The sequence below is a fragment of the Mustela putorius genome, unplaced genomic scaffold (genome assembly GCF_011764305.1).
Source record: "Mustela putorius furo isolate JIRA1106 unplaced genomic scaffold, ASM1176430v1.1 tig00003858_pilon_pilon_pilon, whole genome shotgun sequence".
Lineage (NCBI taxonomy): Eukaryota > Metazoa > Chordata > Mammalia > Carnivora > Mustelidae > Mustela > Mustela putorius.
In genome coordinates, this window is record NW_025422010.1 from 26,996,013 (window position 1) to 27,272,538 (window position 276,526).

Sequence of the window (276,526 nt, forward strand, 5' to 3'; positions counted from 1 at the left end):
TGCCCTTATTATGGACTCTGAGAAACAATACAAAGGTTTTAGAGGGGAGGGAGGTTGGTGGATGGGTGAGCCTGGTGATGACTACTAAGGAGGGCACATATTGCATGGAGCAGTGGGTGTTGTACCTAAACAATGAATCTTGGAACACTGCATCAAAAACTAATGATGTATTTTATGGTGACTAACATAACACAATAAAAAAAATAATAAAATATCTATGCCCCTAACATGGGGGCAGCCAATTACATAACCAATTAATAACAAAATCAAAGAAAAACATTAACAATAATAGTAGAGGACTTTAACACCCCCCCTTACTGAATTGGAAAGATCATCTAAGCAAAAGATCGATAGGGAAATAAAGGCTTTAAATGATACACTGGACCAGAGGGACATCACAGATATATTCAGAACATTACATCCCAAAACAACAGAATACATATTCTTCTCTAGTGCACATCGAATATTCTCCAGAATAGATCACATCCTGGATCACAAATCAAGTCTCAACCAGTACCAAAAGACTGGGAACATTCCCTGCATATTTTCAGACCACAATGGTTTGAAACTAGAACTCAAACACAAAAGGAAATTTGGAAAGAACTCAGATACATGGAGGCTAAAGAGCAGCCTACTAAAGAATGAATGGGTCACCCAGGAAATTAAAGAATGTTAAAAATTCATGGAAAAAAATTTCATAGAAACAAATGGAAATGAAAGCACAACTGTTCAAAACATTTGGGATGAAGGAAAGGAGGTCCTAAGAGGGAAGTATATAGCAATACAAGCCTTTCTCAAGAAACAAGAAAGGGAAAGTTCTCAAATACACAACCTAACCCTATACCTAAAGGAGCTGGAAAAAGAACAGCAAACAAAGCCTAAACCCAGCCAGAGAAGAAAATTAATAAAGATTGAGACAGAAACCAATGAAATAGAAACCAAAAGAACAGTAGAACAGATAAAAAAAAAAAAAAAAAAAACTAGGAGCTGGTTCATTGAAAGAATTACTAAGATTGATAAAACTCTAGCCAGACTTATCAAAAACAAAAGAGAAATACAATCATGAGTGAAAGAGATATTACAACCAAAACAATTATAAGAACATATTATGAGAAACTATATGCTAACAAATTAAGCATCTGGAAGAAATGGATGCATTACTAGAGATGTATAAACTACCAAACTACTGGTATAAACTATGTATAAACTACTAAAACAGGAAGAAATAGAAAACCTGAACAGACACATAACCAGTAAGGAAATTAAAACAGTAATCAAAAATCTCTCAACAAACAAGAGTCCAGGGCTGGATGGCTTCCCAGGAGAATTCTACTGTACTTTTAAAGAAGAATTAATACCTATTTTTCTGAAGCTGTTTCAAAAAATAGAAATGGAAGAAAAACTTCCAAAGACTTTCTATGAGGCCAGCATTACTTCGATCCCCAAACCAGACAAAGATCCTGCCAAAAAGGAGAATTACAGACCAATATCCCTGGTGAACATGGATGCAAAAATCCTCACCAAGATACTAACCAATAGGATCCAACACTACATTAAAAGGATTATTCATTTCGACTGAGTGGGATTTATTCCTGGACTGCAACGGTGTTCAACATCCACAAATCAATCAATGCGATACACTACATTACTAAAAGAAAGGACAAGAGCCATATGATCCTCTCAATAGATGCAGAAAAAGCATTTGACAAAATACAGCATCCTTTCTTAAGACTCTCCACAGTGTAGGGATAGAGAGAGCATACCTCAATAACATAAAAGCCATCTATGAAAAGCCCACAGTGAATATCATTCTCAATGGGGAAAAACTGAGAGCTTTTCCCTAAGGTCAGGAACATAGCATGGATGTCTACTATCACTACTGCTATTCAACATAGTACTAAAAGTTCTAGCCTCAGCAATCAGACAACAAAAAGAAATAAAAACAATTCAAACTGGCAAAGAAGTCAAACTCTCTCTTCACAGATGACATGATACTTTATGTGGAAAACCCAAAACACCATGCATGCAGAAGAATGAAACTGAACCATTTTATTACAACATACACAAAAATAGACTCAAAATGTATGAAAGACCTAAATGTGAGACAGGAATCCATCAAAATCCTAGAGGAGAACACAAGAACTTCTTGCTAGACATGACTCTAAAAGCAAAGGAAACAAAGGCAAAAATGAACTATTGGGGTTTCATCAAGATAAAATCTTTTGCACAGCAAAGGAAACAGTCAACAAAACCAAAAGATAATAGACAGCGTGGGAGAAGATATTTGAAAATGTCTTAACAGATAAAACGCTAGTAACCAAAGTCTATAGTCTTGCCATTTGCAATAACATGGATGGAACTGGAGAGTAAAAATGTTAAGTAAAATAAGCCAGTCAGAGAAAAACAAATACCATATAATTTCACTTATATGTGGAATTTAAGAACCAAATTAACAAAGGGAAAAAAAAAAAAAAAGGACAGATACCCAAACCAAGAAACAGATCCTTAACTATAAAGAACAAGCTGATGGTTACCAGAGGGGAGGTAGGTCGGAGGATGGCTGAGATAAATGAAGGAGATTAAGAGTACATTTGTAACCGCCCACATGTCCATCAACTGATGAGTGGACAAAGAAAAGATGTGGTGCACATACACAATGGAATATTAGCCATAACAACGAATGAAATCTTGCCGTTTGCAACAACACGGATGGAACTGAAGAGTATTCTGCTGAGTGAAATAAGTCAGAGAAAGACAAGTGCCATACTATTTCACTCATATGTGGAATCTAAGAAACAAAACAAATGAGAAAAGTGGGGGGAAAAAGAGAGAGGCAAACCAAAATACCAGACTCTTAATTATAGAGAACAAACTGCTGGTTACCAGAAGGGGCGGTGGGTGGGGGGATGCGTTAAACAGGGCCTGGGGACTAAGGAGGGCACTTAGATGAGCAGCAGCTGATGTACGGAAGGGCCGAATCACTGTATTGTACACCCAAAACTAATAAGATACAGTATGTGAACTCTACTGGAATATTTAAACATTAATTTTTTAAAAATGGAGTTTTTAAACATTAATTTAAAAGCTGACAATCCTAGTTGCTACAAGAAGAGCAGTAAGAACTCTCATTCACTGCTGGTGAGCATGAAAACGGTACAGCCACCTTAGAAAATAATTTGAGTTTCTTATTAAAGTAAACATACACTACCTGCACATTCATGACACAGTAACCCCACTCCTAGGAATTTACCAAAAAGAAGTCAAAACTATTTCACATAAAAACATGAATGTGAATGTTTATAACAAGTTTATTTATGATCTCCAAAAACTGGTAATAACTCAACTGTCCTTCAACTAGTGAGTGGATAAACAAACTTAGCACATCCTGGAATAATCCTCAACAATAAAAATAAACTACTGACACATACATAAAACAGTGTCTATGGGGGCGCCTGGGTGGCTCACTCCTTAAGTGTCTGCTTTCAGCTCAGGTCATGATCCCAGGATCCTGGGGTCAAGCCCCACGTCAGCAGGGAAGCTGCTTCTGCCTCTGCCTGCCGCTCTCTCTATATCAAATAAATAAATAACATCTTTTTAAAAACAAACAAACAAGAAACACAATGTGTTTCTCAAATGTAGTATGCTAAATGAAAGAAGCCAGAGACAAGGGTACGTATGCTGTATAATTGTATTTATATGACATTTTGGAAAAGGAACACTTAAAAAACAGAACAGGTCCGTGGTAGCCAGAGACAGAGGGTTAGGGGAGTGGTTGACTATCATTATGGGTTGAATTGCGTCCCCCAAAATTCATATGTTTAAGTCCTGACCCCTCAGTACCTCAGAATGTGACCTTATTTATAAGCAGGGTCATTGCTGGTGTCATTAGCTAAGATCAAGTCACACTGGAGTAGGGTGGGCCCCCAGTCCCAAACAACTGGTGTCCTTATAAAAAGGGGAAGCTGGGACAAAGACATGGACACACCACATGAAGACGAAGGTGAGGACAGAGGGATGCTTCCACATGCCAAGGAACAGCCAAAGACTGCCAACAAATCACCAGAAGCCAGAGGAGAAGCATGGAACAGATTCTCAGATTCTCGCTCAGAAAGGGAACCAACACTGCCAACACCTTGAACGTCCAACCTCCAGAACTGTGACAGTAAATTTCTGTTGTGTGATCCAGCCAGTTTGCGGTACCTTGTTATGACAGCTGCAGAAAACTGAAGTAAAGGGGCAGCAGGAGGGAATTTGAGGAGGTGGATTGATGGCAGTCACAGGACTACATATGTTTGTCAAAAAGCAATTAATTTTACAGTACGTAAGTAAAGAATTTAGTCTTTAAAGAATTTAAATGTAATAACCAGAAAAATGTGAACAAAATATTTCACTGCTTGGTCTAGTAAATGTACATAGCAAAACATTTTCCTGCATCTTTCAAAATTAAATTCTGGTTCTTCACAAATGCAGTACTCATACAGTTGTTGTCTAAAGACTGCTATCTCTGTTAAGCTAAAAACTAATCTCTTGGGGCGCCTGGGTGGCTCAGTGGGTTAAAGCCTCTGCCTTCAGCTCCGGTCATGATCCCAGGCTCCTGGGATCGAGCCCCGCATCGGGCTCTCCGCTGACCAGGGAACCTGCTTTCCCCCCTCTCTCTCTCTCTGCCTACCTCTCTGCCTACTTGTGATCTCTGTCTGTCAAATAAATAAATAAAATCTTGGAAAAATTAATCTCTTAAATTAACATTAGATATCCGTGCAGCCAGTGCCCAGGATAGTGTTTCTAGCCCCCAAAATAGTGCCAGATAAAGAGTCTATTAATATTTGTTGGATAAAGGACACATTAAAACTTCTATACAATCACTTTTAATGACAATGTTGGCAAGAAAACACAATACAGAATCAAATCTAGTGTTTCCACTCTCCTAAATTCCTTAAACTTTTTGTCATGGGTAAAAGGTTCAGTTTTTACCATTTTTCCCATTCTTTAAACAAGAAAATGAATTCCTGTGCACACAATTAAGTGAATTCAGTTTTGAAAGCTCATTTTTAGCAAACTAAGTGCCAGGATTATGAATATTATTATTTATAAAGCATTCCATACATGTTATATTAAAGCCATTGAAGAGCTGTTGTATATTGGCACTGCTAATCATGAAATTCATTCAGGTTGTAATGGACAAAGGGTAATTTAATCAATTCTTCAAAAGCATTTCTATGGTGCATCCAGCATGGCTATAGGTATTAGGGGATGATATGAAGGAAGCATACCTCATGGTTAATGTGCATGAGCCCAAGCCTGCAATCAAAATAAAGCCTATAATCTTGAACAAAACTGGAAACTTAAAATAGTGCAATGGCTGCAATAGATAGAATAGATTATGGGTTTACGGTTTACGCAGCCATTTCAAACTGCATCTGTTAGAAGACCTTATGAAGGGCATTCTCAAAGGGAATTTAAGTAAATCATATTTGAAAACACGTATTAATTATTACCTGTCAGTCACTGATAGACACACACACACACACACACACGGAAGTAAAGAAGTTAAAAGATTTGTCCATAGTCAACAAGTGGGGATGGAAGAATTCTTTTTTTTTTTTTAAGGTTTTATTTTTAAGTAAGTAATCTCTACATCCAATGTGGGCTGGCACTCACAGCATGGAAATCAAGAGTCTCATAATCTGACCCAGGCAGGTAACCCCAAATTGAGGAATTCTTACCCTCATCGTTTATCAGAGGCTTGGTTGACTTAACAATTTCCAATTTTAGCCTCCATTTTAGATGGCAATATGACAAATTTTTAAAAAATATTTTATTTATTTGACAGAGAGATAGTGAGCACAAGTAGATAGAGCAGCAGGCAGAGGGAGAGAGAGAAGCAGGCTCTCCGCTGAGCAGGGAGTCCAATGTGGGGCTCGATCCCAGAACCCTGGGATTATGACCTGAGCCAAAGACAGCCACTTCACAGACTGAGCCACACCCAGGCGCCCCTCTACTATGACAAATTTAAATGACTCTCTGACCAGTAAAACTTTATCGTGTCTTAAGATATTAAAAGCTTTGGGCATCTGGGTGGCCCAGTTGGTTAAGTGTCTGCCCTTGACTCAGGTCATGATCCAGGGGTCCTGAGATCAAGCCCCATGTTGGACTCCCTGATAGCAGAGAGTCTGCTTCTCCTTCTGCCCTTCCCCTGCTTGTACTCTTTCTCTCTCGCAAATAAAAAAATAAAATATTTTAATAAAATTGAATGAATGAATGAATATAAATAAATAAACAAATAGATAGATAGATAAGTAAAATATTGGGTGCCTGGGTGGCTCAGCCACCCTGGATAAACATCAGACTCTTGATTTTGACTTAGGTCATGATCTCAGGGTCCTAAGATCAAGCCCATGTCGAGCCTGCTTAAGAATCTTTCTCTCCCTCTCCCTTTGCCCCTTCCCACCCAATAAAAAAACAAGATATTAAATATTTCTAGAGAATCCATCCATCTTGATTCTCCAGATAATGTAAAGACTACTAAAAAGTCCATAATCCTTTTAATTATGAAATATCTCCTGGGTTAATATCGTTGATATGTTAGGTTGGTAAATTATCATTAACTTGCCTGATTCTAATTCTCTGTAGCAGAAGAAAAATGCTAAACCAAACTCCACTAAATGCTACGTCATCAAATGCTAATTTCAACATTTTAAAAGCAAAAGTTGAGAACGGCACCCAAGGAAAATTGCATTCCTGGTGCCCTCTAGTGGATGTAGATGGTTTTGAGTATCACTTGCCAAGTCTTCGTGAAACCTGCCACAGAGGAAGGAGACATTCCTTCTCCTTATGTACAGTCCTCTCTCCTTTTTCCTCCTTTATTCTCTGGTCCTGTCCAGGTTCCCAAGATGTACTAATGATGTCACTTAGTTTTAAAACAAATTAACACTTACTGTTCTCTTACTTACAGAAACAGGTGTTTAGTTACAAAAACAACCACGCCCATTCATGTACAAACTGTGTTTGGCAGCCAGAGATTGTATACCCCCCAGGCCTGAATGGCTGTCTGATACTTTACAGAAAAAGCTTATCCATCTTTACTTTATGAGCATATCACTAGTTCTGAGAAATGCTTGACAAGGAAGGGATGATTCCTAGTTGAATATGTTTGGGAAACTCCCATGATGCACATGAGCAGTAAAGAAACCTCTAATTTTTATAGTCAGGGAACTCTTCTTTCTTTTCATCTAATATCTATTAACATCCTACTCAGTGGGAAACATTCTGGGAAATACCGTCTTAGAATACTGTGCTTGAAGACTTAAGTCTTACTACAGTTTTGGGCTTTTTTTAAAAGATTTTATTTATTTGACAGAGAGAGAAAGAGCACAAGCAGAAGGAGAAGCAGGCTCCCCACTGAGCAAGGAGCCTGATGTGGGACTTGATCTCAGGACGCTGGGATCACGACCTGAGCCAAAGGCAGATTCTTAGCCAAATGAGCCACTCAGGCATCCCATTATTACAGTTCTTATCAATCTAAGAAGAAATATTCCATCCTGGTACATCTAGAGCATCTAGAGTCATGTACTTAAATTACCACCAAACATTTTATTGAGTATAATTTGCTTTAAAATAGTTCACCACGGGTGTGTGGGTGGCTCAGTTGGTTACGGGTCCAGCTTTTCTTTTTTTTTTTTTTTTTAAAGATTTATTTATCTTGAGAGATATCAAAAAAGAGAACGTACAAGCACGGGGAGCTGCAAGCAGAGGGGAGGGGGAAGCAGACTCCTCACTGAGGAGGAAACCCAATGCGGAGCTTGATCTCAGGACCTACGATCATGACTTGAGCCAAAGGCAGACGCTTAGCCAACAGAGCCACCCAGGCGTCCCATAAGCACCCAACTCTTGACTTCCACTCAGGTCATGATCTTGGGGTCATGGGATGGACCCCTGTGACAGCTCTGCATTCAACAGAGAGTCTGCTTGAGATTCTCTCTCTCCTTCTCCCCTTCTCACTGTTGTCTCTAAATAATCTTAAAAAGAAAGAAAATAGCTCACCAAAGGGTGATAAATAAATTCATTCATTTTAACCACCTAGGAGTAGTTAAAAAACATCTGAGGTACCTAACCCAGGGGTAGTTATTTAGCCATTGAATATCTTGTCAGCCCATAATCCAAAAATGGCTATCCAAACCTTTCAAATATCAGCAGCCTCACTTAGCATGGGAGAGTATTACTAACATAAAGGTGATGTAAGTGGTTCAAGATATGTGTAAAGGCTAGAAATACTAAGTATGTACAAGTTCTTCCACAATTACATGGAAAGGGTATAAGAATCTTAATAGGCCAGTAATCCATACCCCCGGGAGTGACAATCTCCGCTTAGGACAAAAATTCAGTCCTGGTTCAGGCCACTTAAGGATCAAGGAATTCTGTCACTGACTCCAATCTGAAGATTAGCTGAATCTTGCCACTCATCATCACATCTGAACTGAGTGAACATTTCTGCCAAAAAAGCAGGGAACTAGAACTTCTCCAAGCATCTAAGAATGAAGCTTATAGCAGCCTTATGAATGTGCAGTATTTGTACACGTAGCAGAATTCATTGTAATGCACCGGTCAACAAATAGCCCGAGAGGAAGGAAACCCTAAGCTAATATGAACACATATTAGTGTGCCTGGAATGGACTCAGTTTATGTCTGTTTGTCCCACTGTGATTTTTTTTTTAAGATTTATTTATTTGACAGACATCACAAGTAGGCAGAGAGGCAGGCAGAGAGAGAGAGAGAGGATGAAGCAGGCTCCCCACTGAGCAGTGAGCCCGATGCAGGGCTCGAACCCAGGACCCTGAGACCATGACCTGAGCCGAAGGCAGAGGCTTTAACCCACTCAGCCACTCAGGCGCCCCTGTCCCACTGTGATTATTAATAGCGCCTCCTTTCAATCTCAAATTATCTCATTTTGGGTAAAGACTAACGTGGTCATCCTACCTATAATCTCTAGCAGAGACTACAAATACCTGCCCAAAAGAATCCAGTTACTGTGAAAAGCAAAACTGGAAGCACCCAAAACTAGTAAGATCTGGTACTTATGACCAACAGCCAAGAAATAATAAAGTGACAGGCAAGCTGGGATTGAATGTTACCCGCAGCCCCACTGTTCACTTTAATTGAGCAAACAGCTATTGTAAACTCAATTTTTCTTTCAATATCCTTAAGTAGAAAATTAATCTTTGAACAATTTGTCATATGTTAGGGGTATATGTTTAAAATGCTGGCCTAGTCACTTAGAACTTTTGAAGAAGAATAATTTCTATGATGTGACCAAAAACTATATAGAAACAAACTTAATAAAAATCTGCATCCAGACACAGTGCTTCTCAGGGTCCCAAAGGCCATGTTTCCAAAAGTGTAGTGTACAGGTCCCCTCTTCAGCATCAGGGCTTGTTAAAACCACAAGATTTAAAAACAACAAACAAATAAACATCAACAACAAAACAAGATTCCATATTCAAACCAGACCAACAAAATTGATCTAAGCAGGTAGACCACCAATCTCTGGGGAAGTATCCTCTGGAGTTACATTTCTAGTAGTAAACAATTAGGACCACACACTTTGCAAATCACTGCCCTATTGAGTCCTAAAGCCTGGAATATTCCAGAAGATGCTTCAGCTCCTGGTTAACTGCAATGTGGATGTCAGAATACGAAACTTTTTATGGTCTATGTCCATACCCAAAGATATGCTGGTAAATGTCTATCAAATTACAGCGGGGGTGGGGGGGGACTTTTAAAGCAGATATAAAGTCTTCATAGCACACAACTGACAAATAATAAAAAGGGCAATATTCTATATTGCAAATTTCATATAGCCTAGTGATCCTTACATAGGGCCCTTGTTGAGTTTTGCCAAGCTCTTGACAACCAACCTATCTTGCAATTAACAAATGAAAATAATCCAGTATGACCGTTGATTGAGATTTTTGTTTATGTGAAGGGGGAAGAAAAACGTGAGAAGATATGCTAATCCTCACCTGATGTTGTACATCAATAACTTGAGCAACTTCTTTGCTGATCTCGCCAAATAGTTCTCAGATCCTGGAGGAATAATTCTTCAAGTATTTGTGCTATTTGTAATTTAACAGCTATCTTCATGTAACACTTTTGAACTTAATCTGCATTATTAACATTTTCTCCACTGCCTTCAAGATCTAGAGTAAACAGCAAAAATCAATACATCAAGCCCTAATATGTAGTATTTGATGCCCCTGGGGTAAATATTCCACTATGGGCAGTTCCAATTGCCAATACAAGACGTCACTGAATGCAGAGTTGGAGACAGTAGCACAAGACCCAACAGTGCGGGCGCCTGGGTGGCTCAGTGGGTTAAGCTGCTGCCTTTGGCTCAGGTCACGATCTCGGGGTCCTGGGATCGAGTCCCGCATTGGGCTCTCTGCTCAGCGGGGAGCCTGCTTCCCTCTCTCTCTCTCTCTACCTACTTGTGATCTCTGTCAAATAGATAAATAAAATATTAAAAAAAAAAAAAAAAAAGACCTAACAGTGCAAGCAGCAGTGTCAGAGAAGTACGCAACCCTGCTATTAACAAGAGCTGTTTTGCGCCGTTTTGAATCTTCAGTGTTTTTGAATGAGGTCTTTTGAGCTCTCCTCAATTTCGTGCAGTTCCCCCTATAGGGTTGCTGGGATGCAACCAAGAGTTTCACTATGTGGCCTCCAATACAGTTTCTTTATATTTATGTTGTTGGGATTTACTATGCGAATCTGTAACTTGATGTCGTCTTGGAAAATCCTCAGAGATCCCCTTCAAATACCACCTCTGCCCCTACCCTCTCTCTCCTCTTTCTGGGACTCCAAATAAACATAAAACTTTTTCACTGAAACCAGAAGGTCCTTTATCTTCTTGTGACTATTTTTCCAAACTTTTGTCCTCTTGCTTCAGCGTACCTGATTTCTCCTGACCCGTATTTCTTGTTTCAGAGCGCATCAAATGTAAGGGTCTGCCTCTCAGCTGCTTCTTCCTAAGTAGATTAAACACTCCCAAGGCAAAGTAGCCCCAAATGGTGGTCTCTTCTCTCTAGTCTTCCTTCTCCTAGATTCTGGTCCACTAATAACAGACTATATTGTTAACATTTTGTTTTTAGTAAGCTGTTTTCTTCTCTCTTATTTAGACTCTTTACTTTTCTTCGGCTGGAAGCTAAATCACCTGGTCTACCATACGCAGCAGCACCATCTGCCATGTGGTTATTTTCAACAGTTCAGTAAGCATGATCTTCCTTTTTCCCAGGATATAAAACAATTATCCAAATTTGTAACGGGGCATCAGACATGACACATCTAAAGACAAAATTCATTTGCTTGTGTAAAACATAGCCACTGAGGACTGTAGGAACAAAAACTGTACTTCATGTTTGGAAACAAAGTTTTCTCAGGAAATTGGCTTGGCCTGCTATAAATTAATATGGTTGGCATTCATTTTAAATAAAGATTATGTTAAGTCCTTTGAATTAAATAATTCTAATAAATCTATACAGTGAATAGCATGTCTTTATTCTATTTACATTTGTTATAAATATAATACATTTCTGAAAAGCTTATTTTTAATTAACTTGAGTAGATTTATATTTTAAACAGATCAACTCAATTGTTAAAGTTACATAATAAAGAATATGATAATTTAAATGACAAAAAATTTTCATATTGTGAAATAGTGCACCCTATGCTGAGATGAATGAAGGGAAAAAAAGTCAAACTCCTTTCAAAACTATATTCAAAGCATCAGAAAAAATTTTTTTCTTTTTACAAAGTTATGTATAAGCCATAGGAACCACCAGATACTGAAGTATGAAGACTCTATAACCAAAGGTCAAAACTGATTTTAGAGAATTGTGTGAAGCAAGACAGGAAAACTTGTATTTAACACTCTACAGAACTTCACAGTAAAGCTGGAATTTACAGACTAATGGCTTAACAGGAGTATTGCCAAGAAGGCCTTTCCTTCCTCGGAATCATCTGGTAATATTCATATACCATCAGTAAGTTGTAACAGCAGACTTAGACACTGATTTTTAAGACAGGGCTTAATAAGGTGCGTGGAAATGTTGAAACTCTGTATTATGAGCATGTAAATTATTACCAGGGTTCAAAGAAATACAAAAAAAGAATGTAAGATTCTCAGTCCAGCGTGCTTTGCATCATCAACACATTGACAAGCCGAAAGTATTTTGCAGCGATCCGAAACCAACCTCCATAACAAGTTAGGTATTTCAAATACTGCTGTTAAAACCCATTCAGTAAGATCAAACTGATTCTTGTGGATTTCAGTACAAATGTGCACGTTGTCACACATTATTAATGATGATCAGGGCAGGCATGGAGTTTTGCTGACTTGTTTCAAACACTGTAACTTGGTCCGATAACTTGGCAAATACCCTAGGCGTTCCAAGGTTATAAACACCTGTATGCACAAAGCATGCTTTCAGCTGCAAACTGTGAATCTCCTGGCTTTTAAGCTGAAGTTTGTATTGTGTTTGTCCAAGCCATGTAAATGATCCATGGATTTCCAATGCTTCTGGACTATGTGGGGGGAAAAAAAATGGTAAGTTGGAGGGGTTTTTTTATAAAATTTTTCCCAAAGTCCCAGTAACACAACCCTTTCATCTAGAGACTCTACTTCTAGAAACTATTTCATAAAGCCAACTCTTTACTAATAATGACAATAATGGCAATAGGTAGTATTACTGCTATAATAACCAACATTTGTTAACCCTTACTATGTTCCAGGCACAAATGTTATCTCAGTTAATGCTCACAACAGCGGCTAGTAAATGATGGAATCTGATTTCAAACCTCATCTTTTAACCAACTGGTTATTCATAACTAAAAATAGTTTGTATATGGGAATGCTAATAATACTGAAACTGTTTATAATGCTGAAAAATGGAAAGCAACCCAGTATCTACCAATAAGGCATTAGTTAATTTTTGACACACATAATCAATCATACACAGAACACGTCTGGATTCCGGAGAGCTGCCCCAGATCCTATTTGGGGTTTTATACAGTAATAGTTTGTATACATTTCACATTATTTTTCTAAAAATCCAAAAATTTTTGAAGTCCAAAAAACGTCTAGGCCTTGAGATATCATATATGGGAATATGGACCCCGTATATTTTTTGTTAAGTATTAGTTCATAATTCCAAAAAGAAATTTCTTTTTAAAACTTCCATTGCAAACTTGCTGATTTTCAATTTTAGAGTTCTTTATCACCAACAGCTTTCATAAAAATTTTTGTCTCTGATAAAACAATTTGCTTCTTTTGGAAATTGCCTGCATTCCTGTCACTATTGTAATGCTGAGACAATCCTTTGTAACTCCTCTGTAACATTTATGTTATGGCAAACACAAATCCAGGGCACACCTGAGTAAACTTTTTCTATCCGTGTTAGATCATTATGTGCATAATGATGTACTAAATTGTACTAAATGTACTAATCATTACCTTGTTGTTTTATGCCGAAGATCAACTATTACATCAACATCAGCCTTAGAACAGTTGGACAGTAAAAGGGTGACTGGTACTAAACAAAGGCTGTGGAAGGAAAATAGATACATTAAGCTGTGCATTTTCTTTTTTAAATAAACTTTTTTGGAAATAACACAAATACCTAAAAAACTCCTTAAAAACATTAAGATTCAAGTAAGGCAAAAAACTGAGTTCCAAAATCAATCAAGACACATTATTTGTGTAAATAAGAAGGAAAACGTATTCCTAAAATACCTGAATGCTAAGTATCAGAATATATAAATCCACAAAACCATTTTGTTTCCATTTATTAGTGCAACTCTTAAAAAATAACCAAAGTGTTTCTCAGTGGTTACTTCTCAAAATGAAAGACAAAAGTTTATAAATAATCCCAACTAGGAAAGAGCAATGAAGAAAAAAATAAATCATGAAAATACTAACAACTAATCCTGTTTTAGGTTTCTTGAAAATTATTTTATCTTGAGAACTTGGCCTTGACTGACATTTGCTTTTCTACCAAATCTGAATAAAAGCCACCATGTTTTGCAGAATGTGAAAATTATTTCTATTCAACCAATTATGAGGAAATCCTTTTTAAGTGGACACATTTACAGGTAATCCAGTTTCTGACATTGCTTTATAATTAATAAACTACTAAAGCCTTATTAAGCATAGAAGAGACAGTGACAGAAGAGGACATATAAACAGACTGGTATAAATTTAAAATCAAGAGCATAATAAATGAACATATAACCTAGGCATAAATGAGGCCTGGTTACACACTATTATTAATACTTTATAAAGAATATAGTAAAAAAATGAAATATAGCAACCTTATAAGTTCATGCAAAATAACTTTAAAATTCTGAGTGTATTTAATGCTTTCAGAAATTTTATAACCTCTTTTGAGAAATATTTTCCAAACAATACTGCAAATAACAGACTTCCCTCAATCAAAAAGCTCAGATAATTTCAAAAAAAGCATATTCTTCAGTTGTGCTGGTGCTGTGCCCTTACCTCCCCCACAAACTTCTCACAAGGAAAGGAGGGCAATAAAGACTGCTGAGTAGGCTTCCAGTCTGAAGTACCTCCTTAAATTAAATCCAATTGCTTAATTTATAACACAAAGCAAAACCTTAGGAACTTCTGGCATTCTGTTCCCATTTGATCCTCAAATGTCAAATTCTCTATGCCTTATCTAAATGTCTCTAGGAATGTAAACATCTAGATATTTCCTAGCCCCAAACCAAAGTCATTATCTTAATTCCTTCTCTTCCTCCACTCACTGTTTCAGTGGATAGCACTCCCAATCTATCCCAGCAAACCTTAGGGATCATAATACATACTTCTTAACTGGGAATGGGAGCTACTGCCTCACTATCCCCACTTCCAATTTTCTTTTATTCTTCACAAATTCCCATCAGTTCTTTCTCCCATACAACTCTGAAAGCTAGTTACTTCACCTGATTTTCTTGTCCTTACAAGTTCAAGGCTGTTGTTTACTACAACAGCCTCTGAATTAGCACCCTGATGTAAGCCATTCTTCACATGGACTGTGTCTCATATCTGACCTGTGCTTCCCACCTGAACATGGACCAGAATCAGCTGGTGGGCGTGTTAAAAAAAGAAAAAAAAAAAAAAAAAGACTAAGGGCCCCATTCCCAGTTTTGGTTCGGCAGGTCTGGGGTGTGGCCCAAGGACTTGGCATTTTAACAAGTTCCCAGATAATGCTGAGGCTGCTGGTCTGAAACCACATTTTTAAAAATCACTTTATTCGACAGACTTTCAAAAGCGCTAATCTGATGAGCCACACACAGTACCTAGAAACCAAACTGCTGACAACTATCCCCGCCCCACCAGATTTAGCATTACTAAAGCCATGGGTTCTACAGTTTAAATATTAGCTCAACAATTCTGTATCTCGGTTTTTTCAAGTGTAAACTAGGAACAATAACTGCACCTACTTCTTGGGCTCATTATGGTGATTAGGTAAGATCAAACATGCTAAGTGCTGAGAATAATGCCTACCACGTGTTCAAAAACTCCACAAACAACATCTAACACGACTTCTTACTCTGAAAGCTATGGCAGCTAAACCCAGTATGGTTCACATCTTTATCATCTCTGGTCACACTGTCTTCCTCATATTCTTATTCCTGTCCAGTCTGTATACTACTGCTGTCATCAAACCTCCTACTGTCCCATTCCATCCCACAGGTCTGTATTACATGAAGCATACTCCTCCAGGTCCTCAATCTCTTCTTTTTATGCTTCTGTATCTTACTTTAACTGAAATTTGGCTGAGTCCACAGCTTCCTCTATAGCCCTCTTGACAACAGATGCTGTTCTTCCACCATCCCCACATCTCTGGTCAGAACATATCATTAACGTAGTTCTCAGTGCCACTTCCTGATGATTTCTTCCTCCTATCTCTTCTGCCAAAACACCCATTTTTTGGTCATAAACTTCTCCATGGTTTTTCATTTTTTATGTCCTCATACTGACATACTAAAACCAGCAACAGTAACTCAGCACAGCAAATTCTTTGGGGGAAGGGGAAAGGATGAATATTTTGAAGTATTTGAGGGAAACACTGCTTCACTTCACGTTCATGTCATGCGTCTGTGAAGCAGGAGCGTACCACCTAGATGAGAAACACTGCTCTAGGCTTCTCTTCTGTATCAGCTCTTGGCTTCAATTATTAAAAGCTTTGGCATGAATTTGCTTTCCTCTTTTTAATCCCAAGTCTTGTCATCATGTGGACAACTTTATCGTCTAAGTAGACCACTCATTCAACATCTTCTCCAAGTTAGTATATTCAAAACTCAGCCATCTACCTTCCAAGGCCATGCTGTGATTTTTTTTTTAGCCACCTAAAATAGCCACCTCTGAAATAATACTCTGTCACTCCACTCTCTAACAACTATCTCCCATCTCTCCAGCTCTCTCACTCAATTAGACTTCTATTCTTAGTGTCAAAGTGATGACCAATGACTTTGGCACTCTATTTCAGTGTTTCTCAACTTCAGTTACTGTGGCGTAACCACTGTTTAGCAGGTATTCACCCCCTCACCCTTCCCACTGGGGGACTGTGGATCCTCCTTGTTGATTGTGAAGGTGAAGCTAACTGGCCAATGGAATATTAATGTCTTTGATGCAAACAGAAGCCTTAAATGTGCTCTCACAATATGGTCACATTTGTACTCAAGAAATGCCAGGAGAAGAACATATCCAGGGAGCTGCTTCCCAATTGGACTAAACCCAAAATATATATAGTACAGACATGAACCCAACCAACCCACAGCTTAAAGATGAGCTTCAAGCCAAATAGTAGCTGACCTGCAGATCCATGAGTGTAAGAATGCCTTGCAGGCTATCCAATTCTGGAAAGGTTTGTTATGAAGAATTACTGTGGCAACAATGACTGATATGGAGATGCACAGTGCTATCATCTGAGGACTTTAAGAAAATAAGATGCCTGGGTTCCACTGCCAGAGATTCTGACTGAGCTGGCATTGAGCACTGGGATTTTCTAAAAATTCCCCTGGTAATTCTAATGTGCAGCCCGGGTTGGAAAAAACTGCACTTTTTATCCTTTTCTAACCTGTCTTGTTTTCACATACTTCCATACAGTTATTATTTAACTCTGATGTTTTATTTTTAATCCATTACTCTACTTTAGCTTGATCATCTAGGTGGTATGCCCCTTCCTCACAGGCATGTAAGATGAATGGGAGGTGAAGTGATGATCAAATCTGTCCTTCTCCACATACTTCCCTGCATTGTCTAGCTTCTATGATTCTTTTTAACCCCAATAGAATCATGTGGAAAACTACTAAATGCCCTTGCCGCTAAAGCGCAGCCAGGGTATTAACCGCTAAGGTTAAAAAGAAGCACTGTGGAATCTAAGATATTTAGGAAGTACATGAAGCAGGATGGGTCCAATGAACAAGAGACAAAGTAGAACAATGGGTTAAAATGAAACATCAGGGAATCAAAACTGCTCATGAAAGTTCATGAAGTCAAGACAAATTCAACAGAGATAAAAAATAAAATTTTTTTTCTCAACTATGGCTGCACTTTAGAGCAACATTAAGACCTGAACAAAAAGGATTTTATACATAACTTAAAATGGTTAAAATTTTTAAAAATCCGGCAACAGTGTTGGTAAAGGTATGGAGCAAAGGGAATTCCCATATACTGCTAGTGAGATGTGCAAGTTGGTTAAACTATTTTGGAAGAATTCCTAGATAAGTATGACCCCCCCCCCTCAAAAAAGGCAAGCACATGTATACCAGGATATTATACACAAGATTATTCACAGCCGAATCCAAAATAGCTCAAATAGGGAAATAATCCAAAAGTCCATCAATAGTAGAGTAGATAAATAGATAAATTGTTCCAGCATGTTCAAACATTCATAAGGCAATGAAAATTTTATTGCTTCATGCAATAGTTGACAATTCTAACATATTATTAAATGAAAGAAGCCAGACATAAAAAGAAAATGCTCCATAATTCCATTTATATAAGAAGTTCAAAAAATGCCCTAAGCAAATCAAAATATAGTTTTATATTTGGTTGGAAAAATTATAAAGAGAAACAAAGTGATTACCAATATTGGGGGCACATGGGATAGAAACTGGGAGGGAATACACAGGGGGCTTCTATGATGCTAGCAATATTCTATTTCCTCAACAGAAGTGGTTATTTTGGTGTTAACTTTGTGGGGAAAAAAAAAAATCACCAGGGCCATACATGTTGTTTTTGAACACTTATCTGTGTGTTAACCTTAACAAAGAAAGGGTTTAAAAGTGGTTAACACCATTTAAGTTACTTTTTAAATATGCCCGATGTTAATGCTGTCAAGGTCTTAATTTTGCCCAGCTATCTGTGTGTCCTTAGCCAGCTTCTTCTCAGAAGTTACCCTACATAAATTTCACTTCTCAAAAATGTTCTTTCCTTTATTCTCTTATCACCTACATTACTTTGAGTAGCTAACCTTGCTCCTAGAAATACTCCCTAAAATGGAAGCACTCCATCATGTGTGAACTGTTAAAATTTTCTCCCTAATTTCTTCTCTCCTTGTTTCAAAAGTATGGAAGTCCCTTCTGCAGTTCAGAGCTAATCCCATCATTCTTTGGTATATCTTTCCATCTATTAAAGATTCTGTTATTCTCCCTGTATCCCATCATTTCCTTTAAGACCATAAACATAACCATATCTTACTACTAAGAAAACAATATTGAGTGGCTATTCCCAGACCCCTGTTCATAGCCCTGCTTCCTGCGTGGTCCACACTAGTAGAATACACTTACTTACCTCCTAATCTCTCCTCAATCTATTATACCCTGATTCCATTCCCATTATATAGTCACATTCTTCTAAAAAACCACTAATAACCTCTTCATTGTCATATCCAATAAATCTTTTCATCCATTCACTACTTGACATTTCTGCAGCATTTTAAACAGTTAAACCATTTTTCTTTCCTTGAACTGTTCTCACTCAGCTTTTGAGTGAGAACTTTCTCCTCATTGGTCTTTTCTTCCTAATTACCTCTTAACTCGTCTTCTTTGTGGATTCCTTTTTCTTCAGCTTTTCTCTCAGATGTCATTGTTCTGCAGGTCACTGTTCTCTTTTTGTTCTATCTCACACCATCCCCACCCTTATCCAAAATTCATACCTTCAATTATCACGTAAAAGTCTTGTTCTAATAGACATCTCTCCATCTTTTCTTATACCTCCAAACTAGCAGCTTTTTGAAGTGTCATCTGACTTAGGACTTCTTGTTTTTAGAACCTTAAGTTTACATAATCAAGCTACTTACCAAGACTGCAAATACAGATGCCCCTTGAAGAACACAGGGGTTAGGGATGCCGACCTCCACACAGTCAAAAATCTGTGTACACCTTCTGACTACCCAGAAATTTTTAATAGCCTACTCCTGACTCAAAGCCTTACCAATAACATAAACTGTTGATTAACACATATTTGCTATGTTATGTGAATTACATATTTTTATGATAAAGTGAGCTGGAGAAGGGAAAACGTTAAGAAAATCCTTAAGAGAAAATACATTTACAACACTGTATTTATCAAAAAAGATCATGTACAAGTCGACCTACAAAGTTTAAACTACATTGTTCAAGGGTCAACTGAACATGATTCTCCAAGAAGTTTAGCACTTAGCACTTAATAAATCTTAGTAATGTTGTCTAAATTTGAACTGTTTGACAAGTCTATACTCTAGTCATTTCTTACATTTAATTTGTATCTAAAACAAAACCAAAATGATAAAATACTTTTTCTTGGTTTTGACTTACTAATAAACCTGCTCACCTAGAGGAAACATTCAGCAACTGAGGTGTCGAAGGCAATATCCACCTTTAACCACAGCTGCAACATACAGTAATCATAGTAAAAGGTAAATTATATAAGAGCAATTTCCACAGACTCAGTATTATTTTGAATTTCTTCTTCAATACTGGAGTTAATGCCCTTGTTAAAGAAGTGTGAACGTGTGTGTGCACACGGGCACTGCAGAAAAATTTTAAAATAAACCTCAGACCTTTTTTGATGAAATGGATGATTAAATGATTCTGGATAGTGAAGACTTGTTTTAATGAGATTAGAAAGCTGCTCTACTGATGGTCTTAAAGGAACTGTAGTGTTTTCTGGCCTGAAAAATTTTAATAGTTCCATTTCTGGTGGCTCCTGAGAAAAGAAAAAAATATATTTCACAATAAAAACACTGTCTTGTTAAAATATAACATATACAAACAAAAGAAGTTAAAACCAGTTGAGATAAAGGAAAGCACGAACAATACTTTTTTCTGCTCTTATTTACACTAACAGAATCATCTGTGATAGAACTTGGAATAAAGAATCTAGGATCAGAGTCATTTATTCATTCCCTATTTATTATGTGTAGTTAGATCTGAGTTCTGGCAACTTTATGTATTAGCTCTGTGATCTTGGATAAGGTATTTACTACTTTAAGACTGAAGTTCCTTACTTGTAAAAAGGGGTTCATAATTTCAAAATCTGTTGTCGTTCTCATTTGGTAAAATTCCGTATTACTTAGTACTTAAGCCACAGACACTGAATTGTATAGTACTTGCTTTAATTGTTGAAGAACTAAAATTGCCTTAAAACTTCATTTTGAAAATAGATTGCTGTGTTTTATAGATTATAGTACTTCATCTGTAATAACTGAAAGTTAACATGCATGTAAAAGTCTCAATATAGCCAGTGTCAGGCACACCATAAACATTTCAGTATCATTATCACCTAAATGAAAACAGAGAATATCGCCCCCTTTCTACTATTATTATCTTTTTTAAGCTTTTTTTCTCCATTTTTCTTTACCATCCAGGAAAATTTTGATTTTTAATTTCCTGCTAGCCTTCTTGGGATTTTTGACCTGCACTAGGGATTGGCTACCTATAGCCCACGGGCCAAATCCAGCCTGCTTCCTGTTTTTGTAAAGAAAGTTTTATATCCATTTGTTTATATACTGTCTATGGTTGCTTTTGAACTCCAACAACAGAGATGAGTAATTAAGACAAAGACCTTCTGGCCAGCATAGCCTAAAATATTATCATCTGGCTACTGACAGAAAAAGTTTGCTGATTTTTGATGTATACAGCTGTGTCTACGGCCATACCACTCTGAACGCGCCCGATCTTGTCTGATGTATACAGCTGTAAAAGCAAGAACTAAATTTGCTTTTGATTCAGAAGTCAGAGAAAAGTAACTAAACGTTTACTTTGGAAGAAAGAAAAGAAGAAAAGCAGAACTTCTGGGGAACAAGTTATGTTCTATTTCTTGATCTGGTTCTGGTTATACTGGAGTGTTCTTTGATTTGTGAAATTCAGAGCTATTCAACTATTCTGTATTTATCTTACACTTTAATAGAATGTTTAAAAAATGCATTCTTGTTTAAAATACTCTAAACATAAAAAAATAAGCTGTTGTTTGAGACTTCTAAACTATACTAAATAAATTTCCATATACCACTTAGCAGTGAAAAACACATGAACAATGGCCACAGAAGAATATCAAAGACCTGAGCTAATTTACTGAGAGAATAAAGTTTCCCCCTCTCCCAGCTTAAAAGTAGCAAAAGTATTTTCACAACCAGTGATAAATATTTGTCCAGTAATCTGACAGTAAGGATCTGATTCATACCTTATGACAGTTCCACCACAAGACAGGCAAGGAGTAAAGAACTATTATCTTTGTCTTATAAGTGAGTAGTAAGTTATGTAAGTAATTTGGTCATCAATCTGAAAGTCTTTGGGCTCCAAATTTATTATTCACAGTATTATGAAACTGCTTTATCTCCCAAGCTCAGTTAATCATATAAAGAGAATAAAAAATATTTCAAAGGTGAAATACAGAGAAATGACATGCCATTCATGGTATATAAAATGACAAAATAACAAGAATAAATTTTATAGAAATCACTTTTTCATTTTCTAAATGCTAACTCTGCCAATGTTTAAGATGTTCCAAATTATCAGAAGTTATGTAACATACATATATGACTAAAACTTGAGACTTCTGTATTAATCAAAGGTGAAGAAATAATTTTTTATTTAAGAAATAGATTTGGGGTTAAATTTGATATCTTCATTAAAACTAATGTAATATTACCATTTGTAACCACTGAAGTAAAAACTGATTCAAGTTGGAGAACTGCCAATGGAGCTAAAACTAGTGGACCTAGGTTTGATAGGAAACCAGACATTTACAAAGGTCCAAATTATCTCCCCACAAATTACCTATTAGAAAAGGAAAGGAAAAACAGTAACTATACTGCAGAAAAATATGGGGATACCACCTTAATCAAATGATCCATCACTGATAACGAAACAAATTAATAGTAGGCGCTTTTTGATATAATACACTGACAAGGACATAACATCAATTCTGTAGTATTCCTGCCAAAAAATGTATAATCTTAATCTAATCATGAGGAGACACAAGAAAAACTCAAAAAGTCATTATTCTAATATTAAAATAAATAGCCCATGCTCTTCAAAAACGTCAATGACAAAATGACAGATCAAGGCTCAGAAACTGTCCCAGATTAAAGGAGACTAAAGATATGATAAGTAAAGGTTAATACATGATCCTGGACTGGATCATGGGTAGGAAAAAAAAAAATTGTCAAGCATATATATGATATCTGAATATGGACTACATGTGAGTGCAAACTTCCTGAATTTAATAACAGTGTCTGTGATTATGTAAGAATTATCCTTATTTTTCAGAATACTCAGTGAAGTAAACAGGGGTAAAGAAGGATGTCTGCAATTTACTTGGGAGTAATTACTTGGGGATGATTAAGAAAAAGAAAAATCAGTGTGTACATAAATAGAGAAAAAATGATAAAGCCAAGAAGGTAAAATGCTAACCACTGATGAACCGTAGTGAAAAGCAGAAGAGTCCTTTATACTACTCTTGCAGCCTTTCTGCAAGTTTGAAAATTATTTCAAAATAAAAGTTTTCAAAATAATGAGAAAGCTTGAAATTGAGATCCAAAACTCATAAATACAATATGAGGTCACTGTTCAAATTACTGGATGTGCTTAAAGTTTGTTCATATATACTATGAGAACTTTTTGGTAAAATGAAATAGTATCTCATGAGAAATCAGAAATCACTGTATTAAACACTATTACCAGCTGCTGCACCACTCCTCGGGGCATCCTTTACATTTATGTTTTGCCCTCCCTGGAGTTCTGCAGTAGTATCAGCATGTTTCCCTTCTTCTCAAGCAAATTATCTTTTTGCAACTATGAATTCTAGATTCAATACAGAATATTTATTAGAAACCTCAAGATCACAAGTGCATCTTAATACCCTTACGAGATGCTAATAAATTTTAATTTATGCCCAATTCTCCTTTTTAGTGTTCTGCCACCAACCCCACCACTCAAATCTCAATATAAAAGCCTGATCAAACCAGACCCCTTCAAAAACCCAAAAACCAATCAAACAAAAAACTCCACAATTCACAAGATGACCCAAAGAAAACTCTTATTACCTGTTTCTGAGGACATGAAAAGGCTTCTTTTCCTATAGTGTGAAGAATAACATGATGCTGACCTTCCAAAATAAGCTGCTTACTATCTTCCACTACATAAGCCTAAACATACAAAGCACAAAAATGTTAACTTTCTTGGCAGTAACCTCAAAAGGAATGAATGCAGTATTTGATAGAAGGTAGAAATATTATAGCTACTTAACAATTATCAACACCATGGCTGTGTCAGAATTTCTACTTTTGTATATTCAATCAATAAAGAATCTATCAAAATCCGTTTTTGCCTCAATGTAACACAGTTGGCCTCAATATGTAAGGGATACATCTTAAGATGTTTTTAAATTTATTCTAATAGAGCTCTTAAACTAGTCCAAAAAACAGTGCTAGAACACAAGCCTTTTTGTTACTGGACTGCCAATATATATAGGCAAAACATTTTTTCTCAGTCTTGCTTCTGAAATGCTTCAGGGTTTATCACCTAGTAGAACAAAATCAGTGAGTACAGTCATAAATCTTCTAAGTGGAAACGTCACACCCTTGGATATCTTAAACATAAGTACATACACTTAAAAAAAAAAAAAGGTTGATTTCATCTATATCAAAACACTGGGCCCAGCATATAACTCATCACTGTCTTGAATGCTTCTGTCCCAGAGAAAATGTTATATGTATATGGCTTTGATATACTGTTATCATCACATTATGCAAATGCAAAGGCTTAAAAACTTTTTGACAAGCTCAATTTTTTTTACTATCAGATTCAACAGACAAAATCTCTCAGGCAAAATGCTATAGAAGTTTTAAAAGTTTTCATTTCATATTTTCAATTTGTGTACTTATTTAATCATGGCTAGTTTTGCCACCTGCAGACCACACTTGGAATAGTGCTGCATGAAGACACAGGACAGCCTGGGACCTGCTCAGTGCACATTAACACACAGCACAGCAATGCTGGAGTTAAACACTTGCTGCGGTAGGCCTTTAGTGGAGAGGATGAATACTAAAGGGTAAGGTCTGAGACATATCCTGTTTTTTCCAGTGATCTCATGGAATTGAACAAAAATCACCCAAAGCCTTGTCGAATTCTCTAATGCCTTCGCCTCTCTGCTTAACATTTTAATACAAACCTTTATATTTTGTTAAGACTGGTCGGGAATTGTTCTGTACCCCTTTTCCAGTTATTTTTCATAAAAATATTGTCTGACCTCTCCATTTTTCTTCTACATCCTATTTTATTGAAAGACAACCATGCTTCCTGTTTCCTACTCCACAACTTAAATGACTTTTTAAGTTTCCTTTCATGTAGTGTGTCATTTTTGCAATATCTAGGGACCTCACTAAAGAAAATTTACCACTTTCTCAAATGAGATTTGATAACCCTATCTTAGATTCTATTCACTACCAATTTAATATCCTATTCTTTATTCTATTCAAACTTTCATTTTCTGGCCAAGGAGCAACATAATCTTAGCATTCTTCTTCATGTAATCAGCAATAATTGTAGTAGTAGGCTGCTATTCAGGGCTGTTTTTCCCCCCAGCCAAAGTAACTGTGGTGTACAGATACATTACTCAAAATCTTGCCTCGGAAATATTACAAATTGTTACATGGCAGAAATCTGGGGAGTGCAGCCAGATATCCCAAGGATCTAGTATACATTTAATGAGGGGTTCGTTTACATTTAAGGAGCAGTATCGCTGAGCCTGAAAATAGAAGCTTCTTGATTTCTAAGCTTTAAGAACACTTAATTTCAAGCTAAAAATGTTTTTTTAGTAATAAATACCTTTTTAATAATAAATACCTTTTTAATAATTAATAAATACCTAAATCAATGAAAGTATCAATTTGTTTAAGCAGTTTTATCAAAACTCATGCAAAAAGAAAAAGAAAAAAAACTCACACCAGCTTGGTTTAAAAAAATATTTATTAGAAAATGTATGATATAATTAAAAAGAACAGAATATCTGAACCAATTTAAAAATACGTGTATTGATCATCTACTATGGGAGTATCTCTACGTGAGTCCTTGTTTCAGACACCAGGAAATCAAACCCTTCCACACTGTTCAGGTAACTATCCTTGGACAAGACCCTTAATTTCACTGTAGAATTGTCTTTTAAAAAGTAATACATAATTACACATTACATGTAACGTAATTTATATATAATTACAAATTCTTATAATATATGCATAAAATACAAAAGGGTGCACTGTGAAAAACAAGCCTCCTTTGTATTATAGTAAGTAACTTCAAGGAAGACTAATGGCTAAACCATCTCAATCTGGTCTGCCATGTGTGGATCTTATCTGGATATGATTTTTAAAACTTAAAATATTTTCAAATACTCTGGAAAAACTGAAAGCAAACCCAACAAATAGATAATAATTCAGAATTATTGTTAATTTAGTTGGGTGAGATAAAAATACTCTGGGGTTATTGTTAAATAAGAGAGTCCTCATCTGCTAGAAGTAAATATGGAAGCACTTACAGATAAAATATTATGTTATTTAAAAAAATACTACAGCAAAAAATGAAGGTAAAAATAAAAGAAAACAAAGGAGAGGGGCTAATGGAATAGATGAAAAATGAAGAGCAACATATTAGTGACCATGGAGCCCGAGTAATGGGTATCTGAATGTTCACAGCTCTATTTTTCCTTTTTTTTGGTGTTTGAAAATGCCCATAATAAGGAGTTTAATAATGATACCTGTTGTCATGGAGCTTATCATATCTACAATATTTTCAGTACCACTAAGAAGTAACAATAACAAAAAAGGAAGTTATCTAATTTGAATGAATTCTTTTCTAAGTAAAAAAGTCATTATAGGGTGGGGGTGGCACCTGGGTGGCTCAGTAGGTTAAGCTTCTGCCTTTGGCTCAGGTCATGGTCTTAAGGTCCTGGGATCGAGCCCCAAATCAGGCTCCCCAATCAGTGGGGAGTCTGCTTCTCCCTCTCCCTCTGCCCTTCCTCCTGTGTGTGCATGTGCACTCTCTCTCTCTCTCTCAAATAAATAAAACCTTTAAAAAAAGATTTAAAAAGTCATTATGGGGGTGAGGGGATGGGTGAGCCTGGTGGTGGGTATTAAGGAGGGCATGTACTACATGGAGTACACTGGGTGTTATATGTAAACAATGAATCTTGGAACACTACATCAAAAACTAATGATGTACTTACTGTATGGTGACTAACATAGCACCATAAAAAATTTTTTAAAAAAGTAATTATGGAACTGCTAAAAAAAAAAAAAAGGTATAAAATAAATACTAAAACTGAAAATTTTATGCAAATATAAATAACGGTTTACATTTGTTCTTTAGCTTAAGGCTCAAGTATCTACAAAGCAAGGCTTCTGAAATAACTTTATAACACATACCTTCCATAATACGACAATATTCAAATCCACCTCACTGCACTTCTGAATTAATCTCACAGCATCCTCTACTGACTGTTTTTCTGCATGCACAGATGGCTGGGCTTGTGGTTTCTTCAATTCAGAAGATAAACTTCGATAAAAGAAGTCTGCACATGGACTTGCTGAACTTATTATCTGTTAAGAGAAAAATCACTTATCTACATAAATGTTTTCAACTAAATATACCCTGCCAAAATGTAACTTCTTTCTATATTTCTATATTAACTAAAAAAGGCTTATTCAATCATTTCTTGTCAATGTGTCAGTACCGGGAGGCTGTAAAACACACTGAGACAGTTAAACACCTAAAATATTTGGTACAAATTACCCTGAATCTTAAAATTGCTATCTCAAAATAATTAAACTATACTGCCATGACATTAGTCCAAGTATCGAGGGAAGGTAATGAATAGTTCTAAGAAAATGAATAAAAAATAAATTGCTGAAAAGTAGTATTCTTTGTACTACTAAAATAACAAATATCTCATTCAAATACTTAGAATATTAGACAACATCTAACAAAACAGAATGCAAATGTAATTGCTGTATCTTAATATGGCTTTTATACTTGAAGGGAGAGAACATGAAAAAAGAATTTTTAAAAAATTTTAAATGGAATTGGAACTACAGGGATTTCCTTTAACGGAATATTGTTTCATAGTAAAATCTCTATACTTATGATTCCCCGCATTATAGGCTATGTTGTATAAATGTTAAGTTTCAAGTTAATTATTAAATAAAAATATGCAAGTTTTTGCCTTTAAGAGTGAACTATTTTCTGGTAAACAATTGTTCCAATAGGTTTCTCATTAACCTATAATGCTTTGTGAGTTCTATTTACTCAACCAGATTTATCAATAGGGAAAATGTCTTTGTTTCTGCTTTCTTTAACAATACGACACAAAATTACTTGACAACAAATACAGTAAAAATTACAATCTTAATATAATTTAAGGGCCTTGATTTGTCTCTAACGATTTTAAGTTTCAAAAAGAAATGAACAGAACAAACAACTGAAATCATGAAATCTAAATTCAATCATTCAAGAGGCACAATGTGGCTTCATTTGGAAATTACTGGGCTTTTGGTACTCTGAGATATTTCTAAATAACTATTTCTTCAAGTAGTCAAAAGACAGCCACAAAGAATGTGTGAGATGAAGGCAAATGTTAAGAGAAATACGAAAGTGTAAGAATGTCTAGGATTATCAAAGAAAAAAATACAAAGAAGAAACAGTAACTGAGTCAGTAGCAATAATAACAGTAACAGGGCACAACTACATGGAATTTTATACCCTTGGTCCAATATTTCTCAAAACAGATCACCAGATCACCTCTTCCGATTATCTCCAGAGCTGGCTGAAAATGCACATTCCCAAACCACCCAAGATGTAATGAACCACAGTTTTAGAGTTGGGGAGGCAAAGCCCTCATTTTTACAAAATTTCCTAGATCAAAAATAGGGTCTACAAGCTGATAACTTCAACATTACCTAGGAACTTATAACAATTTATTATACGTATTTTTTAAGTAAACTCTGTGCCCAATGTGGGCTGAAATTCATGACCCCAAGATCAAGAATCACATGCTTCACTGACTGCATGAGCCAGGTGCCCCACCATCTACAATTCAGACCCTCAGATCCCACCCCAGGCCAACTGAATTAGAATCTGCATTTTAACAAGAACCCCAAATGACTCATACGCACAGTCTCTAAAAGTTTGAAAACCACTGCTCTAGGTGATTCTTACAAATAATTAAGTGGGACTATCACTGTCCTAGACGACATATTTAAAATCCCTCAGAATTTTTTATTTGGATGTCAGAACCATTTGAAACACCAAAATCTACATGATTATCATCTTTATATTCCACTCTGACCACTTTCCCTCATAAATAGGTTCCCTTGTATAATCCGGTTTCATTTTTAATCCCAAGGATTATATTTTTTACCTGTGATATTCTCAAAAGGAAGTTAGTTTTAAATAATTAAAATGGTATAATCCATATAGCATCTCCGCTCTGTTTTAGAACACAAAGGTAAGTTGTAAATCTGAACAAAGCTGACATGTTCATCCACAAAAGATTCTGTGGATTACAAAAGCAATAGTTTTGCCAAAATAGTGAGAGATTCTAAAACTGTGACTTTTAAAATCAAATGCTATTGTGCTTACTTGCATACCTGTTCATTTCCAAAGATGATATCTGCAAAGATATATTTTTCTGAGAACTGTGTGGCAACTAAAAAACAGGAAAACAAACTAATCAATATCATTGTCATGAAATATAAAATGACCCTTAGGAAAGTGTAAAAATAAACTGAATTTACCTTCTTTTTCCCTACATCGTACTGCCTTGAAGCAAAATTTTCCCTTCTCTCTACTAGCAAGTTTGGCATCTAGAAAGAAAAGAAAAAATTTCTAATTTCTAATTTCACCTGCTTATGACAGGGTAAAACATAATTCATTATTCAAACTTCCTTAGTTAAACTGAAAAATAATTCATAGTTACAAATAAGTTTAATGAAAAACATCTCCTTTCATCTCCATAAAGCAAATTTCATTCAGTTCTTAAAAAGGAAGAAATTCAATTTTCTTGAAATTCACGTTTGTGCATGCATGTGCGCATGCGTGTGTGTGTGTGTGTGTGTGTGTGTGTGTGTGTATGACAATACAGATAAACGGAAAAGTTTAAAAGATCAGAACCTGGGAACCAGGGAGCCCACATTCCCACCACTCTACCATTTCTTCATTTCCTTTCAGGATTTCTTCATATATATGGTTTATATCAATATTAGTATATGCACATACTGTCCTACAATGTATTTTCTCCACTATTGCAAACACTATGAAAATGTTAATGTATTTTTAATAACTAAAAAATAGTCTGAGTTATAATTTAATTCACATTAAATCTACACTGAATTTCTCTGCATTAAACATAACCTTGCAACACACTGCTCTGTTTTCAATGTATGGATTTTCATGTATTTTGAATTGATTTCTTTGTATAAGTTCCAAAAGTAAGGATTACCAACAGACTAAATAAGAGTTTAAACATTTTCATATTTTTTTGAAATATACTGTATAATTCTCCAGAAAGAGCAAATATCATTCTGCCACCTTCACTTCACTCTTAACAAGCACTTAGCATTCTCATATTACTGCCAGGATAATAAACCTAAAGAAATATTCCGGAAAACAATTTGTCAATATATTTATCACAAGTATGTATATTCTTCTGTTTAAATTTTATATAGGTATGGAAATACATGGAAAAGTCAGTCACTATAGAGGTATCATCATTATACACAGAAAAACAGCCTACCAATGGCAAAGGAAACCAAAAGAAACCACCATATTCTAGTCTACATGTTTCTGTATTGTTTGAAATTTTGAAAATGATCATGTACTCAGGCACTGATTTTCCAACAGAATAAAGAAAATGCAAACAGAAAGATGTGGAAGGAAATAAAAAGATGGAGAAGAATGGATTAAGAAAGGTAATTTGATTCACAGTCAAATAAACTACTGAAAACACAACTGAATGCTTAAAAAAGTTAATTATTAAATTATTTTTTGAAAAGGTACCAACAATCTTATATGATATTATAGTACTACTCTGATACTCTGAAGCAATGAAGATATGAAAATTTACTATGAAGAGGGAAAAAGTCACAAACCTACCTTTGTTTTCAGAGAGATTTACAGATTTCTGTAACTTCCAGTGTTTGCTACTACTTGATACTTGTACTATATGGAATTCCTTAACACCTGCTTCACTCTATCAAAAAGAAAGAAGAGTCATTCAGGACTTAGGAGCACAAACTTAGAGTATAATGAAAACAATATTCTGACACTGCTACCAAAGTAACATAAGACGAAATTTTTATTTTGAAATAAACAATATAAATTTCAGGAAGCTTACGTTATTTAAATTCTTCCTTAGACATTCTTTTTTTCTTTTAAGTATGCTCCATACCCAGCATGGAGCCCAATGCAATCTTGAACTCACCACCCTGAGCTCAAGACCTGAGCTGAAATCAAGAGCTGGATGTTTAACTGACTTTGCCACCCAGGTGTCCCCTCCTTAAACATTCTGAAAACAGAGAGGTCATCATTTTACCCAAAAACTATATTTAACTATAATGTACACCCCATAGCAAATTTTAAAATACTGAACAGCATTCAATTATTAAAACCTATCATAATTAGTTACTGGGAGTATTTAATAGATCAAACATTATATGTTATCAATTATTTTTTTTAAGATTTACTTACCTATTTTAGAGAGAAGAGACAGAGTGTGTGTGTGCGCGCAAACGTGGTGGGGGGGCAGAGGGAGAGAGAGAGAACAGAAACTTAAGCAGACTCTGCCCTGAGCGTGGAGTCTGATGCTAGAGCCTGGGCCTAAACTAAGAATCAGAGGCTTAACCAACTGCACCACCCAGGAACCCCTTGTTATCAATTTTGAATCAAAACTGTAACATTTTCTTTTAATTTCTTCTCATCTTTCTGAGGTATCTCATTCTCATTAAGGTAAAAAACAACAAAAACAAATCAGAATCCCAAAATATAGCCAATGCAATGAAGTTAAACTGTACATAACTTTTTATTCTCCTGAATGAGAACTAATTTGAAATTATTAAAATCTTAAAATTTTAGGAACACCTGGGAGGCTCTGGCAGTTAAGCCTCAGGTCATAATCCCAGAGTTCTGGGATAGAGTCCCACATCGGGCTCCTTACTCAAGAGGGGAGCCTGCTTCTCCCTCTACTTACCACTCCCCCTGCTTATGCTCTGTGACAAATAAATAAAATCTTTTAAAATAATAATAAATAAAATCTTAAAATTTTATTTTTACAAATGTTACTTTCTTTGAAGATCATCAAAGTATTAGCAAATATCTTAAAAAGAAGCAACCTTACAAGTTTATGAAGCCAAAAGTAAAGGACATTACACAGTAACACTTCAAATAAGTATTTGAACTAAATCAACCTGAAACTAAGATGCTATTTTAATCATGAGATCTCATTCCCTTAATATTCACTTTTATATTTAGAGTATTTAAACAGGAATGGTGAAAGGTCTGAAATGCTTATTATATGAAGAAAATGATACTCTCAGAAATGTATAAATGAATGTTATCAATTTAATATGGAATGTGAAATCCTAATACAACTGTAAATTTAGTTATATCAATAGATTCTCAATGGTTGAAACTAGAAAGCACTTTATCTCTGTGGTACTGAATTATTCACATATAGAGCTATGTATCATATGAATATATAAATACCACCAGGTCCTTTTTAGACCTAAAATTACAAAGCTAATGGAAAATTAAGATGTTTTCACACTGTTGTATATGAACATTCCTAAATTCCTAGCTTATGCTATCTTGTGGGGGAAAAAATCCTTTACTAAAAACAAAGTAAACCCTTCAAATATAATTAAAAATAAAATTTTGTTTTAAACCAACTTACAGTGTTGGTATTTTCCACATCCACAAAGACTAGCATATTGCCCCCTCGGCCCTCCTCATCTTCAAGAGAATTACTTCTGCAGACAGTGGCTCGTACATTCAAAGATCGGCTGGTACAAATAACTGCAGTGTGTCTTAATATTCTGTGCCTGAAGAAATACAAAATTGCAAATTTAATGGAAGAAGCTCCCCATTTCTTATGATTCTCTAATTCCAAACAAAGCTTTTAAAACCTAATTGCTCCCAGGGCCATTTATACTTAAAACAAAGATAAAAACAGAGTGTAATACAGTAAACTTATCTAGTTAGCATAACTTCAATTCTTTCTTCTCAATTTGGAAGGAAACTAATAGTCTCCCAGACTCCAGGCATGTCTGCTCACTAAACTCATCAGTATAGCACATGAAATAATTTTCATGTAACAATGTCCTGAATATGCTGCTTCTCTGATAGTGGTTCCAAAGCAACTGATCCCTTCAAGTAAACCCCAAACTTTCACCTGGCCTTGAAGGTCCTCCACAACAGAGCTTTTTACATTTCAATATTAATTCCCCTTTACTACTTCTTTTTTCTAATATTATCTCCTAAATTTCTTTTCTTTTTTTTTTTTAAGTACAACTGAAATACAATGTCCTAGGAGTTTCAGGGATAAATCAAATTGATTCAGTATTTGTATACACTATGAAATGATTCCTTTGGTAAATCTAGTTACAATGTCATCATACAAAGCTATTGTAATATTACTGACTATAGTCCCAATACTGCAGATTACATCCCCATGACTTATTTTAGAAATGGAAGTTTGTACCTCTTAATCCCCTTCACTTGTTTCACCTGTACCCCCCCAATCCCCTTCCCACTTTGATAACCAGCAGCTTCTTCCTTGTGTTTATGAGTCTGTTTCTGTTTTGTTTTTTGGGATTCCACATATAGGTGAAAAAATCTGGTCTTCCTCTGTCTTATTTTACTTAGCATATACCTTCTAGGTCCACCTGTGTTATCACAAGTGGCAAGATTTCATTCTATCTTATGGCTGAGTAACATTTGTGTGCCTGCGTGCGCACACATGCCCCATCTTCTTCATCCTTACAGACAGGACACCTAGATTAACTCAGTGTCTTGGCTATTGTAAACAATACTGCAATGAACATAGGGGTATATATCTCTCTTTGGATTGGTGGTTTTGTTTTCTTCAGATAAATACCCAGAATTAGAACTAGGGATCGTATGGTAGTTCTATTGTAGTTTCTTTTTTTGCTGTTTTATGTAGTTCTATTGCTGTTTTCCATAAGAAGCTGTACCAATTCAGATTTCCACCAAATGTATGTGGGTTTCTTTTTCTCTACAACCTCACCAACACTTACTATTTTGTCTTTTTAATAACAGCTAATCTGACAAGTACGAAGTAACATATCATTGTGATTTTGATTTTTCATTTCCCTGATTAGTGATGCTGAGCATCCTTTCATATGTCTGTTGGCCACCTGTAGGTCATCTTTTGAAAAATGTCTTAGATCCGCTGTCCATTTTTAAATTTTTTATATTAAATTGGGTTAAGTTCTTTGTATATTTTGGATTATAACCCCTTATTCAATGCATGATTTGCAAATACCTTCTCCCATTCAGTAGAATGCCTTTTTGCTTGCTGATGGTCTCCTTCACTGGACAAAGGCTTTCTAGTTTAGTGTGATCCCATTTGTTTTAGCTTTTGTTGCCCTTGTCTGAAGAGACCCCAAAAAAACATTGCTAAGATCAATGAACATCAAAGAGCTCACTGCCTATGTTTTTCCTAGAAGTTTTATGCTTTCAAGTCTTACATTCACATCTTTAATCCATTTTGAATTTATTTTTGTGTATGGTATAAGATAATGGTCCAGTTTTCCCAATATCATTTATTGAAGAAACGATCTTCTCCATTATATATACTTGCTTCTTCTGTCATAGATTAATTGACCACATACACATACATTTATTTCTGGGCTCTCTATTCTGTCCCATTGACCTGTGTGTATTTTTGTGTCAGTCTCGTACTGCAGTGATTACTATAGCTTTGTTGCACAGTCTGAAATCAGGGCATGACAGCTCCAGCTTTATTCTTCTTCCTCAAGATTACTTTGACTGTTTGGGGTCTTTTGTGGTTCCATACAAATTTTAGGATTCTTTGTTCTAGTTCTATAAAACATGACATTGGTATTCTGATAAGGATTACACTGAATCTGTAGAGTGCTTTGCGTAGTCTGAACATTTTAACAGTATCAATTCTTCCGATTCAGGAACACAGTATATCTTTCCATTTGTTTGTGTCATTGCAATTTCTTTCATCGGTGTCTTATAGTTTTCAGAGTACAGGTCTTTTACCTCCTTGGTTAAATTTATTCCTAGGTATTCTTTTTTATGCAACTATAAATAAGACTTTTCTTAATTTCTCTGATACTTCATTATTATAGTATAGAAATGCAATTAATCTCTGTATGCTAATTTTGTATCCTACGACTTTACTGAATTCATTTATTAGTTCTAACAGTTTCCCCTTTACTTGTTTTATACATTTTTTACACTGTAACCAAACTAATTATACTCAGTTTATAATTCCTAATTTACAAATCTTCATTTACATACAGTCACTCCCTGGAATACCCACTACTTTCTTGCCCATCCCCCTTGATATCCAAATTCTGAAGTCCTTACTTTCTTTGGAAGCTCATTTCATCATTACTGTATTCCACAAAGCCTTCCCTGACTGCCTTGGCCAGAGTATGCTCTATTGTCTTCTGAAGGAAAATTAATATTTACTGAGTATCTAAAATGTCCCCATTCTTATAAATACTGTTATTTTGCCCTCACAGTAAGTCTTATAAGATATTTAAAATATTCCATTAATAAATGGAGTAACAAGGGGCACCTGGGTGGCTCAGTGGTTTAAAGCCTTTGCCTTCAGCTCGGGTCATGATCCCAGGGCCCTGGGATCCGGCCCCACATGCAGCTCTCTGCTCAGCAGGGAGCCTGCTTCTATATCTCTCTCTCTCTCTCTCTCTCTGCCTACTTATGATCTCTATCAAATAAATAAATAAAATCTTTTTAAAAATGGAGTAACAAAATCATTCCTAGTTAATTTTATAAAAATGATAATGGCATTATCACAAATAAAATAATTGCTGTTTAATAATATATAGGCCACCAACCCTTGTGAGCACCAAGGTTTGATTTCTTCGGTGAGCCTCATTACAACCCCACCCTAATCATCTGTTCTACAAATACATACTTTTTCCCCCACACATTCTTAGGAGTTAGGAGAGAGCACAGGGTTAAGAAAGGGTGAAACACAATAATTTTCTTAAAACAGGATGACTATAGCAGGCTGTCTTCATATACAAATGGTACCAGTGAATTTCATTATTACGTGATAACTTTGGCCAGAGTACTTGATTTTATTAAAGAATCATGAAGTTTGTAAATAAAAGCCACTAAAAAGATTAGGTAACCACATTTTTTGTACTTTTGGCTACTTAGAACTTATATTAGGGACAGGCTCAAATATAAACATCATGCATAATTTGGAAGGGGATAATTTCTTAAGAAACAATGATATGTTAACAAATATCAAAATGTTTATTTGAATTTGTACATATACATTAAACACAGGTTAAATCTAGAAAGTTTTATAATACTCACCGTATTTTAGGCTGCTTTTGAACACTTTCATAGTAAAACAAAAAGTTAATTTCATGGACACCTTCTTCATCTGGCCCACGTAACCACATGGGTAGCTGAACTGAAGCTCCAGGTAGAAGAACAGCATCAGGAAGGGGAACAGGAATCACCTCTGGCTGACTCCCTATGCCAATGCCAAAGTCTACAGAGGAAGCTGATGATACGAGTGCTGTACACACAGAGGTAGAATCTGTCACAACAGTCTTGTAAGCACTACAGTTCTCAGAAGCTGAGGGACTTAGTGGTGTTAGAGCAGCTGTGTTACCACCAAAAGTAAAGAACTCTGGACGTTTAGAAACAACCTTCAATCCAGTAAGAGGGCATTTGCTGACATTGACAAATTCTACATAGGCTTTTCGGATTTCTCCACAGAGGAGCCCTGTAGGAAAATGTATAAAGAATACCTGCATTGGAGGGAAAAAATATCATTATATTGTCTGTTAAAAAATCCAAACCTACAGTGAGTAACAATTTAAGATGCTACGTTTCTTTACTAAAGGTTTACAATTATTTTATTAATTCTCTTTGATGGCTCCCTGAATATATATGGCAATTAACACTCCATTTTACAAAAGATGAGACAGAGATCAATGCTATTCAGTAGCAGATTGCAGAGTTATGAATTAAAAATAAAATATCAGTTACAAGTGATCTATGAACAAAACTTGGCCAACTGTATAGAGACTATGGGCAAGTTAGTTACAAGTAATTTAACATGGCTATGTGAATTAACTATCAGTTGAAAAGTCCTTATTCAAGGTCAACTTGAAAAATAATTCAACTATTTTTCACACATCATTAAGATGCAAAAATACACCAGAGAGATCTTTTAAAAGGAAACAATGTACAGATCCATGATTCCATATCCATAATTTTAAAACCTAAAGAGCTCTGAACAACCTCAAACTTTTAGTAACTCACATGGGAGTTAAACCTGATCTGATTTACCCTTTCCCATTCAGTATGACATTCATGTGGTTCATTCACACACTATTAATATGCTTGATTTCTAGATGCTACCACAAATCCAGTAGGGCTTACATAACACTTTGGATATAAACACACACACACACACACACAATTTCTAAAATTAAGGATAAAAAATGATTTCCAACACACATCTGGCCTCAGGATTTCAGATAAGTGAATGTGAAGCTGTACTGGAGAAGGAGAAATATGGGCTAACAAAATCACCTAGTAAGTTATTTGCACTTAAAAGATACTTAAGAGTAAATGTCAGATACTGACAATATCTAAGAAAAAAGGATTATGAAGGTACAAGTATAGGAAAAAAATGTTCTATGGGGCACCTGGGTGGCTCAGTGGGTTAAAGCCCCTGCCTTGGGCTCAGGTCACGATCCCAGAGTCCTGGGATCGAGTCCCGCATCAGCCTCTCTGCTCAGCGGGGAGCCTGCTTCCTCCTCTCTCTCTGCCTGCCTCTCTGCCTACTTATGATCTCTCTCTCTCTCTCTGTTAAATAAATAAATAAAATCTTTTTTAAAAAATGTTCTAATAAAGTTATGGCTGACAGCCCCACAGGAGTTATTAAAATCTAGTGGAAATACTTATGTTTCTTTCTTTCTTTTTTTTTTTTAATTTTATTTATTTGAGAGAGATAGCAAGAGAGCATGGGGGGCAGGGGGAGAAGCAGCCCCCAACACAGGGCTCAATCCCAGGACCCTGGGACCACAACCTGAGAAGAAGGCAGACACCTAACCAACTGAGCCATCCCCAGAAATATCTATGTTTCTTAATCTAAATTTGAATGGAAATTCACTATGGCCACAGTTTTAAGAAGCAGATAAATTCTGCAGACATAAGAAGCTTTAAAAACAGGTATGAGAAAATAAGCAATTAATGCAGAAATCTAAAACACAGGTTAAGAAGGAAAAAAAAAGGCATAAGGTTGTATTAAAGACACTATGTACTGATTTAGCCAATGTCAAATAAATTTAGTCAAATAAGTTAAAATTTGGGAAGGAAGGTAAATTTTGAGATAATATGTCAAAAACAGTTGAAAGAGTACGCAAAGACACAGTAAAATACACAGACACACGAATACTGTCAAGGCTAAGGCATTAGTAAAATGGGAAGGGGGCTGGAATTAGCAGAACAGTGATACACCATGTGTAGATACTCTGTAATGTACCTTCAGAATAAAAATTTTACTGAATATTGGCTCTTTAAGAATAATCAGTATATCTAGCCTTTACTTCAAACACATAGATGCTAAAAGTCCTTTTGGTGACAGCTTCAAATTTAAATGGCAAATAAGATTAAGACTCCGGACTCTCATTTCCACTAATTTATCCTGAAGCTGTGAGTGTGTGAGTAGAAAATGATATGCATAAGGTTATTTACTGTGGTTTTATTGGTTAACAGTGAATGACCAGACACAAATCAAATGTCTACCACACAAATCTCATTGAATAATATATACAACATAATGCCTATATACACAACATACATACAACATAATGCTTACACAGTGGGGGACTCAAAGAGGACTGCTCTTCTACTTTTCCTTTTATAAGATTTTACTTATTTATTTGACACAGAGAGAGAGAGCTCACACACAAGCAGGGGAAGTGGGAGAGGGAGAAGCAGGCTCTCTTATCCAAAAAAGCCATTGATCTTAATAAACAAAGTCACTGATTTTAATAGTGTTTCTTAAATGTATTTTCACAATTTCCATTAATAATCTGAGATTTATATATTATAACCTGGCTGTGATTTTTCTTTGTGAATTAGATCTATTTAACCTAGCTTAATAATAATTAAAAAGTATGGTTCAATGTAGTATCAGTAACTTCAAAGTTTAAAATTAATAGACTGAAAATATTATGACCTTATAGATAATTTATTAATCCATGAAATTTTAAAAAGTGAAATACCTCCAATAGCGGCATTTCCTCTGTGATAATGGGATCTAAACGTCGATCAGGACCATATTTAATAGATGTTTTCTCTTCTTTCGTATTGTTAAGTCGAGGACCTTGAATTTCTAAATCCTGTCTCCCTCGGACTGACATACTCAACGAATGTTTTCCTGAAACAAAAAACAATCAATGCCCTAAAATAATTTGGTGTGTTAAATGATACCAATTTAGCTTAAATACTATAACTTTCAGATTATTTCCAGAAAAATCCTAAACAATTATTGACTCGCACGGTTAATCAAAGAATTAAGTGTATTTTATTTTTATGTTTAACCACACCCCTATATGTGGATTAATTTCTCATTAGGATTTACTTGTTTTACATATACAAAATACATTAGAAGGGAATAAATTCGTTTATTTTTGCAGCAATGGCAGAGTTTAAAATAACCCAAATAACCTAAGTGCCTTTGTTAAGGTATATTAAACCTGTTTTTAAAACACCTCATTTTCATTCATTTATTTATGGAGACTTAATTATTAGTTTTGTATCTGTTTAGTAATGCTATAGTTTTACCTGTGTGACATCCAGGAAGAGCACCAATGCCATCTACTGTCATGCAGCCCTGAATGGTGCCAAGATTATAAACAACTCCCCGAATATGCAGCTCCCCTATGTGATGGGGAAAGAGCTTTAGTCTTGCCTGTGGAGATATTTAAGCCACTCTTATTATGTTTTCATAATATCTTAAATAGCACAGTATCTAAATTTTGCAATACTGTAAAAATATAAACTCATGACCTAAACTTTTGAATAATCAATTAATTTCTTATTTTGAAAAGCATCTTCTTCAAAAGAAGATACAGGCTTGGATCTTCATTAACACTTCAAATCAACAAAAAAACAAAATATTCTGGTCAAGCAAATGTTACATGAAATTACCACATTGACCACCTCCAAAAAAGCAAAAAGTTTTCAACAGGCTTCTTTGGAAATTAACAAACCAAAGACCTCTGCAAATCTACTCTTTCCACCAATTTCCTCTTATGCAATTCCTGTTTCCTAACCTTCCAAATTTTAGCTTTTAAGAAAACTAGGCTATAAAATAAACTGAATTGATTTTTAAAATTTGTTTGCATCTTACTTTTTCAAAGGCTTAAGACAAAAAAACAATAAAATAGTTACCACTTTAGATTCTTCACTATTAATTAAAAATTCTGAAATAACTTCAGTTCCAATCATTACAGGTTCACCTGTTACCTGAAAAATAAATTATTTTGTAAAACATACACTCTAATAAAGAAAGTACCAGAATATTAACATTCCTATACATCAATACTTAAGAACAATAACAATAATTATAGTTAGCATTTATTAGGTTCTTACTATGTGCTAAGCAATAAGCAAACTTTCACACCTGGAGTAAAGCCACGCAGTAGCAGAATGCGTGTTATATACATTTTTTCATTTCATTCAGTCCAATTCAAGTGAGGAGGGTAAGTGAGCTACTCAAAGTTGCAGCCACCAAGAGGACAAAACTTCAACAAATAAAAGTTCAGTTACTAATCATCAACAATGGCTGAAATGGACACTTAATTTTGCAATAAGAACAAATTTCTCCATCTTTTACTCTGATTAGCCTCATTTTCCAAATTAGCCAATTATAAAAAGAAGTAATGACACCTAAACAAGACGCATAAAAGACTGGTGGCCAATAAGGGCAGTAAGAGAGAGCAAAAAAAGCCTGTGTCCTCCAATTCAAGGACTTCTGTAAGAGAATATAATCTCTGGTCATGTAACAAAGCAGAGTTAACTAATTTACACTTGGGCTAAAGCTGGTCCTCATAAACACTGTTTTACTTTTACCATGAAGTTAGTTACTTCCCACAATAAATAAAAATTACATTTCCCTAAATTCCAGGTCAGCATCTTAATCCATCAGCAGAAGTTTATGAAGAAATCCAGAGTTTAAAACTTACAGGAAAAAGTGTAACTTAATTATACAAAATGAAAATTTTCACTCAACTTTAATAAACCTTCGTTAAAATCTAGCAGCACACAGACTAATACACTTAAAAAGCTAATGAATCTTTTTAAAAAAACTTTCCCCAAGAGTAAACAGTTTATAGACTTCTAATTTATATTCTAGGCATCTAAAAAATATTAGAAAAATTCAAGAGGTTGCTAAAATTCCAGTCAGAATATGAACCTACAAAATCTCAATCTTTCAAACTATTCACAATGAGTATAAATAATCACAAAACACCTTTAATGGACTTAACTGACAAGACTTTATATAAGGCAATCCTTAAATATCAAAATACTTCAAGAGAAATAATTTATACTACAGTTAGTATGACATACATCTTCTTTCAAGTTCTCCCTCCATAAATCAGTGCCAAAATGCTGGGATATTTCCCAGTTCCAAAATAATATTTATCACATTTCTAAGGTATATAGCAAGGTAGTATAAAAAAGTAAAAGTTATACAGTAAATATTGGTGAATAACCTAATAAATGGGTGAAAAATGTACCATCCCAGTTATTTGTTACAATCAGTATGGTAACAGAAAATATTTATTCAAGTCATTGCTGTTTCAAAAATAACTTATCTCAAATAAATAGCTTATTAACAGATATGACTAAGAAAAGAAACAGATAATGTATATATAAAGACAATCAACAAAAAAGGAAATACAAGAACTTCACCTTCACCAGAAATGAATGAAATGGAAAATAATAAAAAAACATTTTTCTTACCTATCGAATCAGTAAGCTTTTTTTTTCTTTTTAATAAGAACACTTAATGCAGCAAAGAAGAGATATGCAATCCCATGTGCTGTTAGTGAAAAGCCTATTGGTATGACCTTTTGGGAAACTAATAGAGTACTAAAATACTTATTCCCTAAAATGTTTTAACTTCATGCCCAGGAATCTTTACTATAGAAATTATCAGGATAAAATACTATACACCCAAATTTTTACCACTGTATGATGATGACAGTAAACAAACAGAAACTTCTAAAACAACTATTAGTGGAGAGATACTAGAGGAGCTTACAGGTCATCCACAGTGGAATATTATACAGAAATGAAATACTGAGACATTTTACTATCAAAATATGTATATGAATCAACACAATAAAAAAAAACATATGCAATATGAAAGAATCCCATATATGAAAGAAAACAAAAAAATGGAAATGACTGGGAAGATACAGAAAAGTGTTAAAGTGGTTATTTCTAAATACTGAGAAGACAGTTTTACTTTTCTTTATATTCTTTGTATACTCAATTTTCAACAATAAATATACGTCATACTTTTTATAACTATGGAAAATAAGCATAAAAAAGAATAAGTATAGCTCATTGAATAGAAAAAAATGAAATGTTAGCAACTATTACTGAAACATGCTTATTACAAATACCTTTTAATAACTTACTAGTTCTTTAACTTCTTCATTATCCTTTCCACTACTATCTTTGCGTTGAAACTTCCACAGCAATGACAAATCAGTCAACAAAAGTGGAACCTTCAAAGGATTTCTAAAAGCCACTTCCACTGTTATTGGTTCTACAAAAGAAAGGCCTAAATTAATAACAAACCCCACCTATTACCCTATGCTTCAATTCTCTAAACACACCTTACTTTCACAACTCTGTATTTTTGCCTAGACTATCCCTTACCACCTTGTACATGTCCATGGATTCAGTTTTAAAATGACTTCCTCTAGGGGAGCCTAGGTGGCTTAGTCCGTTAAGCGGCTGCCAAAGCTCAGATCATGATCTCAGGGTCCTGGAATCGAGCCCCGCATCGGGCTCTCTGGTCAGCAGGAAATCTACTTCTCCCTCTCCCTCTCCCTCTATGCTCTCTCTAATAAATAAAATCTTAAGGGAAAAAAAAGACTTCCTCTAGAAGATTTCCCCCCAATTTCTATGTACTAAAAAATGTCATTCTCTCTTCTATATTCCAATAGCACACTATATGTACCAGTATCAGAGCCCACAATGCCTAGTTTTATACATGCAGCTCACTAAGTTATGTTTCCAAATTTATTATTTCATGCCTTCCAGTCTATCTGCTGTAAGACAGACTAAATTTGATTTTATAAATCAAACAAAAAACCATGAATAAAAATTCAAGTATATCACCTTCTACAACTGCCAGTGGAAATCTTGAGTTATCCGAGTAACTATTCAAACAGTATTGTGTGGGGTAGAAATTGGTTGGAATTACTCCTCTGTTGACCACAGCTACAACCTGTTCTTCAAGTTCTCGCCACTGCTGAGAGGACTCAGAATCATACTCCTGATCAAGACTTACATGAGTGGCTGCTTGCTTTTCACCTAAAACAAAAAGTCACAATTCAGTACATGTATACTAACACCCATCTGCCCTCAAATGAGACATATTTTAAATAAAAATCCAAGGTAGCCAAATAAATATATATACATACACACTCACTCATGCCTGTTTAATTACCTGAGAGAAAAATATTCTCTTAATAACCCTAGCCTAAATGGAACTTGACTTATATATAATATTCTTGTTCTTTTCTTCTTAACTCTGAAAGAATACGTTTTTCTTAATATTTCACAATTTCAAATAAAATACTTCAAACATACAGAAACCCACGGAGAATAACAAATATTTATACACTGAAATTTAACAAATGTCAATGTTTGTCATAAAATCCCAAATATTCTTTATGTTACAAATAATTAAAGTCCTCTGTATAACCCTCCCCAATCCTATTTTTCTCCTTCATCTCTACTAGCACTTCTTGCCAGAACTGAAATACTGTGTTTTCATCCATATTTTTTCCTTTGCCACATATTAGTGTATACATAAACAATGTATGCATTGGATGAATTGGTTTGACACTAGAAATTTATATAAATGGAATTACATTTGATTGATCATTCTGTAACATTTTTCGCTCAACATTATGGTGTATTATCCATACTGAAACATATGGAACAATTTCATTCATGTCCTATAGCATGAATCCATTACATAAATATACCAAAATTTATCAATTCAGCTCCTCTATCATTCTAGTATTTTTCACTATTAAAATCAATCCTGCCATAAACATTTTCATAATATATATATACATATATATGTGCATATATATATATATAATATATTTATTTATTTTAGAGAGAGAGAGGAACAAGTAAGGACAGAGAGAGTCTCAAGCAGACTCTGCATTGAACACGGAGCCCAACACACAGCATGATCCCAGGACACTTAGACCACAACCCAACCCAAAACCAAGAGTTGGACACTTAACCGACTGCACCACCCTAGCATCCAGTGATGAATATTTTTAAATTTTATACTAAATCTCAAAGAGAAACATATTAATAAGTTCAAATATAAGAATGCTTAGAATTACAAAGTTTACTTTAACATATTTACACTTTTGGCCCAGTACTGCCATTCTAAGGTTCAATCCTTAGAAATAAGCCTGTATTTTAAAAAGACTTACAAGAAGAACAGAATATTGGCAACTGTTCTCTGCTACTACGTATATTAAGAAAACAAGTTTTAGGGGCGTCTGTGTGGCTCAATGGGTTAAGCCACTGCCTTCAGCTCGGGTCATGATCCCAGAGTCCTCGGATCGAGTCCCGTATCGGGCTTCCCCTGCTCTGCAAGGAGCCTGCCTCTCCCTCTCCCTCCACCTGCCTCTCCCCCTGCTTGTGCTCTCTCTCTTTCTCTCTGTCAAATAAATAAAATAAAAATCTTCTTAAAAAAAAGAGTTTTTCCACAAAAATGTCCATCAAACATAATTTTATATAAGGAAAAGAAGGAAACAGTCCAACTATTAGCAAATATTAAAGTACTTCATTTATATGTACTGAATAAAGTATCTTACAGCCATTAAAAATGTTCAATAAGACTATGTGAGAAAACCCTTTATAATTGTAGCTATTTTGTTTTTATTTTTAGCTTTTAGAGCTGGAAGGAAAACCCTGAAGTACTGGTTATCTTCAGTTGGCAGGATGTTAAGTAATACAGTACAGAGTTATTTATTTTCAAATATGCTCTAGCAATTACAACATCATTTCTTAAATAAAGAAAAAAAAACACTTAAAAAAATAGTCACTATGCAACAAGGCCAAATAAAATTTACAAACCATCTGCTGGTCGTCTGTCATGGCCAAAGAAAACCCGTGTTGCTGAACTGTTAATATATGGTAAAGGTAGCTGTGGTAAAGGACCATCTGGTGATAGCTGACTTACATTCTAGAAGAAATAGAGAAGAAGAATTTTTTGAGAAAACTCCACTTTCTTTACATTTGCCTTCTCATTTTTTAATATGTAAGGAATTAAAAATATGTTAAGCAAGAATATTAAAATAAAGAATTACTAGTTTTACTTAATATATCAGCCATCATAATAACTTATTTATTATCAGTTATAATAAATAACATTTATTCTAGCCAAGAGAATCTTCCTCAAGTTCCTCAGCTAATTGGCTCTCTTTGGATGTGAAAACTTCCAAATACTATTGTATGCACTTTACTTCCTGTGACTCTTTACAGCATCCTATCTGTTAAAATTCTAACCCATTTGATCTCAAATTAATAAAGAATGAAAGCATATTTTCTGCAGGACAGATAAAATATTCATTATTCACAAGTCTTGAAGAAAAAATTTTTAAATTTGAAAAAATTTTAAACTTAAAAAATGTGAAAGGTAAGTTTTTCCCTAAAATAATGTTTTGTATTTTCTAACCCCCTGTCTCAGTGAAGTATTTTTCCTTCCTATTAATTTTTCTGGGTTAGACCATAATATGGCCACTTCCCATAGACACATACCTTTTCATCTTTCATAGAAAAAAGAAAGGAATATACTTTTTCCAAAGGACGGTATGAGAACCCAATATGTTATAAAATTTGTTATGATTCAAAAAAAATAATAATGAAGAAGGAGCCTAGAAAGTCACGGCATCTCTTTTTTTTCTTTTTAAGTTCCAAGAATACGCACAGATCAAATGTTTATGGAATATTAAAATTCCCTTTTAAAGATCTGTAGAAGGGCAATGGAACTCAGATCTATGGCCGAAGGGCATAATGCCACATTTTATTATGACAGATAATTATATAAATTATAAGAAAACCATTTTATTGAACTCCTACTAAAGGAGTTTTTTTTTTTTTTAACTAAAAATAATGACTTAAATTTTAATATCTACTACTAAAAACAAGTATTCACCTTGTAAACATAAAGATACTCTCTGAGGAAGGCCCCTTGTTGAGCAGCAGACTGTCTGCTTTCATTGATTAAAATATGCCTAAAAGCAGACACAGCATTGTCCAGTTGCCTAAGGGTATACGACTGGCGGCCAATAGTGAAGTTAATATGATCCTCTGCAAGAGACCAGCCTTTTCCCTTGTAAACTTGCATGGCTTGACAATAACAGCGCAAAGCATGCTTTTTCTGAAAGAAAATAAACAAAAGGTATTATAATCCAAACTTCTCTTGGACTAGAAAAAGTAAACACACACATAATCACGAACCTGGTAACTGGTGCTTCTAAAGACTAGAATGATTTAACAATGAAAATAACATTTATGAAGACCCCTTTGCAATTATTACTAAAAAATAAGAGGTCCTGAAGCAGGCAAGTGACTGCTTTGTCCAAGAGCAGGAAGACTAAGAAGTCAAAAATGATCATGACTTTATGGAAAACCATCTGGGAGTTTTCAGAGAGTAGCATCCAGAGTCATAAATTAGGTTGTTATTTTATAACTGAGAACTATCTTACTGATTGCGTTACGGTCATCTCTATGCCACGGGACTGGGCTGAATGCTAACTAAACTATGATTTCGTTAGGTAGTAAGAGTATGGTATATTCTTTTCTTTTGCCCACTGCTATATTCTGCCACACTTGTGAGCAGATATTTGGCATTAATTGCCTATTACTGAAACCCCCTGAACTCAGACAACCTCTATCTTAAAACTGGGATTTGGAACCAAGGAAGAGGCTTCACTCCACTAAACCTGCTTCAGAGTATACTCTTGTACCTAACTCCCCTCTCCAGGGCAGATTACAACTTTGTACCCTGTACAGCCAGAACTGCTTGTTGTTTTTTTTTTAAGAAAATGTTTTCCTGGTTAAAAAATTAAAGCAAATCAAAATCATCTGCCACTTAATAGCATGCAATTTAAGAACTCAGTCTCTCTTCTGTGATATTCCTACAAAGATACCCAATCCAAATCTCACTGGGAGGAAACATCAAACACCAAACAAACTGAGAGACACACTCTATAAAAATAATTGGCCTGTAATCTTCAAAAGTATCAAGGTCATAATGTCAAAGGATCCTTTTGAACAGGATCCTTATGCTATAAAGGATATTTATGGGACACTGGTTTGATGATTAGCTAGTGGTACTGTATCAGTATTAAGTTCTTGATTTGATTGCTGTATTGTGATTATATAGGAGAAAAAGTCTTGTTTCTAGAAAATGGGAAATACGTCCTGAAATATTTGGGAGTAATGAGGCACCAGGTAACTGGTAACTATTTGATAACTATCAAATCGCTCAGGTAAAGTTTCTGAACTGTACTTACAACTTTTTTATAAGTTTGAGACTGTTTCAAAATAATTTTAAGTGCTATTTCTTGATCTCCATACTTCCTTTAGTAAAAAGGAACACAAACATTGAGTCTTAAAAACTGAGATACAAGAAACAATATGTCAAAATGTTGAGTTCAAGTGCATTTTTACGATTTCTTGGAAAAGCATCTAAAGAGATTTAAAAGGTAACAAGGATTTAAAGTCTGCCTTTTAAAGTAAAAATTGAAACAGGGGTATACTGTGTCTAGGGGTATATGGGACACAAACACACACACCCTCTCTAGCACTTTCTTAAATTTTTTACCAATTTTAATCTTCAGAAATGTCAATTCCTTTTTTAAAATTCCTTACTGGAAAACTAACGGTAAAAAAAGGAACTATTAAAAAATGCTGGGGACAAGAAAAGCAATTTGGCACAAACTCTCAGACAGAGAGGACTGAGAAATGGCCTTTCTATATACACATAATCTTCTCTAACATCCTCTAATCTCAGCCAACAACACATTTTAATGGAAATGTCATAAAAAGTGCTGCTTCTGAGGAACAACTTGGCCTCACTGACAACCATTTTTGTTCTATGTCCCACCTTCCAAGGAAGATACTGTTCTTGACCAACTACAATAGGACATTGTTTATTTTTCCAACAGAAGAGCATTTCTAGTTATACATTTAGTTTCTATATACTGTCTGAGAAAGAGATTTTCTGGATGCAGGGTTATATACAGAGTGGTCACAAAATACAGAACTGGGTACCCTGGAATCACTAACTCCACGAGATAACTAGAGTTAAAGATGATTACTAAGAGGGTGCCCAGGTGGCTCAGATGGTTAGGCATCTGCCTTCAGCTTGGGTCATGATCCCAGGGTCCTGGGATCGAGCCCCACATAGGGCTCTCTGCTCAGCATGGAGTCTGCTTCCTCCTCTCTCTCTCTAACCCTGCCTCTCTGACAGATCTCTGTCTGTCAAATAAATAAATAAAATCTTAAGCCACCCAGGCACCCCCAAAGGTAGCATTTTTAATTTGCATGTATTTCCTAGAAGTAACATATCCTATAATCTCAGAAGATGAAACATGAGTGGTTGTTTCCAATTCCAATGACATCATCATGTTCATAAATGAAACCATTCATAAAAGTGGACAAAGATGTGGAAAAGGATGACTTATTTTTAATAAGAGACAATGGATCATTCCTAATGGGGTATTTAATTTTCCTCCCAAGCAAAGGGAACCACATGCTTATTACATTTTGAATAAAACATTTTTAAATGACAATAAACAATGGGATAACATGTTCCAGATGCATTTGCATTTAGTATGGAAGAAGAGCTTTGAGCAATGATTCTTTAAAATTTTGTTCCCCTCTAGAACCTGAGAAATTCTAGTTGATGGAGTGTATCAATTATTATAAGTTGATATATTAAAAAGATATTTAATTTTAGAAATTTTTAAAAAATTTATTTATTTGATACAGAGAGAGAGAGAGATCACAAGTAGGCAGAGAAGCAGACAGAGAAGCAGACAGAGAGGTGGGGGAAGCAGGGTCCCTGCTGAGCAGGGAGTCTGATGTGGGGCTCGATCCCAAGACCCTGAGATCATGACCTGAGCTGAAGGCAGAGGCTTAACCCACTGAGCCACCCAGGCGCCCCTCAGAAATATTTTTTACAGTTTTGTATCTAATATAAAGCAAATTCACCTATTTTCTAACTTGCCAGTTTCCAAAAATAGAAGGAGGAACCCAATATTGAAATACTTGTTTTTTAAAATCATGGCATTTTCACATGAAATTGAGAGTAATTTTTGAATGTTTTTGTTTCTTTGCACCGTTTTAATAACATATAACTTAAAATACTGACATGTTTGTTTAGCACAGACTTTGAAAAATAGATGTTCATAAAAATTCATTATTAACCAAATTTTTTTAAGTCCTCATATTTCCCTATGATATAAAAAACTCCTTAAAAGATAAGACTATGGTTTTACAGTACATACTAAGCTCCTTGTATAGTTCCAGGAATTCAGAGATGATTCTTCAATCCATACTTACTTATCTATATTTACAGTAAACCATGACTTACTGCTGCTACCACTCTGCCTTTAACAATTCTCCCTCCAACTAATAATTAAAGGGCAACTGGGGCTGGAGAAATCGCTCTAAAATAATAAGTATCTCTCCAACCCAACTGCTTCCAGGGAAAAGAGAGACAGGATTTCTACTCATTAAATATTTAGTAAATATCATTATAAGGCACTTTGAGAAATAACAGAAGACCAGAGCTGAAGCAGAGAGTCCAGCCACTGTGAAGGATAATTAAAATTGTTTAAATGCATTCAGTATATCCAGCCCTTCATATGTATGATTTGTTTTACCTCACAAAAATTTGGGCAAGACTCCAAAATCCCAAAATAAATACAAAAACTGAGGCTCAGAGAAGTAACTTAAACCCAAGTCAAGTTGTGAGGAGATCAAGATTCACACCCACATTTATCTAAATCCAAATCTCATGCCCTTACCAATATAACACATTACCTCAGAACAAAATTTGCTTCCATTTTTAAGATTAATTTTAAAATCATAAAAAATTGATGAATGGCATACATTTATAAAATAAATAGCTAATAACAAAAATTAAAATAAACTATTACTTTTTTTTTTTTTAAGAAAATACACTCACCTGCCCAGCTTTACTAAACCGATGGCCTGCCAATATCATATGAAATGCATATTTTCTAACCATGGGACTCTTCATGTTTATAAAGCAATGTGCCGCCTGCTCCAAAAGAAGTGCACTTCGAAGATCAGAATCCTATTGAATGTTTAAAAAAAAAAAAAAGGTTAGTTTCATAAAATTAAAAGCAAAAAGATAACTGGTAAAAACCATTTAATTTCTAAAAATAATATATAGTATATTCACTATTTAGCGTAAGAGAATCTGAGGGCAGAAATCAAAGGGCAATCCAATCTTGATGATTCTTTCTTCCAATAAGCACAAATTTTTCTTGAAATCCTTCAAAAAATTCCCTACTATTAAATATTTTCTTTTGTTTTTCATAAAGCCAAATGTCTGGTTACAATATGCAGTGTATAATAAATCTCTGAAGAAATGCAATCCCTTTTCAAATGGCAAAAAAAAAGTACATAAACTGAGAATACAGATATACTGATTAAAGACAAACCGGAAAGGAAAGCACAGAAAACAACAGATTTGCACAATTTCTTCAGGAAATTGATCTGAGATATCTAATAGCATATTTCTATTTACCCAAGAAAAAAAGGAAAAATAAGAGAATGTATGTAGAATATGAAATAATCTACTCTCTGCTTTATCCTCTACTAAGTTTACTGTATGTAAAAGCAATTCTCAATTTTTGCTTAATTCAAGAATACCAAAGTGACTGCTTTTCATTAAGAAGTTTATAAGGTTTCCCCTTCAAAGATTATCCCGGCTATTAGCATTATTAGTAAACGGTACAACTCAAATTAGTTTCCACTTCAATGGACTCTTACATTAGTGTCTACAAAAACCACATACTAAATTTACATCCTCATCCATAAGGACAACCTTTCAAATGAAAGAGCCATCACCACTTTACAAATAACAGAGAAAGTAGTGAAGGATGCTGATCAAGTATCAACAACATTTTCACCAAAACTTTCTCTAGGTTTTCAGCTATTCTCAAGCTGAACTTACCATGCCCTTCCATGTGTTCTGCTGCCATTATTTTCCCCAGGGAGAGTTGAAAACAGAAAACATTTACTTTAAATGCAATAATGTCAACAAATTATAGTTACATCCAAAAAGTGCTCATAGATCATAGATTATTATAACTAATCTCTGCAGCAATCACAAAATTAGAGTAGAAACAGATCTGAGGAAACAATCTAAAAAGCATTCAGTAAATGGTAGATATTATTACCTAGTTCAACTTCCCTATGACAAAAACTTAATGATAAAATGTTTCTGTCCAAGTTAAGATCCAAAACCTAATTAAGTGGAAAAATCAGGAATGTACAATTGACAAGCCATTCTTATCCAAGAGTTAAGGGAGCGAGGGAGTGCATTCTTCATTTTTAGGAAAATGTTTTCTTCTTTAAAAAATAATTTTTTTCCTTAAAGAATAAATGTTTGAAGAAAAAAAAAAAGGTAAACATCTTTCTGCCCTATTCCATGCCTCATCTAACTTGCCAGGTGGTGTCATTTCTCCCTCTCTATATTTGTGCTTTTGTGTTAAATATATATTGTTTTCTAAAAATAAATGTAATTTTTCATACAGAATATTCTTTATCTCACTTTTTGGACTTAATATAGTATCATGGACATCCTTCTAAGACATCTATACTTCTTATTTCTTTTAAAGCTACACTGTATTCTGTTTATAAATATTCCACAATTTGTTAATATGGTCTCAATTGACTAATTTAGTATTGCTATTAATTAATATTGACTAATTTAATATCATACTTTTACTACTTTTGTTACTATAAAAAAGTACTTTGATAAACATCTTTACAAAACCATTTTTGAGTAATTATATATTTTTATTAGACACATTCCTGGAAGCAGAACTCACTCAGTTACTGAAAGCTATATATATAGTTCAAATTCTAATAGACAGAGCCAAACTGTTACAAAAAAAGTAGTAACAATATATAATCTCATCAAGAGAATGAGAGTGTATGTTTTCCACTTTACTCAGCCAAAAATTACTTTAAAAAATTTTTACCTCTTTCATTAAAAAAAGATGATACTTTGCTCCTCAACATACATTTAATAGTAAGGGTGGTACTTCATACGTTTAAGGCTCTTTTGTTATTTTTTCTGTGAATTGCTTATTTATATTCTTTTGTGAATGGGTTTTTGTGATTATGTGGTTTGTAAGAGCCCTTTGTATACTTAATCAGTATTAGACCTTTGTCATACATTTGCAAATAGTATTTCCCAGTTTTGACATGAATGAGTTTTTTCTTTAGTAGTCAAGCATACTAACTTTAGCCTCTACAGCTTCAAGATACTGCGTCAAACTATGAAGGAATGTTATTCCTAGATTTTTTAAAAAATGCTTTCTTGTATATTCTGGTGTATATATGTTTGTTTCATTTTTTCATATAACTTAATCAAGCTATAATTATATTACCATGTAGCAAGTAAGTTAGGGATCCAACTCCAAATAGCTAGACATCACAATACCATTTAGTGAATAACCTAAAGTTCTCCACTAATTTTAAATGACACCTAATTATATGTTATATTTAAAATCTCATTCTACTCCATTACTCTGTCTTATCACTGTAAACAGTTTTAATTTCTATAGCTTTATAATAAATCTTAATATCTGGAACAGGTAATTTCCTCTAAATACTTCTTCTGTTTCCAAATTTTATTTAGGCTTTTCAATAGCATTTCACAGTCTTTTTCTTAAAGTGCTATAAATTTATTCCTAGTATGTACACACAAACACACGCAGTCACATACAGTTATAGAACATAAATACATACATATTTTTTTAATTGCTTATGAGGCTTCATTAAACTAGAAAACTTGGAAGGGCAGCAATCCTGGGCATTCTAATTAAGATAAGGAAGATGCCTTAGACATCTTCGATGGCATGTAAACGATTCTAATGTACAATCTAATTGAGAACAGCACAGTAAACCCTCAGCACTGTCAAATTTAGTACTCAAGGGCTGACCAATTTAGGAGACCAGGAGGTCCATAGCATATATCATTTCAGTTGAAGTAAAATTTCACTCTTGCATCCATATGGCAGTTTTCTGAGAAAGAACTGATCTGCTGAGCTGAATGCCCTACTCCCATGACTCCTGCAACTTTGTTCTTCTGCAGTCCCTGTTTCTTACAGTGACACCTACAGTAGAAAATATATTGCTTTAAACCAAAAAATAGCCCTGAAAAAAAAAAATGACAACTGCCCTCAGTGTTGATGGAAGAAAAATGAAAGAATTTCACAAAGTGACAGTATTATCTAGAAAGCAGAGGCTTTTAATGAGTTGAAGAATAAAGTTTTATTTTAGTGTTAATTCATATCTACGATATGACAAGTCTATTACATATGCTCTACAAAGAACTAAGAAAAAAAAATCTGTGATACTATTTCAAGAGGAATTCCAGCCTATGAACTTTGCCTGTAACCAAAAAGATAATTTTAAAAACTGCTACATTAACTTAAAACATGAGGATAAATATCAGGGAGGGGGAATTAACTGAGTTAGAGGATTCAATAAACACTTCCATAAAAACACAATGGATGTGGGCACTGGTTGCACAGACTTAAATAAATCAAATCTCAAGGATGGCTTTCAAATTTTTTCCTTGTGTAACTGAAGTTAGTAGGAAAGATGCTACAAGCTGATCAGTTCACCACAGGAACAGTTCCTCCCAAGGTGGAGAAACTTGTAAAAACTGCTATTACTACCTCCAATAGTAAAAAAAAACTCATTTACTGTGTTTTAATGCAGTAACAGACAGAGGGGCTATTAAGACCAGAATAAATGTTCAGCACAGAAACACAGACACATTAGGGAAAAAGCATCACATCTTAAGTACCAAATTCAAACATACTGTCCTATAAGGTGGTAACTGTGGAGTGTTTTATCATTACCTGGGTTTGCTCTGTCATCCTGAGAATCCCAGCACATAACATGAATAAAATCCACTTGCCCATAAATTTACAGTCCAAAAAATAAAGCCAAAGTACAACTCTGTCCACCCAGACCTCATAGCTGTCTTTTCCAAAACAGTGCTACCAAAAACCTAGGAAATCTAATTCACTATTGTCAGGAGTATGTAACTCTGTTCCCTATCCACAAAGCAAGTGTACTTTTCACATATTATAAGCCTTTTTCATTGACAGAATGCATATAAAAAATACAATTAGTAGTTAAAATTTAACATAATTTTATATACACTATACCCAGTAGTCTTTACTTTCAAATTATCTGAAAGAAATATCTGAAAGGTATAGCACAAAAAAAACACAGGAATGACAATTTCTAGGGAAATATACCACCACTCATCCGACCTCTCACCCCTAAAATAACAGTTATAGTAAGTTTCTTCAAATTTGATGACAAAACAAATCATCCAGGTTTGAAAAGGTGAAAACAAACTTGGAAAGGAAAAAAGAATAATGACAGAAAATACAAGTTTGCAATGCAGACAGAAGAATTTGCTTCAAATAATTTTTATTCAAACTCCTAAAACCATAAATTGCCTTTACATTCACTGATAGTCCTTAGATTGCACTTGATCTTAGCCAAAAGGCCAAGAAGCAATGACAGTCCCTCGATTCAAAAACAGCAATATATTCAAACTGAAGTTAAGATTATTTATTACAATACAAAACATAAACACACTCAAGAATCTATATTCAGCTCTACTAAATAATTTATGTCTAGCAACTGTTCATTTTGGTCAATGTCCATGCAGTATCAATTACCTGACACTGTTAATATCATCCCTTAATCTAATTAGCTATCTTACAGAAAGCTTTTAGAATAACTAATGGTTCAGTTCAACAAACATGTAAATTATACACCATGTGCCAAGGCCAGTGTTAGGCACTGAGAATAAATATGCAGAAGACAACACAATTTCCTACCCTCAAGAACTTAAATATAATTTCCAGTATGTGACAAGTCAGGTCTTACAGCATTATAAGAGAGAGGAAGATAGATACTTAGGATAATCTGGGGTATTGCAGATGACTATCAGAAGGACATGACTGATACAAGGACTAGTAGACAAGGGAACAAAGAGGAAAAGTCCCCAGTCCAGAAGGACATTACAGACATGAACCAAGACAGCAGAAGAAGGATTTAAAGAGGCAAGGGGGTGGAAAGGGAAGTAAATTATTTGGAGATACAGAAAGAAAACATGTTTTAAGAAATTAAAAGAAAAACCTGGATTACTGACAGAAGACTGTAGGCACATCTCGGTTTCTGCCTTGGCCGATGAGAAACTAGCTGGTTATAATTTTAAGATATGATCAACAAGATAAGCAAGTTTATGACTTTAGTATAGGTATGTTGTGAAGTTGCTTTGGAAGCACCCAAATAAGTTAAGTCTAAAAGGCAGCTGGCATTACAAATCTAAAGTTCAAAGAGAAGTCAGTTTTGGAGATAGATTTAAGAGTGAAAATCATTCCTAAGAAATGATCACCCCAAAAATGTATAGAGTAAAAAGTACAGTGATCCAAGGATTAAAACCATAGAGTGTATTAACATTTAAAAGGCAAAGAAAGGAAGTATTTGATTTTGTTTTTGTTTTTTTCCTCAGGTATTCATCTAAAAAATCTGTCTTTAGCCACACTTATTAAAAAAATCATTACCATTCTTTATAGGCCCGGAGTTGACACAATTTAGTAATATCTGCTATGGTGTACATATACAATGGAATATTACTCACCATCAAAAAGAATGAAATCTTGTCATTTGCACAAACAAGAATGAAAACTAGAGTGTATTATGCTAAACAAAGTCAGTCAGAAGAAGACAAATATCGGTTATGATCTCACCCATATGTGGAACTTAAGAAACAAAACATATGAACACAGAGGAAGGGAATGAAAAATAAGATAAAAACAGAGAAGGAGGCAAACCAGAAGAGACTCTTTTAACTATTGAGAACAAACTGAGGGTTGCTGGTAGGGAGATGGACTTAATGAGTGATGGACATTAAGAAGGGCACTTGCTGGGATGAGCACTGCATGTTGTAAGTGATGAAGAAGAAGGAGGAGGAGAAGGAGGAGGTGATGTCTCTTCTGGAACTTTCCATCTACACGCAGTCTTTGGGGCACTCGAATGGCTGAGTCAGTTAAGAGTCTGACTTTTGATTTTAGCTCATGTCATGATCTTAGGGTTGTGAGATGGAGTTGTGAGATCAGGCCCCATGTTAGGCTCCACACTCAGTGGAGAGTCTGCCTGAGATTCTCTCGTTCTCTCTCTCTCTGCCCCTCCCCCCTTGCTCTCTCTAAAATAAATAAATCTTTAAAAAAATCTTGAAAACACACTTTTGCCCTTGTTTAATATTGGTGTATTACCTACGAAATTTTATCTATTAGATGCTTTTACTACCAATCAGATTCAAAGTAGAAAGAGAGTAAGTTAGATACTATAGAAGTAGCTTTGAAATTGAGCCCTAGCCAACAATCCCTCCCCTTAACTAGACCTTTGAGCTAACAAGGTCAGAAACATCTGACCCTAAACCACCTGGCATGCTGACATCAGATGTTTATTCTTTGAGATTAAAGCAAATGTGCAAATACTGTTGGCCAGTTTGGAGATGGGGTAGAAAAGTAATACATTACACACCTATTAGTGATGCAAAATAATAAAAATAATATCTGCTGTAAATTTTCAATAGTAACTATAAATGGATTGCTTTTTCCTCTTCTAAAATATTCATAACAAAGGTTATTTTAAATGCTTAAGATGATGATTTACAAGTTCATACTAATGAAACTAAGATTAAAAAATTCCTTAGTGGGATGCCTGGGTGGCTCAGTTGGTTAAGCAGCTGCCTTCGGCTCAGGTCATGATCCCAGCGTCCTGGGATCAAGTCCCACATCGGGCTCCTTGCTCCGCAGGGAGCCTGCTTCTCCCTCTGACTCTGCCTTCCACTCTGTCTGCCTGTGCTCGCTCTTGCTCGCTCTCTCTCTGACAAATAAATAAATAAAATCTTAAAAAAAAAAAAATTCCTTAGTAATTACTCACTTTAAGTATCAATTTAATATTACAATGATGCACATACATGTTGCTTTAAATATTATTGTATGTAAGAAAATAATTTCATTTACAACTGCACTAGGAATAAACTTAACCAAGGAGGTGGCAGAGCTGTACGCTGAAAACTATAAAGTGCTCATAAAAGATATTGAAGATGACACAAATAAGTGGAAAGATAGTCCATGATCACGTACTGGAAGAATTACTATTATTAAACCTACCATAATTCCAAAGCAATCTACAGATTCAACACAATCCCTACCAAAATACCAACTGCATTTTTCACAGAAATAGGGCAAAAAATACTAAAACTTATATGGAACCACGAAAGTCCCCAATGCAATCTTGAGAAAAAAGAACAAAGTTAGAGATATCACAATTTCAGATTATAAAACACACTACAAAGTTGTAAAAATCAAAACAGCGTGGGACTGGCAAGAAAGGAGTCACTCTGACCAATGGAACAGAGTAGATAGTCCAAAAAGAAATTCATCCTTATATGATCAATCCATCTATGACAAAAGAAGAATATACAACAGGGAAAAAAGCCTCTTCAATAAATGGTGCTGGGAAAACTGGAAAACTACATGCAGAAAAATGAAACTGGACCACTTTCTTATATCATACACAAAAATAAGCTCAAAATAAAGACCTAAATATAAAGACCTGACATCATAAAAATCCTAAAAGATAATACAATAATTTCTCTGACATTGACTGTTAACAACATTTTTCTAGATGTCTCTTTAGGAAAGGGAAACAAAAGCAAGAATAAACTACTAGGACTAAATAAAAATAAAAAGCTTTTGCATGTTGAAAGAAACCATCAAAACAAAAAAGGCAGCCTACTGACTGGGAGAAGATTATTTGCAAATGATACACCCAAAAAAGGATTAATAACCAAAGTACATAAAGAACTTAACACCAAAACATAAATAATCCCATTAAAAAGTAGGTAAAGGACCTGTATAGACATTTTCCAGAGAAGACACAAAGACCGCCAACAAACTCATGAAAAGATGCTCAACATCACCCATCATCAGGGAAATGCAAATCAAAACTACAATGAGATTAGCAACTTAGACTTGTCAGAACGGCTAAAATAAAAAAGAAATAACAAACATTGGCAAGTATGTGAAGAAAAAGGAATCCTCATGCCCTGCTGGGAATTCAAATTGTTATGGCCTCTGTTGAAAATAGTATGGAAGTTCCTCTAAAAAACTAAACTGTAAGTACCATATGATCCAATAACTTACTAGTGGGTATTTACCCAAAGAAAATTAAACCACTGATTTAAAAAATTATATGAACCCTTATGTTTATTGCAGCATTATTTATAATAGCCAAAGTATCCACTGATAGACAAATGGATAAAGAAGATGTGGTTTATATATCTATATACAATAGAAGATTCACAGCCATAAAAAAGAATGAACTCTTGCGATTTGCAACAACATACAGATGGTCCTAAGTGGTATTATACTAAGTGAAACAAGTCAGACCAAGAAAGACAAATACCATATGACTTCATTCATATGTGGAAACTTAAAAACAAATGAATAATAAAAAGCAGAATCAGACCTATAAATATAGAGAACAAACTTAAGTTGCCAGAGGGAAGGGAATAGGGAAATGGGCAAAAGGAGTGAAGGAGAGTGGGAGATAGAGGTCCCCAGTTACAGAATGAATAAGTCACAGGGATAAAAGGGAGCATAAGGAATATACTCAATGATCCTATAATAGTGTTGTATGTGAAAGATGGTTAACTATACCTGTGGGGAGCAGAACCTAATATATACAGAAGTTGAATCACTATGTTGCACACCTTAAACTAATTTAACACTGTATGTCAGCTACATTCAAAGTAAAAAATTAAAAACCAAAAAAGAACTTAAGTAGATCAATATTGCTATACATAAGTCAAAATCTAATTCATAAAAGATGTACATGTTTGTAGTTAATAATAATGTAGACTTAAAATAGAGAAATAAATTCATAAAATATTTCTAAAATACATTTAAAATTAATTCAACAAATAAGTAGCCATATTGTAAATTCCTAAAAAGAAACTGCCTTCTACTTTCATGTTTTGCATATGCTTTAAAAAAAATAGTTTTTGAAATTAATGAAACATTACTAAAGTAAATACTACACATTTTCAGTACCTCACTAGTCAACCGTATTAGGAGAGCTGCAGCCTCTGAATATTTGCTTTGGCTTTTTAAGATTTCAGCACTAAGCAATACACATCTCTCAGCCAATACCATATTCCTAAAGGCAAAAAAGACAAGAAAAATATAATTAGCATTACAGTAAAACCTTAATACATCACAGTAACCATGTGTTCTCACAGAGGGCTATATCTGCCGCCAGAATCTCCAAATACATTCTAGAATAGACTGCAAGGTTTAAGAAGTGGGATCCAAAACTGGCTCCACCACTTATTACCTGCAGCCCTAAGGCAAGTTAAACTCTTTTTTAAGTTTCATTCTCCTAATCTGTAAATGAAAACGGTAATAGTACCCACCATTTCACAGATTTGTTATGAAAATTCAGTAAGTGTGTAAATTATTTTGGCCTAGCAGCAAGTGATGGGCACTCAAAAAATGTTAATGATTATTAGTACTGTGTTGTAAACACACTGTTATTACTATTATCCCTATTCCTTAATATTATAAGAGACAGAATTACCTCTGTCTTCCAACCCACCCATTCTACATAGAACAGTCAGAAAAATCTTTCTGAAAAATAACTTTTATTATGTCAAAGGATCTACACAATACTTAAGAATTCTCCATTTGCTTCTACATAAATAACTACAGCTTAGCAATAACAGTAATAAATGAGAATGAGGGTTCCACATACCGATACCTCCCAAAACACTATTTCACATGCACCCTGTACCCTAGCCAGGGCTCCATTCCCTTTTACCAGTGATGATGCATCCAAAACATTATTTCTGCCAATCACAATTCCTGAAATGTCTTCATGACTGTCAAATCCCAACCACCTTTCTTTCAGATCCATTCCTCAAAAATCCTATGAAACCTCCTCTGACCACTTTCTGGATCAGTCTCCTCAGAGGTGGTGAGTTCTAACTCCTATGGAGTTCCGACAGAGCTCATTATTTGTATAAAACACTTTTCATTTTCTTCCCTGGACTATTATTCAACTCTTTGTGTTCTACATATTTAACAAAAAAAGTTCAAAATGGCTAACCCTTGGCTTAACAGTAATTTAGGTTAGAACTGTCCACACAAAAAGATCACTCTCACTATACCGTATAATCTCAGAATTACACATAACAAATTCCTAACCACAAACCCAAACAAAATAGAAAGAGAAAGGACGTAATAAAACACTAGTTTTAAAAATCACCTCATTTTATCTCTAACTGTATTAACTTGATTCAGGAGCTTGTTTAAATTTAAAGCATGAAAAAAAATCCATTTATACCTAGGAACAATATGAGTGTTAAGTTTACCACTAAATGGATAGAACATAAACATTCTAGTCACCTACTTGCAGATATCTCTATATGTCTGGATTGCTGTGTCCATGTAATGTGCAGGATATGGCCTAGGTGCTCCTGGCTGAAGAAAAGCTGACACTGCTGCCATTTCCTAAAGAAAAAGACATTATTTATACTACTTCAAAAAGAGAAATATTCTTATAGTTAAGCATTTGGAAGCCTACAAATTGTGGATTGAAGTTTGCTGATGCTTTTTATATATGCATACATATAAATTTCATGGATTAATGCAACCTTGAAAAATGTATTTATATACTTTTAGTTTTTAAATTATTTAGTCAAATACCAAAGTCTGTCATTCAGTATTTAAATAACATTTTTCAAGAAGACCTGATAAACATTTTGAGTTATGGTATATACAACTAGCAATCCACCTAGCTTAAGATTCTGCCACCACCGTCTCCCTGTTCTTCTCTATCCCTCAATGAGTAAACAGACTGATAGAGACAAGGCAAAGTACATCTTTTCTTAATCACTAGCATCAGAACATGACAGCAGAGTTCACATCTTGCACTTTATGTATTGTAGCTACTTACACACTATTTTACATCCTATACCATACAAAAGGCACAAAAACCTATTTCTTAGAACTATATTACTGTTAATTTTCTAGGTCTTTTTACTTGGCTTCTAAAAGCCATTCTATTGTCGATGTCTATGCTTTTAGTTAATAATGCAAATAATATACAATGGTGCTAACAAATTTAGAAGTAAAGACTCAAATACAGGGTTTTGGCCTTCTTGGTAAAATATACTACTATGTCCTCTTATAGACCAAGCTTCAAAAAAATTTTAACTAGTAAAAAAGAACCTTTCATAAATTGGGAGGGGTGGACTTAATGCTGATCCACTTTTAGAATGAATAAATGTATTTGTCTGCAACATTTTTTAAAACAGAAAAAAATCAGATAATTATCTAAAAATTGGGAGAATGATTAAAACCTTTAACCTGACAAGCTATAGGTTCCATGATAATATAAACTGCATCTGTTCCAGAATGCATTTCTATCCTTGGTATCCAACAGTATTTGCTCCAAAATTTAATGAATTAGCTGAATGAAAATATAGTATATCCATGTGACAAAATATACTACAGCCCTTAGCATGTTTTACTACTTTATATTTTAACATACATAATGAATATACAAATGCTTCTATATTATACAAAAAAGCAAATACATATTGAATATTTGGCAAAATATTGTACAGAAACACCTATTTACTATATAAAAACTATATATATTACATATTAATACATGAATAAAAGGGTACTGAGAATATATGGTAAAATACTATATTGTACAGAAACACATATTTGCTATATACTAATTATATATATCATAAAGCAATACATTAATAAAAAGATACTAAGAAGAAAATCCTGTAAGAAAAATATATCCCCAAATTCTACATTATTTTCTAATTTATTACTGCAAGAAATATTAAATCAATATACATTCAAACAAAACTGACATAATTTCTAAAGATCTGGTGAAAACATTCAAAATGATCACCCCAAGTTACCCTATGATATTCAATAATCCATTAAACCATTAAATCATGTCTTACAGTCTTTGATATGGAATAATACTTTTTACAAAGATTTTCATCAAGGAGTGATCTACTTACCCTTCAGTTAGGTAAAGTAGTTATGAAAGACTAAATACAAAAATATATATATTTTTAAGAACTCTTATTATTGGGGTTAAAAAAAGAGAGAGAGAACTCCTATTACTGGGGAACCTGGGTGGCTCAGTTGGTTAGGTCTGACTCTTGATTTTGGCTCAGGTCATGATCTCAGGGTTGTAAGATCAAGCTCTGCGCTGGCATGAAGCCTGTTTAAGATGCTCTCTCTCCCTCTCTCTTCCCCCCCAACTTGCATATGTATGCATGCTCTTCCTCTTAAAAAAAAAAAAACCTATTACTGGTTTTGCTGATATATATTTTAACTTAAAATCATCATAACTAAATATCTTCAATTTTTAGCTAAAGAGGCAGGCAGTACGGTGAAAGAACAAGCCCTGAGCCCAGCTGTTGCACAGGCACGAGCTTTTTCCATCTGTATGTTAAAAAAACAAAACAGAAAACAACTGCCTACACTTTGGCGTATTCAGACCCCTTCTCCAGAGTACACCCAGTGTACTTGCACAGTTCTTGGCTCAAAGCAGCTGCACTTCTGTCCATGTCTACTTTACGGCATGTCCACGGGTTAGGAGCTACTATCCTCCACCTCTACTTCCAGCCAGTATTTACATGGTAACTTCTAGCCATGCTGGAGTAGCCTCACTACATTACTTGGATCTCACAAGGTACAAACACACTTTATGCTTTTGTTTGTAGTCTGGTTTCAAAGATACATACATGTCTTAAGAACTGTCCCAACCCTAATTTTCTCCAAAGTCTTTTGTTTTTAGGGCAGTGTTTATAGACTACAAGAATTTTCAGGTATTCATATATTGTGTTATAGGAGATATGACTTTATTTTCCAATACAAAACTATCTTCTCTCATATAGTTGCTACTAATACCTCTACCTAAATGATTTAAATATGGTATTTACCAGATTGCAGATAAAAATGAAAAAGCTTATATACCATAAAACCACAAAAATCTTTTGCCATACCTTTATAAGATTCTACCTCCACACATTCAATTAGCAGGTACATAATGTACAAGTTAAAAACTCATACCTGTGTTGTAAAGTATTTATGAAATAACATTAACTATTTATGATTTTATATCCATATAGTCATTATTTTACACTATCATATTTAGACTATATTATTTAGACTATAATGAAAGATTACAGAATGTCTAGCCAAGGACAATTCATGTAAGTTTTCAAGTACTTCAACTCATAAAGATTTCAGCTCCTAAACAAGGTTTTCAAAAGTTAGCAGACGTTTTTCATTAAAAATAGTACAGAAATAAAAAAATAATTTTGCTATTTTAGTTTTACATTGTTATTTTAGTATATATTAAAACAAATGCAAAATAAATGGCAATTATTAAACAAATGTCTAATATCCAGTGAAATATTTACTCTTCTACATTTTTGTTCTTCACACTTTTGTTTACAAACATGTATTTTTAAAGTGATTATGTAAAAAGGAACAGTGTTAATTTTACTCTTTTCTACACAGAGAAAGCAGATTATGGATACACGTATGACTTTTAAAGAACTTAAAATGTTGTAAGGCATACAAGTAAAGAATATTCTTTCTGGGGGGCACCCGGGTAGCTCAGTCGGTTAAGCATCCAACTCTCAATATCGGCTCAGGTCATGATCTCAGGATCATGAGATGGTGCCCCACCTGGGGCTCCCTCCTCTCCCTCCTCTCTCTATCCCTCCCCCCATTCATTTTGGCTCCTCCAAAAAAAAAAAAAAGCCTTTCTGACACACAAAGGTTTACATATCAACTATAAAAACTAACATAGTTGTTGCTTAAAGCCCTTTATATACAAAGCAGTGTGCTAAGCACAGCACAAGCCTTATACCATATCTAACCCTATGCCATCAGGATTCACATTTAACAAGCAAAAAACCTGAGGCTTAGAGATGTTCAATATTTACCTCAGATGATAGTCTGTCTCACACCAAAGTACATATTCTTAACTGATATATAGTCATATATATAAAAATATATAAAGAACTGATATATAGTCATATATATAAAAATATATAAAGAACTGATATATAGTCATATATATGAAAAAAAAATTAAGCAATTTTGAAGTATTTTTCAATAGGCCTAAAACCATCTGCTAAAAATAAGCTACACTCAACATAATAACTGAAATTCAAATTAAATTTTGCATACACAAAATTAGAAGGTACTAACTTGTGAAAGCTAAGACATCAATTCTCATATATGGCATATTTAAATATACTAGTTTGAGGAAAATCCATCAATTCAGCATAAACTAATTCAAAATCTATAATGCATTACATCCTCTTTGAGTACAACTTCATCTCTAGGTATTTTGCTTGCCATTTCATAAATAGAAACTTCTAAATCATTTATGATAACAGAAGTAAGAAATTATACTATTATAGAATACTAACCAAGGCACCAGCTGCATAAAGCATTGCTTGATCATTAAGAAAATCTTTCTTTGCAGTATGATAGCAACTATAAGCCAAATCATAATGCTGCACCAAAAAGCATAAGTCAGCCATTTTTCGGATCTGAAGCTCTGGTGCTTCTGGTGGATACCTGTAAATATAAAATAAGTTAAAAAAGTATTTTATAATTTATGACCCCTAAACTATTAAATATTATAAAATGTCTAACAAGCTGTTCAACTCTCTAAAACATTACGAAAACTAATCTGGTCTTACAAGAACTCTATCTCCAACAAGAGACTGTTATTTCTGAGATATTTGGAAGCAATTATATTTATATAATTTACAGCCTTATAACTGAGAACTTCTCAACAGCAGGTAAGCATTTTCTCCATGGTCAAATTATGAAGTAAATGGTTAAGTCTAAGTGACTAACTTTATATATAACCATGAAAAACATAAAAACCCAAGATGAATTCCATTTTCTCCTTAAACAAGATTTTATATTAATGAAAACTGTCTAAATGTATGCCATGACTCAGAATCGCTAAACCATAATATTTTAATTTAGATGAGTTATTAAATGAATACCTAATCTAACTCCATCTTTTTACAAATAGGGAAAGAAACCCCAAGCAAGGGACTTTCCCAGTTCTTTTTTATTTTTAGATATCTAATTACCTAATGGTTTAAAAAGAAATTTTTAATGCAATTAACTAATAGTCACTGGTCTTATCTACCTAAGTTTTAACCAATATGAAATTAGAAAACTAAAAAGATAATCCTTTTTTGCCAGACATCACAGAGTCAAACACCAGTCAGTTAAATGCAGGAAAACCAAAAACAGTATTTTACTCACAGCAGTCCAGATGTATTTTTCAGTTCGTTAATGCTTTTTTCTGGAACTTTACTGCCACTAAACCATTTTTTAGTTGCAGAAAATAGAGATCGACTTAAACCTTTTCTTGATATTAGCTACCAAAAAAGATTGTTACAAATGTGAAAAATTAGTATTTTACTTTTATATACAAAAGAATTCTAAATAATTACAAATCTTTAAAAGTGAGCAAATATTCCTTTTAGTAACACTGATTTAAAGAAAATTGTTCAATAAGCTAGCAAAATCCCTAGTGTAAATGAGTAAGTATCTTCCAGAATTTAACAGTATTTCATCACTAATAGTGACACCAATAAATCCTAATACTGGTCTACCTTTAATTTTAAAAAAAAATTAAGTATTTTTGAATAACTTATACTACTATGTTCCCAAGTTTACTCTTCTCTGAAATTTAAAAAAAAAAAAAAAAACTAACCCAAACAATTAAAGCTTACCTGATCATTTAATTGCCGAATTGTTTTTTCTATATGTGGCAAAAGGCCCCGAAATGTGAACTCTTGTATAAACTGTCGAATTCTATCATGATCAGTAAGAGTTAAACATGCACCATGAATAATTCCAGTATTTGCTTTCTTTGTTTCATGTAATGATGAAGCAAATTTTACATGATCTGGGCCATCCATGCTGTTAGAAGGGTCACTGGATGAGTCCAACTGAAGTGGGTGAGCTCTAAAGTTATTTGGTAAGCCATCTACTGAAAAACAGATCTTTCTTTTACTCTCAGAAGCAACAGAAAATTGTGATATCACTACCATACTGCTAAAGAAAAAAAGAACAATGTTGGAAGCCTTTATCTTTCTGTATATAAGTCTAAAATACAGTAACATTAACATTTTCCCTCCTAAAATTACAGGAGTTGAATTAACACTTGTTACAGATAGTAGAAATTTAAAGATTCGTGTAAATTAAAGAAAAATAGTAATAGTGTTAAAATAAAACACTTTAAATAACACAACTAATAAAAATTTTTAATAAAAGAAATTTCAAAGATATCTCTATCAAAACTGTAATTTAAAATACAAAAATAAAGCTCTCAAGATCATGTCAACTTTGGGAATAATTAATGCTGCACACTGTATCTTCTCCCTTGCTTTCTACAAACTGTTTAAAAGAAATACATTACTCTTATAAATTTTTAAATGTCAAAAAAAAGTCAAACTCAAATGATTCAAAAAATTCTTCAAAGAAAAACTAATCTCCCATTTTCTTTTTTTAATTATGAAAATTTCCCCCATCTTTTATCTGTAAGGATTAGCATGCTTTGAGAACAGTGCATATTTTCAATCAAAAGAGAAACTTAGAGAAAGTAGCAAGACCTTTGACTTCGTTATCTAATCCATCCAATGAAAGCAAGTTACTATCAGAATTCTTATTTGAAGTTATAGTACAAGGGCCATCTTCATATGATTCCTATCAAAATAAAATAAAAAAGCATTAGCAGTTATAATTTATTAATCATGTTTAAGATACTACCAAATCCACCAACAATTTCTGCTATCAGCCTTATGAGTTTTAGCAAGACACCTTGTTTTCAGTCCTCCAAATTCTTAACTTCTTCCATATATCTTATCATTCCAGTCCACACCTCCTGTATTGCTAACTTCCCTATCACATTCAATCTACTACCCAAATTCTTCTGAATCTAAATGATCTGTTTTCCTGTTTATATATGGTAAGCACATGCCTCAATGAGTACCTGTAGAAGGGTCTGAAATAAGAAATAAATGCAAAGAGAGATGGACTACTAGTCAGGAAGGGATAAATAAGAGGGATGGTGTGGAATCTCCTGGGTCATGGATATGGTATTAACAGGCTGGAGTAAATTCTGAATCCACCATAGGGTAAAAATACCAATACGACGTTTATTTGTACAAAGGCGCTGGTTTCTCAGTCAACAAAAAAACTTAAAATAAAAATACCCAGATGACAAAAAAAAAAAAGACTACTCTATCAGAGTAGTAAATCTGAGGCATTGTTCCATGTCTTACTTTCAGAGAAATATGTAAGCTGAAACTTAACAAGATAAAAGTAATCGAGACGAGCATTCAAGAAAGTTTAAAAAAAATTAGGTATAGTTAGCCTGGAAAAAAAGATACAAGGGAACATGAGAACTATATCTATCCTATTTTGAAAAGCTGACTAAATGAAAAACTGGTCCCAAAGGACCAATGAATAAAAGCAAAGGGAGACGATATTTGGTTGATCCTCCAGCTGATAAGACATGGAACAGGTCACTTGAGAAAAGAGTGAGTACTGGATGAGGTTGTTCACAGGTAAGGATTAAATTAGGGGATTAGATTTGATGAGCTTTAAAACTATCCTCCAATCCCAGGCTTCGCTACAGAATTTCTGATACCTCTGCTTTCTGTTAAAAGTTCTCAAATTGGACAATTTGACTTGTGCTTCCCTTCCTTAGGATGATTGGACTCTAAATTCCCATTTTATTTATTGTTCCCATTCTGTGTGTGCCCGGAAAGACCATATTTTAAAATAAAACTCCTCCATATTCAATTTGTTCTTTTTTTCCTCACTTTCCCCATCATTACCTTAAAGTAACTATCAGTATAGAACTATATCTGGATCAAAAATTTCATATGTAGGATAGAAAAATAAGGGAAATAAATAGATTAAACAATATTTATATTAGGACATCAAAAATTAATCTATAATTGATATTTTAAAAATGTCAAAGAATACACACGTAGTTTAAATGTACAAAATACATATAAATTTTCCATTTCTTTACAAAATCCCCCTTCCACACAGAAAACAGTGAACTCTTGATTATCTTGAACTAAGCATAGGAAATCGGCCTCTGACTACTACCAGGTGGCATACAATTCTATCTAAAAGTTTGACAAATCATGAAACCTTATACCTACCCACTTCAACCAACAGATGATGAACATTAGTCTAGAATTCTAGATTAAGAAAGGAGCAAATTAGGAAGAAATAACACTTCCTGAAAATTCAGAAGGAAAGGAAATCAAAGGAAAGTTAGGGAAAAAAGCCCACCCACCTAAAAAGTATGAGCTCCAAAAGGTGGCCATAAGAACAGCAAGTTGAAAATGAAGGAAGGCAACCCCAGAGCATGTGGATAATAAAGAATTGACTGTAAGCATTCATGAGGAATTAAACGTGCAAGTAAAAAATTCTATTCTCTACAGTAGTCTAGCCAATCTAATTCAATTCTTATGTAATTCACTTTTCACCTTTTAATAAAAGATCTATCAACACTGATATTATATACCTGAAAAGAGTACACATGAGGGATTATGTGTTAGTTAAAACAGTATTAAACCACTGAATTAAGAGCTCACATGCTGATGGATCAGAACTAGCCACATTCCACAAAATAAATATTAACAATTCTAGTTAAAGGAAGACATAAAAAAATTCTATAGTGATATCAATATGCCATAAAACTGGAATACAGCTTTTGTGGTTTGCTTCATTGTTGTTTTTTACATATACCTGGTTTTGAATACTATTTTTCTGGAGATACTGACTCCAAGGATCTGGTATCTGTTCATCTGATGCTCGATTAGATGTTCGAGAATTAATTTTAAGTAAATAGCAACCCTGAGTTCCATATTTCTGTTTCATTTCTTCATAAATTGATTCAGCTCTAAAGTAAACAATGGAAAAAAGGTTTGTAGTAAATGGAGAGCATACCTTAGGCAATAATAAAGTAATGTAAAAATCATCCCCAAAAAAGGCAGAACAGAAAATAGAGATAAAATAGTAAAAATATTAAAACAAAGATCATGATCCTAACTGAAATTTAGCTAGCTTGGATAACCTTAAAACAGTTACCAAATTGTGCTTCATGGAATAAAATTTTGCAAGATACTCCTACATTATTCAAAGAGAGGGTTCTGGTAGTCAAACTAGTTAGAGAACCACAGTAAACAAAGCCAGGAGACCACGTCCAAGCCTCCTGTTCGCAAAAAACATGCGCTGTGAATTTCCCAAAAATGGCTTCAAATTTCTAGATCAGGAACTCTTTCAACTTTGAGAACCAGGCTTTGGGAAGTAAACTTTTGGAAATTGCATCTTAGATAACAAACATTTATCGAAAAAACTAAGTGCTAAACAGAAGAGTATAGCACCCCAAAACTTCAAAAACATCTTTCACTGCCATAGTTTACCCTTCCCCTACTTGTCCTCAAAGGGTCACAGTTTGAAGGAATAAAGGAGAAAAAGCTGAAGATTTTTTTTATTCCATAGGTTTTATTCCATAAAATCCACCTTTTCTTCTTGCAAAATTTTTAACAGCCAGTTCCATGAGTTACATCTCAGATGCAACAAAAAGCATTTTTATTTCCATATTTTACCTAAACTACTGAATTTTAGTGCACACAGCTTATCTAATTCAAATGGTATCTTTTTAGTCAATTAGCCATCTAGTGCAAAAAACAAACAAACAAAAAAACCCAAACCCAGAAATCTTATATCATATTCAAATGTAGAAGATAGTACTACACAAACAGCAGGCCTGACAAACTTATTAAATCATATTCATATACTATAAAATTAAGACTGAATAAGTTATAAATTTGTATAAACAAATACAAGTATATGTGTATATATGTATATATACTTAAGTACAATAAACTGTTCACTTTACCAATGATACTGCTAAACATTTGAACAACTTATCTAACACCTGAATTACTTAAATATCCTAGTTACAACTATTCAATATGAAAGATATATACCATATTCAACTGATAGAAGCTAATTTTAATAGTTCAAACTATTTCTATTTACACAGGAAACTTTTTTTAAAATCCTAAATAATAATTATTCCTCAGAAAAAATTTTTGGCTATAAAGGAAAATTTAAGGGTACCCAGCTGGTTCAGTCAGTACAGCATACAACTTTTTATTTTTTTTTAAGATTTTATTTAATTTATTTGAGAGAGACAGAGAGCACAAGGAGGGGGAGCAGCTGGCAGAGGGAGGAGGGAGAAGTAGGCTCCCCACTGAGCAGGGAGCCTGATGTGGGGCTTGATCCCAGGACCCTGGGATCATGACCTGAGTGTAAGGCAGAAGCTTAACTGACCAAGCCACCCAGGATCCCCAGAGCATGGACTCTTGATCTCAGAGTTGTAAGTTTAAGCCCCACACTGGGTATAGAGATTACATAAAAATAAAATATTTTTTTTAATGAATAAAAATAAAAAATAAAAATAAAGTAATATTTATTTAACAGATAAATTGTATGTGCTCAGAACAAGGGCAAGAAACAATTATTTGACTGCATTTCCTAAATGGCATTGAGAAATCACAATAACAGCTTGAAACAAGATTAATTGATCTACATCTTGAATCAAAAAGTCAAAATAAACTCCAAAATAAAACTGCACCTTTTTCAAGACTCATGTTTAAAGGCAAGTTTATCATTTGTTCCAAAGATAAAAGGACTATGGCAACTCACTAATAATTATTATTAAAGGGCAAGTAAGAAAGAAATGCCTGGATGTTTCTGAGACTGTGAAAATATCAAGGCTAAAAATATAAAGTGACAAGAGGGTGAAGAGTGAAAAAAGAAGTGCCTTTAAAAAACAGTCAAGAAGTGAAAAGTAAGAATAAAACTAGGAAGGAGAAAAGAAAAAAATAGGAAATTTAAAGTAAGAAATAACAGCTAAGACCTATAAAATGGCAGATACTTTTGTACAAAGATTGTAGTTAACAGAGAAATATATATTGAAAGGGAAGTCTGGATATCCATATGAAATCTATAATAAAATGACTTAGTTGTCAAATATAACTCTGGAGTAAAAGATAGAGTTAAATATTTAATTAATAAGCTTTTAGTTTCTTAGATAAAAAATACATCTACAATCTAAACAAGCCAGTCCAAACCAATGTTTAATCATTTAACAGGGAAAATTTTAAATTAAAAAAAAAAAAAGCTTACCTCTGTTCATCTCCTGCACTTACATCATGTAAAAGTACATAATATTTAAGTGTATTTGGTATAAACCACTTGGGGTAGGAATAGTCACTGTTGTGCTGAATCCGATGCTGTTCTTGTGATAACTTTGAAAACTGTTCCACAGGTTCAGCTTCACTAGATGATGCTACCAACATACCTTATAAACCACATTAAGGTAATTACCACTTATCACTAAATGATAAATACTATCCTATTAAAATAAAACTTAAAGGAGATTTTTCAAGCTAAAAAAATCTGATATCTTAGATTTTCACTGCAAACACAAAATAATTCCTCCAACATTACCAAGTAACTCAAGGTTTTAAATCTTAGATTTTGCTAACAGTTTTTTAGGTCATTTACATACATACATACATACATATATACATAAGGGAATCCATGAACATAAAAATAAACAATATCAAACTATACATCAATATCCTCAACAGCTCTGCTGAATCCTGTTCCTCTCCAATGAATCATCTCATTGCAATTTCATACTCTAACTACCTCTCAACTTCTCTCTGCAACTTCATTAAGAAAACTAAAAAGCCATAATGGTCAGAAGAGGTTAAAAGCTATAAAACAGGTTACTAGAAAAATGGAAAACTATCTTTAAATATGAGCTTTTGTATAAGTAATTAATTTTGAGGCAATCAGCAAAAGCAGTTAACACTGACAGTTTACCTTTCCTCTTTGTAAAATGCTTAGAAACTCATTAAATGTGGAATATTTGAGCTGGAGAAAAAAGAAAAACAATAAGCAAGCCTTCAGTATTCTTACTTTGTACTAAAAAATTAATTTATTCTAACCAGTCTTGTATCTAGGATGCCATTTTTAAAAAAATTAACAAAAACTTGAAGCATCATCAATAAAAAACTTCTCCATTCTCCATGTCCACTCAATAATTTTGCCTTCACAGAACTATTTCTGAGACTGATAACTTCGAAAACATTTCATTTTAAGAAAACACAAAGGTCAAAGGATACATGCTAAATAGTGGTTCAGAAATTCATGATCTGATGCTGGCATCGACTGAAGAAAGGTCTCTCTATAAGATTCAAACCATGGAGTAGTAGCTAAAATGAACATTATATAAAATAGTTAAAATTGCTCAATTGAAATCAATTTACAACAGACAGTATTTTAAATCCATACTCCTAGAAGGTGTGAAAGATAACTCCCAGTGGTAAATAAGAACTTTCACTTGTATTTAAAGATACAAAACATTTTTCACCTCTTCTTTAAGATTTACATATATCTGTATTTGCAAAAATAAAACCAACTACTCCTAAACTTATACAATGATCCCAGAACCTACTTACCTATTAATCCTTTAAATATTACCTATATGAGTAAAAAGATTCTGGAACTAAAGTTTTGTGCTTCTGCCACGTTGTCACAAATGGCTTTCTTCATAAATATCATTTTTCAAATCATTAAAAAATTTTAATATAAAAATTAAAAAGTATTATCTTCTTCTATCTCAACAACTCCCTTGAGAACTATTTTGAGGAGACTATTTCCATTTAAGTCTCTTCAGAAAAATCAGCAAAAATCAAAATATTCTAAAGAAATGTTTTTAAATTTTTAAATTTTAAACTTCTCTAACACCAGAATGGAAGTTTTTTTTTAAGTAAACTGTCCTCTTTTAAACTATACTCCTTTTAACCCTTAGTGTATCAAGAAAAAAGTCATTGTCATTTATCATTGAATCTAACTGATCCTCGGTGTTTTATTGTATTTTTAATTTACTTTTATTTATAGAATTAGGAATAAAGGCACAGTAAAAAAAAAACATTATTAGAAATTTTAGTAAGAGTTTAAACATAGCAAACTCAAATTTGTTTTCCCTGATTTAAAAGACATACATGCCTCAATTACGCAATGTCCCTTGAATACAACTAACTGTTCAACGGTCATTCTTTAACTTGGAACACATCCATCTTGTAAACACTGATTCCAGATTCAAATACTTCTCTAAGTTCTAGTTTATCATTACTTCTGTTCCTTCTTGCACTCGCCTCTTGAAAACTTTGATGGCTCATAATTTGCTGAAGAGAAAAAGTTCATTTTATTTGCTTCATCACTACAAAACATCTTCATTTTTAGACCTCTAAATAACAAACAGAAGATCAATAAACCCAGTGAATTTTTCATTTCTACGTCATCTAATCCCTTCCAATCCCCTTCATACACGCACCTACCTGCCTATCTGCTTCAGCATTTGTCCACGTATGAACTGTATTAATTTTGTTATACAAACACCATACAGCATGAAAAAATACCTGTCACATGTCCTTTAACAAAAGAGAATGGTCTAAGTTCTTGTCTCAAAATACTGTGTGAATTACTGACCAGTTAAATTACTGACTAGTTAGGATGAAAATGCTGTATTTCTTTTTTGTTCTTACACATACATGGCTCACTTATTCTTGAGCTGGAGAAAAATCTGTATTGGATACTGTCATCTGAAGACTCACTGATTAGGATTTCAGTATATTTTCAAAATCCTGATTAATTCCATCATTGTCACTAGAGTTTAACACTAAAGTCAGCAGTCATTAGCCACATATGACACCTGAAATGTGGCTTTTCTGAACTAAGATGTGTTGCAGATATAAAATACACATATGATTTCAGATAGTATCAAAAGAAGAATTTTACAAGGATTACATGTTGAAGTAATATTTTGTACATACTGGGTCAAATAAAATACATTCAAATTAATTTCACCTGTTTCTTTTCGCATTTTTTTTCTGGTTTATTTAATTTTCTTAGTAACCTCTATTTCCAACATGGAGCTTAAACCCACAACCCCGGGACCAAAAGTCCAGTGCTCTTCCACTGAGCCAGCCAGGTATCCTTCTTTTTACATATTTTATTGTATTTACAAAACACTGAAAATGACTTAAGTGGCTCATATATTTCTACTGGGCAGCATTAGTCTAGAATACTGCTGTTTCACTGTATTCACCTTCTGATTTATCTATAAATGAAAAAAAGGTGTTTTCCATTGTCTATTTTCTTTCTGTTGCCAATGTGGACTAAAAATGAAAAATTCTCAACTATACTCAATGAAAGAAAAATAAATGAAGACAAAGATAGATTACAAAGATGGTATGTTCCAGACTTCTTTTATATCTTCTTAAAGGAAAATACAGTATTTTGGTCAATGTGACTATTTCACCAATGCAACATCTTTCTATACAATTTCACTATTCTACTTTCTTGTAGCTTGGCGTAATTGATAAATAATTCCTAGGACGATGAAAAACAGTAAAGGAGTTCAAAATATTGGAGAAACTAGAACACTAAGTTCCTATTTTCTACTAGTCATTTTTAAAATAATTGCCACTATTTTAGAGTGCTCTTTATGCTTTTTGCTCTTAAGTAAAAACTTAGGAGAAAATCTTAAATGAATAAACGAGGCACCTGGATGCTCAGTCAGTTAAGCGTCTGCCTTCGGCTCAGGTCATGATCCTAGGATCCTGGGATTGAGCCCTGCATCGGACTCCCTGCTCAGCAGGAGCCTGTTTCTTCCTCTCCCTCTATCTGCTGCTATCCCTGCTTATGCGCGTGCTCGCTCTCTCTCTCTCTAATAAATAATAATTACAGGTACCTGGCTGACTCAGTCTGTAGAGCATGTAACTCTTGATCTCAGTGTCTAAGTTCAAGCCCCACACTGGGCCTAGAGCTTACTTTAAAAAACAAACAAACAAACAAAAAGACAATTACTAAGTCCTAAAAAAACAAAATGATAAGAACAAACTAAGCCCAATATTTGGCTTTGAAATGAAGAAGTGAATAATATTTAACCTTAAATCTGTAAAGAGTGACTATTAACCAAAAATTTTGAAAACTACACTAGGAAGATGGGGAAAGAAGAAGAGGGAATAATTAAGCTAACTCTTCATCAATTACAGGGCACCTGGGTGGCTCAGGTCATGGAGTCCTGCAACAGGCTTCCTACTCAGCAGGGAGTCTGCTTCTCCCTTAATCCTCTCTCCTCTCTCTCAATCAAATAAATAAAATCTTTGAAAAAAAAAAAAAAAGAAACTTCAAAAAAAATCATCTATATTGAGAAATCAATCAATAAAATTTAAAACTGATTAAGCCATAGATAGCCACATACAGATATTACCTAAAAACACTAAATCAGGGACACCTGGGTGGCTCAGTCGATTAAGCATCTGCATTCGGCTCTGGTCACGATCCCAGGGTATTGGGATCCAGTACCCACTGCATCAGGCTCCCTGTTCAGCAGGAAGTCTGCTTCTCTCTCTGCCTGCCGCTCCCCCCGCTTGTGCTCTCTTGCTCAACTTGCTCTCTCTCTCTAATAAATAAGTAAATAAAATTTTTTAAAAATCTAAAATAAAACCCAAAAAACACTAAATCAAGGGACACTTAGGTGGTTCAGTCAGTTAAGCATCCAACTCTTGATTTCGGCTCAAGTCATGCTCTCGGGGTTATAAGATCAAGCCCTGCACTAAGGACCACACTGGGCTCTGCACTGGGTGTGGAACCTGCTTGAGATTCTCTCTCTCCCTCCCCATGCTCGCACTCTCTTGCTCTTTCACCCTCTCTCTAAAATAAATAAATAAATCTTAAAAACAAAACAAAACAAAAAACAAAACCACAGGAACTGGTGGGGGAGGGGCACGTGGGTGGCCCAGTCAGTTAAGCATCTGCCTTTGGCTCAGGTCATGATCCCAGGGTCCTGAAACTGAGCTCCAAGTCTGGCTCTCTCTCAGTGGAGAGCCAGCTCCTCCAGCTTGTGCTCTAACAAATAAATAAAATCTTAAAAGAAAAAAAGGAACTGGTGGGGCATAGACTCAGAGAGCACATCACAGTTTTTTCTGGTCTTTTCAGCATTTGATCTATGTGCACACATATCATTTTGATAATTTTTTTAAAAGTAAAAGGTACTATGGATTTCGGAGATTAGGAAGATATTTGCGGTATAAAAAAGAGACATTTGCAGTATAAAAAGAGACATTTTTTGTTTTTTAAATATGATAGCTAAATCCACTCTGTACCCCTTAGCATTCCAGCATATCAGCATATCAGATAATGCCACATCTCTGTCATAATGCATTATGATTACAAGGTATTATAAATTAGAATGTATTATGACTACTGATTTAGATGTTTATCTCCCCACCAGATTATGAACTCACATAATGTCTTACTCATTTTTATTATTGTGATGCAAGGTACATAAAAGGAAATCAGTATTTGTTGTATGAATCACATAAGTGCTAAAGACCCTGGGAAACAGAATCACAGGATTAAATTTCTAGGAAAGCCCTTAAGAAAGAATGTAAACAAATTCTCTTGAATTTGAAACCAAGTCTTAATAAGTGACTTATCCAAATTATCCAATTAACTAATGACTACAGTAGTATAAAAACTTGAACATTCTGGCATTTATTGTCCTTCACATTTCAACATGAATTTTCCATGGTAACAGGGAAACAACAGGTCAAATTCCAACACATACTCCCAGAAATATCCAAAATTTGTCTTGTGTTAAAATATATTATGCCAGGAACTGCTCAAAATAGGTTAAGTTAAAATTCAGATTCTTTTAATGCGTAAAAGATAACCATAGTATTGTAAACTTGAAATACTCGAATTAACTTTTGCTGGAATTAAAGCTAATAACATAGAAAGACATCTAAACAAAATAATTCTACAAACATGTCTAACTATATAAGTGAGACCAATTAACTTTGTGACCTAAAAGATATCACTTAAATTCTCTTTGAATGTTTAAGGAAATCTTTAAATATGCAATTAGGTGTTAAAATATTAGATTATAAATTATACCAACCTAAAAAGGTTATTTTATTAAGTTGCTGAAATATCCTGATTAGATGATGTACTTATAATCTTTTCCCGCTAAAGATCTATTCCATGTTTCTAGTCTTTTACATTCGAGAAGAGTCACACCAAACACTGCCAACTCATTTTACATATTAATATATTTCACCTACCAATCTTACTAAGAAAACACCATTTAAATCAGATTAATAAACACTTTTAAACGATTAAGTATTTATTCATATATTATAAAAATTTCTTCAACAGCTGGATAAAGAATAAAATAAACTTAATGCTTTAGTATTGCTTACATCATAAAAAAAACTTTTTTGTCTACTGCTAGTTCTTTCATTCAAGAGATATTTATTATGCGTATGTTTTAGACATTATTTTAAGCCCCAGAAAGAAAATAAAGAGCCAAAGTCCCCGCCCTCATGGAGCCTTCTATTAACTTTTCAAGGAGAACTATAAAAACCTTCTCATTATAAAAAAAAAAAAAAATGAAATCATGTAATTCACAGTTGGCTGCCTACTTGACTATAACCTCCGTAAAAGCAAGTACTATTTTTTTCCACAACTGTATTCCCAGCCTCTAGCACCCAGTAGGCATATAAGTGTTTGTTGAATGATTTCTAAGATACAGAACTGCTTTTCTAACAAAAGAAAACTTCACTTAAATAATAATTAAAAAACTTATTACATACCACTGATGTTGAGGTCATAATCTCCTGCTGTAATCACATTAGCTACTAATCCTTCCGCAGGTTGACTGCCAGAAACAACATCATTCAAAAGCTTCCGAATGGCTCCAGGCTGAGGTGGCTGGGTGATAATGTTGCTTACTGCTATCTTCAGATTTTTTATTACATGGAGCTGATTATTAGGATCTCTCATATGAACTTAAAAAAAAGAAAAAAAGAAAAAAACTTGAAATTAATTCTATGCAGTGCATAACAACCCAAGTATAACAACAATCAACAATTGAGTTAATACTTCACAAAAAGAAGGCTCAAATCAGAAACCAGAGGGGACACCTGAGTGGTTCAGTCAGTTAAGCATTTGCCTTTGGTTCAGGTCATGATCCCAGGGTCCTGGGATCAAGTCCTGCATCTGGCTCCCTGCTTAGTGGGGAGTTCCTTCTCCCTCAGCCTCCCCCCCGCCCCATGGTTCTTCTCTCTCTCTCTCTCTCTCTCTCTCTCTCTGTCAAATTAAAAAAAAAAAAAAAAATTCTTTAAAAAGGCAGGCAGCACTTGGATAGCTCAGTTGGCTGATCATCTGCCTTCAGCTCAGGTCAAGATCCCAAGGTCCTGGAATTCAGTCCCATGTCAGGCTCTCTGCTCAGCGGGAAACCTGCTTCTCCCTCCCCCTCTGCCTGATGCTCCCCCTGCTTGTGCTCTCTGTCAAATAAATAAAATCGTTTAAAAAAAAAAAGAAACAAGAAATTCCAAATGGAACAGCTGAACAGTCTTCCACAAATACAACTGACTTAGAACACTTCCTTATATACCAAAAGGACTAGCAAGACAGTCTAACCTCCCACAATGCTTACTGCTCACAACTTTCTGATTTGTGGGTTCTTCCCTTCCTCCTATGTTTGGAATCACCAGGGACCAATCCCCATCAATACCAAACCCCTAATTCTCACCTCACCCTCAGGCCAGTGCAGGGCAGTGTGACCTGTGAGATCTATGATACCAATGCTAAAAGCAGTAAAGGAGAAGAAAGGGAAATTAAGTGCTGCCTGTGGGCTTCCTCTGCTTCTCCTAGCATATTGCCTGCATTCCCAGCCCTATTCCACAATCAGAAAGTCAGTGACCACCCTGGTCCAGGATGTTGATAGTGGGGAGGTTGTGCATGTGCTAGAACATGAGGTATACGGAAACTGTATTCTCTGCTCAATTTCACTATGAACCTAAAACTGCTCAAAACAAAACAAAACAAACCACAACATGCAGATCCCTTCTCCCACCCCAATACCTCCTGATTCCTCCAACTGCTATAGGCCTTGCCTTAGCCTATAGGATTTATAACCAGTGGTTCAAAACTTTTGAGAGAACGGATCTGCAGGAGACTGTAGCAAGAAGACAGTGTCCACAGTGCACAGTAGAAAATGCGAGCATATTTTTTCACATAAATATAATCAGACAAGAAGATTAGTTTCCACAATAATATTAAAAGCAGTCCATCATATTAAGGACTCAACTTTCAGAGTCAGACTTTCTTTAATCCTAACCCACCACATGTTAACTGGGTTATCCTAAACAACTTTTTAACTTGTCGATGCTTCAATTTCCTCATCTCTCACATGTAAATTCATGCTTCCTTCACACGTTTATTTTTTAAGAATTTAGATGAGCTATTTTTAGATGAGACGGTAAGTATAAAGCAATGAGTACCACACACGCCACATACATAACTCTACAGATAGGCACTCAAGAACTGATGAAAGCAGCAAGTATCAACAAATACTATTTCAAGTATGGCATGGATCATTCTATACAAATAAAAGGTGACTTGGAAAACTGGCTCTGGGTACCTACCCATAAAAAACCAACACTTTTTCCTCAGGGGAGAATCTTTATATCAAGCTTTTAAGTTCAAGCCTGCCTATATTTTAAATAAAGTTACATCAAATGTCTTCCTCAATTTCCTAGATGTCTTCTCTGTTGACATCTAATTTTTAAATTAACAAACATAATCTTTAAAATAGTATATATGGGTGCATCTCAGTGGCTCAGTGGTTAAGCATCTGTGTTCACTTCAAGTCATGATCCCAGAGTCCTGAGATTGAGCCCAGCATTGGGCTCCCTGCTCAGCAGGAAGCCTGCTTCTCCCTCTTTTACTCCCCCTGCTTGTGTTCCCTCTCTTGCTGGCTGTCAAATGAATAAAATCTCTTAAAAATAAATTAAAAATAAAAATAGTGGGGCACCTGGGTGGCTCAGTGGGTTGAGCCGCTGCCTTTGGCTCAGGTCATGATCTCAGGGTCAGGGGATGGAGTCCCACATTGGGCTCTCTGCTCAGCAGGGAGCCGGCTTCCCTCTCTCTCTCTCTCTGCCTGCCTCTCTGTCTACTTGTGATCTCTCTCTGTCAAATAAATAAATAAAATCTTCAAAAAAAAAAATAAAAATAAAAATATATAGGTATAAATATGTGCACTTGTAAGAATACATATATGGAAAGTATACATGCAAATTCCATTATAATGATTGCCCACGATGAAAGAAACTTCAATTGTATGTTTGATTTCTTGTTAAAGGAAAGGAAAAATTACAATGTAAATATGACATGAAGATTAATATTAGTTGGTTCTGCATAGTAGGGATCTGGGTAGTAGAAAATTCACTTCTCTCAATTCTTCATTGTTTGTTTTCTAGTTTAAACACATGCAAGACTCTCTCCCTAATTAAACTTCAAAGACAGTCCAACTATGAAATAGAAAAAAATGAAAAATACGAAAATACCATGTTGTATTTCTGATATTTTAAGAAGCTATTGTGTAAGTATTCTCCCCAAAGTTGGTCTGTAATTGTCAAATAATATAAGTAGCTATGTGTGTATTAAATGTCTCTCAAAATTTTAAATTGGTTAATTATTTTTTAGTATTCCTAAGTGTTAACCCAAAAAAAGACATTCTAGTGTTACCTGCCTGGCTCAGTCCATTGAGCACCTGACTTTTGGTCCGTGGGGGGGGGGGGGGGTGTGAGTTAGAGCTGCACAGTGAAGGTAAAGATTACCAAAAAAAAAAAAGCATTCTAGTTTTGCCCTTTGTTCAGAGGTAATTTATTAGGTATCCTACTAATAAATCCAGAAATGAGTTAACAGATGTGGCAGCCAGCTTCTGAAATGGTCCCCAATGAATCCATACTTTGTGTTACACGTACTCTTGTGTAGTCCCTTCCCACATCCCATGGTTGACATATGTGACCAAAGAACACAGCAAAAACAAGGGCATATTACTTCTGAAATACGGTTACAAGAGTACGCTCCTATCACGGGTTCTCTCATCACTCCCTTTGAGAGAATCTAGCTGCCTCACCATGAGGACACTCAGGGAGCCTGTGGAGAGTCCCACAGGGCACAGAACAGAGGTCTCAGGACAACATCTAGTGAGGAAATGAGACTTGCCAACAATCACGTGAGTGAGCTTGGAAGCAGATCCTCCAGCCCCTGATGACTATCGTCTCGGCCAATAGTTCCACTACAACCTTAAGAAAGACCCTGAGCCAGAGCCACCCAGCTAAGCCACTTCAAGATGCCTGAGAAACTGGGAGATAATAAATGCTTTTTTCCCCACCAAGGTGCTAAATTTTGGAGTGATTTGTTATACAACAATAGATAAGTAGAACATGGGAATATCACAAAACTAACCTAATAAAAAGGAAGATAAGAGCTAAGAATGATTAAGAGAAAAGCTCTTAAAAAATCACATACAAAAAAATTCAAAAGCTTGGCTTCATTAACAGTACAGGATCACAAAAGCGGACTTTATAGATCACATAACACCTCAATTTCAAAATAAAATTCAGCTCTATTACTGTCTTATTTTTATGTTACCATATAATTTCTTGAATACTGTTATTATAAAGTAACATTTCCCAGTATGTGCAGTTCCATGGAATACTCTTTCCTCAAGCTTGTTAAGAGCTGTTTTAGAAAAATCAATTCCATATAAATTTGAGAAGTATAGAATTAAGTTTTTAAAATGTCTCTTTATACCAGGTCTTCCCAGAGCTTTTAATATGTTAAATGACACTATAATTCTCCCAAACACATCTATTACAAGGAAACTTATTTGATCACAAAATTCATTTCCAGAGAATCTGTAACACATCGGGTGTTCTATGGAATATATTTTAAAAATGAAATAATGATATCTTTTATGTTTTTACCTAGCACAAGAAACTTCACCTGTTTTATCTCAATTGCTGGGGGAAAAAAAATCCTAACTTGTACAAAAAAGGACACAAACAATATATATATATATGTATCAAAATATGAAAACTTGGCTTGAATTTATCATTTGGCACTTGAAATAGTTAAGACTGATGAAATTTTTTTTGATGAATTAATAACCTTTTAAAGGAAACTTAAGAAAACTAGAGACAGTGAGTATCCTTCAAAGGTCCTTCAAAAAATATTCAAGATTTACATAAAAACTACATTCTATTATTTTTAAACCCTTAAATAAATTTAGTCAATTTAAAATAATAATATATACCTTTTGAAAGCAAAAACCAAATACTTTCAAAAGCTGGTGTTTAAGTGAAATTTCCTTATAAATGTCTGAATGATGTGCTGAAAACCGCTCAGAATTATTGAAGAACTATCACTATGACAGCAAAAACAGCGAGGTTTGGTTAAGTAATACTATCGCCATTATTCGTTTAAATGGATGGCCAGTGGAAATTTCTCAAGCAGCATTAAGGTTACAAACTTTGTGTTGAAATGACACAAATAAACTCTTTAAGTCTCAAATATAATGAGACTTAAATGAGATCTATCATAATGATCGTAAAATTATAACACTATTATTTAATATAAAGAAACACTTGCTGGGTTTAAAAATATTTATCCAAGGAATCTAAAATGGTTCTCCACCGCCTAATACCTCAAGGTGTATTTGAGGTGCTACACATGCACAGCATTCAAATTTGTTTTCTCAACCCTCCCATTACAGCTTTACACCATGTTTTTCTACTGACATCTTAAAAAAGAAAAAAGACCAAAAAAAGTCCCCTGGAAATACTCAACAGTGTACATGGCTACCTCAGTAGTCAAAGCAAGTTTTGACCTCAAATACCTGCAGGCCAGAAATGGAGTCCAATTTTTTTTAACATTCCTTTCTCCCTCTAAGGAAATTTTAGCTGTTGTGGTTAGTTGTATTCTTGTGCAGTCAAAGCAAGTTTTGACCTCAAATACCTGCAGGCCAGAAATGGAGTCCAATTTTTTTTAACATTCCTTTCTCCCTTTAAGGAAATTTTAGCTGTTGTGGTTAGTTGTATTCTTAAATTATGTGCTGAAGTTATATTCTCATTGCCTCATTGCCTAAAGATAAGCTTAGAGGAGTCCCCACACTTGAGACCAAAAAAAAAAAAAAAAAAAAGTAGCCTTTTCTGGATGGCAAAGAACCCCTAAATTTATTCACCAGCAAAAAATTAAACCACAGAAAAATTAAGTCCTTTTCACTGGATTGCTAACACCACCAACAAAGTCTATGTCTAATCATTTTAAACTTTGAAATGGCTATCAACTCCTACTTACCCTTAAATACATAACAATTCCAATCTCCCCAATTTGCTACCCTTGCTCAAGAATCTATGACTGTCATACACTTAACAATTAAATATAAAATCCAAAATCTCTTTCCTAGAATTCAAGACCCTCCCTTATCTAGGCATCTTCCCTTACTATCTTACACTCTGATAGGGACAATTTCCTCACTGCTCCCCAACCACTCAATCATAATTTATACCTTTTGCCCATGCTGTTCTAACTTCATTCCCCTCCTCAACAGGGAATGCTGGCACTTTTCCTTTCCATCAACTTTCTACTTAACCATGAAAGTCCAATTCATTGTATTTCTTCCCTAAATCTTTTGCAGTTTTCAGAAGGAAATCAGAATACTGAAGTGAGCCCTTATTCACTGCAGAAGGCAGAAGCCAGATGTGGCCATTGGGCAACTGAAATGTCTAGTCCAAACTAAAATATAAATAATAAAAATGTTTACATGCATACCAAAGTTCAGACTTGGCAACAGAAAAAATGTAAAATACAAAGATGTTTTAAACTGATTACAAGTTGAATTGCTAGAATTTTGGAAATATTAAAACTAATTTCACCTGATTTTCTACTTTTTTCACAGTGTGACTACTAAATAATTTAAAACTGTGTATGTGAATACCATTGTATTTCTACTGGACAGCACTGTTCTCTAGTGTGAATAAACGATCCTATTGCCAGGAGATAAGATGACTTAAGAACCCCTTGAGTCACACTGCCTGTTTTTAAATCTTTCCTACGTTGAATACTGTGGACAAGTTAACATCTTTATGCTTCAGTGTTCCCAAATTTAATATGGTGATAAGTTAGCTACCTTACAGGATTCAATGAGAACTAAAAGAGAAAAGCTAAATACAGCAGGTATCAAGTATTAGCATTATTATTCTTTATTAACAAAGCAGGAAAGGGCATACACATCAAAGTCAAACAGATTCTCACATTTTTTTAAAGACTTTAAGAATGTAGGGCACTTTGTTGTTCTTGTTGATTTAGCAACACTGGAGAAGCTGAGACTGATGGCTAAGGTACAAGCTGAAGAAATCCATGGGTTCCCAAACTTTTTTTGGACAGCTCCTGCTCTCCTTTAAATAATAAAGTGAACTTACGGAGCTATTCTCCCAAAGAATACACACCTGTGGCATGTAAATACATAAATTTATGGCACAGCATATTTTGTGGAAAAATCATCATAACCAAATAATAATCATAATCGTTGTTACAGAACACTTCATTTTATACAGACCTTAACAAAGAACTTCACCTATACTTTATGCTCTGTTCACAAAGAAAGATATATTATTGGTTAAATACTCAGGAGTTTTATTATGCTTATTTCTCCCTAATAAAGAAACTAAAGGTGGAGGAAACAGGTAACTCTTAAATAAAAGACACGTTTCTCTTGTTGACTAAACTTTTATCTGAAAAACTAAATTTTAGGACTTTTCCATTCCTATAAACCTATTCAACACCAACTACCTAGATTAATCACAACTTGTCCTTACTTTCTCCATCAAGTCCATCAAGTCTCCAATAGTCCATCAAGGCTATTACAAGTTATTTTCGTAATTTTTTTTTCGGAAGAGGTTAAGTATCACATACCTACTAAAATGTTTATATTTTCAAAGAAAATACATAAAATAACTGATGAGAAGCTTAGAAAGAGTAAGGCCCTATTACCCGAAGAATGTGATATTCAAGACAACTTTGAAAGTCCAGTTTAGCACCGGAGGAAGAGGATTCGTCTTCTTTACTAAGACCTCATCGGTCTAAGAGGCAGCATCTTCCCACTCGCCTTGCAACTTCCTAATTCCCTCCCAGTGGCTGTTGGAAACCGTCTCAACGCCCTTCTCCGGGGCTCATGTTTTTCTTTAGACTAATTACCGAGCAGCCCGGCTTGTCCCGGGAAGAAGGAAAGTGCCCAGAGTAACCGGAGGTTAGGACCGCGCAGTCTTGACAACCTCGCTCATGGCCCCTCCCCCAGCCGCCGCCGGAGACACCGCGGGGCCCCAGCCCCAGACGCCACTCTACCGGCTCCCAGATGTAAACATCGCCCTTTTCTTCCCTGCCCGCTCCCAACTTCCTTCTCCCGGCCCTGTTTGAGGGAGCACAGTGAAAAAGGGAGGAGACCACATACCCTCCGAAGTGAGGCGAGAGAAGGGCTTAAGCAACTCCGCGAAGCTAAGGTGATTGAGACGAGTGAGCCGCTCGGCTTCGTCGCTGCACAGAGCGGCGACACAGGGGACGAAGGAGTCCGGGATTAGCTCCTGCACCGATTGCACACACTGGGCCATCGCGGCGGCGCCCGCCCTCCGGCCCACTCTCAGAGGCTGATCCTGCGGCTGCAGCAGCTACTGCCGCCGCCCGCCGGCCTAACCCGGCCGGGCGGGGCCCCACACTGAAGCCTTGAGACCCACAGAAGGAACAGACGCCGCTCCCTCGGCTCCCGGCCACACAGCACCGACCCCTCCCCGGCACCGCCGCTCCTCAGGGCTCGCCCCGGCGTCCTCGCATTACACCCGGATAGGTGGAGACGCCGACAGTCGCCAGTTAATCCTCCCGACGGCAAAACCTTGGTCACTGCCCGACCGGAACCGCCATATTGAGGCCGAACCCTGACCCACCGGCAGTACCCGTCCCGGCAGGCCCTGCGCTCGGCCCTCACGTGACGGTATTAAAGGAGGCGATGGGGGCGGGGGGAAGAGCCGAGGAGAGGGAAGTGAAGAGCGACCGAGGCCGGTAGGAAGGCTGGCTGGCGCCGGAAATGGTGCGCTGGGTGGGCCTCTACGGGGAGGGGTGGGGCTACCAGCGCGATGGGCGGAGCCACAGAGGAGACGAGCCACTCTAGGCCTGGTTCTCACACTGGCGCTTGGCAAAGCCAAGGGAGGTGCCAGGGGCGAGCGTACAGGTCAGCGTTCGAGATCCGTGCTGTCACAGTGGTGGGGGCTCTCGCTCGCTTTACGCGCGAGCCGGGTCAGTTTGGAGCCCCAAAAGGCTGTCCCTAAAAACAAGAGGCAAATAATGTGGCTGTTCGCTCTGCTTCCGAGCTCCGGGTAGAAGAGCAAGGGGCACCTGCTCACGGAAGAGTGGTTCCCGTGGCGCCGGCCTGAACAGAGCGGCTATCGCTTGAACGCAGCCGTGCTTCGAGAAACGGCCTGCCACGGACGAACGTGGACGCCACCTGTGAGCAGAGCTGTGTGCTCTTGTGGGTGCTGCAGTTAACGCGAGTGTGAGGGGAAGCTCGCGCGGCTGCGGACTTGCAAACGTCCGCGTCTTTCGTCCGCAGCCGCGTCTCCTTTATTTCACGATGCTGGCAGGTTTTCTTCGGAGCCAATGGAGGTGTGGGAAGCCAGGAATTCCTTACTAAATGGAGTCCGAAACTGGCTTCGGTGCTTAGCGTTCCCTTTCAGAGCTGGTTCCTTTACATAAATAGAAGTGAGTGAAAGGGATTCTACCATCGTGTCACGGAATTGGCTCGAATTCCTTCTGAGTTGTTTGCCAAAAACATCAAGCACGGAAAAACACAACGCTCTATCGCAGTTTTATGGTACCTTGATTTAAAGGAGGCTTCCCCAACGCGAGTATCTCAAATCGTCGGGTCGTTTGGCGCCTTGAGGTTTTTACCGTAGTAAGAACTTAACGACAGACAAGAGGTATCCTTCCTCCTGTAAATGGAGATGGGAGGTAGGAAAGGACAAAAGGACGTAGTGACTTGTCAGCTTAGCCACAAACCAGTGTAGAAAAGATAACGGGCAAGTTGAGGATTTGGAAATTCGTTTTAAAACTATGTGTGTCTGAGCGCCTCTTGGAAATTCTTCTTGTATCCTCAGGAGGATACCTTTTGAATACCTCAGATCTCCATTCCTTACGTGAGAATCCGTACAAGTGAGTATGACTCAAGTTACATATTTTTCTGGTTAAGAGGGCTCCTCAGTGCACGCATACAGCACTCAGCTCAAAGTAAGAGTTACAAAGGCAACATACTTTTCCCACTAAAGATAAAACTCGTTGTATTAGCCTCTCTGAGAAGGACTTTCAAGAGTAATTTAGCCCAAATGAATTTTTTTGAGATAGTCACATTCAATAAAATTCATCCCTTTAAAGTGGACATTTCAGTGGCTTCTAGTATTTTTGAAGTGGAACAACCATTGCTTCTATCTAATTCCAGGACATTGTCATCACCCTAAAAAGAAGCTTGGTACACATTAGCAGTGACTGTATACCCCTCACCCTTCCACCCCTGGAACTCACTAATCTACTTTCTGTCTTTATAGATTTACTTATACTGAACTTACATATAAATGGAATCATACAATATGTGACTTGTGTCTGGCTTCCTTCATTTAGCATAATGTTTTGAAGGTTCATCCATGTTTCAGCAGGTATCACTATTTCATTCCTTTTTGTGGCTGACCCTAAATGGATTTTTGTCTTATGCATTGACTTTACAGTCTAACACCACATTCACACATAGTGTTTCCAGTGAGTAACACACTGTAAAAATCTATTTCTTCCCTAATCTCTCCTGGTCTTCTAAGGTGTTCATCTTCTAAAATGTCCTCGACTAAAGGTTAATGCTGAGTCACTGCCACATCTGCTTTCCAGGCTGCAAGAATGGAAAAAAGAGAATGGAAAATCACATGGTTAATGGTTTAGGATCAAATTGTATTAATGGCATTCAATAATTTCACGCACATCCCACTGGCCTCAGTGAATCTCATGATCACACATATCTCCAACAGAGACTCCAAAACATAGGCTTCTCTTATTAAACGAAGAGGAGAGGGAATATTATTTAAAAAGTCAAAGGTGTCCACCACACTTTATTAGGAATGAGGTATCCTGCAGAATGTATTTGTATGGGGTCCAGGATACCACACATCTCTCATTTCTCTAATTCCTCTGGACACTGTCCCATTTTCATCACATGTCGTCTGGACTATTCACTGTGTCCAGGAAAAGTGAGATGCTATGGTTGTCCAGGCTTTGGCCATTTGCCCCACCTCAAAGTCAAGAGGATAGGGTCTATCACTAAAAGAGAGGCAACTTGTTGGACAAAAGAGTTAACAATAACACAAACAACTAAGGACCCCTTTTTCGATATTAAATATGAGAACCAGCTTCCTTCTCTCCCCAATATAAAAGAATGCCATAAAATTTATGTTAAGTCAATGGGCTTATATTTATATCTATATTGTGTTATCAAACATTCATCAATTGTTTTATTTTGTGTGTATGGTATTGCTGGTCTCTTCTGATGGCTGGTGAAGTCAAGTTTAAAGAACACAGACACTGAAGTCAGAGAGGGGTCCAAAAATAGTGCTACCACTTGTGGATAGAAATAGTATCACCATTATTGGTCACTATCTACCAAGCATAATTTTTTATATTCTCTGCTGCTTCTGCTTCTCACATAAACCCTGAGAAGTACAAGCACTGCCAATTCTCAGATGTAAAAACTGAAGCACAGAACAGTTAATTAATTTCTCCAAAGATAATCAGCCCTGGAGCCAGGAAGAGAACCAGCACAGTTTAACCCTAGAGATGTGATCACTAGGATAAATTGTTTATCCATGTTTTCTTCCTTTGAAAGCACCTCCAGAAATGTAGCAAGAAATCTGGGGATTTGACAAATCCCTTATCTTTTCTGAGCCTCACATTCTTTACCTGTAAGTTTAGAAAGTTGGGGCTAGAAGATTTCTTGTATTCATTTCAATGTGAAGATCTGAGAATCTGTTATTCTTTCCATTATTATTAAATTTCATTGTGTCAACGGTAGATGGCGCTATTGAGTATAGGCTTTCTTTCTTTCTTTTTTTTTTTTTTTTCAATGTATTTATTTTCAGAAAAACAGTATTCCTTATTTTTTCATCACACCCAGTGCTCCATGCAATCCGTGCCCTCTATAATACCCACCACCTGGTACCCCAACCTCCCACCCCCACCACCACTTCAAACCCCTCAGATTGTTTTTCAGAGTCCATAGTCTCTCGTGATTCACCTCCCCTTCCAATTTACCCCAACTCCCTTCTCCTTTCTAACACCCCTTGTCCTCCATGATATTTGTTATGCTCCACAAATAAGTGAAACCATATGATAATTGACTCTCTCTGCTTGACTTATTTCACTCAGCATTATCTCTTCCAGTCCCGTCCATGTTGCTACAAAAGTTGGGTATTCATCCTTTCTGATGGAGGCATAATACTCCATAGTGTATATGGAACACATCTTCCTTACCCATTAGTCTGTTGAAGGGCATCTTGGTTCCTTCCATAGTTTGGCGACTGTGGCTATTGCTGCTATAAACATTGGGGTACAGATGGGCCTTCTTTTCACGACATCTGTGTCCTTGGGGTAAATACCCAGGAGTGCAATTGCAGGGTCATAGGGAAGCTCTATTTTTAATTTCTTGAGGAATCTCCACACTGTTCTTCAAAGAGGCTGCACCAACTTGCATTCCCACCAACAGTGTAAGAGGGTTCCCCCTTCTCCACATCCTCTCCAACACATGTTGTTTCCTGTTATGTTAATTTTGGCCGTTCTAACTGGTGTAAGGTGATATCTCAATGTGGTTCTAATTTGAATCTCCCTGAGGGCTAATGATGATGAACATTTTTTCATGTGTCTGATAGCCATTTGTATGTCTTGATTGGAGAAGTGTCTGTTCATATCTTCTGCCCATTTTTTGATATGTTTGCCTGTTTCGTGTGTGTTGAGTTTGAGGAGTTCATTATAGATCCTGGATATCAACCTTTTGTCTGTACTGTCACTTGCAACTATCTTCTCCCATTCCATGAGTTGCCTCTTTGTTTTTTTTTTTTGACTGTTTCCTTTGCTGTGCAGAAGCTTTTGATTTTGATGAAGTCCCAAAAGTTTATTTTCGCTTTTGTTTCCTTTGCCTTTGGAGACATATCTTAAAAGAAGTTGCTGTGGCTGATATCGAAGAGATTACTGCCTATGTTCTCTAGGATTCTGATGGATTCCTGTCTCACATCGAGGTCTTTTATCCATTTTGAGTTTATCTTTGTGTACGGTGTAAGAGAATGGTCGAGTTTCATTCTTCTACATATAGCTGTCCAGTTTTCCCAGCACCATTTATTGAAGAGACTGTGGCTTTAAAACCTGATTACAATAGTTGCATAGTTATCACATAGGTAATAATAATATCACATAGGTAATAGCTACCTGTATATCAGAGCGTGGGAGGTCAGGAGATACCCAGCATATTTATACATTAAAAGTTTTTTAAGCTCAAAGCTTTTACATTATGAGGGTGCCTGGGTGGCTCAGTGGCTTAAAGCCTCTGCCTTTGGCTCACCTGCTTCCCTTCCTCTCTCTGTGCCTGCCTCTGCCTACTTGTGATCTCTGTCTGTCAAATAAAATAAATTAAAGAAAACTCGAGGAAGGGGGTGCCTGGGTGCCTCAGGGGGTTAAAGCCTCTGCCTTCGGCTCATGTCATGATCCCAGAATCTCAGCAGGGAGCCGGCTTCCTCCTCTCTCTCTGCCTGCCTCTCTGCCTACTTGTGATCTCTGTCCAATAAATAAATAAATTTTTTTAACAAAAATTTTAAAAAAACTCTAGGAGGAAAAAATGACTTAAATATATAATCCATATATTGGCCCCCCTTTTTAATTTTATTTACTGCACTGGAATGTTTTAAAATTTTTTATTAATGTTCTAAAATTAACATGACATCCATTTCCTGATTATTTTAAGGGTGAATCATAGCTACAGTTTTGCACTCCAAAGCCCATAATTCTATTTTTTTCATTTATTTATTTTTATTAACATATATTATTTGTTTCAGGGACACAGGTCTGTGATTCATCAGTCTTACACAATTCACAGCACTCACCATCGCACATGCCCTCCCCAATATCCATCAGCACCCCCCAACCCAATTCTCCCACCCACCTCCTCTCCAGCAACCCTCGGTTTGTTTCCTGAGATTAAGAGTCTCTTATGGTTTGTCTCCCTCTCTAGTTTCATCCCATTTGATTTTTTCCTCTCTTCCTGCTTTCTCTCTGCCTGCTTTCTCAAATTCCACATATCAGCGAGATCATATGATAATTGTCTTTCTCTGGTTGACTTATTTCGCCTAGCATAATACCCTCTAGTTCCATCCACCTCATTGCAAATGGCAAGATTTCAATTTTGATGGCTGCATAGTATTCCATTATATATATACACCATTTATCCATTCATCTGTCAATGGACATCTAGGCTCCTTCCACAGTTTGGCTATTGTGGACATTGCTGCTATTAAACATTGGGGCACACATGCCCCTTCAGATCATGACATTTGTATCTTTGGGGTAAATACCCAGTAATGCAATTGCTGGGTAGTACGGTAGCTCTCCTTTCACCTTTTTGAGGAACCTCCAGACTGTTCTCCAGAGTGATGGCACTGGCTTGCATTCCCACCAACAGTGTAAGAGAGCTCCCCTTTCTCTACATCCTCATCAACATCTGTCAATTGCTGACTTGTCAATTATTATCCATTCCGACTGGTATGAGGTGGTATCTCATTGAGGTTTTGATTTGTATTTCCTTGATGCCGAGTGATGTTGAGCACTTTTTCATGTGTCTGTTGGCCATTTGGATGTCGTCTTTACAGAAAAGTCTGTTCATGTCTTCTGACCATTTCTTTTTTGGATTATTTGTTCTTTGGATGTTGAGTTTGATAAATTCTTTATAGATTTTGAGTACTAGCCCTTTATCTGATATGTCATGTGCAAATACCTTCCATTCTGTCCATTGTCTTTTGGTTTTGTTGATTGTTTCCTTTTCTGTGCAAAAGCTTTTTATCTTGATGAAGTCCCAATAGCTCAATTTTGCCCTTGTTCCCCTTGCCTTTGAGGATGTTTCTAGGAAGAAGTTGCTGCGGATTGAAGAGGTTGCTGCCTGTGTTCTCCTCAAAGATATTGATGGGTTCCTGTGTCACATTCAGGTCTTTCTTCCACTTTGAGTCTATTTTTGTGTGTGGTATAAGGAAACGGTCCAGTTTCATTCTTCTGCATGTGGCTGTCCAATTTCCCCAACACCATTTGTTGAAGAGACTGTATTTTTTTCCACTGTCAAAGATTAGTTGATTATGGAGTTGAGGGTCCACTTCTGGGCTCTCTATTCTGTTCCATTGATCTATATGTCTGTCTTTGTGCCAGTACCATACTGTCTTGATGATTACACCTTTGTAATAGAGCTTGAAGTTTGGAATTTTGATGCCACCAGCTTTGCTTCTCTTTTCAACATTCCTCTGGCTATTCAAGGTCTTTTCTGATAACATATAAATTTTAGGATTATTTATTCCATTTCTGTTGATGGTATTTTGATAGGGATTGTATTAAATGTATAGATCACTCTGGGTAGCATGGACATTTTCACAATATTTGTTCTTCCAATCCCTGAGCATGGAATGTTTTTCCATTTCTTTGTGTCTTCCTCAGTTTCTTTCATGAGTATTCTCCAGTTTACTGAGTACAGATTCTTTGTCTCTTTGGTTAGATTTATTCCTAGGTATCTTATGGTTTGGGGTGCAATTGTAAATGGAATTGACTCCTTTATTTCTCTTTCTTCTGTCTTGTTGATGTATAGAAATGCAACTGACTTCTGTGCATTGGTTTTATATCCTGCCACTTTACTGAATTCCTTTATTAGTTCTAGCAGTTTGGGGGTGGAGTCTTTTGGGTTTTCCACATAAAGTATCATCATCTTCAAAGAGTGAGAGTTTGACTCCTTTGATGAATCAGATGCCCATAATTCTATTTTATACTTATTACAAGTATTTAAGCTCCATATACATCTTCTTTAATTAAATCTGTAGGTAAAAATCTTTTATAATTATTTTTCTCCCTTACACTTCTAAAATAAGAGATAATATTAATGCTTGCTTTTTTTACTATTTGCTTTTAAATTACGTATTTTTACTTCCCATAACTGGGTAAAAATGTAGCAATAGTCCATATTATACTCAATGGTGAAATATAAGAATCATTTACTTTAAAATCAGGATAAAACAAAGATATCCATTATCACTGTTTCTATTCAGTACTTTTCTAGCTTTCTATAAGAGCAACTAAAGAAGAAAAAAATAAGCAAAACTTATAGGATTTCAAAAGGAAGAAACAAGGGGCACCTGGGTAGTGCAATCAGTAAAGCTTCCGACTCTTGGTTTTGCCTCAGTTCATGATCTCAGGGTCATAATATCGAGCCCCATGTCAGGCTCCAGGTTCAGTGAGGTGTAGCTAAATTTTCTCTCTCCCTCTCCCTCTGCCCTTCCCTGTGCTAGCTCTCTCTCTCTAAAATAAATAAATAAACCTTAAAACATAACAAAGCAAAAAAATAAAAGGAAGAAACAAAATTGTACTCATTTTAGGGGTGCTTGAGTGGCTTAAATGGTTTAGAGTCTCAGTTTGGCTCAGGTCATGATCCCAGAGTCCTGGGATCAAGCCCTGCTTCGGCTCCCTGCTCGGTAGGAAGTCTGCTTCTCCCTCTCCCACTGCCCTTCCCTCTGCTTGTGCTCCACCCCCTCGTAAATAAATAAATAATGTCTCTTCAAAAAAATATACTCACTTGGGAATGGTGCAGTGAACTAAATATACAGGCACCTTCATCATATATATGTGGCTATTCATTTCTTCATTTGTCTCCCAGAAGTAGAAAGCCCAACTTATATTTTTAGGTCTTAGACTTAAGGCATCATCATTTGACTTGGTTTTGGTCAGCTAGACATAGCTCATAAGAATCCTATCCGAAAGTGTGTCGTATGAGAAAACATGTTTTTGGAGAACTTTAATTTATGCTCTCATTGGTAGTGGTAGAGGCACCATAAAGAAGTCAATTCTACCAGAATTAAACCATAGGTTCAATGCAATTTCAATCAAAATACCCATAGAGATTTTATGGAATTTGACAAACTAATCCTAAAATCCATATTTAAAACCAAAGTTCTAAGAATAGTTAGGTAATTTTGAAGGCAAATGTCGAGGGATTTATTCTACCAGGAAGCCAGACACACTAAGGTTATAACACAGTTATTAAAAGACAGATGTGGATGAGTAGATCAATGAAATATAATAGAGAGATGCAGGATAGACCAACCTGAAACGTGAACAAGACAATGCAGGAAGGATGAATTATTCAATAAATGGTGCTTTAATAATTGGTTATCTCTTTGAAACAAAAACCTAATTCATTTTAAAAAATCAGATCAGGTAGAATAAAAATGCAAATAATAATAGCAAACACTTATCCAATGCCTCTTACATACCTGCTATAGTTTTAAACATTTTACATATACCAGCTCTTATTCCTCCTAAGAGCCCTATGTAGTAGGTACTGTTAATATCATCTCATTTCATAAATGAGGAAATTGAAGGAAAAGAGGTTAGTTAAATTGTCTCAGAGCCCTAAGTAGAAGAGCTGTGGTTTGAACTTAGGTAACCTGCCTCTTCAATCTGTTTTAATATGGTATACACTGATACACTATACTGCCTTCCTTTCACACATCTTTTTTTTTTAAGATTTTATTTCTGTAATTAGAAGAGAATTGAGGGAAAGGCAATAGGAAAGGGAGAGAGAGAATTGCAAGCAAACTCTGCGCCAAGCATGGAGCCCCATGCAGGACTCTGTTTCAAGACCCAAGATCATAACCTGAGCCAAAATCAAGAGTTGGATGCTTGGGGCACATGGGTGGCTCAAGTCATTAAGTGTCTGCCAAAAGCTCAGATCCAGAGCCCTACATCAATCTCCCTGCTCAACGGGAAGCCTGCTTCTCCCTCTCCCCCTCCCACTCTCTTAGGTTCCCTCTCTTGTTGTGTTTCTCTGTGTCAAATAAATAAAATCTTAAAAAAAAAAGAAAAGAAAAGAGAATTGGATGCTTAACTGACTGAGTCACCCAGATGCCCCTAAGAGGGACAGATTTCTTAAACAAGATTCCAAAAGTGCTTATCCTAACAGAAAAGATTAATAATTGAATTTAAGACCTTTTTTTCATCAAAAGACCACAAAGATAGCAAAAATACAAGCTACAAATGTGAAAGATACATATCTACACTAAAGAACTATGATTAATAAGAAAAAAAAGGAAACAATACAATGGAAAAATAGACAAGTGACAGAAAGTCATTTCACAAAAGAGAAAACTTGAACTGTCAATAAATATTTAAATATTCTCAAGGTTAAAAAAAAATGGGCAAAGGGGCATGTGGGTGGCTCAGCTGGTTAAGCAACTGCTTTCAGCTCAGGTCATGGTCCTGGAGTTCCAGAATCAAGTCTGGCATTGGTCTCCCTGCTCAGGGGAGAGTCAGCTTCTCCCTCTGCCCTTCCACCATCTCATGTTCTCTCTAACGCTCTCCCTCTATCTCTTTCATTCTCTCTCTTTCAAGTAAATAAATAAACAAAATCTCTAAAAAAGGTGGGGGGGGGGGCAAAGGATATGAATAGAGTTCTCCAAAGAAAGATAATAGTCAATAAGCACATGAAAGGATGTCCAACATCATTAATCATCAGCAAAATGAAAATCAAAGCCATACTAAAATGCCACCTCAAACCCACTAGGATGGCTATATCAAAGAACAAAGAATAACAAGTGAGACAAGGGTGTGGAGAAATTTGAGACTTCCTATACTGCCAGTGGGAAGGTTGAAGTGGTGCCGTGGTCTGGAAAACAGCTCCTCAAACATCGAGTTTCTCAGCTACTAAACATAGAGCTACCATATGATGCAGTACTTTTCCATCTAGGAGAAATGAAAATTTATGCCCACATAAAAACTTATATATAAACATTCATAATGGTATTATTTGCAATAGCCAAAAAATAGAAACAGTCCCAATGTTCACCAACTGATGAGTAAGTATATAACATGCAACAGAATATTATTATTAATATTACTGATACAGGCTACAACATGGATGAACCTTAAAAACATGCTACATGGAAGAAGCCAGTCATAAAGGACCACATATGATTCCACTTATATGAAATATCCAGAATAGGTACATCTATAAAGATAGAAAATAGGTTAGGGCTGGGGGGCAGAAGTGGTGGGGAGGAGTTGAAGAGTTGGAAGGTTATGGATATGGACTGCCAGGCTTCTTTTGGGGGGTGATAAAAATATTCTAAAATAGTTGTCAGTAGGATGCATAACTCTGTGAATGTGCTAAAAATCCACTGTATTGTATGATTTAAGTGAATGAATTGTATGTTATATGAATTAGATCTCAATATACTTGTTACTTAAAGTGCAATTGCAATAATTTTCAGTTAAAAGATTAGAGATGAGGAAAACCATTACAAGTTGTGTTGTAAAGTTTGGTAACAACAAAACCATAAATGGAAAGAAATTCTAGTCATGGTTCTTCCACTGTTTAGTTCTAAGATCTTGGAATACTAGTCACTTAACCTTTATGATCTCAAGAATCATCTCCTGTAGATTAAGGATTGTATGAATGCTAATAACTCATGATTCTAAACAATGGTTCTTAACTTTTAAGATCACAGCTGATAAACATCAGAGGCATTCTGGTGTAAATCAGGAACAAAGCACTGTTAATTACTACTAATATTTAGTATTGTTCTGAAAATTTTGGCAAATGAAATAAAAATAAGTAGTATAAATATTGGGAAAGAAAATCAGGTTGTTATATACTCAGAAAACCCAGACAATTTTACTGAAAGAAAAAAAAAAACCCTTGAGAATAAAAGTATTCAACTCCTAAGTTCATAAAATCATAGAAATGAATAAGAATAACCTAATTAGAATTTTAAAATATATATACACACACACATATACGTAAAGCAAATATGTTTCGGGGTGCCTGTTCAACGTCAGACTTTTGGCTTAGGTCATGATTGCATTAGTTGTGGAATTGAGCCCCATGTCAGGCTCCACACTGAGTGCAGAGTTAGCTTGGGCTTCTCTCTCCCCTTCTCCCTCTGCCCCCACCTTTCTCTAAAATAAATAAATAAATCTTTAAAAAAAAAATCATGTTTCTCATATGGAGTTTCAATAAAACCTTTCTATGAGAAACATATATGCTTTTTGTTATATTAATGATAAATCTTCCCTCCTATCTTTTTGTTCTTTTTTTTTTAAGATTTTATTTATTTACTTGACAGATCACAAGCAGGCAGAGAAGCAGGCAGAGAAAGAGAGGGAAGCAGGCTCCCCGCCGAGCAGAGAGCCCGATGCGGGGCTCGATCCCAGGACCCCAGGATCATGACCTGAGCCAAAGGCAGAGGCTTTAACCCGCTGAGCCACCCAGGTGCCCCTATCTTTTTGTTCTTATGCATCTCTCAAATCAGTCTCACTTCTTTCCATTCTCAGTTATTGCCTCACTTTCCTGTTTTATTATACCTCACCTCAATTGTTCTTTTTTTTTTCCTATCCATAACTTTTTTATTTATTTTTTAAATTTTTTATTTTTTAAATTTCTTTTCAGTGTTCCAGAATTCATTGTTTATGCACCACACCCAGTGCTCTGTGCAATACATGCCCTCCACAATACCCACCACCAGGTTCATCCAACCTCCCACCCTGCTCCCCTCCAAAACCCTCAGTTAGTTCCTCAGAGTCCGAAGTCTTTCATGGTTCATCTCCCCTTCCAATTTCCCCCATCTCCCTTCTCCTCTCCATCTCCCATGTCCTCCATGCTATTCCTTATGCTCCACAAATAAGCGAAACCATATGAGAATTGACTCTCTCTGCTTGACTTATTTCACTTAGCATAATCTCTTCCAGTCCTGTCCATGTTGATACAAAAGTTGGGTATTCATCCTTTCTGATGGAGGCATAGTACTCCATAGTATATATGACCTCAATTTTTCAAAAGCCCTTAATTTCACTTTCAGCCTCCAGTCTTACCCAGCTTCAGTTACATTCTCTAGAGTGCACTCTCTAAAATGTGTATCTAAACATGTGATTCACTTCCATAAAAATTTTCAGTGGCTCCCCATAATCCAAATCCATGGCATGACACATTAGGATATATATTCACCTCACCTTTGTCCTCCTACCAGTCTCTTGCCCCCCAAATACATTCTGCTCAAATTTACCTTCTCATGAGATAAAATTCTGACTTTAAAGTTTAGCAGTAACGCGTACTTCTACAAGTTTCATAGCATACTTTAGTATAGAATCTATCTCATTATAATATAATCATTTGTTTTCTTATTTGTTCCCCCATCTAAATTTTTAGTTTTTTGAGAGCAAGTACATAGTAGGCACTCATTTCATCACCCATGTAAGATAAACAAGAGACGGATATAAAGAGAGAAATCATGGAAGTTTTACTTGGCAGCTCTGTAAATTAACTTTTGAAATCTGTAAATCCCACTTTTGAAAAGCAATTTAGTGGCATGTATCAAGAACTATGGAAAAAGTGTTCATAGTCCTGCACAGATTGATTTAGAATAAGGCCAAGAGTCCTTCTGTAATCATAGCATGACTACTCAAGTTTGAACCATATAGGCTGCTCTCCGTGGTTCTGAACTCTACTTCACCATCTAGACACAAGTTCACTTGTGTTCACTCCTGTGTAATCTTTCCCCAGATGTGAAGCAGAGTAGGAAAGAGAGGTAATAAGAAAGAAATGTAAAATACAGATGAAGAGAGGTTGTTACAAAGGCATAATCACTTAGAGATTAGATTAGAAGAAGGAGATTTATTTTGAGATTTTCAAATAGTTTCAGCTGCAAAATTCCACTGTAAAGGAATCACTGCAAGGGAACCAATAGAATAAAAAGACAACATATGAGATGGGTGAGCATATTTGCGAACCTAATATCTAACATGTCTCACAACTCAATAGCAAGGAAACTTAATAACTAATAAAATGGGCTAACGACTTGAATAGACATTTCTCAAGAATATATATACATATAAAAATAATCAACAGGCATATGAAAAAATGCTGAATGTTACAAATCTTCAGGGAAATCCAAATCAAAACCAGAATGAAATAACACCTCATACCTTTCGGGATGACTATTATCAGAAAAACAAAAGACAAGTGTCAGCAAAGATATGAAGAAGTTAGAACTCTGTACATTGTTGGTGGGAATGCAAAATGGTACAGCTACAATTGAAGATGGTATAGAAGTTCGTCAAAAAATTAAAAACAGGGGCACCTGGGTGGCTCCATGGGTTAAAGCCTCTGCCTTCAGCTCAGATCATGATCCCGGGGTCCTGGGATTGAGCCCCTCATTGGGCGCTCCGCTCAGCGGGGAGCCTGCTTCCCCCTCTCTCTCTGCCTGCCTCAGTGGGGAGCCTGCTTCCCCTTCTCTCTCTGCCTGTCAAATAAATAAATAAAATCTTTAAAAAAAATTAAAAACAGGGGTGCCTGAGTGGCTCAGTGGGTTAAAGCCTCTGCCTTTGGCTCAGGTCATGATCTCAAGGTCCTGGGATCAAGCCCCTCGTCGGGCTCTCTGCTGAGCAGGGAGCCTGCTTCCCCCCCTCTCTGCCTGCCTCTCTGCCTACTTGTGATCTCTGCCTGTCAAATAAATAAATAAAATCTAAAAAAAATAAATAAAAACAATTACAATGTGATCCAACAATCCCAGTTCTTGGAAACTATACAGAAAAATTAAAATTAGGATTTTGAAAAAATATTAGCACACTAATGTCCCACATAGCTCTATTCATATTAGCCAAGATATGGAAATAAACTAAATGTCCATTGTCTGAAGAATGAATAAAGACAATATGGTATATACGTAGAGTGGAATATAATTCAGCCTTAAAAAGAAGAAAATTCTGCAACATGCAAAAATTGGATGAATCTTGAGGACATTTTGCCAAATGGAATAAGCCAACCACAGAAAGACAAATACTGCATGATATATATAATATATATGTATATAATATACAAAGCTAATATTTGAAGAAGTAGGGAAAAATCAAATCTTTTTAATAATTGACAAAACAAGCAGAAAAGGGTCGATAAGGTTATTTACTATTTGAATAAGGCAATTTAAAAAATTGACCTACCCATTACATAAAATATAGTACAATAAAATACAGTCCAACAACTGTAGAATACACATTCTTTAGAAATACACATGAAAAAATTATTCAGATAACTCATATGCTAGGTCGGAAATCAAGAAATCAAATATCGGGCACCTGGGGGCTCAGTCTGTTAAACGTCTGCCTTCAGCTCAGGTCATGATCTCAGGCTCCTGGGATAGAGCTCTGCATCAGGCACCCGCTCATCAGGAAGCCTGCTTCTCCTCTGCCCTTGCTCCTCGCCACCTGCTCATGATCTCGCTCTCTGTCAAATAAATAAAATCTTTAAAAAAAAAATCAAATATCAAAGATTACAATCATAGAGAGTATATTCTTTATGGAGAAATTAAGCTAGAAATAAATAACATGTAACTAGTGAATCGACAAATCCATGGAGATTTCATACTTATAAATAATTCCTGGCTACGTAGAGTGAAATTTGAAAAATTCTGAACTAAATGGTAAGGAAAATGTATCATCTCAAAGTTATGGAACTCAGCTAAAGTAGTATTTAGAGGGACATTTGAGACTTAAATATTTAAATATTTAAAAATCAAAGAAATACTGGCAGTCAACTATTTATGCATCCACCTAAAGAAGCTAAAAGAAAATTAGCAAATTAAATATAAAGAAAATAAGAAGGAAATAATACAGATGAGATCGGAAATCAAAAAAATAGAAAACAAATTAGGGTTATTCAACAAGACAAAATGTTTATCTTTGAAGTTTTTTTTTTTTAAGATTTTATTTATTTATTTATTTGACAGAGCACAAGTAGGCAGAGCAGCAGGCAGAAGGAGAGAGAGAAGCAGGCTCTCTGCTGAGCAGGGACCCCGATGGGTTCGATCCCAGGACTCTGGGATCATGATCTAAGCCCAAGGCAGCCGTTTAACCAACTGAGCCACCCATTACCCCTATCTTTGAAGTTTTTATAAAGTCTTTTGCAGGATTGCCTGGGTGGCTCAGTCATTAAAGTTAAGCATCTGCCTGCAGCTCAGGTCTTGATCTCAGGTCTTGGGATCAGCCTCCACTTTGCATCAGGATACCTGCTCAGTGGGAAGTCTGCTTCCTCCTCTCTCTCTGCTACTTCCCTGTTTGTGCTCTCTCTCTCTCTCTCTGTTTCTTTCTCTCAAATAAATAAGTAAAATGTTTAAAACAAACAAACCTTTGCAAGATGTAACAAGAAAAAAGGTAGAAGGTGCATATATAAGCATGAAAACTCAGACAAAAAGATGTGAAAGACATTAAAAAGATAATAAGAGAATGAATTGTGTTAATACATTTGCATATTTAGATCAAACGAACAAATCCTTTATAAAATGGGAACCAACAGAAACAGAATATGTGTATAATATTATACTATTAAAGAAACTGCATCTATAATTTAAAAAAAAATTCTCACAGAGCAAACTCAAGTCCCAAGTGGCATTATTAGTAAATTCTATCTAAAATGTTAGGAAAAAATGTATCCTAAACTCTTCTAGATAAGTGAGAAAGAATACTTCCCAACTCATTTTATCTAACCACCATAATATTGATATCAAAATCTGACAGTTACAAAAACAAGGAAATCTTGTTTATTCACAAACATAGGTGCAAAAATTGTAAATAAAATGTTAACAAATTAAATACATGTAGATAAAGGTGTTGACACAATAACCAAGTTGGGTTTATTCCAAGGAACATAAAGTTCATTTAACATTTGTAAAACCAGTCATTGTAACCTACCACAATAACAAAACAAAGGAGAGAAATCACTCAATAATTTCAATTCATCCTAAAAAACATTTGGTAAAATTTAATATCCCTTCATATGAAAATACCTATTGATGCTAAAAACTCTCAGCAAATAAGGAAAAATGATATACTCTATCTGATAAGAGGTATCTTCCAAACTCCTAAAGAAAATATATTTGATGATGAAATACTCAAAGCCCTCCTGGGAAAAAGAAAAGGATGTCGACTGTCACCACTTTTATTCAGAAAAACAGGGCTCAGTGGGTTAATCTGCTGCCTTTGGCTCAGGTCGTGATCTCAGGGTCCTGGGATCAAGTCCCGCATCCGGCTCTCTGCTCAGCAGGGAGCCTGCTTCCTCCTCCTCTCTCTCTGCCTGCCTCTCTGCCTACTTGTGATCTCTCTCTGTCAAATAAATAAATAAAATCTTTAAAAAGAAAGAAAGACAAGAACCATAAAGAATGGAAAGAAAGGATAAAACTCATTATTCACAGATGATATAATTGTGCACATGAAAATCAGAACATTGCAACAGAAATTTGCAGAACAACGCAAAACATCATTTTTGCATCAAATAATCAGTAAGGTCACTGGATATAAGTTCAGTATATATTAAAATGACATGTATTTCTATATACTAGGGAAAAAACTGCATAATACAATCTAAAAAATTAATAAAATGTTAAAACAATGTAACTTACAGTTTCATCAAAAGATATCAAATCCTTAAGGAAAAAAATTAATGAAAGCTATTCAAGACCTATATTCAGAAAATAACAAAACATCACAGAGAAAAATTAAAGAAGATTCAAATAAATCAAGGTTAGATAATAAATCAAGGTTATAAATCAAATAAATCTTCATAGATTTGAGAACTCCATACTTTAAAGATGACAATTCCTTGCATATTAAAGAAAAATTTTTGCAGAAATAAAAAATTTAGTAAAACTCATTCTAAAATGTGTATCAAAGGGGCGCCTGGGGGCTCAGTTGGTTAAGCACCAGACTTTAGATCAAGTCATGGTCTCAGGCTCCTGGGATCGAGCCCCACAATAGGTTTCCTGCTCAGGGGGGAGCCTGCTTCTCCCTCTCCCTTTGCCCCTACTGTGCTCATCCCTCTCTTAAATAAATAAAAAATATAATAAAACAGGGGTTTTATTATTAAAACTTAACTGACTCAGTCAGTTAAGCTTCTGCCTTCGGCTCAGGTCATGATACTGGGGTCCTGGGATCAAGCCCAGTGTCAGGTTCCCTGCACAGCTGGGAGCCTGATTCTCCCTCCCTCTCTCTGCCCCTCCCTTGCTTGTGTGCTCTCTCTCTCTCTCAAATAAATAAAACCTCTAAGTAAATAAATAAAATATAAAAATGCAAAATATAAAAATATAAGTATAAAAAAGATTTTTGTCATAGTATTTAAAAAATAATAATAAATAGTTTATATCAAAAGCTAAAGGGCTAAGAAAAATTTGATATCGAAGAAAGAAGACAAAGTTGAGAATTTACACTATCAGATATCAAAACTAATTTTTAAATACAGGTATAAAAACAGTATGGTATTGATTCAAACATAGAAAATGGATCAGCAGATCAGAACACAATTTTCAAAAACAGACATCAAAAATCTATGCCAGATGCTCATACTTAAATGTCTAAGAGAAAAAAAACCCTTTTTTTAAAATATAACAAGAGAATATGTCAAAGACTTCAGGATATGCAGATTTCCTAAAGCATAACACAAGACATATACCGAAAGAGATTACTAAATTGGACTTGACTAAAATTAAAATTTCTATTCAACAAATATACTATGAAGAGAGTGAAAATGCAAATCAGAGAAGAGGCGATGATATTCACAATATAGATGTATGACCAAAAAAATCCTTGTATCCAGAGCATATTTGGAACTTCTACAGATCAGTAGGGAAGACCGACAATGCAATTTTTAAATAGGCAAATGATTTGAACTGGTGCTTCACCAAAGAGGACATCCAAATGCTTAAGAAGCAAATAAAAGGGTGCCCCACATCAGTTGTCACACAACATACTGGCTAACACTGTGCTATTGCCAGTTCTTGGGTGTTCACAATAATCAGGAGTAACTGGAACTCCTATATTCTGCTATGGGAGGTTAAGGAGATTCAGCCCCATTGGCTGTGGCTGCTCTTTACACCTAGAATTCTGGAAACTAAATCCACTACTGGCCTGCTTATCTGGACCAGAATCCTGAGAGAAACCTTATATCTCATTTATGTAATAAAGCCAAACACACTTTTACAGACCCAGCAATTCCATTTAAATACTTATTGAACACATAGGGATATGTGCTTCAAAAGGTTTGTACAAGAAAGGTCATAGGAGGGGCGCCTGGGTGGCTCAGTGGGTTAAAGCCTCTGCCTTCAGCTCCAGTCATGATCCTAGGGTCCGGGGATCGAGCCCCACATTGGGCTATCTGCTCTGCAGGGAGCCTGCTTCCTCCTCTCTTTCTCTCTGCCTGCCTCTCTGCCTACTTGTGATCTCTATCTGTCAAATAAATAAAATCTTTAAAAAAAAAAAAAAAAGAAGAAGGGTCATAGGAGTTTATTGATAATAGCTCTAAACTGGAAAAACTGAAAATAACTATGGATAATGGAATGGATAAGTTGGGGTATATTCGTATGATACAATACTATTCAAAAGGAATGAACTAATCCTACACGTACAAAGACATACTATATGATTCCATGTTTATGAAATTTTTAAAAATAGGCAAAATTAACTATAGTGACAGATGTTAGAAAAGTGGTGAAAACTTTGGTGAAGAAGCTTCTGGGTGTTGGTAGTGTTCTTGATCTTAATGTAGGGAGTGGTTGCATAGATGTATTTGTTTATAAGAGTTCAGTGATCTATAAGTTTAAATTTATATGTTTTCCTTGTTATTTTATAATTTTACTTTTTTAAACTTATCCCCAAAAACACACGTCAAGGTGACATAAGTTTTTCCCAAGATTTCCCTACAAGTTTTATAGTTTTTAGCTTTGATGTTTAGATGTATGATCCATTTCAAATAAACTTTGTAAATGGTTCAAGACAGAGTCGACATTATTTTTTTTTATAAGGATATCAAGTTATTAAAACATCATTTGTTAAAAGTATTTCCCTTTCCTACTGAATCGCCTTGGCAACTATGTAGAAAATCAATTCCCATATATCTGACTTTCTAATTCCGGAATCTTTATTCTGCACCATCGTGATTACTCTAACTTTATAGTAGGTCTTGGACTCAGGTTGCTGAAGTCCTCCAATTTTGTCCTTTTTGTTTTAAAATTACTTTGTTCCATAGCACCTATCAATAAATATTCCTAGAATGAGCATTTGAAAATTTTTACTTTGGATGTTCTAAGTCATATTTTAGAATCAGCTCATTAATCTCTGCAAAAAATAACCCCACTAGAATGATGTTGGGATCTTTTGCTTCTCCACGTCAATCTGGGGAGAACTAAGAGTTTAACAATATTGAACAGAGCATATTTCACCATTTATTTAGGTCTTTAATTTCTCTCAGCAAAGAGACTTCCAGTGAGAAAGTCTTGCATATCTTTTAATTTATTCCTAGGTGTTTAATGTTTTGTAGTAGTATTGTGAATGAAATATTTTCCTTTCCAATTTCCAATTGTTTGCTACTAGCGTATAAAAATATAATTGTCTTTTGTGTATTGACGTTTTACCTTTATGACCTTGCTAAACTCCTTTATTTCTAGCTGGTGTTCTTTAGCATTTTATAAGTAAACAATCATTTATTTTTTTAAAGATTTTATTTATTTATTTGACAGACAGAGATCACAAGTAGGCAGAGAGGCAGGCAGAGAGAGGAGGAAGCAGGCTCCCCAATGAGCAGAGAGCCTGACGCAGGGCTCAATCCCAGGACCCCAAGACCATGACCCGAGCCGAAGGCAGAGCCTTAACCCACTGAGCCACCCAGGCGCCCCAGTAAAAAATCACTTAATCAACAAAGATAGCATTATCCATCCCTGATTTTCATGTTTTATATTTATTTTTCTTTCCTTAATGCAATGACTAAGACTTCCATCACAAGTTTGAATGGAGGTAATGAAGAAGAGTGTCCTTTACTTGATCCTGAACTTTAGAAGGAAAACATTCACTATTTAACCATTGGTTGTGCTCATGACTCAGGTATTAAAGGAATCACAAGTGCATATTGAGATTGGTCTAACACATTTTCCGCATCTGTTGAAATGATGTTATTTTTATCCTCTATTCAGTTAATATGGTGAATGATACTGATTTTCCAAGTGTTATACCAATTTTGCATTCCATGGTAGAACCCTACTCGATCATGATATATTTTCCCTTTTGCATATTGTTGGCTTTTATTGACTAATTATTAATAATTTTTAAGTATTTGTTCATGAAAGATGTTAGTCTTCAATTTTTTTTTGGTTATGCTGGCCATATAAAACAAATCAGTAACTGTTTTTTCTTCCTCTGTTTCTAAAAGAGTTTATGTAAGATTGGTGTTATCTCTTTCTTGAATATATCAGTATTCATCATTGACACTGGGGCTTTCTTCATGGAAAGGTTTTTCTGTTTTGTTTTGTTTTTAGAGATTTTATTTATTTGTTTGTTTATTTGTCAGAGAGTGGGAGAACGAGAAAGCAAGCACAGGCAGGCAGAGGCAGAGGGAGAAGCAGGCTCCCTGCTGAGCAAGGAGCCCCATGTGGGACTCCATTCCAGAACACTGGGATCATGATCTGAGCCGAAGGCAGCTGCTTAACCAACTGAGCCACCCAGGCGTCCCTCATGGAAAGGTTTTTTATGACAAAGTCAATTCCCTTAATATATAGGTAGTTCTCTCTTATGTCTGTTTTGCCTTCCATGGTTTTAGTTGCAGTATGGAAGCAGATGACCCTCTTTCTGACATGGTCAGAAGGTCAGTAGTAGCCCAATGCTATGTCACAATGCTTCCATCACTCATCTCACTTCATCTGGTCACACAGGCATTTTATCATCTCACATCATCATGAGAAGCATGAATACAATATAATAAGATATTTTGAGAAAGAGCAAGAAACCACATTCACATAACTTTTGTTACAGTATTAGTGTAATTGTTCTATTTTATTAGCTCTTGCTAATATATTGCTGTGCCTAATATGATTTAAACTTTGTCACAGGTGTGTATGTATAGAAAAAACAGGAGATATATAGAGCTTGGTACTATCCTCAGTTTCAGCCACTGTGTGTTTTGGAACATAGACCCTGAAGATGAGGGGACTACTGTATAGCAGGATTGAAATATTATTTCATCTTCATCAGTTTTAGTAAGTTATATTTTTCTAGGAAATTTTCCATTTTATATAATGCATCAAATGTATTGGTAAAATGTTTTAATAATATCTTCTTATTGTTACTTCAATGTCTATAGGATCTATGGTAATTACTGTATCATTCTTATTATTGATGGTACTGTATTATTTCTTTTTTCCCCTTGATTACTTTTCGAAGGCTTGATGATTCTAACCTTTTTAGCATTACTAGTGAATAATGTAAAATCAACTCTTATATTTATTAACTTTCTCTCTTGTTTGAGGTGTCCTATTACATTGATTTCTGCTCTTTGCTTTATTTCCTGTCTTCTACACTTTTAGGGTTTGCTTTGCCCTTCCATTTTTAAGGTTGTTAAGGTAGAATCTTAGATCACTGATCTTAGACCTTTCTTCTATTTATTTATTTTTTTTTTTTAAGTTAACTCTATGCCCAGCGTGGAGCTCTAACGTCTCACCTGGGGATCAAGAGTTGCATGCTCTACCAACTGAGCCACTTAGGCGCCCCAGACCTTTCTTGTATTTAATATAGGAATTTAAAGCTATAGGGTTGCCTGGGTGGCTCAGTTGGTTGAGTATCCAGCTCTTGATTTCAGATGGAGTCATGATCTCAGGGTTGTGAGATCAAACCCCACGTCAAGCCTGGCATTGGAGCTTCATGCTCAGCAGTGAGTCTGCTGGAAATTCTTTCTCTCCTCTCCCTCTGCCCTCTCTCCCTGCTTGTGTGTGCATGCTCTCTCTCTCTGTGTCTCAAAAAATAGAACTTAAAAAAAAAAGAAAAAGAATTTAAAGCTATGAATGTTTCTCTGAGCACTGCCTTAGTTGCATCCTTCCCAGAATGGCTACCTTGTATTTTCATTGTTACTCAGTTTGAAATATTTTCCAATTTTCTGTATTTTCTTATTTGATCTATGGACACTAAGAAGTTTGTTTTTCAACGTCTTTTTTTTTTTTCCAAAGATTTTTATTTATTTATTTGATAGAGAGAGGAGTGCACCAGCAGGCTGAGCAGAAGGGGGAGAGGGAGAAGCAGAATCCCTGCAGAGCAGGGGGAGCCCAATGTAGGACTTCATCCCAGGATGCTGGGATCATGACCTGAGCTCAAGGCAGTTGCTTAACCAACTGAGCCACCCAGGTGCCCCTGTTCTTTAACTTCTAGATATTTGAGGTTTTCCAAGTAGTATGGATTGAGCATTTGTGTCCTCCCAAAATTCATATGTTGAAGCCCTAACCTCCAGTGTAGCTATATTTGAAGAAGGGACTCTAAGAAAGTAATTAAGGTTAAATAAGGTTAAAAAAAAAAAAGTTAAATAAGGTCATAAGGGTGGGGTGCTGATCCAGTAGGATTAGTGTGTCCTTCTAAGAAGAGACATCAGAGAGCCCTGTCCCCTTTCCTCTCTCTCTTCATGCATCCATATGGGGACACAGTACAAGTTGGCTATGTACAAGCCAAGAAGAGAGGACTTACCAGAAACCAAATTTGCTGGCACCTTAATCTTTAAGCCACCTACTCTATGGTATTTTGTTGTAGTAGCCTGAGCAACCTAATATACCGAGCTCTCGTTTGTGATTTCTAATTTAATACTTCTGTAGCCAAATAGCATTTTCTACATGATTATGATTGACGCATTAGATAGTTTTTAATGAGTCAATGTCTTTGAGTCAATATTCATGAGTAAACATGAATTTGAAAAGAAATTTGAAAGGTGCAAGCAAAGAGAAAAACTCTGTAGTTGTTAGGTGTAGAGTTCTGTCAGTATCACTTAATACTTAGTACTTGCTTTAAGTGCAAGATGAGTTATTCCAAGGTGAGTTTAAATGAGTCACTTGAGTCATCTTACCTTCTGGAAAATGCACTCATTTGTTTTTCTAAGCTAGCAACCTTATAGGCAAGGTAGAAGGATTAATTGGGGAAGGCAAACCATATAATTCAAACCAAATGACCCCTTTGGTCTGAACTGTCCAAATAACTATGATTAACTTGGTTGTGTTTTATTTTGTTTGCTTCATTTTGGAAACTCGGGGATCAGCAAGAAAAGTATATGAATAAAGAATTGAATTTTTCAAACATTTGTCTCAATTTTCTACCATGTTAAAAATAACCAGTATTTGACCCTTAAAATAGATAATAGGAAGTACTATGAAAGTGTTTTACCCTAAAATAAGGACACTCAGATCCTGTCATTTCACTATTCTACAAAATTTCCATTTCCATTTTATGTCTAAAAAGTATTGCTATTCTAGGGGCACCTGGATGGCTCAGTGGGTTAAAGCCTCTGCCTTCTGCTCGGGTCATGATCCCAGGGTCCTGGGATCGAGCCCTGCATAGGGTTCTCTGCTCAGCGGGCAGCCTGCTTCCTCCTCTCTCTCTCTGCCTGCCTCTCTGCCTACTTGTGATCTCTGCCTGTCAAATAAATAAAATCTTTAAATATATATATATACCAGAATAAACTTACAAAATACATCTTGGACCTGCTGTTCATGCCTTTAAGCTATGGCAGCAATATCCTGGCCCAGTTCCCCTCTGGACAGAATTTTGCACCACAAAACTAACTCTAACCTTCCAAAATACGCAATAGGTGAGAATAGTGAAATATGGGACTTGATCTTTTTAAAGGTTACTACAAAAATAAAATGCAGAGGCATTAGTGATATCCACTAAATTCTCTGGCTTTACCAAGACATTTGATACCCTGAATTTTGTAGCCATTAGTCAGGTTTGGGATTCCAAAAATTTCAAGACTCTTGAAGTTTCTACTGTGTTATATCTGGTCCCATTAAATGACAAAGAACTTTGAAAAATAGTATTCAAAATACTACACAATTCAAAATAGTGTTTCAAAGGTAGTATTCAAATATAAAGTCATATTTTTACCATCAGAATCAGTGGGCTTCTCTATTCCTCAATACCTATGGCTTGAAATCTGAGACTATACAATTCTTCTTTCGTGCAGTTTAAATGCCTTCTGGAAAGGAAAGGACTCTTACTCTGTCCGGTCTCCTTGCATGGATCTGTGCTTACTCTCACTGCTCTGCTGAATGCTGAAAGCCTTGCTTGCAGAGGCCATGCCAGTCGTTCACGTCTCCTGCAGAGCTCCACCCTCCTGCACAGCCTCCCCCACTCTCTCTTCTTATGCCATATGCCCTCATTGGCTTCGTCCTGTCCCCTACTCCCCAACCCTCACTCAGGGCACGTATCCATGAGTGACACTTGATGGAGTCCCTCTCCCCACACACAGGATGTGATACACATGGGGTGCGATTTTCATCCTCCTCCTGAAAGTCGGGGAGCACTTTCCAGGCTGATTCTCTGAAAATTGGTAACAGGTTTTCTTCCAGAAAATTGCAGGGCAAGTTGAACTCCATCTATTTTAAGGAAATCCTCTTAAAGTTTCGATTCTTAAAAAGCCAAAAGACTGCTTTTCTGGCTCTGCGAGTTATACATATCTTGAAATTATGTCCTTGAGGTCCTAAGATGAGATATTTTACAGTACTTCTGCTTGGAAATACACATCAGAAATATGAATGAGGTCATGCACAACATTGTAGTCAGTTTACTGCGAATAACATGGTTCCAAAAAAAAACCCGAGGTTCTGTACCAACTAGTACCAGCTAAAGCTCTTCAAATGTCTTGCAGAATTGTGTGTCCCTTGATCAGATTCTGGGTTTCACACTGACTGATCAAAGGGCAAGAAGGGACATAAAAACCTAATATTGAAAATAGAATTAAAAGCTACAATACTCCAGGCAGGTGATAGGTTAGCCTCTGCTTGATTGCCCCTGGTGATCAAGTACCAAACTAAAGGTCTAATCCACATCTGAGCGTGAGCTGAAACATGCCTCCCATGACTTCTACCCTTTGTCTGGATTTTGGTTTCCAGAGCAATATATAGCAAAAATACTACCTTTTTTCACAAATGCAAAGACAGCCAGCTGGCTACTGTGTGCCCTTATAATCTGCTCTTCTCTAGACTAAAAATATACACCTCTTTAACGATCCAATTTGGCATGGCTTTAAGTTTCTTTTCCATTATCCCCTGCTTCTCTGAGAACACTTTCATTTGTCCGTAATCCTCTAAAAATAGAGCAATTCTGTGTTAGAATTGAACAGCATTCCAGATGTGATCTGATCAGTACAAAGTACAGCACAATGATCATCTTCCATCCTTTGGAGAGTATACTTTTATTATGTATTTATTTTTAAAGTTTGGGTTTTTTTTGTTTGTTTGTTTGGTTGGTTGGTTGGTTTTTTTTTTAGTGATCTCTACCCGTGGGTCTGAAACTCACAACTCCGAGATCAAGAGTCACATGCTCCTTTGACTGAGTCAGCCATGCACCCCCCAGAGTATACCTTTTTAATGTCGTTTAACACATAGGAATTTTTCTAAAAATAAGGTTTTACAGTGACTGTCATGTATGTTGCAGGCATTCCACAAGTATTTCTGAATGTTAAAAGATTAGCCAGCATATGTTGCTTATTTTGTTTTTCTGTTTGTGTGTGTGTATGTGTGTTTTAAAGAAAACTTGCAGAATATACAATTAAAGATTATGGGACATTTAGTTTTGTGTCCACCTTCTCAGTATATTTGATATTTAGGTTTAACATGGATATGTCACCCTTTTTAAGGAATGGTTATATTAGCATCCGCAAGCATTTTCACTTAATTTTGAGTCAGTCTGTCAGCTGTTCAGAAGTGATTCTTGCCTGCACAAAATTCCACTGGATAGGTCTTATTCAGAGCATGAATGTAAGAAGAACTGAGACCACCCACTGTATGGTGGCAAAACTTACAGATATCATGGGCCTTCTCCAACAGAACATGGGGATATTATTGGGGAAGTATCCCAAATAGAAAGCTGACACAATCTATTTTCTAATGTAAATATAGTCATAGATTTACTTATTTATTTTTGAGCAAAGTAGATGTTTTCTCTAGTAATGAGAGGGATCAGGAGCAAGAATATCCTTCTCAAAATTCACATGGGCCAAGACTGGACAGAGTTAAGGAAACACCATTTTGTCCAGGCAGATTATTGCTGGGAACGGGATGTAAAAATTATCTGTGCACCATCATATCTTCAGCAGTTGATAGAATGCTTGGCAAAGAGCAGACTCTCAATAAAACTTTGGAAAGTAAGTCAAGAAGGAAGGCAGGGGAGATAGGCTGGAGAGAAGTTTTCAGGATTACTGTGAAAATTTAAAATACCAGATAAAGACCCAAACACTTGTGCAAAATGGGACCTCCAAAATCAGTGTCCAGCCTCCTTATTTTAGATATGGTAACTGGAGACATGGAGGAGTTAAGTAATTTGTCTAGGATGACGACTAGTTGTTACTGCATCACTCCTTGATGTTAGGACTCAGCTCTTAAGCCAGTGCTCCTTATGTAAATACCAGCAGAGCCTCAGAAGGAATTACTAAGGGAAGACCCTGGGTTCTTGCATTCTGGCCCCAGACTGTTTACCTTAGCATGTCCAGATTGGAGGAAACTTGAGAAGCAGTCTTAGCCCTCTTTGTAGTATTCAGGGCTAGACAGGAGGAGATCAAAATCAGGCTCAGGACTTAGCACTCTCAAAGAAGACAGCTTGCCAGTAGAAGCTGGAGGCCATGACAACACAGATGAAATTGTGCTTCTCCCTGCACTGTTGCTGGAGGAGGTTCACGCTATCTCTGGAACACAGGGAAGAGTTCTGCAGCCCGTCTTTGGGAAACCTTTGGTTAAACGAGCTTCACCGCAGAACTTCCTGGTATGAGTTTTGAATCTCCAAAAAACAAACTGGTTCTCAGACTTTTTCAAACTTTTTCTTAAGATGTAATGGACTTGTTCTCCTAAGGAGTAAACTTGGAAACAATGTTTTTCCTTTTTTTTCTTTTTTTCTGTGACTTCAGGTTGGGGGATAGATTTCGCTTCGGAAACCAGTACACACATGCCTGTGAATGTACCGCAGGCAGGAATGTTTTGTAAGACAATACTTAGCTTTTCTATAGGTGCTGTGCCTGTTTTCTATCCTGCTTTTCTTGCATTCTAATGAATCCTGGACTTTTAAACCCGGTAAATGGATTTCACAACCTCCCTGTGGGTCACAATCTACAGTTGTAAACTCCTGCCCTAATGAGTACTGGTGTGTGATTTAGTCATTTCTCCTCCTCTGTATCTTTTTCTGCTTCCTTCTACCTGTAAGCTGTGCAATATTGTTGACTGAACCAAATATCTACCTGGGATAGATCCAAATAACAGAGTGGGGTCAGATAATCCTCAGCCTTTTCATTATGGTTATATTGAAGCATACCTTGAAGGAAATGTAATTCAGAAAGCTTGGAAACAGAATAAGCATAGTATCAAAGAGAACTCAGTGTCATCTTTTGACCATGAAGTGAAAAAAGAGGATCTATTCAGTGAATAAAAGAAGACATGGAATGTTGTTTTGTATACAAAAGGGATTTATATATTCATCTATATGTTTGATGTGCATGGAATATGCTTGGAAAATACTCCATAAACTGGCCACAGTGGTATGCCGTTGGTGGGTGTTACTGTGGGGGAACCCTTATTTTTCACTGTGTGCCCTTTGGTACTATTTTCATTGTTTTTTACCACAAACATGTATTACTTTTTCAAAATTCCTAGTATGCTACTAGCTGGATAAATAAACATAGTTTATGAGAGATGAGAAAATCTGAAAAACCAAGAAACACAAAAGTGTTGCTTTTGTAAGCAGCTGCTAGTGATGCTATCTATGGGAAATGAAAGAACAGCTCTAGGTTCAAATCTTGCAGGTGTATGTATATGCTATAGTGATTGACCTTATTGACAAGAACCATCTCTGCCTAGGGTACGTGTTCTCTCTTCTACCTCTTCCCCCAACATATGGCATTACAAAAAAATATAGGAAGAGGGCTCCAAATATATTTTCTCAGGATGAGGCAGGTTTTCCATTTTGCCTAACAGAGGAGAAGCAGCAGTGACAGAGAAGAACCGAGAAACGGAAGAGGAGGACTGCTCTGCCCGCAGAGATTCTGATACAGTGAGTATTAGGAGTCTTGGAATCAATTCCCTTTTCAGAAGCTTCTGAGATGAGACACAAGAAAAGGGAAGCACGACAGTCCCCTTGAGAAACACACACACACACACACCAAGACAAAACAAAAACAAAAAACGAAAGATCATTTCTGCTATATATATCACGGACATATGAACTGCTTATAAGATTGTTAACCTGGAAAGTAGGCTTGCTTAAGTGAGTTAATGCATGAATTTTTTTTTAGGAAACATTAAAGAACAGTTGTTATGTAGATGAAACAACTCTATAAATGATGCAGGGATGGACTGGAAGATCTCATATTTTTATAACTTAGATTTCTGAATCTAAGAATGCTAGTTTTCCAGACAGTGAACCAAGTACATACTTGAGAGGCTACAAGGTATCTAAATAGCTTCTGATACTAATCCAGCGTTGGCAGAGGTGGTGGGTCCCCACACCATCAAGCATTTCTTGGGACCCCAACTGGATATCAATCAATTCTGACGTATCTACAAGGAGTTAGCATCAGATCCCGCAGGTTAAAGGTTTAGTCCTACATAGACATTACTGATAAACTCAAAGGCCAGTGACGAGGGATTCAGCAACCAACTAGCTTCCTTAGGCGCTTTCCAAAGTCATTTCTTTAACATAACAAAAGACACTTTAATTGCCCTTTTAGCTTAAAAAATCCCAAGCATTTTAGGAACTCTGCGCAAGCAAGGGGGATAAAGAACACGTGCATATTTCTTGTTATAAATCACAATACCACAGTGACCAGTTTTTTAAATTAATGATACAGTCCTATTTAAAACAGTTGTGAAGAAAATGTGCAATTGGTTTAAAACTTGTCTCTAAATTGTTATCAGTGTTAATTTAGCAACAATATTAAAAGTACATCTTCACAAGCAGGCAAATATACCTATGACTGTTTTCAATTTTATTTTGTTACTTTTTTTCTTAAGATTTCATTAATTTGAGAGTGAGAGGATGAGTGGGGTGAGGGGTGAGAGAAAGAGGAAGAAGCCGACTCCCTGCTGAGCAGGAAGCCAGTCGTGAGACTCCCAGATCCTTACCTGAGCCAAAGGCAGCCACTGCTTAACCGACTGAGTCACCCAGACACCCCTTATTTTGTTTTCATTTGCAAAGTTGATGAATACCCAAGCACTGATCCCCATCTGGGTTTAAACTCTGCTCTAAATGCTTGAATAATGTCCCAGATTGTGTTTTTTTTTTTAAAGCAACAGCCTTTCCGCCTAAAGTGAGTCACCCCTCCAACAGATGTGGGTTTCTAAGTTGACAAAACCTGCGGACACAATCAGCGATCCTCATTTCCTTGAGAGCTTCCAAACTTGCGTAATCCTGTAGATAATAAGATAATATTGTCTTTTATCAAGTTCCCTCCACTCCCAAGAGAAGAGGTTCTTTCAGTAAATATACCATACTCATATTTTAGAGGGCAGCAAGAGAGTTGGTTTTCAAAATGTTCAGTTCAAACTGGCCCAATATCCTCCGGGGGTCCCCTCCCTCCCTTGAGTGCAGCCCCCAGATGCCTCATTAAAAAATATATAGGCGTCGTCAACCTTATAGTACCCCTTTCAACAGGTTGTCTAGCTTCAACTTTGTGTAAAGCTAGTGAAAGTGGGTGGGTGGTTCAGTGCGTGAAGCGTCTGCCTTCAGCTAAGACCGTGATCCCAGGGTCCTGGGATAGAGTCCCACATTGGGCTCCTTGTTCAGCGGGGAGCCTGCTTCTCCCTCTCCCTGCCACTCCCCCTGCTTGTGCACTCTCCCTCTGGCAAATAAATAAAATCTTTTATAAAATTAAAAAAAAATAAAGTTAGTGAAAAGGAATGTACTACTTCATGGGACCTCTTCCCATTTTCAGGAAACTTAGAAGACCTTTGCTAACGTTCCTTCTAATGTTCCTTCTAAATGTGCCCATAGGTGCTTATGCAGACCCACGTGCCTTTTGAAGAAAACCTGAGTGAGCACATCTGCCGTGCAGGTTGCAGCTTTTCAGCTTTATGGAAATAGCTGTGATATTCCTTTCCACCATCTTTGTCTTTTCTTGGGCTCCTTCAGGTGGGAAGAAGTATGCATTAGAATTTACTATAAATGTGAATCTAGTTGTACTTAATCTACTTTATACAGAGACTCAACAACCAAAAAAATCTCTAAAAGACATAGAGCATTAGAATACATTTGCAACCTAATGGGAATTTTTCCGTAAAAGAGGCGTGTATAATCTGTTCTTTTTCAGCAGGTAGCCTTGGGCGGTGGATTGTTTTTAGTGGAAAGGAAATAAAAAACATGGTGTGGCACCTGGATGGCACAGTTGGTTAAGCATTGGAGTCTTGGTTTCCACTCGGGTTGTGAGCTCCTGGTTGTGAGATCGAGCCCCACGTCAGGCTCTGTGCTCATTCTGCTTGAGGTTTTCTCTGCCTGTCACTCTTGTGCTCTGTCTCTCTCACACACACTCAGTCAAATAAATCTTAAAAAAAAAATAACACGGGAGCTCTGAAGTTTTGACAATGAGGGTGATAAGTTTTATGGGGTTCTCTCAGATGGTCCACCAGATTTTTAGGATTTTTTGTTTTTTGTTTTTTTCAAATCATAGAGAGCATGCACACAAGCAGGGTGGGGTGGGGGCGGCGGCAGGAAGAAGAAGAAGCAGGCTTCCCCGCTGAGCAAGGAACCCCATGCGGGAATTCCATCCCAGGACGTTAGGATCATAACCTGAGCCCAAGGCAGCTGCTTACCCTGTCGAGCCACCCCAGTGTCCCCAAGTTTTGAGTTTCCAGAAGGCCAGGACTATGTCTCATTCTACTTGGTATCACCAGTGCCTGCCTATTAAAATACCATGCACAAAGTTTTAATATTAAAATACCATGCACAAAGTGCCTATTAAAATACCAGGCACAAAGCCTTTATAAATGCTTACTGAATTGAGTTTATTTGAATTTTCAGAAGCAGAAAGATCACTGAAGAGCAATACAGGCCAAGAAAAGGGGACTGAACTTACTTCAAGGAAGGTCTTTTAACTGGAGTCTTCTGATCTTATCTTCCTATTTAACAGAAATACCATCAAGGAGATGAAACTATACTGATAAGCCCTTTGGCAAACATATCTAGGGACCAACGCCCCCCAACCTTAAAAACTCTGACTTTTGAAATATTAGTATTCTGATCACCCAAAAGCAATGGCATCATCTGTGTCCTAACTAACGTTCTTCCCCTTTAAGTCAATGTGCAATTTTAATATAGCCTTCTAGGGAAAGTGCTTTTACCTCAAGGAGCAAATATAATGAGAGGCAAAGATGTCTTGGGAAGTTTTGGCGTCAAGTGGTGTCTAATAGGAGTCAAACATACATACATACATACATACATACATACATACATAAATAAAACCAGGAGTCATAAAAACCCAAGTTCTTTGTTTGTTTGTTTCTTCAGGTTTATTTAGGTATAATTGACCAAAAAATTATATTTGAGGTTTACCGCTTCATTTAAGATACTTACACTTTACAAGAATCACTATAAAGTGCATATCCACCAATTCACTTAGCTTTTAAAACCCAAGTTCTTGACTTGGCAGAGATGACGAGACCCCCAGGAAAAAACCTGGGGTGGGTGGGGAGTTGCTTGGGAGTCATAGCCAAGGCAACACTGGTTTGCTCGAACTTCCCAAAAGCATTCTGACCCAATGACCTACTTCGTGCAGAGCTGGGAATGCTGTAAATAACGGCACACGTGGTCATGGAAGAGTTCTCTAAGTGCAAAGCACCGTGTCTATTGCGCTCTTATATGAGGACTGTTTGTACCTTAACCAGGTAATTGGTTAACCAGCACTCCCCCCATTGCATGGGAATGTGGCTATTTTCTCTGAGTAAAACACCGACTAATCTTGGGATGTGGCCCAGTCTACTCCTGTGGGAAGGGGGTGGGAGATTTTGACTCAGCTGACCACAGGAGTCCAGCCAGAAGGGCAAAAGATAGTGTCCTCAGGTAAGGTAATCCATGTTTGGGATATCTGTTGTTTGTTTGGTGGTGACTTCTACTCACCAACCAGCCTGGATTTCAGTGACAGGCTCTTCTTGGTCCTCAAGGAAAAAACAAGCAAGCTTAAGGCAAAACACCAGTACAAGGATAGAAGGATGGTTAGTTAGCTTAGACTAGTACTGCGTGAGGCCTCTTTCCTTAATGTAAATATAAATAGCATCCCCTTTCATTATCAAGAACTTCCTACTAGGGACAAGAAATGACAATCATGTCATTTTTGGCATGGAATTCTTGGAAGGATACCAGGAAAACAACTTTTGCAATAGGAGCCAAGGCAGAAGCTATCTTTGAAAAAAAAAAAAAAAAAAACTGGGATAAAGGGAGCCTGAAATGGAAACTGGCCCAAGACCACCCATGGGAGCTTGAACGGACTGTTCTTGAGGTTACTGAGAATCTCAGAGTCAGTACTAACAACATCCACATAAGAATACCAATAAGGAGGGGGTGGGATTATGGACATTGGGGAGGGTATGTGATTTGGTGAGTGCTGTGAAGTGTGTAAACCTGGTGATTCACAGACCTGTACCCCTGGGGATAAAAATATATGTTTATAAAAAATAAAAATGAAAAAAAAAAAAAAAAAGAATACCAATAAGGGTCTGTGTCCTTATTCACAATGACTCCTGCCATCCTTCAAAATGCAGAGGGGTACATAGTTTTCCTACACCGTGTTTCTACTGTCTGCCTCATAGCTGAGAATGACTGGTATTTACTGAGCATATTAAAGTAGTGTTAACTATGCCTGAAGAAGAGGAAGTTTTGCACTGGGTATTCTTTCCAAATCTATGGGCAAGACCCTGTGCTGCATCTTACAGAGACTGTAAGTTGCTTACAATCTAATTGGAAAGTTAAGTAGTTACGAGTTTTAAATGGAAGTCTAAGGCAGCAGCAGAAGAGTTATCACAACATATTGCCCTGTTAACAGTCAAACCAGTTGTGTTAGCTGTGGTTTTTATGACAGTTCCGAGAGAGTAACCAGTTCAGGTTGAGATGAAAGGAAATTTATGAAGGAAGTAGGATTTCCCATTCATTAAGGACGTATTTCTTGTCTGACATTTTCGCATATGGATTCTAATGTCTCAGAACAACCTTGTGAAATGGGTATTAGTATCCATAATCTACAAGGGAGGAGACTGAGGATTAGAAGGTTTAACCAAGTTGTTCTGAGTAACTCAGCCCGGAAATAGAAGAGAAGGCTTGAACCCATGTGTCTGCAAAGGAAAACAAAAAACAAACAAAAAAAACAAAAAACAAAACCTACTTCTGTGTCTCCCCTATTCTCCATACCCGATGACAATACTATCTCACTCTGACACCAAAAGGGTGGGTTTTCCATATACCCACCAATTCTGGGATACCACCAGGGTGTCCTACAATTTTACTCAATCCTGATGGTATCGATCAGATCCCATATACTATCAGATCCCACGAGTTAAGTAAGGGCTGACAGATGATAAAAATAAAACAATTTAGTGACAAGTTTGATGTCCTTTATGCACTGAAAAGCAATCCATGGTTGGGGGAGTCCCGTGCCTCCCAAGCGGTGGAGCACTCTTTCCAAGGGCTGTTAGGGAGAGAGCGATTTTTAGAAAATGTTTGAAAAGGCAACGTGAAAACTGAGTATGATTGGCTCGGAAGTCGGGGATTTCCTTATAAGACTAGCTTAGCAAAATAAGTCAAGCGGAGAAAAACAACTGTCATATGATCTCCCTGATATGAGGAAGTGGTGATGCAACATGGGGGCTTAAGTGGGTAGGAGAAGAATCAATGAAACAAGATGGGATTGGGAGGGAGACAAACCATAAGTGACTCGGGACGCCTGGGTGGCTCAGTTAGTTAAGCAGCTGCCTTCGGCTCGGGTCATGATCCCAGTGTCCTGGGATCGAGTCCCACATCGGGCTCCTTGCTTGGCAGGGAGCCTGCTTCTCCCTCTGCCTCTGCCTCTGCCTGCCTCTGTCTGCCTATGCTCGCTCGCTCTCTCTCCCTCTATCCCTGACAAAAAAAAAAAAAAAACCATAAGTGACTCTTAATCTCACAAAACAAACTGAGGGTTGCTGGGGGGGAGGGGAGTTCACAGACCTGTACCCCTGGGGATAAAAATATATGTTTATAATAAATAAATAAATAAATAAGACTAGCAGGTCCATCAGAATCAGGAAAAAGTATTTGGCTTAAGTTGATTGGTTGAGGTCACATATCTGACCTTATTTAGAACAAGGAAATAATTACAATTTCTTGGCAGTTGAGAATTGGCTGGCTGGATATACAGCGATTCTGGACAAGCAAGCATTTACAGGGATGCGAAAATTATCCAAGTTTCAGTTGCTGATGTGGCAACCCACGCAGGAGCGGCTCCATCTTGGACCTAGCAGTTTTATTTCAATAGGTCTCAGTCCCACAAGACTGCCCACTCCCACGCCCCCTTTCCTTGCCAATCACAAGTCCAGCTTGCTACCTTTGCTTCTGACTGACCAGCTACAAATTGGAACTTCCCACAATCCCTCCTCAGGTTTGGTTAATTTACCAGAGCAGCTCACAGAACTCAGGAAAACAATTTATTTGCTAGATTACTGGTTTATTTCAAAAAAGATAGAACTCATGAACAGCCGGATGGAAGAGATGCATGGGGCAAGTTATGTGGGAAGGGGTGCAGAGCTTCCCTGCTCTCTCTGGACACACCATCATCCCCAAACCTCCATGTGTTTAGCCCGGTAACCCGAAGGCTCTCTAAACCCTGTCCTTTTAAGCTTCTATGGAGACTTCATGACATAGGCACGATTGATTAAATTATTGGCCCCGCAACGGATTCAACCTGCAGCCCCTCTCTGCTTCCTGGAGGCTGGAAGGTGGGACCGAAAGTTCCATCCTGTAACCATGGTTGGTTCCCCTGGCAACTAGCCCCCATCCCTAGAATAACACATCTGTATTTATGTCACCGCAATAACATACGCTCCTGTGTGGTTGAAAGGGGCTTGTTATGAATAACAAGACATTCCTTACAGTTTTATGGCTCCCGAGCTATTTCAGGAATGAAGAATAAAAGACCAAATGGTATAACAGTGCTCCTATCACTTAGGAAATGCCAAGAGCTTTTGGAGGTCTGTGAAACGGAAGCAAGGATGAAGACCAAATCTATATTTCCCGTTATAAATCACAGTATCGTGGTTATCTTACTTCAACATTTCTATTTTTTCCCAGCAGGAGGGTCACAAAATCCAGCCAGAGGCCTCCAGTCAGGTTGAACGGGGTGAACAAGTAGTAGGAGATCTAAAAGTTGATGGAGATTTCAGGAAAATAGAAGGGTGGCATCCCACCAAAAAAGTTAAGTAAGGAGCACTTAAAACGCCTTCAGAAAGTAAGGACTTGGTAAAAAGTTTTTAAGTAGCAGTCCAGAGGACACTGGGGCACCTTTCACTTTTGGGGCCTGACCCTCCATCCCTGCAGCCCAAGGTGGGGCATGGAGCTCAGGGTCCTGGGTTGTCCACTCAGGTTGTGAGGCTGGGACAAGGTAACGGCTATGCAAAGAGGACACACAGCCTAAAAGTAGAAGGAGCAGATAAACTGCAAATTAGGAAAGCAAACAAGAGACGCTAGTGTCATGGACTGCAAAGAACAAGGGCTTTAGAGTCAATCAAGTTTAAAAATCTTGACTCTCTCACTCATTATATGCATGACCTTGGCCGTTTACCTAACATATCTCAGATTCAGTTTCCTCATTTGCAAAGTGTACCTACTTTACCGTATACTTTGTGGTATACCGTATAATTTGTGTCCCCAAATTCTTTTTAAGGCAATGATAAGAATTCTAAGGCAATGATAAGAATTCCATTCTCGGGGCGCCTGGGTGGCTCAGTGGGTTAAGCCTCTGCCTTCGGCTCAGGTCATGATCTCAGGGTCCTGGGATCAAGTCCCACTTCGGGCTCTCTGCTCAGCAGGAAGCCTGCTTCCTCCTCTTTCTCTCTCTGCCTGCCTCTCTGCCTACTTGTGATCTCTCTCTGTCAAATAAATAAATAATATCTAAAAAAAAAAAAAAAAGAATCCCATTCTCCTTCTAATGAGTGGGCCAGGGATGATGGCTAAGGAGATACGAAAGACTATGGACTGAAATGTGTCCCCACAGAACTCATCTGTTGAAGCCCTCCCCCACAATGTTTCAAAAAAGCATATAAGGAGTCCCCAATACCACCAGCACCCATTCCATATAACCAGGGAATTGAGCTTCAGAATACAGCAGACATACAATTGAGTAGAATTGCAGAAGAATGGAAACAGAACCCTGATAAAACCTTGCCGAAGCCAATACCACTTTTGCATTTTTTAAAATACAAACTAGTACAATTTCTTACTGTTTAAGCAGGCTTGAACCAAGGTTTATTATGAGGGTAAAATCAAATAATGAAAATAAAGACCTTATTCCAGCATGTGGTACGTAAAAATAATGGCTATTATTATTTTAGGCAGACAACTAATTTGTAAGTGGTGGTCATGACTGGGAGATCTACCTGGATATAGAGAAATTTCCTATCAGTGAGTAAGGATCATGGTGCACAGAACCACTATGGAAAAGGAGAGAGCCCTGGAGTAAGAGATGGATAGTTGACCTAGGATTTGCCTCTTACAAAGTAGATTTAGATTCTGGTTGATAGTGAGGAAACCAGCAGAACGAACAAAGTAGAACTAAGATAAATGGTGACACCTATAGTCTCCTTCCTAATTTCCACTTTTCAGCTAGTTTTCCTACAGTCCTAGCAAATCAAACAGCCAGCTCTGCTTTAGAAATTTCCTGAAGTCCTTTCTTTATCCTCACTAGATTTCCCATGATTCGTCTCTCCAGAGTTTGCCCTTCTATAAACTCTACTCTCCTGTTTAAATGTTTGTACTACTTACCCAGGTAAAAAATGGTAAAAAGGAAAGGAGCTCCTTTAGTTCTTATTCAGTTGTATTTTCTTTAGATTCAAATGGCTCATTACAGATTTAAAGCAAAAGCAATAAAACATCTGAAAATTATTTCAAAACCACATTGTTTACTTGATGGTAAGCAGCTTCTACACAAAACCAAAGTCGCCAGGAAGATCGTTGCTCTAGGCCATTGGACAGCTCTTCCTTGAATTGTTGTAGCTGGTAATTAAGCTGGTATACATGGTAGGATTGTTAGTGTTTTCTATTTTTGTCAGTTGCTCTTCTAAATTCTGAAAACTACTCAGGCCTTGAACTACTTATGAAATCATTTCCTTGTTTTTAAGAAGCATGTAAAACAGATTAAATTAGCTATTAAGCAAAATTTAAGGAAAGGGACAGGTTTGACTGCAAGGATATTCAGTGCAGCATTATTTATAATAACAAGAAAATAACCAAATGTCCAGTCATAGGGAATTCATGAAATCAGTTACAGTCCATGCATAAAATGCCATGAAAATGTGCAGTAAAACTATACAAATTCTCATGTGTCCATAAATAACAATATGAGCAAGTGAAAATATTCTATATAATTATATGTATTAATATGGAATCAGTGATAGTAACCAACAGAGAGAAGGGTACCTATTAAGAGTGTAAGTAAGGAGCGCCTGGGTGACTCAGTCAGTTAAGCATCTGACTCTTGATTTTGGCTCAGGTCATGCTCTCAGGGTCATGAGATGGAGCTCAGCATTGGGCTCGGGGCTGTGCATGGAGCCTGCTTCGGGTTCTCTCTCTTCTCCCTCTGCTCCCCACCCACCTGCCTACACTCACTCTTTCTCCGTCTCTCTCTCTCTCAGGAATGAGTAGGTAAAGGTATCAGGCAAACCACCCTGTGTTAGAGAATCAGAACAGCCCTGCCAGGGTATACAGCCAGCAGCAGCCAGCAAAGGGTGGTACAATCTGACAAAGAAGGTACTGTGCGGCAGTGACGGTGCCCCCATGGCAAGAGACTCAGTTGCAAGTGTGTGGGGGAAACAGCTTCAGGCTACCAATGTGGCTGATGAAGGACCCCAGAAGCCCTGATGCTCATAGAGGAAGGGGTGGAAGAGCTCCCGCATCACTGACTGCGGGTCTGAGAATCGGTGAAGTTGTGAGTACATTTCCATGTGCTTGTCAACAGGTAAGGCTTTGAAAAACTCGACACGTTTTTACTTTTCCCATAAGGAACAGTTTATCAGGACATGACATAGCTAACATATTCATACACCTGAAAAAGCAAACTGTTTTCCATCACTTTCAAATAATTTAGAAGACTTCATTTGCTTTAAAGGTATGTTGACATTAATATTATGATTCCATTTCTCAAAAACTCTCTGTATTCCTGCATTTTGTGCTAAGTATACAGACGGATGAGAGAAGAAAAGGTTGCATTCCAAGCAAAGCTCATTTTAAAAGTATCAGTAACTGTGGAGTTGTTGGGAGTGACTAGATACAAGGAACCTCCCCTTGCTATTTAACAGATTCTCATCATGTTTCTACCATGTTTAAGACCCACTAGATATTAGGTCTGTAAGGTTGAATGAGATCGGGTCCCTAACTGGGAGACAGACAAAGCACTTGATAATTGTGTTTTAGGTAACCCTTGAGATTAATGATTTCTGAAATGAACAATGAGCCATCATATGATAGTGATATAAGTAAGGCCAAATAATTGATTTGCTAATTGCTCCTCTCTGCTGCTGGTAAAATCCCTCAGCCTTACTCTAGAATAGATCATCTCCCTTAAGCAATTTTTTTAGGCTAAAGGTACAGTTGTGGCTTCTTGAGTGTGACTGGAGGAGATCAGCTTGCAAATTTCTCAAAATTCATCAGTGCTTTATATATCTTGCCTCTTCAAGCAGTTGATCCAGTTAAATTGCTAATGGGCCAAGAGATGGGTTGCTGCCCAACATCGATTGCTTCACTTTCCCATTGGCTAGCAGCCCAGGGCTTGAGAAACTGATGACTTCTATACCCAACCTGATAAACCCATCCCCTTTCCCAATCATTAATTCAGGATCTCAAGCCCAAGCTATTTAGACCATTCTTACTTTAAGTTTAGATTTGACTTGATTCAAGCCAATAAGAGAAGTTTGTTGTGGGGCTTTTGGGGACCATTCAAACTCCAAGTAATTCTATGACCTGCAAAGCCTACCATACAGAAACAGGTTCCTTGGTAGATATATATCTTTTAGGAGAGGATTTCTGTGCTGATGTTCAGCCCAGATATAGCCAGAAAGGACACTGAATAGTAGAGTTCCTCCCAGAGTACAGAACTTGGGCTCAACAAAGGCAATAGAAAGGACAGTCCCTTTGGGAGCACAGCTTCAGCTGTAAGGTCATATAGCTGGTAAGTGTCAGCTTACCAGTGTGGCTAACAAAGGACCTCACCCCGGTGCATGGCCTGGAGCTCCTGCTATTCTGACCCAACAGGAGAGGATATGTGTTTGGAAATGTGTGTTGCTGCCCAGCCCCCCATTTTACAACTTTTTATAGTTGTCATGTTCTTTGTACACTGGGCGGTGGGGGGGAGTGTGATTTATAATTCAGACATAGACCCCCTGAGGAGCTATAGCTGGAATCCATAAAGAGGACAATACAATGCCTCGCTTGCTGAAGCCGGTGCTGATACCACAGCTCAATGTCTTTGGGTTGAGTCCTCTCTTAAGTGGGTCCCGTAGGAAGACATGCGGTGGTTGCTGGGAACCGCCCACATCTCCCCTCCATGACTGAAGCACTCAGACCCAGAGTCAGGTCTGCCAGTGGCTCACAGCCAGGTCTCACCCTAGAAATTGTGCTGCCTCTGTGTCACACCTGTCCTCAGGGAAAGCCTGCAGCCAACATTCCTCACAGGGGGTAGGGAGGTGGAGTGAGGAGCGGCACAAAATCTTCAAAGGACAACACCCTGCCCACCTCTCCCTTTGGGCTGGGTGACACCTGCATCACAGTTCAACTCCTCCCTCTGCGCAATCCCAATCTCACTCCAGGGGTTGATTGCAAAGTACTGCGGGTTAACGTGACTCTACTTAAATTCCTGTCTCAGTCTCTGTTCCCTGGGAATTCAACCTCCGATAATAAATGATAATGACAATAATGTTAGCAAATACTTAGGGCTTACTATGTACCTGTCACTCTTCAGAATGATTCACATACATTAACTCACTTAAGCCATCATTAACCTTGTCTTACAGATGAAGAGAATGGGGCACAGAGAGGTTCAGTGGACTGTCCAAGGTCACATAGCTGGTAAGTGTCCAAGCTAGGATACAAGCCTAGGCATTCTGTTTTGAGAGTTCTGTTCTGCCTCTCAGCTACTTGGGTAGTACTTATGATGTGCCAGCCATCTCCAGACCCAGTACTACTGCTCAGAAATTCAGGGCCAAGAAAAATAGCAAGTTGTCACAAGAAGCAGATGAGCCCAGATAAAGCTCGGCAGTGGGCTCAGCTCACGCAGGGCCACAAGGATTACCAGCCCCGGAGAGCTCAGCAAATTGGCTCCTCCCCGGCCTCCCTGGCTGTCTCAGAAGGGGCTATCATCACCATGTCAAGGTTCCACAGTGCAGACCAAAGACTCCAGTGATTTTTTTTTTGTTTTTTTTTTAATATAATTTTTTATTTTTTATAAACATATATTTTTATCCCCAGGGATACAGGTCTTTGAATCACCAGGTTTACACACTTCACAGCACTCACCAAAACACATACCCTCCCCAATGTCCATAATACCACCCCCTTCTCCCAAACCCCCTCCCCCCAACAACCCTCAGTTTGTTTTGTGAGATTAAGAGTCACTTATGGTTTGTCTCCCTCCCAATCCCATCTTCTTTCATTTATTCTTCTCGTACCCACTTAAGCCCCCATGTTGCATCACCACTTCCTCATATCAGGGAGATCATATGATAGTTGTCTCTCCGCTTGACTTATTTCGCTAAGCATGATACGCTCCAGTTCCATCCAAGACTCCAGTGTTTTTTAAGCAAAGAATGTAAGAGCAGCAGGTGCTGCTGAAGACAGGAAGAAGATTCAGAGAAAAGCCAGAAATCTGAAAGATCTCTGGCAGTCTTGTCTCCACAGCCAATATTGTTCATAGCCATTGCTTCTCAGCAGGGAAGAGGAAGGCGCATGTTCAAGGATGCTAGTCTACCCAAAGGACTTTGAGCAGACATTGTGGAAGAAACTCCCTCATCTGTTCCACGCCTGCCCTACAGGAACTGTCATGATCTTCATATTCTCCATCCTGCATCCAACATTCCAGATGTTGGTTCAGGAACTCGGGCCTCCCCTGAGCACACGCCACCACCCTGGCCACAGGAATTGTAGCAAGAACTGAGGGCCACAAAAATACACTGGGGACAGTAGGAAAACCTCCTTAAGTCACAGGTGGCAGTTGTCCTACTACTGGCCTAAGAAGAAGATGGGCATGGAGGAGGCAAGGCAAAAGGAAATGGTGCAACTGTCTTTGGATTAACTCACCCCAGATCGCTGCCTTTGCTCTGAGCCTACAGCTGCAGCAGCCGGTGAGTCTCCTTCTGGATCCAGTCGGTGTGAGAGTCAGACTGTCCATGCTCCCCGCTGATCCAAGGGACATCTGTGCACTTCACTGACACCATCTCCCCTCCAGACCTGTTGACATGTTTCTGAGACGGACAACTGGGCAAATGCTTAGAACACTTTTTAGTATTATTTTTGTTACAAAAAATCAGTTCCGAAGTCTGTGGCAAGTGACAAGAGCAGACTGTAACTGTCTTAAGTAAGAGAGAGACCTTCTTGGAAAATCGACACATTTCACAGAACCCAAGGACAGAGTCACAGCCAGGCCTTGGGAACCAAGCAAAGCCTGAAACACTGTGGGGAGTCCAAGGGTCCTCCTTCTCCCTCTCTCTCTGGTGCTCTGCCTTTTTCTCACCGTGCAAAGGCTGCCCTCAATCCCTGCAGGCCACGGTGAAGAACAGGACTGCGCATAGCTTCTGACACTTACATGCTCTAGCTAAAGCAGCGAGAAAGGGATTCATTTCCTCTCCTCCCTCCATTTCTCCCTCCTTCTCTAGCTTTTGACATCTCTCTGCCCAAATTTCAAAACTTCTCCTGAACAAACTTCCAAGCCCAGCTTGGCTCAGGTAGCCACCCTTGAACTAATAAACAGCGACTGGTGGCTGGGGAGGTGTGTTGGGTACAAAGTCACTTCTAGGAAAGCGGTTACTCTTGCTAAACCGAAAGGAGACAGTGGGGGATAAGGGAATGTGTGTGGCAACAATAAACCAAAAAGAAGTTTGCAGCAATATTCATATGAACCACAAAGAAAGGGAATGCAAGATAATGAAAGCAGTCTTCCCAGGGCTACGGGATTATTTATGAAATTCTTCTTCTCAACTTCGTATTTTAGAACAGAATATATAGTGTGGTGGTTAGAAACCGGGGCCTTACAAGCGTGTGTCTACATTCCAGCTCCACCATATGCAGGCTGCACGGCCTCATGCCATTTACATCACTTCAAATGGAGAAAATAATACCTATTCTAGAGTGGAGGATGAAGGAGTTTTAATAACAAGAACACAAACAATCCAATTTTAACAATGGGCAGAGGGGGACTCCTGGGTGGCTCTGTGGGTTAAATAAAGCCTCTGCCTTCGGCTCAGGTCATGATCTCAGGGTCTGGGATCGAGCCCCAAATTGGGCTCTCTGCTCAGCAGGGAGCCTGCTCCCCCACCCCCCGCCTGCCTCTCTACCTAATTGTGATCTCTCTCTCTCTGTCAATTAAATAAATAAAATCTTAAAAAAAAAAAACAAATGGGCAGAGGGGGCACCTGGGTGGCCCAGTGGGTTAAAGCCTCTGCCTTCGGCTCAGGTCATGATCTCAGGGTCCTGGGATCAAGCCCTGCATTGGGCTCTCTGTTCAGCAGGGAGCCTGCTTCCCTCTCTCTCTGCCTGCTTCTCTGCCTACTTGTGATTTCCGTCTGTCAAATAAATAAATAAAATCTTTAAAAAAAAAAAAATTGGGCAGAGGATCTGAATAGACATTTTTCCAAATGAGACATCCAGATGGCCAGCAGGCATATGAAAAATGCTCACCATCAGTCATCAGGGACATGCAAATCAAAACCACAATGAAACATCACCTCACACCTGTCAGAATGGCTGTTATCAAAGGGACAAGGAATAACAAGTGTTGGTGAGGATGTGGAGGAAAAGGAACTTCTGTGTCCTGTTGGTGGGCATGCAGACCAGGGCAACCACTATGGAAAACAGGATGCAAGTCCCTGAAAAAATTAAAAATAGAACTACTATAAGATTCAACAATTCTACTTCTGGTATTTATCTGAACAAAATGAAAACACTTATTTGAAAAGATCTATGCTCCTCTATCTCAATTGCAGCGTAATTCACAATGGTCAGGATATGGAAACAATCGCAGTGTCTGTCTGCTGGTGGATGAATGGATCAAGGAGGTATCACTGGGGCACCTGGCTGGCTCAGTCGGTTAAGCATCTGACTCTTCAGCCCAGGTCTTGATCGCAGGGTTGTAAGTTCAAACCCCAAACTGGGATATACTTCGGGTGTGGAACCTACTTTTAAAAGTTGGGGGGGGGTACCTGGGTGGCTCATTGGGTTAAAGCCTCTGCCTTCGGCTCAGGCCATGATCTCAGGTTCATGGGATCGAGCCCCGCATCGGGCTCTCTGCTCGGCAAGGGGCCTGCTTCCTCATCTCTCTCTCTCTCTCTGCCTGACTCTCTACCGACTTGTGATCTCTGTCTGTCAAATGAATAAATAAAAATCTTTAAAAAAAAAAAAAAGGTGGTCTCTCAGACACACCAACACACACACAAGGGAATGCTAATCAGCTATAAAGAAGAAAGAAATCTTTTCTTTTTTAAGATTTTATTTATTTATTTGACAGAGAGATATCACAAGTTGGTAGAGAGGCAGGCAGAGAGAGAGAGAGAGAGAGGAGGAAGCAGGCCCCTTGCTGAGCAGAGAGCCCAATGGGGACTTGATCCCAGGACCTCAAGACCATGACCTGAGCTGAAGGCAGAGGCTTACCCCACTGAGCCATCCAGGCGCCTAAGAAGAAAGAAACCTTGCCATTTGCAGCAACATAGATGAATTTATTTAGTATTTTTTAAAAAGATTTTATGTATTTATTTGACAGAGATCACAAGGAGGCAGAGAGGCAGGCAGAGAGAGAGGAGGAAGCAGGCTCCCTGCTGAGCAGAGAGCCCGATGTGGGGCTCGATCCCAGGACCCTGAGATCATGACCTGAGCTGAAGGCAGAGGCCTTAACCCACTGAGCCACCCAGGTGCCCCTGCATAGATGAATTTAGATGGTATTGTGCTAAATGAAATAAGTCAGAGAAGACAACAACTGCATGATTTCACTTCTATGTGGAATCGAAAATAAAACAAATGAACAAACAAAACGAAACCCATAGATACAAAGAATAGATTGGTTGTTTTGGGGGAAGCAGAGTGTGAAATAGGCAAAGCGGGTCAAACGGTACAAACTTCCAGTCATAAAATAAATAAGTAATGTACAACATGGGGACTATTGTCAATGATAATATATCGCAAATTTGAAAGTTGCTAAGAGGGGCGTCTGGCTGGCTCAGTCCGTACAACATGCGACTCTCGATCTCAAGTTTGTGAATTCAAACTCCACACTGGGCATAGAGCTTTTAAGAAAGAAAGCAAGACGGAAAGCAGGAAAGCAGAGAGGAAGGAAGGGAGAGAGGAAGGGAAAAAGAAAACTAAAAAAGCAAATCCTAAAAGTTCTTGTCTCAAGAAAAGAAATATTTGTAACTTTGTGTGGTGACAGAGAATAGACTTACTGTGGTGCTCATTCCATAATGTATACAGAGGTTGACTCATCATATCATCCACCTGAAACTAATAAATAGTTGCATGTCCATTATACTTCAGTAAAAAAGGGCAATGCCCTTCACACTTCACTGGCCCACAGTAAGCGCCTTATGAATGGCATCTAATATTATTTATAAATTTTCTTTAAGTAGGTTAAAATACCATTTCAACAACAAGAAGTGACGGGGGGACATTTTCTGCTGCTTTGTCTGAACCACGTCATCAATCACTGTTGCTGTCAGGAATGGTCTCTGCTGGGCCTGGAGGGGTGAGACTGAGGAAGGCGCTGTCCTCTGCTGGGGACATCAGTGGTTCACAAGACAGGCGGCTTCTGGCGCTGCATTGCCCTATTGATTCGCTGTGAAGGAATTTTTTTTTCACAACGGACTTGCAGTAGAAGAACCATTAGTGGCATCTCCTTGAGAGCTATCTGGCATTGATTTTTTCCCTGTCTCCTGTAAGGGGATTCTCCAGAGCCTAAAAAAAAAAAAAAAAAAGATTTTTTTTTTCCCCTTACGTCTGCAGCTGCTGACCTAGAATCAGCTGATTTTTCTGTATTTACTTTGCTAACACAGAGACCAGCTAGAGAGAGGGCACTGCTCTGCTGTGGGAAAGGCCGTTATTTCTGAGTTAGGCCTTGTAGGTGTCAGGGACATTGTGATTCCATTTAAATATTTTGCTTCGTTTTTATTCCTGCAATTTTGTGTTTAAGGTAGAGTTAACCTTTGACGAATGTGAATTTTATATTACTTTAACATAAACGTCATTCCACTGAAAGCCCTCTTGTCCTTGTATGACTGCTACTCTACAGATCACTCTTAATAACTTTAGGTTTTGGACAAACCTTCTGGCTATTCGTTCTCATTTGGCATGGAGTTCCAGATAATACTCTACAGCAAATCTAATGGAGCAATATTGTCATTAAGTCTCCCGAGTTTGTTAGTTTATGTATTATGGTTAGCAATTATACATAAAGGTTAAAAAAAAAAAAAAAGCAAACTTAGAGATGCTTACTTTTCTTTAAGTGGACTGGTCTTTGATTAGATTCATATGTAAATTACAAAATTAATAGCTTCAAATGTGACAGACTATATTAATGCATTTCTGACCACAAAGTTGTTCACGATATACATGTTGGCATTTTAATAACATCCCTCTTCATATGCTGTGATAGGTAGCCAGTTTTCTATTGGAATCAATTAGAAGAAGAAAAGAGGCCAATACAATTTATTAGAGGTATATACATATATTACAAAATAATCGTGGAAAATTCTTGACACGCTGTATCCAATTGCCCAAGGCCATGAAGAAAGATTTATGAATTTAAGTTAATTCTCTTTGTATGACGTTTTCCTATAATCTTGGATATTGTGCTTTTAATAAACTCATTACCAGTAATGTTGTTTTGGAATATTGTACCGGGTTTGGAGAAATTCTACCCTTTTAGTAATCCCAGTTGAAGTTGTAAAATTAGTAAGTTTCACCCAGTGTCCGTTGATTCACTACATCTGTTCTTCAACAGCTTTTGCTCATTGTAAAGGGACAGAGAGTGACTCCGTCCAGCCATTTTGCCACCTGCCCTGGCAGGGCACCAGGTGTGAGAAAGGTTTGTGCACCTGGCACGGCATCTGGAGAGTTGCCTCGCTCCATGTCATCATCCCACTTGGTCCACCGGTCTGCACCTACTTTTGTCCATGGCCCCTGATTCCCATGTGAGCCATGTCTCTCCACCCTGCCCCACTTTTCCAGCTGTTGAAACAAAAGACCAAATAGAAACAGGGAGAGGGGAAGACACAGCACACAAAATGCAATTGTTCTAATGCTTTCTTATAGGCAATTTGCTGTTGACTTCCACATCTGAGGATGCCACAGTTCTTTCACAGGGTACAGCTAATATGGGTTTTGATAGAATGTCAGAAAATGATGTCCACACCTCTTAACACATGATGCTGTTTTTTAAAAGAAGTTGATCTTTTAGTTGGAGTCACAGAAGAATAGCTCTTACTACCAAGTTTCCCAGAAATTTCTGCATAAAATCTCTACCCTAATTGTTGTTGCCACTCCAGATCCACTCCTCTACCATAATTTCTGTGTGTTTATTTTTCAGCTGACCTATGTTTCCAATTTTGAGGGCATCGGCTAGAAGTAAATGGTATTTTAGAGCCCTTTATTTGTGTGAGTTTTCCATTTATGAAATAAGTATAATAAACTTTACATCTGTTTTATTCCAGGGACATCTTCAATATTATAAGATAGTTTAAGTTACCAATGTTGTGCCTTAAGAAAATCCAACCTGCCAGTTTTTACTATATCCTGTTATTTTCTGGGATTTGGGAATTCAGAATATTAAACTTCTAACACATTAAAAAAACAAGCAACATAAACAGAACAGACTCAGTCCAACCTATATGTCTGACGGTAGGATCAAAAAAATTGGTACCATGTTTGTACAGTGGTCAGAAGCAAAGACTTAGGAGGCTAAAACAACAAGATTTCAAATTATGGCTCTACCATATAGAGATTGTTTGGCTTTGGGCAAGTTTTTCTCTGAGCTTAAATTTTGAAAAGGAGATAAGAAAAAACTATTGTCATAAACATTAAACTATACACCCATATGTATATATACGCACATGTATTTATATGTATATATACATGATTGAATTGTTATAATATCAACACATACATACACGACTGCATACATATATAGCTTTAAACATTGTGCATGACCCATAGTTATCAATCAAAATAGTATCTCTTGTTTTTTTTATTATCTGCTAGCTTAAAGAAGCCTTCCATAATAGGAACATATTTACATACACTTGTATATACTGATAAAATATATTTCTATCTCCTCCCTAAGTGAAAAGACAACATTATCTATATTATTTGCTTATTTTTAAATTAACATGTAATGTATTATTTGTTTCAGGGGCACAGGTCTGTGATTCATCAGTCTTAACACAATTCCCAGCAAGCACTCACCATAGCACATACCCTCCCCAATATCCATCACCCTGCCATCCCATTCCTCCCACCCCCCTCCACTCCAGCAACCCTCAGTTTGTTTCCTGAGATTGAGAGTCTCTTATGATTTGTCTTCCTCTCTGGTTTCATCCCATTTGATTTTTTCCTCTCTTCTCCCATGATCCTCTCTGCCTGCTTTCTCAAATTCCACATATCAAGTGAGATCATATGATAACTGTCTTTCTCTGACTGACTTATTTTGCTTAGCATAATACCCTCTAGTTCCATCCACATCATTGCAAATGGCAAGATTTCAATTTTTGATGGCTGCATAATATTCCATTATATATATGTATATAATCTCACATCTTATTTATCCATTCACCTGTCGATGGACATCTAGGCTCTTTCCACAGTTTGGCTATTGTGGACATTGCTGCTATTAAACATTGGGGTACACGTGCCCCTTTGGATCATGACATTTGTATCTTTGGGGTAAATACCCGGTAGTGCAATTGCTGGGTAGTATGGTAGCTCTCTTTTCAACTTTTTGAGGAACCTCCAAACTGTTCTCCAAAGTGGCTGCACTGGCTTGCATTCCCACCAACAGTGTAAGAGAGTTCCCCTTTCTCCACATCCTCACCAACATCTGTCACTTGCTGTCTTGTTAATTATTATCCATTCTGACTGGTATGAGGTGGTATCTCATTGAGGTTTCGATTTGTATTTCCTTGATGCCAAGTGATGTTGAGCACTTTTTCATGTGTTTTGGATGTCTTCTTTGCAGAAATGTCTGTTCATGTCTTCTGCCCATTTCTTGATCAAATTATTTGTTCTTTGGGTGTTGGGTTTGCTAAGTTCTTTATAGATTTTGGATACTAAACCTTTATAATGGCAGCATGGGAAGCAACTACATGTTTTGGAACTAAAGCTTAGGCATAAACATTCTCCTTTGATAAAAGATGGCTAGTTGTATGGGTAATAGAAGGATGTCCAATGGCAAACTATTTATATAATTACCAGTGTTGTGCAAAATCACAAAAAAGATCTTATATTTGTATACAACCAATCACAACTATTTTCTTATATTGCTTCTAATTTTGTTTTAAGCTACTATTTAAGTAGGGGCACCTGGCTGTCTCAGTCCACAGAACATGTGACTCTTCATCTCTGGGTTAGGAGTCCGAGCCCCACATTGGGTGTAGAGATTACTTAAAAGTATATATATAATTTGGGGCACCTGGGTGGCTCAGTGGGTTAAGCTCAGGTCATGATCTCAGGGTCCTGGGATTGAGCCCCGTATCAGGCTCTCTGCTCGGTGGGGAGCCTACTTCCCCCCTCTCTCTCTGTCTGCCTCTCTGCATACTTGTGATCTCTGTCAAGTAAATAAATAAAATCTTAAAAAAAAAAAAAATATATATATATATATATATAAAATTAAAAATAAGCTCAGGGGTGCCTGGGTGGCTCAATGGGTTGGACCTCTGCCTTCGGCTCAGGTCATGATCTCAGGGTCCTAGGATTGAGCCCTGAATCGGGCTCTCTGCTCAGCAGGGAGCCTGCTTCCCCCTCTCTCTGCCTACCTCTGCCTACCTCTGCCTACTTGTGATCTCTCTCTCTGTCAAATGAATAAATTAAATCTTAGAAACAAAATAAGCTCCTATTTAAATCATTTATGGTTATTTTTATTTTCACCTTTTGTGATCTTGCCTCCAGAAATAGCTTATATCTCTTATAAACAGGCCAGCTCTTCCCAAGTACTCAGTGACTTAATTTTTCTTTCAGATGTGTCCATTTGAAAGGCTGAAGGATGCAACTCAAATGCTTTCACCTCGTCGGAAATGTTTACTCATCTGCAAGATGAGAGGACTAGGTCAGATGCCTTCTGTGACCCTTTCCTGTTCCAAGCATGCCATGACTTCACGGTCACTGAAGTAAAACACCCCAAATGTGGACTTGGTTCAATGATTAATTACATAGTTGTGCTGCCCACTAAAAGTCAACAGCAGTATTCACTGAGAGTCATTCCTGGAGTAATGCACACGTTTTGAAGACATGTTGTAGTGGGACTGTTCACAACTCCAGGAAACTGTAATGGGCAGAATGGCATGGCTGCCAAAATGCTATCTGGGAAGACTAGCAGCAACTAGGAGTGAGACCAGCCTGCAGGAAAACTGAAGACAATATTCATCTTTGAAAAACCAATTGTACTGAAACCAAGGCAGAGGATCCAGGCACTTGACTGACTCCCCTGGTTGAACTCCTGGGTCTTTCATTCAATAGAACTTCATTTATGATGACATCTTTCTCCCTTGAAGAATAGAAGAATGCCTCATCTTACCATCAGACAACAGATGGTGGAGGTTTTCTAAACACTATTCAAGATCACTCCTTGGATATTTATATTTCTATAGAATATAATAAATCTTTATTACTCTCCACAGATTAATGGATTAGAAGTTTTTTAATGGTCTCGGTGAGTTCAGAAGTATATATGTTTCAGTGCCAGAGTATGAACCAGTGTAATGTCTCCAGTATTGAGGAGGCATGGCCGTGGTCGTGGACAGATTACATTAGGAATGAATGTAAGTGACTCTCTCCTCCAACCTGACATCTCTGCATCTTGTCAAAGTCACCCGAAGCATCTGCTGCTTCGGAATCCTCTTTCTCCAAGAATGATCCATTGACCCCCGCATTAGAACCAGCCGGGGGACTGTTAAAAATGCTGGCTGGGCTGGCTCAGTCTGTAGAGCATGTAGTTTTTGATCTCCAGGTTGTGAGTTCAAGCCCCAAAATTGGGTGTGGAGCTTCCTCTTAAAAATAGTGCAGCTTCTGTAGCTTACCCCAGCCCACCGTTTTAAAATATCTTGGAATGGGGCCATTTTAATAAGCTACTCAGGTGATTCTGTTGCTGGATTAAGTGAGAGGACTTTTCCTTTTTGTATTTTATTTTTTAAAAGATTTTATTTATTTATTTGTACAGAGAGAGAGAGAGTACAAGCAGGGGTTGCTGCAGAGGCAGAGGGAGAAGCAGAGGCAGAGGGAGAAGCAGAGTCCCTGCTGAGCAGGGAGCCCAATGCAGGGCTCCATCCCAGGACACCGGGATCATGACTTGAGCCGAAGGCAAACGCTTAACTGACCGAGCCACCCACGCACCCCAAGTCAGAGAACTCCTGGCATATACAAAGTGACTTGTCAAAATTGCAGGTATTGACATGTCTTTCTTCTACATAAGTTCCTGATTGGCTCCACCACACCACAAAGCAAGTTGAAAATATTTAACCTGCATACAGCTTTCATGACCTCGCCTGTGCCCAGAACTCTAGTTCTGTCCCCATCGCCCGCTGTGTGCTTAAAATTCCAGGAACAAGGAAATGTTTGTACCCCCTTCAAACAGAGCACGCTCCTTCTTTCTTCCTTGTCTGTGCATATCAGGTCCCCTCTTTCTAGAATGCTCTGCCTTTCTTTCCTTCATTCCAGGCTCCCTTATCTGCAGTGTTCCCCTCTGTTATATTCCCCTGACATAAGCCAGCACTATCGTTCTTTCTCTGTCTACACATGGGTTTTACCAAATTATAAATATAATTCTGTTTCTCTGTTCATCTTACCTGTTAAGTGATGGAAGTCCTTGAGGACACAGGACACATATATTAGTGAGTTTGGTTGCAGGCAACAAAACTCAACTTTTGAATAAATTAATCAAGAACAAAGGGAGGTATTGGTAAGATGCAGCATAGCTTGGAGATAAAAAGGACGTGTGTCAACTATACTTAGGAAGGACAGACACCAGGGAAACTGGAGATCACAGCAACAGGAACTCCTACCCATAAGGGGTAAAAAGCAGACTGTGTGATGGGCAAGCCCACCAGAGTCACGTGAGATGATGGAATGAAACTTCTTCCAAAGAAAGAGTGTGTGGTGCTGTCACAGATGGAGAGGAGAAGCTCAGTGGTGGAAAACAACAGCTGCTCACCTCACTGAGTCTTGCTCCTGATTGTGCCCCCAGTGTCCCCAGCAGAGTCTGCCACATAGTAGGTTCTTGCCAGATGTTTGGAGAATGAATGACATCAGGGGGAAAACTAACACTGCCTGTCAGGCAATGAGTGAGGGTTTCAATGTTATTGCAGTCAGCCTTTCACAATTCTACAAGTAAACATTATCTGTGTTTTTCAACTGAGGGAACTAAGACCAAAGCAGTAATGTAGAGCATGCACAAGGAGAAAAGGGAGAGCAAGAGAAAAAGCTAGGATCTTGAAAATATACTGTGCTGCCTTCCTTCAGTGAGAAATATATAATGCTTTTTCTCCATGAGAAATATACACTATATTGATTTTTGTTTGGTTTAATAATATCCTTTTCTCCAGCAGCATCCTTTCTTATTAACAGTGTCTTAGAGATACCTCCATGTTATCTACAATAGAGGAAGGCCAGTACTGGATGAAGTTTGTAGACCTGAAGAACCAGATTTCCTGGGTGGGACTCTTAACTCTGCTTTTTACCATAAATGTGATCTAAGGCAAGTTTTTAAGCTCTCTTTACCTCTCTTTCTTGGAAATCTGGATATTAGTTACCTATGTCCTAGGATATTATGAAGATTAAATTAGTTAACACAGGGCAACCCTCTTGGGTCCCCTCCCTCTTCGGGAGCTTTGTACTATCTGTACTTTACTGTACTCTCAATAAACTTTGCTGCCCACCAAAACAAAACAAACAACAACATCAACAAAATAATTAACACATATAAAGACTTGGATTGATATCTAGTATAGAGTTAAGTTCTATAAAATTTTTGCTTGTTCTTTTTAAAAATTACCTTGCCTTCTACAACATGTATGGACTACAATATATTCAATCATTCCTTTATGAATGGAAACCTTGTTGGTTGCAAATTTTTGGTATTATAGACAATGCTACAAAGAACTTTCCTGATTATGCCTTCTTGTGCACGTTTGTCCACACATTGGTTCAAGAAGTAGATTTATTGAGTTAAAGGACATATGTATGTATAGATTGCCAATTTTTATCTATCGCAACGGACATACACTATACAATGTCAAAATGTGCAAAAGATCATATAGTACAAGTCTTTCTTCCCACTCCATGTAATATCAGAGATGTTGATCATAAGGCTTTGAAATTTCCTTTATACTGATTTATACTGATGCTTTCTAGGACTTAGAATCTGGATTGTGAATTTATTTCTCATTGATGCCATCATCATCATTATTATTATTGTCACCTTCATAAGTTTATTAAGACCCTTATAAATAATATCAGACATTTCATTTTTACCTAGCTTCCCATATTCCATTTTTCTGCTTTATTTTATTTAATTTTGTCTTATTCTTTTCTAAGATTCTTAGTGCTTCTATTCTCTACACAAGCTCCTTAGTGAAAAGCACATGGATTTTATTTTATTTTTTATTTTTAAAAAGATTTGGGGCGCCTGGGTGGCTCAGTGGGTTAAAGCCTCTGCTTTCGGCTCAGGTCATGATCCCAGGGTCCTGGGATCGAGCCCCGCGTCGGGCTCTCTGCTCAGCAGGAAGCCTGTTTCCTCCTCTCTCTCTGCCTGCCTCTCTGCCTACTTGTGATCTCTGTCTGTCAAATAAATAAATAAAATATTTAAAAAAAAAAAAGATTTGCTCATTTATTTTAGACAGGGAGAGAAAGAACTCACAAGTGCATTGGTGTAAGCAGCGGGGAGGGACAGAATGAGAGGGAGAAGAGTGGGAGCCTTACACGGAGCTGGATCCCACCACTCTGAGATCCCTACCTGAGCCAAAATCAAGAGTGCGACGCTTAGCCGACTGAGCCACCCAGGCACTGCAAGCACATGAATTTGAAAATAAAAGAAGATCTAGAATTAAAACATCGTTTTTCCATAATTTACTATGTGGCCTTTGCGAAGTTAAATTCTCTGAGCCTATAAAATGGGAACAATAATATCTACCTTTGAGATTTGTATAAATTACATGTATAAATATATATGTCACCTCCTACATGTAAGTTACTTTACACCCGTTATCTCTAACTCATGAAGTAGTTAGAGGTATCTCCAGCAAGGTAAATAGGAAGGCAAATGCAGCAGACAATGAGAAAATCAAGGATAATATGAAATGGATGTGGTGTAGTCACTAAACTAAGACCTGAATTTTGACCTAGAGGAAGTTGAAAGTGGTGGGTATTGGCAGGAAGTGTTCAGGCAGAACAAAAAAACATGTGTAAAGGCCAAAGAGGTCAAAGAGGACTTAGTTACTCAAGGAACTGGAAGAAGTAGGAAAATTTAGGACCATGGAGAATAAGGGAGAGAGTGATAGCAGATGGGGCCAAAAATGGTTATTTGGGGAAGCCTTATTATTAGCATATCCAATTACCCTATCCTCATCTTTCTTGGTCAAAGAACTCCCAGTTGTATTGTTCAGATAGAATTTCAGTCTTTTGCTAGTGATTGGTGTAAGGATGATCATGGGACCCAATCTGGATCAGTGAGATTTAAGGCAAAATCTGCAAAAGAATGCCTCTAGGAAACATTTTCCTCCCATATAAAAGGACAGAGGTAGAAGGAGAATCCCCATCTTTCCCTTCTGGTCTTGGAGACTGTTTTGTGTAGATGTGATAGTTGGAACTGCTCTTGCAGTCTTTCTACCCTGAGGAAGGCAATGCTGATACACCACCAATGGCAAGAAGCTGGACCCTTGAGCACATCACTGAACTACTGAGTCAACTCTGGAAATGCTCACCTCTGGACTAATTTACCTTCGATAATATCCTTATTGATTCAGGCAGTTTTTGTTGAATTTCCCTACCACCAAAGACATCTTTATTATATTTATTGAAAGAGAGATCACACAGGACTTTGTAGATCATATTAACGATCTGGAATTTAATTCTAAGGGTTATGGAGAACCATTAAAAGCTTTAAGTATGGGATGAATTTTGCTTTTCAAAAGATCACTTTAGTTACAATGTGCATAATAGATTGGACAATGGCATGTGGAAGTGGAAGCAGGTGTAGCAGATAGAAACTCTTGCAACAGGCCACAAAGAGAATGCAATGATTTAAAGTATGTGGTTACCATGGGGTTAGAGAACTCATTCAAGAGCTACCGAGAGACACACTGGAGGCAGAATTGTGATTGTGACTGTTACTGATTCAATGTGATGAGGAAGGGGAAGAAATCAAGATGGCGCCCAGGCATCTGGATTGAGCTACCCGCTGGACTATAGCACCATTTACTAAGAGAGGGATAAAAAACTGGAAGTAGAGCAGGTGGGAGTTTACTACAATGAGTTCATTATTGGACAGGTTGAATGAAGGTGCCTGAAGCAACCAGGTGGTTATGTCAAGCAAGCAGTTGGGCATTTGAGTGGCCAGAGAAGACATAAAGACTTGGGAGTTTTTGGAACCAAGATGGTAACAGAATCTATGTAAGTTTTGAGATTCGGGAGGGAGCAAGGAATGAGAAAAGGTCCTAAGACAGAATCCTAGGACCCCTAGCACTTAGCTTTTCCATGGAGAAGAAGAGGCCAGCAAAGGAGATGGAGAAGAATAGCCAGAAAGAAAGAAGGAAAGCCAAAGAGTTTCTACAAGGAGGGAGTGCTCTATACCAACAAATGTAGTTGAAAGGTCACAGAAGAAAAAGATTAAAAAGATTCTTTGGCTTCAGCCACAAGAAGGCCACTGGTGACACTGGTAATGAAGCAGCTTTTAGACAGAGGGAAGTGGTGTGGTTGGTTCAGAACCCAGGCTAGACTAGATAAAGAGAGGATAATTAAGAAATGGAGACACAGATGGTGGAGAAGCAGGTCAAGAAATTTGGTCTTCAAGAGGACATTGGGCAGGAGCTGAGGGACAGCTCTTTTTATTTCTTTCTTTTTAAGAAAGGGAGGGGCTTCTTTTTATTTCTTTCTTTTTAAGATTTTATTTATCTTATAGGGAAAGAGATCATGTGTGAGCATATGCATACATGAATGTGGGGGAGGGGCAGAGGAAGAAGAAAGAATCTTAAGCAGGCTCCACACACAGCATGGAGCCCAGCGTGGGGCTCCATCTGACTACCCTGAGATCATGACCTGAACCAAAAGCAAGAGTTGAGCGCTAGAGCAACTGAGCCACCCAGGTGCCCCTGTTTTTCTTTTAAAGATAGGAATGGTGGGGCATCCCTCTCTGTTCCCCTCTGTTCCTCCATCCCTCCGCACTCATGCATGCACTCTCCCTCTCTCATAAATAAATAAATTAAATCAATCTTTAAAAATAGGGATGGCTATTTTCCCTTCACCTCTACATCCAATTCATTTGTAAGCCCCTTTGCATCTTTCTCATAAATGTATCCCAAATCTGTCTATCTCTCGCCTTCGACCCCGATAACCCCTTGGTTCGAACCATCCTCACTTGGGCTAATTCAGTCGCCTCTGATTGGTTTCTCTGCTTCCATTCTTATTTTGTTCTTAGCTTTTTGAAACCACAGAACAGTAACAGTAAATGAAATCATGGTTTTGAAATAAAATCCAAACTCTTGGTCCTGACCTATGAGATCAAATATAATCAGGCCATTCTCCTATCTTAAGGGATCCCATTCTACCGTACTGGTCCTGTGCTCTGTCTCTACATGGCTTCTTTCTGTTCTTTGTTCCTTGCTCACTCACTGGTCCCTGTGCTTAGTAAGCTTTTTCCAACATCTCTTAATGGCTGACTCCTTTTCATTATTCATGACTGCTCAAATGTTGCCTTATCCAAAAAGTATTCTCTGACCTTTTTATTCTCCCCATTCCCACCCTCAGTCCCTGTTTTACCTTCTTCACGGCTCTTACCATGTGAAATGATCTTGTTCATTTGTTTATCTGTTGATTACTTTCATCTTCTCATTAAAAGTAACATCTGGGGAAAAATGGGTAAAGTTTATGGGATTGTTACATATTACATGTATTACTGCATGATGTATAGTGTGGACCATATATTACACATATGTATATGTATATTTATGTATATGTATATTACATAATTACATGTATTACATTATATGTGTTATGTATAAATGATAAGTGTATGAATCTGTATCTCAAAAGAAATGCTTTTGCTTTTGTTTTTTTAAAGTAAGTTCTGTGAGAACTGGGATTTGGTCTCCTTGTCAGGAACTGTGCTCCCATTACTGGAATGCATCGGGTACTAAAGAAATCTTATTAAATGCTTTATGGGACGTTTTTTTCCCCAAAATTTTATTTATTTATTTATTTATTTATTTATGTATTTGAGAGAGAGTGAGAGCAGAGGGGGAGAAGTAGAGGGAGGGGGCAAAAGAGGGAGAAGTGGACTCCCGGCTGAGCAGGGAGCCTTAACTGGGGCTCTATCCCAGGACCCGGAGATGGTGACCAAGCAGTAGGCAGACGCTTAGCCGACTGAGCTACCCAGGCACCCAAATGTGTGACTTAATAAATGATATATTTGGTCATGTCTAAAAGAGGTTAGGGCAGGGACTCGGAGCAACAGCAGGATACCGTGAGCTGAGGAAACTGGGGTGATAGAATTTAGCACTAGATTCCTTGTCCTGGAGTTGAGCTTCGAATCTGGGTCTCCAGAACCCTTTTCACTGCCCCATGCTACCTCTCCATTAATGGAGTATTGATTGATCCGATGTTCAAGTCCTGGTTAGCACAGTCTTAGGAGACGCACCCGTCATAGAAGGTCTTCGTTTCCTTTTATGATTACAACAGTGGACAGGATCATCACCTTACCAGCGGGTTCTGGTTCCCATAAAGCACGACCAGACCCACATTCCCTCGAACTTGTAAGGAGGATGTATGCGAACGCCCGGAAGGAAGGCTCACGCCCGGCCCAGGTCCCTGGCTGGGCAGTTGAGGTTTCAGGTTTCAATTCTCCCAGGAGCGCGGGCTGTCGCATCGCGCACAGTGCGGCTGCCGCCTCCGCCTGCACGTCTCCGCCGAGGCAGCCAGCGAAAGCCAGTTCCAGGCGTGGCGGCGCACTCGTCTGCCCTAGACGGAGGTTGGGCGCCGGGGCTGAGGCTGCTGCTAGGCGCTCTAGCTGGACGCGCTGGGAGGCGGTGATCACAGCTGGGCCGGGACTTCCTTCCTCTACCGCAGGACAACAAAACAACCGGCAGCAGGCACTGAGCTCTTGGCAGCTGTCTGGGCGAGAAGCGCACGATGGGCTCCGTGCTGAGCAGCGATAGCGGCAAATCCGCCCCCGCCTCGGCCGCCCCGCGGGCCCTGGAGCGCAAGGGGGACCCCGAGCTGCCCGTCACGTCCTTCGACTGTTCTGTATGCCTCGAGGTGTTGCACCAGCCTGTCCGGACCCGCTGTGGCCACGTGTAAGTGCCGGGGGAGCTCGGCTTGCGCGCCCGCTTCTGGGGAGGGCGAGGTGGGATTTCAGAAGCCCGCGCCCGAATGGTGCTGCTGCAGGGAGACGCCCGGACCTGGGCAGTCCACACCACGGGAAAAATGACCGGTCGGAAGGTGACCCAGGATTTCAGGAGGCGAAGACAGCAACAAGCGGGCCCTGCAGCGCCTCCCGCCTCCCTATCCCTCGTCCCCCGCCCCCGGCCCCTCCGCCGGTCGCTGCTTGTTCCCGAAGCCTAGGTGTAGAGCCCAGGGATGGGGTTCCCAGGCGAACGACCCGCCAGGAGCTAGGGCTCACCAGCGGGGGAAGGTGCTCTTGGCCGGACAGCCGGCACCTGCTTGGGCACAAGGTAGTAGGCTGCTGCACAGCAGTTACCCGCCGAGCTCAGTTAATTGCGAGGTGCTTCCCTCACCGCCCCCCCCCCCCACCCAGGTCGGATTTATTTTGCTGGCTCTCTGCACGCTTCCAGAACGCCCACTGAGGCTAGCCTCTTGAGTAAATACAGATCTGTGCAAACTGGCCTTCCATTCCCGCCTTCCTTTTCTAATACAAATACTCAAGCCCCTCAAAGATCAACTCAAATTGGAACGTCCAAGAGACTCTGTAGTCGTTAGAGTTTAAATACCTGTCAGGGTGTGATGGGGACTTGAACGTTAGCACCAAGCCTTGAGTGAGCCCTTAAAATCCAACCACGAAGTGACAGGAGGCTACAGTCTGCCTTACACAGCGCTTCCCTAAATCGATGGAAAGAACAGATAAAAACGAGTAGTTTCTAAAAAGAGTTTGAAAACAGAATCCCTGTATAAAAGGCACACCCTTAATGCGTGCTTGAGTAACTAGAAATGGGAGTTGGATCTCTGGATTCGTGTTTTCGGTTTACTTAGAAGCTTTCTTGCCGTGGCTGCACGGTTGTGCCACCGGGTGTGTGCATGTTGGTGTGGGCGGAGGTGGGGGGCGGGGTGCTGGCGGAGTTGCATAGAGTGGGAGTGGAAGCCCTCTTGATGTCTTTGGCTGACTGGGGCAATACCGTAATGGCTAGGAAGTGCTTCTGGCTTACCAGGGGGGAAAAAAATACCATATTAAAAATGCAAGGGCACAAAAGGTTTTTCAGAGGACTTAGGTGGTCCTTGACACCTATAGACTAGTAACTGAGAAGCACCACGGAAAAACCGGCTGCTATCCAGGAAGAAAAACGCAGCCCACACAGTGTTTAAATAGCGAGTGCCCTAGTCCTTATTTTGTGGCTCTTTTTTCAAGGCCTGTTGTTTCAGCTATGTACTTTAAACTCCAGTCTAATTGACCTCCTGACTGATGACTGATGTTGTTTCCCAGCTGGTCCAGATGTAGCTCATTGACATAAATCCCAAGGCCAAGATGGAAGCCAAGGTACTGAAAGACCCGCGAATCCCCTTACCCAAGAATCCAACACTGCCACTGGATGCAATCAGCAAGAGGTTCTTTATTGTTACGCAGGCGCCTGCGGGTGGTCAGCGCGCGCCTGCGGGTGGTCAGCAGCTCCTGCTAGCTGAGCACACCCGGCTGGGGTGGTGCCGGGTTTTTATAGACAGGTACAAACAAGTTTTGGGTGGGGCGCAACTGATTGGTGGACAGTTTGAACTTTTGAAAAAGGCATACTTGGTGTTAGTGGAGTGGATCAGGGGACCCACATGTGAAAGCAGACAAAGCAATCTTACAGAAGCAGAACTGGCCAGTTAGCCCACGCATGCGAAGAGAGCGGCGGGAAGGGGAAGTTAGACCTTACTACTCAGCAGAAAGACATCCTGTCTACGTGACTATGTGGCCCCCTGCCTACATGACCATGCCCCTGCTATTAGGAGAGGGTATCTTGTTCAAACAGGAGTCAAGTGTCATGCCTTAGTAGCCAAGCTGTTACAGAAAGGCAAAAGAGCAGTTACATTGAATTCAACCCTGGGGGAAGGGTCTTTTCACTGCAAGGGGAGGAGGGGTACTCTTACACAACAAAAGAGCAGTTAATTATTTAAAGACTGGGGGGGGTCTTTCATTCCCCCCTTTTTCTTGATCATGGATAGAATCTTATATCCATTCGTCTTGTTCTTGCATGTCCTGCCCTTGCATTGAGCTAGTCCGGGGCTCTGTTTGCTTGAGGAGTTGGTATCGCTGTGTCAGTACCATAGTCTGAAAAACAGACAGGTGATCTTTAATGAACTGTACTAACCTGTTTAAGACACAAGGACCAAAAGTTAGAATTAATAACAGAATGATGAGAGGGCCCGTTATAGATGACAACAAAGTAGTAAGCCAAGGCAATCTGTTGAACCAGTTTTCGCAGTGGAGAAGGGTGAAGAGGGGGTGCAAGGCATCAGCCCCTTCTCCATCCTCAGCCAGCCTCCTGCTCCTTGATTCCCCCCTGAACAATCTTGACCCTGAAATCTTTAAGGTGGTTGAAGGTGGAAGGTCTCATCTTCTGTAACTTCTTCCTGCTGAATAGGGGCGTAGAGCTGTCCCTACCTACTGGGGTCAATATTGATCAGTGGAGGAATGTATAGGGGAGTTAGGAAAGGCGGAGGCAGCCGAATCCAGCGCTGACAGCGAAGAGGCGTCCTCTCACGCGACAAGGATCGTCTGTCATGGTGAAGTCATTGCAGCAATGGAGTCTCGGCACCAAGTAGAGAAACATTGAACAAAGCAACATATTAAGGTTAATAAGGCGATAATGAGAAGCCCGAAAAGGAGATTCGGCCATAGTCCTCCTTCAAACCAGGAACTTAACCATTCACTGAGAGAGAAGGATCTTGTAGGGCCTTAATCTGGGTATTCATATCCTTTATTAGTCCTGTGATACTTTTGTGATAGTCTGGAATGTACACACAACATTCTGTCTTGATAATTGCACATGTGCCACCCTGGGCTGCTGTCAGGACATCTAAGGCCATCCTTAGTATAGCGATAAGGAGGGTTTTGGAACTTAGGCCCATATTGGATTGGGGAGTTATGGATTGACAGCAATCCCCTTTCCTTCCAAATAGCTCCATGGGCATGTAGTACCAGGAAGGCATATTTGGAGTCAGTGTTAATGTTTTTAGGCTTTGGCAATTGCAAAGTGCTAGTGAGCACTTTGGCACACCTAGCTTTTCTTTATTTTTTTTTCTATGAAAACTACTGTCATCAGAAAACAAACTGTCATTCATATTTTTAACAGGGGCATCTTAAATCTGGCCAGATAGAGTAAGCAAGATCAATAACCTTTGAACATTTTTGCTCTATAGAGAAAGAAGTACAGTAGTCAGGTTCAGGCATACAGGTAACTAGGTTTAAAGTTTGACAAGTTTTAAGTATTATTTCTGGCTTATCTGTTAGTGTAGCCCATATTTAATAAGTCGGCCTCCATCATCCATTGGTGGTCTTTGGCTTCTAAGACAAATCTGGACCTGATGTGAAGTTATTACAGTCAGGGACAGTTCCATAGTGAGGTTTGAGGCACTTTTATAGGAGGGCTGTTCCATGCTTAGCTAAAGCATCTATTTGCAATTGCACCTCAACAGAGGTGGCCTCTAGGATAAATATGACAAAGGGATGAAACCAAGAAGACGACCTTTGAGTGGTCCAGCCTTAACAATATCCTGATTACAGAGGATCACTGGCAAGTGAGAAAACTTGTCAAGAGATAAGGGGAGTCCCCCATGGATTATTCAATCCATTCATAAAGAAAGTGGGGTCATCCACGGTGCCTCCAAGTCCATAGTTGATCCTATGGAGTGCAATAGGCTGGCTTTTAGGCAATTTCATTATCCCAGCCACACATAAGGGGTTAGTTAAGTTATACAATTGTAGGGGAATCAATCCCATTTTCCAGTTGTTTAATCATGTGCCGTGGGGTCTGCGAATATCCCCACAAAACAGTAAGATCAACTAAAGAAGCTATTGTACAACTTCTCTGAAGTTTACCTCAAATTGTTTAGCTTAGGTAAACATTTAAAGACAATCAAATCTAGAATTTAACATCCATAAAGGTGTGTTACTAAAACAATTTTTCTCTCTAAAATAACCCTCATTTACAGAGATAGTGAAATCAGGACTAATTCACTTGTGAAAAACAAGTCCAGTTTTTAACAAACTTGGCCCATTATTTACATAAGCTCAGCAAGAACAGTGACTGTGATCAATAGATCTTTTAGAATCTGCTTTGCTGGAACTTTGTATAAGGAATCTCTAGGTTGAACTTTTAGTAGCCTCTCCGGGCCAGAAGCCAAGCCCTGTACTTGCCATGAGGCATGCCTGCAATACCTTTGGGCGAATTCCTCTTCCCGAGACTGCACCTACCAAGGAGTGACATTCTTTACTCACCTGGTGGGGCTGCTGGGAACTCTGTAAGCAAGGTATCAGGCCAACAGTCCCAAGGGGCTTTATGGCTCCAGGTTTCATAAAGTCAACCTTAGTTCCTTTAAATTATCTGGTCATATCTGAGTTTATGCATATCTTTCTCAAATATGACATTCCAGTCAAAGCCTTGGTAAAATAACCAGTTTCCAATGGTGTCCTGTTACAAGGAGAACAGATTCTTATTGAACTTATGCAAATGACTGATTGGCCATAGAAGAATGCTTACTGAGACCTTTTGGTTTCAGAGGGTTCATATAGAGAGAAAAGCTTGAATGCTTTGAGCACTTTTACAAATGAGCACTTATACATCTCTATAAGTTACAGATAACTTAAGAAAAAGTATCCCTAGTCTGGAAGAGCAAACATTAGAGAGAACCGGCAATGTTTAAAATAAGACAAAACATTAAGAGACACAACATTATAATCTTTTAGTTCATTTAGTCCCATGTTACTAAATCTGGTGAATGTGGCTTTAGTCAGTTCTGGAAATTCTTACCCATTTCAGTTTTAGGATTTTCAAGTATATCAAATATCTATATTTGTCCTGAAAGTCCTTTACAGGAATCCCCTTGAAGATAAAACTCATTTTACCAGAGAATTAAAACAATTATAAATTACAAAAACTCAGAATGGATATGGTTAAAGCTAAAGAGACATGGGAGTTTACAATTTAGCTGCAAGGAAATCAGGTTATTTCTGTGATACATAACATTTCCATAATTACAGTATCAAGCGATGATCTCTCAAAACATTAAAACTTTAGGAAGTGCGTAGAATCTCTAAAATAGTTATAGTATTTTCCCAAATGTAATCCAAGGTTTATCATTGGTTCAGTAGTACTTCATGAGCAACTTCACATACCAAGGAAAAGCCTGAGTTAAAGAGATTTACAATTTAAATCCTGTCAACATTTCCTAAAATCTTAGAAAGTTTTAAAGCACATGCCTAAATATAATTAGGGATGTTAAACACCTGATAAACAAAACATAGAAACTGGTTTTTCTGGGCAGGCAAAGAGAAAACCATTTACATTTTCTTAACAGCAGATCAATTGATCTAAGAAAACATTGTCCTTTTGAACAGAGACAATTTCAGTCTTGTACCAATGTACCTTTAAAACCCATTCATTCAATCTTAATCCATTCTTGACCATAGATAAAATTCCTTTTCTGAAGATTTCCCTTCACAAACCTTCTACAACTTTCCTTTGCATTCAGGTTTGTCCCAAGCCATTTCCTTCTAAACAACCATCTCATTTAGGACAAAATTACCTTCCCTTACCTTCAACAAAATGTATTCCCATTCCTTAAGTCTTTCTTACATGTCATCTACTTTCCTAGAGTTTCCTTTTATTTCCATCAGTCTTAGTTACACTAAGTAGAACTTTGTATTCTTAGAAACACCTTTAGTTATTAACCAATTGTGAACTGTTAAAACATAATTCTTCAGGTGGCAATTTATGTATCAGTTAAGTGGCAAACAAGTTTACCAGCAGATTTAAATACTCTTAGTTTCTTTGCAGTAAGTAAAAAAGCACAAACCTACATCCAGTAATTAATGACTTAGCATTTTATCCTGTTTGGTTAAGACCTAGATGTCCACAATTTAATTCCACTTGTCATCCAAGCAAAACTTTAAAACTTTCAGATTACCAAAGACTTTGAAAGCTACTTCAGCAATTACCCATTAGAACTTTGAGACAGACAATTAACCATCAGTTTAGTCATTCCTTTGCTAACAAATTTTAACAAGTAACATGAGCTTATTTGACCTTCAGTAAACTTTGATAGAATAAAAGTTTCACATTTACTGCTGTAACTTCAAAGACACGTCTTATCTTAATTAAACCAATAATCTTAACTTAGTTCCAATACTGATTTACGTTCCACCTGGACCCACTCCACTTTGAATGTTTACCTGAGGCATGCGTGGGAAGATCTGGAGTGGGGAGGTGTTAGGTCCAGGGGGTGTTGTTCTTGCTCCTTGACAGTGGAGAGAGAAGGAGCTGTGGTGCATGATCTAGAGGCCAGTCATGCAGGCTGCACACACGTTGGTACAGAAACACGTAAGGGGGAAACAGAAGAAACAAAGTGCTGCCAGGAGGCAGAGAAAGGATTCCCAGTTTTGGAGCTCCTAAGCCCCAACAGAGGAGCAGACACCATGCTTTCCCACCAGCAAGGGGGAAGGGGTTAAGCAGTCTAAGTCAGGCCAGAGAACACAAGGAAACTTCCCCGAAACAAAGAGAGTTTCGGCAGCTGCTTGGGAATATTCCTTATAGTCTCTGTCTCGAGTGAGACCAACCCCAGTTGGCTCCAGTTATACCCATTAACATGGGAAGTGAATGAGGGAGAAGCCCCATTTTAGACTCAAAGAAAACACCAAGGACAACGAGTAGAACACACAAAACAATTAACAAAAAGGTCGCTGCGCGGTTTCGGTATGCTACCGAAAGCAAGGTTTCCACCGGCCCAGAGGAGCCTCGAGATCTCCCTGCGGTGGACAAATTCCGTCCAGGGCCAAGGGGTTCCTCTGGAACGGACAAACGGATATAACCCTCGGACAAATGAGGGGCTCCAAAAAATTGGGCCCCTCGACACCCTGGAGCGTCCCCCAGGGTTGGCAGGGGAGAAGTCCGAGCTCGTCAGCTCCTTCTCAAGCTGCCTACAAATACAATCCAACAACGCACGCTGTTGTACAAACACTATACCGCTACCCGCAGTATAGGTCAAACAGAGGCCTCTCAAGACTAGAGACAAACAAGAACACGAGACTGGATACAAACGAGAACATGAGACAGGAGACAAGAATGCTGGCCAGCTTACCTCCCGGTGGGAGTCAGTTGGATCCGTGGGCAGGAGTCCGATGATCTCGGTGGGACCTCCAAATGAAAGACCCGCGGATCCCCTTACCCAAGAATCCAACACTGCCACTGGATGCAATCAGCAAGAGGTTCTTTATTGTTACGCAGGCGCCTGCGGGTGGTCAGCGCGCGCCTGCGGGTGGTCAGCAGCTCCTGCTAGCTGAGCACACCCGGCTGGGGTGGTGCCGGGTTTTTATAGACAGGTACAAACAAGTTTTGGGTGGGGCGCAACTGATTGGTGGACAGTTTGAACTTTTGAAAAAGGCATACTTGGTGTTAGTGGAGTGGATCAGGGGACCCACATGTGAAAGCAGACAAAGCAATCTTACAGAAGCAGAACTGGCCAGTTAGCCCACGCATGCGAAGAGAGCGGCGGGAAGGGGAAGTTAGACCTTACTACTCAGCAGAAAGACATCCTGTCTACGTGACTATGTGGCCCCCTGCCTACATGACCATGCCCCTGCTATTAGGAGAGGGTATCTTGTTCAAACAGGAGTCAAGTGTCATGCCTTAGTAGCCAAGCTGTTACAGAAAGGCAAAAGAGCAGTTACATTGAATTCAACCCTGGGGGAAGGGTCTTTTCACTGCAAGGGGAGGAGGGGTACTCTTACACAACAAAAGAGCAGTTAATTATTTAAAGACTGGGGGGGGTCTTTCAGTACCATTGTGTAACAGTGTAACCTATTGATTAGTTCAGGGTGGTAATAACCTCCTGGTAAGTGTGGGTAAATTTAGTCTGTATGAGCATTAAGTTGCACCAGAGATCCACATGAAGTCTTGAAGGTTCCTTTTGTAGAACTGAAGTGGGTGACTTTGTTACTGGAGATTGTTGTCTGATTGGGGATTGTTTTCCCTGGTTTGGATTTTGAAGGCTGTAACTTGCTGTTTGCAGTGTTTTTGCCTCTGCTAAAGGATAGTAAAATGTGTAAAAAGTTAAATCTTTTGTTTAATCTTTTTCTTTGTTAGAGTTTGAATAGGAAACCAGCAACTGGAAAAATAGTCATGGAGTAGCACAACAAGGGCTGGACGAATGGCCTTCCCTCACTTTACTGTTCTTTGTTTTGACAAATCTATGTCCATTGTTCTGGCTGTGGGCAGAATTTCCATATTCCTCCTTTTGGCAAATTTACTTGGGCCCCCTCCACTTTATAAATGTTAACTAGAGTTCCTTCTGCACTGGCGAGAGTGAGTGCTAGTAACACCATTTGTACTTCTTAAGTGAATTACTCCCTTCCATTGACCTTAGATTGGAAAATGAAGAAAAGCAAATGAAATCTCTCTATATTATCCCATCTTGAAGCTAATTTCCAAACTTGTTGAACTCTTTTGTTGATGCTGATTTCCGTTGAAACCTATTTCAAGTCAAGCAAGTTATTAATAATGGTAAAAATGCATTGAATGAATATGTATGTAGCACTCTATAAATTGTAGGAATGGTGGGCTTAAGAGAGAGCAGGATTTGGATTCAGCCCTGCCACAGATCTGCTGTGTGACCACCATGTTGCTTAATCTCTTTTATTGTTTGTTCATTTGTAAAATATGGTGAATAATGGAATTTTTATAAGAGTATTAAAAAAATGTAAAAGTGGCCCATCATAAAGACTCAACACATAATTTCTGTTTCTTTTAAAGTCATCTCACAAAGCAAAAATCCAGGAATGGGTATTATGTCTTATCTGTATTTCTTTTGGAATAAAACTGGGCCACAAAAGATAGACCTCTGACATTTCTGAGATGTCCCAGATAGCCTTCCTTTTAGCTTGGTTCTTTTTTCCTTTGGTGGCCTTTAATTTAAGAAGTTCTGTTTTAATGTGCTGTCATTTCAAATTGACTTTATTCATATCTCTGTTTATCAGTTGTTAAAACATTTTGGGGAAAAGGTTTCCTACCTCTGCCTTTTCTTCCGTTATCAGTGGGAGGGAGGAGGGTGCTGATAAGTTGAAGCTGTGTAAGTGAAACTGAAAGGGAATCCAATTTACGTTTAAAATAAGTATTTATAAAGAAATGTGTGGACCAGTTGGGTAGGATAGATAAAGGGGGAGAAAGGCGTGGAAGGCAACTCCCTAACAGGTGACAGAGATAAAGTGGGGCAGAGTTCGGCTCCGGAGATAATAGAACTCCTGATGCAGCTTGTCAGGTATATAGTAGTCTGATAGGGAGATACCCAAATGGAAATATCCTCAAGATACTGGGAGAATGGGTTTGGGGGAAGGTCAGAGCTGGAGCTTAGGGAGTTACCTAAAAGGATGCAGAGGTTGAGAATGGGTCTAGCAAACCTAATAGGTACAGACTGGGGCATACTTGAAGGTACAAAGAGCCATATTTACTGAATTGAGTTGGATTAAATTGCTCTAAGTCACAGAATTTTCCTAATTTTTAAAAGGAAACTCTTGAGGATAATTCTGAAGGACTTTGAGGTAAGCAGATTAAAACTTTCCATTTGTGGTCAAGTACAGGCTGCATCAAATTAGGCTTCTCTGAGGAGGGCCCGAGAGTTTCCTGATGAGTTTTCAGCTGACCCAGAAATATACAATAGTGCTTTCAATCTTTTTTTAAAATTTAGTATATTTTATTTTTTATTTAAATGCTGTCAAGGTGTAATTGACATATGTTAGTTTTCAGGTATTCAACATCATGATTGAAGTTTGTACATACTGGAAGACGAACACCACAGAAAGTCTAGCAAGCTGTCAGCATACATAGTTACACATTTTTTTCTTGTGTCAAGAACGTTTTAAGATCTATTGTCTTAGCAACTTTCAAATATACAACACAGTCTTCTTAACTACAGCCACCATTCTGTACCTCAGAGCCCCATGGCTGATTTATAACTGGAAGTTTATACCTTTTGACCCCCTTTTGCCCATTTTGCTGCCCCTTTCGTTCTTACAGGAGGTGTATAATCCCAAAGACTTCATTTTTCACATAAGATTATAAAGCTACTTGTTTTTTTAATCATTACAGATACTTATGGACCGCTCGGATGTTATTTGTTAATGAGGGTTCTCCTGAGAAACAACCAATAGCGTGCGCACGCGCACATGTGTGAGAAAGACTAATTTTAAGGAATTGCTTTGTTATTGAGGATAATAGTCTCTTTACTTAAAGTCAGGCCATTATAGGTGTTAACCAAACCTACAAAATATCTGCACAGCTACACCTAGATAAGTGTTTTATTAAATAACGGAGTCCTATATCCTGCCAAGTTGACACAGGACTAACCATCCCATCTACCAACCGAGTTTTTAAATTATCAAAAACAAAAATTAGATCATTATCAGGCTTTCTGATAGGCCCTTTAGAATTCTTCTAAGAAGTCTGGCTGTCAGGCACCCATGTGCACACTACACTCAAGCAGACAGTAGGAATCGGCAAAGTGTTCTTTGAAATAAAATCTTTGTTCATTTACTTCATCCTTATCATTTTGGTCTTTTATGGGTTGTTTGGTTAGATCTGCTGTCGCATGGAGTGCTGTCATGTATCGATGCAGCAAATCTGCCCTGTTCTGTGCTGAGCACATAGACACAATTGCTTGCCCTCCTGGAGTTTGCATTCTCATGCGGCAGTGGACAATAAACAAGATTCCAGTCAGGAGTATGTCGCTTGTTATATAATGACAGGTGTAAAGGATTAAAAAAAATGAGTAAGGAAGTGTGATAGGAAGTATGTGGGGGAGTAGCAATTTTAAGATATTTAGAGCAGCGTTTCTCAAATTATCAGCTGAAAAAAAACAGTGTGGTTTGGTTTGGTTTGTTGTTTTCAGCCCATCGCTGGCTGATATTTTATTTTATATTTTATATTTTATAAAATAAAATATATATAAGTATATTTTATATAAGTATTTTATTTTTTAAGATATAAAAATATTTTATATTTTAAAAATGTATTGTGGAAAAACAAAATTAAAAAACAAAGTTATATAAAATACAAGCCCTCATTTTTAATATTACTAATTACATTCAACAGACATGAAATTAACCTGTCAGATTTCTATACAAGAGAATTGAGCACTGGATATCATAATATGGAGGCTTTTGGGGACCTTGAGAAGCACAGTTTCAGTGGGATGGTGGGCCCCACCGCTTGGGGAGGGGAGTGGGTTCGTGTGTGATCACAGGAGCCACAGACAGAGAGCGTGCAAGGCCCTTTCCTGGAGTTGAGAAGCAAAGCGAAGAAGAGAATTTGGGTAATAGCTGAAAGGAGAAGTGGGATCAAAAGAGTTTTCTTAAAAAAAAAATTTTTTTTTTAAGAGAAGGAAAATGGAATATTCTATAAGGTTATGGAAATGACCCAATAGGGAGAGGCAAACTGATGCACAGGAGAAGAGAAACTTCCAGGAACAATGCCCCTGAGTAGGAGAGAGGAGCTGGGAATTGCAGCAGGGGTTGGGGGCCAGGAGAGGGTTTGGCCTTAGCAGGAGAATGGACGGTCCATCCATTTCATGGGATGTAGGGCATTAAAGCGGCACAGATGCAGGGAGTTGAAGAGGTGGAATGTTGTGGAAGTTTCCATCTGATTTCCACTTACCATTGACATATTACTTGACCTGTGACTTGACTTCAAGATGAAACTTTGACGTTTAAATATGAACATCTAGGCCTCTGATGCTAAAACAAATGTAATATAGAATGCTTCCTCCTCCTAGTGTGCTTGGGTGAGTATCACTTAAAATGGGGTGGTGACAGTCTTTGGTACCCTCAAGGTCCAAAAACTCTGGTGAGCCTTTGCTCTAGGAAAGGAATGCTGCTTTCTACATTGCTACTCCTTCAGGGCCTGGCGCTCAGTGGGTGTTCAGTATCCATTGAATTAATGGGTGATTCCAAAATACCATGCAGTTGGAATACTTTGGTGAATGCCCCTCAAGCGAGGACAGCCATTCTGTAGGGCCAGCCAACAGATGCCCTGTGGTTGAATAATAGATAGGAGTCCCATGATAGTTTCTGACCTCCATTCTTTTTATGGGGTTGCTCATCTGTCCTTGGATTACTGAGAATTTCAGAAAGATGTAATTAAGCTGGCCTGAAATTTACCTCCTCTGGTCGTTGGACCGCTGTGTGTTTATTTAGTAACATTAGTATTGTCACAGGCAAATTAAATATTAGTGATCTATTAAATTATGTATTCTCTAACAAACAGAACCTAAATAATGTAGCAGATGGAGTTTTATGCCCAGATTTTCCTTATAACTTGGCTACAGGCCCCGCGGACCAGCAGCATTGTAGAATTTTGAGCCCCATCTCCCACCTACTAAATCAGAATCTGCATTTTAATAGGGTGTTCAGGTGATTTATATTCACTTTTGAAGCTCAACTTTAGCTAACCCTATTTAATTGGCAGTAAAATACAGCAAGTTGAGGACCACGTTTGAAGGTTCTAGAGAGGCACCCCGCTAAGATTTTAAGTTAAAGGAAATACAATCGTCTCAAAGGGGTTAAATTTTTTTTTTTTAATTTTTTTTTTAAAGATTTTATTTATTTATTTGTCAGAGAGAGTGAGCACAGGCAGACAGGATGGCAGGCAGAGGCAGAGGGAGAAGCAGGCTCCTTGCAGAGCAAGAAGCCTGATGTGGGACTCGATCCCAGGACGCTGGGATCATGACCTGACCCAAAGGCAGCTGCTTAACCAACTGAGCCACCCAGGTGTCCCCAAAGGGGTTAAATTTAAATCAACACATAATGCCGTGTAGAAATATGCAGAGTCGAGGTTTGAAGGCTAAATGAGTCCAGGATGGACTCTGGAACCTAATGAATGCAGAAATAACATCAAAGGAAATCTCAGGAGCAGTGGGGGGCTGAAGGGCTTTGCTCTAGGAATAGCTGCACTCAGGGCTGTCTAGGCTGACCTGCAGGCCAAGAGGGGGAGAGAGGGAGGGAGGGAGAGAGAGAGAGAGAGAGTGTGTATGTGTATGTGGGTGTGTGTGTGGGTGTGTGTTATTGCCTTACACTGGAATATTTTAGTGTGAGACTTTTATCATCACTTAGAATAATAATAACAATCCCCCTTATTCTGTTTAAAGCTCACGAAGCCCTTTCTTGAGGGCTTCTTATCCATTCAGCTTCTTATTGGCCTCCCTATAGTGAGGCAGCCTAGTGTTGAGAATATAAATAAAATGTTACATGACCTCATGTCGCCAGTGGTTTTTGCAGAGCCATATTTGGGAACCATGTCTGAATACTTATTTTGCCTGTCTAGTGCTAGATCCATGGAGTCCCTAATGCATCCCTCTTGCCTTAAATTTACAATACTTAGGCTTCAGTTTTACCTCCTAAGATTGGATGCATAATTTTACCCAGTGTCCTCAGCAAGACTTCCCTCATTTTTCTACAGTGCTTTGCTGATCTCTTCATTATAGAAGGATTTTTATTGATAATCACTTAATTTAGGGAAATAGAAAGGGGCTAATAAAATTATCAAAGGGAGTGGGGTATTTAAGTTTCCATCTGGTTTCAAAGTTCATAGAGTCATTATCCAGTTCCTAATTCAGGTCTTCAGGAGCTGCAGACTGCCAGATGATATAAATGAATGTGGAGGATGAGTCCTCCACAGGATGGGGGTGCCCGCCCATGGGACCACATGGGAATTGAGTCCAGAGTTGGAGAAGACTAGCTTTTAAAAGAAGCCAGAAGTTTAGTTGTAAAATCTGATTTATTATTATTTTTTTTAAATTTTAGGTGGAATAGGACAGAGGGAGAGGGAAAGAGAATCTTAAGCAGGTTCCACACCCACCACAAAGCCTAAGACCCGGACACCCCACAAAATCTAATATTAAAGCAATGGCAACTCAGAATTTTTGAAAACATTGAACTGGTCTAAAAAAAAATAATTGACTCTTCTTTTTTTTTTTTAATTATTTATTTGACAGAGAGAGATCACAAGTAGGAAGAGAGGCAGAGAGAGAGAGGAGGAAGCAGGCTCCCTGCTGAGCAGAGAGCCCCATGCGGGACTCGATCCCAGGATCCTGAGATCATGACCTGAGCCGAAAGCAGCGGCTTAACCCACTGAGCCACCCAAGTAATTGACTTCTATCCTCAGCTTCTTTCACCTAATTTCTCCTCCTTCTCCTCATTCATCATTCTCAGCCTCCTTATGAAGGTGGAGAAGGGGGAGAAAAATGGGAATCTCTTATCTCCTTGGGTTTGTGTTCATTTCTTTTTTTTTTTTTAAAGATTTTATTTATTTATTTGACAGAGAGAGAGATCACAAGTAGACAGAGAGGCAGGCAGAGAGAGAGGAGGAGGAAGCAGGCTCTCTGCTGAGCAGAGAGCCCGATGCGGGACTTGATCCCAGAACCCTGAGATCATGACCTGAGCCGAAGGCAGAGGCTTGAACTCAATGAGCCACCCAGGCGCCTCGGTTTGTGTTCATTTCTATCCCTTGGGTTCTTTCAGAAGGACCCAGCACTTTTATGCTCCTCCTTATTAATGCGAATGTTGGTCCTGTCCAGAAAATGCTCCTTTGATCCGTTCCACGTAACTGCTTCAGTTATTTGAATTTACCGAGTAACTACTCTGTGCCTGGAGTGGTGGAGGAGGGAGGCCAGCAAGATTCTGAATGGTTCTGAGCTGTGTGTATTTCTGTGATCTGCTTCATGCAAGGGTTGTTTCTGGCCTGTTGTCACTGGGGCATTATTGTTTGGTTGTGTTGTTTTTCAGTTTTATTGACGTGATATAGTATAATTCATACGAAGTGTGTAAGTCGAGGAGTTTTGGTAATTATATAACTTCTTCCACACACATGAGATCTAGAACAGTTAATTTCATTACCCCCAAAAGTTCCTTCAAATCTGTTGTGCACAATCCCCTCCCAAAGCCCCTGGCTCCAACAACCCCATCTGTTTTCTGTCACTAAGTTTTGGAATCATACAATAAGTAGTCTTTTTTGTGTTTGACTTTTCTCACTTAGTATAATGTGTTTGTTGTCATTTGGTATGTTGTAAGTCCCTTTGCCTCACTTCCAAAATAAATCCCAAATCTGTCTGACCACTTACACTGCCTCCTGTCACTTTGTTGGTTGAAGCCATCATCCTCTCTTGAACTGACTCTTCCAGTGACTTAAACCTGAGCTCACTGCTGTGGCTCCCTGTAATCTGTTCTTTACACAAGAACCAGAGTGATCCATGTAATGTAAATCAAACTGTGTCACCCTCCTATTTAAAACCGTCCAAGTACGTATGCATCACCCTGAGTTATGGCTTAATGCTCTGTCTCCTGTTCACTTTACTCCCCCTCCCACAATCTCCATTTACTCTCCCTGGGGCCCCTTGCCTTTCAAGCATGCTGGCTTTCTGTATCTCAACAGGATGGTCCCTATCTTTTGTACCCTTTGTTTTCAGTTTGGAAAACCATTCCCAGATCTTCCTTAGAGGGGTGCCTTCAAATATCATCTCAGGAACCACCCATCTAAATCTCCCCTTGCCCCCCTCACTCTATTTTCATGGTCAGATGTTTTCTTCTCAAAGGATTTATCATTTGCCGATCTGTAATCGTAATGCCTCCCACCTCATTCTAGAACTCTAGAGAGCAGGGACCTTAGGCACTGCCACAGTTTCGTCCCTGGCATGATGTAAGCTGTCAGTAGTAAGCTCTTGCTAAACGTTTCACCAGTGCATGAATGTTGATTTGGGTGGGTCTAGGGATATTTGTGCACTTTTATATATTCTCTCATAGTCTTCTCTAGAACCATGGATTAGCCGTTCTTGCTAAAAGCTACACATACCCAATTTTAGATGGTTTATATTTTCTCTCCTCAGCCCTTTATTATATGCAAAATTGTTCTGTTCTTTATGTTCATTTAAATAATCATAAATGCAGTGTAATCTTTTCCTCACACTGAATTTGAATGCCCTTAAAAATATTTTTTTTAGATGTTTTTCTCTTCATGTTCCATTAAAAATTTCAGGCCTCTTACCCTCCAAACATTTCCCTTCCTAATTTTACAACACAGTTTTTCTCAGGAGTAAAGAAAATTTAAGTCATAGTAAGGTGGTTAATTTTTCTAACATTTTTCCCCTAACATTTTATTATGAAAAATTTTAAACATAGAGCTAAGTTGAATGTACAGTGAACAACTATATATTCACTACCTAGATTCTACAATTATCAATTTTGCTATATTGCTTTTTTCTCTCATTTTATCACATACCTACCCATCATCCATTCATCTTCTTTTGGATGCATTTCAGGGTAGGTTACGATGATCAGCACATTCTGTTTCCTTCTTATATCAAGATACACAGTATTGGAGCACCTGGGTGGCTCAGTCGATTAAGTATATATATATATATACTTTGTTTTCTTTTTGTTTTTTTTTTAATTCAAATTAGTTAACTTACAGTGTATGATTAATTTGGGCTTAGAATTTAGTGATTCATCAGTTGCATAAAATACCAGGAGCTCATCCCAGTAAGTACCGGAGTACTTTGTATGCTAATGTACCAGAGTAAGGATGTTAAATTCTCCTGTTCACAAGACTTGAATTTGGTAACTATACTGCTAATGGGAGACTTTTAACCTCAGATTTTTTTGAACTAAACGATTCTGCAGTCTCATTTCTGCACCCCAAAAACCGAGACGTAAGCTGCAGTGGCATCCATTCCTCTCCTTATTGGTAACACTTTAAAAAGTCATGGTTTTGGGGCACCTCGGTGGCTCAGTGGGTTTAGCTGCTGCCTTCGGCTCAGGTCATGATCTCAGGATCCTGGGATCGAGCCCCGCATTGGGCTCTCTGCTTAGCGGGGAGCCTGCTTCCTCCTCTCTCTCTGCCTGCCTTTCTGCCTGCTTGTCATCTCTCTCTGTCAAATAAATAAATAAAATCTTTTTTTAAAAGAAAATAAATAAAATAAAAAGTCATGGTTTTTATGTAACTCATAACCAGCAAGTTCAGTCTTTCCCAAAACACCTTAAGTCTTGATGTGTTTTCTCCATTTAATAATCGCTTTTTTTAAAATAGGTACAGCTAATTGACTGCTGTATAGGATTTGCAACTAGTATTCTCATAGAGTACAGTAATGTCTGTCTAATGCTTATTTGAGGGTTTCATGCCACATGTAACACCATTGTGCAAACGTAAGGGAGTTACAGTGAGGGACTTAATTTTTTTTAAAATGCTGTAAGTGTGCTGCTTTTCTTGTGTATCTAGTAGGCGTTACTGTCCGTTGTTGTAGTTATCAGTTGTAGCTACAAAAACAGGTGCAAAAGCACTTACAAAATGACAGTAGAAATGTACTCTGTATAGACTTGACTGGTTTATACAGGTACATCCTCAGTCTAATAGGTTTGCTGCTTCTGCTTGTCACTGGGAGGAATTGAGGTGTCTTAAAAAGGGCTACAGATAACGGGGCGCCTGGGTGGCTCATTGTGTAGTCATTAAGTGTCTGCCTTCACCTCGGGTCATGATCCCAGATTTGTGGGATCAAGCCCCACATTGGGCTCCCTGCTCAGCGGGAAGACTGCTTCTCCCTCTCCCACTACCCCTGCTTATGTTCCCTCTCTCACCGTTTCTCTCTGTATCAAATAAATAAACAAAAATCTGTATTTAAAAAAAAAAAAAAGCCCCTGGGGATAAAAATATATGTTTATAAAAAATTAAAAATTAAAAAAAAAAAAAAAAGGACTGCAGACCTTTCTTGACTCACAGTGGGGTCATGTCCTGATCCATATCCTAAGTTAAAGTGAGTCAAAAATGCATTTAATACACCTAACCTACACCAAACATCCTAACTTAGCCTCATCAACCCTAAATAGCTCGAAACAACATCACTAGCCCACAGTTTGGCAAAATCATCTAACACAAAGCCTATATCATAATAAAAGTGTTGAGTATTTTGTGTAATGTGTTGACTACTGTAGTGAAAGTAGAAGGCAGAACGGTTGGATGGGTGTAGAGTGGTTGTAGGCATAGCTGTTGCTCATCTGCAGGGCTGGCCGGGGGCCGCCCAGCCTGGAGAGAAGAGGATTTACTGCCAACCAGGAGAAGCTCAAAATTCAAAAATTGAAATACAGTTTCTAATGAATGAGGATCGTTTTTGCATCACCATAAAATCAAAAAATCCTAAGTGGAACCATTGTAAGTTGGGGACTTTCCCCTCATGCTTTTTGAGCCTCTTCTGAAGCTGTGCGAGGTTCACTGTACTTGCTGTCTTCAGGCTGTGTAAACGCGGCAAAATTGTTCCATCTCTGAACGTCTGTTTGCCTCCAGTCAGGTGAGGAGAGAGCAGAGCAGCATGTTAGGATCACTCTTAAGAGCGAAACCAGATCATGTCCATCAGCACCCACCACAGGGCTCGACATCAATATCTTCTGTTTGTATTGGTATAAAACTCGAGTAAGTTGTGAGGAAAGGGGAAGACTTTCGTTCACCAAGAAAACAAAGTATCACCTGCTTGCCCCTACATCATGTAAACGAGTAATTCATGTCAGAACCCGAGATGTTGTATGAGGGTTACAACTTGAGCATCTGAACCACTTGTAATATAAGAGATTCATAATAATAGATTATTACTTATTTTTGCTTGATATTTTTTGTCGTCATCAAGACTACATTCTGAGGGCCACTTCTCAGGGACTCAGAGAAATGCAAGGGCAGATTGTGTCTTAGAACTTGTTCATCACTTGACGCACAGAGAAGTGGAAGACAGCAGAGGACTCAGATCTTCGTCTTCAGCAGGGCATTGTGGGCCCCTTGACTGAGGTCCCACCAGATTGTATCTTCTATAAGAGGTACAGTTCCTGCAGAGTGAAATCAGGGTGCTGTTGCAAGAAAAAGAGGAAATGGATGCTGGACAGATATAAACATCAAGCAGATGCCTCAAGAGCAACAGTGCAAATGTCAGCATCTTCTGTGTGCATATAAGAATTTTATAACAGATGCAGCAGAGAGTTCTTTTAAGTGTCATCAGTCATGGCTAATACACTTGAGAGTTCAGTTTAGGAAATTTCAATGAGCTGTATACCTCTGGTATGTGAAGATTTCAGTATATATCGTATATTTAAATTTTTTTAAAGATTTATTTATTTATTTGGCACAGAGAGAAAGGGAGAGAAAGCAAGGGGTGGGAAGAGGCAGAGGGAGAAGCAGACTCGCTACTGAGCAGGGAACCCATTGTGGGACTCGATCCCAGGACCTTGAGATTATGACCTGATCCAAAGGCAGATGCTTAACCAACTGAGCTACCCAGGTGCCCCTGTATATTTAAATTTTTAAAAAGCTTAACTTTTGCCATATAGTAATGCTCCCAGATAGATAGTATATTGTGAGTATCTTAAGAGCTCTCAAATCACCACCTGGGTGCCTCAGTGGGTTAAGCCGCTGCCTTCGGCTCAGGTCATGATCTCAGGATCCTGGGATCGAGTCCCGCATGGGGCTCTCTGCTCAGCAGGGAGCCTGCTTCCTCCTCTCTCTCTCTCTGCCTGCCTCTCTGCCTACTTGGGATCTCTCTCTGTCAAATAAATAAATAAAATCTTAAAAAAAAAAAAAAGAGCTCTCAAATCACTCTAATGTGTATAACTTATCTAAATGTCATTTTTACATTTGTGTGCACTTAGCCTTCAACAGATCTTATAAAGAGGTTCAGATTTTCTGTGAATTCTGTTGATTGTGTTTAGATTTTATAATGATCATTTTTAAATATACCAGAGAATAAATTTCTTGACTCAGAGGACATTCCTAATAGTGGTCATTTGGATTAGATAAATTTCTATACCTGGGGAGGACATGAAAATTGTTAACAAGATGGATAACATGCATGGTATTTTGCCTCCTTGGCCTCTTGCTATTTTCTTATCTAACATACAAAATCCCACAGTGCAAAGACCTATTTCCAGCCCCCCCTCCAAGTTTGGGTTAAAATAGGATTAGAATTAAAATATTAAAATATATTAAATTATATTAAAATAGGCAGAACACATTAGCTATCCTTTGGGTTATAGTTTTAATCCTGCATATCAGAATGCTCTTTTCACCACTTTGTGCCCTTCTGTTCAAACGCTTGCCATGCGTGTAGTGAGAACGTGTGACTCCAAAGCAGTCTTCCTGGGAAGGTAAGAGGCTTGCGGGTGCAAATGCACCATGAACTTGACAAGACAGCTCCTAGTGTACAAGGTGTCATTAAAATACCCTTTACACAGAGGAACACATAGTGCCGGCTCCCTTGTACCTTTTAAGGAAAATAACATATTTTCGGTTTATTTTGGGCAGATTCTGCCGTTCCTGTATTGCTACCAGTTTAAAGAACAACAAATGGACCTGTCCTTATTGCCGGGCCTATCTTCCTTCGGAAGGAGTTCCAGCAACTGATGTAGCCAAAAGAATGAAATCCGAGTACCAGAAGTGCACTGAGTGTGACACCCCGGTATGTGACCCTCTTTCTGCCTGTGCCCAAGGTTACTGGACTGCTGAGAAGATTGTCACTGGCAGATCATTTCACCTGTGCCTTTGGTTTCATCCTACCCCATCTTTCTCAGGTTTATTGTCTCTGCCTCTCCCCTGCCTTTTCTCCAAGTTTGTATGGGTAGGCTGTGGTGAACTTGGCACCCGACTCCTACCATCTCCTCATTTTTCAAACAAATGCTTTCACCAGCCACCACCATCTCCTCCCTTCCCATCACTCCCGTGACCAAGCCACCCCCTCCATCATGTGGCCTCCTGTCCTGCTACCCCTTTGCAGCCTATCCATGAATAGCTTTATTATTACATCTGGCGGCATAATTCCTTCTATATTCTGGACTTCGCAGTATTTCTCTGTGTTGATCTTGTCCCTCTTGTTGCGAGTTCCCTCCTTTGATGCTGTACTAGCCTGGTTAGATCATGTGAAGTCTTGGGAGGCTGTGGAAAAGAGTCTAGATTTTATCCTAAATGCATTAGTGAGTCATAGAAAGAGTGTATGCTTTTAATCAGGTTTATACATCTATTTTTATCAAGATCTTTATTTGTTTATCTGAGAGAGAGAGAGAGAGCACAAGCTGGGGGGTAGAGGGGCAGAGAGAGAGAGGAAGACTTCCTTGCTGAGCAGGGAGCCCGATGTGGGGCTCAAACCCAGGATCCTGAGATCATGACCTGAGCTGAAGGCAGATGGTTAACCATCTAAGCCACCCAGGCGCCCCAGATCGGGTATCTATTTTTAAGATAACTGCTCTCTCATGTGCATGGAGAATGGCTCCGAGGGTCAAGAGCAGGATTGGTGGAGCCAGTTCAGTGACTATTGGGATGGGTCAGGTAAGGAAGCTGGATTAGGGTGAGAGCATTGGGCAGGGAATTAGAGGTTCTTTTAAGGGGCACTTAGGAGAGAATTGAAGGAAATTGGTAACAGATTGGATGTGGGCCAAATGAGAGTAGACAGTGTCAAAAATACCTCCTAGGTTTCTGACGTGTAGGTATAGATGAGACGGGTGCTGAGACGGAAAGCAGATTTGGGGAAGAATCCACCAATTTTTAAATATGTTAACGTTTGAACTGCTAACAGGAAGATAACTATCATAGGGAGTCTATAGAGATCAAGAATGAGATGATGTGTTAAGGGTCTGAATTTTTTCAAAGAAACTTTGTTGATTGTTAATCGATATCACAGCCCGTTATGCTTTCTGAGGACCCTGCGCTTTCTTTACGTACTATTTGTTACCATTTGGAATTGTGCTTTTGTGATTTTTAAGCTTATATACGTCAGTGACCCCACCAAAGTTATGTTCCATGAGGGTTAGGACTGTGTGTGTTTTACTGGAGACTGGGTGTGAACCCATCCCTTTGAACGGGGACTGGCACATAGTTAGTGCTTGATACAGTTTTTGAATATTTATCAAAGACTTAGTAACCGACTCAGGGCTGTCTGACTACCGAATGTATACGCGGTCTTTGGAGTCAGACTTCTGGGATCAAACGTCAATTCCCTCCCTCATTATTTGTGATGTCGGGACGTTATTATCTAAGTTTTTGTTCATCTTTTTATAAAAGGAGAGAAAAAATAACATTCATGTCACACAATGGCGAATAGTTATAAGGGAAAATGATAAAATATATAATGCTCGTAGCACTGTCTGGAACATGGTAAATGCTCAAAATCAATAGCTTTTTACATTCATAATAATAGATTATTACTTTTTGCATTGGTATTTTTTGGTCATCATATAAAATTCAACATGCACAAAGTCAAACTCACTATAGCATTCTGTCATCCAGTGTTTCGTTCCACCTTTGGTGGCTGTCAGAAACGGGGATATTCTCTCAAATTATCCTAGAGAGCCCCTTTCTTTTTTCACTCTTTATATCTGATTATTCACAAGTATTTTTATTTTTCCTTTAAAGTGTTTCTTATATCCGTCCCTTCCTTTTTATGTTACTCCTCTTCCAGGAATATTGCCATTCCTTCTAGAATCAAATGTTCAGACTCTCTCTATTCTTCAGAGTCCCGGCGAGGTCTCCATTCCTAGTATTTGGTCTCCAGTACCAAACAGTTTCCTGTCTACTTGTCCAGGTGTGGTTCCCCCCCTCTATTAGGTGATAAGCCCCTTTAGAGCAAGCACAGTGGCTTATGTTTCCTCTGCCATCTCTTACAATGTCTTCTATAACTTTGTGTCTAGACACGCCATGATTTCTAATTTGTATCAAGAATGCTTGCTTTAAAAAAAAAAAATGCTTGCTTATCTTTTGTTGTTCAAGGAATACAAGGAGGAAGAAAGGTACTTTTAAGAAAAGTAATAGAGATGCGGGAGAATTGATGAGCAAAGCTGGATATGAAAGCTTGGAAAACTGTGTGTTTAAGGCAGCTACCTCAGTGGGGCCTAGGTGGATATTGGTAAAACAAGGATTTATTTTCGCTTTTCCACTTGCTCTTATTTTTGTCTTTTGTTAAGCAATCATAACAGTTTCCTTGACTGGGTAGATTTCGTGTTTGAGGTTTAACTTCCGTAGCTCAAGCAAAATAAAGCAGGGTGGGTGGACCACCTTACCACAGCTATGCAAAGCTTCCTTTAGTGCAAGATCTTATCAGAGTTTCTAATGAAACATTTAGTAGACTGTGTTATTTAGCCACAGATCCCTCATGGTGAGGATCTCCGAATGTATATCTGGAGGAACAAGGGCTCTTTATTCTGCCTTGGTAAAAATGAACTCTAAGAGCTGTCTTTTATGTTTGCTCTTAATGGGGTCATTAAGTATACTGTGTATTGTGAATTCATGTAATACTGCTGGGTATAGTATAAAACCGTGGTATTTATATCCTTCCCCGAGGCACAGGATTTCCTTTTACTTCCTATGGCCATCTTTAAAATTAAAATGCATCTATTGGTTCTCTTTATCTCTCTTTCCCTTTCCGTCTCTTCTCACTTCTTTCCTCCCTTCCATCTTGCTTGATCTCTTTCCCCTCTCCCCTTTCTCTTTCTCACTTCTTACCATCACCAAGTTAGGTAATGGTGTCCAAAAAAAGTAAATTTGAGTTAATACGTCTTTCCACTTTATTTGTTGTTGTTGTTAAAGATTTTATTTATTTATTTGAGAGAGAGCATGAGCAGAAAGAAGGGGCAGAGGGAGAGGGAGAAGCACTGGGAGAGGGAGAATCAGGCTCCTCACTGAGCAGGGAGGCCAGTGTGGGACTTGAGGCCAGGACCCTGGGATCATGAACTGACCAAGGTCAGACGCCCAGCCGACTGAGCCACCCAGGTGCCCTGTCTTTCCACTTTAAAAAACTTATGCTTTCTAGGGTAGCCTGGGTGGTTCAGTCCGTTAAGCATCTGTCTCTTGATTTTGGCTTAGGTCATGATCTCAGGTCCTAGGATGGAGCCATGCATCAGGCTCTGTGCTCAGCTTAGAGTTAGCTTGAGGAGTCTCTCTCCCTCTCCCTCTGCTGCTCTCACTGCTGAGGCATGTGTGCGCTTGCTCTCTCTCTTTCTCAAATAAATAAATATTCTAAAAATAAAAATAAAATTTAAAAAAATGCTTTCTAGAAGAACAAACTCAAGAACTCAACATTGGGGTCTTCTAAGTACTAGAAACATTTGTAAAGTGTTATTCTTGATAATGCCTTAACTTTGTTTTACTTTTGTCAGGAATATATCCTTTTAATCAGCTGATCCATTGCTATGACCTTATTTGCAATAATGAAAGTAATAAAACTGGATCACAAAAGACTTCATTGAGCCCCTTTTCAACAGGGACTTTATTTTGAATTTGCTTTTTATATAGGTTTGCCTCAGCGAAATGAGAGCACACATAAGATCTTGTGAGAAGTATATAGATAAGTATGGACCGCTGCAGGAACTTGGGGAGACCACAACCAGGTTTGTTTTGACACAATGTAGTTGACTGTTAAACTTGATTTGCCTGTAAAGAAGTTAATAGGCTGGACAGGCTAACCTTTTTATTGTGAACATATGTATGAAGTAATAATTAGGCTCTGAACCATAACACCTGCTGTTGGTAGTCATTTGTTAAATGCAATAATTGTGAAAGAATTTTGCTTTCTCTACTTAAAAAACATTTCATGAGGGGAACCAACCGAGTGCTGGAGAGATTGGGAGAACTTCCTCAGACAAGTTTGCATTAAGGAAGATCCAAAAATAGAATGTGGAACTGTCCAAGTTCCTCAAGGCTCTGCTTTCTGACTAATGGCTTGAAGTCGGTCCTGGTTCAGAGCCTTTTCTTTTTCACCCTTCCACTGCCACCACTCCTTTCCTCTGATATTGCTGGTTTGGCTTTAGAAGGTAGGAAGTGACATCTCAGTATATAGTCTAGCAAGGAAGAACAGGCCTGGGCCAGGCATCCTGAATCTGGTACTTTTTGGTGGGTGATCTTTATGGGGCTGGAGGAAGGATGGAGGTGGTTAGTAGGGGCAGTGGAGAATATTGATCATTATTTGTTTTCCCTTAAAAAAAAAAAGAGAGAGAGAGAGAAATGAATCTGGGCCATTACTATCCTGCTAGGCCGTGACCTGTCCTATAATTGCAAAGTTTGGAGTCTCTCTCCCAACAAAATAAGGAAGTGATTTGTATTTCCCTACATAGGCTAATGGCTTGGAAACCATTAAATCTCCTTATAAGCTCAGTTACAAATAGTGGTATTTCAGTAGGAGTGTGATTTTCTTTTTCTCTTTCCTGAAGGCAAATGTTAGTCTTCATTATTTAAGAAAATACACTCAAAGCATAAATTTCATAGCCGGAAAGTCTAAAAGATTGCCATAATTCCTTTTGTTTTACTAGATATTGCTTTGCACATGTATTCTTTATTGTAGGGTTAGTTTTATACCGTGATGTTATAAATTTAAATGAGGGTTTTAGCTCAAAGTGGAGTATGAATTCTGTTAGATCGGCTGCAAGGACCAGTAAGAAGGAAGGATAATAAATGGGCTATGAAAAGGTGTGGGTTTGATTGTAAAGTTGATAGGCTTCATGAAGATTTAAAAATATATGTGAGCTCATTTAAATACTAATTTCTTCTGCTAATTAGAATTGATAATAAAGAATTAAAATAACAGAAAATGAGGAGGGGTTTTGATTAATCAGTCTTAGAAGATAAATTAATATTTGCATCAAAGGTAGAAAGAAATCTTTGTTTATAAAAGAAGTTATTAGTACATAATTGAAATTTTTAAAATTCTTAACACAGGCAGCTTATCTGGAGTACAAGTGTCAGGGAACAAGAGTTTGTGTCTATGATGGAAAGTGAGCAAAAAATTCCAAGCCTCCATATTGTCCCTAAGAGTTTAAGGCAGCACTGTCCAATAGAACAGATAGGTAATTTCATATTTTCCCATAGCCACACTAAAAAAGTAAAAAGAAGCAGTGAAATTAATTTTTAGTATTTTTATTTAACTGGATAGCTTAAATACAATCATTTGAAAATGTAATCGATATCAACATTATTGAGATATTTTACTCCTTTTTTAATATTAAGCCTCTGAAACTCATTGTGCATTCTGTACTTCCAGCATAACTCAATTTCAGTAGCCACATTTCAAGTACCAGTAGACATACATGGCTACAGCCTCCTGTAGTGGACAGCACAGTGTAAGGGACAAATACTCCTTAACTACCGCGGTAGTTACAGATGCTTGGTGAAGCTGGAGAACAAGTAACACCCAGTTGTGTGACCTGAATTAGGAAAGGGAGGGAAAAAAAGAAACAGATAAAGTAACCCAGGGACAGCTGGGTGATGTGATGCCCGAGTTTCTCAGTCAGTGGGAGCTCGGTCTGCGCTTCTCTTTCGAAGAGAATGAAGTGCTTCATGTTCAGTTTATTTAACTGTTTCTCTGTCCTGTCCCTAGGGGGATACTTACTTTTCTCACGAGAAAAAACGTGGGCACCTGCCCATTATCAGAATGGAAAAGTAATGTCAAATCAGAAAGAACGAGGCCTGGGAACTAGATCTGCGTGCATTCTATTCTTTACCTTTAGTTAAATGCCGACAATGTCAGTAAGTTTTATTCTGTGCGATTTCCAGGTGTGTGTGTCCATTTTGTCAGAGGGAGTTGGAAGAAGAGAGCTTGCTGGATCACTGTATTACTCATCACAGATCAGAAAGGAGGTCTGTGGTAAGGAATTCCATTACTAGACATTTCTGTAATGTCTACGTGTAATATATACTAGAAATCATTGAGTAGGCTTCTACTCATAGTTCTAAAGGATAGTTTATGTCAAGGTTGTGATAATTCCGAGACTGTTAATGATTTGCGAAGGGGTTGAATTGAAAGTGGCAAGAATTACTAATGTGAAGTTGTTCTTTCATTTATGAACTTAGACGTTCTCTCTTACACATAATTACGGGCATCATCAACTAAGAAGATCCAAAATACATAGCTTAGATCCAACTTAAGTATACTAACCTTGGTCACATTTTAAGTAAAAAACATTTTTTAATAATACAAATAGGGGAGCGTCTGGGTGGCTCAGTGGGTTAAAGCCTCTGTCTTTGGCTCAGGTCATGATCCCAGGGTCCTGGGATGGAGCCCCACATCGGGCTCTCTGCTCAGCATATTTATGTTATAAATATGTACACATATATATATTCCCCTTCTCTCTCTGCCTGCCTCTCTGCCTACCTGTGATCTCTGTCAAAAAAATAAACAAAATCTTTGAAAAATAATAATACAAATAGGGATAGCATGACAGTTTATTAGAAATGAAAAGTAGAAAGTTACTCACCTTAGTTTATTGTTTTATTTCATAGTCTGAGTATTTACCCATACATACTGTTCATCATTTCCTAGTTCATTGTGATGCTTCCTTTTTTTTTCTTTTCAGCCTGGCATTTTAGTTCTACTTTGCAGTGTGGCTTTGAGAATTTTCATTTTTGTATAGTTGTGAAGGAAGGCAGGGTGGTTCTGGGTACATCCTCATTTACTTAACCATTACTATTTTTTGTACACTTGTTACCAATTTTAGGATTTTAATTCATTTTGTACATTTGAACTTTTCCTTCTGTTGGATTTTTTTCCCCCAAGAGGAAATTCCTTAGATTTATCTTCTGGACCAAGAAACTGCAAACTTTTTAATAACTTTTGAAATACACTTCTAAATGCATTCCAAAAAGGTTGTGTCAATTTATATTTGTGTCTGTAGTTTAGGAGTAAACCACTTTCATCTTAACCCGGCTGATACTGGGTATATTAATTTTAAAATTAAAATAAAGCCTTAGGAGATAGAAAATGTTTTATGTTATAAATATGTACACGTATATATTTGTATATATGTATGTATGTGTATATGTCTGTATACAAAGACATATGTGTATGTGTTTTGTTAGTATAGATATGAGGTTTTTTTTTAATTTGAGTATTAAGGATTTTCTTTTTCTATAAAATCCTCTTGGAAAGTGATGAGAGTGAAACATAGTTACTCTACTAGATAGATAATTTACCAACAAGGATAGTTCTCACAGTCCTAGAAGAGAGGTGTGATTGCTTCCATTTTACAAATGATAAATTGAGGCTCAGAGAAGTTAATTAAGTCTTATAAATTCACACAGCTGGAAAATAGCTGAGCCAGTCTGAACACAGTAGTCTAGCCCCTAAGCATGGTGAACCCCTGTGCTCTACTAGAAAGTTCCCAAGAAAAGCCATATGGTACAGTCAAAAGAATTTGTTACTAATCCTAATGTTTTAGGGGTTTCGGTTCTTGGAATGGCTTGATGTGGGTTGGGAGAGCAAGAGAGATTATCATGGGCTTCTACTGCTGTAGTTGCTCTGTGGGAGGAACTGGATTACAGAGCTGTTTTATGACAGGTCCCTGGGGAGCTAGAGGAAGTTAGAAGAAAGCGTTAGAATGGCATAATAATAGTGACCACTTAACTGAGTTCTAAGTGCTCCTTTGTCTCCTAGCAACCCTAAGAAGGTATTAGCCAGAAAACCTGAGCCCTAACCACTAGGACCCAGGTGCTGCTCTGGCTGGAAGAACACCAGCTGCTTGGGACTGTGGTCTTGGGCTTCATGGCAACCGCACTCTGGGGCAGGTCAGGTACTGGGCTGGCCATTGGTACTGTGCACCTGTTCCAGCAGGAATCCCAGTTCCCGTGCTGCTCAGTTTGACCATCAGATTGAAGGTGGCCCATGAAGGTTAGGTCTTCCTTGATTTAGAGGTGATAGAGGACACTGAAGAAAGTGGATCTGAGGGAAGAAATAAACCAAGAATGGTGGAATCGGTTTGCCCATAGAATTAATAGTCAAAAACCTAGTCTTTGGAGGGGATAAACTTTGGTAGCAATGCCAGTGTCTTTGCCTCTGTTTCATCATTTGTAGAATGGGGGTGATGATAATGATGCCCTTTTCACAGGGTAGCAGTGAATGAGTCAGGAGTTAATGGTGGGCTACTACCACTTTAGCAACTACATAAAACCAAGACTAGAGGAGATTTTGAGGAAAAGCCGTGTACTCTTGCAGCTGGGGAACCCAAGCTGGAAAGGTAGGGGAGTGAAATGGTGAATTTCAAAAGACCAGGATACTGTCATGGCCTTGAGGCAGGAGCAGATTGTTCACAAAATCTGTGGTTCTGTAATACATGAGGGCTGTCTAGAGGTGGTCTCTGGAACAGAAAACCTTCAGTTTTCCTGCTAATGTTTGATCCTTGAGTAGAAACTTGAGCCACGTGTCACTCTGAAGGATCTGGAACCACTAGAATTCAGGATATGTGCTTTGATTATGAAAATGCTGGAAGTAGATACTGTGGCATATTTGGGGTCCGCATGCTTAGGGATGCCCAGCGGGGACATGTTGGCAAAAACACCCCAAGAGAAGTTCTAGATCCAAGGCTAATTGTGGATTGGTGTGGAAGTTAGCCAGGAATTATTGCTCTGAGGGGCTGGGTTGTTGGGATTGCTCGCAGATAAGATCATTGACCTCATCTGAATTAATCTAGTGTAAGAAGTTTCATGACAGTTAGAGATTTGAGCAAGTGATTTTGCCTTCTAGATAAAATTAGGTAATTCTGAGGTCAAACCCTGAGCAACTAATCTTTTCTGAGCTGCTCACAACTGGGGTAACAGGTTAAGAACATGAAGGAATTTTGACTTTTCTTAAATGCAGCTTTAAGAACCGACAGCTCCTTTCTGTCACATAGTAATTATTTCTGTCATGTTTTATTTTTTTAAAGATTCATCTGTTTATTAGAGAGTGAGAGAACGTTCATGGGAGTGGGGGGTGTTATAGAGGGGCAGGCAGAGGGAGAGGGAGAAGCAGACCGCTCCCTCCCTGAGCTCTGAGGCTACTCGGTGCTTCATCCCAGGATCCCGAGATCATGACCTGAGCCGAAACTCATTAACCGACTGAGCCACCCAGGCACCCCTGCCATGTTTTATTTTTTGAAAATTTGTGTCTGTGGAATATTAAACTCACAGGAGACCAGTGACATAAGCAGCATGCTTCAGATTAAATTGAGAGACCACTTTTGAGGGAAATTTGGTATTTTGTTTTAGAGAGAGAAGCTGTTTCAGCAAGAGCCACTGTTTCTGGCTGTTCTCTCCGTAGAGTGTTCTTTCTTTCAGTGGTTGGCTCCTATTCATCCTTTAGAACTCTGCTGAAATCTTTCTTCTCAGGGAAGCCCTCCATGATGTTCAAGTTACTTTCAGCTCTTGCTATCCTCCCCTCTTTTTTTCTCATTTATCACAATTTGTAATTATGTGTTCATTTCACGTCTGTCTCTCCTTATAAGCTGTCAGGTACATGAAGTCATGGAACTCAACTTCCTTGTTCAACATTGCCTGCCCACCTCTTGGCAGAGAACCTAGCGCATGGGTGGCTATAGTGATAATGAAAAAGAAAATACTGAAGAAAAACATAATTCCATTCACCCAGATTCAAGTGTTCCAATAGTCTCTTATTTTCTGCCTTGCTCCCAAGATTCATTTCTTAAGGGAAGGGACAGGACTTATTGGTTTGGAACATAAACTATGGTGACTAGAGCCTGAGCCACCTGCCCCACAGTGGTTTATTTCTGTGGGTATTTAGAATATCTGTGAGTCGACTAGGCTGTGGGAGTATATGTGCATAAATGTTTTGGAAGGAAGAAAAATCTTTATTAAATTTGCTTTCAGACTCTTGCTAAATTAGATGTGCAATCTGGTACCTTAATTTTGGTTACATATTTGCCTGTAATTATTTTAGCGCATGTCTCTTTCTCTTTTTTTGGATTTAGGAATTTTGAATTTCTTCCCGAAATGGCACTAGCCATTAGATAGTTGCTGTGAAGGTTAATCTAAATTATAGATAGAACTGGGTTTTCCTTGTAATAAATATTTTGAAGGATTGAAGTTGGTGGTAACTTCTGGTATGGTAGCTATTCTCACCTGTGGAGTTCACCACCAGATAAAGTCCATACTGAGGTGAGGTCAGCATCCTTTGACTATACACTGTGCACTAATTGATTCCTAATATGAGTATCATGGCCTTGGGAGCATTGAGTGGAGGCACATGATAAAGGATGAGCTGATGGTAGCAAATTGGCAATGTTAGCGAGAATGTAGGTGAACACTTAGGTACTTGGCGATGATTAGTCAGTCTCTTACCATTTCTTACTCCTCCCTCAGGTCAGATCCCTCGATTTAGGACACAAAATAAATCCTTAGAGTAGTACAGATAGTCACCTGTTGTTTTCCAGTGTCCTTCTGGAAGAAATCTCTTGAGTTATACAACTAAATACTATGTACAGCAGAAGATCGAAGTCTCCACTACCTCCTGTCAACATCAGACTGAAAACAAAAACTACTTGGCTTAAAGTTCCAGATTTTCTGTATCTTTCTCTTTATCTAGATCTGGAATCTCCTTAATAGTTGGATCGGGGCTTAGCATCTCTGTTCCTCTGACTTTTTTTTTTTAAGATTTTATTTTATTTATTTGAGAGAGAGACAGAGAGAGCATGAGCGAGGAGAAGGTCAGAGAGAGAAGCAGACTCTCCGTGGAGCTGGGAGCCCGATGCGGGACTCCAGGATCATGACCTGAGCCAAAGGCAGTCGTCCAACCAACTGAGCCACCCAGGTGTCCCTGTTCCTCTGACTCTTGTCATGGGTCCTCCGGAAACCATAATAGGTGCTCAAATATCTGTTGAGCAGAACTGGTTCCAATTTATCCTTCCAAACTTGTCCCCTACCACTTCCCCCAATATGCCGTGCCTTCAGCTTCCCAGAGCTTTTCCCATTCCCTAAGCAGGCCTGTCCTTTTCCCACTTTAATTTCTCTGACTGTGATGCTTCTCACTCTGGCATTGCTGGCTCATTCTACAAGACTCGTTTCAGTTACCAGCAGCTTGGCTGACGCCTTTCCTGATTTCCTGGGCAAAATTCATGATTCCTTTTTTAGGTCTTGAACTGCCTTTTTGAGAATAACATTTGAATATATGGTGTAACATCTTGGGTATAGCACTTGCTATGCAGTATTGAAAGTATCTTCTTACATGATAACAATAGCAACCATTTATGATTTGTGCCAAGGACTGAGCTAATAGAATCACTGAGCTTCATAATGTTAAATGGCATCTTTTAAATATACAAACAGCTCTGCAAAGCAGAGTTAAGTCTCCTGTTGCAGGTTAAGATTAAGGACTTGCCGAGGCCAAGTCAGTGAGAGGCAGAGATGAAATTGGAAACTATTTTCCTGGTCCTAGGAATGCAGGAGTGAACAGGACACATGAACTTTCTTCCCTCATGGAGCTCCAGCTCTTCAGAAACAAGGATCAAACAGTAGTAAACACATGGTGTTTATTAAAGGCCTAGTATGTACCGGGCATATAGAGGACATTCTCTCTAAACATCCTAACGACTCTCCAAGTTAGGTGGTGGTATCTCCACTTGACCCAAGAGAGAAGTTCATGTGCTGAAGTCAGTCACACAGCTGGTGCTGGGATTCGAAGGCTTTCTGACTTCACAGGTCATGCAACACAACTGTGGCTTCACTGGTTTCCATATTCCAGGTGCGCAGCATATAGTAGAGGGCACCCTAAAGAGTACTGAGTGAACAAATTTCTATACTAGTGTCCCTTCCGTCACATCACAAAAAAATTGATGTTGCTTTTTTGTTAAAATATTTCTTGGTCTCAGCTATGTTCTCATTACCACCTGGGGATCTCAGGGTAGATTAAGTACTATCTTGGAGATAGCCAGTGTTGGCAAGTAACTGAGATAGCTAGAGCTTTAGAAAATCGTAAGTGACTATAAAGCAGGAGTAACTTAAATGATGTGATTCTATTCAAAATAAGACAAAGATTAATGGAGTAAAGCAAGATTGGGAAGTTGAACTATGTTTAGGTAACTGATACCGAAACTGAGACCACTATAAAACAATAAGAATTACAAGAAAGCCTCTTTTAAATTTAAAGAGAGATGTTACCATCCAGACAGATAAATTAAGCTCTATTATAATATGAAAAGAATGTTGAATTGTCTATTAGGAGGCCTAGATCCCAGTTCGGATATACAGTGGTATAAATTTAAGCTAATTTTTTCTTTCTGAGATTGGGCTCATGAAAGAAATAGGATAATTCACTAGATTGTTGTGAGAATGAGATGAGAATACCCCCTAATTTGATGCCTAACACACACCTGGCTATCAGTAATGGTGCTGCATCTCATATTCTAAAAGAGGAAAATATGAAGAAATAGAATTTTTAAAACCCTAGGTTAATATGTAATAAAGCAGTAAAAAAAAAAAAAAAAGTAATAAAGTAGTATATATTTTTTTAAAGATTTTATTTATTAGTGAGAGAGAGCACAGGTGCATGTGAGGTAGGGGCAGGGGGAGAGGGAGAAGCAGATTCCCTACCAAGGAAGGAGCCCAACATGGAGCTTGATCCTAGGACCCAGATATCATGACCTGAGTCCAAGGCAGACAGTTAACCGACTGAGCCACCCAGGTGCCCAGAGTCTTTCGTCACATACACCCAAAAAAATGGAGTTCATGCAAAAACTGGTGAGATCTAAATAAGGTTTGTAGTCTAGTTAATTGCTAATTTCCTGGTTTCAGTAAAGTACTGCACTTACAAAGTATTAGCACTGAGGAAGCTGAATGATGGAGTCATGGGAAATCTTGCATTATTTTTGTAATTTCTCCTGAGTTTATAAATACTTGAAAATTAAAAAGATTATTTTTTAAAGCCATTAAGTATTTTAAAAAGGCAACTAATTAAGTAAGTTATAGTACATCTACTAACTGCAATATGAGTTAAATAATAGATTGATGAATATGAAATAAATAGCTATACTGTTATATAATAATAGATTGATGAATATGAAATAAATAGCTATACTGTTAAGTACAGGAAATGCATATGAAGAAATAAATGCAATTTTATTTGGTTAATATTGTTAATATTTACGGTTTTTAAATATTATGCTGAGAAATGGCCAGTAGATTCATAAAGTTAAACTTCATTTTGTTGAATGGTTATTTAATTTTTTAATTCCGACACTGATTATTTTAAATTCTTTCTTGAACTCCTGATTTTCTTTATTTCCAGTTCTGTCCACTTTGCCGCTTACTACCTAATGAGAATCCAGGCAGCTTTAATGGCAGTTTAATAAGACATCTGCAAGTCAATCACACTTTGTTTTATGATGATTTCATAGTAAGTATATTATTTTACTTTTACATTTTGTTTCTGTTTGTTGTGCATTAAGCTTACCTTTTTAAATCCAAGTGAATAAAATTACAGCAGAAAAAAATATGTATAGACCTGAAGTTAAGTATTAGCATTAAGCAAGTAATTATAAAAATACAATGTTTATAAACTTGACTATTGATCTCATCTGCCTTAGACAAAATTATTATCTTTGTGATCTGGGTAATTAGTGATTGTATAAGGAACTAGATTTCACTTTCAAATTATTTTAATTTCTAGTCTAGGCCCGTCCCTATATATAGTTGTAATTTTTATGAAGTTGAAAACTTAGGTAGCTGAGATGAGATGAAATCACATCAGTAACAAAATGGCTCAGAGTTTGTTCTGCATCTTGCTATTATACTGCATTGAATGGCTAAAAACAGATACGGCATTATCAGTGTAGTAAGACATACAAGCCTCATTTTTAATTTAAATTACATGAGACACAAAACTCGTGTCTACTGAATGTTTTTAAACTGAAAAAATTGTATTATGAAAAATCATAAATGTGGGGCGCCTGGGTGGCTCAGTGGGTTAAGCCGCTGCCTTCGGCTCAGGTCATGATCTCAGGGTCCTGGGATCGAGTCCCGCATCGGGCTCTCTGCTCAGCAGGGAGCCTGCTTCCTTTTCTCTCTCTCTGCCTGCCTCTCAGTGTACTTGTAATTTCTCTCTGTCAAATAAATAAATAAAATCTTTAAAAAAAAAAATCATAAATGTATACAAAAGCAGACAACATAGTACCACGGACCCCCATGTATCAGTAACTACCCATCAGTAACTACCAACTAATGGCCAATCTCATTATATTAACCATTTTTCTGTTTTATTGAGAAATAATTGACATGTCGCACTGTGTAAGTTGAAGGTACATGGTATAATGGCTTGACTTACGTAGTGTGACATTATCACCACAATAATGTAACATCCATCATCTCCTAAAGATACCAAATTTTTTTTTTCTTTGTGATGAGAATTTTTAGGATTGACTCTCTTATCAGCTTTCGAACATGCCATACATTAGTGTTAACTATAGTCCTCATGTAGTACATTACATCCCCAGTATTTATTTAACTTACAAGGGGAAGTTTGTGCCTTTTGACGCCTTTTCCTCCCATGCTCCCTCCCCCAACCCAAGATGTTTTTTTTTTAAGATAGAAGAAAAGTTAGATGTAGTATGAATAGCTCTAACGTAGGTTTTATTTTGTTTTGTTTTTTTAGGATAGAAGAAAAGTTTGATGTAGTATGAATAGTTATAACTTATGACTGTATTTCCCATGATCAGGAATGAGAATAACAAGTGAAAAGTTAATGTAGCCTTTGTTCTGCTTTGCTCCATGTGTTGCCATGTGAGGGTAATGTGTTTTCTCCTGAGTCCCTTTGAGCAAAGGGGTATTGCCTATTTTGGAAGGAAAATCCCTCATAGCCATGTTGTGAAGTAGTGCATTATTATTGTCACCGCTATCTAAATACATGAAGTGTTAAGAGCTAAATTTAACTTTGCATGTAATTTTCACATGATTTTTGACTGCTGTCTTTTTACGCAATTTCAAGATAGAATTTAATAATTGTTGAAGATTATCCCTTGAAAATGTCTCCTTGCTTTCTGATCTGCCCCCTGTATCCAGATTGAACACAAGGAGCGTGGGTTCTGACCTGGGTTTGAGTAACAGCTCGTCTCGGTCACAGCTCTGTGACTGTGGGCAAGGTACTTAACCACGGAACCTGTCTGTTCATGTGTGAAGTGAGGAGAGGAAAAGCACTTCAGCCCCAGAGCTCTTGTTGAGAATTAAATGTGACAGTGCACGTAAAGTGATGTGCACGGTTTGGGCAAGGACATTAGGCCACCTGGAAAAGGGGTGAGGGTAAATGGAGGTACTAGGATCACTTGAGGAGCCGAGCAGGCGCCACAACACAGGCTCCAATGCTCAAACAATATCTTTTCTGGGAACCTGAACCACACACAGACTCAGCAGAGGCTTGTTCTGGTCTCTAGGTTCTCATTTTTTACAACCTCGTAGGGCTTCCTCTACCTTCACTCCATGAGATGTTCTAAAAACCAGGTTGATTTCATATCTGTCCCAGCTATTATGTTCTCTCCATTCTTCTCAGGATTTTCCAAAGTATGATCCAGGACTGGTCAGGAGAAAGCAACTTTGATGAGAGTCCTTTTAGCCCACTCAAAACTGGTTGCCACTTGGATGTGGCAGTGAGGTGGAAGCCATATTGTTTGTTTGGACTTTTGGTTTCCCAAGCTACTGGGTACTAGACTGCGCACCTTAAGTATAGTGTCTTATTTTATTCCTTACAGCAGCTTCTGTGAAGTGAGTGTTGTGTCACTGTCCTCACTTAGCATGAAACCTCTTAAGCTCAAAGGTTAATATTTGCCTACGAAAAAGCCAGCATTTACTCCAGATCTTGTGCTCTCCTGGGCTTTATGGCTTCCCTTTGGATTTTGTTGATTTACCTTTATGCTTTTATGTTTCAGAATGGATTTCCAAAAGGGATTTGATTTTTTTCTATTTGTTCGATTTATTGCAGAAGAGGAGGTGGATTGCAGAGAATAGGGCTCTTAATAGTTTTTGTTTTATTTACAGAATGTGCTGACTTAAAGTTTTGAAAGCCATTTTGGCCATAGGGAGGCAGGGAGAAAGAGAGTTTTGTGTTCAACATATTTTTCAGAAATAGATACTCAGTAGTACTCCTGAGATTGGTGAATTCTGCAGCAATGTCTTGACTTTACTCTGTATTACATGTTTATTTGGAACATAGCACTGTAACTGCCATTTCTAATGTTGACTAAAATTACTAATTTAAATTCCAAATCAAGACTATTTTACTGTGACAATAACGAGTTAGTTATTAGGCAGTAAAATTAAATAGAAAATGCACTAGCCCCAGAACAGAAGTCTTGGGTATTTATGATAGTTTTTGTAGAAACTTGGACTGGTCGCTAAATTCAGGGCTCTACTTCCCACCGGATGAGGCACTGCCTTGACCTTTATCCTCCAGTTGCGGAAAACTATCATTTCTGATTATGTTTCTAATTATTTTTCTTTATTGTAGGATTTTAATATAATTGAAGAAGCTCTTATCCGAAGGGTCTTAGACCGGTCACTTCTGGAATATGTGAATCATTCAAACACCACATAATTTTATTAAAAGGAAAGAGAAGGAGACCATACACTTGCACCATTTGTTAAGATGCTGCTTGAACAAGTGGAGGGGAATTGTCAATGTTCGATGGGTGAAAATGTACAACACAGTTATACATTTGTCCCTGGTTCTTGTTATATTGCGTTTTAAAACTGCTTTCATTTTGATGGCTTACATCTGTTTTTACATTCTTGAGTTTTTTAGAAACTTAACAAAAAGTAGTCTCCATCAGCCATTAGTATATGGAAGAGAACATAAGGCAGGATATGTGGGTGAAGGGTCTTTATTTGCAAATTGAATGATACTGTGTGTAATGTTACATGTTAATATCTGCTATCATGGTTGAGCAAGATAACTAATCTTTGTTCTATGTAAAAAGATGGAGAATAAAACCAAGTGTGGACATTCAAGGAAATACAAAATCTGTTCTAGTGCACATCTAATCTCTAATAGGATAATATGAGTAGCCTTATATTAGAGTAGATAAGGAAAATTTTGGAAGTCAACAAAGTCCACTTAACCACATTGTAAAACATAATACTGTAACAAAATAAATTTTGTGTTAGGAATGTATACTTAATTCTTTGAATTTTATAACTATGCACAGTAAGAATCTAATATTATATTTTTCAAATATTTGTAGCTTATTATTTAGAACTATTTCTACAAGGTAGGCAGTTTCTTAAGAACCTGATATTTATAATAGAAGTGTTCACATCCATAATTTTTAGTGGAAAACCCTAAGGTAAGGGCTTTGATTTTTTTTACTTCTTTTCCTTTAGAAAAAATACAAAACATAAATACTGAAAACCAAACAAAATGTAGCTTTTTACATCATTATAAGGAAACACTGTTTTAGAACTCTGACAGCGACTTGGTTATCCTCTGTGTGTCCAGTCACATTTATCAACCATCTTCCCCAATTCCACAGAAGTAACCACTACAGTGATACCCATTGTAATCACCTCCTTGCATTTCTTTATTATTACCCAAGTGTGTATCTTTGCCCACTATATTTTAATCTTAATCTATTTAAAATTGTTTTATTGGCTACATCTCTTATATCTTTTTAACCTATAGGTTCTCCCTTCTTTCTTTTCCTTAGAATTTACTGAAGAACTTCATCTCATGACCTATAGAGTTTCCCACAATCTGTATTTTTGCTGTATTTTGCTGACTACTCAGCATGTTCCTCTTTCCTCTGGATGTTGACACATGGATCTAGATGTTTGAATAGACTCAGGTTCAGTCCTTTTTGGCAAGACTATAGGTTATGGTGTTGTTCTTTCACCAGAGGGTACACAATGTCTGGTTCTCTCTATTTGTGATGTCTGCTGAAGTTGACACTCAATGCCTAGATCCACTCACTGATTTATTGTGAGTTGGAGGATATTCTAATTCTATCATTTCTCTTTCATTTATTAGTTAGAAAATAAAGAGATGTTTCCCCACATCCACTATTTGGCTTACCACTGGTCAAGTTTGTATAAGAAAGGGAAACTAAATATTTGTATTTTCCTCTCATTGACTAATTTTCAAGATAATAAACTTGTTTCCAATTACCTTCCAGAGATCACTTTTTTTCAGTGTTACGAACTCATGGCTTCAAACGTATTTGATAGGCTTCAACCCATTTCAAATATTACCTTATTTAAGTTCAAATTGTCCCCATCTTTTGCCATTGGGAGCCTTACCAAGTTGCCTCTGAGTCATTTTGACACTACACTAACTGTCTTTATTACCTTCCTTGCTATCTGGAAGACAAGATATTCCAGGCTCAACTTGGTGTGTTTCCTGCCCCAGACATGGAATGAGCCATTTCTCTAAGAAGCCTGGTTACTTTCAGTAAGAAATGGTATTTCAAAACCATCATCAGGGCTCTGAGAATGCTCATTGCTGTTAGATTGGCCACTGTTTCTAGGAGAGTGCTAGGAAATCTCTATTTTTTAGTACAATAAAACACGTGAGTTTATTGTGAAACTTCCAAATCAAATTGAGTACTACACAGTTTTTCTTAATGCTTCTAATACAACTGTATTTCCATTTTCTATACTGAGAATCCTGGTTTTCAAGGATCTATATAGGGCATGATAGAGTTAGAATATCCCACAATTACTCATTTCCTTTACTTACCTTACACATGCAGCAGCCTCAGAATAACAATGCTAATACAATCACCACCAATTTGATAACTGAAACAATTAAAATTTTTCCATTTGCCTTTCCCATTCTTTGTTTTCAGAAGTCATACAATGTCAGCGTTTCCAGAACATACTGGTATAACATACTATACTCTCTCCCTTCTAACCCCTATTTAGTCTTAGTTCTTCGAGTAACTGTATAGTCAGTGCTTGCTACTAGTGATTATCTGATGGCTCTATTTTTCATGTCTGGCGCTTTAATGACACATCCAGGATGCAGAATGACGTCTCTGTAGTGTAAGCAAGCAAAGGAAGCTATGAAGACTAGTGATAACAACTGAGGATAAAATAGTTGGCCGTAGTTAGCTTTTTAATTGTCATCATTTATGAACTTAGTTCCTTACACATAAATATAGTCATAGTCACGGTGCCCCTAATTTTTTATAATAAATTATCCAAATTATCCTTTCCTTCTTTAAAGACTTGATTACTATTCTGCCATCCACTGTGAAGTATTTAGAAAAAGGTAAACCCAGATGAAATCTGAAAAAACATTTTTCTTAAAGCAAGGGTAAGGTCATAGCTTATAATTAATTTTGGCTGAATCATAATCATCGTCACAACTCTTTATTGTGAACTCACTAAGGTCTGGGCACTGGCTGGGCAATTTGCACATGCTATCCTGATGACTCTACCACCACTCTCAGAGAGCCTTATTCCCTGCCTTTCAGATAACTGGTTTCAAGCTTGCTTTTCACAGCTGCAGACAAGTAAAAACAGATTTTTAGTTTTACAAGCTCTTGTCCTGCAATTTGGATGGGTTATCCAATAAAGCAAAACCCGCTGGACAACAAGTGCAAAAAGAGAGGAATTTTTCAGAGATAATCAGATTGAAAATCTAATCCCTAAAAAATAAAACAATGTATTTCTGAGTTTGAGTACTGACTATCCAGAAAATAAGTCTTCGTTAGTTCAGAGCTACACAAAAGGCATTCTTAAATCTGTAAAACTTGAAAAAACTTCAAAACTTTAAAACCTGGCTTTTAAGTAAAGCTTGAAAAAGTCATCTACCACTATTAACCTCAGTGCAGCAAATCTGCAGCCTCTCCCTGGATTCCTCTTAGGATAATTTTGCCACCTACAGGACAAATGAGGTGCTGGCCACCTGAATTATTTTGCCTTCTGAATTATTTTGAGTTCTAAAATGGTGAAGTGCAAATATTCATTGTTTCACTGTGCCTTTAACCTTTTATAAAAAGGAATTTATAATTAATTGTTTTAAAAAGGGAAAACCACAGACCAAACCATCATACTGTACACCTTAAACCTTATACACTGATCTGTGTCAATTATTTCTCAATAAAGGGGAGGGGGATGAAAACCAATATTTGAAGCTGTTGACTACTAACAAAAAAGTTTCACTCATTTTCTTTATAGCACCTCAAGATGCATTTTTTTCAAGGCCTTATAAAGGGAAAAACTGATTCACATGTTACTCTTTAAAAGCTAAAGTCTTCTAACCCAATAAAAACCTACAGAGATTTTCTTCATGTGCTTTTTCCTCAAGTTTCTAAAATGTAGGTTGAAAAAATTGGATAGTGCCTCTATGATAAACAGAGCTTCAGATCAGATCTCCTAAGAGATCCTTTGTTGCTTCATTTCTTTTCCTGGTGCTAGGTGTCTTTCATTTTGAAGTGAGCTTATTCCAGCTATGGAAAGTTTATGATATCATCATGTGTACCTTTGAACATTGAAGTTATTTTAAAAAGTCACTAAGAGATTTGTTCTTTTATTATTCAGTTGCAACAACAAATCTGTGTAATGATCAGAATTTAAAATGTACAATTCTTTTCCTTCTGTAAATACATAGTATTGTTAGAAATAAAGAATGGCAGGACCATTGCTTTCATTCAAATATCCACTGTGTCTGTTCTTAAGTATGGATTTGATAATTGTTTACAAACTTCGCTTTTAAAATTATCATCATTGGCAATATCTATCGTAAACATATACCTTCATTTTAGGCCAGTAATTCTCGAATAGGGGTGATTTTGCGTCCCAGAGGACAATGCAATGTCCAGATACGTTTTTGGTTGTTGTAACTGGGGTGTACTATTTGCAGGGAAGTGGGTAGAGACCAGAGATCCTGCCCCACATCTCCAGTGCATAGGACAGCTCTCAACAGCAAAGAATTACCCTGCCCCAAATGTCAGTAGTGCTGAGGTTTAGAAGCCCAGATTTAGGCCACGGTAATGCTGAGCCTCATGGACTTCGTACTAGTTCTGTTTACAAGGGGCTTCATTGAAATTTAAAAGGTAAGATGTAAATGGACTCTCTAAATCCTACTCCTTACTAAATACATATGAAATTTTGGGTGGCAATAGCTATCATGTTTACCCCAGATCAGAATATGTTCAAACATATATAAGAGCTTGGATTTTTCACAAGAAGAGGTGAAGGCCAGAACACATATGTTATTGACTTGACCTCTCATGATTGTTTACTGAAAGTAAAAGGTATAGGCAACTCAGAATGGGTTAAGAAGACTTATCTTTATCACCTAGGTTATCTTTACTGAAGATAAGACAAAATATTTCCAGAGGGAAATGTATGCCTGAGATCCTTGAAGTTAAGAAACATTTAAATTTCTACTTTTTTTTTTTTTAACTGGAAAATCATCTGTTTTTTTTAATCGTGGTTTCAGAGAAGGCCACCCATGGATCTTGATTAAGGCTAATCATTGCCGCAAAGCAGCCATATGAGAGCCCAGGAAAAGTGAGAGATTGGTCAAGATAGATTAGGTCATCCTGTGATTACAAACAGCCCCAAACCCCGCTCTCACCCAAAGTTTCCTGTGTTTCCTGGCTATTCTCCAGACAGCTGTTTTCCAGCCTCAGAATCCCAGATTGTTTTGATTTCATGGCATTTGTATACTACCTTGTGCTTCCCCACCACCCCTTACCACAGTGGGCTGGAGAGTTTGGTTACACAGGTCATTTACACTCATATTTCATTTGCCAAGGCAAGTCATGGCCAGATGTAATTTCAAGCCACTGGGAGAAATGCAATCTAACTTAGGTAGAAGAGAACTGAATATTGGGATATAATAGTAATGCTGACCATGGGAGCAGAAAGCTAGGAAGAGCTGACAGAGACCAGGAGGTCCACAGTGAAAGGGTATTACAAACACGTGTGGAGGGGCGCCTGACTGGCTCAGTAGAGCATGATCTCGGGGTCATGAATTTGAGCCAGGAGAGACAAAATGCCGAAAAAAGACTACCTTTTTAGAAACATAAACTCATATTCATTTTGCCATTGTTTTGCTTAACTTTACTCAAAATTTAGGATTATTTTACCAAATGAAAGATGTTTCAGTTTCTCAAACATAAAACAGTAATTTTGTCTTTTGAGTCACTTTTTCCTTTTCATTAAAAGGAGTAAGGACTTTAACATGAACTCTGGGAGATAACATTCATCTGTAACAATAAATATGCAATGAATGCAAATATATAGTTAATAAACATTGTTAAGCATATATATATATATATATATATATATATAAAACATGCAAACATTACTGGTTAGCAGAGATACTGAGTACTATAATGATACTATTTTTCTCAACACAATGTCTGACAGTATGATCTCTCATATTTTTTGAATCAGTCTGTCATCAAAATTTCTCAATTGATAGTTCTTCACACAAGAAAGCTGTGGTGGAGCTGGCACACTATGGTGGTTTAGTGGTATAATTTACAAATTCCAAAGCAATTTGGTAGTGGTATCTTACCTCTGGACATAATAATTCTACTTCTGGAAATATTTCCCGGCACTTCTACTCCAAAATGGAACCTATATGCAGGATCATATTTATTGCAGTGCTATTCACACAAAAAATGTGCATAAATTTAAGAGTCCAATATTTTTATTTTTTATTATTTTTATTATTTTATATTTATTCATTTGATAGAGACACAGCAAGAGAGGGAACACAAGCAGGGGGAGTGGGAGAGGGAGAAGCAGGCTTCCTGCTGAGCAGAGCCCGATGTGGGGCTCTATGCCAGGACCCTGAGATCATGCCCTGAGCTGAAGGCAGACGCTTTTTAATGACTGAGCCACCCAGACACCCCTATTTTTATTATTTTTTTAAAGACCTCTTTTTTGTTGTTTTTTTTTTTTGTATTTTGCTTTTTTTTAAAAAGTAATCTCTATGCCCAACATGAGGTTTGAACTCACAGCCCAGAGACCAAGAGTCACGTGCTCTACTGAGTGAGTCAGCCAGGCACCCCCAGGCCAATCCTTTTTAAAAATGTGGCCTTTCGGGGCGCCTGGGTGGCTCAGTGGGTTGAGCCGCTGCCTTCGGCTCGGGCCATGATCTCAGGGTCCGGGGATCGAGTCCCGCGTCGGGCTCTCTGCTCAACAGGGAGCCTGCTTCCATCTCTCTCTCTCTGCCTGCCTCTCCATCTGCTTGTGATCTCTCTCTATCAAATAAATAAATAAAATCTTAAAAAAAAATGTGGCCTTTTGATCGACACTGTCACTAAATATGTTAATATATCATTCAGTTTACTGTCAGGTCAGCCTGGGCAGAATTTATATCTAAATTATCACATTTAAACCCTGTCAACTCTGATTAGTTTTAACTCCCAGAGAGTTAAATTATTTCTAAGCTCTTTTAAAAGCTTTTTTTAAAAAATATTTTATTTATTTGACAGAGATTACAAGTAGGCAGAGAGGCAGGCAGAGAGAGAGGAAGGGAAGCAGGCTCCCTGCTGAGCAGAGAGCCCCATGGGGGGCTCGATCCCAGGACCCTGAGATCGTGACCCGAGCCAAAGGCAGAGGCTTTAACCCACTGAGCCACCCAGGCACCCCCATTTTCTTTTTTTTTTTTAATTTTTTATTTTTTATAAACATATATTTTTATCCCCAGGGGTACAGGTCTGTGAATCACCAGGTTTACACACTTCACAGCACTCACCAAAGCACATACCCTCCCCAATGTCCATAATCCCACCCCCTTCTCCCAACCCCCTCCCCCCAGCAACCCTCAGTTTGTTTTGTGAGATTAAGAGTCACTTATGGTTTGTCTCCCTCCCAATTCCATCTTGTTTCATTGATTCTTCTTCTACCCACTTAAGCCCCCATATTGCATCACCACTTCCTCATATCAGGGAGATCATATGATAGTTGTCTTTCTCTGCTTGACTTATTTCGCTAAGCATGATACGCTTTAGTTCCATCCATGTTGTCGCAAATGGCAAGATTTCATTTCTTTTGATGGCTGCATAGTATTACATTGTGCATATATACCACATCTTCTTGATCCATTCATCTGTTGATGGACATCTAGGTTCTTTCCATAGTTTGGCTATTGTGGACATTGCTGCTATAAACATTCGGGTGCATGTGCCCCTTTGCATCACTACGTTTGTATTTTTAGGGTAAATAGTAGGCACCCCCATTTCTAAGCTCTTAAGAAATATTTTATTGTTCCAGTTCTCCTAACCCCAAGCCATCATATGGTTTCATGCCTTGGTGATTTTGTATACTTTTTCCACTTAGCGTAAAATAAATTTCATGATTTCTCTGTAAAGACTCTTTTGAGCCATCCAGGTAGAGTCAATGACACTATCCTTTTTATCTGTCCCTCAACCTCACCTTCATTGCTACAGTCATCATATTTCTTTGTGTATAGGCCAAATGCTCTCAAGACTGAAATTCCTTGGGGCGCCTGGGTGGCTCAGTGGGTTAAGCCGCTGCCTTTGGCTCAGGTCATGATCTCGGGGTCCTGGGATCAAGTCCCGCATCAGGCTCTCTGCTCAGCAGGGAGCCTGCTTCCTTCTCTCTCTCTCTCTGCCTGCCTCTCAGTGTACTTGTAATTTCTCTCTGTCAAATAAATAAATGAAATCTTTAAAAAAGAGAGAGAGACTGAAATTCCTTGAGGGCAGGAAATGGCATTTATCTTTATCTCCAAAGAGCCTCACTATAAATTTAATCAATATATATGTCTTAGGCTGTTAGGGCTATTGTAGTAAAATACCTTATACTGAGTGGCTTAAAGAACAGAAATGGTATTTTGTTGTAGTTCTGGAGACTAGAAGGTCCAACATCAAGTTCCCTCAGGGTTTGGTTTCTAGTGAGAGCTCTCTTCCTGGCTTGCAGATGGCCACCTTCTTGCTGTACTCTCAAGTGGCAGAAACAGAGCACGAGCATTCTCTTATAAGGGCACGAACCCCATCATGAGGAATTTTATATTATATATATATATACACACACACACATACATACATATATATATAAACATATACAGAAACATGTTTCTAAACATAAACATATAAGATTTAATATACTAAGGGTTATTTGATTTTTTTGTCCCTTTGATACATTCTTAATAATGTATGCAAAAAGGTCAAAATCTGGGGCGCCTGGTGGCTCTATCAGTTAAGTGTCTGCCTTTGATTCAGGTCATGATCCCAGGGTCCTGGGATCAAGCCCTAGGTCAGGCTCCCTGCTCAGCAGAGAGTCTGCTCTTCCTCTCCCTCTGACCTTCTCCCTCTAGCCTTCCCTTCCGCTTGTACTCTCACAAACACTCTCTCTTCCAAATGAGTAATTAAAAAAATCTTAAAAAAAAAAAAAAGGTCAAAATCTTACAAGTAAACCCATATTGTCCTTTGACAGTATTTCGAAAGTGTGTTCTTTAAATACTCAGTCTTAAGGCATGCTGGTTTGAAAACTATCTTAAAGAGAAAAACAATAACTTTCTAATAAAAAATCGTAATCGGGGCGCCTGGGTGGCTCAGTGGGTTAAAGCCTCTGCCTTCGGCTCAGGTCATGATTCCAGGGTCCTGGCATCGAGCCCCACGTCGGGCTCTCTGCTCTGCAGGGAGCCTGCTTCCTCCTCTCTCTCTGCCTGCCTCTCTGCCTACTTGTGATCTCTGTCTGTCAAATAAATAAAATCTTAAAAAAAAAAAATCGTAATCATCTAGTCAAACTCTAAGGAACAGAAAATAGAATGGTGGGGTACCTGGGTGGCTTCATTGGTTAAATGTCTGCCTTCAGCTCAGGTCATGAACCCAGGGTCCTGGGTTTGAGCCTCATGTTCGGCTCCCTGCTCAGTGGGGAGCCTGCTTCCCCCTCTGCCTGCTGCTCCCCATGCTTGTGCTTATGTTGTCTCTCTGTGTCAAATAAATAAATAAAATCTTTTTTAAAAAAATTAAAAATTGGGGCGCCTGGGTGACTCAGTGGGTTAAAGCCTCTGCCTTCGGCTCAGGTCATGATCCCAGGGTCCTGGGATCGAGTCCCACATTGGGCTCTCTGCTCAGCAGGGAGCCTGCTTCTTCCTCTCTCTCTGCCTGCCTCTCTGCCTACTTGTGATCTCTACCTGTCAAATAAATAAATAAAATCTTAAAAAAAATTAAAAATTGAAAAAAAAATAGAATGGTGGTTGTTAGGGGCAAGAGGGAGGGGGAGTTATTGGTCAATGGATTTAGAGCTTCAATTTGAAAAGATGAGAAGGTTCTAGAGACCCATTGCATAACAAGGTGCATATGGTTAACACTAGTAAACTATGCACTTGAAAATGGCTAAAATGGTAAATTTTATATGTTTTTTTACCACAACAAGCAAACAAACAAAATTGGTGTGTGGATAAACCAAATACCATGCTCTATATATAATTCTGTGCCACCCAGTCTGGAAAATTATAATTGTCAGTGAAATTTAGGATAGAAGTATCACACTGGTAAAGTTCTTGAGATTTCAAAAATAAACTATTTAAATATAGAGACTGAACAACTCTCCTCCCTGTTGCTATTTTTTCCACCCACTGCTCTCCCTCCAGACTTGGGATAAAGTTTAAGGCAGACAGCTTTGTTTGCTTCTTTTCCCCCCTATTTGCAGTGGTTGTACGCTCTCTTAGATATTTATTGTTATGAGTCACCAATCTTGGTTCATATCACTTCATTATGGGATTGTTGATGGAACTCTTAAGAAGGCAGTTTTTGTTCTTGTTGCTGGTGCTGTTGTTACTCCACCACCACCACCACCACCCCCCCCCCGCCCCGCACTGAGTATGTTAAGCTCAAATAATTTAGCACTGGGGGACCACTATGAGGGAAGTATGCCTAAGGCTAAAGTGAATTCAAGAAAAGCAAGCCAAGAGGAAGTGAAAAACTAAATCCTGATGCTATCTTTTGAGTGTCTGGCTTCAAACACATATCATCTTGGCTTTATCACTGGAATTATGTGAACTAGAGAATTCTATTTATTGCTTAAGCCGTTTTAATACTTTGATTTCTATCATTTCCTGTGCAAAAAGAAACTTGACTCCTATGGCTTCTGTGCAATATTTCTGCATTCTTAAAATGTATATCCCCCATTACCTAGTTCAGGTTGGATTCTGTAATTAACAACCTCAGTGTCCCAAGTGATATAGACATCAATACCAGAAGTGGGATCATTGTTTCAGATCATCAGAGAAAATGCAGAACTAGCTGAGCTGTGGTTCCATGGTGGGCCGGGGCAGGTACAGATTCCTACATTGTAAGGTGAGAAATTTAAGATTTTGTATGTAGAAACAAAGCAATTGCCAACACTATACCCTTAAGTTTCTTGGGCTTAAGGCATATGGCTATAAAGTTTAAAGCTTTAGAAAATTTAGTAGCAAAATGTCACTGGGTCAGTCTGCCAGTTACTGGTCTGTTAATTCGAAGTTCTAAATTTACACTTTTTGCTTGCTGCGTGAAAATAGATCTGGGCCCTTAAATGTTTTGCCTTTGCCAGCTGGCACAATAATAATAATAGTTGTCAGCTTTTCAAGCAGAGGGCACTAGAGAGAAATTGCAGGAGGAAAAGGGTTTTGTTTCCCAGTTCTCGTTTGCTTGCTTCCCATGGCGCACAGAGCCAACCCTGGCTTCGGCTGTGTGCACTGCCCAGCTGCATCTGACAGACCACATTTTCCTCCAAAGTCCCCCTAAATGGTTTTGCAACAGAATGTCTCCATGAGACATGTCTCTGTGAACAGCTTTTCCTTGCATCCTAGGGGATATGTTTCCAACCAGTTCTACCAGCATGATACCACAGAGATATTTTTGCCATCTGGGTGAACCACAGCTGGGTCCTCCTTTCCAGCAAGGTCTGGATCTCCATCCAGAGTGGTAGGGCCCTTCTCTGGGTACTCTGTTTCAACTCTCTTTTAATTTTTTTTTTTTTAATATGAAGCATGAATGCTTCATGAATTTTCATGTCATCCTTGTGCAAGGGCCTTGCTAATCTCCGTATGGTTCTAATTTTAGGACATGTACTGCTAAAGCAAGGATTCGAGTTTATATTCTTCACGTTCCTCTTTACTTCTTATACCAATCCCCTATTAGAGTGAAAAAACTTTATATTAAAGTTTCTCTGGTCAAATTACTGTGTAATTTCTTTCTCTGAATTGTACCCAGAGTGATACATCAGATTATGCTGATTTTTCCCGAGTACCTCCAATAAAGTACAACAAAAAATTTTGCCTGCAGCCATCAAGATTTTCCTGAATGTGAGCAGAATAAAAGAGGAATTGGGAACTAATAAGGCTGAGGTCCAAAGCAAGACAGACAAAGGACAGAGACATCAAGTTCTCTGACTTGCTTCATCTTCTCTGTGTAAGACTGAAATGCTGACTGAGAAAGTGGGAGATCTTGTCAACTACAAAGGGGTGGGATTAATGGAGAATGTGGGGTACCTGGATACACAGGGCCCCACCACAGTGCCTCACCCTGGCTCCCCTCCCGACAAACAGGATGACATTTCCAGTGCAAACTACACTGGCCTGGAATTCAGTTTGGGAGCAGGGTGCTATTCTAGAAGAGAAAGAAGAGTTCTCTGCCAGCCCAGACAGTTTCTTCACCCATACTGTCCTGAAATAAAGTTTGTCAAACAGAGTGTGTTGCATATGTGTGGATTCCAAAGTTGCTGCTATTGAACAGAAAATCTGTGAGTTATAGCCCAGCCTTGGCTGTTCCACTGAGCAGCTATGCTGACCTGATAAAGTTTTTGGTGTTTAATTTTTAGGAAGTTTACATAAAACTGATAAGACAGGTGACTGTGGTTTTATTCGAATTTGTAGCACCAGCAAAAACCAAACTGTGTAACAGGCCTGTGATGCACTGAAATCAATGGCACAGAATGTCCAAACTCCTTAGATGGCCTCAGGCCATTTTTCCACCCCATACTTTTAACAAATGAATTGCAAATGAAATATGCCCCTCCTCTTTCCCCAAACAGGTTGTTTACTCTAATGGCCTTTTAGGCGTTCCCTTAGTGATAGGAACGATTCTAGCACACAATATCAGAGAGCTGTATTAGTGACAACAGAACTCTCACCACTGCCAAGTTAAATGATGCCAATGAAACTCAATGGTTCTCAGCTTCACTTCATCAACTCTGACCAGCAGCAAATGGTACACACCCTGTGATTTCTTCCCCTTTCCATGTTCTAAATGGAAGTTTTTGTAGTAGTTGTATTTGTTCTGCATTGTGGTACATAAAAGGTAGTTCATAGGGATTACATTTATGATTTAGTCTAAGGCTACAGGATCATGAGGTATTACAATTGGATCAGATTAAGACTTAACTAAAGGAATAAATAAATTATTTAAAATAAATTATGAGGGGAGCCTGGGTTGCTCAGTCAGTTAAGCGGCTGCCTTCAGCTGAGGTCATGATCCCATGGTCCTGGGATTGAGCCCCACATTGGGCTCCCTGCTCAGCGGGGAGTCGTCTTCTCCCTCTCACTCTGCCTGCCACTCTGCCTACTTGTGTGCTCTCTCTCTGTGTCAAATAAATAAAATGAAATCTTTAAAAATAAATAAATAAATTATGAGACACTGGACTGGAAAAACAGTGGTCTCATGACATTGCCTCTAGGATCATAGCTGGATGGTACTTTAGATTGTGTCCTGAAGAAGTAATATATGTGTATGTATTAAGGATGAATGGACTGAATAATTCAACTTTAGGTATAGAAAGAAAGGTGTAGGGTGCCTGGGTGGCTCAGTGGGTTACAGCCTCTGATTTCGGCTCAGGTCATGATCCCGGGGCTCTGGGATCAAGCCCTGCATCTCGGGGAGCCTGCTTCCCCTCTCTCTCTGCCTGCCTCCCTGCCTACTTATCATCTCTGTCTGTCAAATAAATAAATGAAAATCTTTAAAAAAAGAAATAAAGGTGTATCTTTCCGCTGGAGGGTTCTTCTATTTCTCTAAAAATCAGGCTGTTTGCTTTTTAAAACTGGTGTCAGGCTTTTGTCTCTACTGTTACACTGGAACTAATCTTGTTATAGTTGCCTTTATCCAAGCTGTGTTCCCAAAGGATGTCAATAAAGGTGTGAAGTAAAAGAGGAGAGGGGAGGAAAAAGAAAAAAGGCAGGGGAGAGGAAAAGGAGAGGTTTTAATTTAAAATTTTGAATTTCTCTCAAAGATGAAAAAAACCCAGCAACCCAGCAACATCAAACAAAAGTTGAAAGGAGTTAATTGGTTGGACTCTTTTGCCATTTCTGGTCTAATCCATAGCTCTGCTTCTTAGGACAGCATAGTTCAGTCCATGAAACAGTTTCAGCTGCGTTCAAAATACCTGTTTCGTTTTTGGCTGGGTTTCTCTACTGAGCGGCTTTCTCTGCTTGGGCAAAGGAAAAGGGTACTGTCTATCATGTTAATATACTTACTAAGGTAAGGCACTAATAGAGACTGACTAGAACAGAGGAATCTCAATTCTACCTTCTTGGGAGAGAGTGTAACTGGCACATGTTTGTACTATATCCCCTCTATTTTATTCAAATGTATCATGGAAGCCGGGTTCTGTAGGATCAAAAGGCCCTTAGAGTTACGAATAGAAATATTAGTAAAAATGAGAGCTGTCTGGGCGCCTGGGTGGCTCAGTTGGTTAAGCGACTGCCTTCAGCTCAGGTCATGACCCTGGAGTCCTGGGATCAAGTCCTGCAGCGGGCTCCCAGCTCTGCAGGGAGTCTGTTTCTCCCTCTGATCTTCTACCTTCTCATGCTCTCCTTCACTTGCTCTGTCTCTCAAATAAATAAATAAAATCTAAAAAAAAAAAAAATGATAGCTGTCCAATAGTATGTAAAATACTGCTGATAGGAAATTAAATGTTATTAAATAGCATGAAAAATGCATATTCATAGGGATTTATGAAAATCCCTATGAAAGATTTGAAATGTAACCATCCCAAACTGGGGTGGACTAAAAATGGGTAAATTCCCTTATTTTCCATACTTGATATTATTAATCTTACTTTTGAGTTTCTGTTTGTGTTAATTTGTAGAATTATGAGGAGAGGATTTAAACTCACAATGACAAGTAACTTGGTTCCTGGTCTCTGGGGGAAGAGGAACCACTTGTGCAGTGTTTCATCCTCCTTTGCCTTCCTATCGCCTCCTAAAGTGTTGATTCTGTTAGGAAAGCCCACTGAGGTCCAATCAGGAAACAGAGCTCTCCGTAAGTAGTTCAAAAGAGGATGTTTAATATGGAAAACAATTACAAAGATGTCAGGAAAGCTGAAAGACCATGTGTGACAGCAAGGCAAACACAGAAACCACTGAGAAAAAACAGGGACTGCCCAGCAGGCTCCAGGACCTGGAAGGGAAGGATGGTCTTCCAGAAGTTGAAAACATGGAAGAAATGAAGACACAGCCAGAAGCAGAGAGAGAGAGAGGGAAAAATACCTTGGCTTCTTCCTTCTAGTGTCTTACCAGTACCTGACATTGGCTGAATATAGACAGAAGTCAGTTGGCAAGGGGAAACGGGAAGCTGTCTGTAACGGTTAGCTCCAGCAATACACGCCAGAACAGGTGACAGGGAGGGAAACAGATCTGATGGTCAACCCCCAAATGTCTGGCTCAGATACTTTGAGCTACAAGTAGCAAAAGAGCTGAATGGGACCGGTTTCGAGCAGAAAGGCTTAACAGTAGATAGGACAGTTTCAAGGTTAATTAGATTATTAGAATGGTTCAACTACATTAAGGTTGTGCATCCTTCTATCTTTCACTCCACCACGGTCAGCATATTGGCTTATTCTTTGGCTTGTTCTTTTCATGGTTTCATGACGGTTGCAGAGACCCAGGCAGCACAGATGATCAAGAAAACATTCAGATGTAGCATGGAAGGTTTATTCTTGTTTGTTTGTTTTTTTAATCAGTGAAGAAAGGTACTTGCGGAAGGCCTTCAGAAGAATTCTCCTCACACGTGCTTGGTCATAACTGAATCATATGCCCAGCTTAAACTACTGGCAAGAAGACATGACCCATTCAAACTGGTTCCTCTCAATCATGGTAGTTGCATAGCCAAAAAAAAAAAAAAAAAAGAAAGAAAGAAAAGAAAAGAAAAAAGAGAAAAAGAAAATAAAATTGAATAAAAATCATGATTTATTAGAGTGGGGGATGGGAATAGGGTTTATAAATGTTTGTTGATGGGAACATTGTGCCCTGTATGGTTTCCCTTTCACATTTTTATTCACTTGACCTCCTTCCTACTCAGCCTGAGGCATCCATCGGCCTGTGTGTGTGTGTGTGTTGGGGTGAGGTGGGAAAAAGAAGAAATTAGGATTAATTCATCAGGAATGTAAAGAATGTTTTTTTAAAACATTTTTTTAAAGAACATTTCCAAAACAGGCTTAAACAATTAAGTTATATGTCTTCAGCAAATAGATTATTTATGTACATGGTCGGGATTAACGTTCAGAGTATTTAACAACTGGAACCAAATGGGCACTGGCCAACCAGGACAGACTATTGCCCAACCAGAATAGGCAAGCTGAAAAGGACTCACAGAGCTATGCTGGTGCAAACCAGCTGAAAGTGGACACTGCACATGGTACCAATTAAAAAAGATACCAAAGGATAGACAGAGAAACATGAGCCTCCCTCCCCCTCCATCCCCAGCTTCTCAGATCACTTCTTTAAAGGCAAGCAACCACTTTTACCAGCAAAACAGACTTTTGAGGCCCTGTAGTAAGACAAAGCCAGGCTTTGTGAAGAAAGAAATTAATTTTCTAAATTCATCCAGCTCCTCTTTTAGTATGTTAATTACCTGGCCATACGACTTGGCTAAAGAGTTTTGCAAGGGAGCATTACTGGTAATCAGCAGGAAGCAGCAAGGTAGAATGGTCCATTCTTTCCAGGCCAAGGGACTGTGGTTGGAAGAGAGAGGTGGAATAGGGGAAAGGTGTATTAGATGGGTTGAGGGGAGTGGTGAGGGCTGGGGAGCAGAAAGCACATCGCCTTATAGGTCATGTAGAACCAAACTAGGGGTCACCACTTCACGCAAATTCAGTGACACGGGATATTTAGAAGGAATGACTTTCCCTCCCAGAGTGAGTGTGTAGAGGGCACCAAGGGATGCCATGGACAGTAGATGTGTTGAGAGCAGAGCAAGAGGGACCTTCCATATTGAGGACCAAGAACTGGAAGATGACTGCAGGAGAGATTCATAGGGTTCTATAGTGTTGGTGAAGCTGAATCCTAAATCAACCAGGGCCTTGACCTAGCTGACGCAGGCAGGAGTAGTCTTTACTAGCAGGTACCACCATCAGCAGAATGGCCAGCACACATTGCATCTCAGAGAGGAGTCAACATTAGCCTCTCTGCAGAATAGTCCAGCAAAAATTCAAAGGAGACCTTGCAGATGTCAGGACTGAGATTCTCCAATAGTGTTTCAAGTTCGTGTCAGCTATCCCTTGTCCTCCCTCTTATCCTTCCAGATGCCATTTTGAGAGGAGCAGACTGAGAGAGGTGGCATATTAAAAGCTTAAGTGTTTTAACCAAAATGTAAAGGAATGGATTAAATTATTGCAACAGACTAAGTTTGTCAAGTTGTATAATATGTAGAGTTTTCCCCCTTTTACCCAAAGGCTGAGGATATTTTATTTACATAGCTGAAGGGATTTTGAGTAAATCTGTGACATTGCCATAAAAATACCAAGTAATTTTTCAGAGGAAATGCTGCCAAGACAGCAGATTGTGTCTTTTGGCCATTACAGTTTATTTGTCAAAGCTTAACACTCAGAGGGTAACCACATCTTCGTTATACCCACATTTTTTATGGATTTCCATAAAAACTAACAACTATATGCTTACACGTACCCCCAAAATGACTTCTTAGAATGTATAAGGAAGTAACCCTAACATGTTAGGATTAGGGCATGAGTAAAGCTGCCAGAGGAACAATGAAGCAAATAAAATTCAAGTCACAAAATTAAGTTCTGGTTAAGGATTCCCAGTGAGTAATGGGAAACACGCTATTGAACAGAAAATATACTTTCTAAAGGGGTCAAAATGAGTGAGATATGATTGGGCATAAGGTGAAAAAGATGAAGTTTGAAATCCAAGAACCATTTTTATAAATGAATTTGAAAAGTACCTAGACTACTGCTATTTGGTGTCCCTCCTGTCTAGTGCTCTTTCTCCTCCCAGGAAATGTGAAGCTAAAATTAGCTTTCCTGGTCTGCTTCCACTATTCTTGCTTGGAAGGAAAGGGAACAAAAATACAAAATGTTGTATTTTGGTAAAGGGAATTAGCTGTTCATTGGACAAACAATTCTGTATTTTTCTAGGAATTGTCATTTTAAGATGCACATGAAGACCTATTTCCTTCATCAGATTTTCTCTAAACCCATAGCAATGCAATCATCTCACTTCCTGTCCTCATTATTGTCATGTTTATGAAAAGCAACACTTTAGCAAATACCATTTTTCGTTCTTTTATAGCGTTAGGCACTCCAGAGTGTAAACTAGTTGAAAACGAAGTTCATGACACCAGCATAACATCTAACAGTTCTAAGGACAATGTAGACAATAAATGACAGAATTGAATTAACTATTCAACGGCTTCTGTTTATGATTCACTGAGACTGTGGTGGAAATGAAGCATGGAATTGAAATCTTTTTTTCTTTTCCGAAGCGAATTGAGGATGCTTTGTGATGTTCCAGATATTCCTCGGCTCCTTTCATGTGGTTGCGGCCCCATGTTCCCGATTTATCATTTGTGTGGATATATCTGGGAACCAAGGGCCCACTGAAAAAAATATAAACATTTAAATTAGTGAATAACTAATTCGTGAAATGCTTAGATCCGTGCTCCTACCTCACTTTTCTTCAAAGCTATCAAAAAGCAAAGGTGTTGGTGGCGGAAACCTGCATCTGGGACTGTTACTCCTCAGACTGTGTTAAGGGTGAAAGTTCAAACCCTCTCAAGGGAACTTATTTTTAATTCTTGTGCCCCAAAGGATCAAAATCCCGTAACGGGTTTTACTTGGGCTTCGTAACACATCTTGACATACATTCTGTCAAGGGCATATAGTAAGGACCATCCATCCATACCTTTAACTTTAGACGGTATTTTTTTTTTAGGAAAAATTCCTGAAAAACCCAATATATTTAATAGAAGCGGTGAGAAATGGGATCCCGCTGGAGGGAGGCTGCGGGACGTGGGTACAGGTGGGCACCCAGCGGTTTATGTCACAACCTGCTGCGGGTGCCACGCGCCGGTTGCTATGGAGGCCGCCCTCCCCACCCCGCCCTCTCCTCACTCCTCTGTCCCCCTGTTCGTCGCCCTCCTGTGTTCGGTGACAACCCCGGGCTGGCTGCGGGCAGCGCAATGCCGCGGGAGAGCTGCTGGAGGGGGCGGTGGGATCCCGGTGCACCATGAGCCTCGGGCCCGGCCCCCTTTCGGGCCGATGAACACTGACCACCCCGCTCACCATTCCCCTCCCGGCCTCCGCGGCGAAGGCTGCAGCGGCCGGACAAGAAGCCCGGGGACGGCGCAAGGCCACTTCTCCATCAACCGCGCCCGGAAAACGGATCTCTCAGCGGCGCGACTTCGGGACACCTAAGTGAGCCTTTACGCAAGCAGAGTGGAAGGGCGGGGCGGGGCGGAGGCGGTGTGGGGCGGGGCAGGCAGTCGCCGAACTGGGTGGGTAGAGGCCCGCAGTGGAACAGCTGTGCGGGCTGTGCCGGCTGGGGCTGGGGCTGGGGTTGGGGTTGGGGCCGGGGGCCGGGGGCCGGGGGCCGGGGGCGGGGGTGGGGGTGGGGGCTAAGGAGTCGGAGGCGGAGAAGACCGCCGAGGGCGTAACCGCGGCCGCCTAGTGGAGGCAGGTAAGGGAGCGGCCCGTGCGGGCGACCGCCAGCTGGGGACGGCTGGGCGGTTGCCTTCCTTCCCGGGTGGAGGGGCTCCGAGCCGGGGTGGAAGCGAAAGTGAAGCCACCGGCCGGTTTCTCCACCGCCGCCTCCCGCCTGGCACCGCCCTCCTGGCCTGCCCCCGTCGGGAGGGGCAGCCCCAGGGGCCGGCCCTCGCCCGGCGCGTGCGGACCTAGCGTCTCGGCGTTCGGCCCCGCCCCGCCCCGCCCCGCCCCCTTCCTGGCGCGAGCCGCTTCCTGACGCGATTCCCCTCCCCCTCCGGGTTCGCGTAGAGTCGGGCCCCGGGCGGACACCGCCAGCTCGGCCGCTGTCGCCGCCGCTGCTGCCGCCATCTCCTTGATCCCCCATCCCCCGCCATGGCCGAGGAACTCTCCGCGGCCACGTCGTACACGGAAGATGATTTCTACTGCCCTGTCTGTCAGGAGGTGCTCAAAACGCCTGTGAGGACCGCGGCCTGTCAGCACGTGTGAGTAGACGCGCCCTCCCCCGCGCGGAGCTGGGTGGTCGTTTAGGCCCCGCATCCAGCCCCGGACCCTCGACTGCGGCCTGGCTGGAGCAAAGCCCACCGTGACCTGCCGGAGCGCCCCTCAGCGCGGAGGACGCGTTCCGACCCGCCCTCCTCCCGAGCTCGGGGCCAGCTTCCTGGGCCGGCCCCTCTGCCCGAGCCCCCTGTCCCCCGGGTATCCCTCCCTTGCTTTCGCGCCCCCGGGGTGGTGGCCGGGCTCGTCCCGGTCGTGTCTTCAGGCCCCAGAGGCCCCTCTCTCCTCCAGGCCCGGGAGGAATTGCAGGGAACGTGGAGCCTTTTTGTTTCTTAGCAACCTGAGTGAAGGCTGGGGTGTCGAGTGTCAAAACCGGCCGAAGGTGCCGGCACGGGCCCGCTCCCCGCTACTGCCTCCTGTCTGTGACCTGCCCGGCTTTAAAGTTTTCCCTTCTTTCAGAACCTGGGGCTATTCTTTTCAGATCCAAGAAGTCTTACCTAACTTACCCTTCAACCCTGCCTCACGGACCACCCTTGAAGATGTTCTTTTTCCTTTAAAATTGGGTACATGTGGGAAAGATCTAGAATGGGTTTTCTTCTCTCCTATGTTAGAACTGACAGGATTTCCGGGTATTGAAGTGATAGTTTCCCTTTGTTTTACCCTCCTGCTTATTACTTGGTCACTACAACGAGGTGGAGATAGGAAAGGAAGATTGCAGTTTCATGGAATGAACAGAAGATTAAGGCAGTAACTCCAGGGGTGAGCGAGAACACAAAGGGATTAGGTGAGGTGGCATGGTGCTGTTGGATTTGGCACATTTATAGGAAGAACTTCGATAATTTTACAGTCGGCTAGAATGTCAGTAAGGGTCGGCAGGAGCCCTTCTTGTAAAGATCCATAGCACATCTGACAAACCTGGCTGCTGATCAGAGTCCTTGGGGGAACTTTTTAAGTAAACATACCAATACCCAGGCTCCATTCCAAATTTACAAAAGAATTTCTGGCAGGTGAAGCCTGGAAATCTTTATTTGAAAAAATACACTCAGATTTGAAAGTTCTGGGTGCTTGGAAATAGCTGAAAAGAGTGGAACAAGTTTATAAATGTATCTCCTTTGACCTTTTTTTTTTTTTTCGTTTTGAGAGATAGGTTCTGTAATTTTGTAAAAAATGGATTGAATTTGGGGTTCTTAATCAGGTATTTGATTTTTATTGTTTGATAGCCATTGTCCTCACTCTGATCATCAATCTTGACTGCACTTTTTACCTTATTCCTATTCTGCGGTAGTTGTGTGAGCTAGGAGTATGTGACTTCATTATAGGAGTTGTGCCAGTTATGTTTTGCTGGTATGGGAGATGAATGACAGTCTGAAATTGCTTTGTTATTTGATTCCACAAATGCAGATTGTTTAGAGAAATATTTTGAGCTGTTCAGTGCACAGTGTATAACTTTTTGGCCTTTGATGTCAGTATTCATTATTACAACTTGATGCCTTTCCTGTGGTTGTGCTGGCAGTAGGTGGACAAAAAGGAAGGTTGGAGGTCAGAGTGAGAGGAAGTAGGTGTTTCTGGACAGAATCCTTTCAGTTACCCTTTGGGTCATTGACCTCATAGAACTCATTGTAATCTTCAGCTCTCCTTAAAATTCCATGCAGTTTGCTCTAGTTCACTTCCCTTTTGGGACATTTTAAATCAGTCTAATTTGGCTTGACATCAACCGTATGGAAAAGAGAGTGGACAAGATTGTTGAGGACCTTTTCTAATCATCTCCTTGGACTTGGATGTGATTAGAGTAGATGGGGAAGTGAAATGTAGAGTAGATTTTCTTGATAAGAAGAATGGAAACTCAACTGCCTTATCACCCTCCTCCATCCCCCTCCTTTATCAATGGGAGCCCCAAACACACACAGTTGCTTTAAGGTTCAATGAATTAAAGAAAGCAGGGTGGGGGGTGGGGGGAGTTTAATTTGGAAGAGATGATCATGGAGGAACCGGAAGTTGACTGATTGGAAGGAGTTTGGATTATTTAAAATAATCTAGTTTTATTATGTCATTTGCTCTTCCTTTTTCACAAAGGACAAATTTGTGCCTTTAAAAATATATTTAGTTTCAAAATCAGTTTTTGATTCATAGATAGTAAGAAATGAGGTGGTAAGTGTTTTGGGTCACTGTCGACCTGTTAGAAAATGAAAAATTTTCATCACTTTTTCAATGACAGCAGAGGATTTCACTGACTATTCTAATGAAAGGAACAAGTTCATTATCATTAGAATAACTTCACCATAATAATAAATTTCTATATAGTCCCCATTTATTCCTTCAAATAGCAATTGCTGAGTGTTTTTGTATGTCAGGTACAAAGAATACAAAGTGCTGTTTCCCTGGGGACTGTTAATAGTCTAATGGAGAAGACCTAAGAATGAATGTGACTGATACGGAAGTGACTTAGGAGGAAAATTTTATGTAAGCATAGAGAGCAGCTTCTAAATCAGCCTATGACTAAAGGGGAGATTTCCTGAATGTAGTAATACTTTAGGTCAGAATTAGTTATTCAGGGTTTGTTGGGGAATACCCTGATTGGGTTTACATCATATGCAGACACACGGAGCGGGTTACACAGGATGCCTGTTTTCAGGTTGAAGCCAAAGGATGAGTGTAGTAGAGATAGAGTTTAGAGATATTGGCAGGAACTTTCTGTGTAAGCCAGTTTGAGCTTTTTCCTGAAAATCATAGAAACTATTCAATAATTTTTGTCAGAGGAGCAGCACGATCATGTTTCAGTTTTAGAAAGTTCACTTTATTAGCAAGACCCAGCTTGATGTAGTGGTGAGACTAGTGAAGGGATAGATGATTCATTGCTGTGTCTGAGAGAAGAGGGGGTTAGAACCTAAATCCAGGTAATGATAGTTGAGAATGGAGAGGAGAGATTCCGGACATTTTAAAGAGATCATGTAAGATCTGATGATGCCCAGTAGTTAAGTGTATGTATGTGGATTTGGAATACATGGAACTAAAGCTGTGAGTATGGATGAGTATGTGAGTATGAGCCACTGAGGGAGGTCTGTAAGTTGTAAGAAAGCAGAGGGCCTAGATAGGACAAAGTGCTGGAGAATGCATATTTAAATCTGGAGTGGAGAAAAGTGCAGCCTGAGGAGGAATGGACAGGATAGGAAGAAATCCAGCATAGAGGGTGACAGTATGGAAACTGAGAAGGATTTTAAGGAAGCAATGTTAGTTACTTTAGAGGGATCAGTCGTATTTTAGAAAGCAAGTAAAGATGAAGTAAGAATATTAAACTTGAGGGGTGCCTGGATGGCTGTCAGTCTGTTTACCTTCAGCTCAGATCATGATTCCAGGGTCCCTCAACAGGGAGCCTGCTTCTCCCTCTCCCTTTGCTCATGTTCTTCTCCCTCTCCGCTGCTCATGTTTTCTCTCTCTAATAAATAAATAAAATCTTTAAAAAAAAAAAAAGGGGAATATTAAAGTTGACCAGGTAGTCAAAGCAAGGTTTCAGAAGAAGGTACAAACTGGCATAGTCGTAAGGTATTTCTTTCTCTGTTTTTATTTGTAATCTTCAAAGTCTCCTTGAACCAAACCTCTCCTCTTTCCTGTTTTGAGTGGTTAAGGGAATAACTTTTGTACATGGTTAAAAGTAAGCTCCATCACAATGAAAATTACATGTAATAAGTTGATGCCTTGCAGATGGAATCTTTTTTTTTTTTTTTTTTTTAAACCAATTTGTTTATTGAGGGGCACCAGGGTGGCTCGGTGGGTTAAAGCCTCTGCCTGCATGGAGCTCTCTGCTCAGCAGGGAGCCTGCTTCTTCCTCTCTCTCTGCCTGCCTCTCTGCCTATTTGTGATCTCTATCAAATAAATAAATAAAATCTTAAAAAATAAAAGAATTTATTTATTGAAAGAGAGAGTGAGCAAGACAAGAGAACAAGGGGGTATGGAAGAGCAGAGGGAGAGGAATGAGGCAGGCTCCCAGTGAGGCAGGGACCTTGAAGTGGGGCTGGATTCCAAGACCCTGGGATCATGACCTCAGCCAAAGGCAGATGCTTAACCAGCTAAGCCACCCAGGCACCCCTTAAAGATGGACTCTAATCTGTTTTGGGGCATCTCTGTTAGGAGGCATCTTTAAAATGAGCTATATAAATCAGCTTTCACTTCTTACTAGGCACTTACTGTATGATTCTCTATCCACCTGCTTTGGGTTGTCCAACTCCTAAATTTTCAGTATATATTTCTTGTCATTTTATTTTATTTATTTTTAAAAATTTTATTTATTTGAGAGAGAGAGAGTGCGCATGAGCACATATGCATGCACTAGAGAATGTGGGGTGGGGAGGGTCAGAAGGAGAAGGAGAAGCTGGCTTCCTGCTAAGAAGGGAGTAGGGATGGAGGACTTAATCCTAGGACCCTGGGATCATGACTTGAGCCTAAGGCACAGGCTGAACCAACGGAGCCACCCAGGTACCCCACATTTCTTATCATTTTAACAACTTTATTGATACCTTGTTGTTTGAGCAGTCATGCTCTAAATATGTACTTTTAAAATTTCTTCTTTCCTGTGGACGTGTAATTCTTAAAGTCAAACAGATAGGTTCTTGCTGATTTAATAAATGCTGCTCCAGACTTTTTTCTTAAGTGTTTTAAGACTTTATCCAAATTTGCTTGACAAATATTTATAAAATGACATAATTAGGAAACAACTATGCTACTTAACTTGTGTAACAAGGTTGACTTAGTTTTAAGCCCCAAAGACAAACTGATTTTTTTTCATAAGTTTGTTTGATTAGGAAGATAAAACATGCTAGATTTTTAAATAAGGTGTGTGTGTCTGCATTATGTATATGTATGTACTATGTATATGTAGACATTTGTGTATATAAAAATACACAAAGAATATTATTCAGCCATAAAAAAGGATAAGATCTTGCCATTTGTGACTATATGGATCGACCTAGAGGTATTATGCTAAGTGAAATAAGACAGAGAAAGACAAATACCATATGATTTTACTTACATGTGGAATCTAAGAAACAAAAGTACATATAAATAATAATAGACCCATAGATACAGGGTGGTAGGCACTGAGTAATGTATCCAATCATTATGTTGTATACCTAAGACCATATAACATTTTATGTCAACTATTCTTTAGTAGTATAAGAAACCAAAAAACCCTGGGATCATGACCTCAGCCAAAGGCAGATGCTTAACCAGCTAAGCCACCCAGGCACCCCTTAAAGATGGACTCTAATCTGTTTTGGGGCATCTCTGTTAGGAGGCATCTTTAAAAATGAGCTATATAAATCAGCTTTCACTTCTTACTAGGCACTTACTGTATGATTCTCTATCCACCTGCTTTGGGTTGTCCATCTCCTAAATTGGAATACCAAAAACTTACTTTGATAATTGCAACTTTTTTCTTTCCAAAATTAGAAGTTTTATTTTTCTATTTATAAAAGTGACATAATGCAGAGTGCAAAAAGATGTAAGGAATGAAGTGAAACTCACAGTCACAGCATCCTGATGGAAGCTGTGAGCAATGTGATGTATCCTTTCTAAAGGTTGGCTGGTTGACTGATGAGTTTAACTGATTTATGTATCTTTATTTTTCTGTCATGTACCTATTAATATTTGATCGACTAGGTGGGATGATATTACAGGTACTGTTTTATGACCTTTTTCTTTCTTTCTTTCTTTTTTTTTTTTTCTTTTAACAGAGAGAGTGTGCACACACGCAGGAGAAGGGAGGGGGAGAGGGAGAGAGAGAACCCCAAGCAGGCTCCATGCTTAGTGTGAGCCCACTGGGGCTCAGTCTCACAACCCTGAGATCATGACCTGGTTGGACACTTAACTGATTGAGTCACCCAGGCGCCTATAACTTTTTCCTGTGATAGTCTGGGATATTTGTCCTTACAAATTTTAACTATTAAAAAAATGCTAAATTTTTAATTAGTACTAAATTCAGGAACGTGATAGATGGGAAAGTTTTTCTCTTCCAATGTCTGTTTATCCGCCTTTTGTTAGGAGAGTGAGTAAGAATAGAAATTCATCTGGTGTCTGTTATTTTAAAATTGAAGGAAACTTAAAAATAACCTTTCAAGTTGTTTCTGGCTAATGCACTGTCCTAAAGATGCAAGCTTTGATACATCAAAATAATTGTGGTAATTTTGATTTGCCTCTTTTTCCTGCACCTTCTACTTTGTTTTGAAACAGGTTCTATTTAGCAAATTCAAGCAGTCCAGCCAAAGGGAGATGAGAAATAAGCAAGTTTTGTATTTGAGGAAACTTGGTGCTTGGTAGTACAGAGGAAGAAATGGTAGAATTGGTTGACAAAAGACCTCAGTAATTCTCCTTTGCACTCTTCACAGTTTATAATCATAACATTTTTTGAATCAGATGATTTGACTAATGTCCTTCTCACTGTTAGCTCTATAAAGGCAGCAGCAGATGTCTCCTTTTTCCTACTGGAGTCTACTATACACATTTTGTATTGAGTAGAGGAATAGATGGTTTTGTCTTAGGAGGCCATAGCTTATTATCTGTGTTACTTCAAGTTGTTTAACTTCTTTTCAGCCTATTTTCTTGTCTGTAAAATGGGTAGAAACAACATATATTCACAGGATTGTTGCAAGGACCAAATTAGGTAATGTTTGTGAAAAATAATAATCTTGTTACTTGTTTTACAGTTTTCAAAAGCTATACAAGTGTAAAATTATTGTTAGTTTGATAACTATAATATCTAACACCAAAAGCTAGATTTATCATAAGTGGAAAGGAATCTGTTTCAAGTTTTTTGGTCCAGACATTTAATACCAAAGGCATTATTGTGAACAGAGAATATTGTAATTCACAGTTTTAAAGGTACAATAGGAAATAATCATCTCTTTTCCACAATCACTATTACCTTACATATCCTTCCAGAGATGTGTATATAAACGAGATTATAAATATATTTTTTTGTTTTTCACAGAAAGAACAGCATTCTGTATGCATTCTTTTGTACCATGCTATTTTCATGTCCTTTTGGAGATCATTCTATATCAGTACATGTATAGATATTTTGGTTGTAGTTTTCTTCATTTATTCAACCAACATTGAGTGGCCATTATGAGCTAGTAGTATTGTAGTTGCTAGGGCTAGAATATTCAACAAATGAGATAAAAAATCACTGACTTCATGGAACATATTTAGTGTTCTGGTATTACATGGTTTGATGTGTCAATTTTTTTTAAAGGTTTTATTTATTTGTCAGAGAGAGCAAGCATGTGAGCACAAGATGAGGGAGGAGAGAAACAGGCTCTGCACTAAGCAGAGAGCCTGATGTGGGATTTGATTCCAGGATCCTGGGATCATGACCTGAGCCCAAGGCAGATGTTTAACTGGCTGAGCCACCCAGGCATCCCTGTTTGATGTATCTTTATTTATCCAATTTCATATTGATGAATATTAGGTTATCTCTAGTCTTTTGCTGTTTCAAATGCTGCAGTGATTAAACTTGTATAAATGCCATTTCACATAGCAAAACTCACAGGGAGTTTTTCCTGTAAGATAAATTCTCTTAAGTGTGAAATTGCTGGGTCAAAGAATAAATACAGGGAATTTGTCAGCTATGTCACACAGGATGATTGTAACTCTAGGGGAGTGTTTTGTACATGGAAGGTGCTTATGGTTTTGATTTGAAAACTGGATTCTGTCTTTTGAGTTAAGGGATTTAACAGTTTTGGGATTAAGGTAGATTGACATTCATTGCTTTAACAATATTAATGAATGCCTCCTAGGTGCTCAGCTGTGTTATAGTGCTGGGCATACAGTGGTGAACAGAGAGATATGGTAACTCCCCTTGAAACTGGTGTTGATAAGACATTTTAATTCAGATAAACTTGTAATTACAAACTCACGGGTTTTGAGAGGGAGAGAGAATAAGAAGGAGACCAGATCTAGGGAGGTTGATGGGTGGATGGATAGGTAATTAAAGACCATTTCTGAGATCTAAGTGATGTTTGGTGTTAATTTGTGGAGTGGTATGTTGTGTATAGAAAATTCTGGGGAGAGGGAACATTCTAGGCAAAGACCCTGAAGTGGAGGGGAATGCACAGGGCCTTGTATTTTAATGAAGAAGTATCTTTTAGCCTTCACCCTCTTACAGGCTTCTTAACCTTTCATTTTTTAAGCCTTAGTTTCCTCAACTGTAAAATAAAGGACCATTTAAAATATTTACAGTATTATTTTTAAAGAATTCAAGGTAATAAATGTAAAGTATCTTGAATTCTGCTTACCACATTTTGAGTACTCAATAAATAGTTACTGTTATTTGTATAAATGTTATAATCCTTGCACAAAATTGGGGTAACTTGCAAAATGCCATTAGTATGATTAAAGTATATCTATATTCTGACATCTTTGCCAACTTTTTAAAAAAAATTATTTTATTTTATTTATTTGACAGACTGAGATCACAAGTAGGCAGAGAGGCAGGCAGAGAGAGAGGAGGAAGCAGGCTCCCTGCTGAGCAGAGAGCCCGATGCGGGGCTCGATCCCAGGATCCTGAAATGATGACCTGAGCCAAAGGCAGAGGCTTAACTCACTGAGCCACCCAGGCCCCCCCCCCCGCCTTTTTAAGCATTTTTTTCTAGGGGCACTGGGTGGCTCGGTGGGTTAAGCCTTTGCCTTCTGCTCAGCTCATGATCTCAGGATCCTGAGATTGAGCCCCTTGTGGGGCTCCCTGCTCAGTAGAGAGTCTGCTTTTCCCTCTCCCTCTGTCCCTTCTCCCTTCTCCTAGGAGCTGTCTCTCTCTTTGTACCAAATAAATAAATAAAATCTTTTAAAAAAAGGAAAGTACAAAATGGTGTCTTTTTTTTTTTTAAGATTTTATTTATTTATTTGATAGGCAGAGATCACAAGTAGGCAGAAAGGCAGGCAGAGAGAGAGGAGGAAGCAGGTTCCCCACTGAGCAGAGAGCCCGATGTGGGGCTCGTGGGGCTCGATCCCAGAACCCTGGGATCATAACCCTAGCGGAAGGCAGAGGCTTTAACCCACTGAGCCACCCAGGCGCCCTGAGGTGTCTGTTTTTTAAAAAAGATTTTATTGAGAGAGAAGGAAAGAGCAGGCAGGAGCAGAGGGAAGGGGAGAGGGAGAAGCAGACTTCCTGCTGAGCAGAGAGCCTGATGGAGGACTGTATCCCAGGACCCTGGGGTCATGACCTGAGCCAAAGGCAGACATATAACCAAATGAGCTACCCAGGCACCCCTCAAAATGGTGTCTAGAAGTTACTTTAAAATCTGTTTTTTTTGGTCGCTGGCAAGGCTTTGTGCATTTTTCTATATTAAGTTTTTATATTTTTACTATTCCCAGAGTGCTCTAAGTATATTGTGATCATTTCTATGACTATATTTTAGTGATTATTTTATATTTATTGCTTTACATTGTTTTTTCTATTTAGGGCTTTCCTTTTGTGTATTACATCATCTTATACATTCAGATTGGAGATGGTTTTCTATTTAGTGCTTCGCTTTTGTGTATTATATTTTATATATTCAGATTTGAGATAGTTGATTCTTTTTAAGTTTATGATGATACTCGATTTTATTTGTTGAATCTCTTAAAAAATTTTTCCAATTTTGTACCTACTTGGAGTTTACTGAAACATTTAATGTGTGTGCCTTTGAATCTTAATTTGCCATTCTTACTCATTTCACTTCAGTATTTCTTCAAGGGCATTTTTTTTCCCCATTGTTTTAAAAAGCCTTTTTAGTATATTTGAATTCTTTTTTAAAAATTTATTTATTGCCTCTGCCTTCGGCTCAGGTCATGATTCCAGGATCCTGGGATCAAGCCCTACATTGGGCTTTCTGCTCAGCAGGGAGCCTGCTTCCTTCTCTCTCTCTGCCTGCCTCTCTTCTACTTGTGATCTCTGTCAAATAAATAAAGAATATATTTTTTAAAAAATTTATTTATTTGTTTAGATTTTATTTAAATTCCAATTAGATAACAGTGTAATATTAGATTCACATATACACTACAGTGATTCAATACTTCATACAACATCCTGTGCTCATCACAACAAGTGCACTCTTTAATCCTTATCACCTATTTAACCTATCCTCCCACTAACCTCCCCTTTAGTAGCTATCAGTTGTTCTCTGTAGGTAAGAGTTTGTTTTTTGGGGGTGCCTGGGTGGCTTAGTCATTAAGCACCTGCCTTTGGCTCAGGTTATGATCCCTCGGGGTCCTGGGATCGAGCCCCAGGATCGAGCCCCTGCATTGAGCTCCCTGCTGGGCGGGAAGGCTGCTTCTCCCTCTCCACTCCCCCTATTTCTGTTCCTTCTCTTGCTGTCTGTCTCTGTCAAATAAATAAAATGTTTTTTAAAAAAAGGTTGTTTCTTAGTTTCCTCCTTTTTTTCCCCCAGTGCTCATTTGTTTCTTAAATTCCACATGAGTGAAATCATATGATATTTATCTTTAGTATATTTGAATTCTTAAAATAATTTGATTATTGGAGATTTTTCCCTTTCATTATTTTTTCTGTTTTTAATATTACTTATTAAATTTTGAGGGGGGATATAGTGTATACACAAAATCCTGCTACAAGTACCTGCATATACATAATGCTGTAAGCACCATTTGGGGTAGGGATTTTGTCACTTCTGTTGCCTATTAGAAGCCCGATGTCTGTGTGTAGTAAGTACTTAATACATTTTTATTGAGTTAGTAGTATGCTTTATAGTCTACGGGCATAATTTTTAGAAGTCTGGTAGGATGGGTTTATTTTTCTTTTTATATAATTTTTAATTTTTAAGTTTATATAATTTAAGTTTATGTAATTTATTTGAATTTTAAGTTTATATAATTTTATATAATTTTAAGTTTATATAATTTATTTGAAATCATTGTAGATTCACATATAGTTGTAAGGAATTATACAGAAATCCTATGTACTGTGACCCAGTTTCTCCAAATGGTAACATCTTATAAATATAATTAGAATATCTGTTCCAGTAGAGTAAAGATTTTGAACATTTCCATCACCACAAAGATCCTTCATAAAGCCCTTTTGGGGTGGCCAAAAGGGGCTACATCCACTTCCTATCGCCCCGCCCTTCCTTAACCTTTGGCAAGCACTAACATTCTTGTGTTCTCTATTTCCATAATTTTGTCATTTCAAGAATCTTATGTATTGGGGTGCCTGGATGGTCATTAAGCGTCTGCCTTTGTCTCAAGTCAGGATCCCTGGATCCTGGGATGGAGCTCCATGGTGGGTTTCCTGCTCAGCTGGGAGCCTGCTTCTCCCTCTCCCACTCCCCTTGCTCGCGTTCCCTCTCTCACTGTCTCTCTTTTTGTCAAATAAATAAAATCTTTATTAAGAAAAAAGAATCTTATGTATTGAACAAGTCTGTAAATATTAGTACAAAATGGGTGATTATATGGTATGTGAATTATATCTCAATAGAGCTATTACCAAAAAAGAATGTTATGTGCTGTAATGTTATGTAAGTGTAATCAAATACTATGAAACCTTTTGGGATTTCTCTTTTCACTCAGCATAATTTTTTGGAGATTCAGGTTGTTGTGTGTATCAGTTGTTCCTTTTTGCTGAGTATACATGTATGCATGGTATGAATGTACCACCTTTAATTAACCATTCACCCACCAAAGGACGTCTGGAATAGCCAGTTTTTTACCGTTACAAATAGAGTTGCTATAAATATTCAGGTACAAGTTTTTGTGTGAAAGTAAGCCTTTGTTTCTCTGGGATAAATGCTGAAGAATGCAATTATTGAGTCATGTGGTAGTTGTATGTTGTTTTGTTTTGTTTTTTAAATGCCAAACTATTTTCCATAGTGTCTGAACCATTTTACATTCCCACCAGCATTGTTTTTTTTTTTTTTTTTTAAGATTTTATTTATTTATTTGACAGACAGAGATCACAAGTAGGCAGAGAGGCAGGCAGAGAGAGAGGGGGAAGCAGGCTCCCTGAGGAGCAGAGCAGAGAGCCCGATGCAGGGCTTGATCCCAGGAGTCTGGGATCATGACCCGAGCCGAAGGCAGAGGCTTTAACCCACTGAGCCACCCAGGCGCCCCTCCCACCAGCATTATATGAGTGATCCAGTTTCTTTATATCCTCACCAGCATTTTATGTTGTATTTTAAAATTTTAGCCATTTCAGTAGGTATATAGTGATACTCATGATTTTATTGTATTTCCCTAAAGGCTAATGATGTTGATCATCTTTTCGTGTACTTATCATCTGTAGTGTCTTAATGTAAAATCTTGTCTCCTCATATCTTTTGCCCATGTTTTAATTAGTTTGCCTTTTTATTTTTTATTTCTTTAAAATATTTTGCTTATTTATTTGCCAGAGAGAGAGAGAGTGCACAAGCAGGGGAAGTGGCAGGCAGAGGGAGAAGTAGACTCCCCACTGAGCAGGGAGCCTGATGTGGGACTTGGACCCAGGACCCTGGGATCATGACCCAGGCCAAACACAGATAATTAACTGACTGAGCCACCCAGGCATCCCATAGATTGCCTTTTTTAAAAAAAGATTTATTCATTTGAGAGAGTGAGTGACAGTGAGTGGGGGGAGGGGCACAGAGGGAGAGAGAGAGAATCTCTGGCAGACTCACCACTGAGCATGGAGCCCATCCTGTGGTGGTTGATATCAGGACCCTGAGATACATGACCTGAGCCAAAATCAAGACTAGGAAGCTCAGTTGACTGAGCCACCCAGGCACCCCTAGGTTGTTTACTTTTTCACTGTTGAGCTTTGAGACTTACTTAAGTATTGTAGATAACTGTACCTTTGTTAGGTGAGTTCAAAATGTTTCCAGTCTATAGTTTATCTTTTTATCCTTTTAGTGATCTACTAAAGTCTTTTGCTTAGCAAATGTTCTCAGTTTTTATGAAGTCTACTTTATCATTTTTTTCTATTTAAAATCTATTTTCTATTCTAAATAGAAAATCTGACTTTGTGATTGTGAATATTTTCTATTTTTTTTTCTAAAATTTTTGTAGTTTAATGTTTTACATTTAATTCTGTGTATTAGTTTCCTAGGGCTGCTGTAACAAAGCACAACCTTGGTGGCTTATAACAACAGAAATTTCTCTTCTTCAGTTTTTTTTTTTTTTTTTAAGATTTTATTTATTTAGTTGCCAGAGAGGGAGAGTACAAAGGGAAAGCATTAAGCAGGGGTAGAAGCAGGCTCCTGGCTGAGTGAGGAGCCTGATGTGGGACTCAATCCCAGGACCCTGGCATCATGACCTGAGCTGAAGGCAGATGCTTAACCAGCTGTCCCCAGAAATTTATTTTCTCATAGTTCTAGAGAGTAGAAGTCTGAAACTAATTGCATTGGGCCCAAATCAAGGTGTGACAAAGGTCTTCTGAAGCCCTGGGGGTCACACCATTCTAATCTCTCCTTTCATCTGAACATGGCCTTCTCCCAGGTGTCTGTGTCAAATCTCCCTTTGCCTCTCTTACAGAGATACTTGTGATGGCATTTAGAACCCATCTGGATAATCCCACCTAATTTCCCCATTCCCAAATCCTTAATTTTAATCAGAACTGTTGAACTATAAGGTAATACTCACTTTTTCTGGGCATTAGAAAGTGAGTGTATCTTTGTATGCCAATTTCCCAGTTTACTGCTGTCTAACCTGTTTCCAGTTAATTTTTGTATAAGGTGGCAGACTTAGATTGAGGTTCATTTTTGTGCCTATGGACATCAAATAGCTCTAGCATCATTTATTGAAGTTTGTCTTTTCCTCTGTTAAATCACTTTTGCACCTTTGTTAATAATTTTTGCTTAAAGTTTTTTTTTTTAATTTTAAGTAAATTCTGTGCCATGCATGAGGCTTGACAGCCTGAGACTAAGTCATGTGCTCTACGAATTGACTCAGCAGGCACCCCAATCATTTTTGCTTTTCTTTCTTTTCTTTTTTTTTTTTTAAAATTTATTTATTTGACAGAGAGAGCAAGAGATCACAAGTAGTAGGCAGAGAGGCAGGCAGAGAGGGAGGGGGAAGCAGGCTACTTCCTGAGCAGAGCCCGACACTGGGCTCCATCCCAGGACCCTGAGATCATGACCTGAGCTGAAGGCAGAGGCTTTAACCCATTGAGCCACCCAGGTGCCCCCATTTTTGCTTTTTAAGATATATTCTTGCCAGTGTATAAGATGTTTCAGTATCTTTTTAATAAAACCCTGCTTTGCCTTTATTACTTTGTTTGTTTCCACTAGAGATTTTTGTTTCTTCATTTATGTCTACATGTTGAATAAAGTCCTAAAATAAAATTTAAAAAAATTTTAAAAATAAAGCTAATTTTAACTGAATACATTTTTTTTGTTTTTTATATGAATATTTTTCATTTTTTGACACTATCGATCTTTAGTAATGTAATTATTATTTGGAGAGTTTGTATTGTACAGTTGTTATGTGTTATTATTTTGGGGGCTATTTGAGTATTTTCTAACAAAACAGTTTGTCTTCTAAAGTAATTTTTATTTCTTGCTTTTCTATATTTTATGCCTTTAAGTCTTATTTTTATAGCCACTGCCAATATTTTGAAAGTGGTGAATTGAAATTACTCTGTTTCTACTTTTTAGTAAAAATCCATTCAACATTTAAGCATGTTTTATACTTCATAAAAATAGAAGCATGTAGTTGTACCCTTAACATCTGGCTTCTTTAACTAAACATTACATTCATCCATATTCATTCTCATTACAATATCTTACAGTTTTAATTTTATGAATATGCTACAATTTATTCATTCTTCTTTTGATGGACATTTGTATAATTTTCAGCTTTTGGCTGTTACCGGTATTGTGGCTGTGAACTTCTTAGAAATTTCTTCTGATTATATATGCAGTTCTGTTGGGTATAAACTTAGAATGAAATTACTGGTTTATAGTAGATACTGTCAGTTTCCAAATGGTTTTATATCAGTTTGCATTATCATAGATCAAATGGGTGGGTTCACATCCTTCTCAATACTTGTATTTTCTACCTTTTTCATTTTAGTAGCTCTGGTTGGTATGTGGTGTTACCACATTTTTACTATTTTAGTTATTTAATCAGCGAGTGGGCTTTGAAATTTTCCTTTATTTTATCTCTTCCGTCTAAATACAGTGTTCATTTGTGCATCTTGGTTGCTCAAGATCTTTTAATATTCTATGTTTATGTTTTATTTATAATTAATTGTTAAATTAGCCAGCGTATTTGACTAATTTACCTTCCAATAGTGTTCTACTTCATTTCTTTCACTCAAGTATCATCATTTTTATGCATGATTATTTCTTTGTAATGAATTTTACTGTTGTGAATTTTGTTGATGGGTTTTGATTCCTTATTTAAAGAAGAAAGTTTAGCTTAATAGTTTGGTGACAGTTTACTCTCATCTTTATATTATTTCTCTTTGATAGGTTATTAGACTTGGCTTCTGTAATATTACTTAGTCTTTCTTTTTCTTTGGCTCTTCCTCTCTGAACACTCCTGTAAGTGCTTATATTTCTCTAGATTGTTTCTGTAGTGCTCTTGGCACTTGAACAGCTCTCCATATTTTTCTCCCTAATTTCAAGATCTGTATTTGCAGTTGTTTACTGGATATCACGCATTGAGATTTTTGTAGGTACTTTGAACTTGCACCCATCTTTCCTCTGTCAAACCAACTCTTCCAATGTTTCTTAACTTGATGAATCCAGTCACCTTTTATTCAGTCTTCTAGGATAGAAATGCTTATCTTTCTTATCTTCCCACGATTGTCATAACATTCTGTTGGTTTTGTTAACATAGGAAGCTCCCTGTATACACAGTCAAACTGACAACTGTGTCTCTGAAATAGAGAACCTCGGTTTCTTCTACCCCTGCCTTACTATAGACCTTTTCATGGTTGAGGCTACTGCTCCAGTTGGTCTTGCTTTTTTTGTTTTTGTTTTTTCTGACTCATCTTTCTTTTTTTTCTCTTTTACGGTCCCTTTGATTATGGAATGCAAACACCGACTAAAACAAAGAATTTAAGTTAAACATTTAATATTCAAAATTTACAAAATATATAGACAATTAAATTTCAGATTTTTAATAATTGAACTTACAAATGATAGTTTTGTAACTTTGTAATTTTCATGCTTTCCAAAATTATTAAAGCTGAAAGTGGCACTCAGACTTTCGGGATGTCCTCTCTTTAAGGATTTTGATAAGTACTGACAAATTGTTAGCCAGAAACACAATACTCATTTCTTTATATATCTTCTAATAGTGGTTATTATTTTTAAAGCTAGTTTTTAGTTTGATAGCTGAAAGATGGTATCTCAGCCATGTTTACTTTGCATTTTCTTGGATGAATTATTATTGTTTTTACTGTGATGAATATTTTTAATATTTTAACTTGTGGTCTTAATTGGTAATCATATCAAATGCCATGTTTTATATTAGCTACTATTTATGGAGTACTTTGTAACTCAAAAGTACTGTGATAAGCATTTTACTTACTACCCATTTTAATCCTTTGAACAATTGTTTCAGCTATAGGTATATTATGAATGAGGAAGCTGATTGTAGAGGGGAAATGTGACTTGTTCAATGCTACATAGTTAGGAAACTCATTTTCTATGATCTGTTATTATACTACAAGCTTTCCCTTTTTGTTAGAGGAGGAAGATTGAATATTTGCATTTATAGGGGATTGGATTAAATTTATATGTACTTTGGATCCCAAATGCAGATGTCTATGATTTATCTAATTTTTTTTTTTTAACAGCAGAATGATCAAGTTTGGTATTTGATTGGGTTAGGAGAGAGGAAATAGAGATTTTAGTGAGTTTGGTTCTAATTAGAATGTTTAGACATAAATTCAGAGCTGGAAGGATCCTTAAATATTTCTCAGATTCTGTTCCATTGCACTCTGTTTTGGGAAATTTTCATATTTCCTGACAACACAAGTTTGGGTACTACTTAATGTTATCATTAGCGGAGAAACCTTTAACTGGTTCATTCTAGAATTTCCCAAATCATTTTGTGTACTGTTTCGTGGTAGACCTATTCATATCTTATGGACTATCTCAAAGTACATGAGTTTGAGACAAAAACTGATGTGGTCTATTCTTTCATTTCATAAGGGGAGGAAATAGAGATCCAGTTTTGTTCAGTGTGTTACCTAAGATCACACTGCTAATAAATGACACAGGATAAGCCAGTCATTCCTTTGTGGACGCTTCCTCTGATAATGTTACGTAATGTTAATACTTACTTTTCATATATTATGTTAAAAAGTTTAAAGCATAATTGAGTGTAGTTTCTTTTATATTCCTATTTAGCCCAATTATTAGCCTTAGACTCCGAGAAATACATGTATAGTTTTTAAAATTCCGCAGGTTATATACATATGAATAGCCTAACTCATTTAGCTTGAATATATATCTATAACTGCTTGAGTGTGTTTAATCATAGAAATGAAATCTTTTTTCTGTAGTTAACATGTCACAAATGTTTGGTTTAGTTTCTGTAGAAAATGTTTCCTGACTGCAATGAGAGAAAGCGGAATACATTGTCCCCTCTGTCGTGGAAATGTGACTAGAAGAGAGAGAGCATGTCCTGAACGGGCCTTAGACCTTGAAAATATCATGAGGAAGTTTTCTGGTAGCTGCAGATGCTGTGCAAAACAGGTAGAGTAAATGCAACATAGCTCTTCTTTGAAAATGAAGGTTCTACTCTACTTTGAAAATCAAATTCCTATTTGAATTTTCTTGGTAGGTGCTGGTTTGAAGAGAAAGAAGTTACTTAAATTGGGTAGAAAGGCCAAAAAACCTGATTATAGATCTTGATAGATCATAAACTTATTGAGAACAGACTGAAAGATACAGTCTGTGAATTTGTCATAATTTTTAGCATGGTATTTTTCTCAAAGTAATTGCTCATTGATTACCTACTAAATGAACCAAATGAACAAACTGGCATTTAACTCATTTAAACCCCATTCTGGTACAAATTGTGATGGTAACAGCTTCAGTAATGCAGTTTTGTACACAGAAATGGGCCAGATGGATTTATGTAGTCAAGGAGCTCTCTGGCTGCCCACTTTACTTGTGTTTGTGTTTAAAAAAAAAATCACAGGATATTTTGCAGAAAACTAATTAATTTTTAAGGAACAGGTGAGAAAATCAGGTGTTGGCAAATAACTGGCATTAATTCTCCAGTCTGTTCATTTGAAGAGGGAGTGAAGTGGTGAGGGGTGGTTAGGCTTTGAGTATATCCATGTATTTATGGATTTATTGCTGCCACTTTTTCAAATAGCTAATAAAGTCAGTGAGCAAAACCAGTTGCTTTTTCATGCATTCACACAAGTCAGATCTGCTTTTCCATCTCTTTGAGGGAGGTGTTAACTGACAGGGCAGTGAAGTGAAGCCAGAAAGTACACTTGAGAGATTCAGGCTCTGCTTCTCTGTGAGAAGCTGAAAAATGTTCCAGGTGTTAACCTGGGAACCTAATTTTTTTTTAAAAGCACTTTCTAACTCTGTCAGTGCAATAAAGAATAAAGAAATGCCCAATACCATAAGGCAAACCAATTACTGCTTTTAATTTACTCGTTTTTGGTCTATTATTAGTAGCATAGTTTCAAGTACAAAATTATTGTTAATATTTTTTTGCAGTGAGTTCACATCTGCATCTAATGGACAGAAACTTATTACTTATTTTCAGCTTCTTAGGAATTAAATCATTTACTTAAATTAAATGGAATATTTGCTTGGTTATGTTTATCTTGCTTTTCTTCTGTTGACAATATCTCAAATCTTACAACTTCTGTTTGAAATTAAAAGTCACATTACATTTTGATCAATAATTTACAGATTAAATTCTATCGCATGAGACATCATTACAAATCTTGTAAGAAGTATCAAGATGAATATGGTGTTTCCTCTATCATTCCAAACTTTCAGATCTCTCAAGATTCAGTAGGGAACAGGTAAGCAATATTTATTTATAAAAAAGAGAATTTTTATAGTTCAAGTAGAATTGTTTGGAGAACTATATGATAAAGTGTTTTTTGTTTGGGGGTATGTATGTGTGTTTAAAGTATTTTGCCAGGTAACAGATTTATAACATTTGTCTTCAAGCTTGTTTAACTCATGTAAGATTGCATCTGGGAGAGCATCTTTATAATGTACTTAAGCTTGTGTTATTTAAAAATAATTCTAAGGAAAAAAAATCTACATTTCTTTAAATAAAAAACAGAGTTGAAGCCTGTTTTCTTTTGCAACTGAAATTACTTGAAAACCAAAGAAAATCCCTTTCAACTAAAATCTTTATTTGCTATCTGAGAAATAGAGTTGTTAAAAATTTTAATTCTCATAATAAGATGTCATGTAAAAGTGAGATGTGGTACTACTAAATTCTTAGTTCTATTTTAGTCCCCTCCCCTTTTTAAACTGGATCTTGGTTTGCTTTATCTTATTGTCTCTGATGTGTATGTATTAAACATTTCTATGAAATGTACTTTACACAGAGTAGTGACCAAAATGTACATGTATGATTTTTAAAATAGTGATAAAACAAATATCCAGTTAACCACTATAACCCAGATTGAAAAATAGAACATTCTTTAGGGTCTTAGAATCTCCTTGTGAGCCCATATCCTTTTTTTTTTAAATTAAATTAATTTATTTATTTTCAGAAAAACAGTATTCATTATTTTTTCACCACACCCAGTGCTCCATGCAATCTGTGCCCTCTATAATACCCACCACCTGGTACCTCAACTTCCCACCCCCCCACCACTTCAAACCCCTCAGATTGTTTTTCAGAGTCCATAGCCCTATCCTTTTGAACCACATATTCCCAGAGGTAGCCACTCTCCTCCTTTTTAGGTTATTCATTCCATTGCTTTTCTTTGTAATATTACCATCTATGCATGTATCCCTAGACATAAAGTGCTTAATTTTTAACTTAGTTTTTAAACACTCAATAATAGCAAGTGCACAAATAGTTTTTATGTAAGGAAAAGGCAGTATTGGCAGTAGTGTGGAAAGGCTCCCAGGAGACTGGATTAAGCAGAGTCTCTTAAGATTTTATTTCAGTAGCATTTCATTTCATGTGTTGCTAATTTTCAGTAATTAAATGCTCTTAAGTACTTAGGCTTATGTACTGTAGGCTTCTCTACTCATATGAAACTGGTCTAGTCTTTAGGAATTTTCTGATTGCCCAGTCTGCAAAATTCTTTTAGATTCTCATTTTACTTGACTTAGCATCATTGGATGAAATGGGTCACTCCTGTTTTGTAATTTAAAAAAAAAAAAGTCTCCTCAGGTTCCTTCATCTCTGTGCTTTCTTTATTATTGTACCTCTGCTATATTGCAATTATTCAGCAATTTTTTATTAACTGAATAGATTATTCTTAAGTGTGAGGTGGTGTTTGTCTTGTTTAACATTGTATTTCCAGTTCTTGGCAAAGTTGCTCGTATGTATGATTTGTGTAATCACTGCTTGTTAAAGGACCAGAGTTTCTCCTCAGAAGTCTTGTTGCCTTCTCCTTTACCTCTCAGATCCAGTTTGATTACTGATAGCAGTATTCCTCATCTGTGCTTTTCTTCTAACACTATTGTCACTTCCCTAGCTCGAGCCTTCATCATCTCTCATTTGAACTATTACGGTAGTCTTTTTATTGGTGGTCCTCCTCTAACCTGTCCTATATGCTGTTGCCAAAGTGGTATTTCACAAGTGCAACTCTGATCTCTTTCTCCCTGTCCTTAGACCTTACTCCTTGTACCTTGGAAGTCCATAGCGTGACTCCATAGCAGTGCTTCTCATTCTGAATTGCATGGGCCAGTAAGGACTCTGAACTACCTAAACTGCCAAATATTTTGTGTATGTGTGTTTTTCTGGGGAAAGAATGTTGAGATTCTCAAGAGGTTCCATGATCTAAAATCCAACAACTGTTTTATCAGACAGAATTCTTTATTCTAAAGCCCTTTCTGATCTGGAACTTGCCTTGCATTTTTTAGCCTTTCTCTTTCTTGGCTAACCATCATTATATCATATGTCTTAGCTACATTGAATTATTTGTACCATTTCCTCGCCATCCTTAAGAAGCAGTATAAGTTAGCAGTTTTAAAAAATGAACCGTTGGAGTCAAACTACCTGGGTCTACTAATTATATGATCTTGGCAAGAAACTGTATCTCAGTTTTCTCCTCTGTTTTAAAAGGGGGGATGGTAATAATACTATTAGTACCTTATTGGGTTGGGAGCCATTAAATAGGTTAATAAAGGCAAAGTATATTGAATCGTACCTTGCTTGGTAAATGGTAGTTTTTATTTTTTTATTTTTTAAAGAGAGAGAGCATGAGAGGGGAGAAGGTCAGAGGTAGAAGCAGACTCACTGTGGAGCTGGGAGCCCGATGCGGGATTCTATCCTGGGACTCCAGGATCATGACCTGAGCTGAAGGCAGTCGCCCAACCAACGGAGCTACCCAGGTGCTCCAAAAGGGTAGTTTTTAATTATCACTCTCATCATTCCCTTACCTCCATACTTTTACAAGTAGTAGTCCCTTTTCCCACCACCCTAACCCACACTTTGCCAGTCAGTGGACTTTTTCTTTTCTTTGAAGATTTAGACCAAGTGTTAATCACTCTGTAAAATCTTCCCTGACCTCTAGAATTTCTTCCTTTTGGTATGCCCTTTCTTTATTCTCCAACTAGGTCCTCTAAGACTTGATTATATTTATTTGTTTACTGCCTTTCTTTTTAAAATCTAGAATGGACTTCTTGGTCTTATTCATTTTTATGTCCTGTGAAAAATTATAATTGTAATGGGAAAAATTGGGTTTGTGTATGAATTATTAGTAAGGAAATTGGTGAAGGAAGGAAACGAAGGTTGTTTGTTTTTGTTTTTTAATGTAGGAGGTAGGAAGATATGAGGCCAGAGTAAGGCTTCATATCTCCTCTCCACCAAGAGGAGGGAGATAATGCACTCAAATTAGGTATTTTGAGGAGAATTTAGTAAGGGGACTATTTTCAAAGGTGTTGGGTACACTATGTGAGCAGCTGGAAATCACAATAGTTAGCGATGTACTCTGGGTCTGCTGAAAGCAGGGGAGGGGAGGAAGTAGACACCAGAACTTGGAGAAAGTGAGCTGTATAGAGAGGGCAGCTCGGAGGAATGCAGCCAGCTGAGGCAGTTTTGGTAGGAAGGAGTCTGGGAAATAAATACCCTAACTCTCCTCTTGTTTTACCCTCCCAATTGCCTGCTGGGCTGAACCCAACTGGAAAGCAGAGCGGGGAGCCTATTGATGCAGGTTAGTCTCTCAGTACACAAAGCATGGTGAAAAATGGAGGAGAGAAGATCTGGAGGGACAAAAGATAACCCAGCATATAAAGATTTCAGTTAGTAGCCAAATATATTGTAATATCCTATCAACTATGTTTCATAGCCTCCAAGTAGCTACTACAAAGAAGAAAACATCCATTATGTTATTAACATTGTCTGTGATATTATAAACAAAATGTTTCTAATGAAAAACACAGCTATTCCTGATACTAAAAGAAATGATACTGAGGGATGCCGGAGTGGCTCAGTGGATTAAAGCCTCTGCCTTCGGCCCAGGTCATGATCCCAGGGTTCTGGGATCGAGCCCCGCATCGGGCTCTCTGCTCCTCAGGGAGCCTGCTTCCTCCTCTTTCTCTGCCTGCCTCTCTGTCTACTTGTGATCTCTGTCTGTCAAATAAATAAAATCTTTAAAAAAAAAAAAAAAAAGAAATGATACTGAAATGATTTTGCCCATAGCACCCTTAAAGAAAACTGTGCGGTTAAACGTCATCTTTCCTGTGGTAAATACAAAACAAGGTACATAGGGCTGTAATTTAAAGGCCCCCTTCAAGGTAGCTTATGATAATGCCTTATTGTTATTAAAACTTTTCTTCCAGGGTCTTTTCTCTGATATGCTGGCTTAATTAATCTAGGTGTATTGGTAGAATGGAGAGGATCTATAAATTCATGCAGTTCTCCATGAAGATCATTGCTAGCAGCTAAGCTTTTTAAAACTGCTCAGTTTGGAGAATTTAAGGTCTTACTCTTTGTCAAGTTACTGGAGAACAGATACATTTTATATTGCTGATTAAGAACAGAATCATGGGGCGCCTAGGTGGCTCAGTGGGTTAAGCCGCTGCCTTCGGCTCAGGTCATGATCTCAGGGTCCTGAGATCGAGTTCCGCTTCGGGCTCTCTGCTCAGCAGGGAGCCTGCTTCCCTCTCTCTCTCTCTCTGTCTGCCAGCCTCTCTGCCTACTTGTGATCTCTGTCAAATAAATAAATAAAATCTTTAAAAAAAAGAAAAAGAACAGAATCATGTAATTAACAGCTAAGCAGGATTTGGTGACATTTTATGAAAATTCATTGCTTTAATAAGACCTCTTTGTGGCAGAGTCAAAGGACTACCTAAGAGAGTAGAGCAGGTGTTTTCTCAGAATACAGTTTTCAGTATTTCCTTGTAAGTACAAATGGATGATTTAGCAGGGAGCCTGCTTCCCTCTCTCTCTCTCTCTCTGCCTGCCTCTCTGCCTACTTGTGATCTCTGCCTGTCAAATAAATAAAATCTTTAAAAAAAAATAAATAAATAAACTCTGAACTTCATGGCTGTGGAAATTCTTTTTTTTTTTTTTTTAAGAGTTTATTTATTTATTTGACAGAGATCACAAGTAGGCAGAGAGGCAGGCGGTGGGTGGGGGGGAAGCAGACTCCCCACTGAGCAGAGGGCCCGATGCGGGCCTTGATCCCAGAACCCTGAGATCATGACTTGAGCTGAAGGCAGAGGCTTAACCCACTGAGCCACCCAGGCGCCCGGCTGTGGAAATTCTTAAAGTGGTGTCTGCATGTACCTATCTCAGCAGTTTAAAAAAAAAAAAATTCAAAATAAATCCGTTGATCGTTTTATTAATTCAACATAGATTTATTGTACTTTTAAACTACTGGGCACACTCTACATGTTGAATACACAGGAATAAGTAAAACACAGTCCCCTTTTCTATATATAAACAGTTTAACTTCCAGTTGAATAATCCAAGATAAACTAGCCCACTAGTTTCAGTCAGATCATTCAGGGTATAATTATTTACTATAAAGTAATAAATGTTAGAGGATGTTTAATAAAATTATTTCATTAGTATGGGGTAGTTTGTCATGATAATTATATAGCAGTCCTAGTTGTTTAAGGCCCTCTCTAGTTGATACTAATAAAATTCTGGTTTTAACATATAAGAGTATATGCTGTTTTCTTTAGCCACTAGAAGTGAGGAAGAGGAGGATAGGGAGGAAAGATGCATATAATCATTGAGATACCAGACACATTTTATCTTCCTTGGAAATTGTTTGGTCTGGTTGTAGGTTTTTCTTACTAATTTTGACTCTTTGAAAATATTAATCTGTAGATATCAGTAGGTGCATATAGTTTAGTCCAATACAGCCCTTCAGAGAGACTGAAAGTTACAAGCAGTCTTAGGTTGTTCCTACAGATTTCTTTCCAAGATGTTGAACATTTTAAGTGGCTAAATAACTTTCTTTGGTTTCGTTTTTGTTTTTGTTTTTTCTTGAGAGAGGACATGTATATGGGACATGGAGGGGGGCAGAGTGAAAGGGAGAGAGAGAAAGAATCTTAAGCAGGCTCCATGTCAAGTGAAGAGCCCAATGCAGGCCTCAATCTTTTGACTCTGAGATCATGACCTGAGCCAAAAACAAGACTCCGATGCTTAACCAACTGAGCCTACCAGACACCCTGCTAAATAGCTCTTTATTAAGGAATCTGGTATAAGTATTAGGTAAAATGACTTTTCCTTATTTATAAACATTCTTTATATATTGTAGATGCCAATCCTTTATTCCATGTATTACAAGTATATATAATTTTTAAATTTTTTTTTTCTCAAAAAAATTTTTTTTTTTTTTTTTGCCATTTTGTAAAACACATAAGTATAGACTTTGGGATTTTTCTTCGTATTTTTTTTTAAAGATTTTATTTGTTTATTTGACAGACAGAGATTACAAGTAGACAGAGAGGCAGGCAGAGAGAGAGAGAGGGAAGCAGGCTCCCTGCTGAGCAGAGAGCCCGATTCGGGCCTCGATCCCAGGACCCTGGGATCATGACCTGAGCCGAAGGCAGCGGCCTAACCCACTGAGCCACCCAGGCACCCTTTCTTCATATTTTTAAAAGACTAGAAATGAGATACTTAAGCATTTTGAAAATTTTGCTTTAAGGAATATTGCAACTTAATTTAGCATTAAATGGCATAGTCATACATAATTTTAATTCTTTTTCTTCCTTTTTAAAAATGTTTTATTTATTTAAGTAATCTCTATTTACTTGGGGCTCACAACCCCAAGATCAAAATTTGTACACTCTTCCAACTGAGCAGCCAGGGGCCCCTTTCCTTTTTTTTTTTTTTAATTTTGGAAAGGATGCTTAACATGAGCTAGCTAGCTATCCTCTTAACAGATTTTTAAGTGTATAATATAGTGTTCTTATCTATTGTCACAGTGTTGTACAACAAATCTCTAGAACCTATCTTGCATAACTAATGTTTTATACATATTGATTAGTAACTCCCGATTTCACTGTCTCTTAGTCTTTGGCAACCACAATTCTGTTCTTTGCTTCTATGAGTTTGACTATTTTGCATAGTTCATATAAGTGAAATCATGGAATATTTGTGCTGTGACTGGCTTATTTAACTTAGAACATTCTCAAGGTTCATTCATGTTGTCATTTTCAGGATTCATTCATTTACAGGATTTCCTTTAAGGTTGAATAATCAGTTGTATGTATATGCCACATTTTCTTTATCTATTTGTATCTTTGTGTCTTTATACATTCACAAGATTGTTTCTGCCTCCTGGCTTTTATGAATAGCCCCACAGTGAACATGGGAATGCTAATATTTCTTCATGATCTTGATTTCAGTTGTTTTGGGTAAATACCCACAAGTAAGAATCCTGAATCATATGGTAGTTTTGTTTGTTTTTTGAGGGGGAACCTTCCTACTGTTTTCCAAAGTGGTTGTAACATTTTCGTTCCCACCTACAGTGTACATAGGTTCCAGTTTTTTCCCACACCCTCACTAATACTCGTCTTATATGCTTTTTTGATAATAGCTGTCATAACAGGTATGAGATGACAGCTCATTGTGATTTTGATTTGCATTTCCCTGTTGATTAGTGACCTTGAGCATCTTTCTATATACCTGTTGGCCATTTCTATCTCATCTTTGGAGAATTATTCAAGTTTTTAGCCCCTATTTTGTAATAGGGTTGGTAGTTTCTTTGCTGTTAAGTTGTAGGAGTTCCTTATATATTTTGAAGATTAACCCTTTATCAGATACGTGGTTTATAAATATATTCTCTCATTCCATAGGTCATCTTTTCACTCTTTCGGTTGTTTCCTTTGCTGTGATGAAGCTTTTTAAGTTAGGTAGTCCTACTTGTCTATTTTTGCTTTTATTTCCTGATTGCAAATGTCTTTGGCTACTCTTGTTATAGTATCTTTTGACAAACAAAAATGTGTTATTTTTATTTGTATGTATATATATATAATTTTTTAAATGATTTTTGCATTTTGTATCATGTTGAGAAATTTTTTCCTATGTCAAGGTTATAAGATATTTTCTTCTTTGAACATTTTAAAGCTCTGCTTTTCACATTTATTTTGAATGTATAATGTGAGGTAGAAAAAATTTCCCCATGTGGTTAGCCATTTGTCCAGTACCATTCAGTGGGTCAATTTTTTCCTCACAGATTTACAGTGCCATTTCAGTCCTACACATCTCTCTGTGTTCTGTTCTGTTCATTTGCTTATTTCTCTGATATCAGGCTATCTTAATTATTATTGCTTCAACAATAAGTTTTAATGTCATGTAAGGAAAATTTCCTTCCTTGGTTTACTTAATTTTTAAATTGTTTCTACTATTCTTGTCCCCTTGATATTCCACATAAATTTTAGAATCAGACTTTTGAGTCTCCTGAAAATCTCTGTAGAGATTTTGATCAGAAGCATTATAGAGGTTGAATTCATTGAAATCATAGATTTGTAGGGAATTGACATCATATGATCCTGACTTTCCCTGTTTACATTAAACAGGGAAACAGCTTGTCTTCCCCAGTTTTTTTAATGTGATTTTTTAGAAAAGATTTTTATTTATTTGACAGAGATAGCAAGAGAAAGAACACAAGCGTGGGGGAGCTCTAGAAGGAGAGGCAAGCTTCCCACTGAGCAGGCAGCCCCATGTGGGGCTCGATCCACAGACACTGGGATCATGACCTGAGCTGAAGGCAGATGCTTAGTGACTGAGCCACCCAGGCACCACCACCCCCCCCCTTTTTTTTTACAGATTTTATTTTTTTATTTGACAGAAAGAGAGATCATAAGTAGCCAGAGAGGCAGGCAGAGAGAGAGGAGGGGAAGCAGGCTCCCTGCTGAGCAGAGAGCCTGACTCAGGACTGGATCCCAGGACCCTGAGACTGTGACCTGGGCTGAAGGCAGAGGCTTTAACCCATTGAGTCACCCAGGCACCCTTCTCTCCCTTTTTCTTTTTTAAAAGTTTTTTTTAAATTCATTTGAGAAAGACAGGGCAGGAATGTGGGGGGTGGAGGTGGCACGGAGGGAGAGGGAGAAGCAGGGAGCCTGCCCTGGAGCTCCATCTGAGGACCCTGAGATCATGACCTGAGCTGAAGGCAGACCCCTTAACCAACTGAGCCACCCAGGTGCCCCATCTCTTTTTTTAAAAGAGCATTTTTTTAAAAAAATGTGCTGAAAAATTCCATTTAGAGCATGTGTAAATATGTTTTGTTGTATCTTTTCCTAGTAAAACTTCTGTTGTATACATATGGATGTTTTTTCCTGTTTTGTAATCTAAGTGATTATTACTAGTGCGTAGGAATAGTCCAGATTTTTACGTTAAGATTGTATTAGCAACTGTTGACTTATTAGTTCTCATAGTTCCAAATAATTTACCTGTAGATTCTCTTGGACTTACTATGTGGAAAATTTTTTTTTAATGTAATTTTATGTCTTAGTGTTTCATGTCATAATTTATTGCATTAACTAGGATCTCTATCCAATATTAAGTAGGAGACACCTTTCTCTTGTTCTTGATTTTAAGTGCGAATGCATCTAAAATTTTATTAAGTATTATGTTTACTGTAGTTTTTTAACATAGGTATTTTTTATCTGTGTCATAATGATATCATTCTGAATTTAAGATTTCCCCATTAAATGGTTCTGTTCAAAATGGGATCTTTTGGGGCGCCTGGGTGGCTCAGTGGGTTGAAGCCTCTGCCTTCCGCTCAGGTCATGATCTCAGGGTCCTGGGATTGAACCCCACATCAGGCTCTCTGCTTAGCGGGGAGCCTGCTTCCTCCTATCTCTCTCTGCCTGCCTCTCTGCCTACTTGTGATCTCTGTCTGTCAAATAAATAAAATCTTTTCAAAAAATGGAATCTTTTATGGAATTAAAACTTACATACATTTGACACAATTCCCAGATATTTTGGTACTTAAGGTGTAGGCATTTGTATTTTTAGAAGCATTGTGAACGATCAGGATTTTTTGTTTTTGTTTTTGTTTTCATTATGGAGGTTGCATCTTATTGAATGGTTATTCTGCATCAGATGAAATGATCTTTTAAAAATTTTAATTGATAATATGGTACCTGTAATAGATTTTCTGTTGTTGAACCCATTCATGCATTTCTGGAGTAAATGAATAGGCTACCAGTAGTAGCCCAGACATGGTACAGGATGATTAGGAAGGGCTAGAGTGATGATAATGACAGTTATAATGGAAAATAGAGAACTGTAATGGGAGAGGCAAGGGAGAAAGCATTTGAAAAGGGCATTAAATTTGATATTAAAATGTTTTAAATCACTTTTGTGGTTGTATACCCCGTCAGTGAAAAAAATAAAGAATGCATTCCTAGTACATGTATGTTTATTTTAAAACTATGCATCTGGGGCACCTGGGTGGCTCAGCTGGTTAAGTGTCTGACTCTTGGTTTTGGCTCAGGTCATGGTCTCCAGATTGTGAGATCTAGCTCTGCATCGGGTTCCTAGCTCAACAGGAAACTGCTTCTTTCCCTTTGCCTCTCTCTGTGCTCTCACTCACCCTCTCTCTTTCACTCTAAAATGAATACACAAATCTTAAAGTAAAAATAAAATAATAAAAAACATGCATGTATTTTACAGTACAAATACTTTATGTACATTTAAAGTATGCAAAATTTAAGTGAGCTAAAGATGAAATTGTTACTTTAAAAATAAATTTTGCTTAATGGTATGAGATATTTTTATTAATGTTTTATTAATACTTTTACTAAAACTAGTATTGTTGACTATACTTTCTAGAAAATTTTTTAAAAGATTTACTTAGAGCACACACACACGTGCATGAGTTGCGGGGTAGACGCAAGAGAGGAAAGGAGAGAATCTCAAGCAGACTCCCTGCTGAGCGTGGAGCCTGTCACAGGGCTCAGTCTCACTACCCCAAGGTCATGACCTGAGCCAAAATCAAGAGTTGGATGCTTAACTGACTAAGCCACCCAGGTGCCCCCTAAAATTTTTTAAATCTTAGTTTAACACTATGACATAATCAAAGATTTGAAACTAAGTTCTTTTTACAGCGATACTGATTTTGCTGACTGTCATGGCTGAAAAAGATATTTACCATACAAAAGCTTATAGATCCAAATAGAAGAAGTATGTCACAGGTTGAGCTTACTAAAATTTTCAGTTCCATTCATTAAATGTCAAAAGAGCTTTGTTGAAATTTTCATCTTCCCTAATGATGTTACAGTTGTTCTTATAAACCAACTAGAAGTCGTTACAGTGTTTTTATTTTATTTTATTTTTTATAAACATATATTTTTATCCCCAGGGGTACAGGTCTGTGAATCACCAGGTTTACACACTTCACAGCACTCACCAAAGCACATACCCTCCCCAATGTCCATAACCCCACCCCCTTCTCCCAAACCCCCTCCCCCCAGCAACCCTCAGTTTGTTTTGTGGGATTAAGAGTCACTTATGGTTTGTCTCCCTCCCGATCCCATCTTGTTTCATTTATTCTTCTCCTACCCACTTAAGCCCCCATGTTGCATCACCACTTCCTCATATCAGGGAGATCATATGATAGTTGTCTTTCTCTGCTTGACTTATTTCGCTAAGCATGATACGCTCTAGTTCCATCCATGTTGTCGCAAATGGCAAGATTTCATTTCTTTTGATGGCTGCATAGTATTCGTTACAGTGTTTTTAAAGGACACATTCAAAACCCAGTGATTATATTTATTTGGAAGATTTTATTTGTTTTTTATTTTTTAGTTTTTTAAGTAAGCTCAGTGCCCAGTGTGAGACTTGAACTCAGAACCCTGAGATTAAGAGTCAGGCACCCCTATTTGAAAGATTTTAAAAAGATTTAAAAAAACAATTAGAAAAATCTGTTACCAAGTTTAAAGATACAGATATGAGATTTTTAAAAAATAGGTGACACATACTGTTTTCATTAACAAATTCAGAATAACTCTTTAATAAATGCAGTTTCCATAATTTGAGTTTATTTTAAAAAGGTGTTTAGTCTTCACATTGTTAAAATGCCACCTTTACCTGAAGAGACAGATTAGTATCTGCCGGAAAGGTACAGAAAAGAATGGTTTACTAGTTTGCTCTTTGGGTGTGAAAACTGGGAAGCTCGCTTGCTGGCTCAGCATTGGATAGATGTGTGTGGAGAGAGAACATGGTTATTTTCATAGAAGGGACAGTCTTTGGGAGGGTGTCTACACTAAATAAACCTTGTTGTATGTAGCTCTATTATGAAAAATCAAAAAAGGAAAATTCAAAAAGAAAAGAACATTTGTTAGGCAGCTGGTATAGTAACGGTTTTGTTTTTTATAAAAAATGAATAAGCATTTTTCTAGGTTTAACAACTCTTTTAATTCTGGTATTGAGATATAAAAGCAGACTTCTGCATGGTACAGTTCTTTGCCCACTACCTGTCTCATTTCTGTTAATGTTTCTGCTATTAAAAGGATTTGTTTCTATAAAATTGACCATTCTGATAATATTCTGTAATGCATAAGTGACAGTCCCCATTTGGAACATACCAACTCATCCCTCTGGATTTCTCTAATACTGCATATGACATTTGGCTCCAGGACAGGGTCCCTCTGAAGATGTCAAATTGTTCTGTATATTAAATGTTGGAAAGTCTAGTTCCTTTTTTGGAAAATAAGAACATAATGAACATTTAAATCTTCTCTTAAAACTACTCTGCTTTGGAGGCTGCATCTTTAAACCACATTCTAGTTACAAGTCAGAAAGTTCACAGATTCTTGCTTCTACCTCAGCTTTCAAAAACTAGGTAGTCTAGGTGGAAGAGTCTCTTTGAAAGTCTGAAGAACCTGGGGAAATACTATCATGCTAGAAATTTAAGTTAATTCTGCAAAATTCTATATTCTCTATATATTTGTAACTGCATAAGCTAATTTGAAAAGGATGTAAATAAAGATTTAATAAGCAGTTTTCTTACCAGAATTTATTTAAAAAGTAATGCTATAATTATTTCATAGTTCAGAACTATTTGAAGTTCAGGCTTTTTTTTTATTTTTATTTTTATTTTTTTTAAAAGAGGGCGTGCATGTGCGAGTTGGGGGAGTGAAGAGAGGGGGAGAAAGAGAATCTCTAGCAGGGTCCGTGCTCAGCACAGAACCTATATGGGGCGCAGTCTCATAATGCTGAGATCATGACCTGAGCCAAAATCAAGAATTAGATGCTTAACTGGCTGAGCCACCCAGGCATCCTGAAGTTCAGGCTTTTAAAAAAATTCAGACTAGTCATTTCATTAGCAATTCAAGTTAGTGAATCTGTAATGTGCTTTTTTACTTGAGGTATTAACGTTTTCCCACCTCTATTCTTCTTAAGTAATAGGAGTGAAACATCTACATCTGATAACACAGAAACTTATCAAGAGAATACAAGGTAAGCTTTTGAAAATTTTACTACTTTAGTATATAATATCTGTCACTTTATAATAGATCTTTTAATTAATTAATTAATTAATTAACTTGACAGACAGAGATCACAAGTAGGCAGAGAGGCAGGCAGAGTGAGAGGAGGAAGCAGGATTCCTGCTGAGCAGAGAGACCAATGTGGGGCTCAATCCCAGGACCCTGAGATGAGCCAAAGGCAGAGGCTTTAACCCACTGAGCCACCCAGGCACCCCTGAAATTTTTTTATAAAATGAAATCATCAGGCATAATGCTAGACTAGCAATTAAATAAATGCTACAGATGCTTTTACAGATCACGTTAAATTAGAATAGTGTAGATCTCCTCTTTTACTGTGGTCCAGTTTCTTCCATGCATAATTTAGGTAGAGATGTCAGTATTAAACTGTCCCTTTGCTGAAATTCTGAGGTATTAAACTTCAGTGATGCATGATCCTCAAAATGTTTTGAAATGTTGATTGTTCTGATGATTGACACTATTGTTTTTCACTTTTCCTATGAATTTTGGATGTTAGATTCCTAGAGAGATTGGGATAGACTAAGGATCTGACCTTGATGGGAATCTTTTTAATAAAAAGTTTTGACGTCCTAGATATGGGACACCACAGGGTGTTTACAACTTTCAGGAGAGTTACAGAGACATCTGTTGGCCTTACACAAATGACTAAATTTAAGTTGTTTGGACGTAACTGCTTAACATATGGGGCAGCTAGGTTTGTTTTCGTTTAAGCTAAAGGCGCCACGAGAAAATGTACTGAAACATTTTAAGGGTACTGTAAACTGAGATTGTTTGGGAACATCTGTTGTAGATAATTTACTGAAAATAGTTTTTGCAAAATGAGGAAATCTTTGAATAATAAGTATATTTTTAAAAAACGAAACTTAAAATAATTGGTCAAAGAATAGAAAAGCATCATTTTTGTTATGATTTCACCTTAAGTACATTTCATTTAAAATTATTTTATAGTTCTTCTGGGCATCCTACCTTTAAATGTCCCTTGTGTCAAGAATCAAATTTTACCAGACAGCGTTTACTGGATCATTGTAACAGTAATCACCTATTTCAGATAGTTCCTGTGGTAAGTACCTATGTTAAAGACAGTCTTCTGTTTAAATATGCTCTTCCATTTTACTTCATGTGTATATGGGAAAGTAGTTGATTTAAACTTGGAATGGGCATTATCAAGAAGGTAGACTTTTGTCAACAAAAAATTGATGACCAGAAGCAAAATAAGATATTTAAAATTCCACTAACTCACTTATAGAAAGGGAGATGGTTATTATAAGGGTGATGTAAGAGAATAGGCTGGAGGAGAGTGAAATCATGAAAGGTGAACTGGGGATTTTCATTTGAGGAATGGCAGAACCTCTACTGAGACCTCTCAATCTCTTAATCTGTAGGATTCAGGCAGCTGGATCTGGCCTGGTGGACCTGTTGTAGGTGAAAGCATTTATAAATAAGAATGAAGTCAGTAGGTGTTTTTAATTGTATCCTTGCAGAATCTAGTATATGAATGCATAAAGCACGGAAGGAAAAGAATCATACTTTCTTTTTGATGCATACATATCTTTTTGATGCCATTTTGAGGCTGTGTAAGAAAGGGGGAGACCTTTTTGATGAATGAGGGAGACAGTGGACTGCAGGATTCCAGCATTGTGTTAATGGTCCTACAAGTCCTCTTTTGGAACATGAGTTACACAGGTAAGTGATTTCAGCTGTGGATGGTACAGGAGAAACTGAGCTGGAAGAGATACTTCCTTTTCACCTGTACATTTTGATATATATTTTCTTCAGAAATAGAGTAGAAAGAACATTTCATAAATAAAATAAGGATTATAGGTATTTCTAAGCAGATTTAGTTGGTAGTGCTAGAAAAGGTGTGAAAGATATGCCTCCGTAACTACTGAGACTACACTTAAACTCTTACATAGCACAAAGGGAGACACATCACCTACTCCGTTCATTAGGGGACAGTCAGTTAATAAACAAATACAATTGCCAAAGATCTCTCCAGGAAAAAATCTCACATTTAAGATACTTGATTTGTTTTATATTGCATTGGCCAATTTTTGTTCTGCATTATTTTCAAAACAGCACAAACTTTGGTTAGAGTCCAGTTAAAAGTTTCTTCTTACTTGATTTGAGTGTTTCATCCATTCACTTTTTAGCATGTCCTTCATTTAAAACCTTAAGGATTGATTTGAAGTTTACTTCACTTTCATTTTACTTATAAATAAAATTAAGCTAATAGTGATTATAGTTACTTGTGGTTCAAATGAGATTACATGCTGGCTAATGATAGCAACTGTGGCATTATTAAAGGCTGACTATGATGTTTCTGTTCAAACAAATCTTTGTAGTCAGAGATATAAATAATAGAATGTATCTCTCTTTTTTATTGTGTTAGATTACTATACTTTATCTGAGGTACTTTGGTCAGGAAATGATGATTTCTTGAAATTTGGACCTTAGAAGTGATTTTTTTTTAAAGATTTTCTTTATTTATTCGACAGAGATTGCAGGTAGGCAGAGGTAGGCAGAGAGAGCGGGGGAAGCAGGCTCCCCACTGAGCAGAGAGCCTGATGCGGGGCTCGATCCCAGGACTCTGAGATCATGACCTGATCTGAAGGCAGAAGCTTAACCCACTGAGCCACCTAGGCACCCCAGAAATGATTTTTATATAGACATTTTCAGTAACATAAGCTTGTGTTGTTTTAATACTTCCAATAATTAGTATGTTTGGATATTTTCATTATATTTAAAACATTCTGTTTCTCATAGACATGTCCTATTTGTGTGTCTCTTCCTTGGGGAGATCCTAGCCAGATTACTAGAAATTTCGTTAGTCATCTAAATCAAAGACATCAGTTTGATTATGGAGAATTTGTGGTAAGTGAAATTCTTTAAGCTTAAGAAAATGCCCTGTAAATATTCAAGTTAAATTAACTTTTTCAGTCTAGACTTGAGTTTTGAAACAAGCTATTGTTTTTATTATTTATTTATTTATTTATTATTTTAAAAGATTTTATTACAGAGAGTGATATTGAGAGAGGGAACATAAGCATGGGAGAGCTAGAGGGGGAGAAGCAGGCTCCCTGTTGAGCAGGGAACCCCATATGGGGCTCGATCCCAAGATGCTGGGATCATGACTTGAGCCAAAGGCAGATGCCTAATGACTGAGTCACCCAGGCACCCCAGAGTTGTTTATATAATATAGGTGTACTTTGGTTCTATATTTGTGGAAGTGGTACAGTTAAATTTACTGTTTACCTCCTTGTACTAGAGAGATAATTAATGTAAGATGAGTAAACCCCCAGATTGAACAAAATAACTATTTATGTGAAAACTGTCTAGATTTAAGGGATAATTATACCTGTTTAGAGAAGTGAAACTGGTGCAACAGATGGGAGGAGAATGTTGTTCTCATGTAGTATAAGTTGCTTATTATAATAGATTTTTCATGTCTACATATGAGACAGATTATTTTTTTTAAAGATTTTATTTGAGAGATTGGGTGACTGAGAGAGCGAGAGAGATCACAAGGTCGGGGAGGGACAGGAGGAGAGGGGGGTGCAGGCTCCCTGCTGAACAGAGAGCCTTACAGGGGGCTTGATCCCAGGACTCTGGGACCATGGGATCATTACCAGAGTCGAATGCAGACACCCAACCAACTGAGCCAGCCAGGTGCCCACATCCTTGTTAAAAATGAGGGAGCATAATTATTAAATAAAGCCAGATTGAGTAGATTCTGGTCTTAGACGATCGCTTTAACAGGCATGAGAGAAGTTATATAAAAAAGATCCCTAAAGCAAAAATGGGGTTACTTTCTACCTCCCAAATGTGTCATTATAATTTTTTAAAGAAATTAGATGACTTTTTGTTTTATTGTGAAATTACATTTTATTCAACTGCAATGAATTAAAACCATATCTAATTCAATATTAATCCTGATAAAGAATGGCTGATACTTATTTTCCAGTTTAGGTAAGCACAGGCATGTGCAATTCTGACAATGACATGAACAGAATTTATTTTTTTCTCTGTTCTCCAGTGTTGAAATTATATCATTATCGATAAATTTTTTTTTATTTTGTGGAATTTGCATTTTTAGTTATATTGTTTTAAAGTAACACCTCAAATGTGTAAAATTCATGTGTACTTTTATGATTTTAGCATTTTTATGAAATACAGATTCTTAAATTCTCATTTTAAGAAAGTTTACTGTGGACAATATGATTTGTAAAAATGAAAATATATTTTATAAACCGCTTTTGATCTATTGTGATATTGTGATCTATTTTGATCAATTGTCCAGTTTTATTTTGCGAAAGAAGAGTATGTAATTTTAATTATTCGAGATTGTCAAGTGGAAGCCCATTTTAAAGCAAACCCATAAAACATAACTGATAGCAGCAAGTAGAATTAAGTGAAGGAGGCTGGTGTAACTAAGATTGAGGAAGCTATAGTTTTTAGCTTCATGTTAGGATTAAGAAGCTGCTATTTAGTTCTCTTAATTCAATAAATGCTTATTTAAAATTAAATTTTTTAGATAGTTTGACATTGTTTTCTAGAGATGACACATTTATTATCACTTAAAATTGTGGGTTACCTTTAACTGTACTTTTAATTAACTACCTCATCTTAAAGCACTATAACTTTCAAATTTCATTTTCTGCTCATCCTAATTTGTTGTTTATCAATTATATTTAAATAATTACAACTGAACTTAATTACTAAAGTTCAGACATTTAAATCTTATGTTTTAAAGGATAGCATATATTGTAACATAAACCATTTTAAGTGTGTTAATATATTGGGCAAAGTATTGAGTAGTGGAGTATATCTTTCCTATTGATACGTTAATGTCATTGTTTTTAGAATCTTCAGCTAGATGAGGAAACCCAGTATCAAACTGCAGTTGAAGAATCTTTTCAAGTAAACATCTGAAGGCTATAGACATCTCTGCATCTTTGTACCTGCAAGTGCCATCTTCAAGGGGAAAACTACATGAAGTCACCGTTTCAGTAACTTGACGTGTATATTAATAAAAGTAATTCAGTCTATTGATTTAGGTTTTTAATTAAAAAATAAAGGTGGGCCATCTGAAAACTTCATCTTTTTGATAAGTTAAAAATGAAAGTTAGGACATTATCTTTAAAAATATTGAAATGGACAAAAGGGATTTCATGTTATACTTCTCTTTTTTTATATTATACAGTCTTAAATTTTTCCTTACATTGCTTTTGGAATTTGGTGCAGTTCCTCCCATGGACGTTCTTGTACACAGGTAACACACAGTAGCACACTCTGAAAGATGTGATTGATAGAAACCTACTAAATCTGAGCCAGTTACCAGAGTTGCAGAATGGAGACTTGAAGTGCTAAATGAAACAATCCAAAGGAAACTTTTTTAATACAGATTCTAGCTGAAGAATCCAACTATAAGAAAATTGTATTTATATAATGTTTAGTATTTTTGAAGACTAGTGAGATTTCTTTAATAATTATAACTCTTTAAAAAGTGAAGGTTCATCGTAAAGGTATTTTCTTTTTGCCTTAGAAGGAAATACTAAGAGAAAAATTTATTTCTTAGGTGGGAGGTTGGTGATTTCAAATCTTGTTTGGCCGACTAATTTGTAAGCCTAAAGTATATTAAGACAAATTATAGCTCTTTGTCCTCAAAATTTTCTAGCCAGTATTTCTCTTTAGCTAAGATGAAACTTTGATTAGAAACTCCAGTTGGTGATATCATATTCTACAGGTATGTTTAAATGAGAGGTTTGGTTTCATTTCAGTTTAGAAACTCATTCAAAGCTAAAGATGTGTGTGTATATATGCATATACTTTTTTATGTGTATTTACACACACAACATATGCATGCAATTTGTCAGGTTATATACAGAATTTCTATTAAGATTTTAAAAATGGACAAGCAATATGGGATTGAATATCTGATTTGATTAAAATTTTTTATATCACCAAATTTTTAAAAAGCAATGGCCAAATGCTAAGTGGTTTAGTTGGCTACTGTTACACCTTAAAGTTGAATTTACACACATAATTACCTTGTTTATATGGTGCTCATTTGTTACTCTCAAAGATAATGCATGACTATGAAGTAATGAGATGGATGCCACCAGCCTCTCTGTTTCACTACTTCTTAGTCAACACTGGGTTTGTTCTTAGTATTTATTAATAAGAATCATAAAATAATTTGTACTAGAAGGCCTAAATCACAGAATGAAAGAGGAAGTGTGTATTAGCTGACATTCCATACTAATATGCATTGTTTATGCTTTCTTTAAAATAACTAAAAGAACATAAAAGAAAATCTCAGAAGTAGTTTGCTGCTAATATATACATATATTGTATGAAAAGGGTATATTTTGGTTTTGTTAAAACCCTTGTTGACTTTTCTACAGTGAACATTTTTTTTAACTTGATTTAATAAAAATGTTAATTTTGAAAGTGGAGTTTTGTAAAAACCTTTTTCAGTCAAACAATGACTATGGTAGTAATAACAATCACCAAAAAAGCCATACATCTTGATAAGCATATGCCTTTGTTCTGTCATTCGAAAGAGTGATGTTTACTATGTGCTTGAACATTTTCTCTGCAGTTACATGAGTGTAATTGTAAGAATAGCTGTTTAATGAACTCTTTTTAAAAAGATTTTTGACCATAGGTTTTTCCAGTTTAAAGCAATAACTTTACTACTTTCTTTCAAAGTTAATACTTCCAGTATATCAAGTTTTAAACCATTCTGAGATTTGAGAACTTCTTTAAAGGAAAATTGTAGTAGAGATCATCTTGATGAAATTGTGTTTGGAAGTTTGTGGATTAGTTAAATATCAATAATAGTCTTGTGTGTCTTTCCTATAAACTTTTCTTAAGGAAAATATTGCCTATTTGCTATTACCTGGGAACTCCTCAGTATGGAAATGTTTGTTTAATCTCACCTTTTGTCAGTGGGTTAGGAATAGGGACAAGCTTTACAGATTTACAGTTTAAATTAATGAGAAAGTCCTTATTTTTAATATGCCTATAGCTGAGTCAAAATAAAGGAGGGAAACTATTGATTGCTGATACCCAAATTTCACAATACCACTTCTAGGAAGGCGATTTCCCTCAGCAAGTTACAGTTTATGTTGTTAAACAGAGTCTTATTTGAGATGTATTGCTTTATTTTTCAATTAAAAGTGGTTTTCTCCTACTTGTGTGTCTAATTAAAATTTTGTCTAGAGGCAAACACGATAGCATTTAATTCTCATAACTCACCCTGGAAGACATGTAGGAGATAACTCATTATTTTGCTCTTGAAAAAGTGGATAGGAGAAAGCTACCACATGCTGATGCTATATGTTGCATTTAACTTTATAAACCTATTCTATCTTCATTTCAAATGTTAATCAATTTATAAGGTTATTTGTCAAGTGTTTATGCCGCAAGATTTTCAAGTCCTGTTAGCAACCAGGCAGAAAGCTAGTTAACTGGTTAATAAACACTTTTATATGGAGAAGTTACCCTTAAGTATGATATCAGGGTTGTAAGAACATCTTGCCAAATACAATGTTATATACCTTTTGGGTTGCTTAAGAAGTATTAATCTTCATTGAATCATAACTTTTATGGAAATCTGTTACGGCTGCTGCTCAAAAGAATAAACCTTTTGAGGAGCTGATGACATTTTAGCCTTTGTGACCCAGAAAACATGTAAATACATGTAGTATAAAACTGATGATAGAAATATGAATAAAGTACTCATTCCATGATACCATTTAGTGTCAATATAATTTTCTGATTATGCAGTACAATTCGAAAAAAGCGTGGAATGGGAAGGAGTTAATGTTAAGAAATTAAAAGAATACAGGATCCTCTAAAAATGAGTATTCCCACCTGCATCCCCCCTCTAATCTGACAGCAGTTGTCCAGTCCTGGGGCTGAGGTGACCGTTGCCACACTCCCACCCTTGAAATGAGAAAGATAAATGTGTGTATTCCATTATGTAGTTACCTGGCAAACTTGCATTCGCTATACCATACAGTTTCCTATGTTAATAGGAATTCTTGAGAGTATAATGGTCAAGGACATATGATTACAGAATTCAAAATGAGCAGGGTCTGGGAGTGGATATGGATTAGACCCAATCAGATGAATTACAGCTGTTCTGTGGAGAGGGAGAAGAAACACAGGAAAGGTGAATGAAAGAAATTATCTGTCAGTGTGGCAAAATAATGCATGATAATGTGCACAAAGTGAACAGTGGCCTTAGTAATCAGAACTTAGGTCAAGAAAAATCCCGTAATCCCCTTATTTCTACTTGCAGTCATAACTCGTTACCATCACAAACTTTTAATACCACAGGTTGTTTTGCCTGCTTTTATACTTTTTATAAGGAAGGACAGTAAAAATTTTATCTGGCTATTTTTGCTTAACATTGTTTTGAGGTTTTCGTATGTACATCTTTTTTTTTTTTTTTTTTTTAAGATTTTATTTATTTATTTGACAGAGAGAGACCACGAGTAGGCAGAGAGGCAGGCAGAGAGAGAGAGAGGAGGAAGCAGGCTCCTGCTGAGCAGAGAGCCCGATGCGGGACTCGATCCCAGGACCCCGAGATCATGACCTGAGCCGAAGGCAGCGGCTTAACCCACTGAGCCACCCAGGCGCCCTCGTATGTACATCTTAATTTTGTCAACTGCTGCCTACAGTAACTTTTCTTTTGTCCAGAAAAAAAAGCTGAACAGTAGCTTTTGTGAATTGTTAGATACATTATAAGGTTCTTTTCATGAATGCTGGCACTCACAGGAGCCAATCTAGGTAAAAACTGAAAACTGGCCCACCGCCCCGCCCTGCCCCTCTATAACGGGAAAGACAGGTAAAGAGAGGAGGCAGTGGCCTTCCACAGCTCTTATTTGACCTTTTTCTGAAGCTGCATGGAGGATGTTCTCTTTGCAGAGCATTTTGTAGGCAGCGGATTTTACAAAGCATTCTATTTCCTGGGAATTGCGTAATGCACCAACAGAAACTAAAGGGAGGTTACAGAGGATACAAAAGAAGCCTAATTTCGGGGCGCCTGGGTGGCTCAGTGGGTTAAGCCGCTGCCTTCGGCTCAGGTCATGATCTCAGGGTCCTGGGATCGAGTCCCGCATCAGGCTCTCTGCTCAGCAGGGAGCCTGCTTCCTCCTCTCTCTCTCTCTCTGCCTGCCTCTCTGCCTACTTGTGATCTCTCTCTCTGTCAAATAAATAAATAAAATCTTTAAAAAAAAAAAAAGAAAAAAAAAAAAGAAGCCTAATTTCTTGGGTTAGAATGTTTTTGATGATCCTGCAGGTTGACACTTAACATGGTTTTGGACAAATTACTTAGCCTCTCACTTCTGTGGGTTGTGAGGATTCGGTGTGCTAACACACAAAGTGCTTGTTATCTTTACTGTTCCCGTGTATTCAGTCCAAATCTACCAATTATGCTTATATCTGTCCGGTCTCTCAGTCCTCCCAGGAAAGTCAAGTAATGTTTTCCTCCTTTCCCAATATAGATCCTAAAGGGTTATTAGTTTTTGTTATCTTCAACTTTTGCAGGAAGATTTGACACATTGTCTCCAAGATGTACAAACACTCAATAGACAATGAGGCTTGCTAAATAAAAACAGTATGTCTTTTAGAATAATCATTATGAAGAATAATCAGGGGATAATCATACTAAGTAATGTATGCCCAGGATTTATTGATGAGAAATTTATTCAGCCCCCCCCATTTTATTGTGATAAAATTGACATACAACACTGTAGAAGGTTAAGGTGTATAGCATAATTACTGATTGGCCAGTATCGTGAAATGATTACCACAGTAAGTTTAGTTAACACCTATCTATACGTACAGAAAAATGGGGGGTTTAACCCCCTTGTAATGAGAACTCTTGTGATTTACTCTCAACTTTCAGACGTCGTATAGCAGTGTTTATAGTCCTCACTTTGAGCATTATGACCCATTTTATTTTTAACATACCTAGTTTTTAGCCAATAATTAACATGAAGAAACCACTGTCTAGAAGAAAATTTATTTTGTAATATTATTACTTTAATAGCTTATATATGTTTGGTTATTCAGTAGTCTTAAAGGGTTTAGTTTTTCTGAACCTTTTGAAATATTCATCAGTGTTGACATTACTTTATGCTAACTTCGTTATTCTCTTTCTAGACAGAATTGATAATATTGCACCTTAAGAGCATTTTTTTATGTTTATAAAGTAATTTTAGGTCCGTTAGACCAACAGTTCTCAGCCTTCTTGGTCTCAGGTCCCCATGACACTCCCAATTATTGGTGTAAAAAAAATTCTGCCATAGCGTATGATCCTAAATATATGAAAACAGTAATTTTCTAAACATTTATGTAGTTGGGCTGTATTAACAAATAGTCGTAGAAAATGCTCTTGTAGAACTGACAGACATACTTCCCACCTCTGACTGGCTATTCCTTCACCTGGAATCTAATCAAGATGTTTCCTAATATAAGTTTATTCCTTAAAAACAAAAAAGAACCAAAAACCAAAAAGCCCTTCTAACAAACATCTTACTAAAATAACATCCTTAAGCAAATTGTATTGTTTCTTTTTAAAACTCTACGTAAAGTAAAAATCTTTTAATCCAACATGCTTCCATTGCCTACCTGTTTGTTGTGGGAAAGTTCATTCTTGTGTACTAGCTGGCGCTTTTTGCAGTTTGGATACTTCAAGAAGGTGCTTTAGGGATACCACAGAAAAACAAGTAATTTATACCAGATTAGGCAAATTAAAGTTCCCAAGAAAACTTTTTTTTTTTTTTTTGCTTTTTTGCACCCTGACTTTTGAAATTTAAGCTGTCTTTAGTTGGCAAGCTGCAGAACTCTGGCAATTTATGGGGAAGATAAGCTGAATAGAAAGTATGGCTTAGCAAAAAAAAAAAAAAAAAGATTAAGTCTGTGAAGTTAGTGCTGTGGAGCCAAGAGGAGCACTTTCTGAGCTACTGAGATTTTCCAGAATGTTTTCAGGCTCTGGCCTGATGACATCCCATCTAAGGGATCTCCACAAAATAACTTCATAATTCTACATTTTAATCTGATCAAAAATAACAAAATTACTACTTCTGATTTTGTGTCTTTATAATTGAGATAAAATTGACATAACATTAGTTTCAAGTATACAACATAGTCATTAAATATTTATATTGTGAAATGTTCACCACAATAAGTCTGGTTAACGTCCATCACATAGTTGCAAATATTTTTTCTTGTGATGAGAACTTAAGATTTACTCTTTTAGCAACTTTCATATATACAGCACAGTATTAACTATAGTCACCATATTGTACATTACATTGCCATGACTTGCTCATTTTATAACTGGAAGTTTGTACTGTTCGATCACCTTCACCCATTTTTGCCCATCTCCCTCATCTCTTCGCAACCACCAGTCTGTTCTCAATTTATGAGTTTGGTTTTTGTTTTTTAGATTCCACATAGAAGTAAGATCATACAGTATATGTCGTTCTCTGACCTATTTCACTTAGCATAATGCCCTCAACTTCTATACATGTTGTTGGAAATGGCAAGATTTCCTTTTTTTGTGGCTGAGTAACTGTGTGTGTGTGTGTGTGTGTGTTTCCACACTTAGGTTGTTCCATGTCTTGGCTATTAGAAATGCTCCAGTGAAATGGGAGTGCAGATATATTTTTGAGATCCTGATTTTATTTCCTCTGGATATATACCCAGAAATGGAATTTCTGGATTATATGACAGTTATATTTTTGATTTTTTGAGAAAACTCCATAATGTTTTTCATAGTGACTATACTGCTTTAGCAATTCCCACTAACAGTGCACAAAGGCATCCTTTTCTCCATATCCTCACCAAAACTTGTCATCTTTAATTAAAAAAAAAAAACAACTATTTATTTGAGAGAGAGTGAGAGAGAAAGAGCATGAGAAGGGCGAGGGTCAGAGGGAGAAACAGACTTCCTGCTGAGTGGGGAGGCTGATGCAGGACTGATCCTAGGACACCAGGATCATGAGCTGAAGGCAGACGCTAAATGGACTGAACCACGCAGGCACCCCTATTATATGCATTGTATTAGAAACCATATTTTCACCAAAACTGTTCAAGAGTATATGAGCATTGATAGCAATTTGTATCAGTTATAACCTCTAAAATGTTTTTCATAATTTAGGACTGTCCGTTTATGACTAGTAAATTTTCTTTTTTCTTTTTGTAGTTTTGGCTTGTTGCTACTTTCGTATTTTGAGTTTTAATTTTGGCATTAAACACATTAGCTATCACTCCAAGACTCATTTGCAAATTGGATAAACAAGGCCTTGACCCTACTGCACACAACCAAAGCAGCCCAGGAGCAAATCATTAAAGACTGCTTTAGTCAGATTTCATCTATTACTAATTGAGTACAGTTATCAAGCCACTTATGAATACGCTTAAACATTCTAGTCTCCAGCTCTTGCATATTGTTCACAAGACTAACAATTCTTCATCTACTGGTCCATTAAATGTGCTAAAATATGAAATAAATGTATTTAGTTCAATTTGACTTAGTGAATATACAGTGGGTCCTTTAATTACTATTTTCTAATTGCTTACAAGCTAGCTGCTCTACAATTTTGTCAAGCAACTTAACTCTCACTGGCAATTTCTCTCTCTGGAAAATTCTATTCAGAATGCTTAAAGGGGACTACATGTGGAATGTTGTATGGTCTTCAGTCGTCATAGGTGTATTATTTCAATAGAGCTGGAAGTTTTTGGATCTTCCATTTGTTACTTAGGACTTGAATATTAGGGAGGACATTCTGATTCTGAAGAAGTATTTCTTGCACAAAATTTGGGAGCCGTTTGATCCAGACAGGGTTTCTTGGGTCCTGAGTGGTGCTTATTGAGGGCTTGTGATATGAATATAACACTTCTCAGTGGAAGCATGTCTAAATAGAAGGGAAGATTCTATCTGCAGGCTTACTGCTTTCATATTCCTGATAAATGACCCTGCTGGTGGTTATGTGGTGTGGCCGAATATGTTAAGGAGGCAAGTTGATCTGGGGTTTGTTACAGCTATAATACAGCAAAAGTTATATTTGTTTTATAGCAGTTTGAATTGGCTTTAAGATACCACATCATTTAATCCAGGGGTGGAAATGTGCACATGAAATCGATGGAGGTTGTGTCTTTGTTATTCTAAACCTGGGACTTACTGGGGGCACTTGGCCCATTCAGTGAAGCATGTGACTTCATCTGGAGTTAGTGAGTTCGAGCCCCGGGTGGGGCATAGATACTGCTTTTAAAAAGAAAATAAACCTGGAAATTACTGGTTTACTTGTCTCTTATTTTGCCTTTATTATCGCTCAAGGATTATTTGCCATAGATCTATCATAACATCACAAATTTAAAAGTGGTTAGTGTCATAACCATCATAGACTGATATTCAGCCCACCTTCTCCCTCTGGGTTGTGCGTGTGTCTTAGGTTATCTGTGGAGCCAGGTCCAAAAATCAAAATCTTGAGGTGAAGCCAGAGGTCAGTTTGTGGGTGACCAGGTCAAAAGCACTGAGCCAAGAGGGTATGGAGGGTATGGAGATGCTTCTAGTCATAGAAGCAGACCCAGAGCAAGAAAAGAAGTGATGAAGCACGAGTATGCTGTGGTGTGAGTTAGGTTCAGGCAAACCTTAGCATCAGGAGATCCTCTAAGCACAGGCACTCCTTTCATTCTTGTCAAGTCTGGATGTGAAGCTTTCATGTGGGAGGCTCTCAACCATTATCATGGGATTGTCACTCTATTGTTGTTTTTTTTTTTTTTTAAGATTTATTTATTTATTCAACAGACATCCATCACAAGTAGGCAGAGAGGCAGACACAGAGAAGGGGGGGGGAAGCAAGCTTCCTGCCAAGCAGAGAGCCCGATATGGGGCTCAATCCCAGTTCCCTGGGATCATGACTTGAGCCGAAGGCAGAGGCTTTCATCCACTCAGCCACCCAGGCACCCTGGGATTGTCACTTTTAAACCGAGGTGCAGTTTATCTGGAATTAGAGAGAGGAGTTCACACGAAGTAGCTGTTTACTTGTACTCCGGTATCTCGAGCTTCCATTCTCTATTAACCATGTTTATGGTAAATATTTTCCTTAGCAGAAAAGATGGAAGTCAGATTTGTATCCTGAGAACCTTCGTGTTGAAATGTCCCTTATTTCCTGGACGGCAGTCTCAGAGATAGTACTTATTTTATTCAGGAAAGGCTCAGTCCCGTCCCTTCTCTTCTCTCACTACAGACTTAATCCCTAATCAAGAATCTCATTTTTGTACGTCAGTGATCACATTTGTACAGGTTTCAGGTACCATCTTTGTTAACCAGTCTCGAATTTTCATCCACCCCTCTCCTCTGAGCACCAGACCCATGTCTCCGATACCTGCTCAGCACTCCTGGTTTTCTTGCAGTCATCTTGAGCTCATGCTAGCTCTCTCCTCCTCATGCCCAGGTTTACTCCAGTGGTTCTTACAATTTGGGGTGCATAGGAATCACCTAGAGGTCTTGTTAAAACACAGATTGCTGACCCTAACTTCTAAGTTACTGTATCAGAGGTCTGGATTAGAGATTAATTTGTGATTAATCTGTTTGTACCCCTAACAAAACATCACAATTTGTATTCAGTCTCCTTCCCAACTAGACCAGTTGTTTTTTAACACTGCCTGCTCCATAAGATCACCTGAAAAACTTCGCATAAACAAGCATTCCAGGTGCCATCTCTAGAAATTTTGATTTATTTGGTTTGAGGGAAGGCCCACATGATTCTAATATACTGCCAGGGTTAAGAATCACTGCACTGGGAGCGCCTGGGTGGCTCAGTGGATTAAGCTGCTGCCTTTGGCTCAGGTCATGATCTCGGGGTCCTGGGATGGAGCCCCGAATCGGGCTCTCTGCTCAGCAGGGAGCCTGCTTCCCCCTCTGTCTCTGCCTGCCTCTCTGCCTACTTGTGATCTCTCTCTCTGTCAAATAAAAAAAAAAAAAAAAAAAAAAAAAAAGAATCACTGCACTGGGGACGGCTGGGTAGTGCAGTTGGTTAAGCATCTGACTCCTGGTTTCAGCTCAGGCTCTGATCTCAGAGTCGTAAGATTGAGCCCCGTGTCAGGCTCCATGTGGAGTCTGCTTAAAATTTTCTGCCTGTCCCCCCATTCATGTGCACGTGCTCGTGCTCTCACTCTCTCAAATAAGTACATCTTCAAACACTGCACCAAACTAGACTGAAATTTTTGATTATGATCCTCACGTGGCATTGCCAACACCTAACACACGGTGTGGGCAGTGAATACGTGTTTGTTGAACTCTTTCGTGACAGTAGAGAGAAATGGATGTGCTCTCCCTTTGTTGAGGGACTAAGATGTTGAGATGGATGGAGACTTTAAGAAATTGGATTCATTTTATTTTATTTATTTTTTTAAAGATTTTATTTATTCATTTGACAGACATCACAAGTAGGCAGAGAGGCAGGTGGCGGGGAGGGGAAGCAGGCTCCCTGCTGAGCAGAGAGCCCCACGTGGGGCTCAATCCCAGGACTCTGGGATCATGACCTGAGCTGAAGGCAGAGGCTTCAACCCACTGAGCCACCCAGGCACCCCTTGCATGCATTTTAGATAATGATTAAGATGCACGATCAATAAAAATGTAATAGACAATATCCAGCTCTTCCCTGAGGTAATCTCTGAAAATGGTCTGCTGTTCACTTGACTCAGAAAACCCTGCGAAATCATGCAAGCGAGAGGTTCAAATCTTCAGGGCCACTCTAAGAACACACGTAAAGCTGCCAAGGCCATCCAGGGTATGCATATCTGAAAAGCCACCAAGTATCTGAAGGATGTCACTTAGCAGAAACAATACGTGCCACGCCATTGCTGTAGTGGTGGAGCTGACAGGTGCACCCCAGGCCAAACAGAGGGGCAGGACACAGACAGGGTCAGGGGCCCCACAAGAGGGCTGAATTGTTACTGCACAGGCTTAAAAATGCAGAGAGTAATGCTGCACTTAAAAGGGTTAGATGAAGATTCTCTGGTCATTGAGCACATTCAGGTAAACAAAGCCCCCAAGGTGTGGTGTTGAACTTACAGGGCTTGTGGCCGGATGAACCCACACATGAGCCCTCCCTGCCACACTGAGTTGCTCCTTCCTGAAAAGAGCAGATTGTTCCTAAGCCAGAAGAGGAGGTTGCACAGAAGAAAAAAGTTATCCCAGAAGAAACTGAAGAACCAAAAACTTCCAGCCTGGGAATAAATCTTGCATAAAATAAATGCAAATAAGATTTTTTTAAAAAAGATGATATCCAGAAAAACTATAGAAAGCATTTTATGAAGAGACTTGAGAAAAACCCTGAAGTTAAACCTTGGAAAAGGAAAGATAAAGAATAAATTATGTATTAGGAGATGGTGAAGAGGAGAATCATGAAAGAAAAACAGTTTTAAAAAAATCGGAGGGGAAGACAAACCACGAAAGACTGTGGACTCTGAGAAACAAACAGGGTTTTGGAGGGGAGGCGGGTGGGGGTTGGGTGAGCCTGGTGGTGGGCATTATGGAAGGCAGGTATTGCATGGAACATCACATGGGTGTGGTGCATAAACAATGAATTTTGGAATACTGAAAATAAATTAAAAAAAATAAAAAATAAAATAAAATGAAAAAAAAAGAAAAACAGTTTAAAAATACCATCCCTATGCTTATTAAATACTTACAATTTTAATGTACTTTGGGGCCCACTGTCTTGCTTGAGGTTCACAACGATGGTGCACATAGGGCAAATATCATTCCCACTTCACAGATGAGGAATCTGAGTCATGGTAGATGAGTTTGGGTGACAGTCCAGGATTATATTCCAGCTTGACGGTAGGTAGAGCAAGGACTAGAATCTTGTCCCTAGTTCTTAATCCAGTGCTCTTTCCAACACACTGGCTGTCCACAAAAGATTAATGTCCCTTGAGTTTCATTGTCTAGGGGAAGACACTTACTCCATTTAGTCCATATTCTCTTTCTTCTACAACTCTGGGTCTCCCCTCCAAGGATTTAGCAACCACCAAGGCCCTAAAATGATATATTTTTACGTACCTTCTTTATAATTATCTCCCAGGACCAAGACTCAGGACTTTAAAACTTATTGTACTTACTTGTTTAGTGAACAATTTATATTTAATGAATGACTCATATAGGCCAGGATGTGTCCTGCACGCTGGCAGACAGTTGGGAGCAGAAAGACACAGTCCTGCCCCTCTGACATTTTAGAGCAGCAGGTGAGAGAGAGACATTAAATACTGACACAAATCCCGCACTGCAACTGTGATAAGCTTTTCGGGGTAAAGGCGCAAACTTGCAGGATTTGATTATGTCCCAGAGAAGAGATTCAGTTGAAACCAGTTCAAAACAGGGTGGCTCAGTTGGTTAAGCGACTGCCTTTTGCTCAGGTCATGAGCCTGGAGTCCTGGGATCGAGTCTGCATCAAACTCCCAGCTCCTTGGGGAGTCTGCTTCTCCCTCTGACCTTCTCCCCCCATCATGCTCTCTCTCACTCTCTCTCAAATAAATAAATATTTGGGGGAGGGGGAAGAAAACAGGGTAAAGATTTACACTAGTTCTTCCAGTCCTTTCCAGCATTGCAAACTCTTTGCAAACTTCAGAAGGTTTCTCAGACCTCCCCACATGATGGGGGATGGCAGATTTTTATGGCCGATGAAATACCCACTGCGGCTAATCCAGCAACGACACTGCATGGATTTATAATGCACGAATCTCTCAACACTTTCATACAGTTGAACCGTATTTCTATTTCCGTGGGATATTAATTCCTGACTATATAGGCAATACTTGCTACAATGTGCGGCCTCCTTATAGTCTCCAAGGCTTTCTGGGTTGGTGCCCAGAAAGGGTGCTCCTTCCCTGAGCCAATTTGTGGGCATCTACGACGGGTCAAAGAGAGAGCGAGACCTTTCTCTTCTCTCTTTTACCCTCCCCTACTAAGTACCAGAAGCGCATTTTGCAGCCACTTCCTGCAGGCATTAGTCTCAGCCGGTCTCCAGTCCAGTTTCAGGGGGTGGGTGGTTGTTGCTTGACACCCAATCATTTTGCAACGGGAAAATTATATTAAGGAAAGAGAAAACAAGCATTGGGTAATGCAGTTGGTTGGTCAAACTGTATCTCAGGATCTGCTATGGTTCAGTGTAAGATTTCGTTAGAAAATAGGCAGGAGGGGCAGTTCCCCTAAGAATGTTTAAACCAGCGTGTGACAGGCAAGATTCTGGAGCGCTACTCGGGCACTCAGAGTCAAAACTCTGGGACTGAAGTCCCAGACATGGGCTGTGGGTGCTCTTCCTTCCCTCGGCCTGGACTGCCTAACCTCTCCTCACCTCCGTGACCTCCTGGCTTACCCTCAGCCTAGATTCTTCTATGAAGACATCACTGACCCCTTTAGAGAGAGTCCAGGACTCTTCCCCAGCCCCCGGGTGTAGGGGATTGCATTCCCGCGACTGTCCCCCTGCCCAGAGTGTCTCTTCACAAGGCTGGGAGCGCAAGGCTGCAGCTCAGAGGCACTCAGCCAACGCCTGGGAAAGGAAGTTGTCATTGCTTGTGGGATGCCACTATTATAGAAGAAAGATAACAGGGCAGCTGGGAATAAGGACAATGATACTTATGTGTAGACTCCTAAGTCATGGGCAAGCTGTGGTCCTGAAGGATATAAAAGTATTGTAACACACGCTCATGATTCTGTGACAGGAAAACTGGCAGCTCTGGGGGGAAGGAAGCACATATTTCTACTTTTTTTTTTTCTTTTAGTAACTTTTATTCTCATGCACTTTTTTTCCCATTTATTTATTTTCAGCATAACCGTATCATTATTTTTTCACCATACCTAGTGCTCCATGCAATCCGTGCCCTCTCTAATACCCACCACCTGGTACCCCGACCTCCCACTCCCCCCCCCCACTTCAAACCCCTCAGATTGTTTTTCAGAGTCCATAGTCTCTCATGATTCACCTCCCCTTCCAATTTACCCCAACCCCCTTCTCTCTAACTCCCCATATCCTCCATGCTTTTTGTTCTACTTTTTATCTGTCACATAAGTAACACACTGCTGCTAAATGCCAGGTGGATTTCGCTGTAGTGACAAAAGGCAGGAGGTAGGAGGCACCGCATCCAATTGCGCGCGCTGGCGAAGGCCGGCGGATGCACAGACACAGAACAGCCACAAGGTGGCAGCTTAGAACCAGGACATTCCGGATCAAACTCGCAGACCCAACGCCTCGGAGAGCAATTCAAAATCTGAAGAGAGAAAGAGATCGTAGTCCTTACTGCGTACCTCTTTATAATTTTGTCTTCCCTGGAATCACAGGCCAGCACACACGTACACGCCCAGACGCAGTCTCACAAATGCACATTGAGTCCCCCTTACTCTCAAGAAGCCCCTTAGTGAGTCTGGGATGTTTCATGCCCAACTTGGCCGTCTTCAGGTGGCCCTCACTTCCTTTCTACCATGTACCTCACGCTTTCATAGACTATTTAAGGATTTCCTGAGGGTAATTGTGCTTTTATTGGATTTTCACCTAATGTATTTACTTTTGAACTTAACCCTCTTATATTATGTTACTCTACCCTGCTTAAGAAAATACACTTTCATAAATGTGCATATAGTTATAGATAAATATGTCTCATGTGTTATAAAAATATATAACATACACTGATAAATCAGGGAGCCAGTGGTTTCCATCCTTCCTTGCATGCAGTAGGTGCTCAATGTATGTTTACTAAACTGAACTGAAGGAAAACATAGCTAAAGCGTCCAGGGAAAAGAAGGTGCAGACTTAGCAGCAGGGCAAAAATTCAGCACAGTGTAGAGGTCAGAGAGGGTCATGGTGCGGAGAATCACACACTAGTCAACATAGTGTAGATGGGTAAAAAGCAACAAGAGAAAAGAGAATGCCCACTTCTCTGCCTCTTCTCAGAGCAAACCTACCACATCCAAGGGTCCAGGAGACTCAGGATCTCTTCCTCAGGGTTTGTTGTTGTTGTTTTAAGGTTGACTAAAGAAATGAACATTTTAAAAAAGATTTTATTTATCATTATTTATTTGTCAGAGAGCGAGAGAGAGCGTACAAGCAGGCAGAGGCAGAGAGAGAAGCAGGCTCCCTGCCGAGCAAGGAGCCTGATGTGGGACTCGATTCCAAGACCCTGGGATCATGACCTGAGCTGAAAGCAGCGGCTTAACTGACTGAGCCACCCAGGCGCCCCATCTTCCTCAGCTTTGATCCAAACTGATACCATGTCCACATGGCCTTCTAGTGATTTGAACACCAGTTGTTCTAACTGAACTCCTATTTCCAGTACTGTGCACAGAGTAGGTACATTACAAACCCAACCTGCCCAAAAAGAATTCAAAAGATAAGCAGTGAACCGCATGGATATAGGGAATTACTGGAGTAATTCAAAGGAAATGTTATAGTAAACCATTTGTATAGTACTTAAAACATAGCTTTTGTTTAGTACCTAGCAAATCAAAATTAAATTTTAGCAAAATCACCTTTCCCCAGACACACACACTAGGCTAAAAACAATGCCTTTAGATAGGGCAAATGTTACTGTATCATCTTGCTTTCAAGAAACTTGTAACTTAGTGGGAAAAGACGACATGTCCATAAAACCATCCTGAATGAAGAATGGCAGAAATAAATGCGGTAGAATCCCAGATCAGGGAGAGATCACTTCTTTGATGTTGAAACATTCACAGGAGAGTGCCATTGACCTGGACTTTGGAACGTGAATCACGTCTAGATAATAAGGGGCAGGGAGGGGTCCGTTCTTAGAGCAGGGGGCCAGGAACAGGCTCGGGAAGGTGTGCTCAGGAGACAGTAAAAAGAGAAGAGTGGATGGAACAAAGGTCATGGAGGGTGTGGCAGGAAATAAGGCAGAGAAGGAGGTGCGAAGAGCAGAGGACTCCCTAGGAGCCAAGCCAAACATCTGTCCTTGAACCTGGAGGCACTAAAGGTCTTTGAAGAGGGCAGTGACTTGGTGCAGCTGAACTTCTGAGATTATACAGTGTATGCTGGTTTGGGTATGATGAGAGATTTAGGTGGTGTTCTATTTTTTTTTTTTTTTTTTTTTGTCTGTTAAAGATTTATTTATTATTTGAGAGAGAGAGCAGCATGCGCCCAAGCGAGAGAGGGAGGGGAGAATCTCAAGCAGGCTCTGCCCTGAGTGTGCAGTCTGAATCGGAGCTCAACCCCAGGACCCTGAGATCATGACCTGAGCTAAAACCAGGAGTCAGATGCTTAACCAACGCGGCCACTCAGGCCCCCTTATTTTATTTTTAAAAATGATCCAAATAATCAGTGGCTACTGTATGTATGTAAATATTCCAGTGTATTAAAGCCAATAGATTTATCACACAATTATAACAAGATCACAAAACAAATAACAAGAATCGCATGCTGTTTTAAACACAGTATTTTTAAATTCAGATGTTACTGAGGAGTGGATGATGAATGAAGAGGAACAATGGCTGGGGCTTTATCTGGAAGCCATGGTCCAAACCCCTCCTAGAGCCTGGAGAGTAGAATCTTAGTTTTGGGCTTTTGTGGCCGGCAGCAGGTGCATGGTAGGTGGGAATGCAAACCCCGGCAGCCATTGCTGTAGGTTCCTCAAAAATTAAAAATAGAACTACCATGTGATCCAGTAATTCCACTGCTGGGTTTTTACCCAAAGAATACAAAAACATTGATTTGAAAAGATATATGCACCCCTATGTTTATTGCAGCATTATTTACAATAGTCAAGATAGGGAAGCAACCCAAGTGTCCATCAATAGATGAATAGATAAAGAAAATGAGGTATATAGATCCAACAGAATACTACTTGGCCATAAGAAGGAATGAGTTCTTGCCATTTGTGACAACATGGATGGATCTAGACAGTACAATGGTAAGTGAAAAAAATCAGCTAGAGAAAGAAAATACCGTATGAATTCACTCATAGGTGGAATTTAAGAAACAAAACAAACACACAAAGACAAATCGAGAAAGAGATTCTTAACTATAGAGAACAACACTGGCGGTTACCAGAGGGGAGGTGGTTGGGGGATGGGTGAAAGAGGGGAAGGGGATTCAGAGTGCACTTACTGTAATGATCACTGGCTAATGTATAGAATGGTTGAATCACTATATTATATATCTGAAGTGAAATAACACTTATGTTAATTATACTGATATTAAAAAATAGAATGACCAAATGGGGTGTCTGGGTGGCTCAGTCAGTTAGGTGTCACACTCTTGGTTTTGACTCAGGTCATGATCTCAGGGTGAGATTGAGCCCCACATTGGGTTTTGTGTCCAGCGTGGAGTTTGCTTGAGATTCTTCCCCCTCCCTCTCCCTCTCCCTGTGCACCTCTCTTCGCTGGTATATGCTCTCTCTCTTTCTCTCTCTCAAATAAAGGAATAAGCCATATATATATATATATATATATATATATATATATATCTCCAAAAGAAAAATTCCTGCTGCAGTGTCATAATAATGGAAAGGATTTCAAGATATCACTTTGTATGTTTTATTTTTTAAAAAATTTTAAAAGATTTTATTTATTTATTTGACAGAGAGAGAGATCTCAAGTAGGCAGAAAGGAAGGTAGAGAGGCAGGGGGAAGCAGGCTCCCTGACAAGCAGAGAGCCCCATGCGGGACTCAATCCCAGGACCTGAGACAGTGACCTGAGCCGAAGGCAGAAGCTTAACCCACTGAGCCACCCAGGCACCCTCATCTAGTAAGTTTTAATTAATTAGATGTAGTTCATCTAATATAGTGTCAACCAATTCATTGCACATCTATAATATGCTGGCTGTTTGGATTTGATATTATGAAAGTCCTGAGGAATGGCCCTTGGCTCAAGCTGGATCAGAGAGAGTTCCTTGGAGGAGATGGTGCCAAAACTGAAAAATGAAGGATAATCAGCCATCAGCATGGCTGTACTCAACAGTTTGAGGGGGGGGTAGTTTGGGGGAGCATTGTGCAGGGAAGCCATAAACGCTTGGCATAACTGTATATAAAGTACCAGGTTGGAAAGGGCAGGAGATGTAGCTAAATGTAAACATAGCATGGAAGGCCTTGAGCCCTATCCTGTAAGACTGGACCACAGAAATGTTTACTCCAGAAAGTGACATAGTATTTGCATTTCTGTACATGTGGAAGAGAGATTCACAGGGGGCCATGTTGACAGGAAGGATCAGTTAGGAGGTCAAAGTCTAGAAGAAAGAGATGTCTGAGAGGGCTCAGTAGGAAAGATGTTAGAGAAGAGAAGGGAGGAGTGAAAGGGTTTCCAAAATGTTGAGGAGGGCCTATGAGGAAGAGGAAGAAACTCAGAAAACCAGCATTCTGCTTGATGGGCCCCCATGGAAGGATCCCTTAACTGTGACAAGCTTGCAGAAGATGGAGTTGCCCAGAGAAAAGCAAAGTTGAGTTGAATTCTAGGCCTGTTGGTTTTGAGAGCTGTCCAGCAGGAGTTGGATCTTGAATCTGAAGCTTGCAGAGAGGAGGTCATTGAAACCGTGGGAACAGATTAGATCACCCAGGCTGATGTGTAATGATATTTAACAGCTGTTACATTCATTACTCACTTTCTGGGAGTTCATATGTATTAACTCATTTAATTCTCCCAAAATCCATTCAATTGATACTTTTACCCCATTTATGTAGAAATGAAAGATTGGGAATAATAATGCGGACTTTTTTAAACTCCCCCTGAATCTATTTACCTGCCTCATGCCCTTGGTCTGCTGGCCTCAAGTATTTCTTCTACCAAGTCACTTCTCAGAGTGCAATCCCTCTACTTAAGTACTAGATCTCATCCTTGCTCACCGTAGACACTGTTTCAACAATTTCCCCCTCTCTCCATCCATTACAAAAACTTCCCTGTCCACTAGATCATTCTTGCCTGCCGACAAACATACAATGCTTTCTCCCAGTTCAAAGAAAGACCAAGACTCTCTTGCCCCCGACTCTGCTTTCTTGCTCATGTTCCATTCTTATTCTTCCTTTTACATCTCAGAAGAGTTGCCTCTATGCATTCTCTAACTTCTCATTCCATCCTTATTTGAACGTGTATGTGTAGCTTTATGGCTTCTAATCTGCCAAAATTGTTCTTAGCAAGTGTCCAAAGACCTCTATTTGGCTAAAGCTAAGAATCAGCTCTCAGTTCTCATTGTTCGTGACCTATCTGCAGTGTCTGCCTCAACTCACCACTCCCTCCTCTTCTTGTTACTTGCTTTGGAGACTACCACAGTCTCTTGGATCTTCTCTTACCTCTCTGGTCCCTCCTTCTTAGCATCTCTTGCTTATTCCTCACCTCTCTGAGCATTTAGTATGTAGGGTCTCTGCACACAGTCCTTGCACACAGTCCTCTTTTCTCTTCTACTTTACACCTTGGTGGTCTCATCCAGTCTCATGGTGTTAAACACTCTCTGTATGTTGCTAATCTCAGGTTTTTACCTTTAGCCTATACCTGTTCCCTAAATTCTATATTCATACATCCAACTGTCATCTTCAATTTGATGTCTAAAGGAAAACAAACTCAACTTGTCCAAACTGAGCTCTTGATCTCCCTATTCTCATCCAAGCTTTGGTGCCTTTCAGTTTTTGCAATTTTAGTTAATACATCTCTAGTGTTCTGGTTGCTCAGCCCAAGAACCCAGACTCATCCTTGATTCTTTCTTTTCTCCCATATCCCATATCCACTCCAAATTCTGTTGACTCAAGCCTTCAAAAGATGACCAGGATCCCACCTCTTTGTTCCATCCCCACTGGTACTTCCCTGATCAAAGCTGTCATTGGTTCCGTGTTGATTTTTGCAATAACCTTTTAATAATCTGTATTCGCTGACCTTTCAGGCTATTCCCAAAATGGCAGCCCCAATGATCCTCCTAAGATTGAATTGATCTTGTTATTATTCCCTTGCTCAAAAAAGCAATGCAGTAGATGTTTATACCACACAGAGTATTAGCCGAGCTCTTGGCAAAGCCTTACAAGCCCCCTCCTCAGCACACCAACACACGCGCACACACACACACACACACACACACACAACTCCCTACTTGACCTCTCCTCTTTCCACTTTCTCCCTCACTCACGCCCACCACACTGACATCCCTGCTGTGTTTTGAACATATCAGCTGTGGCTTCAACTCAGGGTCTTCCATTTGCTATCCCCTCTGCCTGGAACTCTCTTCCCATAACAATCCCCAAATCTTGCTCCCTCACTTCTTTCAGATCACTATGTAAATATCACCTTCTCAGTAGGTCCTGCCATGAAAATCCTATTGAAAATTGCCACCCACAGTCTTTATTCTCTTTCTTAAGCGTGGTGGGTTTGTATTGTCCATTGGGCTGGGCGGGAACTGTTCCCTGATTGTCTTCCCTACAGAGTTCTCAGGCTGATGGCCACAGAAACATGCTGCGTGACATTTGGAAGGCAGAAGTGAAGAAATGGCCATACCGTTTTTGCACTTAGAGGAGCACTCTGGTGTGCAAAATGCTGGTGCAGCCTGCCCCAGTGTGGCTTGCCCGCTGGCTCACCTGGTTGGCCCAATTCTTACAGCGCTCACTTGGAGGCTCCTGTAGTGTCTCGGACTCCTGGGTCAAGGATGTGTTTAGCTTCAAGATGAAGGCTGCTAGCTTCTCCTGTAGGACTTCCCCACATCCCTGAAAACAGAGGCTCGGAGATGAAGAGAGAGCGATGAGAACTCGAGTCCATCCTCCTGGTTTCCCCTGACTTCCCTTACTGCACATTCATCTTCCCTTTCTGCCTGCCTTCCCTGCTGACCTCAGGCACCAGCTGCAGACACGGAAGCCACAAAAGTTCCCATGGTTGCATAAAGTCAAATTCCTATAATAAATCCGTGTGCGTTTGTGCCTGTATGTGTGCGTGCACGTGCGTATGGGGATGTTTTATGCTGGGAAATGTTGAACAACTGGCTTCTGTGGGAAAAAAAAAAAAAAAGGCCGCAATCTAGCATCTGCCAATTTCCTTGGTATAAATATTCCCACTCTGACCATTTTAAGCTACTGATGGGATAGCGGTAAGAGGGGACTGGGGAAGAGAGGCTGGCAGTGAGCTCTCTCAGGCCAGTGCTAAGCAGGTCCTGGGCGCCACTGGGAGGATGTCCCAGTGGTTTTTGCTTCTCTGACTGCACCTTGTCAAATAGACCTATTTAAATTTTTTTCCGGAGCTCCCATCACCCTGCTACATATTTTAGTCATCTGTCTCCTACCTTGGAATGTAAACGCTTTCCTGGCAGGGGGTTTTGCCAGTTTTTGTTGCCTGCTGTCTCTTTGGCTCTCAGAACAGGTGCTGCGCTCCATCACTGTGCATATGTATTTACCGGAGGGAGAAGGGAATGAATGAAGGAATGTAGTGTAGGAGGACGAATGGGGCAATCAGAGAGCCGGATGTGTGGTAGATGGAGAACCTGAGTGAGAACATTGCCAAGGTGTCACCTGGTTTGATTCAGTTCAACAAATACTTGTGGGCGCCTGCCATCTGCCGGATATCTTGCTCTGGGGGCATGGACGGAGAGTGAGGCCTGGTTGCCGATCTGGGGGAATTTAGAGCAGTTGGAAAAATGGGAGAAAACCGGTGTCAGGGGAACCAGGGACGTTGAGGATTTTACAAATGAGAAAATAGTCCACGTCACCCAAGGAAGCACAATGGACCAGGAAAAGAGTGATTGCAAACTACCCTCTGAATGGGGCAATTAGGAAAGGCAGAGGGCTCTTCTTTGAGAAGCCCCCCTCAGTATCTCCTTTCTCTGGAGGTGACAGTCCCAAAGCTCTTTGGCCATGATCTGCTGCAGTTACGTGATAGAATTAGCATTTCCAGCCAGCCATTCTTCGAAGAAGGGACTCTTGTTCAAATCTGCACCCTTGGGGCTTGGGTCAGTGCTTAGCATATGTAAGGGACACAGCATGTGTTTGCTGAAAAATGAAATTACAAGGAGATTTTAACATTTTAAATACCAGCTATTTATTTCAGCTTTTCTAAGAGTTATTTTCTCTTAGCATTTTCTGTGGAAACGTAACTGAAATCGGGCTGTTATAATACCCATTTTGTCCTTCAGTTCTCTGAAATGGAGAGCTGCTTTGGGGATCAGAAAGAAATATTAAGTGGTATTTTATAATGAGACAGGACACATTTGGGATTCACAGCAAGTGGATTTGCAGCCCAATTTTTTAGTCAGGAAATACCACTGTCAATGTGACTGATAACTGGACCAGGCTACTTTCCTTTCGTCATGTTCCTAAAAGGTGTTGTTTTATAGGATCTCGAGTTTTGACTTCCTATCCATCTCTCACTAAATTCCATCCTGCTGGTTTCAGAAAAATATGATCTGGCCAGAGATTCCTCCCTTGACCAGCTCACGTGAATGGTAACCTTTCGTTGTTCTAGACCTCCTTTCCTTCAGTTCTGTGCTTCCCGAGGGCACGTACCATTTCCTCACATGGCGTTCTAGAGCAACATGTCTGACGCTTGTCTTGTCTCCCATGAGGACACGAGTGCTATGAGGGCAGGACTTCATCTGTTTAGTTCACTGCTTGATCCCCAGCACTGAGAATAACACTGGTATAAAATAGGGACAGGAAATCTGTGGACTGGATAGTTATGAGCCTTCTGGAGCAGCAAGCAGATTTGCCCTTTTTATGGGAATTTTTTTTTTTTAAGGAAGAATTTCCAGAAACGGATCAAGTTGAGAACATGAGAGCTGATCCTAGGACTGTGTGGTCCATGGCACAACAGCTTCGTCCTTTTCTACATAGTTGGACAGATGGCTCCCCCACAGCTCCCCTGACCCTTCTTTCCCAGCTCTTTCCGGTTTGCCCCGCTTCCCACCATTACGCCAGACTTGCTGCCAACATGCACGGTCTTTCTCTTTCCTTAAAACCTTTGTTAGAACCTGCTGCTCCTGTACGTCACTCCCTACCTTTCTGCTTTTTCTCACATTCCAAATTCTCAAACTTGAAGATTGTGCTGACGACTTCCATTTCTTTTCCATCTATTCCTCCCTTAAACATTTATGATCTGGCTCCCACTCCTAGATATTTCTGGAAACTTCTCCTTATGCAACTATATCCAAAATGGTTTTTCTTAACCTTTTTGAACCTATCCTCTGAATAGAGAGCAAAGTAATCTATCCAAAATGAAAACCTGATCATGACAATTTCCTGCTTAGAAGATGTCCAGGCTTTGCACCCACTTGAAGACCAAGTTCAAGCCTGTTTTTCACGGAACCTCCACACGGACGTGGCTGGTTCCTACCACTCTGCTCTGCTCAGCTCAGCTCACCACTCTCTGTTGGGCATTAAGCTTTCCATCTGGACCCACTGTTTTATCCTTGTTTGTACTGTAATTCCTTTGCTTTGGTTGCCTTCTGTCTAAAATATCAGAGCTCTCTCCCCTATCCCCAATGAGCTAATTCTGGCTGATGCTTCAGTAATTAAAAAAAATTTTTTTTCAGTCAATAGAGAGTATAACTCTTCATCTGGGAGTTGTGGGTTCAAGTCCCATATCAGGTATAGAGAGAACTTAAAAAAACAATCTTAGGGTGCCTGGGTGGCTCAGTGGGTTAAGCCACTGCCTTCAGCTCAGATCATAATCTCAGGGTCCTGGGATCGAGTCCCACATCAGGCTCTCTGCTCAGCAGGGAGCCTGCTTCCTCCTCTCTCTCTCTCTGCTTGCCTCTCTGCCTACTTGTGATCTCTCTTTGTCAAATAAATAAATAAAATCTTAAAAAAAATAAAAATAAAAATAAATTTTTGAGCAACTGTGTATCAGTTTATCTCAATATTTTCTATTGATAACCATCATTTATTTGTCCACTGATTTTAAATGTCACATCCAGCATATTCTTTTTTTTTTTTTTCTTACAGAGAGAGATCACAAGTAAGCAGAGAGGCAGGCAGAGAGAGAGGGAGAAACAGGCTCCCTGCTGAGCAGAGAGCCTAATGCCAGGCTCGATCCCAGGACCCCAAGATCAAGACCTGAGATGAAGGCAGAGGCTTACCCCACTGAGCCACCCAGGCGCCCTAACATCCAGCATATTCTTAAACTTGGGTCTGGCTTGGGGATTTAAATTTTTATTAATCTATTCCTGTTTTTGTTACTATAAATTTCAAATGACTTTTAATATCTAACATTAGGGAAAGCAAGCCTTTTTATTTTTTTCCTGCATCACCACTGACACCCATCCCTTTCTCCCAATTAATTTTCAAAATTTTCTTGGGGCACCTGGGTGGATCAGTCACTTAAGCATCTGCCTTCAGCTCAGGTCATGATCTTGGGGTCCTGCAATCGAGCCCCTCCGGGTCCTTACTACGTGGGGAGCCTGTGTGTCCCTTTGCCCTCCCCTCTTTTGTGTTTTCTCTCTCTCTCAAATAATAAATAAAATCTTTAAAACATTTTTTTCTTGATTATTTCCAGATATTTATTTTCCCAGTTGAGTTTAAGAATTTTTTTTTTCAGTTTCTCCCTCTTTGAAAAACAGGATTTAGAGTGAAATTGTAGTGTAACTATCAATCATTTTAGAAAGCATTTTTTGGTGGTTGTGATAAAGTCTGGACGAGGGAAAAGCAGAGGAGCCAGCAATTGTTCAGCTATAATTCTCATAGTCCCCACCCCTCACTAATTTGTTCTATACTTTGGTTTTTGATAGGGTGCGATTGTTGATAAAATGGTTTCTTGGCAGGGAAAGTGATTTGAGACTTGGGACTTGGTTAAAAAAAAAAATTATGGGGTTATCTTTTGTCAGAGTGCTGGGCACAGTCAAGAGAACATTAACTGATTTTGTAGGGTGTGTATACCTTTGATTGTCTCCTATTAACCAAGGCAAAATTCAAGTGACAGAAAACTGGGAGTCACGCAAACAATCACTGACATGCTTCTTGTCAATAGATGTGCAAATGCTTCTGTCCAGGAGAGTTATAACAGACTTCTGCCCTATAGAAAGAGAACCCCAGGGATGCCTGCATGGCTCAGTTGGTTAAGCATCTATCTGCCTTCGGCTTGGGTCATGATCCCAGGGTTCTGGGACTGAGTTCTGTATCGGGCTCCCTGCTCATTGGGGAGCCTGCTTCTCCCTCTCCCTGCAGCTCCCCCTGGTTGTTCTCTCTCTCTCTCTGACAAATAAATAAATAAAATCTTAAAAAAAAAAAAAAAAGATAACCCCAGTACTATACATCCCTTTCCTTTGTAAGATTAACCAGCTTCCCAACTATTAACAATATTTATTTCAACATTCCTGATTGCTTCTATAAATGACTGTCCCTCAAATTCTTCTTGAAACTGGTTCTTAGTAATTAATTGTACTGGTACTTTAGTAATTAAGTGAATAAAATCTCAGACATGTTTGCATTTATATTCACATGGCAGTCATACTTTTACTTTCTTGAAAATTATACTTTAGCAGTATTGTGCCTTAACAGTCTATGTGGAAATGTAATTAAAACAGAATTCTTCTGCCTACAATCTTTAGAAGAATTAATCTACATAGGTTGTTTGTGACTATAAAACAATTCAACTCGGCAGAAGCCAACAATCTTAAATATCTTAAACCTGGGAAAGATCATAATGCCCGCCCCTTTATCTTAAAATAAAAACAATACCGTTGAAGACAGATTTTTTAGACAACTTAGTCATGAGCAGATATCAAAGTTTTATGGCATTCTTGCAGTCAAAGCAAGGGGTGTATAGGAGGCTAATTCAAAGATTTATTCTCAGTAGGGGTATTTTATAGAAGAAGAGAACATTTTTATCACCATCATAAGATCAGATACATCAATAAAAAAAAAAAACTTTGGTAAAAAGACACCTGATGGGGCACCTGGGTGGCTCAGTGGGTTAAAGCCTGGTCAGGTCATGATCCCAGGGTCCTTGGATCAAGGCCCGCCTCGGGCTCTCTGCTCTGCGGGGAGCCCGTTTTCTCCTCTCTCTCTGCCTGCTGGTGATCTCTGTCAAATAAATAAATAAAATCTTTAAAAAAAAAGACCCCTGATTTTCCAGTGGATGGGTAGAGAATCCTGGATTCTCCGGGACAGATCTTGATCCCACTAACCTTCATCAGCAAATGGCCTCTGCGTTTTATCAGGAGTGCTAACTTCTTCCCAGGAGGAAGTTTTTCCCAAGTCCTGGTTTGGGACAATTTTTTGTTTACACTCACCTTACAATGAAGCATAAGAAAGAACACTAATGTTCTGAATTTTCCTTGACTTGTTTAGTGCTTTCAAATACACATAGCAAATTTTCAAATGTCCTTTTCAAATGTTTTTCTTCTTTTTTATGGCCCTGAGCAAATGCTTAGTCCAGCTGACTACAAGGTCCACCGTTAAACACAAAAGGCCCTTTTATTGCCCCCAGGTTTCGATTCCTTTCTTCAGAGCTGAATCTTACTGGCATCTTCTCGTGTGTTTCTTACAGACGTCCTGGGCATGGACAAGCAGACACGTCTACAACCTTGATTATCTTTCTCCTTTTCATCTCTAGAGACGGCCCAGCCAACTCGACCGCCTACCACAGCTGGGTGCGTGATGACATCCAGATGGAGGACAGTTTCTCCTCCACTTGACAAAGGGCTTGTCCAGTGCTTCTGCAGGAAACCAGACAGAGCATTTCTGATGGAAAGAGGAAAAGCCAAGATAAGTGACCCAAGAGAATTCTGACTCGTGGAGGGCCAGGCTCTCCCTGTGAGAGGGTGAGAGAGCTGCGCGGAGGAGAGCCCAGCTGAGGTCCCAGTGCACCTGAAATGCCATTTGAAAAACCCTGAAGGAGTTCGGGAGTGCTGGGGCTCATGTACACGAGGCTCTGTGTCGGATTCCTGGGCATCTCCACCAAAACAAATACAAGTGGCCGGAACGCTCTTACTTTTCTGAGAAGGTGAAATGCCATGGAAAGGGAGTGAGGCCAGCAGTGAGGGGCATGGAAGAGTGCCGGAAGGATTGGGAAGCCTTGCAATTTCGTGTCTGGGAGACGGCAAGGGTCGGAGTCCTCCGGACGCCCAGGTTCTGAGACGATATGCTCTTCTTGAGGGCCAAGAAGACAAGTTGGCCATTTCAAGCCAGCGCGGTTTTGAGACCTTTGAAGGCCTGGGTCCATTCTCTTCTTTGAAGCCTCACCACACATCCTTTCAAACAAACTAAAATGTACTGAATGTACCGACGTCCTCCATTACTCAAGTATCGTTTTTGCCCCTATAAAATAGTGGGTGTATTTATAAAATTCTACTTCTGAAAATATTTATATAACTTCAGTTTTTGATTGCTTTTCTTCCTAATCATGTTTACTTGCGGTTTCTTATAAAGTGAGAAAATCTGATCTGCAAATTTTTTCAAATGCAAAAATATTTATGCATATTAAATGCAATGACAGATGAATTTCACATACGCGATTTGGTACATTTAATTAGGCATTTATTAATTTCACATCTGTAGCTTTATTTTTAGTTTAGAGCAAAAAATGTTCCCCCTAGGTCTGTCTTAAGCGGTTTTGTAGACGGCATTGTTCAAGCTCATTGGCCCTAGGCCCCGTTTCTATGGTGCCTAATGGATAAAACAGCTTGCTTACAGTCCTCAGGCTTGAGGGTTTGAGCTGCTTCCTGGAAATGTCATGAAAACACTGCCTATCCCTTCGTGAGAATTCAGCGTGATGTCCAGACAGGGAAGAAAAGGTACAAAGGAAAGAGGCAGCTCTCACCTTAGCTTTTTTTTTTTTTTTTCATTTTTATTGTTTTAAATTTTAACTCCAACATAATTAACATACAGTGCTATATTGGTTTTAGGTATATAATATAGTGATTTAAAATTCCATATATCGCCTGGTACTCACGGCAACAAGTGCCCTCCCTAATTCCCATCACCTGTTTCTCCCCCCACCCCCACCTCCCCTCTGGTAACCAGCAGTTCTCTGAAGTTGAGAGTGTGCTTCTTGGTTTGTCTTTTTTTTTTCCTTTCTTCATTGGTTTTATTTATTCAATTCCACATATGAGTGAAATCATATGGCATTTGTCTTTCTCTCACTGATCTATTTCACTGAGCATTACACCTCTAGAGCCATCCATGCTGTTGTCCCCCTGACATTTTTGGGCCACGCATGCCTTTGTTAGTCTGATGAAGCTCAGGGATCCCTTCTCAGGATATTGTTTTAAATGCATAAAATAAATTACAGAAGTTTACCAAAAAACCCACATTATATTGAAATATAGTTACCAAAAAGAATGTTTGTGATATAATAATATATGTGTTTGTTAATATAGTAATGACAAGACCTAGCTGTGGGACGAATAACTACCATCCCTCAGAGCAGCAATGAGTTACACACAACATTCGGAGAGATCAGCACTTATTATGATCTGATATGAAAATATTTGTTTAATTTTTTGTTTTGTTTAATTTTTTGGTGACAGTCAGGTACGAGTACTACTACTTGAGTGTGTTGCTTATTTTGCAATGAAGAGAAATGTTACATTTTAATGAAAGGTTAATGAGTTTGAGATGTAATTGTTTTATGTCATTAATTTCCACATCAGATTCACAGAACTCCTGAATTCTACCCATGAGTGTGGACATCAAGTTAGGATCAATGGAGGGCAAAGGGTTCTCTACCAACATGAATTATTATGTCAGAGGATTATAGACACCCAGTGACTCTCAAGCCTGACAGATTCTGGGGCTGAGTCTCTTGATGTAGTATCAGTTAGACAAAGGGTAAATATCTTTGAGTATTTGAAATGTTCAAAGTGATTTCTAATCTCTAGTTCAAGGCCAGAGCTAGGACTCCAAATTGTACTCTTGCTTCTTTGGGTAAATGATCCCCAGACAGCTCTCCTGAGGTATCCTACCTTAGAAGTTTTTAATTTCTTCCTAGAATTTATTTCATCTTTAGCTCTAAAGTTCACATTTCACACCAGACGACCACTAATGCACCTTCCCACTCACCCATCCATCCATCCAACCAAACATTTAACCATACAATTAGTAATGATATCATGATGTAAAGATAAGAATGTGTAACTTACCTCCCTCGTTCATAACCTCATTCAGGGAAATATCTACATTAGTACGAAGTATTACCTACGATTGAAACATCCTCTAGGATTATTAAAGCAAATCAAGTCACTCCACTATGCAGGCCTGGTTTTAGGCCTAATTTGTGAAATATGTGGGCTATTTTTGGCTCCTGGTCCTCAGTCCTGAATGTCTAATGCTTGGCAGTGAAATCCCCCAGCCCACACGTAAATGACACTCGTTTCCATGATTGCACATTATCTCTCTTTTTCCTCTCTCCTCTCTCAGATGAAGATGGAACAGCCGCCTGTACTTCCTGTTTGCTTTGTCAGAAAACAGCAATGACTTAATCTGCTGTGTCTGTGAGGCTTTGTTCTTTCATGTTCTAGGCTGAGGCTTAACCCCTCAGAACTCTCATCCGGATAGCCAACTCCATGGAAACACTGACAAGTGGCTTCAATTATGATACTTGAATTATGACTCTTGAAGTGATGTTTTTCTTTCCCTTTTATTCTTACCCAAATGGCAATGAATCATGTATCGCCTACTCCATACACACCTTGCCCTTCTGGCCGTAGAGAGCAAAGTCAACAGCTTCAGGGCCCAGAACTCACACCAGCACCTGTCAAAGCACAAGGTCCTGGTCACAGCTGTGCTGAGCACTGTTCATCTATCTCCAGAAGTTCCCACAATGTATGTGTGAGGAATCTCATCACCATGGCAGGGATCTGGAAATCCCGTCTGTGCTTGTGACGCTATTGCTAGGACTGTCTTTCCCATTCAAGAGTCTAGTCTGTAGTTCAGAGCGATGGGGCTCCCCCCTCCCTGTTAGCTTATCAAGTGGCTTGGTGACCAGTAAACTGGCCAAAAACCGGGCTGTCTGTCATCTTCTCCACATGGACTAGCCCTAGAGTCCATCTTCCTGTTTCAATTGGTTTCCTGTATCCATATGTAGTCTATGAGCAAGTATTTCACTGCTTGACCTTGGTACTTGGCACATACCTTTCTTATAACACTGATCAGGTTGAGTCCTTATAGTTGATTTAAATACCAAGTTGATGTAAATGCCCCTATAAACTATTTAGGAGCCGGGATCATGCCACTTGTTTCTGTGTGTCCACGGAACACAGAGGCTGGTTGTGGCTCTCTATAAATATTTTGGAATGCATATGTTAATTAAGGTATACTTGAGTTTTCTCCAATGATGTCCTTTGTTCATGAACTAACTCACTTACCCACATATCTCTGGTCCATATTCTACTTTGGTCTGTATTCTAGGCACTCACTTTACATATATAATTCTTAAAGTGCTGATCATGCCCTCTTAAAAAAATTCTTTTACACATAAGAAAGTTAAGACCCAGGGAGTTTAACTTACTCATGTTCAGGTAGCTGTTAAATTGCTGAGCTTCTTTTTTAAATCTTATTATTATTATTATTATTGTTATTATTTTTTTAGTAATCTCTCCACCCAACCTGGGGCTCAAACTCATGACCCTGGGGTCAAGAGTCGCATGTTCTTCTCGCTCAGCCAGCCTGGTGCTCCTTAGTGCTGAACTTCTTATCTAAGGGCTCAAACACCAGGCTTTCTGGGTCTCGTTCTACGTTCCCCTCCAAGGCAACAGTTTTCCAAGTGTGGTCAACAGGATTCTGAAATGTCCCTGAGACTCTTACAGGGATCCACAGGCCAAAACTATTTTCATAATAATACTGACATTTGGGCCCTTTTTTTTTTTTTCCCCTCTGTTGACAATTGCAGAAGCAAGGGCAGGAGCAGCCACTGTATTGTTCAGTATCATGCCTTTGCAGGAAAAACAACCATGGGCTCACTTTAAAACATCCCAATGAAGCTATAAAAAATTAATTTTATTAAATCTAGGCCCTCGAGTGCACATATTTTTAATATTCTGCATGACAAAATGGGAAATACACACAGAGTGCTTCTGCTGCATTCCAAAATATGGTCTTTGTCTTGAGGAAAGCATTTGTGTGATTGCTTGAGGTGTGACCTGCACCGGCCGCCTTTTCACAGAACACCATATTCGCTTGAGGAACAACTGATAGACAAACTATGGTTATTCGGTATTTCACAGAAATTTTCTTGAAAATGAATGGAGTGAGCTGAAACTATCAAGGAAACCAACTGACAGTATTTATTGCCAATGATAAAACCAGAGATTTCAAGAGGAAGAATTTTGGAAAACCTATGTCTGCTGTTGTGTCTTTGATAGTTTCCTAAACACTTATAAACTTAACTTCCCTGACGAGATTGGTGGTGACATTAACCAGAAGATTTCTCTGATAAGGGATATAAAATGTGTTAACACTTGCAAGATCTAGATTTTCAAAAAGACAAACACTGTTACAAATCATGCATAGGAAAATGATCCACTCAAAGAGCAAAAGGGCACCTGGGTGGCTTAGTTGGTTAAGCTTCTGCCTTTGTCTTGGGTCATGATGCTGGGGTCCTGGGATTGAGTCCCATGTCAGGGTCCCGGCTCAGCATGGAGTCTGTTTCTCTCTCTGACCCTCTCCGCTATTTCTGTGATCTCTCTCACTCTCTTTCTCTCTCTCTCCTTCTCATTCAAATAAATAAATAAAATCTTAAAAAAAAAAAAGCAAGTCCAGACCAATGGATTTTAATATAACAGAGTATGAAAAGTTCACCATTATAATTTTTTTAAAAAGATTTTATTTATTTATTTAGCACAAGCAAGGGGAGGGCATCTCCAGCAGACTCTAAGTTGAGAGCAGAGACTGACATGGGGCTTGATCTCATGACCTTAAGATCCCAACCTGAGCTGAAATCAAGAGTTGGGATACCCAGCCGCCTGAGCCACCCAGGCGCCCCCACTGATGCAATTTAAGAAACTGCCACTTGGGGACGCCTGGGTGGCTCAGTTGGTTGGACGACTGCCTTCGGCTCAGGTCATGATCCTGGAGTCCCGGGATCAAGTCCCGCATTGGACTCCCAGCTCCATGGGGAGTCTGCTTCTCTCTCTGACTTCTCCTCGTTCATGCTCTCTCTCAAGTAAATAAATAAAATCTTAAAAAAAAAAAAAAGGAAACTGCAGCTTGTAGAATTTGGGTGCAGGATTTAAGAACAGCCACAATGATCTAAAAATGCTATTAAAATCCTCTTCTTTTCTACTACATTTCTGTTTGAAGCTGAATTTTCTTCATATGCTTTAATCGTGACAACATATCGCAATGGGTTGAATGCAGAAGATCTGAGAATCCAACTGAGAAGCCAGACGTTAAGAGATTTGTCAAAATGTAAAGCAATGCCACTCTTCCCACTATTTTTAAAAATATGTTCTTACTTTCCATTAAAAGATATTATTTACGTAAACGTATAGTAGGGTTAACATTATTTAATGAATTAATAAATATCTCAAAATTTTTCCAGTGTTAATTTCTTTTTCTTTCTTTCTTTCTTTCTTTCTTTCTTTCTTTCTTTCTTTCCTTCTTTTTTTAAAAAAAGATTTTATTTATTTATTTGACAGAGATCACAAGTAGGCAGAGAGGCAGGCAGAGAGAGGGAAGCAGGCTCCCTGCCGAGCAGAGAGCCGGATGCGGGACTTGATCCCAGGACCCTGAGATCACGACCTGAGCCGAAGGCAGTGGCTTAACCCACTGAGCCACCCAGGCGCCCTCCAGTGTTAATTTCTAATAAAGTCCATATTGATAGATAAAATAGTAAAATTTCTTTGTGGGTCCTTAATCACTTTTCGCTGTTAACAGGGATTTCAAGGCAATCAGTTTGGTGATACCTGAAGGAAGGTACACATGGCCAGAAGGGAGAGGAGAGAAACATGTTCCGCGGGATGCATGGAAGTCTTTCCCATTCACCGGAGACCAAGGTGAAATCGATCACACATTCCATCTTTTCTTTCTCAATAAGTTTTGTGGTTAAAGTGGCCTGGGCTGACTGTTATGGTGGGGTAAAAGCTTGGACCCAAAACACAGAAAGAAGAAAGAAGGCTCTTTCTCTTAAAAAAATTTTTTTTTTGCTTTGCTTCTGTCCAGCCAATCTCCTCCCGTCACATGCAGGGAATGTTTCCCTGCTGACCACCCCTGACCCCGGGCCATAGGAACCCCTGTGGGTTCATCCCCCAAAGCCCCAGCAAGTGCTCTCTGTGAGACCCTGTGTTCCCTTTGCATTTTCTGTCGCCCTGGAGGTAGTGTCACTTAACACAGTCCTTGGAAAGTATCTGTCATTTTAGCACATGTCTGGGTAGCTTTTCTCTGCTGGCATTCGCAGTAAAACCAAACCGAACAAAAACTCAGAGCTGGTGCAGTGGGAAACAAGCTGGATGTTGTGTCGTTTTACGCACAAAGAAGGTACCACCGCCGAGTTGTTAAAGCAGATGGATTGAATCTTGGTGATTACGTATAGGAGGCCTGTCACAGAATCCCCTTAACTGACCCTTTGGAGTACTTCTTCGTCACTTTGTATATCGGTATGACTTGGCCAACCAAATCGTGAAGCCGTGATGTGTACGTGGGGAAACGGCTAATAATGTATCGCGACAAAGCCTTGCATGACTTCCTGGGGGAGATGCAAGTGTCCCCACTACCCAAACAGAGCATTCCTACGAAATCTCTCATCAACCAAAATGATGTAAAGCGAAGAAGTAACTACTGTTCATTTAGATGGAAAAAGTTTCAAGCATTTCCAGGCCCCAAAATATAACCTCTCTCCAGCTTTTCTTTTAATTGTGTTTTAAGATTTTACTTAATTATTTATCAGAGAGAGGGCGTGCATGCAAGCAAGGGGAGTAGCAGGTAGAGGGAGAAGCAGGCTCCAGGCTGAGCAGGGAGCCGGGTGTCAGGACTCCATCCCATGACCCCGGGATCATGACCTGAGCTGAAAGCAGACGCTTAACTGACTGAGCCACCCAGGCATCCCTCTCTTTGGCTTTTCTGGTAAGTCACCCAGGCATTTCTCTCTTTGGTTTTTCTGGATGCTTAGTACATATCTGACTAAGGGATGCACCAAATAAATGGAGATAAAGCACAGATGCTCACAGGCAACAATTCAGAGCTCTGGCAGTTGGATGCAGAGAAGCGAGGTCAGTTCCTGGGGAAGGAGCTTGGTGGGGCCCCTCGAGCTGATCCGGGGGCCTGCTGCCTTGTAAGGTTTGCTGCACGACCAGCACTAAATGCTATTTTTGCTTTTCAGCACTTTTCATAAAAGCAAAGACCTCTTCGGATTTCTTTCCTTTAGTGAAAACAGGTACTCATGTTGGTCTTTTGTGTAAATGAAGTAGTGTAAAGGGAACTTTCAAAAAGTGGGGGATACCTGTATTCTTCTTGGACAGCAATATGCAGGTTGAAAACATGGGGGTGATTTCATCGGCTTCTCTGCCAATAAAAAAATTTTATGTGCCTAGAGGTGATGAGGTAGGCTATAAAAACAATCCATAGGTAGACACGGATTTTCAACAGGCCCGTCCGTTTCTTTCCATGAACGTGTACCAAGTGCCTGTTCAGTGTGAGGACTACACAGTTCAGTGATACCACATCTAGGTGGCTACTTAGAGGAGAGACAAATTTCTAAGGAAAGAACTATAATCCTGGGCAATGAGTGCCATATTTAAGTGCAACCACAGCATAGAAAAAGTGAGGAATCCCTTTGCAGTCCTGAGCTATGGGCAGACACCTAGATTTGAGTTTGAGGGAGTTAAAATTCTTGAGCAGTCCAGGGAAGCAGGCACACAGGTATGACTTCAGGAGCAGCCTCACATGTTGCCTATCCATCGCAGAGCCCCTGGATGCCCATTTGAGACCTGTTCGAGCTTGGCATGAATTTTCATGACCCTAAGCCATCTGAGCTAGAGGTTGCCCAACTTTTCAGGCCACCTGGTGATCCTTTAGTGGTGGTGGGAGGAAGCTGTTAGCTCATCATCCTGCTGCAATTCCGGCCCCCTCGCCCTAGCCACTGTCTGTGGGCTAGCTCTGAGCCTCAGAGCTCCCTGGATAAAGCCTGTGCATGGGGGAGCCTGGCTGGCTCAGTCAGTAGAGCGTGTAACTCTTGATCTCAGGGTTGTGAGTTCAAGCCCCACAATGGGTATGCAAATTACTAAAACAAAGCAAAAACCCCTACGCAGTCTAGGGGTTTAAAGTAGGATCATGTTGTGTAGGAACAGAGTTGTTTGCTCCTCCCTGCCTCCGTTAAGTGGCTTTGTGAAATCAGGAGGGCCACTCCTGGTCCTCTGATGACTTCCGGGTATCACAGACATGACTGTATTGTTACTCACGCTCACCATGAACTATAAGACATAGCATCTTTGTCTTCAGCCCAGGGTGTGGCTGACAGTTGAACCAACTGTATCCAGTGGCAATAACAGCGACCTTTAGTGTAACCAATAGCTGTTCCATAAACAGGTGATGGTGAAGAGTCTGGCAAATAAAAGAGAAGCAAAAAGGGAACTTATGGTTCCTTCTTCTGTATCAACTTGGAGAGGCTACCGTATCCAGAGATTTGACTAGTTTAAATGTTACTGTTAAGATCTTTTCTAGATGATGCTAGCATTTAAGTCAGCAGACATTGAATAAAGCAGATTTCCTTTATTTATGTGGGTGGGCCTCATCTAATAAGTTTCAGGCCTTAAGAGATAAAAGACCAAGGTTTCCAGAAGAAGACACAATTCTGCCAGCAGACTGCCTTTGGACTCAAGCTGCAACACCACCTTTGCTCTGGGTCTCCAGCCCGCCAGCCCACCCTGCAGATAGATCTCGGACTTGCCAGCTTTCAAAATTATGTGAGCCAATTCCTTAAATGAATTTCTCTATCTATATACAGATGCTATTTGTTCTGCTTCTCTGGAGAACTCTGGCTAATGCAATAACATACCACAGTTTGGAAAAATGGGGTAAGAGATGGTAGTTGGGGAGGGACTTAGAAGGATGTGATTTATTCTGCTCAGTTGCAGGGGTATACAGATGTCTTATGAGCTCTTTTGCTCTTTAATTAGCTGGACCCCTAATGAATTTGTGTTCTTCCAGCTGCCTGGGACTCCTTTGGTCATCACACTCCCCATTCTCTTTCTTTTTCCTAGATCCATTTAATTTCATTTAAATTCAAGTATACGCACCTCCCTAATAGGTTATAGATGTGTTGATAAGATTTTGTAAAGGGCTGCCTTTGGGAAACACATGAAATAATGTACAAAAATCTTCTGTTATTTCTGGATGAAGAACTAGTGAAGAAAATGAACATTGTAAGAGAAGAGATAGGAAGTCTTTTGGATCTTGTCTTTTAGCCTCTGTACTTTTCCTGTCAGAAAGCTTTTTATGGTCAGGATCTGCTACCCTCAGGTCTAGAACTTTCTTGTATTCCATGGGGATTTTGAGAATCGATTTCCGGAGAGAAATGTACTTTCCTGATGGTTCCAGAGCAATCCATGAGGCCAGAATCTCAAGCACCGTTCATGATACTCACTGGGAGAAATGAAGACCTGAAGAGGACCAACAACCAGAGGCAGACACAGTTTCCTGGGATACTAGTGAGGGGAGTTGGAGGTATGTTAAACGTACCACATGTAGATTCTGCATTAAAGAGCTTTATTGAAAATTTCAGAAAGAACGAAATATAAAAGACATCCATTAATTGTAGTCAAAACACATTTCTGGAGTTGGATTTCAGCCACGCCCCTGTGCCTGTCCATGAGAGTCCTTGTGAGGCTGTCCTTATGCTGTACTAGGAGAGTTCAAGACAGATTACAGCAGTCCTGGGGATGACTGCTTCCTACCTCCCTATTTTCAATTCCCTAACTTCAAATATAAGCTATCTACTCCAACACATAGCTTGCGGTTAGATGTCTCCGTGACACACAGCTCACAAAAGCAGATGTATATAATAAATCTCATTATTTTTCTGTAACTGTAATTATTAGTTTGAATCCCCATCCATATACATGGGAGAAATTTAGTTGCAGCCCACTGAGGATTCCTATCTTTTAACCTTGGGTTTGTGCCTAAGCTAAGTAG

General features: G+C 38.3%; 3 protein-coding genes, 2 long non-coding RNA genes and 2 pseudogenes across 25 annotated transcripts; 4 read left to right on the top strand and 3 right to left on the bottom strand.

Moving 5' to 3' along the window:
• Positions 1–11,526: 11,526 nt before the first annotated feature.
• Positions 11,527–86,673, bottom strand: TRAPPC8 (trafficking protein particle complex subunit 8). 3 transcript variants are annotated; one of them, XM_004742884.3, is made up of 29 exons: positions 86,567–86,673; positions 78,371–78,565; positions 72,830–72,919; positions 71,823–71,997; positions 69,372–69,525; positions 67,214–67,307; positions 66,332–66,591; positions 65,859–65,974; positions 65,000–65,150; positions 60,925–61,025; positions 59,568–59,673; positions 50,336–50,467; positions 46,292–46,516; positions 45,211–45,319; positions 43,219–43,413; positions 42,510–42,640; positions 40,252–40,326; positions 39,643–39,769; positions 39,081–39,235; positions 36,148–36,590; positions 32,477–32,624; positions 30,682–30,778; positions 29,325–29,393; positions 29,178–29,236; positions 26,958–27,131; positions 23,583–23,684; positions 20,097–20,242; positions 13,502–13,591; positions 11,527–12,573 (listed from the first exon to the last, which is right to left on the bottom strand). In XM_004742884.3, the coding sequence occupies exons 2-29, from the start codon at positions 78,558–78,560 to the stop codon at positions 12,339–12,341; spliced, it is 4,149 nt and encodes a 1,382-aa protein (XP_004742941.1). In that variant the 5' UTR covers positions 78,561–78,565; positions 86,567–86,673; the 3' UTR covers positions 11,527–12,338. The 3 variants fall into 3 exon arrangements, with proteins under 3 accessions (XP_004742941.1, XP_004742939.1, XP_004742940.1); XM_004742882.3 differs by having other exon boundaries at positions 86,080–86,572; XM_004742883.3 differs by having other exon boundaries at positions 66,332–66,588; positions 86,080–86,571.
• LOC123387708 lies at positions 54,801–54,952 on the bottom strand (annotated as a pseudogene).
• Positions 86,485–118,453, top strand: LOC101693060. Of its 12 annotated transcripts, none has more exons than XR_001177927.2 (6): positions 86,485–86,613; positions 87,773–87,827; positions 107,855–108,001; positions 114,956–115,031; positions 116,970–117,107; positions 117,993–118,453. It is a non-coding gene; the product is annotated as an uncharacterized LOC101693060 (long non-coding RNA). The 12 variants fall into 12 exon arrangements; XR_001177928.2 differs by having other exon boundaries at positions 86,597–86,681; XR_198754.3 differs by lacking the exon at positions 86,485–86,613 and adding an exon at positions 86,626–86,709.
• Positions 118,454–124,725: 6,272 nt separating this feature from the next.
• LOC123387630 lies at positions 124,726–137,283 on the top strand. The gene is made up of 2 exons (XR_006602088.1): positions 124,726–127,268; positions 136,626–137,283. It is a non-coding gene; the product is annotated as an uncharacterized LOC123387630 (long non-coding RNA).
• Positions 137,284–144,803: 7,520 nt separating this feature from the next.
• RNF125 (ring finger protein 125) lies at positions 144,804–194,700 on the top strand. Of its 3 annotated transcripts, none has more exons than XM_004742885.3 (6): positions 144,804–145,165; positions 165,611–165,764; positions 169,586–169,680; positions 171,839–171,929; positions 179,334–179,441; positions 194,215–194,700. In XM_004742885.3, the coding sequence occupies exons 1-6, from the start codon at positions 145,002–145,004 to the stop codon at positions 194,302–194,304; spliced, it is 702 nt and encodes a 233-aa protein (XP_004742942.1). In that variant the 5' UTR covers positions 144,804–145,001; the 3' UTR covers positions 194,305–194,700. The 3 variants fall into 3 exon arrangements, with proteins under 3 accessions (XP_004742942.1, XP_004742944.1, XP_004742943.1); XM_004742887.3 differs by having other exon boundaries at positions 144,877–145,165; positions 194,287–194,699; XM_004742886.3 differs by lacking the exon at positions 194,215–194,700 and adding an exon at positions 182,541–186,686 and having other exon boundaries at positions 144,879–145,165.
• On the bottom strand, positions 193,985–194,084 carry LOC123387678 (annotated as a pseudogene).
• Positions 194,701–201,556: 6,856 nt separating the features above from the next.
• Positions 201,557–241,669, top strand: RNF138 (ring finger protein 138). 6 transcript variants are annotated; one of them, XR_006602089.1, is made up of 8 exons: positions 201,557–201,646; positions 202,223–202,416; positions 219,924–220,089; positions 221,272–221,387; positions 234,371–234,427; positions 235,423–235,534; positions 235,956–236,157; positions 237,238–237,345. XR_006602089.1 is itself a non-coding variant. In XM_004742888.3 (8 exons), exons 2-8 carry the CDS (start codon positions 202,307–202,309, stop codon positions 239,401–239,403), a joined length of 738 nt encoding a protein of 245 aa, XP_004742945.1. In that variant the 5' UTR covers positions 201,557–201,646; positions 202,223–202,306; the 3' UTR covers positions 239,404–241,669. The 6 variants fall into 6 exon arrangements, 5 of the variants coding, with proteins under 5 accessions (XP_004742945.1, XP_004742947.1, XP_004742948.1 ...); XM_004742888.3 differs by lacking the exon at positions 235,956–236,157 and adding an exon at positions 239,335–241,669; XM_004742889.3 differs by lacking the exons at positions 201,557–201,646; positions 235,956–236,157 and adding exons at positions 201,799–201,908; positions 239,335–241,669.
• The last annotated feature ends 34,857 nt before the right edge of the window (positions 241,670–276,526 follow it).

What these genes read in the sequence shown, in the direction of transcription:
- RNF138 (XM_004742888.3), top strand. Translation starts at nt 202,307, where the DNA reads ATGGCCGAGGAACTCTCCGCGGCCACGTCGTACACGGAAGATGATTTC. An exon ending in ACCGCGGCCTGTCAGCACGT is followed by an intron (nt 202,417 to 219,923) that starts GTGAGTAGACGC and finishes TGTTTGGTTTAG; the next exon opens with TTTCTGTAGAAAATGTTTCC. An exon ending in CAAGATTCAGTAGGGAACAG is followed by an intron (nt 221,388 to 234,370) that starts GTAAGCAATATT and finishes ATTCTTCTTAAG; the next exon opens with TAATAGGAGTGAAACATCTA.
- TRAPPC8 (XM_004742882.3), bottom strand. Translation starts at nt 86,236, where the DNA reads ATGGCCCAGTGTGTGCAATCGGTGCAGGAGCTAATCCCGGACTCCTTC. An exon ending in ATTAGATAACGAAGTCAAAG is followed by an intron (nt 66,592 to 67,213) that starts GTCTTGCTACTT and finishes TCTGTTTTTCAG; the next exon opens with TAGATGGCTTACCAAATAAC. An exon ending in TGACAGACGACCAGCAGATG is followed by an intron (nt 43,414 to 45,210) that starts GTTTGTAAATTT and finishes TTTTTGTTTTAG; the next exon opens with GTGAAAAGCAAGCAGCCACT.
- RNF125 (XM_004742885.3), top strand. Translation starts at nt 145,002, where the DNA reads ATGGGCTCCGTGCTGAGCAGCGATAGCGGCAAATCCGCCCCCGCCTCG. An exon ending in GCACTGAGTGTGACACCCCG is followed by an intron (nt 165,765 to 169,585) that starts GTATGTGACCCT and finishes CTTTTTATATAG; the next exon opens with GTTTGCCTCAGCGAAATGAG. An exon ending in GATCAGAAAGGAGGTCTGTG is followed by an intron (nt 171,930 to 179,333) that starts GTAAGGAATTCC and finishes CTTTATTTCCAG; the next exon opens with TTCTGTCCACTTTGCCGCTT.